Source organism: Sceloporus occidentalis, unplaced genomic scaffold (assembly GCF_023333645.1).
Source record: "Sceloporus occidentalis isolate IW3139 unplaced genomic scaffold, rSceOcc1.0.p SCAF_4, whole genome shotgun sequence".
Lineage (NCBI taxonomy): Eukaryota > Metazoa > Chordata > Lepidosauria > Squamata > Phrynosomatidae > Sceloporus > Sceloporus occidentalis.
Genome location: NW_028316984.1, coordinates 43,044,199 through 43,332,556, shown reverse-complemented (window position 1 = coordinate 43,332,556; position 288,358 = coordinate 43,044,199). Strand labels below are relative to the sequence as shown.

Sequence of the window (288,358 nt, the reverse complement as noted above, 5' to 3'; positions counted from 1 at the left end):
ATCTATTGCAAACTTTAACAGTGCCCTCTCAAGCTGTTGATTGTTTGCACCCCTGCTAGCCCTCATTTCTAAGATAACAGTTGGGGGAAGAAGAGAGAACATTAATTTGTCCTTGTTCTTGAGACTGGCAGGTGTCACTTTGCGCTGTGTGGGACGTGAGTGACAGATATTTTGCAGCTGATGAAATAAGAATGCAGACAATCAAGAGTGCCTCTGGGATTTCACTGGTCATTTGTGGCCAGCGCAAGGGCAGGGCACACTGGCTGCTTTGCTAATGCAGAACGGGCTGTTGTTGCTACTGCTGGATTCGGCTACAGCGGCTTTGCTCCTCTTATATAATAATATTTTTACTACAAAGCTTTGGGGAATGTATTGATGGTGGTGCCTAAGACTGATTGAGGGGTCACTACTTGACTGTCTGCTAAACTGTTATAATTGCTTTTCTCATGCTGTATGCATTTGATGGAAAATTACTTACCAGATCAAATAGGAAATGCTCAGTGTTCATGTAAAACTGATCATAAGTATGTGAAAGATATCCATGTTGTGTTCAGAAGCAGCATGGCAGTAACAGACAAAACACATCAGATAGACTTTTTGTGTGTGTTTGTCATGGTTGTTGCAAACCATGAAGCTCTGCTGCTATAATATTCCCTGTCTTGAAAACATTCTTTACACGCCCCTCCCTTCTACCAGCAAAGGACATGCTACAAAAAATACTGTAATAATCAGAAATGAATGTTGAGGTTTGTTTTTACTTAATGTTTTGTGTTTATAACCCCTCCCCCCTGTTGTGTCCTTTATGACTGGAGTAGTGGCTGACATATCTGTAGTAAGAAAATTAATATTTTTAATAATAAATTTAATTGAAAAAAACAAGGGCACCATCTAGTTGGAAAGGCATATAAATGCATTAATCCTTGTCTTTTTGTAAACTAATTTAGAGCCCAGATTGCTAGGGACTAAAGCAAAGCAGGAGGCAGGGAGAAAGATGGAGATATTTCTTTTTCTTCTTATTGCTTTGCTTTTTAAAATGTAGGGTAGCTAAAATAAAGTTAAAAAGACCTTATACTCTGTAGGACAAGCTAGGCTTCACATGCTAACACTTCGGAGAAATGCCTCCCTTAAAAGTATACACACGCTTTTCATAAATTTTGCTAAAACCTTGTTGAAACTCTCACAGTGCATTTAATTATTATGTATAGACTAACCTATTGGTCTCTTTAATATTCTGGTATTTGAAAATTACGCATAACAGATTCAAGACAACCATTACACATAACAGATTCAAGACAAAAGAGACCACATATGTATTATCTATTACATATATTACAGATATCTAGGGACATATTTATATTTATTCATATCTGTATATTTAGGGATATCTATTTACATGATTTAACAAGAAATGTTAATCTTCCATGAAGAGTGTACATTTATGATTAGAAAGTCATCCGTTCATAGAACTTTAGTGATATAATACCAGAAGTGAAGATTGGTTTTAACATTAAAAACAGAGCACTAAAATAATAGAATAACGTCCATCTTCTGTCATGATTGAGTTGAAAGTCCCACACTTCTCCTTCTCACTGATTTCAATGAAAGATTGTTAGGCATACTTGTAAGGATCCAGTTTTGTACAATCCAGATTTATTTATTATATTTTTGAATGATGATTATTATAACCATTTCATTTTGGGAAGAAAAGGTTTATTGTTGTTTTTTTTTTGTTGTTGTACCAAATACATGATGAACTGTTCAGTAATACAGTTCTCAGAAATAAATGAACTGAGGCTGTTAGTAGAGCCTAAGAATATTTTAATGTCATTTGCCAAATGTTCATTTATCATCAGTATATTGCTTATGCTGAACGCATCAGAACATAAATAAGTAGCACTGAGTAGCATATGATAGGGAATTATTAGACTAATCTATTATTAGAATCATAATAACGACAGCTAATTGAATGGATGTTTCCTCTTCAAAATGTGCTAATACTGCACAGCCTTAACAAAACCAACAATCCCTCTTTTCTCCTGCCAAAGGCAAAAAAATAAACTGCAGTCTCCTTGGAAATGCATCCATTTTTGACCCCTCCCTATCATTTCTTTAATTAAATGCCTTACATAGTGATCAAATACGATTGGCTATGTATTTTTAATAAAAACATTGCATTTCTTCAAAACCTGTCCAGTATGGTATAGTTTTGACCTGAGTGAGCACATTCACCCACTACGAAACAAACACATCCACGTTATGCTCGCCAGCCTTCAAAAAATGTTTTTGCTAATGCTTGATGATTTTATGGACAAAATATATAACAAGAGGAGATAAAATGCAAGGATGTTTTAAAACTAGTATGCTTTATGATTCCCTTGACGGGAAACCAAGTGTCCCAATGACACTTATCAGGCTGTGTGATGTAAAGCATTATGCACCTGTCCTATAATGCCCCACATCTGATATCATTATGTAGGCTATGGCATTTCTCTGCTATTTTTGATTATTACTGCTGAGTGACTGAGATGAAACCAAAGTGTATCTGCACTAGCTTGCTTCTGTGAAGGAGAGGTATTTTAGTAAGAGTCCTGTAAATTAAGTGTGTGTCTGTGTGTGTGCGTGTGTAAAAGAGAGAGAGAGAGAGAAAGATATAAGGAAGAGGACTGGATTACAGCACTGAGGAGGAGATTTGCAGTTGGGTAGAACTTCTCCCACAAGACTGAACCAGTGGTCAGTAGACGTTCAGCACCATTAACTCCCTGTGCATTTCTGGAAGACTCTAGAGAAAGCAGGCAGCCATGGGCGCTCCATCACTGAGAGGCCTGGAACATGAGATATTGTCCATCTACCTTTCATCTTAGCTGAGATTTGGAGAGGGTTCAGGCCACAGAGGCTCCTTAATTCTCACTAATTCATTTGCCTTCCTGATTCACTTGGCTGGGAATAACCGGGGAATGATAATGAACCTGTAAGGGGAGCGCTTAGTCCCTTGCCTTTGAATGTGCTCGGCATGGATTGAGGGCTTTCTGTGAATCTTGTGAGAGGAGGAAGGTGGAGGGGGGGGGGGGAGAGAGAGACAGAAAGAGAGAGAGACAGGAAGAGAAAGAGAGAGAGAGAGAGAGCATCTTATTAGTGCTGATTGCTAGTCATGGGGTTGCCTCTGAAAATGGCTCTCCTGTTGTTTAACCCTTGCTTGCTTAAGAAAGTAACCTGGACATGGAATTGGCAAGGTGTAACGTGGTGTATGGCGGACCACCATGTAATTTGAGATAATCAAAACAACATACTTTGTTTTATGTATATCATTAACACCAAGCAGTAAACACTTCATGAGTACCTCATTCCCTCCCCCAGCCCTACCATGCTGATATTCTGCATACGTCTAAATAGCCTAACATACAACTGGCCACCCCCAGCTAAACACCCACTTTGCATAAATGCATGTACTCTTGAATAAAGGGTCTCATTTTCTTTTAGCCTCTTCTGTTAACTGTTTAAGCAGAAGCATGTGCAGAACAGCAAACAGAGGGTACTAAGGACCACAGGCAAGAGGGATCGTGGAGTGGTTTTCAGCTCTGAAGCTGCTCCAGTCGAATCTGGATTGCTGACAAAAATGTCAATAGACAAAGAGAGGGAAGACATGGTCTGTCATAGATAAAGCAAGGAAGTGGCATGTATTCTGTGTCTGCTTGTCAAATGAATTTTGGCTCCCAGATGAGGCACTTGGTGTCTGCTGTTGACAACTGACATGTTCCTTTAAAAAACAAAAATACAAAAATAGAGGTGTTCTGTACCTCTTTGTTGTTGGTTTCATTTCACCTGTTAGTTGCTTTGTTTTCTTCTTTGTGTCACTTCTGTAAGACACCAGAGGAGGAAATTTTAAGTAACCTATTTGAATCCTGGGAGATCCCACAGTGGAAGGATGTCAAAATCTCAATACCAGATCTCAGTGGGAATCTTTGGAATTATTACATTGGTTTTCAGGCTGCATGTCACCTATTTCTGCCGTTAAGGATCTTAAATATGCGTTCTGTTAGAGCTGTTTCACATATTATGCTGCAACAAATAGAAATTCATCATCAAGTGTCCAGTAGTTCAAATGTAACACAATAGTAACTCTGGTGTGTGTGAACTCAGAAGAGAACCCTACACATAAGTCACATTCTATTATGACTGCACTGTCATATGATTATGCACCTAGTTGGAAAAATATTTAATGCATTAACACACACCATTTTTAAGTAATGACTCCAGTATTTTCAGTTTGTACAACTGAACAACAGAATAGCTCAGATCCAACAGAGCACTAGCAGAAGTCCTTTTGTGGAAGAAAGGATCACTCATGTGCAGAGATTCCCATTTCCCACTGTTTCCCCATTCTCTGGGTCTACTATTTTTGCAAAGCCCCTACCCATCAGAGATGAGATCTGCTAGTGAGCTGAGTTCTCCAAGTGTAAAACTCAAAGTTTTGCTTTAGGGCTAGGACAAGATATGTAGTTTTGTGAGATATTTAGTCTATTCTGTCAGAGAACTCTGGTGTCACAACCAATCAGAATTCCAGGATTTTCTAGCACTGAGCCAGGGCAGTGCTCTGTTGGATCTGAGCCAGGGCAGTTAAAGCAGTATCAGACTGCATTATTTCGGCAATGCAGATTAGACCAATGCAAGCTTATGCTAAAAATGGCTTTCTCTCATTCTCAAAGCTGCTGCAGGATTTTTTTGTTTTGTTTTTATGCCAATGCAGACTAACAAAGCTATGTCTCTGAATATTTCTTTGCCTGGTTTTTTTGATATGAATTAACCCAGTTGCCAGTCTTTTACCTTCTGGATGTGACTCTGAAGACTGTTGAGATGAGTGCCTAGATAATAACATTCATCATTATACTTCTGTTTGCATCTCTAGATAGGACTTGAAAAGATCCCTGTATTTAACTCTGGCCAGGGGCTGTTAGTCAATATAGGCCCGGTACATACCTTCTTGATGGTCCGGGCTGGCAGCGGCGGTTTTCCCTCCAGAGGGAAGCACCACTGGCACACTCGTTACATAAGTGCCACGCGGCACCATGTGGACACCGCGCAGTGCTTACATAACAATGGTGGCACTGTGTATACAGGGCGCTGCCATTGTTACATCCTCGTCACATGTGAAGGTTGCGGGGCATGTGGACACTTTGCCCCCCAGGCAACCCTAGCACGTGACGAGGGCATCAGAAAGGCCCGGGCCATAGGCAACAGATACTGCCCTAGCTGGACAGATGGTCTAACTTTGTACAAAACCACAGGGGAGCCCAGCTAGCTCAGACAAAGGTATATCATAGAATCATAGAATCCTAAAGTTGGAAGAGACCACAAGGGTCATCCAGTCCAACCCCCTGCCATGTAGGAATACACAAGCAAAACACTTTAGAAAGATGGCCATCCAGCCTCTGTTTATAAACCTCCAAAGAAAAAGATTCACCTCTTAATCTTCTCTTCCCCAGGCTAAACATACCCAGCTGCCTAAGTCACTCCTCATATGGCATAATTTCCTGACCGTACATCATTTTGATTGCTCTCCTCTTGATATGCTCCAGCTTGTCCACATCCATCTTGAATTGTGGTGACCAGAACTGGACACAGTAAGTATTAAGTCCAGTATTGTGTTTTCTACAGTCACCAACCAGACACCCATGACACAGGGGGCCCACCGCCAGGACATGAGCATAACTTTGTGAGCACAATAGCACTTTCCTGCACATGTTCCCCATCAACTGGTATTGAAAGCAGAGACTGTAAAAATTACTTTTTGGGACCACAACTCCCAGGATCTCTCAGCCACCACTGGCCATACTTCATCAGGGATTCTAGAAATTATAGTACAAACAAAAATAATGTTTCCAAGTTTTGATCGCTAGGCCCACTGTCTCTGACACTAGAAATAGTACACAGCTATCTTGACCAGTATAAGTCCATTTCCTATGGCCTTGTGACTTGCTTGTTCCAATTTGGCAGGGACTGTCCCAATGAATCATCTGCTCTCCCACATTTTCAGATGTTTTAAAACTGTTCCATTTTCCTTCTCCTCCTCCCACCTTCCCCCTTTGTCTTGGGTTTACATCCATTGCTTCAAAGTTCACATTGCAAAAGTAGTTTGTTCACAACTAACTCAGCAAAGGAGAGGGGAGATGGTGGAATCTTGCTCTTCCCAATAGGCTCAAGCAAAAGGAAAGTGCTATTGCCTCTCCCAGATTCTCTGTTCATTCTCATTAATAACTTTTACCATTTTGACCACACTCTGATTTTGGGAGTGACTTTTTGAAATGTACACATCAATAGTGGTGGGGAAAGGGAGATTCTCCTGTTGAATTTCCACCTGTTATGCAATTATTGAAACCACAGAGTCTCTGTTAGGGGAAAAAGAGGGGGCAACCCTATGTTGCTACTGCTTTGGATTTTGATTTTACAATGTGCATAGTTTATCTTAAAAGACTAGTTGCTCCACATGAGATTCTGCAGCTGAAAGCATTCCTCTGTGAAATTAACAGCTGGAAATAGAGCGCCAATCTGAGATAAAAGCAAGATCATCTTTTATTTTACTTTTGCCATTTTTTAGGGTGTGCCATTGCCTTGCATGCCCAGAACGAATGGTTATTAAGCTCACAAAATGAAAGGAAATGGAAATATCTCCTTCCAGCTCTCTGGAATCCTCAGCAACCAGGAGCATGATCTCACTGCTTCACAAATTCTGGTGGGAATGCTAGCCTCCTTGTGGTGAACCTGCAAAAGCATCCTATGACATCTAAAGACAAGTTGGGCTCTCCAGATTTTCTGGTCCATGAAAGCCTATGACACAAACATTTTCCTAAGTGAAGAGTGAGAAAAATGCCCCCCCCCCCCCCACACACACACAAGTTGGAAATAAACTAGCTGCAGGCAATGAGTTGCTTGCAGTCACTTCCTTTCTCTGATAATGAAAGTATGACTGCACTTTAATTGCAGTTAATTGAATGATTAATTACACTTTAGCAGTAATATTTGTATTTATCTCTCTTATGTCTTTGTAAATGAGTTTAACTGCATTTGTTTTATTTTTTGGATGTTGCCTTGAGCCTCAAGAAAGGTCAAAATATTAATTAATCAATTAATTAATACTTTTTGTGATCAAAATATTAATCAATCAATTAAAATTGCTAATGCCGCATAATGGCAGCTTTTATGACATAATGGTAACCTTTTAGTCATATCACTTAATGGTGGAGGAGGAATATCACATGGTTCAAGCGCCAGCTCATCCTGTGCCTAGTGCTGCACCTCAGCACCAGTAACAGAACACAAGTGGACAAGGGTAGAGAGTGTTTTGTATCATAGACATCTAGTCTGTAGCATTCAAATATGTCCCCCCCCCCCCCCGCCAAAGCAATGAAAATAAATATTTTGGTATCTGTTTTGGTTATTTTAGAGCAGCACTTAGGAATGTGGAGCCCACAGGCCCTGTGTAGGCCCCAGAACCCATTTCTGTCACTCCTGAAGCCCACCTCCAGCTACCCAATGCTCTCCTAACCACCCATACCACTACCACCATTTGTAAGGTCACCTGGTGGACTTCTATAGCTGAGCAGAGATTTATCCAAGAAATACAGGTTCCTCCAGCTGAACACGTATACAGTGGATAATAAAAATCAAAGTGGCTTATCACTGGGGAGAGGAAGGAAACAGCCTAAAATTTTGTCAAATAAATAAATATTTGCTAAAATTCAAGCCTTGCAAAGCAGTCTCAAAATGTTACTGGAAGCTTTTAATATTTACTAGGTGACAAAGCTTTAGAGCTGTGTTTCAGACCCTAGATAAGCAGCTGACTATGCTTAGAGTCCAACAAACCATAATAAAAAAGAGCAATTAAAATGGATATTATCTACGTATTTGACTTTATGTTGTTGTGTGCCTTCAAGACATTTCCAACTTATAGTGACCCTAAGGCAAACCTATCATGCGGTTTTCTTCGCAAATTTCTTCAGAAGGGGGTTGGCATTGCTATCCTTGGAGGCTGAGAGCATGTAACTTACCCAAGGTCACCCAGTGGCTGAGCAGGGATTCAGTTATAGTCTAATGCTCAAAACTATGGATACCTACCATCAAAATAATGTGTTGCAGTCCTTTTATATTTGAAAATAAATTTCAAAACAAAACCTGCAGGTTACTGGTGTGATAGCAAACATTCAGACAGTCAGACAAAAAAATCAAATGTTTTCCATTTACAAAAAGCTTTTCTGCCTGGTAGCCCTATATTCATGGATTTGATTTACTTCTGTCCCACATCTCTTCTACAGATCTCAATGTGACATAACATGGGATTTCCCAATATTGTCCCAGCCAGAGGACAACATCCACAGATCTCCTCAGACCACCCCCCTGAGCTAGGCACCAATAAAGGGGGGTTATTATAAAGCCTGAACAATTGTGTGCACAGATATATTTATATGCATTCATTGTTCAGTTCTGATACCATCTTTAAAAAAAAGAAAGAAAGAAAACCAATAACCTTGCCTTTGTGATCAGGGAGCAACACTTAGGAGGCTCTGCTCCACCATCAGCATCAGACTGAATTGCATATTGTATGTTTATACTAACAGGGGTGAGCAGTTTCTGCCTCCTTTTCATTATAGGCCTCATTCCTCCTCCACCACTACAACATTCCCAGGGTTTGCTAGCATATCCATCATTATCTAACTGCCAACTGTTTTCAGAGGTTTGGCTGCTTGAAGCTCATTATTTCCTCTGTCTAGTGGTTGTACAGAGGATCCTTTCACAACGAGCCATAAGTCAGCAGGATATATATGATGAAGAGGGGGAGGGGAGTCTGCTTTTCCACTCTCCATATTCTATAAGCACTGTCCCACACTCGAAACCCAAAGCAGCAGCCTATAATGAGCCACAAATATGTGTGATGGTTTTAAAAAAGCATGTTATATTAAAGTTAAAAATCCTAAGGAACTGAAAGCACCTCCCTTTTGTAGAAGGGTTTGTAAAAGCAAGAACAATCTGAGTTTATAGGGTGTTTCACTGCTCAAAGTCGTTGGCACAATTTCTTTCATTGTTGAGTAAAGGGCCAAGAGACAAAAGCCTCTGTTGGGATAAGGAGTTTCTTTTCTCTCCCCTGTTCCCTTGCATACATGTCATTTAATCAACAGTGAGATGGGACAGAAGAGAAGCCTATGGATGCTTCAAGGGGCTGATCATGTTATCTCAGAGCTTTTATTTCCAGACCACTGACTGAACTCCAACACATTGCAACAATCACAGTCGTGAAATGTGGTGTGTAGAAAGGATGTAAAATACTCTGTTTAGCAGAGACATTAAATCTTTGTCATTTGTAGCTGGCTTTCTCTCCTAATACAGAGCACTAGATATCTCCATTCTCATTCATTCTCCAACACCATAAAGAATGTGACATATATAAAGAGCTACTTTTTGCAAACATCAACAGTACTTAAAAGAGGGTAGAATACAGAGATACAGCTGTGTTAGTCTGGAAAATCAGTATGCAAAGGACAGCACCTTTGAGACAAGGGCCTGTTACAGACAGCCAAAATAAAGCTGCTTTGAGTCACAGTGGAGGTATGGTGTTTCAATGATGCATGTGTCCTAAGAGTCCAGACGCCACACCAAAGCCACGCTCCAGTCCTTAGGGCTGGAGCGTGGCTTTGGTGCGACTTCTGGACTCTTAGGACGCATGCATCATTGAAACACCATACCTCCACTGTGACTCAAAGCAGCTTTATTTTGGCTGTCTGTAACAGGCCTATCTGAGCAAAAAAAGTTGTAGCATAGTCTTTTATAGACTTGGTCTACTTCCTCAGCTGAATGAGGAAGTAGACCGTCAACCAAAACTTCTGTTACAACCTCTTTCACTCAGCTAGGTCTAATCTGCACTGCAGAACTAACACAGTTTGACACTGCTTTAATTGCCATGGCTCAGTGCTTTGGAATCTGGGGTTTGTATTTTTGTGAGCTATTTAGCCTTCTCTGTCATTGGGCACTGGTGCCACAACAAACTATAAATCTCAGAATTTCATAGAATTGAGCCATGGTGGTTAAAGCAGTGTCAAACTGCATTGTTTCTGCAGTGCAGATTAAACCTTAGTCCTTCATCTAAAGGTGCTACAAGGTTCTTTTGCATACTAATACCTAAAAGGCTTTCTTTTACGATTCAATGAAAGCCCATTGCTGTTACTGTAAAAAGTAATGCAACAACTACTAGCATTTTTAAATTCAGCTGTTATGCATAACATTTACTCACTATTGTCTAACATCCAAACAATTATACCTTTATGGGGCCAACCAAAATGCACAATTACATGTTGCAAGCTTTCAAAGTCACACTGGCTTTTTCATCAGGCAAACAGGAGAAAGAAATGGAAGTCATAGGCCTGCATTTTCTGTTTCTGGTCTTAGGCCCTATACAGACAGGCCAAAATAAAGCTGCTTCAGGTCACTTTGGAGGTATGCTGTTTAAATGATGCACGCATCCTAAGAGTCCGGAATCCATGCTAAAGCCATGCTCCAGTCCTAAAGACTGGAGCGCAGCTTTGGTGCAGCTTCTGGCTTCTTGGGATGCATGCATCATTTAAACAGCATACCTCCAAAGTGACCCGAAGCTGGCACCTCCCTCTTTGGCCATGTGGTCACTGGTAGATTTTCAAAGTCAAGGAAATTTACTGTCCATTTGCACTGACTTTGCATTGACCTATGCAGACTCAGTGCAAATGACCTACGGCTAACATCTTCAATTTCTTTCTCCTGTTTGCCTTATGAAAAAGCCAGTGTGACTTCAAAAGCTTGCAACATGCATTTGTGCATTTTGGTTGGTCCAATAAAGTTATCATTGTTTGTATGTTATTGGATTTGCTATATGGCCAACACGGCTACCCCTAGATATTATTATTGTCTGAATTATTTTAAAGCAGGAATTGGGAGCATTGAGCCTTCCAGGTGTCATTGGGATCCATTTCCCATCACCCCCAGTCAGCCCTGTCAATGATGGGGAATGCTGGGGAGTTACAGTGCAACAACATCTAGAGAGCTGCATCCTTTCCACTTATTAAAAGCATGTTAGATTGTTTTAAAGTGTTTCAGGCTTTTAAAAAGCATTTCAGATAAGTAAATGAATAAATGGACCATGGATAGAGTAGTCCAGAACAAGCATGTGTTCTATTCCAATTAATTCAATTTTACAGCTGATTTTTCAAAAGTGTTCAGTGAATCCACAGAAGGCAATTCTTGAGATTTCTGGTCCCAGACATTTTCCTTACTAATGCAACAATTGCCCAATGATGGATCTTATTTGCCTATGGTAGTTAAAGCCTCTGAATTAGACCAGGCTCCTAAATACAGCTATCATCACCCCGTTATTCTTATTGGAAGAGCACAAAATAGTGAGAGGATTGGAGGAGGGTGATAGAAGAAACTATTTCTCAAAGCAATACACCCCTTTCCTTGCTGGAACACAGAAGGGACTGAAAGGCTCTCTACTCTCCCATGACCTTTTCTGCCTCAACAGGACACAACTGAAGAGAAAGACAGGAGGGAAGTTTTGCAACTTGTTCCTGCCATGCAGATCATCAAGAATTGTCCTGTCATCTCAAGCAGGTTCATCGTCCTGGAGGTGTAAATGTAATTGAAGCAATGACAGCAGGAGTTTTTCCCCCCCTCCTACATCAGCTTTAATAGAGAACAGCCCATGCTTTTAATAAATGGGAACAAATGCTCTTTGGTTATTAAAAGCCCCGAAATGATTGAACTCATGACAACTATTTAAGCACAATGATTAAAGAAGGTGAAAAAGAGACAAAAGTTTGCATCCTCTAAGTGAGCAGCCCAGGAGCTTTGCAGGGCCAGGAGGGCATTAAATTGTTCCCTGTGGAAATTGAGAAGCAACTTCTCCCCTCGGGGTTAAATGCTGCAAGACTGGCCAGAAACATTTATGAATGATTTCCACTTATCTCTGATGCATCAAGTATAAAGATAGTGCTATATGGGAGATGGGTCAGTCGCCCATTCTCATGTGTTAGCACATCTTTTTCTCCCCTTCTATCCTGCAGTAAGAGGGTAAAGGGCAGTTATTTCATTTGAAGGTAATGCTTAAAAAGATGCATCAGACGCCTTTTAACATATGCTCTGATCTTCAACTCACACTCATTATTGGGGAGTTGGAAGAAAAGCAGTAAGTCTTCGGAGAGAAAGATGAGCATTTAGCTTGCATTTCAACCAACAGAAAATAGCACCAGAGATGGCAATAAAAAGGAAGAGGAAGACATGTATTAGAGTAATCATTAGTCATAAATGGAAGTATTTAGGGACTTAAAATAAAACGATTCCATTTACATACATATGATGGAATGTTTCCTCACAGTGAATGTACTTCTGTGATAATTTTTTACTGCACAGAGCTACTATGATAGCCAATAAAATACAATAAAAAAGAACAGAATAAAACAAAACAGCACTGTTTAGAAGCAGAGAAAGAAAACAGTTCTTTTAAGTCCCACTGATTTCCAAGCTAGACGATTAAGCTTTTGCTTTGCAGCCTGATCTTGTTTGTGATTTTGCAAGGAAGTAACTCAGTGACAGTGTGTGCATAAGACTGTGGTTTGAGGCCCCATGGACATACAGTCAAAGAGATCCATGACTGGATCTCTCAATGTATCTCCTCACCCTGTGCCCTTGGCTAAATATGACTAGAGGGGGCCTAATTTGGACTGAGGCCATTACACTGGGGAAACGGAGTCTGGTTCCTTTCTTCTGTACTATTTCCCAGGGGTCCAGCTAAAGAGAGATGTTTCCAACAGTTGTTGGAAAGAAAGAGAGGAAAAGAAGAATTATAGCTGGGGAAATGCCCGGGTTGCTTCACTGGGAACAAAAATGGGGGGAGGATGCTGAATCTCCTCAAATCAACACAGATCTACCAACCAGTGGTGGAAATTTAGGAGCAAATATCTCAAATATCCTGTAAATCTTGGAGTGATGCAATCCTTTCCCTACTTCAATGGAACTGTTTGCCTACAATTCCTTTCCGTTCCAGGAGTTGGCAAGTAGACTTCTGTCAGACTCACAGCAAGGGCTGTCTGAAGCATGAAATACTTAGAGGAAAAAGTCTACACAGTGCAGGATGTTTGATGAGGAGCTCAGCAGCAAACTGAACCTCATGGTCAGAACCTGCTGATGTGAACGCCCCACTGTACAGAGAGACAGATGGAAGGGATAAGCTGGGGGTGGCATTCAGGACTGAGATGTTGCAGGGCTGAGATGTTGTTAATATCAGCTTTGCTTCAAGCAATTGCTTGTCACCAACCAACACTTTGGGATCACAAAGACATGCCTTCTGAAAAATGGCTGGAACTGTTAATTTAACCTAACAAATTTTAATGAAGATGCCACTGTTGAAAAGTTTCAGGAAGAATTTCTACCCCCCTTTCTTAAGCACATTCATTCACCCAAACAGAGTGTTGGGCAGTAACTAAACTGCAGCAAATAACCATTTGATTGTAATTATTTGTTTTTCTTTGGGGAGGCATAATTAAAGCACAAACAATTTGATTAGGATAATATCTTAAGGGATAGCTGCATTTCCCTTTGTGCTGTAATTGTAATTTTTAAATGGCTCCTGTAGCATCTTTGAGACTATCTGTGACAAAGAAGTTGTAGCATAACCTTTCGTAGACAGGACCTTAGTGCATTTCAAAAGAAAGATGAAAGGCAGCGAGACAGAAGTGGCTTCCGGCTTAGCTTCCTGCATGTCTATGAAGCAGTTCCACTCTACTGCTAAGGGAAATGATCGTGAAAACCTGGCTTTTGTCCTGCTGGAAACATCCATTTGGCAAAAGCCACACATTTACGATCAGCTCTCTCTGGATGGAGAATGGAAGTACTACAACATCATAAGGGAATGTTAGCCAAAAGCCACTTCTGTCTTTTGACTTTCTTTTGAAATGGATTAAGGCCTCACTTCCTCAAATGCATCTATGAAAGCTCATGCTACAACTTCTTTCACACAGTTAGTCTCAAAGGTTCTACAAGATCTCTTTGCATTCTGACATCCCAGACTAACACAGCTATGTCTCTGTAATTTTTAAAAATTGCTTTCATATTCATTGAAGGTAGTGATGGAATATCACTTGGATCAAATGGTGTCTACTGTTTTGCATTCAGTTGGGAGTGTTGAAGAGGAGATCACAAGTTGGATGTGAATATCTTTCAGTCACAGAGGCAAGCATATTTTTTAATCACTGACCAGCAGTTTGTAATGTTCTGGTTTTTAAAGTAACTAGAGGTTACTCTTTTTATTACTTTTCCGATATGGAAAAATGAAGAACTGTTTGAACATGTAAATATAACAAACCACTTTGAGAGCCTAGGAGCTATTTATCAAAATGTCACTCAGATCCAGAGTCCTGGGTTCTTAAGATGCTTTTACCAGCTTACAGAGCATTTCATAGTGAGATTCTAAATTTAGACAGCTATACTAGAAGAACATAATACAGCCATACAGTTTTCCAGTTAAAAGACCTCATTTCAAATCTGATAAACTGATTCCATGGTCAAAAGCTTTCCCCTATCCAACATGGCTTTATATCTTAACAGTCTTTGGAAACTGAGGTGCACATAAATATGTACATCTCAATGGTTAGAATTTGCTGAGACCATACAAAAAGATTGAACAATGACAGCTGCAGTCTTGCACATGCGTACTTGAGAATAATAATAATAAATAAATAAAATAATAATAATAAAAATTTTATTTATATACCGCCCTTCCATCAGATCAGGGCGGTTTACAGCAATTAAAATACAATAATACACAATTAAAAGCATACCACCATTACAAAAGACATAAAAACAAAACAAAAGGCCCCAGGATTAGCCAATCCCATTGCCAGTGCGGCGGAGGAGGCCTATAGGACCTTATTCAGGGAATGCGGTCCAGAACAGAAAGGTCTTTAAGTCCCGTCTGAATTGGGCCAGGGAGGTAGCTGAGCGGAGCTCTATGGGCAGCGTGTTCCAAAGGGCCGGGGCGGCGATGGAAAATGTCCTCTTGGTAGTGGAGGCCAATCTCGCCCCGGGAACCCTAAGTAATTGCTGCCCAGATGTTCTGAGGGTGCGGGGCGGAGTGTATGGGGAGAGGCGGTCCTTCAGGTATCCTGGGCCCAAGCCATTTAGGGCTTTATAGGTCATTACCAACACCTTATATTGCGCCCGGAAGCAAATGAATAAGCTCCACTGAGCTCAGCAAGAAGTCTGAATAAACTTGCATAGAATCTAAACTCACCATTTTCATCCTTATTTCCAAGACTGCAGATACAATATTTGTTTCTTTCCTGATGGGTCATTATTGTTACTCATATTGAATGATATAAAGAGTTACATATTTACATTTTCAAAAACGGGGGAAAGGAGGATCCCAACAATTATTGTCCAGTTAGTCTGACATCAGTACCAGGAAAGATTCTGGAGCAGTTAAACAAAGAGTGTGTGAACATCTAGAAGGCAATTCCATAATCACAAAAAGTCAACATGGGTTTCAGAGAAACAAGTCATGCCAAACAAACCTAATCTCTTTTTTGATAAAATTACCAGTTTGGTAGATGAAGGGAATGCTGTGGATATAGTATATCTTGATTTCAGTAAGGCCTTTGACAGGGTTCCCCATGACATTCTTGCAAAGTGAAATGTGGGCTAGACAAAGTAACTGTTACATGGATTTGTAATTGGTTGATGGGCTGAACCCAAAGGGTGCTCAACAATGGCTCCTTTTCATCCTGGAGAGAAGTGACCAGTGGGGTCCCACAAACTCTGTCCTGGGCCCAGTGCTATTCAACATCTTTATCAATGACTTGGATGACAGAATTGGGGACATGTTTATCAAATTTGCAGACAACACCAAATTAGGAGGAGTAGCTAACACCCCAGAGGACAGAATCAAAATTCAAAATGACCTTAATAGATTAGAAAGCTGGGCCAAAGCTAACAAAATGAATTTCAACACAGAGAAATGTAAGATACTGCATTTAGGGTGGAAAAATGAAATGCACAGATATTGGATGGGTGATACCTGGCTGAATGAGACTTCATGTGAAAGGGATCTAGGAATCCAAGAAGACCACAAATTGAACATGAGTCAACAGTGCGATGTGGCAGCTAACAAGGCCAATGCAGTTTTAGGCTGCATCAATAGAAGTATAGTGTCTAGATCAAGGGAAGTAATAGTGCCACTCTATTCTGCTCTGGTCAGGCCCACCCTGGAATATTGTGTCCAGTTCTGGGCACCACAATTTAAAAAGGATGCTGAGAAACTGGAGCATGTCCAAAGGAGGGCGACTAAAATGGTGAAGGGTCTGGAAACCATGTCCTGTGAGGAACACCTTAGGGAGCTGGGGATGTTTAGCCTGGAGAAGAGAAGGTTAAGAGGTGATATGATAGCCCTGTTTAAATACTTGAAGGGATGTCACATTGAGGAGGGAGCTAGCTTGTTTTCTGCTGCTCCAGAGAACAGGACCCGGAGCAATGGATGCAAGCTCCAGGAAAAGAGATTCCACCTCAACAGTAGGAGGAACATCCTGACAGTAAGGGCTGTTCGACAGTGGAACACACTCTTTCGGAGTGTGGTGGAGTCTCCTTCCTTAGAGGTCTTCCTTAGATGCTTTGATTTGGATTTCCTGCATGGCAGGGGGTTGGACTGGATGGCCCTTGTGGTCTCTTCCAACTCTATGATTCTATGGGGGGAAAATTTATAATATGTCACAAAAAAAAAGCCCTATTTGGTTATTTGGTTTAATAGCTGAAGGCACAATGCTGCATGAGAAGCTCAAAATCAAATCTCATTTTCTCTCTTGCTGTGCCTTGGGTTGTTGTGAACTGCAAGAGATTTTACATTGTAGGCCAAAGAATAAAGAATGTGTTCATATTGTAGGCCTAAGACTAAAGCATTTGTTTAAAAATCCCAAAGAAAGAAACGAACCAGACCAAGAGGAATTCAGGGGGTTACAACTTCCCAAGAAGTAACAATTTTTCCAAGCAACATGGGGTTACCTATATTGTTTCAGGAAAACAAGGGGACTGGAGATTGGTATGTACTCTAGCATCTGAACACAGATCCTGGGAATTTTTCACACTAGACAGTTTTAGTATTATGATGCCATTTTAGCTGCCTTAGTTTTATCCACTAGATTCCTTGGATTTGCAGTCTATCTAGGAAAGATTTTTAGAATCCTGAGCCAGGGAGCTCCTCTTGTGCCCCTGACCAAACTACAAGCCACGGGATTCTGGAACTGTAGCACCATAACTGTCTGGTGTTAAAGGGCCCCAAAGGCTCATGGATAGGTATTCTATACTTCTATGGTCAGACAAATAACAGAGAGGCAACACAGTGAAGAGGGTGGGTTTGGGAGAGAATTGCATTCAGAGTACAGCTCTTGAGTTGTCAGTTGGGAGACACTCATCATCATTACCCAAAATTGGTCATAGTATATATGTGTCTGGGTTCAACATTAAAGCCAGTGAGCAATAAAAGAAAATCCTTTCCACTGAAAGAGAAAATGGAAGAGGGAAAAGGAGAGAGAGATTTTTGTGTGTGTGTGTGTGTGTGCGCGCGCGCGCATGCACGCTACAATTTAACTAACAGAAAATCTCCACCATTTCAAGTAGCATCATGTGATCACTATGGTCATCACCATCATGACCAGAATCATGATCATGATGAACCAATAAAATGAACATGTTACCTAATATTGTGCAACATATTAATGTCACACAAGCTCTTTCTGACTTTTTTTATTGCTCTGGACAGATGGCTTCTCTCTGTCGATGGGATGTAATATTGTTTGTTGGCTTTGGATTTGTTTTTATTGTGAGATTACTGGCTTGTAGGATTTGTACAGGATTTTGCTGTGCTTAAGCTTTAATAGACTGGGATTTAGTTTATTGTTAGATTACTTTATTAGTTATTAGTTGACAGGACTGAAACAGTGTTTGTGATTCCCTCCCCCTTCTTACTTGATATAGCGCCATGAACAGCCTTCACAGGAAGGCAGCCTGCTGGGATCTACTTATCAAAACAGACCAGCAAGATGCTATCTATTTATTACTGATATTCTAGCCCATTTCCCAGCCAATCATGGTCCCCAAAGCAACTTTTAAAAATCAATAAATACATCAAGTTAAAAATATAGCAATATACGGTGAAGATTAAAACTAACCAGATAGAACAGGAGCACTAGGACACAGAAAATGATTAGAACTACTGAGACTACAATGTGGCACTTCAGGTACATATGGAAGTCCCACTGAGGTCAGTGGTGGAAGCTCCTGAATAAATGTATATAGATGTCCAGCCCAAACCATTTGAACAAGAAAGGCCTCCTGTTAAAAAAACAAAAACATTTTTATTAAGCACTTCCTGCCAGCAGGTTATAGATGCTTACTTTCCATTCAAGCTCAAGGTGCTCAAGCCTCTTAAAGGATTAAGTTCCCATTTCAAGAATCAGTGCTATTAAGAAGACAGCAGGTAGGACAATGCAAAAGATTTCAAGGTGCTGGATAAGGAGGAAAGGACATGAAGTTGAAGAAAAGAGAAATGTTTACGCAGAAGAAATCATGATCATAGCTGCTGGTGTGCAGTCTAAAAGGTAGTCTGGAGATACACAGAAATGAGGAACCAATTGAAATCAGGGTGGAAAAAATATGATTTGGGACAACACCAAGACCCTCAAGCTTCCAAACTCTACAGCTGATCTTTTTTCTGACCAAATAAAAAGGGTGATTCGACTTTTTAAAAGTGTTGCAAGGCCATCCTGCACTCTGTAATATAAAAATTACTAGCTTTTCAAAACCAAAAGTAGATGCCTGGCCCCTTCTGGTTGGGGACATTGCATCTTTAGGCAGAAGTAGTGTTTAGAGATGTTAATTTTGAACTACAATACCCAGAATGTGCACAACACCATTTTCAAAGCCCTAGCAAGAATCTCTTTAAAACAGAGGCAGGCATTAGATGTTGTTGGATCACAAGACCCGTGATCCCTCCCCATCAGCAGTGTTCACTAGAGCTGAAGGAAGCTGCAGTCCAACAGTATCTGAAGAATCACATGTCACACACCCTTGCTTTAAGCCAATGTGAAAACAACCAATCCTGTAGATACATGCATGTTTTTTGCAACATATATTTCATTTGCACCCATTTTACACACATAAACAACTATGCACACTATTGTTCATATTTTTATGGTTGATTTTTCCTTGGAAAGGAAGGTCAGAGTTGCACAAGGCTCTAGTGATGTTACAATGTAGTTTCTATTCTACAATTATTCTCCTCTTCCCTTGGTCAGCATTGCCCACTTCAGCAACATCTGCCTTAATTGCTCAAACCAAACCCCTCTTCTTGCACATTCTTTGTCTCTTTCCTTCTTCACTAAATATCCGTTCTCTAACCCAGATGGCTCTATTGTATGACTGGACTGCTGGCGATACTAAGATTGCTGTTCAGTATTACAATGATGCCTTTATCCTTGTTTTAACTGTCACCAGTGAAGTGGGGGGTGGGACCTACAATCCTATCATTCTAACCATTTATTGGTTTACATCTCTGAAGCCCTAAAAAGGAGTGTCACAAATCCCTGTGGTGCTGCAGAGTGCATTTTGCATTAGGACCTCTGATTTAGCTGAAAGATACATAAAAATCACATTCAGGCAGACGGCTCCCTACTGGCGATACATCTGAGAAGGCTCAGGAGCAGAAGGTCGGCGTTTGGCAACTTATGTTCACAAAATGAGCTCGAGAAACCACCTGTTTCAGATGTCAGAATGCCATTTTTTTCTTCCCAAGGCTTGGAGCTTTTATCCAAATTGTGTCACTCTTGAGGGATCTGTCCTCTCCCTCTCCAGAACTACTCATTACAACCGGAAGGCACAAGACCTATTCAGGTAGAAGATTTCTCCATATGGAGACAAGCAGAATGGTGTGTGTGTTAAAAGCATCATAATGTATCACTAGGAGCCCCATTATTCCAACATATTATTCAATACAGCCATCCCACAAGAATTAACTAGAGGGGAGGGGAAACATATAAGACCTAATAATAATAATAATAATAATAATAATAATAATTTATATCCTGCCTCTTCCTTTTTGAGAATCGAGGCGGGTAACAACAGAGTTTAAAATACAAGTAAAAAACAGCAAGGTCTCCCCTCCCCCTTTCCCACCCTCCTTAAAATATCAATTTGTAAAATGAGATCAAGTAATACAACATCATAAAATATCAAAGAAACGTTGTTCATTACACGGTGACAACAAAACATAGGAGCACATATGGACAGGTTTCTTCATTCATGACCTAGTCAGTCTGGATAGGCGAGCCAGAAGAGAGTCATTTTACCGCCTTCTTAAAAGCCTCAATTGATGATATTTGGCGGATTTCTTCAGGGAGGTTATTCCAGATTTTTGGAGTGGCAACAGAGACAGTTCTTTGAGACACTGCCACTAACCTAGTTCTGCTCGACTGTAAAAGTTTCTTCCCCGAAGAGCGGAGTGTGCAGGAAGGATTGTATGGGAGGAGGCATTCCTTCAAGTAAGCTGGACCCAAGCCATGTAGGGCTTTATAAGTAATAACCAACACCTTGTACTGTGCCCAGAAACTAATGGGCAGCCAATGTAATGATTTTAGAATTGGTGTAATATGCTCAAATTTAGATTTTCCTGTGACCAGTCTGGCTGCCATGTTTTGTACCAGTTGAAGCTTCCAGACATGGCATAAGGGTTGCCCCATGTAGAGCGCATTACAGAAGTCGAGACGAGAGGTTACCAGCACATGCACAACCATTTCTAGGTCCCGCTGCTCCACGTAGGGTCGCAGTTGGCGTATCAGCCGAAGCTGAAAGCAGGCACTCCTGGCCATCACATCAACTTGAGAAGACAGTTGAAGCGACAATTCCAGGAGTACCCCCAAGCTGCGAACACAGTCCTTTAGGGGAAGTGTGACCCCATCCAGGACAGATGAACTTATCTCCATATCCAGAGAGGGGTTACCTATCTCGAGTACCTCCGGGTTCAGCTTAAGTCTATTTTCCTTCATCCAATCCATTACTGACCTCAGACAGTCATTCAGAGGGGAGATGCCCTCCTTGGTCGCTGAAACAGCCCAAGACATAGAGAAGTAAATCTGGGTGTCTTCAGCATACTGATAACACCCTGCCCCATGTCTTCAGGTGATCTCACCCAGCGGCTTCATGTAAATGTTAAACAGCATGGGGGATAGAATGGCACCCTCAGGGACACCAGATGTCAGCTCTCTCTTAGAAGAGCAGCTGTCCCCCAGCATCACCATCTGGAACCTTCCCCAGAGGTAGGAATGGAGCCACTGCAAAGTCATGCCTCCAATTCCTAACCCCTTCAGGCGTTCCAGAAGGAGACCTGTGCAATGGAAGGTAATAAATAGCAAAATTCATATATGCTTTCCCAATTACCAGGTGTGTGTCAAATGAGCAACTCTTACTACAGCCTCCCAATTTTGATTCACCTCTGTTGTTGGGAAGATGAGGGTTGCAATAACATTACCTGTTTTGGACATGTAACCTTAGCTGTAGGAGCTTCTAATACAATATCATCCAGGCACACCAGGAACCCTGGACAAATCCCAAGGTTTGCAAAGTGCACAAATTCTTTAGGAAAAATATTCCACAACCCAATGAAGATGGAGCAGACCCATGGAATGCCAGCTGACTATTGATTGTTAGATAGAAAACTGGGGAAGTAGAGAATGGAATGGGACATCCTGGGAGGGAAGCATGGCTGGCATTTGAAGCAAGAAGCTTTCACACTACATGTTGTTACTACAACATGGGCCCCTCTCAAACCCTACATGGAAGGGTTTGATTGACATGGCTGCTCAAGCAGTATTCAAAACATTATCTGATCAGCCTTAAAGACTGTTTGTTATTAGCCCTTATGATCAACAGCATTGCTGAGGTTGGTGTCACCTGGTGTGGTGGGGGCAGACTATCTTGCTCTCCCCTTCCCCTCTCCCCCACTGACCAGTGCAGGCTTGGAAGGCCAATTTAAGGTTTGTGCAGCTGCTGGGCAAACTGGAAAGGGATTGATGTCCTTTCTCATTTACCTAGCAGCCATACCAGTCCATCTGAGTGTACCACCTACCAGATGGCACCTCCCATTTAGGGTGTCACCTTTTGCAGTGCATATCCCCTGCACCCCCTATTGACACCTCTGCTTTTGATAGAGCTGATATGGTTTTCTCATAGGGCAGGGCCCAGTCATATATTTTTCTGGGATGTTCCTGGAAAAGAAGGGTGTGTGATCCCTTTGATGTGTTTTCAGGTCTGAAGACTGGGACTGAAGGTCTTGGAAGTGAGGGGGAAAACAACAGAGAGGGGAATATATCTCCCATTTAAGTTGTCCCTATGAGATAAGAAGCATAAAATAATGTGGTGGGTGGCAATAGATTTACAAGGCAATAGATTTACAAGTTATGAAAAGCAGCTCTTCCTCTGTTCTTCATGCATCTCATAATGTGCCTTGCTATAGGAGGACTTCTCTTTGCGTATTCATAAAATCATAGAATCATATAATCTGTGGCCATGTCTGCATGGGCCAAAAGGTTTGACCTGTTGTCCCCTACTGTTCTGGTGTTGTCCTTTTCAGACAGTGCAAAGCCCAAACCTCAGTTCTGGTGTGGACAGTCAAGACCATGGACAATGCATCCCACAGAAGAATAGGGGGAATAACAAGGTTACAATGGAGTAATGTAATACACACACACACACACACACACTCTATCTATCTATCTATCTATCTATCTATCTATCTATCTATCTATCTATCTATCTATCCTGTTACTCAGCTACTGTGTTCCATTATCTGTTTGTCTAGGGGTCCCATTTGGCCAAGCATATCTGCTGTCACTGCCGGTCCCTTGTTCTGAAGTCTGAGGTCCCTTGTTCTGAGGTCAGAATGATGTATCCAGCATGTGACCATCACTGGGCATCTTGTTCTGACCTCTGAAGTGAGCGAACCACTGCGGCATCAGACGTGGCACTGGATGTGACTCATGCAGCTGCCATGGCATGGAGACAGAAGCCAAAGTAATGGGGCAGCTGTTGGGCCAAGATAATCCTGACTGCCCCTGGAGTATTCTGGATAGTGCAAACAATTCCTTAGAGGAGGAAGGGACCAAAAGGGCCATCTAATATCCTGTCATGCCAGAAAAAGAAGAAAAGCACTCCTGTAAGATGTCCATCCACCCTTTGTTTAAAGTCCTCCAAAGTGAAAGATGAACACCATACTCTAAGGCAATCTAATCCACAATCCAATAGCTCTGCCAGTCAATATGGCTTTCCTGATGTTTAGATGGAATCTCTTTTCTTTTAATTTGAATCTGTTTGTTCATATTCTAGTGTCTGGAGCAGCAAAAAAACAAGCTTGCACCATCTTCTCCATGACATCTTCTCCTAAGATGTTTAAAGATGGCTATCATGATATCTCTTAGTCTTCTCTTCTCCAAGCTAAACATATCCAGCTCCCTAAATTGGTTTCCAGACCTTTCACCATTTTGGTTGTGCTCCTCTGGACATGTTCCAGCTCGTTATTGAACTCTGGTGGCCAGAACTGGACACATATTTGCAAAATGGGGAAGCATGAAACCCTTAATTTTCACTATTTCTTCTAACATGTGGTCTGTGCAGCCTCCTTGCAAATTAGGAGCTAGGGAAGGAAAGGTTGCACTTAGGGAGGCTTGGTTGATAAATGCCCATTCTGTCTAGAGATGGAAATTTCACTCAAAGGAGCACTTCTGTTAAGGGATGCTAATGATGCTTTCCTCACCTAGATTTCTCTTTGGAATTGGGAGTTCTGAGTTACCTGATTTTATTAGCAGGGCAGCACCAAAGAGTTCACTGAGCTGTTAGTCTTCTGTTGCTGACTTCTGACTTTGTTCAGACTGTAGTCATGACACAATATTTATATACTGCAGATGTCACTTCATGTCTTCCCTGCCAGCTTCTAGGTTTTTATGTGTCAATAAGGAGGAACAGAAAAACTGCATGTAAAAGGTCCAGTCCCCTGGATTGTCTTCTGCACGCACACACAGATATGACCATCTGCAACTGAAAACCAAAACATATTGTGCATGTGCCAATTCCACATTCATTTTAAACATTCTCCAAACACATGCGCACACACAGAGATGTGGACAGTGCAGAAACTGGAGACTGAAACATATTGGAATTGGGGGGGAGGGGTGACAATTGACATCCCTACAAAGCTTCTATTGGCTAGCAGGAAGGGCCTCTGTGATCATAATCAACCTTACCTACATGACTTTTAGCTTAAAATTATTCTCTTGCCTGCCTATCTATCTCCACTATATACTGTTTAGAAAGCCATTGTTCAGCCATTAATAAAAAAATTAAAGGCAAACATGCAAGTTCTATACCAACATGCATTTCAAGAATAAATTAATGAAGATCTCCATACACAAGCAAATCTGATTTTCCATTCCAATGTAGTAGGTGTTAATCTACATAGTCACACTAGAGTGATTGTGGTATCACCAATTACAGTTGTTGTGAATGGTCACCATCTCCTTTTGCAGATATCTAAACCTGAATTGTCACTGGCTGTAATTTTTGTATGACTTTAGCATTTATCACTTCCAATCTCCCCCTCCATTTTACCCATTCCTCCTTAGTCAACAGGACTGCTTCTCTTTCTTTTTATCCCCCACCCCATTATTCCTCCTTTTTCCTTCAGCACTTTGCGGGCTTTCCTGGGGCTGCAGCTAGTGAAGCGGCTGCACACCACCACCACCAACAAAAATGGTGACCCCACTCTTTTCATACAAGGATGTCAAGGTAAGGTCTGACCAATCTGTCCCACCACCACCACAGTTCAACCCCTATCCCAATTCGGAGCACAGGGAACACATTTGTTAATCATGGTTTTTCAAGAAACTATGGAGTGAACATTTTCGTTTTTGTTTTTAATGCTTTAAAGCCCTAAGGCATTGAAAAGAAGTGCTTTCACTTCTAATCTGGAGGAAAGTCATGTGTACAAACAGAATCAGGATTGAATAAGTATGAATTATTTCACAGGTATGGATCCAGCCATTCACAGTACCCAATTATAACACAATGATTGCCTCCTATGGAATCCTAGGGTTAGACGTTTGATCAGAGTCAGCAAAGGAGCTCCCTCGCTATGGATACTTAATTCCCTTCCTGAAACTGTCAATCCCACTGCACAGTTATAGCCCTGCAATTGCATTTTAGTTGCCATAGTTCCATCCTATGAAATCCTGGGATTTGTAGTTTTCTTTGACACTAGTGGCACTCTACGGGTGAAAATGCTTAAATGTCCTACTCTAAACTGTGAGTACTAGCAGCACATAAAATACATGAACTTAAATGAAAACAACAAATGTGGGTGGGAACCCCAAATTAAGAAAGATGGAACAGTTTTATTTATATATTTTAAAGCTGCATAACTGTTTATATTTTTAAGTTATTTTTTTAAATTGCTATCTTTGTTTGGTTTTCAAACTCTTTATTTGCACAAATATTTTGTGAAACATTAAGGATTAGGGAACTAGTGGATTGTTCTAAAGTTATGGTCTTTATTTCGTGAATAATAAATACTTTGTACTCTAATTAATTCAAATATCCCCTCCTGCACCATACTTTGCTCTGACAAAATAATAGAGATATGTTTAGACTATCTTTTTCTCCCCGTTAATGTTGTGTACATAAATAAGCCAGGTTATCTCATTCTTGTATGAAATGTTTTATCTAACAGCTGCTTGGCTAGTACTTCAGTACTCCACTCCTCTAAATTAGGACACTTTATCTTAAGGCTTCATAATCTTACGAGACTATAATTGGAAAGTTTATTAAAAAAAACAAGAAAAGAAAAAGAAAACCCACCCTGCTTTGTAAGCTTGGCAGCTGAGATAGGAAGAGGGAATGAGAAGGGCTCTGGCAGAATTACACCATCGCTGCTAGCCTGACTCCGCTTGACAGAGCCGTTTAATATTTTGACAAGACAAAATATAAAGCAGCATTTTATTCTGTGGAGACTTCACTAGACACAAGCATGGAAGTGCTTGTGATCAATAAAGTTTGCGGTGGAGAGTGATTTATTTACAGCAGGGTATTATGTAGAGAAAGAGCTGTGATATTTCCACAGGCTTTGACGGCATAATGGGCCCCTCTCAATCCCTACATGGAAGGGTTAGATTGTCATGGCTGCTCAGGCAGTATTCAAAACGTTATCTGATCAGCCTTAAAGACTTCAGAACGAGACAGATGATTAGTTACCCTAAACGATCCTCATCATGCAGAAATTGATGATTTAATATAGTCAATGACAGACGATTCCATTTGTACTAGATAAAGTGTCTGCGGTTTGTATCAATCATAATAGAGTTATTATTGGGCATAAAAGAAAAGCATGTTTAATATCATTAATTCCAGATATGTCGCTTTGCACATCTGGCATTCATCCATAGAGCAGAACCACTCCAGGCGATCATTCCTGCCTGTGCGCAGGCGACTCCAGTGTTTTTTTGTAATTTCAAAATGTTTTTCAGCACCTCCAGCTAGGTGCAATAACAGTTTACAGATTACCTATGTCATCACATTTTGACAAACTTCTCAATCTGATGTGACCTTCATCTTTAGCCATCTGCTTGCCTTTGTTTCTGCTTCTTCTTTTCTTTTCTTTTCTTCATTTTTTTAAAAAAAATTAAACCTCTGGGGCTTAAAGCTGTAGTAGTTTGTTCCGTATTCTTCTAGGTCAACATTTTCACCTGTGTAAACCCAAAAATATAGGCTGCAGTTTAAAAACAGTACCCTGGGTTCAAGCCTCAAAATGATTGGCACTGATGTGACCTCTTTGTTGTGTATTTTTCATCACTTTTTAAAAAATGCATTTTGATATAAGCTTTAAAAATAAACAAGGAAGAAGACAAGATTCATCAGAAAATGAGCTCCTTCCCTTCACTGGATTGGTCCCAGATACACATTCCCAGAGAAGCCAGGGAAGCACGTAACATCTCTGAACAAGTATTAAATAAAAGTGCAAAAGGGTTTCTACGCTTTTCATAATATCTAAGGCAGTGCATTCATTGCTAATATTTTTGTAAATCATGTTTCTAGCTCTTGTGTTTTCCTGAATGGCAAACCCACTTGATAGATTATAACACTAACATAAAATTGCAATGTAAAAACTTCTGTGTCAAGAATATACAAAATAATGACCAAGAATTGTCAAAAAAGCAAGTGATCAGTCTCAGTAATCTCACAACAAAGCAAAAGAGACTACCACCCAGCTCTACTTCCAGGCAACTGGTTATGTGTTTCTGGTGGTCATAGATGAAGTTGGAGGCCTACCCAGCCCATCCAAAGTGAGAGATGCATTCAACCTCATTACTATTGTCCGGATGAGTGGTGGATTGTCATGGGCTTCCAATTCCCCATCACCTAATAACATCAAGAGCAAGCTTCCTTCCCCACTCCTAAATTAGAGTGGAGAAATAAGAGGGATTAGTAGGAAATAGGGGTAGTTTTGTATATGTGAAGCTTTATGTGTGCATTTCAGTTCTGCCACTGGAAACAAATCCACGTCCAAGCATACACACAGAGGTATTCTATTCTACCTTTTTGAGCTGGTATTTTACACTTGGTGTCAGTTGGTGGACAAAAGTGGACTCTGCCTCAAGGTGGTCTGGCAGCACCTAATCTGTGCTGTGGCCATCATCTGCTTTTGTGCCGCTGCCCCCCTCCCCCAGAGTGCCTCTCTTCAAAAACATTACGGGGGGTGGGGGGTGGAGGAGACTCCCTCTCTTCAGAATGACAAGGAAGTGTAATATACCCTTTACTCATTTTGTGTATGTCCCCAAACCATATAAAAGTGTAACATGTAGGGTTCTGGAAATAAAAGTGGACTTTATCAGAAGGGGGCGAAGTGCTCATGTTGAAGTGCTCTAAGAGGTGCAAATTTGTCCATCCCAGCCCTCTGAAATTTCCCACCCTACCCTAAATTCTGCCCCTCTCTCTTCTACATAGTAGCAATGAACCAACTAAGATAACATCCATGAAAAGGAATTTAATGAATCAGGTGTGATTATTAACATTTTCCTAGGTCTGACCAGCCCTTTCAGTTCAGCTATTGCTCTGTGGTCTCATTCTGTTACAAGCTCCATTCCTTCTGACTTTTCTTTAATCTTTGGGCCCATTCACACTTATGATTTTGTACCGACGGGACCTTGGGTCAACTCAGTGATGCCATCCTGAATCAATCAGGCTCATAGTTCTCACTATGTTTGCCACAATCAAATTTTTTGTTGCCCATTCACACTTGCAGTTGGGCTGAAAGCCCTGGGAGGTGGGTGGTCTGCAGGAGGAAACGTTGTTGTTGTTGTTGTGTGCCTTTAAGTCATTTTCTATCATGGGGTTTTCTTGGCAAGTTTCTTCAGAAGGGGTTTGCTATTGGCATCCTCTGAGGCTGAGACAGTGTGACCTGCCCACTGAATTTACATGGCTGAGCCTGTTTTCTCAGATTATTTTCTGGCAATCCTTGGCACCAGCTGTAACATATAATTTCTACCCATGAGGATATATATATATATATATATATATACACACACACACACACACACACACACACACACACACTCACACTGAGATATATTAGAAGCAAAAGGTGCTACAGTGTATCAGTGGAATGGCACTTTTCTACTATAACCTTAAGAATTTAAAAAAAAAAAACAATTGAAATAAGAAGATTTGTGCTTCTAACTATAGGATCACCTCACCAAAGCATGGCCTGTTGAAAAGAGAGGGGGAAAAAATCAGAAGAGCCCTAATACAGATCTAACAAATCATTACAAACAGTCCCCAGAAGAATAAAGTGAATGGACACGGAGGCAACACCAAGGGACAACATCCAGCAAACCCCAATGAGCTGCATCAGAAAAACCTCACACTTCTTTAGACTAATCTGGAAGAGCATAATAATTCATTATATAAAAAGCATCTTGATGTTATTATACAGATTATTCCATCAAGATCATGAATTTGGTTTGTGTGCTTTGCAAATGTTAATCAATATACATCTATTCACTGGTAACAAGATGGAATGAAAAAAGACAAATTAACTGAGGGAACCTAAAAGTCCAGTAAAATGTTCCTGAAGAGTGTTCTGTAAAAGTGCTCACTTATTTTGCCAATATAACACTTGATTTTTTTTTGTACTGTATCACATCATAGCCAGTGCTGCTACTGATTTGAATCTTTAAAAAGGGCCTGAATTGCGTCCACACAGTTATTAAGGGTTCCACATATTCCATGCAATGGGCTTGGATGGTCAAATGGGAGCTTATAGCTACAGTTCTGAACAAGTTGGCTGCCACTCCAAACTCAGGATAGTTTAGTGATGTTGGTGGTGTTATTTATTATGTTTGAAGGGAGAGTGGAAAAGCAAAATAACATTTCAGGGACAAAGCTGTTAACACTGGATGTCAGCTGAGCATTGCAGCATCTCCTGTATTGGGAAGATTATTTTAAAGTTCAAGTCAACCATTACTCCTCCACTCCCAGTGTCTCTCCTCCATCTGAAAGGGCAACAAAACTAAAATCATGTACATAAATACTACTATACCTAAAGGATAAAAAGTGAGTGTTACATGAAAACTTCCACTGATTATTTCTCAATCATTTGATGCAGATGACATTCAAATAAGTTTGGGTTTTGCAATTTCAGTTCCTGTTCCTTTATTTTGTTTTATTTTCCTCAGTCAGCTGCTTCCTCATTGACAGGAGTACAGACCCAATAAGTGAGGACTGGGGAGGGAGGATCATGAGAGGATCCAACATGTAGCACCTTAACTACAGTACTTACATATTTATAAATCCCATACAGTAGTGGTTCTCTAGGTGTAGGACATAACCCTAAGCAAGGGGGGGGGGGTAATAGTTGTTCAAAGGAGGCACAATATTTTTTTCAGGTCTGCTGGGGGTGTGCAAGAAGAGTGGCACTCATTCACAGTGCACACACACATCTGCAAATGCAAATATTCCAAGGGAGAAAAGTGTTTCGGAGGAGGAGACGCTGCCACCAGTACACACCAGAAAGAACTGCCAAGTGGGAAGGGGGATTCACAGAGAACAACAAAGATGGGAGAGGAGAGAGGAAAGTGACAACAGCCAGCGTCAAATGGCATAGGCTTTCTTCCACCAGCAATACTGGCTCTGGTGACCCCAGGGACTGGACAACAGCAGCAGCACCAACAAGAGCAACCCAAACAAGGGACCAACCCAAGCAGCCTCCTCAGTGTTGAGGCAGGAGCACCTGCACAGGATCCTGCATTATCTCCAAAGCACTGCTTCTCCTCACATTCTCCCTCCCTCTGGATGTGGGTCTGGCTGCTCCTTGGACAGAGTGTTCAGCTGCACTGCTTCTTGCAGCCTGCCTGAGTTTGTTGCTGTGTGCCTTCAAGCCATGTCTGTCTTATGGCCACCCTAATGTGAACCTCTCATGGGTTCTTGGCCAGTTTCTTCAGAGCGGGGTTGTCATGACCATCCTCTAAGGTTGAGAGCATGTGAATTGCCCAGGGTCACCCAATGAGTTTCCATAACCAAGTTGGAATTCAAACCCTGGTCTGTGACTGCTTCACTTTTTAATGCTTTATTTATTTATTTATGCATGCATGCATGCATGCATGCATGCATGCATGCTTTTTAAATCTTAGGAGTGAGGCTAGGAGGGAGAGTGGTCAGCATTGGGGAGTGGGAGGATGTCTGCTACATGCATGTAAGCACAATTTTTAATTGTAAATTTGAGTCTACATACATGAGAGAGTGAGAGTGTGGCAGGTGCACACTCCATCCAAGGCATTTCTATCCAGGCAGCTCCCACCTCTATTTTAATAGGGTGCTGCATGCCAGCATAGTGTAGTGGTTTGAGTATTGGATTGTGACTCTGGAGAACTGGGTTCAAATCCCTGCTCAATCATGGAAACCCACTGGCTGGCTATGGGGAAGTTACACTCTCTCAGTCTCAGAGAAAAGGTAAAGGCAAACTCCTTCTGAAAAAATCTTCCCAAGAAAACCCTATGACAGGTTTGTCTTAGGGTCACCATAAGTTGGAAATTACCTGAAGGAACATAACAACAACAACAAGTTGAAGCATGACTATATCTGGACCAACCACTGATGTCACCCAGGGCATTTCCAAATCTGGTCAAGTCACACTAGACTACAGAGTAAGATGGCAGCATCTTCTTTGCTCTGGTCCTGGACAGGTTGGATGACCTTGAGCAATTCACTTAACATCTCTATGTATGAATTTCCCCAGATCTGTAATCAGTGTTTCTGTAAAGTGTTCTGTGTCCACCGTTAAAAGTACATTATGTAGAAAGAGTTTGAAATGCTCATGTTAAAACAGTTTGTGCATAAAACCTGAAATAAAAGATACCTAACACCTTGCACATTGAAGAAGAAAACAGATAACTCTGCTCTGACTAATACCATCTAACATATGGTGTGCAGCAGAAGTGATCAATCATTCCAATAACCGAACTCCTCTAGGCAGCTGAAGCTGTCAGAGCAAAGAAGCAGATGACTGCTTCCTAGGTATCATTAAACCTTTTAAGACAGGTCATTTCTTCCTGCATATGTATGTAATAGACAATAAGTGGTACCAAAGAAGTAAACTTTTTTTTTTTAAAAAAAGGAGATACATCCTGTCCATCAGGATAACCTTAATAGGCAATGAAATCAAGAAATTCACATTTCTTAGTGGCAATTACTCCTTTGAGGTCTCGCACCACAGTATGAACCACCATACTACCCTGAATACACTGACCTCATCTAGGTTTGGCATGATTAGTATTTGGATGAGAAACCACAAGAGATCTTGAGATACAGCTCAAGGGGGGGGGGGGGGGGCGGATCCTGCCTGCAACTCTGAAAAGATACTGCCACTCAGTTTTTGTTCCTACATCTCTCACCTTTGTACCTCAGTAGTACATTGTAACTTGTTTCCTGGACACCTTGAAAGTAAAATGACTTGTACCCCCCATGACTAAGGAGATTATCACATTACCTTAGCTCTCAGCATAAATGAGGGATAACTTTAAGAAGGTGGATCTTATCCCATTCACCTGTTACTGGGCAGTGGGCAGCCCATTTGCAACCTCGACTTTATGAAAAGATGCAAGAGAAGCCAGATGAAGTCTGGGTTGCAAATGGGCTACCTTGTGCTCGACAAAGGGTGAATACAATAAGATCCGCCTTCTTAAAGTTACATCCCGTGGATATACTCACAATGCTTCTTGGCATTGATATTTATACCCATATCTATTTAGTGGCTAGAGGGAAGTGGGTGGTGTCCAGCATCCAGCCATAGTTTGGCAGCTGGTGGCACATGTCTCCTTCCCAGTGAAAAGGGAGATCTGTACAAGAGTTGTTGGATACTTCCTTCCACAAAGTCACAAAAGTTACATATGCCATAGCACATGGATTCTGGCCAATAGATCCCACTTTATAAGAGCAAGCAGTCCCAGAATCTTTGAAGGAGCTAGAAATAGTGAGACCAGTCCTAAAGAATCTGGCCGAATTTCAAAAATGGTAAGCTCTGGTTTTTGAAAAGCCACTGGATAAGCACAGCTGGAGTCTGGGCTGCATCTACTTGCCCAGCTGCAAGCGTGTGCGATAATACCTGGTTTTGAATTTCCAGTCCCACGTCTATATTGCGAGTATTTCTCCATGCAATAATCTCCTTAGTCACTGGAACAGCAGAAAATAAGCTTGCTCCATCCTCATGTGTCATTCCATTGAATACTGGCTATCATGGCTATCATATCATCTCTTGGCTTTCTATTCTCTAGGCTAAACATACTCAGCTCCCTAAGTCTCTCCTCATAAGGTATGGTTTCCAGACCCTTCACCATTTTGGTCACCCTCCTCTGGACACACTCTGGCTTCTCAACATCCTTTTTGAATTGTGGCACCCAGAACTGGAGTATTCCAGGTAAGGTTTGACCCAAGCAGAATAGAGTTGTACTATTACTACCCTCAGTCTAGACACTATACTTATATTGATGCAGCCTAGAATCTGACACACTCCTTGGTGTTCTTCCAGCACCAAATCCTTTCTAGATAGATAGATAGATAGATAGATAGATAGATAGATAGATAGACAGACAGACCAAAAGGCAAGCTGGGAAGGGATTAGAGCAGGAAGGCAATGCAGGGAGGCTGGCATGTGGAAGGCAGAAGCCAGGACAGAAGCATGGCAATTTGGAAGAGCTGTGTGATAATTACTGTCCCCAACCCAGTATGTTTTCATTTCCTAGACTAACATGATGGTTACACCTTATGAGCCTGATGTGCTAAAGTAATAAGGTTGTAGTCCTGCACACTTCTATCTGGCAGTTCATATCATTGGACCCAATGAGAATAACTTCTTGTAAGATATGCATGGGGTTACACTGTAAGTGCACAACTAACATTAAGATTTTAAAAAGGCATTTTCAGTGCAGATGAAAGTACAACTGGTTTAAATGCTACTCGAGGTAAGATCTAATAAAAATTAGATCTAGAAATTTGAATTTCTAATGAGCTCTGGATCATTGTGATTAGGAGCTAACTGGGAGCTCCTTAAATTATAATTCCAGTACTGTATTATGTAAGTACAAACTACAATCCTACACCACTAGAAACCAATCACTGTTGTGCTATTTATATTATCATGAGCAAGGGCCCAGTCTTCCACAAAAGCATTGCAGCAAGTTCAAGGGGACATTCTGGAAGAGATGGATTATCTAGATCCATTTCAATCTGGCTCCAGACATGGTTGTGGAATGAAGATGGCTTTAAGTGCCATGGCATACAATGTATGCTAGGATCTGGGCACAAGGAGTGTTTCCCTGTTGATTCAGCAAGACCTCTAAGCAGCTTTGGATTCTATCAGCCATAATATTCTCCTGGGCCTCCTCCCTGGAATATGGGGGTAATGTTTTACAAAGGATCCATTCCTTTCTGGAAAGGATAATCTGAAAGTGGTACTGTGGGTTTCCTGTTCAACTCCTTGGCTGTTGGCCTGTTTCAGGGTTCTAATTTGTTCTCCATGCCATTTGACATAGGCACAATACTTCTGGTTTCCAGACCTTTCACCATTTTGGTTGCCATCCTCTGGACATGCTCCAGCTTGTCCACATCCTTCTTGAACTGTGGTGACCACAACTGGACACAATATTCCAGGTGAGATCTGACCAAAGCAGAACAGACTAGTACTATTACTAGTCCCTTGATCTAGACACTATACTCAATATACTCCTATTGATGCAGCCTAGAATCATGTTGGCATCACAAGTACCTAACTTCAGAATAAACAGTTTTAGTTTTCTATTGGTATCTACATCAGTAATGGACAGAATGAGATTAAACAAATTAAAACTGGATCCAGAGAAAAGACTGAGGCATTCCTAGTCATTCAAAAGATAGATCAGGGAATAACTATTTAGGTTAGACTCCCACTAAAGACACATCTTTGCAGTTTGGAGGAAAACTGAGCCTGTACGCTCAGGTTTCAGGGGCAGCCCTGAGTACAATTCCACAGATAAAATTATTTTTCCAGCAATTGCCATTTATTTCCATTGATTTGAGTCAGTTTGGAGGGAAAGAGATGACATAAACATAAAGAGTAATAAATTAAAATAACAAATATAGTAATAATGCAACCATCATCTATCTTTGTATTCTCAGAGTCCAACAAAATCAGCTTTTTAATACCATTTAACAGATATTGAGTGCCATGTGCCACCTCTAATTCTGCCCCTCTGCTTTCCCCTTTCATCTCCCTCTCTTCATTAAGTGAATATTCGTGGAGACTGAATCAGCTCCAGATGGACTCAGATGATGAACATGTAACTGTAACTGCATGTATGAGAAAGTTCCCATTTGTCTGCATTCCCAGTCTCATAAAAGTGCCCTTCTTTGAATCACGGGTGCAATAAAACTCAGGAAGCTACACTCCCTGGAAGGAAACCTTTTCTGGAGCAGCTGCAGAGCATGTGCCTCTAAGAGATCTCTCAGAAAAGAAATGCATCTTCATGCTGTGAAGAAAGGGCCTCATAGTGAATGTGTAAATCAGCCCAGACAGAAATACATTCAGGCCATCATGTTGCAATCTTGATTTGAAAAGTAAAAGCTGTTCTCTCCAATTCTATCATTTTAAATTTCAGTGATGAAGTCATTACACTATTACTTCAGATATTGTTTTCTTTGGTTGTGATCCAATTGGGTCATTATGCTTTCACCATTTCTGCGGCTGCCCCATAAACAGAATTCATGAAGGAATGACATCCAGTGCCTCTCACAGAGCAATATTTCATATTTTTGCAGTTCCACTATGGAAATCAGCACTTGCGAAATGGTGGCCCATATTGGTGAGGATTTTCATTATGCCACAGGTGAATTGAATTTTGGCCTCTGGTTTGGATATAAAAAAGCCCAGTTTTGTCCACTCAGTCTCTGAATTCCCCTCATTGAGTAAGGGTATTTCTGTAAGGACACTGTGCTCATGTTCATCTAAGCAAAAATGGAAAGCTCCACATGATTGGAGAGTCAGAGTCCCTCTTCTAGACAATATCCTTCACTTAATCCTACACAGAATAGCTCCATTGTTATATCTCATCCTGTCAAATCCAAGAAGTGTGCTGCAGGGGAGTCAGATCTTGAAGGCCTTTGGCTTCAAATGATGACTCTCTCCCCAAATCTGAGCAGTTTGTGGCAGACATAGCTGATGAGACATTGCAAACTGGGGCCCCACTTCAGCCAGAATCAGGGGACACTGAGGAGGCACCTTCATCCTATGTAGCACATCAACAGGGATGGGAAAAGTATCAAAGAATGCAATGGCTTCCTGCAGATGCTGAAATGAGAAATGGTGACCAATTTACCACCTGGCATTTCAAGGTTAGGCAGCTAATAAATCTCCCAGCAGCTACTGGAACTTCTTGTGGTTCACAACTGTTCATTTTACCAGGCTCTCCGTACTCTTGATGCTTGCGGATTTATTTTGGATTCTTGACCTCTGGATTGGTTTACATTTTACATCTCCTTGTTTTTCCCTTCTGGCTTTGATTACTGTGACTGCTGCTTCTTGTGTTGGATTCTGGGGCAGCTGATACCTTACTACTGGACAGCCCTTCCACATTGGTAAAATCCTTTGTGTATGACCTCAACTGGCTTGACTGACCTCTAATGGCTTCCCTTATTATGCCTTCCTTTCTCTTGCACTTGCTGACTTTAGTCACAGGACAATTGTAACTATTTCCCAAAGGGAAATGTCTCCAGTCCCTTGATTATGAATGTGCATTGTTGGTATCAACATCCCAGGATTAGAGTCTCCAAATGGGATGTGGGTAAGGTACCTTTTCAATTCTCTGTACTCTTCATTTCCACAGGAATCTTTTGACTAGTCTCTGACTAGTATGATCTCTATTCCAGAAATTATTCTGCTGTCTTCTGGAACATCTTAAATTGTTTTCTCATCTGTCCCCTACATGGCCATTTTCTTTCCCACTTGCTTGATAGGACTACAGGCTTATGACCCTCTGCTGCTTTTGTCCGGCTGGCTGCTCAGCAGCAAATACATCAGCCGAAGGAGATGAGCCAAGAAACTAAAATGATTTCCATTGGATTGCAAGTGCACGGGACATGCTTGTGTGATAATATGATCTGTAGCATAGATGGTCATGATCAAATCACATTTTTTGAATGATCTGCTCTATCACCCTGTTTTCACACAAAATGTTTCAGCTTTAGTGAAGTGGTTGCTTCGATCAGAAATTATCTTAGGCATCCCATTTAATAGCTATCAGATGATATGTTTACAGTAAAATTCTGTTTACTATCTGCCACTTATCCCATGCTTTTATGATCCATGAAGGTTAAGTTAGCCAAGCTGTCATGAGTTAACTTTCTCCCTTTTCATGTTGTTTTAAAGGAACAGAAACCTTTATCAGCAAAGGAGATGAGGGTAGCACTCTATTGATTTATCTCATGGCCTAGCTCTGTAATAACTTTTGGTCACATCCAGACAGCTAGTGTAGCATGTTGAGCTGTACGATAAGTCTTCTCTGCCTAAAAGAAAATGCACACACATCCTGCTTCAAATAATAGAATGGCACAATGTCCAATATTTCTCTTCCTCGATATTTAGATAACGCTTTAATTGGCTTAGTTCATGGATAGTCAGATAGTGCTTCAAAAATGCATGGATGAGACATGGTAAGATTTGGTGTGCATCTATACTGTAGAAATAATGCAGTTTTACACCACTTTCAGTGCTGTAGTTCCATTCTATGGAAATCTTGGATTTGTAGTTTTACAAGATCTTTAGCCTTCTATGCCAAAGAGTGCTGGTGCCTCCCAAACCTACAATCCCCACATTTATGTAGGAAGGAGCCATGACAAGTAAAGTGGTGTTAAACTATTATTTTTAAAATGTAGGTGAGTGGCTGGTAAGGAAAGGAAAGGCAGCAGCATTGCTAGTCAACCAAACATATTTTGATAAGAGCATCAGAATCACACCACATGTGGACTAAAACCAACCATTTTCAGGCATCAAAACATATAGTACTGTACATGTACAGCCATTTGAACATGAGATAGGCCTGTTACAGACAGCCAAAATAAAGCTGCTTCGAGTCACAGTGGAGGTATGGTGTTTCAATGATGCATGTGTCCTAAGAGTCCAGAAGTCGCACCAAAGCCACGCTCCAGCCTGGAGTGTGGCTTTAGTGTGGCTTCTGGACTCTTAGGATGCATGCATCATTGAAACACCATACCTCCACTGTGACTCGAAGCAGCTTTATTTTGGCTGTCTGTAACAGGCCATAATATGCATTGAATTCTGTATTATAATAAGGGAAGATGGAACAGGAGAAAGTCATCAGAAACCAGGATAGCCTGGGTAAAAACACACACATAATGTTCTAATTTTTAGAAATGTTCATATAAGTGTTCTATACTAATCTATAAAAACAAAAACCTTATTTCAATCACTGGTCAGTAAGCACACACATGCAATGCCCCAATATCTGGAATATAAACCAGTTCAACCATAATAGAAGGGCTACAATTCTTGGCTGAAATCCTGTTGGTTAGTCCCAACTAGAATAGACCCATTCAATGAATTGTTGAATGGTAAGTTGTGGAGAGCTGACAGAGTTGTGATGGTTAGGGGTAGAGTCCAAAAGTGAGGATCCAGAACTCTGAGAGAGAGAGTTGTTGGAGTGGGTTATCCTGTGGAATTTAGTTGGCCTGGTTGGCTAGGGTAGAGATAAGTTTGAGAAGGGAACATAATACAAAGATTGTGTGGGCTTTCAATGAAAGTAGCCAATTCTCTCTCTCTCTCTCTCGAGAGAGAGAGAGAGAGAGAGTATAATGAAACCATAACAGTAACAAGTGTATAAAACAGCTCAACATGTAAAACATTGTTCAAATTATTATTTATTTATGTTATTTAAATAAAGACTTGTTGTTCAAGAAAGACTCATCTGGAACCTGAATACTTACCATGCTACTAACAATTCAAAACATATTTTGGGGGTACAGTGACGGTCACAAAAAGGTGGCAGGATCACAAGTTCATAAGAAAAATAATGTTAATAGTACAGGTGCTCGTGACTATTAAGTGGCAGCGGTGGGATGAAAAGGCCCAGGGTGCTGTCATCAAAGAAACTTAGTGATGGAGAATAAAATGGTCATGACAGAAGTCAACACATAGGTAAATCCTATTAATCCAATGTGTCTGCTTTAGGTAGGACCAGCAACAGAATTCAGGCCCTTACTTATTATTGCACGTACAATGCTCAGAATGGAGGAGAAGCACTTGAACTTTGGATCACCTGCACCAACATGTCATGCCTGGCTTTGAATGCAATGCACTTTAATAGATGTTTAGAGAGATCATGTATTACTCTGCCTCTGGCACCAAGATATTCTGGGGCAGCCAGCCCTACTGCAATGATCTTTATGTTTAACCATTAACTGGTATAAATTTGAAGCTTTCATGAAAAATAAAAACATGATTATGAGTGTCACTGTATTTTCTACCATGCTTAGTCAGCCATTGTGCTACTCCATGCTTAAACGCAAACATTCTTTGAATGAACTGTAAATGCACATGTATGTGTACAATGATATGCCCCAAAATATGTAAATTGTTTTGTATTAAGCCATGTAAGGAAAAACTTGGTCATTTTTTCTGGAAAAGTGTGCAATTGTGTAAAAAAGAATGACATTGACCAGAACACTATTTTAACTTCCTTTTGTTTTTTGCTTTGTTTCTGGTTTTATTTCTTTGCCTCATATTCATGTTATAATGCATCCTGGGAATTATTTTACATTTTAAAAGTGTGATATTAGTTGCTCAAATTAAATAAAATAGAAAGGCTCATGATCTCACCTAAACAAACTGCAGCTTGTCCAGATGACCTCTTCTATGGCTGGGCTTACCATTGGTAAAAGAAGCTCTTGTTTAATCTGTTGTTGTTGTTGTTTATATCCATACTTTTCCCCAGAAGGACTCAGGACCTTTACACAAATTAAAATAGATAAGTGATGAAAGCATATGTAGAAAACAAATATAGATACAAAAATAAAAAGTTGTTGCTAAAATATAATCAAACCATAAGTCTAAAGCATATCCATTAAAATTTAAGAAAGCATGTGATCAAAAGCCCCCTTTTATAATGATTTTTCTTGATATTGCTAGCCTTCTTGAGCTCTTTGTTTTGTGGTTCCTTCCTTCTTCCCTTCCTTTTTGGTGACAAAATATGAGACAGACAGACAGACAACCTCTCTCCATGATTTGTAATGATACTTTCTCCAAATGTAAGACTTGCTTAATAACACAGACTCATTCATAGTTGCCAATTTCTGGAGAATTCCCCAGAAACAGGGGGATTTAAAACCTTTCCGTTTGATTTTTGTGGTTGCCAAATTTCTGGGGAGATTCCAGGGAATTCAACCTTTCTGGCCAAATATATCTTCCTGTCCAAAATACCTCCCATTCCCACCCCAAAATACATTTAAACGTATCTTTCCCACCCAAAATACCTCCTGTTTCCGGCCAAACACACTTCCCGACCTGGAAGTCCCACCCCATTTAGGCCTTCCCATAGTGCCTTGCAGCCCCTGACCCAGAGGTCCCACTCCCAACCCAAAAGTTCCACCCCCTTCCAGGGAATTTGGGGGAATTCCGGGGAACGAATCAGGGAATGGCGGGGATTTTCTTCGAGGGTGATTGGCGACACTGGATTTATCATAACATCCTTCATAAAGTGTTGTTCTGTGTTCCATGGACTGTGCTAGCTATATGCCACAGTTCTTATGACATCCATTTCCTTATATTAGTGGCTTCTGTCTCTCAAGTATATTTCTGAGAGGCTTGGAGTACAGCCCTAAAGCCAATGGAAGGCATCAGTCAGCAGGTGGAGAACAAGTGCCCTCCAATACATGGTTGGATTCCAACCCTCACAAGCCCTCACTAGGCTAAGTGGTAAGGGATTCTGGGAGTTGCAATTCAACAGAATAGGGAGGGAACCCCAGTGTCTCAAGTGTTAGTTTACCTGGGGAGTGGATTACCCACCAGCCAGAGAGCACTTTTGACACCAGAGGCCTCTCAGCATATGCAAGGCAGGCATAGATACTAGCAGGTATTCATCTACTTCTGGGGTGTAGCAAGGGTTCTATAGAGTCCTAAGCCCCCTTGCTTCTCTGACATGTCCCACTTCCACAAAGAAACCCTTAGGCATCCCAGTCCTGGAGGTGACATAGGCGCTTTACAAACACGCCAAAGGGGTGTGCTAAGGGCTGAGAAAGGGCGTGTTCAGGTTGAGAAGGGGCATCACTTCCTGACGCCCCCTCAACCCTAGTACAGACTGAGTCCGTACAAAATGGCGGTGCCCGTCCACACGGGGGCCGCCATTTTGACGTCGTGGACGCGTAGCGTCCGGACGTCATGTGGCGGAAGTGATGCCGCGAGTGCGTGACTAGTGCCTCACGGCGCCACTTCCAGGGCCCAGAAAGAGGTGCCATTTCGGCGCTTCTTTCTGGCTGCCGCTGGGAACCATGTGGTTTGGCAGCGTTTTGGGTGGTCTGTAACACGCCATAGTTAATTCTTTCCCGTTAAGCAGACTAGGAAGGGGAGGTAGGGAGGGGGGAAAGGAAACTTTGTAAGGAAGGCAAAAGCCATATCTTGGCCATAGCAAGAAGATGGTAGGGCTTAAGAAGTGGAATCCTTGCTACAGTCTCACCCCATTTTAGCATTGTTCTGATCCAGAACTGAATTAGTCTGTGGCTGCACAGACATAAGATTCTTCTAGAATGGACTTTACTAGCTGTTGTACTATTAAACAACAAGGAATAATGCTTCATGAATAGGCAAATGGCCACTTTAATGCAGCCTGCCTTTGACCAAGCAAGCCACACACAATTACCAGCAATGCTGGGGTGTGATAAACATGGCATGTCTGGGGCTTAATGGGAGCAGGATAATTGTTCTTCAGACCATCCATGGCTGCTGAGCTGGTTTTTGGTTTGGTTGATCACAAGTTGTGCAAGCCTGCAGAATGTTAAGATATTGCCTTTATGGGAAGAGGCAAAAGCAAGACATTTCAGCATTCTGCATTCTGTGGCATTTGCAATTAAAATGGAGTAAGCTGTGCATGTATTTATCCCTAATGAGCATATCAATAAAACTCTTGCTGGGGATCCACTGTTGCTTGAAAAGCAACAAGCCCTGAAACAATATCGACAGGAGCAATTGTTTGAAACTTTGTAGAAGATTACACAGATGTAAGTTACATACAGCCACATTAGTGAGTAACCGAGAAACAAAGTGAATTCTACAACCAATGATGTAGACAGAGAAATGCGATTCCTATCCCCCCCCCCCCCATCAACACATATAAGGCCTTCAGAGGGTTAATTAGAAAAAGAGTCCATGGGGCATGAGGAAAGAGGTACGAGATTGTGTGTGTGAAAGAGAGAAAACTTGTATTAACACAATCTGTTGTAAATTGCCCTGAAAATCATATGATTAAACGAATTCTGTCATTTGATTGAACTTCTATATTTGCTTGCAACATTCACATGAAAACTTATTTATGTTTCAGTGCTCAAGATACAAGTATACATTAATAACAATTTAATTTTAAAAATTATTTATAGTATTTATACCCCAGTCTTCAGCCAGAATGGCTTCCAAAGCAACTTACAAATTGTAAATCTGTCAGTCTAAGTTTGTTAATAATAAAATGACTAAACTGAGGCTATCGTATTTTAGACATATTTTCAGATAGCATGACATAAAAAGATGATAATGATCAGCAAAGTGAAAGGCAGTTGGAAAAGAGACTGGCTGTTTACAGTAGACTGAGTCAAGGAAGCCAGTGCCCAGAGTTTGCAAGATCATATGAGTGTTGTGTGTGCCTTCAAGTCACTGTTTAACTTCATAGGGTTTTCTTAATCATAGGGTTTTCTTAGACAAAGAATACTTAGAGGTGCTTTTGCCAGTTTTTTCCTCTAAAATATAGCCTACGGCACCTTGTGTTCATTGGCAGTATTCCCTCCAAGTACTATCCAGGGTGATTCTGTTTAGCTTCAAGACCAGATGGGATCTGGTATCTTTAGCGTAACAGAGATGTTAATAACAGAGTGACTTGGAGGTCTACCGTTCATCATTGTTGTTAACTGACATCAAGTTGACTTTGACTTACAGTGAATGAGAGTCCTTCAAGTCACCCTGTTATCGATAGCCCTGCTAAGTTCTTGCAAACAGGGTCCCTTACTTCCTTGATTGAGTCTATCCAACTGGAATGCAGTCTTCCTCTTTTCCTACTGTCTTCTATCTTGCCAAGCATTATTCTTTTCTAATGAGTCATAGGCCCGTTACAGACGGGCATATAGTACGCGCGGAGTGTGTACTAGGATTAGGAAGTGGCATGACTTCTTCATGCCTCTAACCCTAGTACGGACTCTGCGCGTACAAAATGGCAGCACCCTATACAGACGGGGGCCGTCATGTTGACATCGCGGATGCATAGCGTCTGGACGTCACGCCACGGAAATGACGCGGCGAGTGCACCATTGGCTCCTCGCTGCGTCATTTCCACGGTGCAAGAAGAAGCACCATTTTGGCGCTTCTTCTTAGCGGCGGTGGGAAGCCTCGCGGTTTGGCCGCTGGTTCTTCTCACTGCCGCTAATGATGGTGCAGGCAGACCGCCACTTTCTGACGGTCTGTAACGCGCCATACTTTCTCGTTTTATGTTCAAAGTATGTTGAAACCAACTTGATGATAATTAACAACAAATTCCACCTGCCAATGGGATTCAAAGTAGCTACCATAATGCAACTGAAAAAAATCAGTTGTAACTGAACTGTAAAAATTAAAATATACAAGGAGTTGGAAAAAATTATCAGAGACCAGATAGCCAGAAACTTTATAGCACAGCAGACTATGAACCACTCTCTTAAAAAACAAGTTGAACACTGATGTCATTCCCACTTGGGGTATAATCTGCGTTCTGATTTGGATCTGCCCTGCTATTTGAAGTGATTCCAAAAGGTTCCTTATTCTCACTATGAAAAGGGACCTTTTGTGGAATCGCTTTTTTGTGTATGTGGCAGCGGTGCAGCAGAAGCACCAAAAGCCCCACCAGCAACAGGCAAGCAGCGGCAATGTGGCCGAGCACTGGACAAGTGGCAGTGGTGCAGCAGCAGTGCTGGAAGCCCTGCCAGCACCAGGCAAGCAGTGGTGGCTTTCCTCTTTAATGGGAGATTGGCTTGCGTTGCATCTGCACTGCAGAAAAGGGAGCAAGGCAAGGCCAGAAGACCCAGGAGGAGGAGGAGGGAGGGAAACAATTAAAAAAATAGAAATAATTGAAAAATCGATCTATTCCTAAAGCAAGTAGTTGCTTTAGCAATATATTGATTTTTCAATCAATTCTCCCCCCCCCCCCAAAAAAAAAAAAAGAATTGATTCTGATCTGGTATTCCCACTTATTGGGCATGCTTCAGAATCGATTCTTCTAAAAAAAACCACTTTCAAACTAGTGTCAGGAAACTCTGGGTTATTTGTGTTTGCCCTGCTTCTTTCCTCCTGAAATCAATCCAATGAGGATCAGAAGCAGTTTCAAATGGGAACGAGGGTCATATACCCCAAATCCCGCTTTGGAGCAAACTGTAGTGGGAATAACCCCTCTACAACCCTTTCAGTGCTGACAGGCATCCTCACCTGCCACATGCTAAGTGGAGGGATGACATTCAACAGAATTGCAGTAGTGCAAATGTGTAAAAAAAAAACTGAATATACATATTTAAAGTTCTGGGGTATGTGTGTTTGTGCGTGTGTGCATGCATGCGCACGTGCATGTGCATGTGTATATGTATGCGTTTTAGCCTCTATCCTTAAAAAGTAGAGGAAAGCTTGCAGAGATACACCTAACAGCATGTATACCTTTTTGTGAGACTGTGGCAGGCACTTATTCAGTAGTGCCCTTGAGACCATCTCCCACCACCTTGACTAAAGCATTCTTCAAAGATTTCTAAAGCCCATCCCTCCCGTTTTCTGGCACCTTGTGCCTCCTTTTTGCACCCTAGAAAGGCCAGATTGGTCCATGATGTTTGGTTGCCATGGCCCCAATCTGGCTATAAAAGGAGCAGCTGGAGACCGCCCCTTCGGTGCTGTCTGCACAGCCCCATAATCTCAAGAATTTAAGTGATATCTTTCTTTCTTTCTTTCTTTCTTTCCTTTTTTTTTTTTTAAAGGACAGATTAACCTGTTTTCATGTTTGGCATTCATATCTCAGCTGAACTGTAATTCCAGGTCTGGTTTTTTTTTTTTATGCCTTTTTTGTTGGAACAAACTTTATTTCTGGGGTCAGGCCCACATTCTCTTCTGCTTATTTTACTTACAGGCTGTGGCTTAGAAATCTCATGCAAACCTCAACAGCTTTCATCCTATTTATTTAATATTCTTGAAGTGTGAAATTTAAACACAAAAATAAATATTATGTTTCAGAAAATGTGTTCTGTGGTTTGCTCCATACATTTCGGTGTTTATTTTCACAGCAGCATACTGAGAGTTTCACAGAGGGCCTGCTTATTAGTTCCCAGAGGTGGTAGGCATCCACTTTGTAGTATCCTCTCTTCAAGACTCACTCTCTTTATAATAAGAATAAGAACAACAGACCATTGAAATTACTTTGGAGATAAGCTCCCCCACTTGTCTTACTTTTAAGACATCACTGGAAAAATGAGGTAACCTGTTAGTAGAAGCACCCTTCAGCTAACAATCCAACCATCAAGGATGTTATAGAGAAGCTCAACGCAAGCACAGCCATTAGGCACAAGGAGTCAACTGCTTCCGATAGTAAATGGTCTGGAGAGGATGGCAGCAAGAACTCACCACCATTCTACCCCTGTGTCTTGGCCCTTGTACCACTACTAAAAAGCAGAACTATAGCCACAGATTCTTTATCCACAGATTCAACCATCCGTTATTATTATTCTATTTATTTATTTCCTGCTTTCCTCCCAGTACAGAGACTCAAGATGGCTTCACAATTTAACATAGATGTCCCCAATCCATCTAATAGATGTCAAGCCTGAAGACAGCAGTAGATGTTGGTGTGGTGGTCTGAAGAACATCAGGACATCAGCCTGTTACGGGCTGGGGGATACCAGGTAGGAATAACCCAGCAGTTTTGGCTGAAAAAGGGAACTACAGGGGGACCAACCAAATGAATCCCCTGTACAACAATAAATCAGAATTTACATAAATTCCTTCTCTTCCACTGGAAATAGGAGCTCAAGGAGGGGTTACTGGAACTGCAGGAAGGAGCAAAAAGACTAAAGTTCTCTTCTCTGTCCCTTATGATTCAGCAGGTTGAAAATGCTGCTGCCAGAATGCTGACTGGGGCCAGTTATAAGAAACATATAACACCCTTGTTAAAATAGCTTCACTAGCTATTGGTTCATTTCTGGGCACAATTCAAAGTGTTGGTCATGACCTATAAATCCATATATGGCTTAGATCCAGAAGATCTGAATGATTGTATCTCCCTGTAGAAACCTGCAAACTGTAAGATCTTCAGGTGAAGGCTTTGTCTTGGTTCCACCACCATCATAGGCTTGCTTGGGGAGAACACAAGAGCAAAGTGGCATATTAAATAAATAAATATAGTTGTGCTTCTTATCAAATACCTCCAATAGATTCCACCATTCACACACTGCTACTTGCATTTGTGAAAAAGATGTACACAACGTAACACAATGCCTTTAGCATCACTTGCAAGTTGGCCTTTTGGATCAAATGTGCTGCAGCATCATGGTTCAAGATGTTACTCCACTCTTTTGTGGTTGGGAGGTCAGGCTGACAGAGAATTACAGTAGTGATATGGGCCAACACAAGTGCATAGAGATGCTTACTGTCACTAAATAATAGTGTCAACAATTTTCTGCTGCAGGCAGTTTCATATTCCATAAAGAACTAGAGGGAATCCCATTGTAGAATCAAATTTCACTACCTTGGCATACTGCCCACTGAGTTAAACAGAGTTCAACAGATCTGGGGGAAAATTTGCACATTTCAAAGTATATATAAAGGTTACAGGGGGTCATACAAATATTTCATTGCCCAACCCTATGCTGTAGTTTAATATAACTATAAACTATAAACATAAGGTGGTGTCAGTCAAGCAGGAAATGAATGAGATGATGGGTGGGATAGTGAAGCACTGGAAAAACTTTAGCTCTGTGCAAAAGCACAAGCACTATTGTAATTGGGTCTATGCAAATTAAATTCAAATTAAAAGGACAGAAGCCTAGTTAAATCCACATCTCTTGGCCTTAAAAAAAAAGAGGCCTTTTAAAAAAATTCCTTATGCCTTGGGCTAGTCCAGAAGGGCTTTTATGATTTCTTTCTTCCTTTGATTTCCACACATACTTAAGAGGTGTGACAAAGTGCCTATTGCATTACCAGCAATCTATATTCAAGGGTATCAAATTTGTGTAAATTTCACAGCACTGCACTGAGTTCCATTTAACCTATGTGAAATTCAAGTGCAAATGAGACATTGGCCATGAACTGAACTCTTGATGCAGAGTGGGCTTGGGGGTAGCTGGACCAAGGTGTTAACGTTGATGACACTGAAGATTTTAGGATTCTGTTAAGGGAATGAGCTATGCATGGTCTCTTCCAAACCTATTATTATTATTATTATTATTATTATTATTATTATTATTATTATCCTTTATTTATAAACCTCTGACAATATGTGTCAGCTTAAACAGAGAAGGTGGTATTTAAGCATGGCATATACAGTACTATAATACTAAGATAGTGGGGACTCTGGATGGGGTGATCTTCAGGGAGTGGAGGGGTTCAATGGGAAACCCTTGGTGGACCAGACTCTGTCCCTCGATAGGTTAGATTAAGAACATGATTGGGACCAGAGGTTTTCTGTTTCTGTCGTTCAGCAATATGGTCATTGGTCAACCTACAAATGGCAGAGGGAACCTATGGCATACTTGTACTCAGGGATCAAGGTAGTAGTCTTAAAGTTAAAGCCAAGGCACAAGCTAAAAAGGTTATACTTGGAAGCTGATTTGTGGCAATTACCCAGAATAATTATTCTACACTGCTCTTCCATGTGGAAAAGTTGATGTGTCTTGATTTTCTTTACCTGTAGATTCAAGACATGTAAATTCCTTCCTTCTGTCCTGTTCCTTTCTGAGGGCATGCTCAGTGCCCAGAGGATGCTCTCTTGCAATGTGCGCTGAAAAGGAAGTACAGCACTGGCACAAAGTAGAATGAAAGCACACCACAGGGTCCTCTGATGGACCAGGAGAAAATAGCATTGCCATTCTTCGTCTTCTTCCTTCTCTGTCTTTCCTAGGAATATACTGACTGGCACACACTGAACAGAAAGCTGTAGATCAAATAACAACTTGTGGCCATCGCAGCAACATCATCACTTCAAGAGAAAAGATTTTTCTTGACAAGATCTAGCCTAACCTAGTCTTATTGACAACAGTGTACATTACTTTGTTTGCTTAGATGAGAGAGAGACCACATCCAGAGACACAATCTGGTGCTTTTGTGATTAAACATGGAGAAATAGAGGCAAAGGTGATTCCGTCTGACTTGGACAAGGGAATGAAAACTTTACATAGCCATATGAAGCTTATTAATATCATTATCATTTGCATGCTTTCTTAACACCACAAGTCCACATTTAAACAGAAACCTTATACTCTTCTTTCCCCCCTCTGAAATGAAAGTTTTATTCATAGTTACCAACCGTTATGGCAGATACCCTGCTATATAAATATTCCCTTCTCCCTGCCCACCATGAAAAAAAGGTAATGAGTCTTTCCTGGAATAAGGTGCATTTTAATTAGATCCTATAGCACTTGAGAGACTTTGGTTCAACTCCCACCAGCCGGGGTCATAAAGGCAGACACAGTAGTTAGCAGCCAGTTTCAAATCTCAAATGCACGAAGCAAGATGAGGGTCATTCACTGGAGCAGGCACCCAAAGGAAAGGGTAAAACACAAGGCAAGGATTATTTCACTGCCCTGAGATGGCACACATTGAAAAACAGAAGACCTTTCCATGCAGAATGATGGGTAAAGACGTGAGACCACACCTTCCACTGGGCACAGCCAAAGGGCTGCAGGCATCTAGCAATAGAGAGGTTTGGTTATATTGTCTTCTACAGGTGTACTTTGCTTTTGTCTCATCTCCTCTGTCTTTCCAAAGGCAGATTTAAAGCAATGTGCAAAATGCTTCAAAAACAGGAAGGCCATGGTTCTCCCTAGTCAAGGGCTCGACACTTTGTGCTAGAGATAAAAGGCATATCTTCCAGTTCCATCAGTTCCTTGGCCATGTAAATCTGAGAAATATTAGAATATTCTGCTCCAGGATCTTTCAGGATTAGCACCTATGTGTTTGGATGAGAGCAACTTTTGGCATGGCAACCATATTATTATTATTATTATTATTATTATTATTATTATTATTTTCTTATATCCCACCTTTCTTCCAATATAGGGACTCAAGACAGTGAACAAGTATAAAACACAATTTTTTTTTAAAAAAAAAACCAAAATATTAAAATACATAAATATAAAAATTTAAAAAACAATTAAATAATTTCAAGAATTAAAACAGTTATAAATTAAAGTATAATATATTAAAAACAAATCATTAAAATCTGGGTAGCCCAGCATTAAAAACCCAGTGCTTTGCAGCTTCATAGGCCTGCCGGCAGAGGAACATCTTTAGCTGGTGTCAGAAGGATAGTAAAGATGACGCCATCCTGGCCTCTCTAGGGAGGGAATTCCAAAGCTTGGGAGCAGCCACTGAGAAGGCCCTCTTTCTTGTTCTCACCAAATGCACCTGAGAAGGTGATGAGACAGAGAGAAGAGCCTCTCCAGATGATCTCAGTACTCTGGTGGGCTCATACAGGGAGATACAGTCCTTCAAATAGCCTGGACCTAAGCCGTATACACTTCTACACTTATCCAAGCAATATCAAAGGAGAAGGCAGGTCGCTGCTATGGATTGTGTGGCACCCAAGATCTGCAAGAGGGGGCTCTTTCACTTTTGTGGCATCCATGATATGGAACTAGGATATTTGGAGGAAAAATATAAGATATCATAGTTTGGAGGCTTTGATAGAACCAAAGCTGCTCTTGTACAGTACTACACTGAGTGAGTTGTGTCCCTTTATTTTTGACTTATATTTACCCATCACGTAGTCTTCTTGGCAAGTTTTGTTCACAGAGGGTTTACCATTGCCTTCCTCTAAGGCTAAGAGAGTAGCTAAGCCACTTTGGGTACCATGTTGGGAGAAAGGAATGAACAAACAAATAAATAAATAAATTTGATTGAGGGTGAGAGAGTGCCCAAGATTACCCAATGTGTTTCTATGACAAAACAGGGAATCAAACACTGGTTTCCCAGAGTCCTACTCCCAACACTCAAACCACCATACCACACTGACCTGTATAGTTCAATACTGAAACTGCTTCACAAGAATCAGAAGGAAAGAGCACAGTTATCCTTCTGTTTCCAGTCTTCTTCACATTTTGTAATAGATTTTGACTCAAAGAAATACATCAAATTGTATATAAAATCCATATTTAGGTTAAAGTAAGTACATAGGGGCTGCACCCACACTGCAGAAATAATCCACTTTGACACCACTTTAACTGCCATGGCTCAATACTATGGAACCACAGTCCCCAGAATTCCATAACACTGAGCCATAGCAGTCAAAGTGATGTCAAATTGGATTATTCCTGCAGTGCAGATGCACCCAATTTATATTTTGGGATAAATAGCACTTTGATATATGAATTTTAGAGTAAAATGTGACCAAAAGTGGTGTGCTTTTGTAGATTTTTAAAACACAGATCAATATGAAAATGGGAGAGAATACAAAAATGGCCAAATGACAAGAATGCATCCATTCATCACTAATCCCATTATGTTCAATGGTGCTTACTTGCTAGTATGTATTTAGGGTTTCAATCATCTAGAGACTATGGGGCAGAGCAAGTTTGGAAGGGGGTTGGTTGTTTTGTTTATTTTGGGGGGAGTGAGAGAGAGAGAGAGAGAGAGAGAGAGAGAGAGAGATGTCACTTTTAAAAAAAACAATTTCACAGAAAATTGCTTTAACAAAAATGTTTTATTGAAAAAGTTACAAATTTGAAAAATCACCAAAAATACACAAAAACTCTCATAATCTTACCCAGCTAAGACAATGCTTTGGAAATTTTTCATTCATGCATGGAAGAACAAATTACATGTAGATTTACATCCCTACTCCACATTATGTTTTGCTGATTTTTAAATATACACATATACATATACACACAGTGGACCCTTGCTTTATATGGGGCGATCCATTTTGGACCCCCCTGTGTAATGGGGCATGATCCTGTGCATGGCATGGGGCTTCCTGTCCGCATGACCTCAAGTCCGCGTATGGGAAGTCCACATATGGGGCAGGTCGACTGTGGGTGTGTAAAATAACAAAAATAACTAAGGGGCAAAATGGACCACCCCCTTGGAGCGGCATCCTGCTGCCCCTTTCCTCACTGGATTGGGGCTGCGGCAATCGCACGCCACAGCCCCAATCTTTGCTGTCACTAAAAAAAATCTTGCAAGATGCTGCTACTTTTAGTGCCAGCAATAAGGTGCCTTTGCTGCAGAAGCGGTGGCTTTTCAGGGTTCCTTTGGTGTAGCGCATCTAAACCCTGCATCAAGGAAACAGTGTGACACCGTCCACCATCTAGTCGGGTGGGTGATGTGACGCTAGCATCAGGGCAGAGTTGAGGCATGTGGCATGCAGTTGCCACACCCCCACTCCACTCTAATGCTGGCATTGAACACCAGCCTCTTTAGCCTCTCACTGTCCTTAAACCCGGTTCCCCTAATTAGGTTGGAAAATGATCTCTGTTGCTTTTGTACCATATTGTGGAAATACTTGGTTAATGTGACTGAGATAAAGTGGTTTCCTAGGGGTTGGCAGTAAAACATGAGTCTGATAGTTTCAAAATTTTGTTTTTATATATTGTTGTTGTTATTGTTGTGAACTTTCAAGTCATTTCCGATCTGTGGCGACGCTAAGATGAACCTATCAAGGGGTTTTGTTGGCAAGTTTTGTCAGAGAGGGTTTGCCTTTGCCTTCTTCTGAGAATGTGATTTGTCCAAAGTAATTCAGTGGTTTTCCATGGCTGAGTTGGGATCTGAATACTGGTTTCCCAGAGTCCTAGTCACTCAAACCACTGCAGCATACTACACCACACATATATGTAACAGAGGACATCTTTTTTAAAAATGCTGAAAATATACCTTTCTATTATACTCAGCCATTTTTAAATGCCATTGTTGTGTTGTAGTATTATGTAACTCAATAAAATGAAACTATGACCAGGATCAAAGGGACTGTATAATGTTTTCTGCACATAGTCTTCTAACACCATTTCATACCTTATGGTGTGGGGATAAGAAGTCCCCATACATTCACCATCACCCAATAAAGTTGCACCTCAAGGTCTTCTGAGGTGGCATTCCATGAGGTGTGATGGTGGGGCTACAGCAAGAAAGGAAAATGGATGCAAACTTAGTGCATGGGATTTTTACGAAGCTGAATGGCCATCTACAGGACAACTGCAGGACAAAACTCAGCCCAAAATGTAGGACATTTAAGAAAAATGGAGGACCTTGAATGTCCTACATTTTGGGCTGAGTTTTGTCCTGCAGTTGTCCTACAGTTTGGTCTCAAATTTGTCCTACATTTTGTCCCTGGTAATAGTGGACAATTATGGCAACCCTATGTAGGTACATTTCATTGCAACTAGGGCTGCTGCCATAGTGCAGAATTAATGCAATTTGACACCACTTGGCTCAATTCTATGGAATCCTGGGGTTGGTAGTTTGTTCTGGCTCCAGAACTCTCTGACAGAGAAAGCTAACTATCTCACAAAACTACAAATTCCAGAGTTCTATTGCATTCAGCCAAGGTAGTTAAAGTGTTGTGAAAGTGCATTAAGTTTGCAGTGTAGATACAGCCAAAATGAGAGACAAGAGCAATTTTTCCCCAAGTTCACTAACTAGTTATGGGAGTTGCCTAGCTCTAAAATCTTCTGCTCTAAAATTGTGTTAATTTGTAGCATATAGCCCCAGAGGGTGGGAGAGCGATCCTTTGAGACGATGCAAATCTTATGACTATAGACATCCTGCAGTGAACCAACTCTCTCATGTCATCTTTTCTGCAAGGAATTCTGGTTTTACGTATACTACAGTTTTGCTATTGCGGCTTAATATCTTGAACAAATACAATGGTTGGGTCATAACTCTGTGTGTGTGTGAGAGAGAGAGAGAGAGAGAGAGAGGAGAGAAACTTACTCTGGGGTCACCAGTTTCCCTGGGTTGGCATGAAAGTCACCCTAGAGTCAAACACCAAAATAACAATGTAGACTCTCAACCTGGGTTTGGATTCTAACTCAAATACCTTTATGTGTGTAAGTGAACAAATCTATTTTGATGCTCCTGCTTTATTGCAATGTGTGTTATTTTATCAGTTTAATTCCCATTTTAGTTTTGTTTGGAATTATTGCCTTTTGTTGTTTATGGTTGTAAGGTAAATTGCTGTAAGTGCTCATTGAATGGCAGAGTGATTCAAAAAGACGTTTAATAAATAACTAAAGCTCACATAGAAACGAAACTAGGACTACTAATATAAAAAGCATTAGCAGGAATAATACCTGACATGCATAATAAGATAATAGTGAGGCTCTGAAAAACAGAAACAAAACAAATGATAAAAGCAAGAATCAAAGGAAGAAAAAGGGAAAGAGAAACTTGGAAAAACAAGAGAATCACAGGAAAGAGGTGGGATTTTCATCCTGACCTTCTGTTCTCCCTCTCATGCATCCTCTTTTTCCTCCCCCATATGACCTATAGCCTTTCCAGCAGTGCTTTTGGGAGTATGCTAGGGACAATTGCATCACTCACCATCCACTTTAGGATCTCTATTGCTTCTGAGCTTAAGTTTCTCAGCTACTCTCCAAGTAGCTCAAGGGGAAAAGTGTTTTCCCAGCAATAATATATTGTGGTGATCTGTCCCTATTGTAATACAAAGTATTAAGAATGCAATACACAGTGTTTGGGAGAGGCTGAATGGACAATTAAGATTCAGTAGCTTTATGAAACACCAGATCCTCCTAGAAATTCTACTATTCCAGGAGGTATGGCTGGCTGCCCTTCATGCTTCCCAGTGTATGGTAATATCACTGTAGTAACAGACTAGTGCAGATTGTTAAACAGAGAGTCCATGAACATTTAGAAGGGAATGTCATAATCACAAAAAGTCAACATGGGTCTCAGAGAAACAACTCATGCCAGACTAATCTGATTTTTATATATATAATTACCAGCTTGGTAGATGAAGGGAATGATGTGGATATTGCATATCTTGATTTCAGTAAGGCCTGATATTCTTGCAAACAAACTAATAACATGTGGGCTAGACAATGTATCTGTTAAATAGATTTCTAATTGGTTGACTGGCTGAACCCAAAGGGTGGTCAGCCATGGCTTCTCTTCATCCTGGAGAAAAGTGACCAGTGGGGTGCCACAGGGTTCTGTCCTGGGCCCAGTTATATTCAACATCTTTATCAGTGACTTAGATGAAAGAATAGGGGGCATGCTTATCAAATCTGCAGATGCCACCAAATTAATAGTAGCTAATACCCCAGAGGAGAGGATCAAAATTCAAGATAACCTTAATAAATTAGAAAGCTGGGCCAAAACTAACATAATGAACTTCAACAGAGAGAAATGTAAGGTACTGCACTTAGGGCAGAAAATGAAATGCATATAGGATTTGGGGGACACATGGCTTAATGAGACTATGGACCTTATCGTACGCATTTTGGTAACCGATCTGGGCACATGAAGGGGACACTCAGGGGCGCACGTTGCCAAGGGAGAACGGATTTACTGCACACTGAAGTGTCCTCAGGATGGCTGCATTCCATCGCCCCACACCAGGCTGGCCCCCATCAGTATTGAGGTGCATCCTTTTGGTCTGATGGAAAGCTTCTGTCAGACCAAAAGGACGTGCCTCAGTACTGATTGGGGCCCGGCCTGGCATCCCTGAGCATCCTCTTCATGGGTCCAGATTGGTTACCAAAATGCGTGCGATAAGGTTACTAGTGTGAAAGGGATCTAGGAGTTCTAGTAGACCACAAGTTGAACATGAGTCAACAGTGTGATCCAGCAACTGAAAAGGCTAATGCGATTCAAGGGTGCATCAATAGAAGCATAGTGTCTAGATCAAGAGAAAGAAAGAAATTGGCAGCATGAGCTTTCATAGACTTCCGTCTACTTCCTCAGATTATATATATATATATATATATATATATATATATATATCTGCGCTTCCACTCCACTGAATGCATCTGAGGAAGTAGACAGAAGTCTACAAATGCTCATGCTGCCAATTTCTTTCTTTCAGTTAGTTAGTCTCAAAGGTGCTAAAAGATCTCTTTACATACTGATTTTACAGATTAACACAGCTATATCTTTGAATTCTAGATCAAGGGAAGTCATTGTGCACCTCTATTCTGCTTGGTGAGGCCTCACCTAGAATACTGTGTCCATTTCTGGGCACCCTCGGAGAGTGGTGGAGTCTCCTTCTTTAGTGGTCTTTAAACAGAGGCAGGATGGCCATTTGTCACAGGTGCTTTAATTCTGTGTTCCTGCATGGCAGAAGGCTAGACTGGAAGACCCTTGGGGTCTCTTCCAACTCTATCATTCTATGACACTATGATTCTAGACAGTGTTCTCTGTGGCTCTTAGTAGTACAGGGCTCCATTGTTGTTGTTATGTGCCCTAAAGTCATTTCTCACTTAAAACGACCATTAGGCAAACCTATCATGGGGTTTTCGCAAACACTCAGAGGATGTTTGCCATTGCCATCCTTTGAGGCTGAGAGATTGTGACTTGTCCAAGTCACTTTCATGGCCACACAGGGAAACAAACCCTGGTTTCCAGAGTCACAGTCCAACACTCAAACAACTAGGCCACACTGGCCCCAATCTAACAGTTTAAAAATTAGGGGGGGGGGTCAGAAACACACATTTATACCCACAGATTGGCTGCTTTACATAAGTAAGCCTACCAGTAACATTTGGGGAGTTTATTTTTTGAGGGGGAATAACCAGCAATAGTTATGATGTTACTTTTTAATGCCTTACTGCTTTACGTCTTCTCTCTCTCTCTCTTTGTATGCATATAAAATGAAAGACTTGGAATTTTATCCACCGCTTTCCTTTGCATTCTGGTTTCCTATGTCACAGTTAAAAGTTCATTTACCTTTTTAAAGTGGTGAACAGAATAGTAATGTTAGTATGTTCCAGTGAATACAGGCACTCAAACCTTTGTCAAACTACAATATATGGCATTACAAGATTTAATCTACTTAAGTTATAAATAATGTGTGAGTTAAAAGAAATCAGCATTGTTTGTAATGCTATTTAATGATCCTACAAGGGAATCCCTTTCCTCCTATTAATACCATGGGAATATTAACAAAGCTATTTATATTGTTTGTCAATATAAAGGCAATATAGGTCCAAAACGAACTGCAGTAATAATCCAGTTTGAGACCGCTTTAACTGCCCTGGCTCAGTGCTAGGGAATCCTGGGAATTGTAGTTTATTGTGGTTCTCTGAGAGAGAAGGCTAAATGTCTCATAAAACTAAAGGTCCCAGAATTTCTTAGCACTGAGCCAGGGCAGTTAAAGCTGTCCCAAGCTGGATTATTTCTGCAGTGTATTTTGGAACACATAATTGCTTGCAAATTCAGTGCCTGAGGTGCCTTGGAACTTATCTAACTTTCAAAATACATTATTTTGAAGGTCAGCAGAATCCTACTGGCAACCAATTAGTGTATCAGGGAGGAAAAAAGAAGATAGAAGTAAACCAGGAACAGAAAGAGCAAAAAAAACAAAACAAAACAAAACAAAACAAAACAAAAAAACCCCCTGCAACATACCATTGGTTACATAAGAAAAGAAGTACATACTCACAAAATCAGGCAGCCCCATATTGTGATCTCGATAGGCTGTTCTTTTATCACAGAATGGCTTAAATGCACCAAACTAAAATAATATTTTTATATATATCATATTAGATTTTTTCAAAGTATGATTACAAAAAAAAGAAGCATTAGAAAAACAGAGAAAAGGGGAGAAGGGGGAATAAATAGGATATGAACAAGGGCTAAGTCTACTCACTACAAGCTTACTATATTTCTAAAAATGCATTTTCTTGAACCTGATGTCTATAAAATATACATTTGGGGATAGCTAAAGCAGTACAATCTTCTGACCATTAAACAATAGATGGTATAGGTTTCTCTTTCCAGTCAAAGAACACAAGTCTTCTGCAACCATAAAAGTAGGCAGGATCCAACAAGGCTGAGCCCTAATAATAATAATAATAAAGAACATATCACAGGAGTGTCAATTGAAAAAAAATGTGCATTTAGAAAACATCAAAAGATTTTTCTAATACAAAATTAACACGTTGTAACACATGCAACCAAAAAAGGGGTAATCACTGAACGTGTCTGGATCATATGCCAGAAGGAAACATTATCAGCATTGCATCACCAACATTTGGTTGAAGTAGGCAGTTTCTAACAAGGGGTAACTGTGTCTAGTACATCCCAACTTCATTTTTTCTGGACCAAATGTAGTCTTAGGTTGAAGAAGTACTTAGATATCAAAGCTAAGGCAGTTTTCCATTAAACTATTTTTTAAAAAACAACAACAACAACAACAAATAAACCATGAAACAGAAGCAGCAAAAATATAGTAAAAACCAGATTTTAAATAGTGCAAAACTCACAAAATTAAGGACCAAACTACATGTGATGTCAAAGCGCAAATTTCTTGGAAAAGACTAGTACATGGTAAATATTGGGGTATTGGTAAGCATTAGAGAAACATATTCAGTAGACAACAGTGGAAGTCGCTGCTGAGCTGTAACACAATTTTACAGAAATTTCAGATTTATTTTAGGTTGTTTTTCAAGTCCACCAGTGGTTTCGGCCCTATGAATTAGCTGGTTCTATTAGAAATATGTATCTTAAAATGTTTATTGAAGGAGAAAATTGGGCAAAACTTTAGACAGCCACTGCTCCAGCACCAGATACAGTATATCATATGGGTTTGTCTTTTTAAATTGAATTCAGGTTCACAAATTATTACATGGATACAGGGAACTATACCACAGCAATTGTGCTAACTAACAATGTCAACTCTGCAGGAGACCAGATTATCTGTACAGAAAAGAAAAGGGAAAGTTTTCTTGGCAAGGGGCCAGCTTTAGGTGGGGGTGTTTAAAGCCCTGGGAGTTACTGTAGCAATAGAAAAGATTAATAATTTGCACATGTGAGACTCTTGGCAAGCAGGATGCAGCTGTAAAGAATTAACCCCTCTTGAGAGATGTAAAAACACAGAGCAGCTGAGAAGAATGAGGTTAGGGTGGCAGAAAGTGAGAGCTTGCTAGTACAGATGTCCTCGAAGAGAAAATATGTAGCGTGGCTTTGGGGACTGGAATGCAATTTAAAGCATGAAGTGCCCTCTGTAATGTTTAGGGTATGGATAAAAGCAACAACAAAGGATGAAATATGGACACGCTGACACCCTGTTATTCAGGGTACAGCGATCTCATTGGAAGCCCCGTGTAGAATCTCAACAACTTTCTTGAGATGGAGCCATTGGGATGGTGCAGCCCATGCCTAGCTGGCTGAGCCCCGTTGATTTTTATTTGAAGCACATGCAAAGTCATGCTCTCTGCTTGGATGCTTTCAAGTTGTTAAAATTATATACAGTTTATGTTTATCGAGATCATGGAAGACAAAGGCAGAAAGAAGCTCACTACTGGCTAAATGTGTGCAAAAAAAGAAGCTGCTAGTGAATCTGCTGCTGTGGGGAAGGCCAGTTTGTTGCATTCGTTCATATTCATACGCGTCTGGCTAAGAGGGAACCTTGGAGAAGCATTCAATTGTAGAAATTCCTGGTTATAACAAGATCTCCCCTTTACTTCATTAATATGCCAAACAGAGATACACTGGTGTAAAATTAAGCTCTGTTTCCACATTGTGGCCAGTGACTGTTTATTTCTAAGTCAGAAAGAGATTTCCTTTTCCTCTTGCAGCTCGGGGAACAGGTTGGGAACCCTTCCTTATATTCAGTGGTCTTGCAAAGCTTCATTCAGCTGTTGTTATCCCATCACAATTGAAAGAGCAAAAAGAAAAAGCCATGGATGGAGTGCTCTAACTTGTAAGTGAAAGCTTCAAAAGAAAACCAGAGCTTGAAATCTTTTCTAAAAAATGTTCCTGTCACATTTTACAATCACCATTTTTACCAAGTGCTTTCTTATGTTACTTATTACTCGAATGTAGATCACTGTGTCATTCATTAAGCATGGTTCTATTTATTTTTGGATACTTTAAAAAAAAAACTATAAAAACTATCCTCCAGAATTATTTAGAAGCAACCAATAAATATTATTTGTTATACCCCCCCCCAGAAAAAAGAAAAAAGAAAAAAGGCAATGTTGCTATTACCAATCATTACGTTACTTTTTAACAGTAACAGTCTTGCCACTCTTGTCACATATTTGCTTTTCCTCCAAAATATAACATATTGCAGGAGATGCTATTGCTTTTAACACGTTACTTCGAAGCACTGAAAGGAACAACTCTCACAAGTCAATACCAAGCCTACCCCTCTAGTACACGTGGCTAACTGCAGTTTGGAAACACAACCTCAGCAAAGTCAGAAAGATTTATTAAGAAAACGGAGTTCATCGGAGCATAACAATGTTGCCAGGACTGAAGCATTTTTGATTGCATAGTATATTAAAAGCATACAGCAATTCAAACATTTTCTTGTGCTCATACTCCATTCATCTTCAAACCAAAACATTCCTTTATCCAGGATTATCCCTCTTTCCTCTCTTTACCAAGGGCTCTTTCACACAGAGGAGGCAAGCATCATTAAATTGTGATTAAATTGTGCTAATAGTGTGATTGGGGGAAAGATTATCATACCCCTGTGCACTTCTCCCATTCATGTCCCGTGCATTAACTGTAATGGACACATCATTGGGTAATAACGGGAGTTTCCATTATTATCCAATGACGTGTCCATTACAGTTTACACATGGGACACAAATGGGAGAAGCACACAGGGGTATGATAATCTCCCCCCCTCCCCCCGATTGTGCTGTTAGCATGATTTAATCACGCATGATATAATGAAATTTGCCTTCCATGTGAAAAACTCCCAAGTGTTCCCACAGAACTGATCTCATCAGCTCACAGCACATATTTCCACCCATCACAACTGCTCATTATCCAGAACCAAAGATAAACACCCTTTCTACCCAGTATTACCAACATATCCCATCATCCAGTACAGTGGCCCCTTGTTATACGCTGGGGTTTGGTTCCAAGATTGCCCATGGATAGCAAAACCAGTAGACACTCAAGTCCCATCAGATATTATGACATAGCAAAATGGTGTCCCTTATAAAAATTGGAAAATCAAGGTTTGATATCTGAAATTTATAGACTTTTTGAACATTTTCAAACCATAGATGCTTGAATTCATGTATAAAAAAATCTGTGTATAAGAAGGGCCGACTGTACTACAAAGCAGGTACAAAATATATGGCTAACAAACACACCAGGAATCATGCCCCTGGCAATGATTTACATGTAGAGGATGGAGTCTCTTAAGTGGCTTCCTATACTTTTATTGGGGAGACAGTATGGTGTGGTGGTTTGAACATTGGACTCAGCCGTGGTGGCACAGTGGTTAAATGCCAGTAGTGCAGCCACTCACTCACAAACCACAAGGTTGTGAGTTCAGTTCTAAACAGGGGCTCAGGGTGGACTCAGCCTGGCATCCTTCTGAGGTCACTATAATGAGTACCCAGTTTCATGAGGGCAATTAGCCTACAGTTGTAAACTGCTTAGAGACTGCTCAGTGCGGTATGAAATAGTATATAAATGAAGCTGCTATTGCTATTGCTACAACTTTGGAGACCAGGGTATGAAGCCCTACTCAGCCTTGGGAATCCATTGGGTGACTTTGGACAAATCACACTCTCTCAGCCTCAGAGGGAGGCAAAAGCAAATCTGGCAAAGAAACCCCTGTGATAGGTTCACCTATCTAGGAGTCATTATGTGGTGGAAATATTCCTTGTTGAAATAAAAAACTATAGAAAGATGGAGTCACCTTTGTCAGCCAGAGAGATGGTTTTTGAAATAAAGGCTTGGAGTTTAGAAAAACTAGAGCAAAGGAATAAGGAGTGCATCTTGACCTGGATGGAAGCTGGCACCAGTAAAAAGACATAACATAAACTACTGAGATAAGGACACATAGTTGACATTCAGAAGCAAGGTTAGGAGGAAAGCCACTGAATTCCTACAGGAGGGGGTAAGGAGTGATGATGCAGTTTTAATGTATGCATGTATTTCTGTTCTGATTGTAAGAATTCTGTATGTTTAAATTGTAATTAGCCAATCAGGTGTATTGAAGAAGCTTCTTTGTCTTGAATAATATAAAAAGAGCCATTTTGTCTTGTTCGGGGTCTCAGCTTTTGGAACTTGAATTCCACTGAGTTCATTGTTTTCCTTTGTCGACAATTGGAAATAAACTTATGGATTTTCAATTACTAGGTCCTCTTGCCAATCCTATTGCTCTGCCAATCCTAGAAATTTAAGTTTCCTGACATTTCTGTTACAATTAGATCCTGTTTGACCTTGGAAATTAAGCAGGATCAGGCTGGTTGGCACTTGGATCGGGGACCCACTAAGGAATGCTATAGGCTATATTTCAGAGGGAGGCAATTTCAAACCATTTCTGAATATACCTTGCTCAAGAAAACTCTATGAAGTTCATGGACTCACCATAACTTGAAAGCAGACTTGAAGACACAGAGTGGGGCCTTGGTATCTGCTGTGGTTTGATTCCAGGACCTCCCATGGATACCAAAATCCATGGATGCTCAAGTCCCATTACATACAATGGCATAGTAAAACGGTGTCCTTTATATAAAATGGCAAAATCAAAGTCTGCAGTTTGGAATTTATGTATTTTAAAAGTATTTTCAAGCTATGGATGATTGAATCCATGGATAAAAAGTCTGTGGATATGGAGGGTAGACTGTACATACATACTTTAGATTTTAAGAGGCCTACATTGTAAATCTTCTCTATAAATACTAATACAATAACTGGAAGCATTAAAGATTAATAAATAAATGAAAATTATGCTCACTTCTTTTTTCTGTTGGAGGAATAGAATGAAATCATTAAAAAAACCTAATACATTTCCCATACCAGGAAAAAAATTGTATTCATAGAATCATAGAGACCACAAGGGCCATCTAGTCCAACCCCCTGCCATGCAGGAACTCTCAGTCAAAGCATCCCAGACAGATGGCCATCCAGCCTCTGCTTAAAGACCTCCAAAGAAGGAGATTCCACCACACTCTGAGGGAGTGTGTTCCACTGGTAAACAGCCCTTACTGTCTGGAGGTTCCTCCTAATGTTGAGGTGGAATCTCTTTTCCTGTAGCTTGCATGCATTGCTCTGGGTCCTAGTCTCTGGAGCAGCAGAAAACAAGCTTGCTCCCTCCTCAATGTGACATCCCTTCAAGTATTTGAACAGGGCTATCATATCACCTCTTAACCTTCTCTTCTCCAGGCTAAACTTCCCCAGCTCCCTGAGTCATTCCTCATAGGACATGGTTTCCAGACCCTTCACCATTTTAGTCGCCCTCCTTTGGACACGCTCCAGTTTCTCAATGTCCTTTTTGAATTGTGGTGCCCAGAACTGGACACAATATTCCAGGTATTAAATCAAAGTAATCTCTTGTCAGATGCGCCTTTAGTATAGACTTCTCCAGTATGGTTCCCTCCATTGCCATAGGTAAAAGGTAAAGGTTTTCTTTTGACATGAATGTCTAGTCATAACTGAAGGTGACAAATATAGCCCAGTGCTCCAGAATGGATGAGACTGCTTTAGCAGCATACATAACAATTCTGTAGTTACTCGGTAGAGTTGTTCCTCCTACACCTAGGGAAGAGTATAAAATCCAGGAAGCTGATCTGCTTAGTGTTGTACTAAACACTGTGGTCACACAGTCATTGTATGAAGAATCAGGAGTAGGAGTTCAAGTGATGAATCAATTTTTAGGCACATAATAAAACACCCCAAAGAGGTAGTCACATACAGAGACACGTACAGAGACACAAGAGTTGCAGTTCATATACATCAGGGCTAGGGACCCCCCCCCCCCCCCAATTTATAACACTTTGACTTCTGCAGAGCACACTGGTGGCAACAGGCAAGCTGTTTATGCATTTATTCACTGGAAAACGTTGTGTCCAGAAAGGGAGGGGGAATAATTCCATTTCTAATGGGTGATTAGCACATGGAGAGACTGAAGCTGGTCAAGATGTCACCACCTTTCCCTGTCCCACAAACCAAGGTGTATAATATCTAAGGCTCATCATACCAAGCATTTAAGACAGAAAATGCCCCATGCACTTCTTCATCCTCCCCAGCAGCAAAAGTACAACAACAAATTAACTAAATAAATATTTTCTGCCCTTTCATGATATTAAAAAGTGGTGGTGCCTGAGTTGGCTGTCTCACACTATCCTATCCTAGGGCTGACTCGGCAGCAGTGAATATGCACACGTGAATTGATATCCACTAAAGAACGGTGATCAGTGTCCTTCTTGTCATTCCATCAGAAAGACATAAAAAGTATTTCTATACCTATAGTGCATACCTGGTGGGAGGGAATATTATTCTTCTCAATTCATGTAAGCTGTTCAGATACTTGTTTCTGCATATATATGCCCATTCTTTAAAACTCAAAACAAGATGCTGCTTCTTTTGTGGCTATGAGTTGTTTCCTTAGAAGAAATGATGGGGGCTGGAATGTGTTGGAAGTGCTGTCAGTTTGACTGGCAGAATTTATTTGGGTGCAGGTATTTGTAAGTGGTACACAAACATAAAATGCATGACACCTTCAGTCAAAGCAACATCCAAAGCACTGATTTGTCTTGAAAACCAACTGTGCTGTTCAAAACAAACATTTTCTGATGCCTAGTGCATGGAAAACTTTTGCCCTCCTATGTTTATGATCTAATTGGTTGGTAGATTAGATTAGATAGACCAACTGACAGACAAATAGACTTCCGTTGCACTTCACATAGATTGGAGCACCAAGATCAGTTGTTGTCAACATACTGGCTTCTTCTTTTTTCTTTGCTCTCAGTTGCTCTTATTAAGGCCCAAGAGAGGAAGGTAGTTTTGTAAAAGCACTCTCATGTCCTTTCAGCTCTTGAGACAGATAATAATCTGAGAGCCGCTCTCTTCAGCAGACAAAAACTGTCACAAAATTGCCCCCATCACTTGTTTCTTTAAATACATTATATTTACTTACAAAGAACAGCCAGGAGTGGGGAAGGGAACCCTTTACATCAAAATAGTCAGAAAAATAGAATGACGTAGGTAAACACTAGAGTGCTAGTTTCATTTCAGTGGAAATCTTTTATTTTCCTGGGCTGCTCTTTTAACAAAAGTGATGGTCCACATAAAATGGCTATAAAATCAAGCCAACTTAACACATTCAAAATTAAAACAACAAGGTAAAGTTGAAGGCTTTCATGGCTGGCATCCATAGTTTTTTGTGGGTTTTTCGGGCTATGTGGCCATATTCTAGCAGAGTTTCTTTCTGACGTTTTGCCAGATGCCAGCCACAGATGCTGGCGAAACGTCAGAAAGAAACTCTGCTAGAACATGGCCACATAGCCCGAAAAACCCACAAAAAACTATAAAATAACAAGCAGAACTGTCTGCACCTCATGGCATAAAAACTCTTAATGTGAAGATCATTTTTCACAGTTTGTGTATCTTCCATTTTGTAACATTTCCTTTGTACATTATCATAAGGGACTGCTGTCACCTCTGTATGGAGCAGATGATCTTAAGAGCCAACAGCAATGTTATTTATCCTCAGCTCAGCCTTCCCTAAGTGTAAGTGCTTTTGAACTGCAACTCCTGTCAGCCCCAGTCAACAAGGCAGTCTAGGGCAGTGGGAGCTGCACTTCAAAACATTTGGAGAGGAACATATATGGGAGGATCGCACATTGTTGTTGTTTTTGTTTTTGTTGTTGTTATGTGCCTTCAAGTCATTTCCAACTTATGGTAACCCTAATGCAAACCTATTTTCTTGGCAAGTGTCTTCAGGGAGTGTTTGCCATTGCCTTCCACTGCAGCTGAGAGCATGTGACTTTCCCAGTGTCACCCAGTGGGTTTTGTTGCCAAGCTAGGAATTGAACCCTTATCTCCAGAGTGATAGTCCAACATTCAAACCACTATGCCATGCTTCCTCTGACATGATTGCACTAGTTAAATTGAGATTGAAGAATTCAGGTAGAAACTTAAAATTTTAAGTAAGGGCCAAACTGGTCAACACACTGACTCTGAAAGATTTTTGTCACTTCAAAATCAGGCCACGATCCTATACTTTACTTTTACACCTTTTAATTACAATGGGAAAATTCAACATATCCATACAGTGTAAATGCATCAAAAGGCTAACTACAAAAGTGTAAGAAAGAAAATCACACAATATGTTTTTCCCCTAAAAAGAACCCTGTCAGGTAATGAAAGGTGCTATGCTTGCAGAGATTTCTAAAATGATATTTTAATTGCATTAAGTTATGACTAAGAAATGAGCCTGGTTTTGCAATGAATACATTATGTAAATAGTACCAGTTAAAGCAGAAACTATCCAAATGTTGTGAACCAGAAACACACACATACACATCATGTGTCCCTCACAAGGGCCTTTCTAGTACATTCCTAAAATGGGGGTGAGGCATAAATGAGTCATGACAAAATGGAAATAATCAGAATGTAGCAGATGGAACAATTTGGTGTAAAGTAGAAAGAAAGCCTTGATGCATGCTGTAGAAGCAACCCATGTTCAAAACCAGCCTTTATGGCAGTAACTGACAGTGGAATCGTAACCTCAGTTAAAGGGCAGCTGGGGGGTGTTAGAACGGTCCAGAAATCTCTGCTGGTAAATTTCCAACATCTCACTTTAATACTGGAGTAGGTGAGTTAAAATATCATTTACCAAAAGGGATCATGGACTGTCAACTTGGAGACAAGACTTCTTTAATGTTTTGAACAAGGGAATTGAAAATTGTGTGTTTTGTGTGATGCTGTAATTTAAGAAGCATCTCCCAGTGCAATGTAAAGGCACGTTTTACCTGGACAGTTTTATGCAGACTAATTACACTGCTTATTTTTTTCTTTTTGTTTCTTTAATACTCTCCTTCTATCTCCTTCTTGATCTCCTCCCATCCTTTTCCTCCCCATACTCTGTTTCCTGGATGTTGCACATTTTACTTTTGATCTGATATATATATATATATATATATATATATATATATATATATGTGGTTACACTTAAGAACCAAAACATGTGTACAAAATATGAGTGTCTGCTGATGCATTTTTGCTGCAGTGTGGGCCAACTAGTATTTGATGTGTTTATTTTCTTCCTGGTCTGTTTTTCTAGTAGGGGCTACAAAAATTGTTACTCTGGGGTGGTAGTCCTGCCATCCAAGGGGTGGCTGTGCATGGCTTGCAACAGTCTGTCATGGCTTGTAACAATCATTTTGCTGTCGCAGGTTGGTATTGGGCACTGAGGCATCTGACAGATGTCTGGAGCACTTTCTCAACCTCTTTACCCTGGAGCAACCCTTGAAATACTTTTCACATCTCAGGGAATTGGCTTCAGCACCTTGGATAGTTTATCATTGTATTCTTTCATTAATTTATATACTGCTTTCATTCATAAGCATGATTTCTTTTGTCATTGCTATGTGAAAAAACACAACTGTATCTAATGGGAGAACTTTCTCTGGGTATAAATTGAGTTCCACCCTTTGATCTGGAAATGGTCCACACATAAAGAGAGTTTTGTGTCATATTGTATACATATGGTCTTGTCAACTCACTCGATAATTCACAACGTTCTGTCCAATATTCCCCATCCAGCATTTGTGACTCCGTAATTTCCTGTTGAACTTGAGAATGCCAGAAACTTAAAGTCTCATTCTTCATATTTATATTTTAAGATTTATGTGTAAGGAAAAACATAGGTTTGGTGTTGGTATATTCAGAATGAGTTCATGCTAAAGCACTTGTTCTGCAAACCTAGGCAGGAAATGACTTTACACAACATCAAGCTGAATTTGCCTTCACTGGAGAAAGTGATTCACTTTCTTAATATGTTGACTTCCGTAGGTGAACACAAATGGCTGAATTCTCTTGTTTCATACTATCTGCTGTCTCCATAAAACACAGAAAACCCTTTCTAGCAAATGTATTCCCTCTTTATGCCTTGATAACGCCCTTTGACAGGATGGCTTCCTACATTTTTCTCTTCTTTTGCAGGCACCAAATACATTTTTATGGTCTCTAGAAGGTTTTAAATGAGAGGAGCAAAATATATTTATTTGCATTTAACTATAGCAATATATTCAATATCGCTTCACTGCTATTGTCCCTTCATTGCTCAGAGATGTTTTTCCTAATACAGCTTAAGAGGCTATAAACCTCAGGGGTGTCTATCTCCTGCAATGTAATTAATTTTAATTGTATTACAGACGTTTTCAGATTTGCTAACTTCTGTCTTCTTAAGAGAGAGAAACAGACAGAGAAAACATAATGTGCTTACTAATTAAGGAGCTAAAATGGGGAAAATGGTTCAATGTTAGGAGGAAAATATATATTTTCCCTTTCATCAGGCCATCTTTAGCATTTGGGGAAGGATTCTTTTAAAAAAAAATAGTACAGATACTGATTTATTTTATTTTTTTAAAAAATCACTTGAAATCTGAACTTGTCTTCAGTATTAAATGTTTTTATGTATCTACTCTGTCTCCAATAAGAGGAACAGATTTTACTGAATGGTAGCAAAAAATTACTTTGTAATAGAAAAGTAGTCCCTTCCTGTGATCATGATGTCTTTTTAGTATTCAGCCCAGAGGATTCAGAAAAAGATTACATTTACCATAATTAACATATATGTAAATGGAGATCATGGCTATGAATGATAAATTTTCATAGCAATTTAAACCTTGTTCAAATTAATCAACCATACAGACACTTGATTAATGAAAGGCAGCATCACTTTAAAATGCAACATGTTAATATATATTTCTGTTATCGCTGATCAAAGAATCTTTAAACATAAACCAATTAAGCCAAGGTTCAATCTACATTTTTACTGGTTTAATTCCTACATAATTATAACAGTATCAGGGAGGGGGAGAGAAAGAAAAGGCATTTTATCCTTTTTCATATTTATTCACTAAATTGACTCATAAGGCAAAGACATGCAGTGCATCAATAAAATGTATCTTAAAACTATACAATTGGTACTGTGACTAAAACATCAACAGAAAAACTTATAAAAGCCCACATTTTGATAAATTTAATATCAAATGGATTTTTATTTGGAGTGGATATGATTGCCTGAGCCTTTAATAATAACCTAGTATGCACACATCAGAGCCTCTTCCTAACATGCAGGATAATACAAAATACTTCACCTGCTTATTTTCTATGCATCAGATTACAATTTATCATACACAGGGGCAGGGGGGAAAAGGAGAATCTTATGTTTTTCCACCTTTGTCATTGACGCTAACAGAACTGTAAAAATATGGATTAAATAGCTCATACAAAGTAAGCAATTTAAGAGGAATTCTACTGTAATGGTACTAGAAGCTCCTTGTCTGCCAAGAACAGCAGGAAAAGAAAAATAAGAAAAGACAGTTTATACTAAGAGTGCATTCCCTAGGGGCCCTCTTATTTTCCCTGGATTCCTTCCTTTCTTCTTTCCAAGTTACTTTCTTCAAGTTATGAGTGAAGTCCTATCATATAGAAGCAGTTATTTCACATGGCAAGGAAATCACACTCATGAAACTGTTTGGGAAATGGAAAACAGATAAGTAGCAGGGTTGCTGGGGAGCATTTCTGTGAACAGAATATTTCCATGGATAAGTTAAACATTCACTGCATGACTGTCCAAGACCTGATGCATGATGATTCTATGTGCTCTGTTATAGTTTTACCCATTGTAGAAATGTTCCCTAGGTTATGCAGATGTGGATGCTGAGATCCTATGTTTCTGCTTTGAAGAAAAGGCAGTTGTGTCACCTATTTTCCCTACCCCTGATGTGCTCTGGAGGTCACATGGGGGATAGTGAAAATTGTTTGTTCCTTTCCACCAGCAGGAGCATCCACCGGATCAAAGGCCCTTTAGTGTACAAAAGGTACCCCTTTTTCACGAAAGGACCAATCAGAGTCCAAACAAATATATTTTTACATCACTTCATTTAAGTACTATACAGCAATTGCACAGTGGTTCTCAAGGGTGATTAATGCACAAATATGTATTGTTTATGTTTAATGCCACAGGTTTAATAATGGGATACTTACATCTCAGCCCTAAGCTTAGAAATAACTTCCTCAAGACCTCATTTATCAAGCAGTCTCTATATGAATTCCAAGTGTTCAAATCTTTTCTAGCAGCTGTAGCTCCTGTTAGGAGGCTGCATGATTCCTGAAAATTATTCTATTGAATTTATTGGCTGTGCTCATCCAAATGGTCCCCCTCCATGTGATCACAAACACATGTTAGGAAGGAACAGCGTGCTTAGAATAACAGGTGACCACCAAAATGACATATGCAAAATATGGGACCAGCTCAAAGAGAAGCAGTGTTCTAGCTCCTGCTAAGTGACACTGATAATAAAAGTGGTAGTGGGGAGTGTTATTTGAGAAGATTTGGTTGCAAAATTGCACCTAGGACACTTGCTTCATAATACAGCTAAAACTGAGAAGAATGCATATTTTACCCAAATATCTATCAAGGCTATTGGGTATTGGGTACTAATGGGCAAGGAATGGCTTACGGGCCCAGAATCTTCCTCCTTCATTCCCATATGTGGCCCAGTGCACCTGCATTCATCATTCACTTGAACAATGCACAAGGAAAGTACTCTTCAACTCTTTCAGATCCAATAGGAACAGCGACGGAAGCTCTGTAACAGTTCCCCGTTAATACAACACTCTGCTGATCACTCTTGTGCATACATCAGGACTGGAACAGACTGAAATAAGCAACTGATGTACATAAAGATCAAGTTCCCTTGCCTCATAAAGTACCATTCTCAGGGTGAGTGTGTGCATGGATTCTTTATTTGCATCTTGGTCCAGAGAGAAGTAATCAGTGGGATGGAGCCAATGTGTCTTGGCTTTCAACCTAGTTCTAACAGACTTTCTTTGCTGACCAAAGATTAATGGCTTTATAGGTTACAATGAACTCATTGGATTTTACCTACAAACTAGAGGAAACAAACAACAAATCCATCACCTTGATTTTTTTAAAGTATGATACACTCCATGTATTTTAATGCATGTCACAATAATAAAAATGATGTTAAAATGTTATAAGTTAGAATGAGATGGGCAAAATACAGCCCTCCAGATGTTGTTGAACTGCAACTTCCAGCATCCCTTGCCTGCATGACCAATGCTGAGGTATGCTGGTAGTCATAGCCTGACAATATCTGGATGAACTAAATTATTCCCACCTGTAAAATATGCATTTCCTTATTAATAATTGTGTTGATGTTGTGTGCCTTCAAGTCATTTCTGACTTACGGCAACCCTAAGGCAAAACCCATCATGGGTTTTCTTACTAGAATTTGTTCAAAAGGGGGTTGTGCTCGCCTCTTTCAGAGGCTGAGAAAGTGTGATTCACCTAAGATCACCCAGTGAGTTTCCATGGTCAAGCAGGACTTCAAACCCTGGTTTCCTAGTGACCTAGATGAACCTAGATGAAACTGTGATGGTTGCTGGATTGGTACCAGTTCTTAAACTGTTGGCTGCCAGTCCCTAGAGTTTCTAGGGAAGAAGAAACCTTTGTAGTCAATTGGCATAAATATGATGCCAGTCCTTGGCATGTGCAGAAAAAATGATTGCCCTTCTCCACATCAGACTGCCCAAGAAACACTGGTCTAGGTACCATGAGTCTACTAAATAGGGAGCAATGATTTACAGTAAGATTTGCAATTTCATTATGGTATCTGTTTTTATGAATTGCTTAACACTGTTTTGTATGGACTGGTTTTTTTGGCTCCTGGTTGCCTGTCAACTAATATTGTATTAACAGCAAGTCCTAATAAACCCTGCAGTATTTGCAGCCAATCATTTTTGTAATGAAGAAGGCTTTGAAACAGAGATATTGACAACTGTTTATACGTGGCTGGTCTAGACTATGATTTGATGCCATTGACAACATCCTGGCTGAGTAAACTGGCTGGAGACAAAACATACATTTTTAATGATTATTTATGTGTAAAATGCAGTCTTCCAAAATTGTTTTTGACAAAATTGGGAATATATGTCAATTTCATAGGATCATACCTTAGTAAACACAGGCAGGAAGGGTCACTGGTCAACCAAGTCATATTTTATTTCATTTCAGGTAGCGGTTTGAAAAATGCTGGCAGTTTGCAACACTACCGTTATTGGGCCATCTAAAACTGTAATAAAGAAATAAAGAAATTCTATTTTTTGCACTGAACAGCCCTGGTGAAAATTTGTTCTTTCCTAGTTCTGTGTTTTGTCTTTAAAAAGCACTGGAAATTCTCCAACAATTTCCACCTCCAGTGTGGCCCTTTGCACTGTTTTGACTGCTCGCTGAAACACAGGGCAACATTTAGAAAGGGCAGCAATATCACTAGGCATGGGGAAGTGTCCTGTGTGGATGACCTTGCTGTATAAAAAGCAAACATAACAAATGCTCTTTAAAACACTGGTATTTTTGTGGGAAGAGGGCGGTGGTGTGATTTAATCCTGAATATATCAAAGGATGGCCTTTGAACCATTACTGTGAATCTAACTGCCCCCACCCCACTGAAATTATCTTTGCGTTCTAAAATGGCACACTTCCTGAAATGTGATCATCTTGGTTAGCTCACTATAAATTTGCCAACTTTTAAGTAGCTTAATTTGTGCTTCTCTATTAAATCCAGAGCCAAAAGGAAAAGAGAGAGAGAGAGAGAGAGAGAAGGGGGCAGGAATCTGAATTTTCCAAGTAAGTTCATTATGCAGTTCTAGTGCACAGAATACTTCAGGCATACCATGGGAATAAAATTAGGGACACACACACACCCCTCAGTTATGGATTGGATTTATGTACATTTTTTAAAAAACCTGACACTTTTTAAAAAACTAGTTTTATGATATATTGCCATCTTAAGTGCTACAAAAAAGACAAAAACATACATTAAAAGAATTTGTAAAGGATGTTTGAAAATAAAATAGCAGCAATATTATTGTCCACAATAAAGAACAATAACAAATTAGTTCTTGCAAAACAATGGTTCTTAACTTTTGACTGGGTCTCTTAACATTTTTGGAGCCTTCACTTTGTGCAAGAACAAATGCAAAGGTGAGAGCAGGGCCATGTCTGCTGGCCTCACAGCCATGATCATACAACCTACATAAGGGAAGGAATGTCTGTAGAAGGGGACACCACATATGGACAGCGAAAAGTTTCTCCATTACAGCTGGTCCACCTCAACAGTCCAGAATAGCCCTAGTTGTCTTTTCGCACGTAGAAGGTAATTGTGAGGGGACCATAGGACTTCCACAGATGCAATTCTCCCTCTGCAAATACTGGACTGCCACACAGAAACCTTCCTCCTGCCATTGCACAGGTCATAAAAAAAGGACCTACCTAGAACTTCACTAAGTTATTTTGGGGGATGGAAAGAGAACCTTAGAGAACCTTTGAAACTAACTGTACAAAAGAATTTGTAGCATAAGTTTTCAGAGATGCATCTGAGAAAGTAGAACAAGGGCCTAAACAGACTGCCCTGAAGGGGCAGCTTCAAGATGCCCTGGAAAAAGCCAGATTGGGGCCACGACACCCGCACACCATGGGCCCAATTCGGCTTTTTGCCGGCCCAAAAAGAGGCAGCAAAATACTGCTCCTTTTTGAGCTGGCAAAAAGCCAGCTTTTCTGCCGCTGCTGTGGCTTTGCAACTCTCCTGCTGCATGCGCTATATCAGGGGTAGGCAACCTGCGGCCCGTGGGCCGGATGCGGCCCAGTGAGGCCTTGGGACCGGCCCCAGCCCGGTCTTGCCGCCGATTGCCGCCGGGGCCTTTGGCCTCTCGCGCGCAGGGGCAAGGGGGGCAATTGTCTATAGATGTCTCAGAAACATGCATTTATATTAACATTTTTTTAAAAAAATCAGCAAATTTTTTTGCGTGTCCTCCACTTTTTAAAAAAGTGTGTCCACCATTTGAAAATGTTGTCCTACATTTGTCTTGGTTTATTTATTTATTTAAATTTTTAAATTTTTTTTTAATTATTATTTTTTTGGCTTCGGCCCCCCAGTTGTCTGAGGGACAGCAACCCGGCCCCCGGCTCAAAAAGGTTGCCTACCCCTGCACTATATAAACACCAGGCCACCAGCGTGCTGCAGAGCTGCCCACCATGTGGTCGGGTGGGCGGTGTGATGCCAGCTTGGGGGTAACATCAGAACATGCGGCATCTAAACGCTGCGTTCTGACACCGTCCGCAAGCCGGCTCAAAGGGGCCATTTTTTTCACCCCCGATGTACAAAAGGCAAAGCTACAATATCTTTTGCAGTTAGTCTCAAAAGTGCTACAAGTTCCCTTTGCATGCTGATATTCCAGACTAACATGGCTATGCCGCTGAATTATTTTTGGGGTGACTTCAGCTGCCAGACTTCCCCAGCCAACATGACCACTGCCCACATGTTGCTTAAGGATTCTGAGCACTGTAGTCCTTCCAAGGTTCTCAAGAATAAAAGCTGGAGAGGGGGGCTGTAGCTTTAATGATTGTGCAGAAGAGGGAATTTCATCTGGTGTTGCTTATCACCTGGTTGTACAACAAACAATACCATCTAAAATTTCTTCTGCTATACAACCATTAAAGGCACATGAGCAATTTCCAGTTTTAACACTGACAACTCATTAAGTCATTGTTTACACACACACACACACACACACACACACACACACACACACACACACCGTAATGTTTGCAACATGCTAAAAGTGGTTGGAATTATACTTAGGATCTTCCAGTCAGAAATAGTATTAGATCTTACAACTCTACCAAATTTTTGTTCAGAAATAGTGGAAAAGATCAGTATAGCAGGCCTGTCATATCCACAGATTCAGCATCTACGAATTCCACCATCCACAACTTGAATTTTTTTTTAATAATCCAAAAACCAAACTTTGATTTTTCCATTTTATATAAGGGACACTAATGTGTGTGTGTGTGTGTACATACAGAGAGAGAGAGAGAGAGAGAGAGAGAGAGAGAGAGAGAGAGAGTTGTTTGTTGTTGAGTGCCTTCAAGTTCTCCAGCATCATAGGCCAAAACTCAAACCACTATGGCATATCTGTCTGTCTGCCTGCCCGCCTGCCTGCCTTAGGGTCACCGTAAATGGAAAAGACTTGAAGACACCACTGACAAGGCCTTGACCAGACGTGGCTGTAATGAGGTTTGTTGTTGGAAATAACTAAAGAGATGGAGCATAGTAAACACACTTGTTGTTGTATGCCTTTAAGTCATTTATGACATAATGGCAACCCTAAGGTGAACTTATTGTGGGTTTTCTTGGCAAGATTTGTTCAAAGGAGGTCTTGCCACTGCCTTCCCCTGAGGCTGAGCATGTGACTTGTCCGAGGGAGTGCAGAATCAAACCCTGGTTTCTAGAGTCACAGTCCTAACACTCAAACCACTATACCAAGTGGCTGAGGGATAAGTATTTCTTGTTCTCCTGTTAGTTTTCCCAGATCTTCCTTTTCTATTTGATTATTGGCTATGCCCTGCAGTCTCACCTTTTGTTTTCATAACAGTGATTTATGAAATATATTTGTGTACTTATTTTGCAACTACAGGGACCCCATTCCTTTTCCCACTTCTAGAGCTCTACTTCTGTGCAACTGGGAACTGCAAGGCAGAGGACCATGCTTTATTTATACAGTAGTGGGTTTGGTAAGCCTAAAGCATATAGGCTGAATTTCTCTTTTCCAAAATGCTTGGGACCAGGAGTGTTTTGGATTTCAGTCCCCCCCCCCCCCCCCCGATGCCTCATTTATGTTTAACATACACCTACCTTATACACATAGCCTGAAGTTAATTTTATACAAAAATATTTTTAAAAAATTGTGCATGAAACAATATTTCTGTACATTGAACCATCAGAAAGCAAAGGAGTCACCATCTCCGGGACCCATATAAACAATTTTGGATTTTGGAGTATTTTGTATTTCTGGATAAGGGATACTCAGTCTGTACTTAGTTCCATTATCCATCTTTCCAGTTCTGTGAGGTATTGTGTGTCATGCAGTCTCATGGATGTTGTTCAGCTATTGCACCCAAATTAAGATATTTAAGATAGGAAAGTTATCTGAGTCTAGCACAGCAACTGCACTATCATGCATTCATAGCTGGACCTGAAATGCACAGACCAATACAACAGCATGGTGGTGGAAAGTGAGCTAGTTGGGGTGTGAGGAGCAGGTGAAGTGCAGAAGAGCTGAAGTAGGAGACACATGGCTGACAGAGAGAGAAATTAGAGAAATTCTTCATGAGATCAAGAGGGAAGCAGTGAAGGAAGTGGAGAATAGGTACTTGATACAACTGCAAACGGGAGCAAGAGGTCTGAATATGAGAGACAAGTGATTACAGAAGTGTTCGTTTTATTGTGTGCAGTGCTGATGTGGAATTAGGGGTTACATTTTTAAAGTAATAATCCTTTGACAGTTCCTGCCATGATGCCAAACTCAGGGCAACTAAGAAAGAAATGTGCAACTGGCCAACAAGTACAAGATCACAGAGAAAGGAAGGGAGTTTGGCTGCAATGCTTATATGTGGGATAGAGAAGACCACAGTGCAAATGTTGGAACTTGTAGGCAAAGAAGAAATACTACTTATGTTCTCATTAGAATCCTGCACTGAAAGATCTTGGTTTCAGAATGGCTACATGGCCTATAGATTTATGTGACTGCATCTTCATTTGGGTTTGCTTGAGATGTATACATGGAAGAAGTATACTGCTATGCAAGGTCTTTATCATGGATTTGATATGGGGCTGGCCTTAACATTGAGCTGGAATCAGGGTTGCCAGAGGAAAGACTGGAGAGGGTTTCATTACCTTTAATGGTTATGTAGTAGAGGGAATTTCAGTGTGGCAAGCAATCCCTGCTGAAATGCCCTCTTCCAAATAGCCAATAAAGACAACAGGTTCACTCTATAGTGTTTATTCTGGCAATCCTTAGCAGGATGGATCACCCACCTCAGATGACAAATGTCAAAGAGACTATTATTTTATTTTTAAGTACTATTTTATTTTAATCATCTCACACATGTACCAAATATTTTGGGCCACCTCTGTTCTATTTTCTGTAGATTTAGTTCTCACTTCTGGAGTCAACAGTATGGGCTTATTTTCATGGCCGTACTGTAGACAGAATGGGCTGGCCAGTGTAGCCTTTGTTTTTAGATGTCTGTTGAACACTCACTCTGTTCAGAGCAATAGCAGTTGGCATAAGCAAGTGATCTTGATCATAGATGCTGACAAATCTGACAACCCTAAGCAGCTAACATCAATGGGGGCTTGTAATTGCATTGCATTACTAGCCATGTATTTTACATGGACGCAAAATATATAGGAAAACTGGCCAAATATCACTCAACCATACCATGTTTTCCCGTATTCATTTATGTGCTGTGATTAGCTCATTCTTTTCAAATGCCAGGGATGTATTGCTCACTAGAGGAACTTCAGTACCCAGCAGTCTTTAATATAAAAGGCAAGCCTTCCCACTAATGAGCAGTTTGTCTAGTGTTCTTAACCTTATCAGCAGCTCCTGAAGTGATAAAGGCTTAACTATTATGCACTGAAAGGTGTTGTTAATTCTCAATCTTCATGCAGGAAAAAAGGCTCTTTTTTGTCACTTAGGATTCTACTGTTAAACTTAGCTGGCTGCTTACAAATTATCTTGCTTCTTCCATGGAGCAGTCAGTGGGACCTGCTGGTGGGTAAGCAGCAGGTGAAGCTTCCTCTTGTCAGGACAAAATGATGCCTACTGCTTCGTGGGGGAAAAAAGAATAATTTGAAAATTAATGATGTAGAACAGTTTCAGGACCCAGGTTGGTCCAAACAGGACTGATGAGGAAGAGAGTGGGGGAAAGAAGAAACCAGAAGCAATAAATAAACAGCAAATAAGGAAAATGAAACACTGTGTTGCAATGAATGGCTTATATTGCAGCTCTAGTTCAGTCTTTCCCTGCTCTTCTCTCTTCCCCCCTCCCAAAAAGCCCAGTTTAGGCTTAGTCTTTCAGTGCTACAGAATAACATTATTGTCTCTGTGTAGCTGCAAGAGAAACAATAAAAGCTTGATCAGCTGAATGCTTAAATATGGCTGAATGTTTGATGAGATGAAGATGTAATTTTGTCTGTGTTCCCCAAGGATCTGGATTAAATATGACTACAGGGCCTAATCAAATAGCTAGTCACTGAACAACAGTCCCAACTGCATTTTTCATTCTAGGCATGCCGTTTGCCTTCTCTCTTCACCCCCCATACCCCCAGTACATTACTTATTCACTGGTTTGTCAGCAGTGTGCATTATTAGCGCTTGAGAGATAAAACTTTAAGTGTTGCTCCCAATTAGCACAACAGTGACCATGCACCATGCTCTGTGCTTAATGCCTGCTCTCAGAGAGGAGCTGGTTTTGAAGGTCTGAGGTGGAGGAGGGAAAAAAAATGAAACAGCTTAAGCATTCATTTTGAGTGGAGAGACAGCTCCTATTAACATTTAACAGCATTTGTGCAACTTGGTGCGGAGGTTATGATGCAAATGAGGAGGAATTAAAAGTGGCCAGGGGTTTGTCATTGATGGATTGCAGTCTGGCGGTGTTCACACTTCTGCCGTGTCCATCAGAAGCGATTACTGTGTAATTAAACCTTATTTCTCGACTCTTCAGTGCATAATTACTTTGTGAATGTAACCATCATCTAAAAAAGCTACCAAAACGCTTTAGCATTTAGTCTAGCAGTCATTTCCCCTTGCTTGTGTCAGATATAACCATCAGACAGTGCAAAAAGAACTGTCACTTTTAATAAGAGGCAAAAAATTAAATGAAACAGTATGCTTATTACAGGAAAATTAGGCGTTCAAGTGGTAGAGTCCTTTTCCGCTATTTGCATAATTTATTCTTTTTTGTCCCTCACACCAGAAGCTTCAGGCAATTTCCCCTCACATTTAAATAGATCGCACATTTAAGGCTACTTAAGGAAAATTATCACTTTGCATATTTTAATTGTTGTGAAGAAAGTGAATAGAAGAGGTCTGCAGCTTGGACTCTTGAGTCGGTCAGATGCTCAACTGTCTGATTCGGGAGCTCCCCACTGTTCCACTAGAGATAACCCTACAGTTCACAGCCATCCACTCGCATTTCATCAGCATGCAAATGCAGCTCCAAGCACTATAATAAGTGGGTCTTTGATATTTACAAACTAGCCGCTAATAACTAAAATGTAATTTGTTTGACATAACTTTAGATTCCCTTATCTGTCTGCTTTAAAAAAAAACCTTGATAAGTCCTTTAGCATTACAAAAACCGAAGATATCATCCATTCAAACCACAGCTTGCCCTATTAGGTCTGGCAGCATTATGCTCAGGAAAATCATGTCAGGTACTGTCTTCACTTTCGTTCCAGCAACACATCTCTTCAATTTCATTTTGAATTCTTTTGTTTAATTTCCCCTCCCTTCTCCTCCCTTTAATCAAATGAAATGAAATTCAAATAAGATTACAGCGAGAAATTCTTTCCATTTACCTACGGAAATATATCTATTAGTCTGATGACACACAGAAATGAATGTTACAGTCACTAAGCACTAATACTGCTATTTGCTACTTTGTGTTACTGGAAGCAAGGGAAGAAGGGAATCCTGGTACAGAACATTATAAAACAAAAAAAGCTGTAAACAGTTAGATGATGGTACACATTTGGTTAATTATGAAGCTAATGAAAAATTTAAAAATGAAGTATAATGATCAAATATTGCACAAATTATCATTACACTTGACTATGTTGGCTAAAATTGCTCCCCAAGGTACCTTTAAAAAAATTTTTTTTTTTACATCCTCTCAAATCTGGTTAAAGTTAACAGAAAATGAAAGCCATGCTTTTATGTCTGGCAGCCTGATGTCTTGAAGAATGTCACCAGCAGAATTTGATTAAATTGGCATCACTTGTGCTAAATTACAAACAATTATGGGCTGCCGTTGGCTGTTGTACCTTCATGTTCAGCTTCAAAACACTGAAATGTGTCAGCATCTTAGCATATATGTGATGCTACTAATGCAGTGAAGCAGCTATCTCTTTACTAGAAAAATGTGTCATCCATCAGCTCACTGATAAGTCCCATAAAAAGGAATTCTAATACCTGTTAGGCATCCAGGTAGGGGGAGCTCTACTCTTCCCTCCACATATGATTCTTAAATCTATTTGTCATGGTTGGTTTTAACAGGAAAACATGCTGCTTACAAACATCCCTATTATGTACGCACTCAGCCTTATACCATTCTCTACCCTCCTGCACTCCCCTTTCCAATTTATATTCCATTCTCACTGCTCCTTATCTCATCCTGTCTTCTCCATAACACCCCTGCTAGATGGAAAGCAAGTAACTTGCTCAAGGCTACCTCATGGGATTCATGGATGAACAGATTTTCAAAACTGTGTCTGCCATATCCCTACCCAAAGTGGTAGTCACTATGTCCAGATGCAATGGTGGGGAAAGGGTAGCCTACATGCATGGACAAGACTGTTTCTGTGGCCTCCTGGGGTCAACCTTTTGTCTCAAAATGCTCTCTAGTGACTGCATGGCCCTCCAAAATTTTCTGGGAAGGTAATGTAGTGTCTGAGTGTCCCACAATTGCCAGCTCATAGGAACTTTCTTAGACAAATCCTTTGCTGTCAGCCCCCTCTCTGTCATCAACATATATATTGTGTTTGAGACTCTGTTTCTATCATCCATTAACCCTCAACCCCACCATGGTTGGTTTCACAATATTTGAGGGTCTCTAGAGAAAGATCTGAAATTGCCCTTCTTTGGGAGAATATGCTTCTGTTCCAGTAATCCTTCAAACACTACTGTAATAATAATAATAATAATACATTTTATTTATATTTCCTGCCTCTCCCTTTGGATCGAGGCGGCATTACACCAGTTAAAATAGAATACAAATTACAGTTATTCAGTAAAATCACGACAATTATTACTAAAATAGCGACTTGCCACCTGTTTACCGTTCTGTTTTCATCAACAGTAAGGGTCATTCTGTGATTATTCATAGGAGATCAGATGGGTAGGCCCGCCGGAAGAGATCCGTCTTACTTTCTTAAATGCATCTAAGGTGGTAATAAGACGGATCTCTTCCTGCAGGTTGCTCCATAAATTAGGGGCCGCAGCAGTGAATGCCTTATGGGAAGTTGTTATTAGCCTTGTTTTTGAGTACTCTTTTCTGATGTTATGAGTGTGTGTAGGGAGAGGCGTTCCCTTAAGTACTTTAATCCTGCCTATGTAACAGTAGTGAAATGGGAGTTAGAAGGGTGTATTCAAGACTCATGCTTATCTTCATCTCAGTATAGTCAAAGCTTGTAATCTGACATGAGGAAGCTCCTAGACCAGTGGTTCCCAAACGTCAGTCCTCCAAGTGTTTTGGATTACAGCTCCCCAAATTCCTTACTCTTGGCCAAGGTGGCTGGGGCTTCTAGTTCTTCCAGCGCTGCTTTCAGCGTATGCTGAAAGCAGCATATAATGCGCCCACGTATGACGCGGGTGCACTGTATACTGATTTTCGAGACTGAAACTGAGGCTGAAAGGCAGTTACTTGTCAAAAGTATGTTTCATGGTTGTAAAAAGGTAAAGATAGTCCCTTGACTCTAATTTATAGTTATAACCAACTGTAGGAGATGGTGCTCATCCCCGTTTTTAAGCCGAAGAGCCAGTGTTGTCTGAGGACTGCTCTGGTGGTCATGTAGCCAGCATGACCACATCAAACACTGTTACCTTCCCACTGAGAAGCAGTACCTATCTATCTACTTGCATTTGCATGCTTTCAAATTGCTAGGTTGACAAAAGCTGGGACTAGTGATAGGAGCTCAGCCCATCATGCAGCACTTGGGCCTCAAACTGCCAACCTTCTGATCTTCCTGTCATCAGAACTTGCGTCTTAACCTTGTACATGGATTCTAATCAAACTCCACTTGCAACTTTTATGCAGTGATTTGTTGTGTTTGCTAGTTTTATTTCCTTCTCTGCTTTACTTTCAGAAGCATTGTTTTCCAGCACATCCAGCACCCTGTTCCATGTGTTTGAATACTGACTGTCTTTCTCAGACAAGTCACTCTTATTCACATGATACATAAGTAAAAAAGAGACCACAGATCACTCACATTTCTTTTCCATGTACATTTTCCACGTGGAAAAGTGAAGATTGCTGAATTAACTTACAGTGAACTGTATTCTTTTCTACTTCCCACTTTGCAGCAGAAAGCCAGAAAGAAGTTCAAGTTCTTTGAACCTCTTTGTCCACTTCTACGTACTGTTTGATTTACATTCTACTTTTATGTAATGATATGAATCACATCTAAGTGGGGTGCCCTTTTCCTTGTGTTATCTCTGCAATAGCTCTATCTTTTTTCATAATTTACCATTGCATATACCTAGGACATTGCAGTACGTCCTTTGCAGCAGTAGACATAACAATGTACTGCAAATAAGAGACACTGGGAGGGGAAAAGAGAAGAGAGAGAAAAAGAGCTTCAGTGCTGACTAAATCTCCTAAATAAATCCCTGTGAAATTGCCTCCTGTGAATTGCTGTCCTACTGAGGCAGGAAGGGTAGTAAGTTCTAAGGCAGTCAAGTTCATCCTATAATTTTTCATCTATTTGGTGAGGCGAGGCCAAGGACATGAGATTTCCCAGACATCTTCGGTCTGGATTTTTGTCACTGAGCTGACACCACTTCTTAGACAGTGGATGAACAATTTGGCCTGGCACATTCAAATCCAGACAGTTGCCACAATTTCACCTACCAACCAGAATATTTTATCTAGGGGAAATCTAATTAGAGCTCTTGGGTTGGACTTTCCTTCTCCTTTTATGTGCTCATCCCTTACAATCTCATCTACTCCTAATTTATGGTAAGTACAGATAGATTCATTGCTTGAAGTGCAAAAACAATACTAGATAAGGTATCTAGTGAAAACTATAATTATTGTGTTCTCTTAAGGGCGAGAGGGGGAAAACATTGCCAATATCAGTTGAAGACAACAAAAATAAATTTATGTGTTCAAATCAAGTTAGGTATAAACTTTGGTTGCCTGAAATATTCATTTTCTAGCTAACAAGGCTTTAACTTATAAAATATAAAATTACTATATCACACATTGGGAAATACTTTTAAAGTACTAAAATAGATACCCTGAATCAATAGGGACTTGCTAAGTCAGTGGGTGTGGAGTTGGGTCAAACAGTTGTATTTTGACAACAAAGTAATTTACAGTTACTGTTCCGAGGAACCAATAGTAATTAGTTGCCACTATAGTTGCATTTTTATTCATAACGCTTTGCCTTGTTATTTGAAAATAAAAAATGGATACTTTATGTTTTAAAACATGAGAATGGTACAAACAAAGGCGGGCTACAGACCACCAAAAAATACGTATGGAATACGTATTAGGGTTAGGAAGGGGCAGTGCTTCCATACGTACAACATGGCGGCGCCCCTTCCACATGGGGGCTGCCATGTTTACGTATCGGATGCATAGCGTCCAGACATGTCGCGGCGCCTATGACATCGCGAATGCACCAGCGGCGCCTCGCGACGTCATAGAGGCGCTGCAAGAAGGAGCTCCATTTTGGAGCTCCTTTTTTGCTCCGCGCGGTGTGGCTGCTATGACTCCCTCACGGAGCAAGCGGTGGCGGCGGCAGACCGCCGCAAAGCGGCGGTCTGTAACCTGTCAAACTTATTATTTGTAACTCATTATTTCCAAGCTCTGTACGAGGTATGACAGTGATGTTCTCTTCATGTGCGCAGGAAGGTTGACCATTTGTTAAAACAGATTTTCTGAATTATTGACTAAAGCAGCACTACTCAAAGTCCTGGACCAGTGCTGGTCCCAGAGCCAATGGCTGGGGAGTCCTTTGCAGATGTCTAGGAAAGAAATAACTGTTGCCAGTGGGCACAACTATAGCACCGGTTCCTCACATATCAGGTGGGGGAATGTGCTGTACCCCCACATCAGATTGCCTGAGAAGCACTGGGATAAAGCTCTTCCCATTTAGTTTCCATCACTAAACTTTCCCAATTATGACTGAGAGGAAGCTACCAGAACTAAAATTTATGCTTGTCTTTAACTCACAGAGCAGCACCAGTGTTTTTGCTGTATGTAGGATACCACACTTTGCACAACATCCTTTGTCCAGCTTCCAGGAAACTTAATGCTGGTAATGAGCTCTACCCAAGTCATTTCAGTCCTACTGATCAAATGGGAGCATTATGTAGAAGTGGTCAAGTGATCTAGCAAAAGGTGCTGTGGAAAGAATGGCTGAAGGTAATAGTTCCTTACTTCTCTTCTTCTTTTTGCATAAAGCTTATAGACTTTACTTCTGCAAGCACCAGAAAGCTGACCTGAGGTATTACACTGATCTCCTCTTGTCTTCCATGGAGCTCAGCATGGTTCTCAAGCAGTCTCTTATCCAAATTATGACCTGGTTAGATCATGATCAAGGTTGTTGTATTATATGTCTTTGAACCATTGCTTAATTAGAACCATTTTTCAGAAATGATTGTAATTCCTGCTTATTCACCTTTCAGGTTGTTACCACACTGAGCTTCTGAAAAAGAGATTTGTTTTACATTTTCTGTTTTTTCTATGCCAGTGCTAAAACTAATGTGACCAACGCCCAGTGAGTTAAGAGTTAATTTGTTTCAATTCTTCATGCTGTCCTTATTAAAAAAATAGGTCCATTATTGTTTATACAGGCTTGTTAAAAGTAGTTAACAGAAAAGGCTTTTATTGAACTTATCAGTAAATCCAGTTCTCTGTTTTAAAAAAAAATTATTATAGAAACATCATAGTTGTGCAAAGACAAAAATTGCTAGGAAGTGAGCATGTAACAATGAACTGAGTATTATATTGTACAACTGGTTCCTGAAAACATACTGGATAACCAGCATCATTATCCTTGGTTAATAATGGAAAATACAGACTACAGTGGTGACTGGCTTATCACACATAGAGACAGACATTTTGCTTCCTCTCATTAAATAATTTAACAGAGTAATGCTATGCAAGACAGTCTCAACCAGAATGCATACAAGGCGATGTGATCAAGGAGTAGCATACCTGGCAAAGGTAAATGGCATTCATGTTACAAAGACCACCAACACTGTTTCTATCACAACTAATGTAGCTCAGCTGAGTAGTGGTGGGGCTGAATGGATGGCTAGGCCTGCGCATCATACTTTTAACTCGCAGGTGCCACCATGTTAAACTATGCATATGGTGTGTGTACTTCAAGGATGGTGTAACTAACATGATAGTACCTGTTAGTTAAGGCACTTGAACAAGAAGTCTGTCAATACCACAGGTGGAAAAGGAAATAGCTTGCCTCCCAGAGCTTACAGTTGGACATACTACTCTTTTAAAATAGACCAGATGGTCCTTAAGTGATTGCTCATATACCCACATAAACATACCTCCCATCATCTGGAATGGAAGAATTAGAAGTGATCCCTCTACTTTTCTTCTTCTAAACTGGCAGATGGAGAACTGCAGATGAGGAGAATATCTTCGTGTTCTTCCTGCTGCAGCTTTCCATCTGTACTAAACATTCCTGGAACAACATTAAGTGCTGTTGAAGGAGATTGCCCTTTAGACAAATTCACTGATTTAAGATTACAATCAAGTACTGAGTGTATAGGGCCTATCCTTTGTGTTTGCCGAAGCAGAAATTTGGATGTGAGATTAAAAGATACAGTTTAAAAATTAGTTGTCAGTTGTCAGTGTTGCTTGCTGAGCCAACAACAAGTTCTGGACTATAACCATATTAGTATTTATCTACTATTGACCAGGAAGGCCTTATTCCTGGACAGAGGGAATTGGTCATAAGAGTTAGATTTGGTAAAATCTTGCAGACAATTATTTGTTTAATATATAGTGCAGATAGCTCCTCATTTAGATATTCTGCTTCAAGTGACAAAATCACTTGGGAAAGCTATTATAGGTTCAATATCTCTTAGCTGAAATTATTGGGACCAGAAATGGTTTTTTTAATTATTTTTTTTAATTTTGGAATATGTTCATATACTTAATGAGATATCTCAGAGATGGGACCCAAGTCTAAGCATGAAATTCATTTATATTTCATATATACCTTATATATATAGCCTGGATATAATTTTATACCACAAAAGATAAAGGTAAAGGGTTTCCCTTTGATGTGATTGTCAAGTTGTGTCCAACTATAGGGGACCGTGCTCATCTCCGTTACTAAGCCAAGGGAGCCAGCATTGTTAAAGATGACCCATGGCTAGCAGGACTGCACAAAACACTATTACCTTCCCACCAAAGTGGTACCTATTTATCTACTTGCACTTTTACATGCTTTTGAACTGCTAGGTTGGCAGAAGCTGGGACTGGTGATGGGAGCTCACTCTGTCATGCTGCGATTGGGTCTCAAACTGCCGAATTGGCAACCTGGTGATTATCAGAGTTGGTGTCTTAACCACTAAGCCACTGCATCCCATTGACAAGGTTGTTAAATTGTGTCTGACCATAGGGAGCGGTGTTCATCTCTGTTACTAAGCCAAAGAGCCAGCATTGTCAGAGAGTACTCTGTGATCATGTGGCCAGGATGATTGCACAGAACATTGTTCACCTTCCCACCAGAGTGGTAGCTATTTCTCTACTTGCATTTGCATGCTTTCGAACTGCTAGGTTGGAAGAAGCTGGGACTAGTGATGGGAGCTCACCCCATCATGCGGCACCTGGGCCTTGAACTGCCAACCTGCCAGTCTTGCAATCAACAAGTCAGCATCTTAACCACTAGAGCCACCACATACTTTTTAATATTTTTGTGCATGAAACAAAGTTTGTGTACACCAAACTATCAGAAAGCAAAAGTGGCATAGTCTCAGCCACCAATTTTGGAGTATTTCAGATTTTTGGATAAGGGCTATTCAACCTTTACATTTTATTTTTGCTTAGAATTATACTATGCAAGACAGAAGAGCTGAAGCTGGCACCACAATGGAGTTGTTCTAGCAGGCACCACACCTTGGTACAAAAAAGCTCTCATAATGAGAACACCATCTAAAAGCCTCACCAGAACTTGCATGGCTGTCAAGAAAGTACAGTATATGGCTATTTTAAAGCAGTCAGTGTTCTTTTATTTGTAAAGTGATAATTGTTTTAATGTTTTACTTTGTTGAAAGCTATACACTTACATTTACAATCTGTCTGTATTTACTTTGTAAAACACCTTTGGTAGACTCCACCATAAAAATAGCTTAGAGAAATAAGGTGAGATAGCTTGTTTTAAATAAATAAGAAGGCAAACCAAATTAATAAGACCTGTTCAGTAGGGGCAGAAAAACTGCAAGGAACTCTATGGATTTTAAAGGAAGTCTCTTAATGGTTAATTTGATACTGTCTAGTTCTACATTACTTTAACAAGATATATACTCAGCAGGACAATAAACACAATTTTATTTATTTGCAAAATAAAATCTTTTGTACTCATTTTAGGGTGTTTTTTTCTTGCTTTGGATCTTAGCTCCTGGAATACTTATCTCTGAGATGTAGCACTATATGTGTATATGTTTCTTCAAGTCACCTGTTGCAACACTGTGGATTTCATAGGGTTTTCTTAGGCAAGGAATAATCAGTAATTTAGCCCATACCTTCCTCTGAAATTTAGGACCGGTACAGATGGGCCCCGAAGGATGCCCTCGTCATGTGCGAGGGGCGCCTCACCCACACTCCCCTCGCATGTGATGAGGGCGACCTCGCTGCACGGCACCGAATGGATAGTGCGTGTAGCAATAACATCACTGCTGCGTGGCCTCCAGATGGAGCTGTGCAGCAGTGATGTGCTCACGCCGCCACCAGCTGTTTGTGGCAGTGCAAAAGGGAGCCACTTTTTAGCAGTCCTTTTTGGCGTGGCCACACCACACAATTTGGTTGCTGGAGTGTGGCTATGCAGCAAAGAGAGGCGGCTCCTGGCCGCCTCTTCCTGACACTTTGTACCACGCCATAGCCTACATATATGTACTTATTGGTAGTCTTCCCTTCAACTGACCAGGGCTGACCCTGCTTAGATTCCAAGATCAGACTGGATATGGTGCTCTTAGGTTATTTAGGACAATCTCTTTTACCTACAATAAAATGATAAATATATATAGTTGAAATATACAATTATCATGTATGAATGGCACATATGTATGCTTAATTGGCCAATTTTCCCCACAGTTAATTTGGAAGTGAGATTTTAGTATGCTCTCCCAGCAAATATTTGCTTCTACATTTTATCTTAAAGGAATTAATTCTTTATTATTGTTCTTCTGTATGACAAAGAGGATTCTCTGTGTTTGTAAGAATGTATTTGAATTTGCCTTACATTTGGGCTTCTGTTGATTAGCTTCACAAGACATACTACGACAGCTTAATTCATGATACCCTGCAAGCCAGACTCCAGGCTCTCAGCAAGCAAGCCTCTCAGAAAGAGCATATATTAATGGAATCCAAGAATCTGTTTCAGCCCAGAGTATGTGGGCTTGATGGTGCTTTTTTCTTTTCTTCTTTACTGTGATATGCATTACCAACTTCACCGTAGTTTTCAAAAGCCGTTCTACAAAATCAGAGCTAACACATCAGGAAGCAGTTAAACCCCAGCTCCCTTCCTTGTAAACATTTGAAAGCAGTATTACAGAGCAACAAATTTTATATGTTATGAGTAGCTTTTCATGCTTGCAAAATATACACAAAAGTACCTTACCTTCTGTGGTTTATGTGAATTCCTTAGGACCAAACAGGCAGACTTCATGGCCAGTGGGCCCTAGGAATGCCAGTACGGCACAGCCTCTGGAGTCTGACTTCCAAAGCACAAAAAAGTACAGGGGTCTTTATTAATGATAGAAATTGCTTTTTACGAAGCATTTTGGAAAAGGATTCTAAAAAAAAAATGTGATTCAGCCTTCCACTTGAGCTGAAAATTAATTTTAAAGTTATTGGTTGTTCATTTGTTTGCGCTAATGTACATGCCTTTCATAAGTAAAATATTTTTTAAAAATGCCACCAACTCCCTGCTCTGCCCTTGTCAACAGACAGGAGATACCTCTTGCCATAGACAAGAGATCCAGCATCTTTCCTATGTAAATGACTGCAGATTTGAAGGGAGGGGGAGGAAGGCCTCATTGATAGGTGCTATAGTCTGCAAATAGTTTTCATGTCGGCAGGGCAACTGTGACTCATGCTGTCAGACAAGTGAAAAGAAAACCGCAGTCAGCAGCTATTCAGCAGCAAATCATTAATTAATTACATTTTAATGAACCTTAAGCAGCTACTGCGGGAGCCTTCAGAAGTTTATCAAAAATGAAGAATTGCCTTGCGTAAATCTTAAGTTGACTAAGAAAAAAATTGAGAGGACCTGAGGGTAAGAGTAAGGCTTGTATAATTTCCACACATTCACTAAAACTTTATAGCTCCAGCTATATTAGTTTCATTCCAACCTATTAAGGTTTCAGCCTGTTCAATTCTACTCCAAAAGAATGATTTTTTCAAGGAATTCTTTATTCCCAACAGGAAGCATTATTACGTAAGTAACAGCAAAGGTTAGAGATTCTCTTTCATGAAATCTCAATATATAGAGGATGTTTCATTATGCAGAACAATTAAGGGGATGGTCAGCACATACCTATTGCATAAAAGCTAATATTTATTCTGCTAATCTGTTTCACATGTACAGTCGTCCCTCCCAATTCACGGACTTGGAGCCCCCAGTCTTGGCCATTCGCAGACGGCAAGCGGGAAGGTAAAAATGATGCGTGTGCTTGAGGCATGTGCACAGCAGCGCACATAGGAATGTGCGGCATTTTTCCAAATTCACCGTGTGTGTGTGTGTCCTGAACGGATCCCCTGCGAATCAGGAGGCATGACTGTATATTTTTTATTAGGGACAATGAGCTGAAGGAGGTAGAAAGAAAGATCCCAGGTATTCAACTGATCTTCAACTATGCACAAATATTCACAGAGGAAAAATTACTGCACCTTAAAAAGTAATCAAATACATTTTTTAAAAATAGAATTGTCCCTTGTTGGTCAAGTTTTGATTTTAAGACATCACTGTCATGTTTTCAGAACATACCGTGCTCCTGTGGGATGCCAGGAAATGTCAGCTTCAAACTAGATCCAGTCTGGAACGTAATGGGAATAATCTGAACAGATGTATGTTTGGAGGAATTTCTATTTCTTATCTTATGATCATGTGAGCAAATGATGCAGTTAGGGTAATATGAGATGTGTATAGAAGTATGAAAGAGGAAAACAAGGTTTATTTGAAACCTATATGGAAGTCTCTGTGCATAGCTGGAAAAAGGTTTAAATCCTAAATGACAGGGATCAAGCTGTTTTCTTAAGAATATGTTTATTATGTGGTTCACTGCATTCAGTTTAGTATATGTTTAACTTTATAATTACTGATAAAAGCCATTCACTCTATATTTCTGATGGGGCAAGTGTTAAATTATAAACTTGCTTACAGATGTGACAAGAATATAAACAAATAAACACTGAGCCATGAGAACTTGGACAAAAAAAAATCAGTAAGCAATTATTTTTTTTAACTCAGAATTCTTTTATTTGAGGTATGCTTGTTCTTTTCATATTCCATGATAGTAGCATAGCCATATACAACAAATTTTACAATAGAGAAAACTTTTCATAAAAATATCTGCCTTGAACCACAACTTTTATTTTTAATTCTTCAATGATTACTACTGAAACTAGTTATTCTATATGAAAACTTAATTTCCCTGTGGTAGCAAGTATTTATGAAAAGGAATATTCAGTAGGGACAGTTAGTTACAATACTGAGCACTGTTGTTTTTTTCTTTTTTTTTCCTTTAATATAACAGTGCTAACACCCAAGAAAATGAGATGCATGGATTACAATTGAAACTGTAACAATGAGGACAAAAAAGCATTTTCAGATCTCCAGGTTAATTGTACAGCAGCTTCCTACACACATATGATCAACCATATAATGATCCCATCAAAATAAAAAAAATCTAAGCAGAAATGTCTCATTTACATTAATAATGTTCACAAATTATATGAATTCATTTTGCAAGTGATGGATAATTTAAGCTTTCATCATCTAAAGCTTGTCATTTTTCTTCCAAGAGAAATGGATTGTTTCATTTTTTTTAATGAGTGCAATAATATCACATTTAGTTTCAGCAGATGCAAAATAATGCACAACAAAAATGATTTTGAATTTGCTGAATAAATAAGCAAAACAGTACCAGAAGAATCCAAAGAAATGCATACTATAGCGGCCTTTCTCCCCATCTGAGAGGTCAAAATCTGGTCAAGCCCAACACATTGTTTCAATTTAAGCAAATAAAATCAATATGGCCAGGAAAGCAAAGTGCACTGAAATTTTAATTTGGTTGGGCTTTAACAAAACAATAAAATAAAATAAAAATAAAAAATTCTGTCCCCAGACAATTACTGTTAGTTGACGGGAAATATGGCATCCCTCACCGTAACACAGTAAACAAAGAGAAATAATCCCCAACCTCTTAATCATTACACTAGACGTCTTCAAGACAATGATACTCCTTCAAGAAACTGCAAAGGAAAGGATGCTACTTTGTAAATGGAACTTAAAGAACAGATTGTCAGGCATACCAAGAATTTTCAGATGCATTTCTGCATTTACATCTGTGAGAGTTGTGGATTGTCACAGTTCATTTGCTTTTGTAAAAAGATCCACAATTTGCTGACAAGCAACTAGAAAGGTCCATGCATTGATTGGGGTGGTTTACTCATTTCAGTATTTTCTTTAAAAACACACACACACACAAAGAAAGAGAGAGAGCACAAGTTGTATCTTTCTCCTACAGTAATGCAAAGCTGATAAGAGACAAAGGGGAGGTGAGGGGAAATAATGCAAAAATAAATAATAAAATATAAAATACTCCATACAAAGTACTTCAAATGTGCCATCCATGTACAATTACTTCCAAAAGCAAGCATGTTTATAAAGCAGAATCAGCAATAAAACTATTTGATTACAGAACATATGAGCACCATGACTCCATGGCTGCAATTCTGTGCACCTTTGCGCATGTGTAAGTCAATTTTAATGGGATTTAGACATGTGTAATACCGTGCAGGATTGAAGCCCATATTTCAAAGTCCTTTGGGAAGTGCCTCTTTTTGTTTTTTTGGTTTATGTTAAAACCTTACAAATACAGTTTGTTTTTGTATTTTTTTTAGTACACAGGAAGTGATAAACTTACAGTCTTAACAGTGTGTGACACATTTTTTTACATCACTGAAGATTAAAAATAATCCTTAAGTACTATCATTTGTTTATAGTTTAAGAGCCAAGTTGTACTGTATGTCAGTTAACGGAGTACAGTAATAGAATGTAGCCAGATTGCCATTGCAAAGAATGCTTGAGAAAATTGACATTCCCCCCTCCCCAAAATCAGTGTTCATCATAATAAAGCTGCATTTTCCTATAGCATGCCAAAAAGTGGGACCTTGATAGCGATCTGCACAGTGCATAATTTCCTTTAAGTTCCTTTAAGCAATCTTGTGTTACAAGAGTACAATTAAAAGTCCATCAGTATCCCAAGTCCCCATGCATTATCTACTCTGCCACACTTTGCTAATGCGTCTTATCATTTCAGTTGTTAATACTGTTCAGTGTCGAGACAGTCTTTCTGAGGTAGACTGTTCAAGTTCAAGGACAAGTCTTTCTTACGAAATGCATGACATTCAAAAAAAGACAACAAATAAATACTACATGTACAATATGTAGTAATGAGGTAGAAATGGTTTTAAAGAACAATGTCTGAATACACACCCAATGTGGTTGGGAAAATCTAGATACATAGATATAAAGATATAAAATAAAGGAAGCCATTTAAAAGAAAAGGTCAAATGACAGGATATAAACCACATGAACAACAACTGGGGTTGGTGGGTGGGAGAAACATACACACACAAGTTTAGGTGTGGAAAATAAACTTTTGCCTCTTTGTATACTGTAAGACAACAAGGAGGAATGACTCTATTCCCAACCTTGGTGTAGAACAGAACCATTTTATAAATATTTAACATTCTATAGGACTGATTCATATATTCTCACACAACTCTGTAGCAAGGCTGACCCACACTGCCGACATTCTACATATCACTGAGACAGGAAGGTGAAATTTTCCTGCTTTCAGTCTAATTGTCTTTGACAATTGCAGTGCCTAGTGCTACACTTCTTGTGTTGTATTTAAAGACAGGAGAAAGAGTAGAGACTTGTTCATTAAAGATGCAGTATCCCTGGTTCACAAAAATGTATCTGGCAGGTTCAAAATCGAATGTCAACCAAAGGTCTTTGCGGAGTGGGAGACAGTTCATGTATTGACTAATCCCCAGTACAGCTGTTTCTTTGAGCCCAGGAATATTACTAACTCTGTGTTTACTAATGTGCTTCATATATAAATCTGCAAATGATTAAGCAACAGAAATCTTTCAACAATATTTGAAAAAGAAAACAAAAAAATAGTCCAGGTTACATATGTACACATAAATATTATATAAACACATGCACATGTACAAGATGAAAGGGGAACACATGTTGATCTTCATATCTGTCTGGCACACACTCAAGCAGGTGTTTTGACCACATGTATCCCACTGAAATGAATGGGAGAAGCATAAGAGCACTCATGATTTGCAACTCACATTCATGTCACTGGAACTTGTGCAGCTGTTTCAAATAGGCCACAGCCTTTTTAGTGAGAAATAATAGTCTATATTTTACTGCAAGGGAAGGGATTGTGTGATAACTTCCAGAAGTTATTGAACCAGAGCTCACAGCACTTTTCACCATCAGCTATGCCAGCCAGTGCTGTTACAAACTGCTGTCCAAAAACAAATGGAAAGCTACACAATTCCCATCTCTGCTTTAGATACCTTGGAAGTAAAATACTCTCAAATAGATTATGTGAGCTATAATTCCTTTGCACTGATGGACTTGCATTGCAATAAAGTTGGTAGAAACAAAATGTGAAGTCAATTGTAGCATGTTGTTTTTGAAACCTTACTTTTAAAAAGAAAGGATCTCAGTTCCACAGAGTAAGGCCTGAGTCATTTGAATGAAACATATACAATGATATTTATCTACTCAAAGTTACACACATTTTCAGGCACTAGAAACCTTTGTTTGCTGCTTTTGACTTGTAAACACATTACCATCTACCAACATCTGTTGGAATTAATTGGGGTTTTTACACTAGATTATCTCCTTTTGAAAATTGCCTAGCAAAGTATTATGCCAGCCCATATAAAATGACCTTGTACTATTTTACAGAGCATAGCCCCTGGACAGATGAGCTAGCTTTCCCAGATGGTGCTTTGCCTATGTGTTTTACTGGGAGGTTTTATTTTCTCCTTGATGGGTTTGAAATGCACAAGAAAAAACATTTTACCCATCTATCTGCATTTGAATAGAATACAAATTGACTAATAGAGAAATATTTTGTGCAAAAGTAAATAGCCTCAAACTGCCTTCACATTCCATTGATCAGCTCAGTCAGCAAAATTTTCAATACTATTCCTAACAGTCTAAATATTTTGGGCAGAAAAATATGCCAGAAATAGAGTATTTCTTCACAAATTCATATAAATTATTTTTGCATTCACACTGATAATTTGGCTGCCAGAAAATATTCCTCTGCATTTACTGCAGTTGGATTTGTTACTGTAATTGAAAAAAAAAAAAGGAACCTCATTTGGTGCAAAATTGGAATGACACACACAAGCAAATGCACCATTTTGAGGTGTGTATGTGTGTGTGTGTGTGTGTGTATGAGAGAAATAGCTGTTTATCACAAACTATTCAAAAAAAGTTATGAACCTGGGATTTGATGCCTTCAGTTAGTTCCCACCCGAATAGAATTCAGAATAGAAGGGAATTTGGCAGGTGGAGGTTCAGCTAACTTAGAGACATAATGGTGGAAGAAGCTATAACTGTAATATTCTCCTTTCTACTAAAGGCACAGGATATCTGTTTAATATGGATTCTGGCAACTCTAGCTGAACATTTTTTGTTTTTACACATGGTAGAGGTAGTCCCGAAAAGAAAGAAAAAATAGCAGACACCTTCTTCCTTTAGACATTTTTTAAATCCTCAGAACATTATTGTATGTTGGCCATATCTACGCCCTCACAAAAGGCAGTCGTCTCATTCATGGCGCACCCAAATATCCTGGAAACTTAAGTCTCAGGATCCATTTCTTTTGTAATGAGATATATAGGGTAGCAATTCCATGTGGAAGAGCAGCATAAGAAAAGAATGGCCTTATTCACATATGAAGTGTGAAAGCAGTGGCTTCCCTCCCAGCATAGGGATAGTTCGTTAAAAAGGAGCAAATGGGGTCTGAGCAAACTGGACAAAGGCTGAACGATTCCATTTACCAGGAAACTTCCACTGGCAGAAATCTGATAGAATGTTATAGCTTGCTTCCTGCCTGTAAAAGGAGGACAGAGTAAACAGAACTATTCTTCTCATCTTAGGGAAAGCATTATAACTATGCTAGGATGCAGCTGGCTAATACTTGGGATGAAAATCTAATCTCTTGGTGTTTTCAGCAATTGATGAGCATCATAAAATTGTATTATTATTATTTTTTAAATTAACTCTTGGATTTTTTCTTCTTCTGCACCATCATGTAATATTTCCTATTTAAACCTCAATGAAACATCAGCTCCTTTTCCAAAATACATAAGATGAAGTAGAGTCAAAATGAGTGCTTGCAAACCATTTTAATCAGAGCATGTTTTAATTAGAATATGGGCTATGGGACTAGAAAATATAGTTTTGTATGCTGCTGTTGTATATGGTGTTTACTCAAAACTACTTAGTAATATTGATTTAAAAGAATGCTTGGATTTTGTGATGCAAATATAATGTTTGTTTTCAAACACATATTTGAATCTTTTAAATAAGCACAGCATGATGATAAACACAAAATGCAGAATCTCAAAGGTAGAAGAAAAAAAGATTGATCAGCAACCTAAATCAGCAAACCTAACTGCAAGATCAATATGACTCTACAGCAAAAGGGATACTTGGACTTTCCAAACAGAAAGGAAAAAGAAAAGATCAGGGAAGAGAAATGTAAACAGAAAGATGGGAGGAAGGCATACCTCAAAAAGCAAATAATCTATTAAGACTATTTTTAATATATCCTCAGTGAAAGGCACTGTTTTTTTTAATGGACCTTCTGATTTTATTTTTAAAAAATTACTTTTTAGTTTAGAGTGGAGAAAAAAGTAACAGGTAGAATGTACATTTTGGTTTGTTTGCTTGGAGTTTAAAAGATATTTTAAGCAACTAAAAGGGAAGGAATAGCCACACCAAAAATGCTAGCTGTTAAATTCTTTGTCCCTCATGTTTTAGCTGACTAAATTTCAAATGTGATAACCAGACAGTAGCTTTAAAAATACAAAATAACCAAGTAATTAATTGGTCTTTTCCTTTTCAGGGCTTTTCATTTATTTCATGTATTCCAAGGGACATTACTTAAGTATAGTAACATTATAAACCAGTGCTTTGCAAGTGTTCTACTACTGCCACTTTAAAGTAAACAGAAATTTTATATATATATATATATATATATATATATATGACTGCTCTGCTCATGTGGCTACAAATGCTCAGATTGCTAGAATGTGCAGAGACATTACCAACATCAATCAGCTGTCATGAAAAGAATTGCTTCTAAAAACATTACAGAATAAAAAGAAAGACAATGTGGAGTGGGGGGCACAAAATGAACAGAATGCCACACATGCGAGCCAGCTTGGCTTTCCAGAGGGAAGATTAAAAAGCATTTGCCTGGCTTGGCAAGAATCACAGCAGCAAATGGCTTCACTTAGTAAGGAAATTGTCCCGCCCTTCTTCTCCATGTCGTCTCTGACTGTAATCCTAAAGATGGGAGTAAGCTCACTGAACACAGTGCAACTTACTTTTGAAGAAACATGCACTAGTTAGTCATTATACAAACTGACATCCTTGATGTAATCTGATGTCCTATTCCTTTTTGTAAAAAAAAATAACAAAAATTGAGGTAGGAATAAAGTGGTAGACAGAGCCTGGGACATTTCTAATGAACATGATTACATTTGAAGAACAGAACAGGCAATGCACACATAAAAACAAGCAAACAACATTTCAATTGTGTGTCAAAAATGAACGGCGAGAAAGAGAAGATGCAATTTGAGGGTTCAATTTTGTCTTGCTTTTTTCTTTGGTCACTATCTACTGCATTGCTGCAAACAGCTTTGCAACCCATAAGCAATCTCAGTGACCTAGAATGATTTTGTTCTACTGGCTCAATGAAATAATCAAGACACCACAACTCTAACCAAGATATAAAAGCTGTTGTAGTCTAAGGTAATTTGCTTCTCAGAGCCCTAACTAGATGTTGCCTTTGACTGTCCCAGATGATTACATAATTCGACAGGGTGGCTTTCTTATTGTCTGTGCACTACTAACTTGTCACAAAATTGTCAAGGACTAAGGATTTTCACACACTACTGCCATGAAAATACTCTTGCTCTGTTTTGATCCCGAATATTGTGGGTTTTTTTTATTTTCTGAAGAATTGTCACCTTTAAACACCAGAATACCTCTGCTGTTTCTATTTTTAAAAGTTTAAAGATTAATTTATAGCACACTTAAACTTGCTCCTGGATACATTCAAAGTATTTTTCCTTGTAATTTTTTCCCAACTTTTGAGGTAAACATACATATTTAATATAAAGTAACATTGAAGCCTAGCCTATTAACTCTCAGCAGTACATAGTGCTTTCAACACATTCCTTTGAGGTACTGTACAAATCACAATCACTTTCCTGAGTTTTTTTCTCTTTTTTTTTTTTTTGCAGACAGAACATTAAAAAAATGAATTGCAGAAATTAAGATCCAGATTACCAATACCCTGTTTTACCTGTTCTTATTTTAATACTTTAGAACAGACAGGATTGAGGAATACTGTTGCTCTTAGATTAGCAAAAATAAAAACAAAAACAAATGGGGAAAAACTCATTCTCTGTCGCAACACAACCATTCATTTCTTTAGTCCCACAACATTTTGAAGTTAAAGCTCTTTATATTAGCACATGCCACCATTGTAATTGTGAGGCAAATGAACAAAAAGAAATACAAATAAAAATTAAAATAAAGAAAAAAACAAAACAAAGCACCACTTCAGGCACTTGACAGCAACTAAATTTCAAGAACAGCAGAATGGAATCAACACACAGGGTCAATGTCTAAAATTCAACCCACTTGGCTCCTTGCTCCATGGTGAGAGTGTGTTGTGTAGCCTGAATGGAACGGAACATCAACACATGCTTTCTGTCATCTGTAGCTTTTCAGATAAACAGCTCTTGTCTGATACACTATTCCTTCAAGCCTACACCTGGCTCTCTAGATGCAAGGTGATCATGTTTTCCCCCCCAGTGCCCTTTCACAATTTTAACACTACTGAAAAGGGGTTCCATGCCCTATGTAACAGGTTTGTGTGTGTGTATGTGTGTGTGTACGCACCAACATTCATTACATTTTTTTTAAAAAAAAAAAGACTTGTCACTGACTGCAACCAAACATTTTGTTCCATTCAACATATGTATCAAGCTCCTTTTGAGATATGCTAGGCTGTATCTTGCAGAAAGAATTTTCAAAGTCTTGATATGTAACGGGCCTCAACTGGCTGGGCATAATGGCTGAAAGGTCTGTGGCTGGCATGGCATGGAGAGGGCCAACTACTGCTTCCTGACACAAATGAGCAACATCTAGTCCAGAAAAACCTTCCGTACGCTGGACAAGCAGTGAAACCTCCTTGTCATTGAGACAGTAATTGTGCTGTGAGAGCAGTTGTACTATTATCTGGTGCCTTGCTGTGCTGTCAGGAAGTGGGATTAAAAGTCGTTTCATGAAGTACCTTCGAAGAGATTCATCTATTTCTTCCGGTTTACTGGTGGCACAAATTACTACTATTTGGTCCTCAGCAGAAGTTAGCACAGTGTCCAGCTGCATAAGGAACTCGGTTCTCATCCGACATACTGGACTATGTTCTTCGTTCACTTGGGATGAAAGTAGCACATCAATGTCACTAACAAAAATCACTGAGGGCTGGCGACACCTTGCCACAAGGAAGGAAGCATGAACTATTTTTTCTCCTTCCCCTAACCATTTTGTGACAAGACCAGAGCCAGTGATTTTGAAAAAAGTGGCTCCCAGCTGGCTAGCTATACATCTGCCCATTAATGTTTTGCCTGTTCCCCGAGGTCCAAACAAAAGGATGCTCCGAGGTAGAGCAGTCAGCCCATTGAATGCATCTGACCTCAATACTGGCCATAAAACCTCCTCTTTAATGACAGCCTTTACCAAATCTAGGCCAGCAATGTCATTCCAGTCCACAGGAGGTCCCTGGTTGATAATCTCATTGGTTACAAGGTCAATGAGGTGTGCGTCAGTATTCTTCAGTTGTTCATCCACAGAGTGGTTAGATGAGGTAGCTGCACGAAGTCCCGGGCCTTGCATTGGGTGAGGAAGGAGCTGCCTGTGCTCATCACTATGTTCATTCATTACGGGGGAGCTGTATTTCCCAAATGGTTCATTTGCTCTTGACCCAAGTGAATTTTTAGTAGTACTGTAGGAAGGAGGTGTCAGAGCCCTACTGGACTGGCTGAATTTCCTTTGCTGTTCAGATGCCATTATCTGTTTTGTTGGCTTAAACGCTAAGGACGATGGTTCAGCACTTCTGTCAAAACCATTTCCTCTGTTCGCATTTGAAATGCTGTTGTCAGGCATCCTGTACATGGGACTTTGTGTAGATCTCTGTTGGCCATAGCTGTAATTTCCATAAGTGGAGTCCATTTCTCCTTGTCCTGCCATATAGAAAGCTTTCCTTTTGAGTGAACTTGCTGAACTGTTTGTCAGGGCGGAAGGTGGAATGGGTGTTAAGCCGTGACTCTGGTAGGTGTAACCAGGTACTGTGGTAGGGGGGAGAGGAGTTGGAGCAGGGATTCCTGAAGGCAGATATGCTGAAGGAGGAGGTGCGCCACCAGGGCTGTACCCAGGCCCAACAGCACTTTGAGGAGGATAACTTGCAGAGGGATAGCTATAACTGGAAAGGTTTGATGTCCCATTGTAGCCTGGTACTAGGGCTGGTGGGGGAGGTGGAGGCGGGGGTGGTTGTAAAAGCCCAGAGCTATGCAAAGGGGATGGATGAGGTGAAGGAAGTGCAGGTGCTGGCTGGCCACTGTAACTTGTATGCAAGTAAGATCCATTGTATCCAGTGGCATATTCCTGAGATGGGAGCCCTGAATGCAAACTAGGTACAGTGTGACTTCCACATGTACTACTAGAATAGCTAGGTTCTGTCAGGTTACTGGCCACCCCAGGTGAACTCCCTATACTGGCAGAAACATCCGCTGGAGGAAGGGCAGTACTTACTCCAGCTTTGCTGGCAGTAATAACATCTGGGACACAGTTCATAGGATAAACACTATCAGAGTTCAAAGAAGGCTGCCAAGGTTCACTCTCACTCTTGCGACCATTCACCAGCCCTGATGGAGGCTCTGAATAGTTACTCAGAATGGGCCGTTCGGCTGGCCCTTCCAAGATACCAGAATATTTTTCTGCATATTTTTTAAGCAGATTTGAAGCAGTTAGAGCAGAGATGTCATCATTAGCCCAAGCATACTGATAGGTGCGCTGCAGGTGTCCGCGGTAAGCTTCTACCTTGTGGGCAGGCGATCGGGTTGTGGAGGTGATATCAAAGTGCTGCTCTGGCCACTGGGCATGCTCTGGCGTCCACTGCATCTTCAAGCCTGAGGATTTGGGGTGGGGTGTAGGGAGGCAGAAGAGATGCAAAATTAGCAATTATATGGGACAATTTGTTTTTAAAAGGCATTCTGACTAGATCCATTAGATTTCCTCCTTTATAGATAAATGATTTCTGTGTTTAAAACAACAGATTATTTAAAGTCATAAACATTAAAAGTATGAACATTTTCTTAAATACATACTCAAACCAATCTGACAAATTTTGCTAAATTAGAAGGAGAGAAGGAATAACTTAACCCAGCTGGATTTAAAAAAAACAACAACAAGAGAAGACCAAGATGGATTTTTTAAAAAAGGATGACCATGTATATTTTGTTTCCTGAGCATGGATTCATTGTTAGCTAACTCATTTTTAGATATCCTGAACATTCTGTCTTACCTCATCACAGTTTCAGTTTTAAATTTTAACAGAATTTTTTTCCCCCTCTAAAAACCTACAAGACACAGCTGACAGATCACATCTAGGATACCTTTCTTATTTGGTACTGAATACCTAGTTAGCACAGTATAATGCACCCTGCGCAGAACAATATGACACAGACATAGCAGGTCATTCCATAATCCAACTCTCATCTAAAGTGGTCCACGACAGTTTCAAATCTGCTTCGTGGAGTGCAGCAAAGCAATCTCCCAGGCAGCGCTCCGTTGCTTTCATCACACAAAGCCTACAACTCGGTATGAATTACAACTGGCTGCTCTCTGCCTCACAGTTCTGTTGTTGAGGCTCAGGAAGGATGGGGGTGGCGGCGGGGGTGGGGGGAGAAGCATCACTTGTCTATCGGTCTTTTCTCTATTCTCCCTGTTCCAACTCCCCCTCCCTGTCCCTAGAGCACAGAAGAGGCGGGAGAACACTAGAAAAAAGAGAATTAAACACAGTTCAGTCACTAAAAGTTGGGGCAGGAAGACTCATGGTGTGCAGACCAAATAACCCAATGTGTCTCCTGCTTTATCACAACTAATTGTGCTGAAGGATGTGTGTGTGTGTGCGCATTCACATGCATGTGGCATTTAGTTCCATTTTGGTAATCCACCACACAAGGCAGGCAGAGTTTACCAGCATTAAACACAGACATAAACACACAGACCTGTTTCCAGTCTTACTTATGCATGGCAGGTGGCATTAAGGCAGTCTTTGGTAATCTTGTACTCATTTTACAAAAAGTGATGTTTATTTTTTCACAATCTGCCTTGTGCCCTCTGGTACTGATTCTCAGATAAGAAGGTTTAGTCTAAATGAAACATCTGTGGCACAGGGGTTCTCTTCTGAATTCCTGCAGTCTGTTTTTGACAGCATGTACCCCTTCTTGTCTTGCTTTTCTTCCCAAACTCCTTCAGCTCTCTTTTGCCTGACTCCAGTATTCTTGACAGGACCAGCTTAGCTCTACTGATCTAAACCTAACACAGCATACAGTTTGGTAACAGAATGGCATGTTTATTCCCTTCTGATTCCCTCTTCCTTGTTTGCACATCCGCTGCACCAGACACAGGAAGTTAATTAGCAGCATGATGCTGTGCTAATTGTGTTAATTTACAAGGTTTTAGTCAAAGAGAATCATGCCAGGGCTGGCACTGCTGTCAGGCTTCCAGCTTAATGATTAAGAAATACTGAAAACAAGGTGGGAAGAATTGCAGTAATTACACAATAAATTAATAGAGCGACAGGATTAATTTGTAAATATATTTTATTGCTATTCTGTTCATTTGAATTGAGATTGTTTAGGATGGGATTTGTTGATATGATGCACATAGGTATGCTTTTGCTAATCCTTGCGGTTACTTATCTTAGGAATTTTAGAAAAGCTCTTGAGGTTCACCTGTTAGCATCAATAATACTCTTACTTTGCATGAGAATGTGCAGGCAGGATCCGAATATTATGCAAAATTTTGACAAAGATCTGGCTAACTGCTATACCTTTGACCTGCACTGCATAACTCAGACATCCTTTCCAAAAATGTAAGTTGCTTCTGACAGGCTTTTTTTCATATCGAGGAAAGAAAAACAAGTGCAGTTATAAAAAGATTTGCTTTTACTATATATATATATATATATATATATATAGAGAGAGAGAGAGAGAGAGAGCGCAGCCTCTTAGATGTTTCTTGGACACTAACCTAGAAAAAAGCAAAAGCAAGTCAGAAGCAACCTAGCAAGAAAACGTTAAATCAAGGAAGAGGGAAATCAATGTACCAATCTTGTTGAACAAATATACATTATCTCTCCTTTTTGTTAATAAAAGAAGTTTGAATATTGACCCTGGGAGATTACAAAACAGATTACAGAAACGTTCCATACATAACAGCTCTACAACATTAACGGACTAATGTTTCCCTTTCTTTGTATGAATAAGCATTATTTTAAAAAATAAAAATAAAAAAGGAGAGATTTGGAATTTATGCAGCTGGAACCAGGCATGGACATTATGGGAATGAGATTTAATCATGGTTATAATTTACTTTAAAAGCTTAAATGAAAGGACACTAATTAACATGCTTTAACTGTGGCTCTAGTCCTGCATACATTTGTGTACTTGCCCCATTCCAGTGAAGATGATCTGAATGCAGATTTTTTTTCTTGGTAAATTGACCTAACAATGGCAGAAGGATTTTATAGAGTTCTTTAGGTTTATATCAATAGCTAGTACATTTCTATACTGCTTACAGTGTTCAAATCATTCCACATTCATTAACTTGTTGGAAACCTTATGGCTGCTCTATATACTGTAATAGGTCCACATTATTGTCTCCATATTGTAGCTGGGAGACCTGAAGCTAGTTTGTACCATTGTAAGTGTTGTTATTGTGTGCCTTCAAGTTGTTTATAACTTATATCATGGGGTTTTCTTGGCAAGATTTGTTCAGAGGAGGTTTGCCATTCCCTTCCCCTGAGGCTGAGAGCATGTGACTTGTCCAAGGTCACCTAGTGAGTTTCATGGCAAAGCTAGGAATCAAACACTGGAATCCAGAGTGGTAGGCCAACACTCAAACCACTACACCACACTGTCTCTCATATAATGGTAGCTAATTATGAAGGTAAATGATGGTTGTAAAATTCTTAACTGTACCTATTATTTTTTGCAAGTAACTTTCCAAGTTCTAGGAGAAAGCCTGCAGTGGCAATTATTTTGCCTTGGGTTGATGAAATTCATTTCAACAGGACCTCTGAACATTAAAATAACAACAACAACAACAACAACATAGACAATCCAGTCACCATAGTCATCAATGTTAAAAATTCTACTGAGTTCAATGGAACTATACTGAGGCTGAGAGACTGTGACTGGCATGAAATTACCCATACCCAGCAGCTTTATCATGTAAATAAATATATAATAAATATGGGGAAGTTAGGATAGAAATGAATGATGAAACGTAGTGTCATGAAAATACCAATTCAAAGATCAAATTATAATTAATGCAGAAATTTTAATAAAGCAAACACAACCCCCTTCCATTATATGCTAAATCATTAGTACAAAATATCCATTTTTCTTTCAAAACTGACCTTAAAAGCAATTAGGAATTTCCAGCAAAGCCATCATCCCCGTGATAAAAATGATCATATGCATCAAAACTATTTGGCATAATTACTAGTTAGCCCATTGGTTTCAGATTGCTGTCCTGGCTCTGGATCTGCTCACTGCACAATAATTGAAAGTTTATTTATTGATGCATATTAAGTACCAGTGCATTTAACAAAAGTGGTAAAAGCAGCATTTCAGATAGGGCCATCAGAGAATATATCCTCATATGTAAGCAGCTGCTGTACTGCACTGCAATAATTAGTACTATTTGGAACTTAATAGTTAAATGCAAAACTATTTTCCATTTTAATACAGTGAGCTAGGGCTGGCAGATCAAAGATTCAAAAATAAAGAACATTGCAAGCTACACTATCTGTTTTATGAGGCTCTCTGGAGCTGTAATGCTCTGACACATTTTAGTAAGCTGCAATATTCCTTTAAAATGACAGACATTTGGCAACCCTGTTATGAACTCAAGTATCAGGGCTAACCTGGAAGAAGGAACAGCCCTCCCTCCAATCCTTCTGCCTTGGTCCAGGCCTCAGAGGGAGAGAAGAACCACTGGACCTCATCCCCTTTCCCTCCACCATTCCCTTCTCCTTTTGTTTCGTGTCTTTTAGATTGTAAGCCTGAGGGCAGGGAACTGTCTGATTAAAAATAATAATTGTAAGCTGTCCTGAGAGCCATTAGGGCTGAAGGGCGGGGTATAAATACCTAAATAAATAAAAAATAAAATAAAATCATGCACTGAAATTGAGACCAATGTCACTAAAATCTTTGCCAGTCCTACCGACATTCTATCTAGCATAGGCTATGTAGATCTGTTTTATTAGTACAATAGTTCTGTTTAGATTAGAAAAAGAAAACTTCACACATCATCTTAAGAAGAAAAGAAATAGATCAGATGAAGAGCAAAGATGTGCAAGTGTCCAATACTGATGTATAGGTACTAAACAGCTTTTTAGCTAGGATGTGCAAAAGGTTCTAGTGAATATTCCTGTATAGAAACATCAGTACATTTTCTTTTCTGGTTGTTGCATAATTTGGGGCAATACAAGTATTTTGCAACTGACAAAGGTGCTTCAAGATCTCTCTACATTTGTGACTAACGTTTGTGTTGTTGTTTTTAATATTCCATTATTTTCCGCTTATTAAACTGGAACAAAAGGAGGGAAGGCTATTTCAAAAATACTCAATGGATTTTGCATGGCTAACTTCTATGTACAAAATAAGCATGGCACTTCATAAATTCTCAGTTGCAAAATTAACTAAAAGTAAGGGGGAGGGGGGGAATGACAGTTAAGAACTGTTAAGCCTTAGTGAGATTTGTTTCAGAATCACAGCACATATGTGGCATAATCCTGCAAACATAATCATCTGGCAACCCTGTCACTTCTTAGCTCCCCAAATGCATTGAAAATGTAGGGAGAAAAGCCATTCATGGTTTCTTTAATAAGAGGTTTCTTTAATAAAAACAAACTTTACTGGTTTTGTTTTAAAAATTCATTTTTAAAAGCCAATGTAGTACTAGATGTAGCACTACAAAAGACCATGTCATTTCTTAGTGTTTCTCTTCTTCTTACATGACTGAAGTGATTGATTAGAACTGGTGTTAACTGTTGACATGACTTCAAAGATAATACGATTACCCAGTTTGGTAGCAAAAGGGAAAAAAAATGAAACAGTCATGTTTCACTGTAGAAGGAGGGCCAAGGAAACAGAGGACAGAGAAAATCAGATTGGAGAGAGGTGGAGCAATCTTGAACTTCATTCCAAGCTGAGGAGGTTCAAATTTGCTTTAAATTGTACTGAATATCGTTGCTGTTTTCCCCCCAGTATGGTAGTCATGGAATATATCTCCAGTATCAATCAAGACAAGAGGAAAAAACCTGTCTCCTTTCTGTGTTAAATCTATGTCCCTGTCATTGTATAGTCCTTTCATATTATCAATGGCTTCAACTCACCAAATAGGGCTGGTCTACTGAATTAAAGGGCAAAGGGAAAGATCTGTAAATGAGACATGCATCCTATTAATTTTTAAAAAATAAACGGGTGGCAACTTAATATGCATTCATACCTCACCAAAACCCTTGTTTCCACACCTTGAATGGAAATGCTCATTTCCAGGACTCTGTTTAATTTGGATTTGGAAACAGGTACTCCATATGTACTATATTGTGCACCAAAATCCACAGACGTAAGTTAGGAATGTGAACACAAAAATATTGCCTTTTCTTTTCAATTTTCATGTATACTTTTTAAAAAGTAATTTCTTTCTTTCATATATTTTTCATTTGCATTTTTAAATTGGGATTTAGTGCACTGTAAAAAATTGTTTTGGGGAAGAGCACAATCCTCAACAAGGGCACTATGGCCTGAAGTGTCCTTTGGGCAGGTTTCCAATGTTTCCAATAGCTGGGGGAATAAATATTTTTTAACATTTGGAATTAATTCACATTTATTAATTAAATAAAATTAAATGTGAAATAGGCTGTTCTATATTTATAAGATTATCGTTTTTGGCTAAATAAATGTACGTTTGTAACTTCAGTGCAATAAGAAAATGTGCAGAGACTGCAAAATGAAGAAACCATATCTGATTCAAAGCTTTCAGAAACATATTGCTCAGCCTGAGATATGTATTTATTGAAATAGCACAGTGGACTGATTGTACTGGTAGCACATTTTGTTCTGCTATATGATTGTACTCTCTTAGTTCTTCAAGTATTAGGAAATATCCAAAAGACTGAATGCTTAGAATATGGACTATAATAATTACTCTGAAGTGATTGAGTACAGACACCTGATTCTATATCAAAGGTGAATCATCCATCAACTCAGATGAGGTCCCAGTGCTCAAAGATGTCAAGTGCTTTCAAGTGTTTGGCTTCATTGAGTTGAAGATGCTCAGTACCTTTAAGAATCAGGTCCTTAATAGAGACAATTCTGATTTGTTATTCTGTGCTTTCACAAAGCTGGGACAAAGTCTTACATGTGACATTTCTGCATGTATTGATATACTTGAGAGACAACCGGAAAAAAGACACATTCCTTCTATATGCAAGCACTAAATGATTGCAAATAAGTATGCAAACTTTTAACCTGGGACTGTAGGTAAGGGAATGAACAAATCAACTGGGATTGCTCAGGCTGAAATTGCAGGACAGCAATTAACTCCCTGGATGACCTTGGGCCAACTTGAAAAAGAGCTAATAATACTGGCCTACCTTGCAGGCTTGTTGAAAGTGAATTTTAGCTATTTACTATGGTAATCCTTAAGTAGAGCACGGCATACGCAAAGTCTATATACAAAGTTGGTGGAGGCGTGCATGGGTGGGACATCCAACAGTAATTTTAATACAGATTGAGTTTCTCTTACCTGAAATGCTTAGGTCCAGAAGTATTTGGATTCTGGATTATTTACTGATTTATTTCAGAATAGCTGTATTTGTATAAACATACATAATGAGATATCTTGGAGATGGGAGCTAAGTCTGAACACAACATACATTTATGTTGCATATAGCTTTATAGTCATAACCTGAAGGTAATTTTATACAATATTTTAAAATAATTTTGTGCATTAAACCAAGTTTTTGTGCATAAACCACCAGAAAACAAAGGTGCAACTATCTCAAGCACAAAATGAAAAACATTTTGTTTTGGAGTATTTGGGATTTTGAAATTCTAAGTGAGGGGCACTTAACCTGTAATAAAATGATAGTCTGTACACTAAATTATGATTACATCACACTATTGAAACAGAAGTTTTTTTTAGACCTCAATCTATATATTTTTTAGCCAAAGACAACCTATTACACAAAACATTTCTAATATCACAAACATCTTTTTGTCTATTTATTTATTTAAACTCTTCTATACTGCCCTAAATCATGGAACCCCAGGGCAGTTTACCATGTAAACAATTTTAAACTCTTCCAGATTAAAACCATACATAATTTAAAGGTGATTAAAACATATAGAACATAGCAACAGCCAAAACTACTCTAAAAACTACAACAATCTGACATTGTAAATATGTGTACTTTGAAGTGGCCTAAATACCCTAAAGGCATCAGATCCTGTCTGGTCTTAGAATCTAAGCTAACTTGGCCTTAGTACATACTTGGATGGGAGACTGCCAATGGATACCAGGTGCTGAAGACACCTTCCTTTCAGAAGAAGGAGGAGAAAAACATCCTGAGTATTTTTTGCCTTAGAAAACTCAATGAAATTCATGGGGTCACCATAAATCACTAGAAGACAGAGAACTAAATTAGCCCTTGAAGGTTGGTGACACAAAAAAACATTATCGGTACTAGTTAGACCTCCAGTAGAAGGGCATTTCACAAGTGGAGCTTTACAGCCAAGAAGGTCCTCTCCTATGTCCTCTCGCTAAATACTAAATATTTAGTATGTACATTATTAAATACTAAATATCTCATTTTACAAATACTAAATACGGTAACCCAAAAGTTACTACATTAATAGTAACACATATATAGCGAAAAACATACATTAAAATAATATTGTGAGCCAAATGGGAGCTTTTTGCTAGTTACAGAACAATTTCAAACCTAAATTAGACTAAATTACAACCCAATTATTTAATTTAAATACTGGCAAATGAGGATTCATTTTAAATCACATTTTAAAACTTCAGGATTGCCAATTACAATACAATTGCAGCAAATTACTTGCACCTAGCCCCCAGCCCTTTTCTCTACATTTACATGGTGTTACCTGTAAAAATCAGAAATGTATTTCTGCCTTAAATCTATTTAGCAAGTATTGTTAATGCTTCACATACCAAAGAAGTCTCTATCCATCATACAGGCAGAATGACGTATGAATACAATAATGAATGAAACAAGAGAGCTAATAAAAAGTATGAACCAAATGCATAATTTTATATTATTATAGGCCAAATCTACTTATCAGTATAGCTATATATTAAATATTGAACCAAACGTAAAGTTTTTCTGTTGAAGATGACCACAGAAAGGGCAACTCAAAAATTTCAAGTGTTCTCCATGGTGATATCTCGGGTATTAAATAAGCAGTTCTCACCCAAATGATTTCTGCTCTGAATTATGCAGTGGTTAATTACCAATGTTTCCTGCATGTAACATTTTGTATGCACCTATATTTTTAGCAAGAAGTTTCATTTTCTTGGAAATGAGACAATTTTCATTGTCCCCTGGTCTATCATATCCATTCCCATCTGCTTATCTACTATCAATCTTATATTACTGACCTGTGAGACAAAGAGGAGGGCACAGAGCCTCCATAGTTAAGCACTTTTCTTCCACTGATTTCATTTGGAGCAGTAGGTGTAATTTCCCACTGAAATCAGTGAGAATTAGAAGTACTTAACTTAGACGGATCATGTTCAAAAGACAAAAAATAAGGTGAGCTGAAATACCTAGAATGCTAAAACAATGAGTATGAAGGACCTGGAGGATAAGGAGAGGCCAAAGGCAATCAAAATCATTAACTATAACCATGGCATAACCTGGAGAACTATATTTTGTGGAAAAAGTGATACTTTTGATATTTGTTAAATAAATACCGCATAGAAGAAATTGTATGTATAACAATAATTCTCAGTGATTGGGCGGTATATAAATAAAACCTATTATCTAGATGGACTAAGAAGAGAAATCCACAAATGAATGGGTTATCCCCCACTTATTTGTGGATTACTCCTCCTAACATCCAATAATGACTTTTCATCACATGTATCAACATTTTATTTTTTTCATCAGTTCTGAACATCTTTTAGTTTCTTCTAGTACAGACTGGTGTACTTCAGGTGTTTGCAGACCAGCTCTTTCACTTAGTATATTTTTTACATGAATAAGACAATAAATACAGGGCTATATATATAATACTATACACTGAACTGTATAATTCAAATACTATAGTTTAAAAATTTATTGCAGTAACATCAAAAATCTACTAAACAATGGTACCTTTATTGCGACAACCAAAATACATAATATATATATTTGGCTGACTCGATAAAGGTATCACTGTATGGTGGATTTCCGATGTTACTGGATTTGCTATATGTCCAACACAGCTACCCCTGGATGTTATTTATTTCAGTTAAAAGACACTGATCTACTGCAAGTACAGTAGCAAGTAGATAGCTACAAAGACTAATCAATCTATCAAGGATGGAGCATTCCTAATCAGAATTGCTTTGCAACCCTCTGAGCATAATATGGAAAATGCTTGTTTACACAACTGAATAACCACATCTTATCTCTCTCCCCACTCCTAGACAAGATATGTGGTGTCCACATATCGATGGTAGAGTACATGTTTTACATGTAGGAATGAAGAATCTCTGGAATATTCAGTTTAAATGATCAGGTCCATTATAAGCCTGGGTAAAAAAGTAAGTGCAAGAAAAACAGCAACAACAAAACAGAAGGCATGGAGAGGAGGGATAAGCCAAAATGATAGGGGTGTGTGTGAGAAAAACCTTTCACTTAAGTATTCAAGCACACAGCACTTCAGGAGAAAAATAAAATTATAAAGGACTTAATTGCAGCTCACCAGATAAAACTATACAAGATTGCATATTATATAATAATATACAGTAACATACCAGTTGAGGATATAATCAATAGGAGAGGAGAACTTATTGAAGAGAGCTCCCATCCCCACTAAGACATCAAACACATTTTTACATACAGGCACATGTGTGTGTGTGTGTATGGGATGTTATTACCTTTCAGGCCTAAAAGCCTGTTGTTTTAAAAATATCCCTATTTTTTATGTGTTTGTAAAAATGGTTATTTTAAACTATGTACTGCTGTTGCCAAAAGCTCACTTTTTCAGTCTGGCCACTCCCCAACTGAAGAGTTTCCAAGGCGCTACAGATGGTGTCATTGTGAAACAATGTCTGTAGGACCTTGGGTTGCAGGGCATATTGAGAACAGGCAGTTGGAGAGGCCCGTTGGAGTCTTGCCACAATGGCCTAGCTCAATGTGCTCTGCAACCAAGAGAGTGCTACAGATGCCATTTTCCAGTGGCCAATATGCAGCACCTTGGAAGCCCTTCTGTTGAGACTCTGGCAGGTTGGAAAATTTTGATTTTGAGATCACACTTGGTCATTAATAAATATAAATGCAAATCCCCTGAAGTTACAAGATGAAATATCTAGCTTATGATCTTGTAACTACTGGACAGGATACTAAACTGAATTAATAGAGAATTTATTAAAAAGTCAATTCCAAACCGGTTATGGCATTTGCAATGCGCTAAGGTTAATGTCAATATTTACTGATAAATTATATAAATGAGGATGATGTATGTTGACTTAATAAAGACATATAGATGATTTTCAAGACTTATTGGTGGAAGTCAAAACACATGAACAGTTCAACTTTCTTAACTTAATAGCTTCCTTCAAGTGGCACAAAAAGAACTCATATTGGTCCATTAGAGAGAGAGAAAAAAATCTAGAATCCAGAGTCTGGTGATATCTTTATTACCCAGATCATGAATTTGGAACATTCAATGATTTCCTGACATTTAACATAACATATGCACATTCTGTGCATGTATATAAATTAAACATATGACAGACAGAAATGAGGGGGAAGTGTGACTTTGAAAGTGTGACTCACTACAGAGTATGTGGGCTCTTAATCCATCATCAGGTCTAGTCATTATCTAGCCAGCATTAACACCCAGTTTAGCAATGTACAGGACAGCTACAGCATGCTGTTCATTCTCAGTGTTTTTTCACTGCCTCCCCTACCTATATACAAGTTTGCAGAATTCTAGAAAATACTATGTGCAATCATGAATATGAAAGAATGCAAAACACTGCTCCTATTGTATATATGGTCTCAGTTGTGCAATGTCCACCTTAAGCAAGAACATTTGTCTGCAAACAGATGGAGGACATCAAGTTGAAATCCAGATACAAAATAGGTTCACTTAGGATTAAATCCGGTAAACTCAATTTCACTTATGTTCAGATAAGTGTACAAAGATATGGGCAGCAGTGGACAAAATAAATAAATGTCAAAAAATTTAAAATGTGCACCTAAAATAAAATACATATGTAAGGCTCAACTCCCATTTCTTTTTTGGATAGATGTATTGTTCTGGGAATGAACCATATACATATAAAATGTACCGAACCATGTATCTTTAGCTGAAACACAGAACATAATGACTATGCAGTTTAAGAGTTAATTAAGGACATGGGTGAAAAAATCGAATACATTTTCCTCCAAAACTGTACTAAATGTTCAGATTTCACATTCAGGTGTAACCGTAGTTCGTCTGCAGGGTATGATGACTCATAAAGTATACAGGCTGTACATGTTTGTTAACACAATCGTTTTCACAAGGCTGTCATTAGGGGGCATTTGAATGTGGAAATAAATAGGGTTCAATACAGATATGAATGACAGCCTATGTGGTTGCTAGCGTTAATACTCTGACAGAGGGAAGATGCATGCATGAGTGTCCCCCTATAAATGCAAGGAATTGCTTCAATAGTGGATTGCTATTATCCAGCCTCCCCATGGCTAATCCAGCAAACTGCTCAGCAGGAACTTATTCTGCTCCCATAGCCACTAATGTCTCCTTATGGTAGGGAAACTCAAAGCACCTTGTGTCCTTATCGTTTGTTTAATGGGGAAAAAGGACAGTTTGCTTACTCACGTATCTCTAGAGAGGGATGGTTGTTTATATATGATAAGACTGTAATCATTAATACGTGTGTGTGTGTGTGTGTGTGTGCCTTGATGTCACCTGACAGCTTATGGCAAACCCATAAACTTCATGGGGTTTTCATAGGCAAGGAATCCTTGGAGGTGGTTTTGCCTGTTCCTTCCTTGCTTTAAGGTTAATCAGTAATGTATTCACCCATTCAGTTGTGTTGCTTCAAGAAATGGCCTCTTCAAAATAACACAATAAAATCAATGCCAATTGCTTTCTTTTAATCTTCATCATTAGTTTTTCACTCAAATGAAAATGTGTGTTTTGTAGATTTGGTGGTTTAATTCTAGAGGCCTCTCTGCACTGGCCTGTTCTTTTTAAGCATATAAAAGTGCAGATCAGTTCTGGAAAGTCTGAAATACATGGTGGTCAGTTTTGAACCATACAGATCACCATGCAAATTCAGAGATCAATATGCCACCCTAATCTAAAATGTTACATTCCTTTGAATCACCCATTCTGAACACCCTGTCTAGCACCTGCTTGTTCAAACATGTTATGCAGAATTACTTTGTTGAGATTTGAATACCTCTTTGCTAATAAGCTAAAGAAAGATAAATACTAATCATTTATATGGGAGTAATCTAATACACTTGGGGAGATCCTTAAACTGACTGCAAAATGCAGGATACCTGCAAAAAACTGGTTAGGTTATTTATGCTTTTTTTATTTTGGTAATCCACACATTAATTTTTAATGCAATTGTACAAAGCTGTTGTATTTCAGGCTTGGAGAAAAATATTCTCTAGCCATGACTGGGTGACATGCTGCATTAATTCAGTGTCCTTCACTCCCAGGACCTGCGTATAATTTAGTTCAGCCTGAAGAAAATAACTTTGATCTGAACGCTGTGGGGGGAAAGAAACCTACATATGAAATGAGTTTTGCTGGGTTTAGTGTTGTTTCTTATATACAAGACGACATATGAAGATAAACTGCTTTAGCATGCTACTGACGTGGCCCAGGATTAAGAGCAGACCACTCTTAGCTGGAAGAGCAGTCTTACTCTCTCTCTCCCTCTCTCTCTCTCTCTCTTATCACCCGGACACTGTCTTTTTTGTCATTACTGCACACAGGTTGTACATAGCACACCCCTTAAGAGTTCAGCAAGGAAAAGAAGCTATTTCTGATATAGACTGACTTCACCATTAATGGAAATGTCATACTCCTTTTTCTATGGAACTGTACAAAAATTAAACAGAATTTCCTAGACGGTACAAAAGGTTTGTCAGTGTAAAATAAAGCTAGCGCAGAGAAAATCTTTCCTTCAAATGGCAGTGATGCATGAGCTCATCTGATAATTTAGCACAAAATTCATTTTTTATTAGGAGAATAAAAAAAACAAGAATAAAAAATTGATTTCTTGGATTTGGCTATTTGTCGAGCCAGACTTCTTTTCTTCCTGCAAAGTATCCTCTGTCTACTGCAGAGAAACAAGATTAGTGGCCAAAGGATGACTAAACAAATTGACACACTGAAACACCAGGGTAAGATTAACATTCCCTCTGCTTACACCTCTCAATTATGTAGTCCATCAACATGCTTCCTTGCTTGTTCATCCAATTAAAGAGCTAGAAACAAAATATTTCAAAATCAGGGACAGCTCATTATCTGAATGCTTATCCATCAGGGCAAATATACCTGCATTTTCTTTACACTTCCAGGAATCTTCTTGCTTTGAGGAAGATTTTTTTGAAATCTATATTATGGCTTCATAATAAGCCACAGTTTATTGGGATAGCAATGAGCAGAATCGAGACTTGGGCCTGTGCTCCCTCCTCTTCTCTGGAAGAATGAATTTAGAAATTCTGCCTCCATTTTTCATTAACATCAATCTTAACAAACTTCAAACATGGGTTACATAATAGTAAACTGCCACTAACTAAAGCAGCAGAACTTTTTGCATCTTATCACAGCTATGCAGAAAGTGGCGGGGGCAGATTACTGTCATGATAAACCATGCCTTACCATAACATCTGAACACAGCCACCATGCTGATGCACTAAAACATTGTAAAAAGCAATTTTGTTTCAAAACATTTCATTAATCATTTGTTTCTTCTATCATTCCATTCTAAAAAAAAAAGCCCTTAGATGCTCTTACAAATTCACTTCTATACAGGGGCACCATTTCACAGGAATAAAGGTCATTTTAACAAAAGGAAAATTGGAGTTTTGTTTAGAGACTGACTGACTGAAAGCACATATGTAGAAGAGAACGAAGGCAGTGGACTCATAAAAACCCAACTCCAGTGTGAGAAGTACCTGTGCAATTTTTTTGCCAAAATACTACATTCCTTTCCTTTCTTCCTCCAATTTCTGCTTCTCCAAAGCGACACGTTTACAAACCAAAACAAATATCAACCAATTAATAATCATATGAAAATATAGCATGCAGATAGTTTTAAAGAAAAGTAACTATTATTCTTTTGCTGATACAAATAATAGTTATTGGTAAAGCAGTTAAAATAAAGTTCCTTAAGAATACAGTATTGTCCAAAGAAACTATTGAAACTAGCTTATTATACACACACACACACACACACACACACACACAAAGTGAGCAAACATATTGAGCACTACATGATCAAAACAGGTAACATGCAGAAGTCCTTATCAAGATATACCTAAGACACCAGAAATCATGCAATAAAACCACTCATCTAACTAATCCTTTGTTGCCTGAGCTTGTGTTTTAAAAAAGATCTGAAAATTAATTTTCAATATAATGAACATACTGAAGGCTGCTTTGCTACTGTTGATACTTTCATAATACTATGGCCATTATTATCCTTTTACTATGGGTAAACAATATTTAAACAGAATTAGCCAACCCAAATTGCTTTAAGCATATGTCAAAAAGAATATTATCATATTGTGTTATATGGTCTTTGTAGCCTCCAGTTGTAGCATATAGTGCAATCTGTTGTGTTTGGTATTTCATGCACTTGCTATTTATACTGTGGAACAAATGCAACAACATTAGACTCTCATTATTGTTTGCCATTGTTCTATAATCTTATCAGGTCTTTCTCCAGAGCCCCAGAGTTTCCATATTTTCTCTTCAGCTCCTCCTCCTGCCCCAATTTATAGTAAACATCACTATTTTTTTCTACAGACCTTGGATAGCATAAAAACAACTACTACCCTTCACTTCCCAAAAATTCATTAAAATCTTGCCAGAGCAACTAAACAGCAACAATGACAGCTAATCACTTAAAGACTTCTACAGTAGCCACATTTTTCTCAACCCACCCCTGTTCCCCAGCCTTCGCATCCTATTTTCAGTAATCATGATCATGGCATGATTTAATAGAGAGGCAATCATTAAATACAGTTAACACATCTTACACCCAAGTTAAGCTTAGAAGTGAATGAATATTCACTTAAACTTCCTAATATAATCAGCTTGGGTATCTTTAAACAATTTGCAAGAACTGCTGCTTTTAAAAGTTGAATGCATACAATGGCATTGATAATCAGAAAACCTCAATAGCTGGATAAAAGGCTTATAGACAAAACAATTGAGATGTAGAGTATGCTAATTAGAGGAATGCATAAATTTCTAGAAGTCATATTTAAGAGTAAAGAACTCTTCTTTCATTTAGAGTTCTACTTTATAACAAAAGCTGCAGAGGAATGTGTGAAAGAACTTTACATAGTACACAAACATACATATGTGGGTGCGTGCACAGCTCTATATGTCTTTACAGCTTTAAAGCATCCAGGATTCTGTCCTTCTTGTTTCCAATGTCAGTTGGGCAGCTTCTTAGACAATTTTCTATTCATTACTGAACTGTGGAAAAGAAACACAGAGGTAGCATTTTCCTTTTAAACCATGTAATGTCTTACAGACAGATTCCAAAGCCTCAAGGAAAAAAGGAGCTGTAGGTTTTTTTTCTTCCTTTTTGCCCGCTAGACAAGCTGTCGTAATTGAAATGAAGTCTAATCAGACTCATTACTGTTTTCAGCAATTTGCACCACCAAAGATGCTTATTAGGTAACAGTGTTTAATAAACCGCTCTTTAGAAAACTACCAGTAATGAGCTCTTAACAGCCAATCTTTAGCGGGAATGTAATGTGAAAAGTGTTCCTAGCACTGAATAGATTTTCACATTTAGTAGTGTCATAATTAAGCTCGAGGAATTGGTGGTTGCAACGTTAGACTTACTGTAATATAATCTGCCACCTTTTTGCTTTACACAGTGTATCTGAGAATGCAACCTTTATGTTTAAGCAAAAAATTAGAGTTAATATTTCCAAAGCAATTTTTAGAAATATGTCAAGCTTTCCTAGACTCCCTGATATGTAATATTCACTCAAAGATTACTGGTAGACTGCAAAGAATGGGAGGAGACATTATAAAGCAGATTTCATGTATCCGGCACACTCTGGTATATCTTTATTATATTTACACTTAACCAGCTCTGCTTAGTTTTGTTCTTTTTTACATGTTGAAAATAAAAGCCAGTAATGTGAATAATTAATAAATAGATATGTCATTGGTTGAACAAAACTTTAAAGATACTTAAAATTTTAATTAACAGTACTTTTCCTAAGCAATACTTCAAGTGCCATCAACCCCTAGTAGTTATTAAGCACCTAATAGCCATACTTGTAATACTTCAAAAGTAACATGCCTGCATATATTATTCATAAAAATATAGCTATTGGTGAGACAGAGGGGGCTTTAATCACCAGAAACATGAAGACTCAACACTAAGTACACAGACAAAACCTTGTCTTTTAAAAGAGAAAGTGCAAGAAAATGCATCTGACTAATTAAAAAAAAAGTGAGAGCAGATTTCAAGGAAAAGCCTGTGCTTTCATTCTCTCATTAGACTGATTTGTTCCTGGCACAATAGGTGCTCCTAGATTATAAACTAGAAGCTCCGAGTGGAATGATGATGAAATCTTTCAAATTCTCATCTTGGAAAGGAGGCCTTCATTTTAGAGTACATAAACAATTTTGTTTGCTTAACATTATACTGATTAAATTGTATATACCTGAATAAAAGCATTGCAGCTGTATTTGGTTGTAAAATGAGCACAATTTAAAAACATTGAAACCACTTTTAAAAAATACAGGAGACTTTAAATCCCCAAGTAAATGATATAAAGGAGAATGCAGTTATCAGGGAATTCTCTTCGGAACATTTTTTCCTGGAATTATCTATTTCCGCAATTCTAACTGGAGCCAATAACAATTCGTATCTGTTTTAAGCTTTCAAAATCAAGAAAGCTGTTGCTACTAAGAATGCTAAATTAATACCAGCTCGATCTGATTTTGTGGTATGAACTTTTTGTATCTAAAATGCAGCAAAAAGGAGAAAACTTACTCCTAAATCAAACTATCCACCAGTTTCTTGACTGAAGGTATACACAACCCCCCCCCCCCCTTTTGTCAAATAGTTACACAATCCCCAATATCACATTATTCATTGATTAAAACACTGCTGACAAACAATTACAGTTAACAGAGGCTTCACTGTTGGTTTAAAGTGTTTTCCTTACATTTTAAAAAAGAACTTCTAAAATGCAGTGTAGGTTTTATGTTACAGACTTGCTATAGCAAAATATGTGATGGTGAATATCAATAATTAATTACTAACACTTCCACTTTATTCACAATTTATTTGGGCTATAAGAGGAATTGAATATACTGCCTTGAATCCAAACTAGGCTACAATGTAAAATTTCCAGAAATTTTCAAGTGGGTGGGGAAGGAATCCTTCCCCCCCCCCCACCTACCCCTCTGAAAAACTGAAAAGAATGAAATATTAGCACTTTTTACAGATTGAAAGTCACTTTGTTACTTTAGAAACAACAACAACAACAACAACAACAACATAGTTTATTTGTATCCCGCTTTTCCAAAACCTGATCAAAGGACTGGAGCGTGGCTTTGGTGCGGCTTCTGGACTCTTACGAGGCAATGTATAATTTAAACAGCATACCTTCAAAGTGACTCGAAGCATCTTTATTTTGGACTGTCTGTATCAGGCCTAAGAAAAGGAAATCCCAGGACTATGAATCAGAATGATCTGATTCTGTGTTATCAGACCTTCTTGGACTATTTCATGCCAGGGAACGGCCTGCCCCTCCCCTAATATTCCAGAGACTTGCACTATATTTGTGCCTACTGACAATTCCTTTCCCCCTAGAAACTCCCATTTGACTGACAGCTGATAGCTTGTCCACTGAGACCAGTTTACAAACCACAGAATCCTCAATGAAAGTCTATTGGCTATAGTGATTTTAGAAATTATGTGGAAGCACTAAATATAGGAATTTCTTGTCTTAAATATTTTTCTTCTCATTTTTTTTTAAAAAACATAATTCATTTTTTTCCTGTAATGCTTTGAAAAATGGGGAAAAACATTTTTTTCCTGATTTTGTCTATTCATTCCCTCGGCCTTTGTTGTGGTTGTGTCCTTTAAATCACTTCTGATTTCTGACTACCTTAAGGCATGAAGTTTTCTGGGGTTAAGAATGTGTGACTCACCCAAGGACAGCCAGTGTGTTTCCATGGCTGAGTGGGGAAGTGAACGCTGGTCCCTATAGTCCTACTCCAATGCTCAAACCATTACACCACACTGGTGCTTTCCCAGACCTTCATACCTTTAAATTAGGCTTCACAAATGAAAGAGGTTTCCTCCTATTCAGGAGACAACCAACATCATGCAAATTATATCAATAGAAGGGTGGGGCAGTTTTCAATGGCTCTCTCCTCCCCCTCACATCATTCCAGAAGGTTCTCCAGCTTTCCAGTGAAGATCTTTTGGGTGATTCAAAGGAAAACTCCTAGCTAAAGCTAGAAGGGAGAGATAATGACTACAATGGCCACTTGGTATCTTCTGGGGTTTGGTTCTAGCACCCCTTGTAATTGCCAAAATCTGTGGATGTTTAAGTCCCATTAACTGTGTAGTAAATAGCATAGAAAATGGGCTCCTTTATATAAAATGACAAAATCAAGATCTGCTAATTAGAATTCATTTAAAAAAATATTTTCAACCATGGATGCTAAAATCCGTGGATAAAAAAATATGTGGATGTGGTGGGCTCAGTATATTATAAACTCTCACTTTATAAAAGTTGTCACTGCTCAATATTCAAACTCTAAAAGTTTTGCACCTGCAATTATGATTTTCAGATTCAGTGTGGAATTTGCTTCTGTGTGATATATATGAAGATGCTATACAACACTGTTTTGAAAGGAACTGTAATGGCACAAATGTGTAGTTTCTTAAAGATGCCAAAGCCCAAACATGTAAATAGGGGTTAGTGCAGAAAACTAACTGACCCCTAAACAATCTAGAGATGCTAAAATGTATCACGTAAAACAATGAGAATGAAACCTGGAATATTACTGGTTTATTCGTCCACTGACCAATGCATGGGGATTTATCAGGAACAACCTTCCTAAAGTTTCCCTGAGTATTACCAAAACAATTGAATTGAATCAAACAGATACTAGAGTATGGAACAGTTTCTCAAACTGGGAACAGGTTAACACAGGAGCGGGCAAAGTGTGACTCCTGGCCCCTACTTTTTTATCTCCTGAAGCCCCCTACCATAGTCTCTATAAATTATCCCCCTGCCAATTTTGGTATGATTTTCAAGTGAACACTGCCTGAAAATAGCACTCAAAGCCCACCAAAATGCATGCAAACATGCAGTTCTCCAACCCTCAAATCCTCTTAAGAAACCTCAAACCATTCTTAAATATTTTCTTTTTCCTCAAATTCTTTTTCAAAATAGTGACAGGAAGTGATGCAACATCAGATCCAGCAGACATTTTGATGGAGAAACTAGAGAAAAACAATGCTGGGGGTATAGGGAAAGTGAAAAATTGCCCACTAGCCCATGCATAGTTGTCTACCTCTGGATTTCCTGAATAAGTCAACTTATGGCAAGAACAGGTGGCCCAAATATGCCTGCTTTAGGGTGTCATCGGTGTCATTTAGATACCGCATACTGTGATGACATCTTGAAGCCGCCTGGAAGCTGGGTGGCCACCCATATGTGGGTGGCTTCAAGACACTCTGGCAGTATGGGGTGTAGATGCCGCATGCCACCCAAGTAACTTGAACCCTACATCCACCAGCTGTTTGATGGCCACAGCTGGCAAAACCAGCTTTTTGATGGCCAAAAAAGGAGAAGCTCTTTTACCCCTAAGTGGAGAAAAACTCTAAATGTATCTTTATCCATGCTAATTACAAACTCTTGATCATATAAGCATGTTTTTTTTTTTATTTCTGAAAGAGAAATAATAATAATAATAATAATATTTATTTCTATACCGCCCGGTGGCAAAGCCAATCTGGGCGGTGAACAACATAAAAATTTACAGAATAAAATATACATAAATATTTATACTCCCTTCCCCCCCTTAAAAAAAATTAAACACTTAAATGTATTAAAATGGGACTATAACAATGTATAATTATACTATCCTAAACTAAACCCCCAAACCCTCAGGAATCCTCACAATCAGGGGATGGGGCCATGAGAGGAATAAGGGAAATCGGGGAGCCAGGGAGCCTGGGCCGGGGAAAAATTTAATCTGGAAAGGCCTGCCGGAAGAAATCCGTCTTGACAGCTTTTTTAAAGCTGTCTAAAGATGTTAACTGACGGATCTCATCTGGCAGGTCATTCCAGAGCTTAGGGGCGACAACAGAGAATGCCCTCTGAGAGGTAGCCGCAAGACTAGATTTTGAAGGCTGCAGCAAATTCCTCCCAGAGGAGCGGAGAGCGCGGGGAGGATTGTACGGGAGTAGGTGGTCTCTAAGATAGCTTGGACCCAAGCCATTTAGGGCTTTAAAGGTGATAACCAACACCTTGTACTGGGCCCGGAAGCTGATAGGCAGCCATTGTAGGGACCTCAAGACAGGAATGATGTGGTCCCTCCTAGATGTTCCTGAAACAAGCCTGGCTCCCATGTTTTGGACCAGCTGAAGTTTCCGGGTCAAGGACAAAGGTAGCCCCATGTAGAGCGCATTACAGAAGTCGAGGCGTGAGGTTACCAGCACGTGCACAAAAGTCTCAAGGTCCCTTACTTCCAGAAAAGGCGCAGCTGGCGTATCAGCCGAAGCTGATAACAGGCACTCCTGACTGTCGCATTTACCTGATTTGTCATCAGGAGCGACGAATCAAGGAGCACCCCCAGACTGCGAACACAGTCACTGGGGGAGAGTGTGACCCCGTCCAGGACTGGAGGTTGTAACCCAATTCTTGGTTTTGGGGCTGCTACCGTGAGCACCTCCATCTTGTCTGGATTCAGTTTCAATCTGTTTTTCCTCATCCAGCTCATTACTGCCTTAAGACATTCATTGAGAGGGGAGATGCCATCGGAATTCGAGACCGACGAACGAGACACGGAGAAATAGATTTGGGTGTCATCAGCGTACTGATAGCACCCAGCTCCATAACTCTGTATTATCTCACCCAGCGGCTTCATATAGATGTTAAATAACATCGGGGACAAGATAGCCCCCTGAGGAACCCCACAAGTGAGGCTCCTCTTACTGGAGCTACAGTCCCCGAGCAGTACCCTCTGAGACCTGCCCGAGAGGAAGGATCGGAACCACTGCAAAGCAGTGCCCCCGATACCTAACCCCCTCAGGTGGTCCAAGAGGATGCCGTGATCTATCGTATCGAAGGCCGCTGTGAGGTCTAAGAGCACCAACAGGGTCACACTCCCCCTGTCAATGCTCAGAGGCAGATCGTCGGTCAAGGCAGCCATGGCAGTCTCAACCCCAAAGCCTGTCCTGAAGCCAGTCTGAAATGGGTCTAGATAATCGGTTTCATCCAAGACAGCTTGGAGCTGAAGAGCAACCGCCCTCTCGATCACCTTGCTCAAAAATGGCAGCAATGACACTGGCCTATAATTTCTCATATCCAGGGGGTCCAGGGAAGGTTTTTTCAGGAGCGGCCTAACCGCCGCTTCCTTTAAACAAGATGGAACGCGTCCTTCCCTGAAGGATGCACCGATGATATCTGTGAGGAATCTCATCAATGCATCCCCCCCTGGACGGCCAGCCATGATGGGCAAGGGTCGAGAGGGCAAGTTGTCTTCCTCACCTTACCAAGCAGCTTGTCCACGCCCTCGGTACTTACAGATTGGAGCTGATCCAGTATAACTACCTCGGCGGAGTCACTGGACACCTCGCCTATCGACTCTGTTCCCATGGTGGCGTCTAAGTCGGCTCTTATCTGAGAGATTTTGTCTGTGAAGAAGTTGTTAAACACGTCACAGCAGGCCGTCGTCGGGTTAAGTAAGGGATTTGGCGCAGGCGGCACCTGCGTCATCTCCCTCACCACCTTAAACAGCTCTGCTGGACGGGACTCTGCAGACGCAATACGTGCAGAGGAGAAGGCTCTCTTCGCTGCACGTATTGCCTCCCGATAGGAACAAAGAAAGTTCCTATGGCGAGTTCTGTCAGATAGGAGTCGAGTTTTCCACCATCTGCGCTCTAGCCGCTTCATCTTCCTCAGCTCTGGCGTGAACCAGGGCCTCCGATTTGGAGCGGGATGGCAAGGGCGCTTGGGAGCGATCATGTCGATAGCCCTGGTAAGATCGATGTTCCAAGTGTTAACCAGGGCTTCGACAGGATCACTGGCTTTCCCAACCATTAAACCCTCTAAGGCTCCCTGGAATCCTATTGGCTCCATTAGCCTTCGAGGGCGGACCATTCTAATGGGTCCACCACCCCCAGTGGGTCCACCACCCCCAGTGGGGCAGATATTGGCTCTAAGTTTTGTCTTGACCAGGAAATGATCCGTCCATGACAAAGCGGAGGTACTTACCACCTCTGCCCACGGATATTCCTGTTCCGTACTGAAGACCGCATCGAGTGTATGACCCGCGCAATGTGTAGGCCCGTTGACCAATTGGGATAGGCCCATGTTTGTCATGGTATCCATGACCTCCTGAGCCGCGCCTATTAAGCTGGTCTCGAGCGGGATGTTGAAGTCCACCAAAACTAAGTCTGGGGGTCTCCAACAGCAGCTTAGAGACCAGCTGTGTCAGCTCAGAGAGGGAGTCTGCTAGACAACGGGGTGGCCGGTAGACTAGCAAAATCCCCAATCTATCCCTGGTCTTCAGGCTGAGGTACATACACTCGAAATGGACTGTATTCCGGACAGGTATCCTGGTCAAGGTCAAGGTGTTCTTATAAACCAGAGCCACTCCGCCCCCCCCCCCGCCCACTTCCTCTCACCTGCTCACTGACAGAGTACCCGGCTGGAATTAGGTGTAAATGGACTTCCATGTATAATAATAATAATAATAATAATAATAATAAATGATTTATTTATAGCCTGCCCAATCACAAGGAATCTGGGCGGGTAACAGCAATAAAAATACGTAAAAATAAAATTACACTCTTCTTCTTGAGCTAGGCCTGATGGAGATGGGCCAGCCTTTTCACTCCCTCCCAGGCCAGAAGATGACAGTTGCCATGGAGGAATGAATGAATGAATGAGATTTTATTTATATACCGCCATTCCTTCGATCACGGCGGTTTACAAGATAATAATGAAATACAATACAGCACAGAACAAAAATTACAGATAAAAATTAAACCACGAAAATCCCCCATATTAAACCATATAATAAAATCCATCATTAAAAATCCATCATTCATACCTAATAATTAAAACCAGTTAAAATCAATAAACAATCTAAACAACACGCCATACACACGAGAAGATGACAATCAGGACATGTGGGGGAAGGCTTGGCGGAATAAGTGAGTCTTGAGATTTTTCTTAAATGACTCCAGGGAGGGGGCCGAGCGGAGCTCATCAGGGAGAGAGTTCCAAGACTGCGGGGCTCTTCTTCATGAGGCTAATCAAGATTTTATATCAGAGAAAACAGGTATGGCTTGAGTCTGATGCTACTCAGAAAACAGTATCATTTCTGCCCCCAGTTCACGCAAGGGAAAACTCATCAATGAAAGCTCACCTTTGTTCCTGATATTGTTCCAGGAAATATTAAGAAGACGGGCAGGATTTGTGAGATTACTTATGAGTCTGAAGAGAGGAGTATCAACGAGGGAAGATAAATCTATACAATATTGAGACTTGTTCCACTGACTCTAGTATGAAAGAGTATGAACACATTTGTGGTATGAAAATGTGGTATAGAGAAGTATTTCTATTCCACAGAAACTGTTATTTTTGAGATGAAAATTGAAACTGGGTAATATTTGGCCCACTAATACCAAGTGGGACTAGTGCGAATGTATGGACTCTGAAGGATGCCTATGCTATTTATCATGTAATCATGGTTAGCCAAAACCTGACTTAAAGTTGAGATTCTGCCTACTCTAGTGGCTTCCACAAGGAGACTTGCACTAAGGCTCTAAATATAACTTTTAAGAATTAAAATCACTATGATTTAGAACAAGATATTCTCTCTTTATCAGTTTTTAATGTCATCCAACACTGATTTCAAACTGCTACAAGTACAAAGTAAACATCCAATAAATTGTTCTCCACTGAGGTCACAGATTTCCTTGCACATATTTCCTACTTTTATGATGTCCATGTCAACTTCTCCAATATCTTAGGTTGCCTTGCCAGAATGTATACAGACTCACTAGTAAGTGTACTGATTTATATGAAGCATGAAGTCATGTTGCACATAGATCCCTAGAGTTACAACATCAATACAGGGGAAAGAAAAGCAAATCAATTAAGTGCTACATCTGGCGTCCATATGAAGCTATCTGTATTTGCAAAAATCTGTATAAATTCAGCAATGGCAGAGTAGCCACATATAAAGGTAAGATTTTTCAGTCTGTTAATTACGTTTGAGAGTTTGCATGTTTTTCCTCCCATTTCACTTTAATTTCTTCTCTTTTTATTTCCATGTGAACTATTGTTGATCTTATGCATTGACTGAGTTCAATCTTAACGGCACTTAGATTCAAAACAGAAAATGAAAACCATTTGTAATCTTATTTTCTAACTTGGATTTAAAGCAGGGATGGACAAATTATAGCCAGCAAGCCATGTGAAATCCATCAGGCCCCTCTACATCCCAAAGCCTACTCTACCACTGCCCATTTTTTCCCTCCCCAACAAGAAAGGGGCCAATCGCCCCCCACAAAAAAAAAAGCCTCTAAGAAGCACAACTGTCTATTCAAATGCTATTTCATCTCTGAGGATTTTAGAAGGCAACTAGGTGCATTTTAAAACGATTGGCCAGTGATTTCCTGTTTCTTAAAAAAAAAAAAGAGAGAGAGAGGATGGCTATTTCAGGCCTTCAAAAGGCCTGGAGGGAACAACAACCTGTACATAGCCAGAGCTACCCCAGTTGCTATTTTAATTGCAAAACAAATTCTTTCACCAGATGCAGGGACAGACCACCAAGGTCTGTTGGAGAGCAAAAATGGCCTCCTGGCCTAGCAGAGTTCCCTGACTCTCATTTAAGTCTATCTATGGCCCCATACAGACAGACCAAAATAAAGCTGGCTACGGTCACTTTGGAGGTATGCTGTTTAAATGATGCATGTGTCCTAAGAGTCCGGAAGCCACGTCAAAGCCACGTTCCAGTCCTAAGGACTGGAGCGCAGCTTCCAGACTCTCAGAACGCATGCATCATTTAAACAGCATACCTTCAAAGTGACCCGAAGCAGCTTTATTTTGGCCTGTCTGTATGGGGCCAAAGTGTAGCAATTCTGTCAGTCAAATGCCTTTAATATTGTCCCAGTGATTATACTATCTGAGTATCAGGGGTGAAGTTTGTTGTTGTTGTTAGATGCCCTGAAGTCAACTTCAGCTGATGGCAACCCTGTGTATGAGACATCTCCAAGGCCCCTATCCTCCACTATTGTTAGGTCTTGTAGATTCAGGCTCATGACCTCCCTGATTGAGACCATCCATCTGGCATGTGGTCTGCTTCTTTCTGCTGCTCTCTACCTTCCCCAACATCATTGTCTTTTCTAATGTGTTGAGCCTTCTCATGATGTGGCCAAAATATGACAGCCTCAGTTTGGTCATCTTGGGCCCATTACAAACGTGCAGGAAAGTACGCGCAGAGCACGTACTAGGGTTAGAAAGGGTTGGTGCTTCCGTACCCCCCTAACCCTAGTGCGCGCTCTGTGCGCACAAAATGGCAGCGGCCGTTCCACACGGCTGCCGCCATGAGGACGTCACTACCACGCCGCCTCTATACGGGGTGACGCGGACGTGACGTCCTCGCTCCGCGCTAGGGCGCTTAGTGCGCCCTTAGTGCAGAGCAGGAAGGAACTCCGTTTCGGAGCTCCTTCCTGGTTTGGTCCACTGGGCGCAGCCTTCACACAGCTGCGCCCAGCGGACCAAAGGATAAAGGGGCCAAGCGTCCCCTTTCTCTTCCTCCCTGCCGCTGCAGGGTGTCCTTGGGGCTTTTGCCGCTTCCCCGCAGCGTGGAAAGCGGCGGATCGGGGCCTCAGCGGCTGCTATGTCTATGCTGTATTGTGTGTTGTCATAGGGGTGGTAATATATTGTTGTATGTTACTGTATAGTACAGGTAATGTTATATGTAGATACAATGTAATGTTATCATATTTGGAACATTGCATTGTTGTAATGTGTGGAAAATGATAAAAAGTAATAATAATAAAAAGAGAGCTAGTGTGGTATAGTGGTTTGAGTGTTGGACTATGATAGGTTTGTCGTAGGGTTGTCATAAGTTGGAAATTACTTGAAGATAGTGGACAAATTGGTGTTGACTCGTATGTTAGTATTGTTGATTGTTTTTAAAATTCTCCTATCCATAACTTTAGGAATTCAATCAAGCCAGTCCTCTCACTCTCTCACCCCAGTGATATCTTATTTTGTTTGTTGTTATGTAGATTCTCCGTGGTCATTATTTTTGTTTTCTTTATGGTTCACATGAAGCCTGCTTTTGTAATTTCTTCCTTCATCTTCCTTAGTAGCTGTTCCAGGTCTGTGAGGTTTTCAGCTAGTATTATGTTGCCTGTGCATCTTAGATTGTGGATATTCATTCCTCTTATTTTGACTCCTCCTTCTATGTCCAAGACTACTTTTCTTATAATATATTCTGCATATGAATTGAACAGGTAGGATGACAAGGTGCAGCCTTGTCTGACCCCTTTGCTGATTGGGAACCCTTCTGCTTCTCCGTTTTCTGTTATAACACTAGCCTTTAGTCCTGAGTACAGATTCCTCATCAGGACTATCAAATGTGTTAGCATTCCCGTGTCTTTAAGGGTGTTTGTTCCATAGCCTTTCATGATCTATGCTGTCAAAGGTTTTGCTATAGTTTATAAAGCACATGCTGATTTTCTTTTGCTAGTGTGATCCATTAGCCATCTTATGTTTGCAATGTGGTCCCTACAGCCTCTTCCTTTTCTGAACCCCACTTGGACCTCTGGGATTTACTCTCTTCATGTATGGTTGGAGTCTATGTTGCAGAATTTTGAGCATAATTTTGCTTGTGTGGGAGATTAGTGCTATGGTCCTACAGTTGCTGCTGTCTTTTCTATCTCCTTTTATTGTGGATGGGGGTGTATAATAATAGTTTCCAATCTGTTGACCATTGTTTTGTTTTCCATATCTGTTGACATATGTTAGTTAGCACTATAGTTGACATTGTCAATGTGGATTGCAGCAATCCAATTTGAATATGATCTGTTTCTGGTAATTTGTTTTTCACCATTTCCCTTACTGCAGCTTCCACCTCACTTTTTAGAATATGCCGTTCATCTTCATATGTAGATATCCTCTGAAGAAGTCTGTCAAGAAAACCCTGTGATAGGTTCACCTTACAGACACCATAAGTCAGAAATGACTTGAAGGCACGCAACAACAACAACAAATAGCAAGAGGTATAGGCTCTTGCTGATTTACTGTAAATTTGCCTCAGATGTCCCCCGCACCCCAGTTCCTGATCTATTCTGTCCCCAAATGCACTGTTGGTAACCCCATTCTGCTGCCTAATTCTTAAAATATGGGCATTAAGTTTGGTGTTAGAAGTATGTGGAATAAAACATAGCAGTGTAGTCTCATTTCTTAAGCAGACTACTCATAATAGCCTTGTAATAATGTTTGGAACTTGCACAAGAAAAAGGTGCTTTTGCTCGTTTACTTTTCTAAGATTCCTGTCTCTGACTCTTCAGTCCTCTAAATTTGCCAGTTACTCCTTTTTGATTCACAGTAGCCCCATGTTGTCTACACCACTGCTATAAAGCAGCAATTGGATCTCAGTGCATACATGAAGACAGACAGAAAGGTATCTTGTTCATTATAAATCTGTGAAGTACTTTAAAAAGTAAACTTATAATTTTTATAATGAAGTGTGCACGATACAATAAACTATAATAACACTAAGAAATAATGTGAACAGATCCAGATTCTTCTCTAAAGTTAGCAGAAGAAAATTCACCATAATGAAAAACAGTCCTTCTCCAGAATAGGTGCCACTGTAGATGTTGGTTGAAAGATTTTTATTTTGAATACATTTCTTTGCAAAGAGAAGATGAAACCACAGAAAGGTACAGGGCTGGGCTCTTCATGATATGAACCCTACCATCCAATTCACTGAAGGAATTGGAGGAGGCTATGGGATTCCCTCAAACAGCATCACATAATCTACCAGATGCAGCTGTCCTCTATATCTGTATTATAGGATCTTTTTTTCTTTCTTTCTATTTGTATCACCTTGATTGCCCTCTATCTCAAAGTTGCACCAAAGCAGAGAAAGCGAGATTGGAGAGAAAGGGGGGGGGGGGGGGAAAGGAACCACTACAAAATAGAATGGGGAAGAAGCTGGAAAAGAAAAAAAGAGCACACGAGCAAGAATAAATTTCTATTTTATATATAATATAGAAAATACACAAGGTACACAAGTATCTGACTCATAATACACATTCATACACACGTACTCACGCACACACACATATATATATATATTCAGAGTCAGACTGTGCCATATTTACTTTGGAGTTATATACCACAAGCAAAAGTTGTATAAATGGACTTGGAAAGGGAATCTTGTTTGCAAGACATGGAAAATTGAAACGAAGACCAAGAGAGTTTTTTTTACTGAATAGAGATGAGAATGAGAACCAGCATTGTGCAGTGGTTTGAACACTGGATTACAAGCATGGATACCAGGGTTCAAATCATTAGGAAGAGCTTCCTGACAGTAAGAGCAGTTTGACAGTGGAATATGCTGCTTCAGGGTGTGATGGAGTCTCCTTTTTTTAAAGGTTTTTAAAGAGAAGTTGCATGACCATCTGTTGGAAATGCTTTGATTGTGTATTCTTGGGCAGCATGGGATTGAACTGAATGGTCCTTGTGGCCTCTCCCAACTCTGTGATTCTACATTTCCCCTTTGGTAATGGAAACCCACTAAGTGACTATGGGTAAGTGACTCTCTCTCAGCCTCAGAGGAGGGCAAAAGAAAATCCCCTCTGAAGAAATCTTGCCAGGAAAACCCCTCATAGTTTTCCTTAGGGTTGCATAAATCATCAACAATGACTTTACACTTATTTATATTAGCATTTACCTTAAGGCTGCTTGTAAACATAGGTATTATCTGATTTCTATGCATCTATTCAGTACAAGCTCCTGCTGGCGACGTTTAAAGCCCTCCATGGGCTGCCCCTCCTTATTTATCAGACCTTCTTTCTCCTCACCTTCCCACTAGGGCCCTCCGTTCTGGTAGTCAAGGTCTGCTGTCCCAGCCCAGGATTTCCTCTGCCCCATCTAGGATTCACCCCTTTTCACTTGCTGCCCCTCACTCCTGGAACCTTCTTCCCTTGCGAGCAAGGGCCATCACTTCTTTAACCAGCTTCAAAACGGAGTTGAAGACCATCCTGTTCAGAGAAGCGTTCCCAGACATTGCATGATTGTTACTTGCTATCTGATGTTCTTTTTGTTGCCTGTTTTATTGAACCATTTCCTGTACTGCTATGTGTTTTATTTGTATTATCCTATCATTTCTAAGATTGTACGCCATAGGCAGGTTTACTCTTTTATATTTGTTGTTTTTATGTACAGCGCTGTGCAAATCTACAGCGCTATATAAAATAATAATAATAATAATAATAATAATAAATAATCTATGTAGCCAATTTTGGAGGACTTTTAGATAAGAACAACGTCCATAGGTTGAGTCTACCTTTTTTTACAGGCATGCCGTATCATCCAAGATTCACAGATGAAAGCAGCAGTTTGCTTTTGCTTCAGCCTGCTGGGAAGGACAATATTCTGTCTTCTCTTCTCCTATGCCCCCTGCTGAGTTAAAATTAGTTTTGCAATTTGAACAGAGTAAACTGAGTACAGAGGGGGGAAATAGTGAGGATAAGAGAGAAACTGGTATATTTTAAAAGCACTTGAAAACATTACTGTATATATTCATGTATAAGTCTAGAAATTTTAGTCAAAAAATGACAAAAAACCCCCAAACAAACCCTGAGTCAACTTATTCATGAGTCTATTGAAGTATTATATTTTAACTCTTATTAAAAAGTGAACTATCCCCTGGTGAAAGGCAAGAGTGTAATCTGTCCTGTAAGCATTCTCGTCGCTCATCCACCCATCCTTTAGGGTGAGCACAAACAGTTATGCCTGTTGGAATTTTGTATGTTCTTTGGCAATATTTTCTTTTGCTATATCTTTTAGATCCTTTGTTACATGCTTCTAGGTTTTACTATCAACTTACCCATTGGTCATATCAAATTCCATAATTTTGACCCCAAAACCTGCTCTACACATGAGGTCAACTTTTTATAGTCGAGTAGTCAAGACTGTCCCTGCCAAACTGGGACAGTTGGAAGTTAAGGCATGCTGCTACTATTGTTCTTCCTCCTTGTCATTGCTGTCACCCATATGATTGCCAGACAGAAAACCAATAACCAGGCAGTGGAATCTACTACTCTTTGGTCAAGAGTAAAAGATGGCTAAATAAGTAAGCTGCAAGAGTGAAGAGGAGAAACAGATCTGGGAGGCTCTTGCCTGTAGTGCTGTGGGTCCCTGCAGGTGTCTGAACTATGCTGTCCTTGACAACAGCCCTGTGCACAGTACCTGCTTTTTAAAAATGTCTACAGGCTTTAGGTGTGCACTGGACTGGACTGCTATGAGAGCATACAATCTGATGTTAAGCATTTAGTTGGCTGAATATACTTCTTGCTCTGACACCAAATTCCATGGCAAAAGAAAAGGGAAAAAAAATAACCATGTGGCACATGAAAGATATATATTGTTTTAAATCAGGTTTGTGTAATACTTTTATTGGATCAAAAATTATCATTAAAAGGATGGAATTTTAAATGGTATTTTGAAATACAGTGTGCCCGTGTCATATGCAGCATGCCTTATGTGGCTTTCATCATACACTGGAAACTGCGGCAGAAGTTGCAGCGCCACATCCCAGAAAAGGCAACAGCGCGTGCACTGTGCACCACCACAGACACAAGCCCCATTCACTTGAATGGGGCTTGATCATCTGCGTTTCTTCCCTTATGCGGGGTGTGTGTGTCCAGAACAGATCCCCTGCGTAACAGAAGGGACGACTGTATCATATATTACAAAGTTTTCAATATTTAGTAGTCTAAACCTTGATTTTTTGTTACATTTCAAGTCACTACTATTAATATATCTTGCAATTATAAAATCGAAAAATGTTTGAGGTACTTTGCTTATGAGTGGATGGATTTCCACTACATGCCTTTTGTCTTGCTAGGAGAAGATCCACATACAGAACAAGATAGAAGTGCCTTTATTTTTCACCCAGTAAACATCAGATCAGAAATAAACTAGGTTCAGCATATGATCATTTCTCATGCACAGATTTTATAGAACGGAACAGCCCTGACTTTGGCAAATATAGATGCATGTTTGGCTAATCATTCTAGCTTTGAAATAAAAATGTGGGTGTTCTGTTTAAGTGACAGAGTCTAAACTTTAGATAGGAGTTTTCTTCAGAATATTTTATTTTGAGAAGAGTGACTGCTGTCAGGTTAACCATCTGCCATTGTTATGTCTTGGAAAAGCTGCTTCTTTGACTTAGGGAAAAGCTTCTATAGGTGATGGAAACTGTTGTGACAACTTAGGACTGACTTTTTTTAAAAAAGCATATGATTTTTATTTTTTTGCATTTTTATATGAAAGCATCACATATTTATGGGGAAGGGAGGACTCTTCAGTTCAAATTTTGCATTGTGCAGATCCAAGGAATTCATTACAAATGAAACTGCCTTGGAAAAGCCCTTTTCATTCTGATAAATTTTAAGAACATTTGTAATATTGCTATTTACCAAAAAAGAAAAAGAAAAGAAAATCTCCTAAAGGAGCAGCCATTTTTAGAAGGATAAAAACAGAAAGCTTACTGAACAGAAAGGTATGTGATAGAACAAATGGTTGGAGGGCATGGGCTGATATTTAAAGAGGTAAGGTTGCACCAAGGTAGCTTTGATGGGCTACTTTATGTTGAGGATAACCAGCTATGACATTTCTTTAAAAAGGTCTGGATTGCTAAGGAGAGGGAATGCCCTAAATGCATGGATGAGAACTGCTGCTGAGCATGGCTGCTTTTTTTCTTTTTTTTCTTTTTTTCTTTCTTTTTTTAATATTTTGACTTGTTCTGAGGGAAAGACAGTCATTCTAGAAATGTTTTTTCAATAAATCTCTAGCGAGCACTGAGCACTTCTAAGATCAGTTACAAAGCATACTCTTAAAATGATTAAACTGTCTCTTGCCATGCTTTCAGAGATATACTACTCAGCGTGGCTCTAGCACCTCACAAATGAAGATGTTTAAATGGCAGATAATAGAAAAGAATCAGATCTGGGTTGTTACAAACTACACCTTCACCTTCATTACAAGGATAGCTTTTATTGGACACTCATTTCCTTCAGGTAATGGTGGGAAGATATGCTTATACATTTTTTGTAACTTGACAGGCTTACTAGTTTTCAAAATGCTATAAAACTGAGTGCAGAGTAAACTATAAAGCCATTAGCTATCTAGTCATTATTTTTTTTACAATGGCAAGATATACTTTGCATGTTTTTTATCTGAGTGTTAAAACTACAGAGAAACCTCACTCCCAAAGTGGGGAACAGCAAGTTAGAAGGGGAGATGCCTGTTGTTTAATTGTCCGTGTGCTCATTCTTCTAAATATATGCAAACTTAAAATAAGCCACAGACCAGCAATAATATCTGGGAAGTTTGGGGGGAAATCCCATATTGTAAGGGTAGTGAACATGTGGCCCTGTTCATGTCCCAGGAGCCTGGCCAATGATGAGGGACAAGGTGAGTTGTATCTCAGCATGGAAGGCCAGAGACTCTCCATTCTCGTTCTGTTTAAACTGCTATCTGCCCTGTGTTAGTAGGAGCAAGAAAAGGTCAGATTGTACATCCACATTTGTTGTGTTGTTGTGTGCCTTCAATAGTTTCCAACTTGTGGTGACCCAAAGGAAAACGTATCATGGGGTTTTCTGTGGCTGAGAATGTGTAACTCACTCAAGGACACCCAGTAGCTTTCTGTTACTAAGTGGGGAATTGACTCTTGGTCTCCAGAGTCATAGTCCAATGTTCAAATCACTACACCATTCTGGTTATACCACATTATTATGGTTATACCACATTAGTCATAAGTATATCACTCCTGGAAAATGCTGACATTTACTGCTACAAATCACAGCATCACAGTGCCAGCAGGACAAACTACGGTATCTAAAGCAATGCCAAAGGTGGACTATTCATGGAATCTTTCTTTAACACTCTTAAAATTCTAGGGTGTAAATATTAAACTGCACAAAACCCTATAAAAGAATAGGAAGTAAATATATACATACAGGCACAAATTGCAAAGATTGGCTCAAAGTTCCATTGAACTGATTAAAAGTCTCTTTCAGTGGAGACTAATTGTGCCCTCCCCCATACACATGCACCTGAATCCCCAAAATACATGTGGATTTAAATGTCCGTGAGTTTCAGATGAGAGAGTAAGCTGGTAAAAATCAGTGAGATTAACTTCCCAAATAAGTGCATTGTTAGGTGCAGGAAGTGTCTCTATTATGGGCTAAACAGAGCAACAAAGTCAAAATATTTAGGCTGAAGGTGCACATTGGGCTGAACTCTGAAGCAGGAATGCAGCCCTAGTGCCTCCAAACTGATGCTTTCTTGTTCACATCCTTTAAGTTTCTTTTACAAAAGGTTCTCTTGACAATTTTCAAACTTCCCCCCAAACGGATTTGCCTAGATAGTTTTCCCGTAACAAAGGAAATCAAATTGAAATAAAGAATCATTCTCAGTGTTGACTGCAGGCATTTAAGATTTAATGGCAGCCCACGTCTTCTCAGTGCCTCTCACAGAGAAGAGATAATGTGTGTGAAGAGAGACAAAATTGTAGGTTTAGTCATGTCAAAACTTGATATATGCCAAAATAGAGATCTGAGGTGTCAGCAATAGCAAAATAAGTGACAAGTGTTAAACTACCCAACAGAAGTAAATTCTGTAATTATTTACCTCTCTGTAGCTATATCAGTGTGTGCTAATCTGTTGCGCACACCCATAGTTAAAAGCATGCCAGACGTTAACATAAAAATCTCTTCACTCTCTCTATATATTCAGGCATATGCTAATAGTGACTTGTCATTTACTGAGATATGACTTTTGGCCAGGGGAAAAAATGAATAATAAGACTGAAGTGCCACATACTGCAATGCAAGTAAACAAAGCCCCAGCCGTGAGGGCATTGGCTCAATGTGCTGGGAGCTCCAAGACATCATCATCTGCAAATGGACAACTTTAATTCGATTCCTGGCACTGTTGGCCACGCTGAGAATTCTCTCTCTTCTCAATAGGGGTTTGCTCTTTTAAGCATTGCTCCCTGAAGGGAAGGAAAAACCAGAGAAAGGATTTCCAATGACCCAGCACAGATGAATGGATGTGTCAATGGTGAATATTGGTTAAGCTTTGAAATAGGGAATCCTGCAGTGGTCTCTCGGCTTCATCCCCCCACTAGTGACTGCCACTGTGGACTTCAAATGTTGTAGCAGCCTTTAGGGGACAGGCCATAAATGAAAAACATCAATAAAATTGTTTCATTAAATAAAAAAAAAAGCAGAAGAAGAAATAATAAGGGCATTTTTCAGACTCCATGTTTTTGAACATTTCCCTTGATAATTTGATAAGAGATGTACATCTTAAGTGCAGTCTAGGTATTCTTATAATTCATATGAGGCTCAATGGCTCTTACCTAGTCTGTCTACCTAATTGCTAATGAAGCAATTTAATGCATCTCTTCCCCCCCCCCCCCCCCCGACACACACTTCTGTAGCCTTGCTGTAATTCTAGGCATGCAGTTGCTTAGTTGCTTTCTCTCCCACTGTCTCCTTCATTTCTCTTATTATTAGCTTATCTAAAATACAAAACTCAAAGCAAGGAGTGGCGATTTTCATTTATTCCAGACTAGCTCATCTTGCAGCAATTGGGTTAAACACACAAAATATGCTTCTTTTTCAGCATGTTTCATGATTAGCTTTCCTCCAGTTATCAATCAATCACTCAGTGGCATGATATAATTTCCTAATCATACTAATATTCATGCTTTTATCACTATTAAACCCAGAGCACACACAATTCAATAAGACAGAAGTCTAATTATTTAAATATGGTGTAGTACAGCACTTCTCTAAGGCCATTTATTTTATGAGTTTTTCTCCCCTTTTAAAAAATTATTCTGTAGAGCTAAAAAATAATAATAAACACGATCATAACCCTCCAAGTAAATAGTGCTTGCTCTTTCCATTTTCAGTAATGATAGCATTTTTGCCTGTTTTCATACCAAATTAGAGTTCTCCCAATTTCCAGTCAGAATAGTTCCATTATGTTATCGGTCAGAACCTAAACAGACATTGTCGCTCCCGTCAAACCAAGTAGAATCCTTTGCTTGCTGAAGTGCTTATGTGCAAAACAACTTCATTCATTACAAAGGCAGACTGCATACGTATCTTCTTTTCATGGCATATGTATACTGGGAACTATGCATCACCTTCACAGCAAGATCTGTGCATTTTAGAGCATTGTATTTAGAGATTATATCACCCTTCTTTGTTTGCAACTGTATTATGCATGTTCAGTACTAAAGTGAAAAAATACCATGGGTGTTCTGACAGCTCTGGTGGAAGGGTGAAGTTGCATATATGAGATATTTATGAATTTGTTAATACGTTTATACCTCACTGTCCTTTCAGTGAGCTCACAGTGATGTACATGCATCTTCTTATCCCCATGTCATCCTCACAACTATCATGTGCAGTTGGTTGGGCTGAAAATGTGTAATTGGCCTAAAGTCACACTGTGAGTTTCAGGGCTTATGTGCACCTGATCCTGGCTTTCCAATATTAACCCAAATAAACTAGAAAGCTGGGCTAAAGCTAACAAAATGAAATTCAATACACTTAGGGCAGAAAAACGAAATGCATAGATATAATATGGGGGACACCTGGCTGAATGAAACTATGAAGATTATCGCTCTGCATCCTTCTGTTCCATTCTGAGCACGGAACGGAAGGAGCAGGGACGAGTGCGGAACGAGTGGGGGACAGATTTTACCGCACGCACCCGTCCCTCATTCGTTCCGTTCCCCCTCTCGTCCATTCTTAATCCGTTCCAGAGGGGGAAATTTTTGAGAACTGTTCTGAACAGTTCTCAAAAAGCGTTCCCTCTGGAACGGAATGGGCAGGGAAGAGAGGGGGAACGGAACGAGTGAGGGATGGGTGTGTGCGGTAAAATCCGTCCCCCACTCGTTCTGTTTCCTGCCGGGCCGGCCCGAGAACCCGGTGCGATAAAGTTCTATATGTGAAAGGGATCTAAGAGTCCAAGTAGACCAAAAGTTGAACATGAGTCAATAGTGCGACGCAGCAGCTAAAAAGGCCAATGCAATTTTAGGCTGCATCAATAGAAGTATAATGTCTAGATTAAGGGAAGTAATAGTGCCACTCTATTCTGCTTTGGTCAGGCCCCACCTGGAATACTGTGTCCAGTTCTGGGCACCACAATTCAAAAAGGATATTGAGAAACTGGAGTGTGTCCAAAGGAGGGTGACTAAAATGGTGAAGGGTCTGGAAACCATGTCCTATGAGGAACACCTTAGGGAGCTGGGGATGTTTAGTCTGGAGAAGAGAAGGTTAAGAAGTGATATGATAGCCCTGTTTAAATATTTGAAGGAATGTCATATTGAGGAGGGAACAAGCTTGTTTTCTGCTGCTCCAGAGAACAGGACCCGGAACAATGGATGCAAGCTACAGGAAAAGAGATTCCAGCTCAACATTAGGAGGAATTTCCTGACAGTAAGGGCTATTCGACAGTGGAACACATTCCCTCGGAGAGTGGTGGAGTTTCCCTCCTTTGAGTTCTTTAAACAGGGGCTAGATGGCCATCTGTGGGGGATGCTTTGACTGGGAGTTCTTGCATGGCAGGGAGTTGGACTGGATGGCCCTTGCAGTCTATTCCAACTCTATGATGCTATGATTCTAACCATTACACAGCTCACTTGGTCTCCTGAGGATCTTTTGTGATATACAGACATACTATCAGTGATAACAAATGGTGGAAGAATTTTAGGTCAGCCATGAGCTCAGGGGGAGCCAGCGTGGCATAGTGGTTTGAGTGATGGACTATGACTCTGGAGACCAGGGTTCAATTCCCCCTTTGTCATAAAACCCACCGGGTTTTTCCTCAGGGAAAAGCAATGGAAAACCTTCTCTGAACAAATCTTGCCAAGAAAAACTCATGATAGGGTTGCCTTAGGGCAGGGGTAGGCAACCTTTTTGAGCCGGGGGCCGGGTTGCTGTCCCTCAGACAACTGGGGGGCCGAAGCCGGGGGGTGGAGCTTCCACCCTCCGGGGGCGGAGCCGCACATGGGGGTGGAGCTTCTACCCTCTGGGGCGGAGCCGCATGCCAGGGCGGAGCTTCCACTATCCGGGGACAACAATAATAATAATGGCAATATTTGTAAGAATGGAAGCGACTAGGCAAGGCCACAAAACAGTAAAAAATTTATGCCACTGTCTCAACCCAGAAAAGAGCAAGCTAGTCCATGTGGGGGGATTTTGCAAAGAGAATACCAAAGGATAACAACAACAATAATAATAGCAATATTTGTAAGAATGGAAGCGACTAGGCAAGGCCACAAAACAGTAAAAAATGCATGCCACTGTCTCAACCCAGAAAAGAGAAGCAAGTCCATGTGGGGGGATTTTGCAAAGAGAATACCAAAGGATAACAACAACAATAATAATAGCAATATTTGCAAGAATGGAAGCGACTAGGCAAGGCCACAAAACAGCAAAAAACGCATGCCACTGTCTCAAACCACTTTCTTTCTCTCCCTTCCTCCCTCCTTCTCACTCCCATCTTCCCACCCCCCCTCTCTCTCTCTCTTCTCCCCTCCCTCCCTCCCTCCCACCCTTTCTCTCTCTCTCCTCCCTCCCTCTCTATCCTCTCCCTCCCACCCTTTCTCTCTCTCTCTCTCCTCTTCCTCCCATCCTTTCTCTCTCTCTCTCTCTCTCCTCTCCCTCCCTCCCTCCCTCTCTCTTCTCTCCCTCCCACTCTCTCTCTCTCCTCCTCCCCTCCTTCCCTCTCTCTCTCTCTCTGCCTCCTCCTCCTTCCCCCCCTCCATTTATAGGAGGGAGGGTGGAGGCAGGAGGGAGGTGGGAGGGGCTAGGAGGGAGGTGGGCGGAGGCAGGAGAGAGGTGGGCGGCGCCCATTTGAAGGCCCGGTGCGGCTCCTGGAGCCCCGATTCAGGGCTCCAGAGGCCGCATCGGGCCTCCCAGGGGCCCGGTGCGGCTGCTGAAGCCCCGTTTCAGGGCTCTGGCTGCCGCATCGGGCCTCCCAGAGGCCCGGTGCAGCTCCTGGAGCCCCGATTCAGGGCTCCAGAGGCCGCATCGGGCCTCCCAGGGGCCCCGTGCGGCTGCTGAAGCCCCGTTTCAGGGCTCTGGCTGCCGCATCGGGCCTCCCAGAGGCCCTGTGCAGCTCCTGGAGCCCCGATTCAGGGCTCCAGAGGCCGCATTGGGCCTCCTAATGGGTGCCGCCATTTTGAAGGGCAAAATGGCGGCGGCCGGAGCGGCCAAAATCGGCGGTGATTTCGGCGGCAAGAGGGACCGGGGGCCGGCAGAAAGGTGCCCGCGGGCCGCATCCGGCCCGTGGGCCGGAGGTTGCCGACCCCTGCCTTAGGGTCACCTTAAGTCAGAAACAATTTGAAGGCACACAACAGCAACAACAAACAACAACACGAGACTAGGATTCAATCTCAATACTAGCAAAATGAAACTATAGCTTTGTTAGGACGTTATCATCAAATCCTGTATGAGGTGAAATGTCTGCCAATAATGAGTGGCATATGTAATTTTCACTATGAAATACAGTGGACCCTTGTTATTCACTGGGATTTGGTTCCAGGACTCCCTGTGGATAACAAAATCCGTGGATGCTCAAATCCCATTAAATACAATGGCATAGTAAAATGATGTCCCACATATAAAACAGAAAATTAAGGTTTGCTATTTGGAATTTATACTTTTAGGGAATATCCCCCAAAATGATTTGTTGCTGTTTTTTGCCTGTGTATTGCCCATTTACTAGTGATGTGTGTGAAAATCTTAACTGCAATATTGCATTTTGCACTGGATAATCACTGTTTGAATCCCCAATTACCCGCTGATTTTCTCTGTCTGATAAGGTCCTTAGTAGGCATCTCTGGAGATGCTACAATTTTCCTGAAATCTGTTCAGGACATAGTATGCATCATAGTTTGTGGACTTCTCAGAGCTGATATTTGGTGGCTTCTCAACTCTGGAAAACAAGGCTCTTTTGAACAGCTTTTTTTGAGAAGCAATGTGTGATTTGTCATGTCTGGCATTCTGCTGCATGAAGTGAGTGACACAATCTGCACTGGGAGAGGGGTAGCCCTAGGGATTAGAAGGAAAGAATTCAAAATCAAAATTAGAAGGAAGGAATTTGAAGTTCCTAACATACTTCAGCTCCAGATTTTCTCCACTGAAAATTAAGCATAGTACTTTTCACTGCCAAACTACACAACATATTTTTCACTTTGCTTTACCTTATATCATCTTACTGCTTAGTTCTCGGCCATAGTAAATTCTAAAATGCAAAAATGTATACCACAGTATTGTCTAAATTTTACTGATGTTACCCAGATTTTCTCCTTTGTATATAGAATTATAGCACTGATCCACTGAATGCAAATTACTGCACTATCTACCCTGTTGGATCAAAGCTCTTGAAGACTAAGAAAGAAGCAAAGGAAAAGGTGAAAGAAAGAAAATAATCCAAAACACAAGGAGTTCTCATCTCCAAATCTCAGTACAATTGTGAGTGCCACTGGTTCTAGGAGCAGATCTTGTTTATACAATTATTTGAACTCAAACCTACATGTATTTGTTTTCCTTACTTTTTGAGTACTCTGCTCCACTCCACTGCTACACTAACCAAATGTCTTATTAATACAAATGAATGCATTGCAATTTACGAGACAAAAATCAGCTCACCTCTAACACATCAGAACAGACACAGTTTTTTCTCAAGTTGGAATATAACCAGAACATGCAATATGGAGTACTCCTGTTAATGATTCCAACAGTAACCATTACATTTTACAGGATGCACAATTAAATCCATCTATTCCATCTCCCTCCACCCACCATTCAACATTCCTTGGCCATCAAGCATGCCCAATCCCCACTGAACTGTTTTGCATCCTGCACTCCAGGCTGCATAGGTATCCAGGTGTGAACCTGCTGTTTAAGACAGGTGCAACCATCATCCAGAACAGGTTGTACAGTCTACTAGATTCACCAGAACCCACAAACCAGTTGTGTCACTTTATTACATCAATCAAGATTCAGTTTAATCAGTTTAATGTAAATTCAAAGTTGCTACCAGACACCAGTTTGGGACTTCCCATGCCACCTCAGGTTTAGAAGCTGGAAATTGGAATCCTATACTATTTATATCTATCACCCATATGCAAATAGCACCCAAATCTGTTTTAGGGTAACCTCTCTCAGTGATTTTCATATAGATGTTAAAAAGAAGGAAGACAAGATGCTATGCCCATATATAAAAACCACTGGGGCATATACTACTGTTCAAAAGCTCCCCTATGGGATCTACCCACCACGAATGACCAGAGCCATCTTTAAAACAGTACCAACTAATTCTACCCCAGCAAGGTGACTCATATGGATACCATGCTGAAGCCATAGTATGCCGCTGAAGGAGTCAAAGAAAACCAACAGGCTTTTAGTACCAAGATGACTACAGAAAAATTAGTTCTAAAAACCAGGCCAGAAACCAGGTGGCAATGGATTTCAATTTTTTAATTCTTTTTGTTAACTGCCCTAGAGTCAACATCAATCCATGGCGACCCTGTGGATGAGACATTTCCAAGACTCTCTGTCTTCCACTGCTCTTAGTTCCTCTAAACTCGTATCAGTGACCTTAATAGTCCAGCCATCTAGTGTATGGCTTTCTTCTCTTTCTCTCCAACTTTCCTGGCATTATTGTTTTTTCCAGTGAGTTGTGCCATCTCATGATGCGTTTGAAGTACAACAGTTTCAGTTTTGTCATCTTAGCTTCTAGAGAGATTTCTGGCTGGATCTGCTCTAGGACCCATTTGTTTGCCTTTTTGGCCATCCATGGGATCTCAGTAATCTCCCCCAGCACCACATCTCGACTGAATTGATTTTCTTCCTGTCTTCTTTCTTCTACATGGTAATAGGGAATACAATGTTTTGTAGGATTCTAACTTTTGTGCTCAGTTGTATAGCTTTCCATGTTAGGCTCTTTTCTAGTTCTTTCATACCCACTATCCTCATTCTTAATCTTCTTCTGGTTTCTTGGTTGCAGTCCCTGTTCCTATCAATGTTTGATCCCTGGAATGAGAATTACTAATTTACTATTTCCTCACTGTCTATGTTCAATTTTTGTAAATTCTCTGTGATCTCAATTATGAAAAGGAAATAAAGCTGAAATAACACAACAGTGTAATAGCACAAAAAGCACTTCATTCAATATTATAAAAATAGAAATACAGTTGGCCTTCTACTTTCATGGGTGTTAAGGGCACAAGACCCTGAGAACATGGAAAAGCTGTGAATAAGTGGGGGAAGGTGAGAGGGCTGCATGTACATGCTCTTCCTCCCCCCACCCTTTAGCCAGCTGAAGTGTGGGAGAAGGAAGAAGAGCGTGCGCACACCCCTCCTGCTTTCTGTGTCTTTTAGCCAAGTGAGGGAAGCTGGCTAAAGGATGGGAAAGGCAGGAGGGGAGTCTATGTACCCTTCCCACTTGCTCCGTCCTTCCTGTGCTCGCCCTCAGGGGAAAGCCTGGGAGGAAGGAGGAGGAAGACTGCATGTACACATGGTGGCAACCTCACAAACAAAGCCACGAGTGTCAAAGCCATAAAAGTCAAGGGCCGACTGTATGTGTATTAGATGGCTTCTTTCTTTTGATTTCCTGGTATTTCCAATGTTTCCTTTAGAAACATTGAAAAGCATAAGATTTTGAACAAAACAGATTGGGAATTACACCCTCTGGCTAGCATACCTGTACCCAGCCCTTGGCTTTGGGTCACGCTGAATAACTGGAAACAAGGCATCGCATGAAAAAGGTGAATCTAAATGTGATCAATTAATTAAGTAAAAATAACCTACTTGGAATCATGTTCCATAAAAATTGAATTAATGGGGTTTATTTTTAAATGGGTGAAATATTAGACAGTAAGAAGAGAACTGGCACATCTCAAAGTATTTCTCGCCATAAACTGGCAGGGGACTTGAAGGCACATTCATACACAATTGTTATGGCATTTGTTAACTTGTGCTGAATGTGGTTCATCCTATGCCAGGAAAAGCCCCAAGCAGGCCCTTCAAGCACAGATTGATCAAGAATCAGCCTTGTATTTATGTACCTTGAACTTGAGTAATGATATGTAAAGTGCCTGTTTGAAGCATGGATTAGGAAGAGTGTACATCCAAACATAAACTTTGAAATTACCAGATGAGTACTGTACAAGTTCTATACACTTCAAGGGAGGGGAGACAGTGGACACAAAATAGGAAGACCTGCTGATGACCATAAAGTATGTATGGGTTCATGAGGAAGTTTCTATTGAGGCCCATCATTTTAACCCTTTGTTATGTGACATCTTTCCAAAACTATGCCTTCATATGGAAGAAGAAGCAACAGCCCACATGCTAGCCAGAGTTGGGGCCTAAGAGTTTCTTCAACTGCCTTCCTCTGTGTAGTTCTTCAACTAAGAACCTCTCCAACTGTCTTCCTGTGTGTAGTGAATAATTCAGCAGAATTCAAATTAGATGGCTCCCATTTGTCTCCTACTTCCTCTTCAGACTGCTTGACAGGCACTGCTTAAGTGTCACAAACTCTCAGTCATTAGCTGTAACAGTGCACAGATGGAATTGTATTTGCTCTGTCACTGGCATTCAATTATGATGATGCCAGCTCTAAACATTAAGCCAGTTAAACTATGCTTTAGGCAAAGCACAGCCCGCAATTTGAGCTTGTAAATTATCACTTGGAATCTTGATTGATCTGGGGTATAATGTAAGGCACGTATTATATTTGTATATATAATTACATATATAAAAGGAATGGAGCCAGGACATTATTTTTCCCTGTGATAAACGTGTTGGAAGGAAACCCAGAATCAGCATGCAAATTGAAACTAGTCTGTCTTTACTAGGATGTAGGTGTAGTGTGACTCACACACTGAGAGAACAGAGTAGAAACTCTGTATCAACAAAACTTATGTTTACAGTGAAGAGCCAAAGAGGGGCTACCAGGAATAGTACCCATACAGGGAAGCCTAAATCCCACAAAGCCTTCTGCCTCCTCTTAGTTTTATCCTCAGAGTATAACACACTTGAAGAGTACAACATAGTTTGGTACATGCATTATTCCACCAGCTGGAAAAATAGGCTCAATTTTCTGTAACTATAGATTACCCTTCTGTAGCTTAGTTGTGTTGTTGTTAACTGCCTTCAAATCGACTTTGACTCATGGTGATTCTGTGAATGAGATATCTTCAAGTCCCCCATCCTCATCCACTTTGCTCAGGTTCTGCAGATTCAGGCCGGTGACTTCCTTGTTGAGTTTAACCATCTGGCGTGAGGTCTTCCTCTCTTTCTACTGCCTTCCCCCTTTCCAAGCATTATTGTATTTTCTAGCGAGTCATCTCTTCTCATGATGTGTCCAAAGTACAACAGTTTTTATGTGTTTATCTTGACTTCTAGGAGAGTTCAGACCTGATCTGTTCTAAGACTCACTTATTTGTCTTTTTTGACTATCCACAATATCCTCAGCACTCTTTTCCAGCACCGCATATCAAATGGAGTTGATTTTCTTTTTATCAGCTTTCGTCATTGTCCAGCTCTCATATTCATACATGGTAACAGGGAATACAATAGCTTGTGTGAGTCTAAATTTTGTGCTCAATTGTAGATCTTCATTTCTTTCATCGCTGTCCTTCCCATTCCTAGTCTTCTTCTGATTTCCTGACTGCAGTTTCCATTCTGTTCAATGTTTGATCCAAGGTAGCCTAGTACCTGCCAGATTTGTTAAGTAGGGATTGTGTTATCCAACAGGACCCAAGACCAGGGAAAACTGCTGTAAATATTGCTATCTAAAGAAATAGACAGGTAAGCTCCATTTCCCCCTCCCAGTTACACCTAATTAGTGAAAAGTGTTAATATTTGAACATAAATGTGTGTGTTCATGTGTGAATGAAGAAATTATGTGCCATAAGCATTTAAAACTTATTAAAAGATAGATCTTTAGCAGTGGTCACGGGTGGTCAGACCTTGTCCTCTGTTCCCTTATCTGTTGGAGTTCCTCGGGGCTCCATTTTGGATCCCATTTTGTTTTCTCTCTACACATTGTCCATAGGTAAATTTATCAGTTGTTTTGGTTTTTCCTATCATCTGTACACTGATGACACTCAGCTGTATCTTTCCACCCTTGACCTTTCTCTGGGGCTCGAAGAGCAAGTTTCATCTTGTCTTACAGCTGTCTCTCAATGGATGTGTCATTGGTGTTTGAAGCTCAACACGTCCAAGATGGAGCTTCTTGTCTTCCCACCTAAGCCCTCCCTCCAATACTCCTTTTTCTGTTTCTGTTGATGACATCTCTATTCAACCGGTCCAAGAAGCCCACAGTCTTGGTTTCATGTTTGATTCTTCTCTGTCGCGTATCCCCTAGATCCAGGCCACAGCCAAGGCCTGTAGATTCTTTCTCTACAATATTGCCAAAATCCATCCATTTCTTTCGGCCTCTACTGCCAAGACTCTGATCCACGTTCTGGTCGTCTCACAACTAGATTATTGAAACCTCCTTCTGGCAGGGCTTCCTCTCTCTCTCACCTCCGTCCTTTAATTTCTGTCCAGGATTCAGCTGCATGCATTATTACATTCGTTGGCCGCTTTGACCATGTTTCTCCTCTATTATCATCCCTTCACTGGCTCCCCTTCCCCTTCCGCATTCAGTATAAGCTTCTGCTGTTGACTTTTAAAGCACTGCATGGGCTGGCCCCTCCTTATTTATTTAACCTTCTTTCTCCTCACCTTCCCACTCGTGACCTCCATTCTTGTAGTCAAGGTGTGCTATCCCAGCCCAGGATTTCCACTGCCCCATCCCAGATTTGTCCTTTTTCACTTGCTGCCCCTCACTCCTGGAATCTCCTTCCCCCAAGAACACAGATCATCACTTCTTTAATCAGTTTCAAAACTGAGTTGAAGAACATCCTGTCCAGAGAAGCATTCCCAGGCACTGTGTGACTATTATTTGTTATTTGACGTTTTTAATTTGTTGCCTGCTTTACTTTATTGTACCCTTTCCTGTATTGTTCTGTATTATGCATCTGTATTATGCTATTATTTCTTAGATTGTACACCACAGGAAGGTTTACTTTATCTATTTTATTGTTTGTATGTATAGCGCTGTGTAAATCTACAGCACTATATAAATAATAATAATAATAATAATAATAATACTTAATTTATAAATTCAGTATTACACATATGAAGCCTAATAAACTCATAAAACATGCTTAATGGAACAAAACTGGAACAACTCACAAACTCGATCACTTGAAGGGATTAATTCAGAGTCTGAAAAGACACTGCTTTCCAGTATATTTCTCCAGATTCCAATATCACATGTATATGCATGGTAAAAGTGTTTGGAGAAAATACTATTCTCATTCCTACTGACCACTATCATAGGAACAACATAAATTATTTTTGGATAATCAGGCATACTGATCATCCATATTACAATTATGATCAGCCTTTGATTACTTGCCAACCCCAGGTATCAGTAGCTACTCAGCATGATACTAATCTGACCACCTACTAGGCTGGTGGACTTCCTATGGGACCTCAGATGCTAGACAGTTTTTAAAATTTATCCAAATGCAAGAGATGGGCATGTGTCTGTGTTTAAAGGTCATACATCCATACATATCTTTAACTCAGTTGTGTGCGGAAAGACAATTGAGTAATTTTACTTTAACATTTTCAAGTGTACTAGTGATTCAGTGCAGTAAGGGATTATAGAAGGGTATTCAATCCCAACAGGATATTTCCTCTAAACTTTAGAACCTGGTCTTGCTTATCATTGGAGATTCAAGTGACCTCTTTAATTGAAATACCTATGGCAGATACACCACTCCAATGTTTCATGGACAAAGACAGTTTGTTGATAATTACTCTTGTTTGAAGTATTACAATTACAGTGGACCCTTGGTATCCACTGGGGTTTGGTTCCAGGTCCCACCAGAGATACCAAAATCATTATTTATTATTTTTATTCTGTGGATGCTCAGGTCCCATTAACTACAATGGACCCTTGTTATATGCTGGGGTTTGGTTCCAAGATCCCCCGTGGATAATAAAAGCCGTGGAAGCTCAAGTCCCATTAAATATGACACAGCAAAATGGTGTCCCTTATAAAAACTGGAAAATCAAGGTTTGATATTTGAAATGTATACTTTTTTTGAACATTTTCAAGCCGTGGATGCTTGAATCCATGTATTAAAAAATCCGTGTAGAAGAAGGGCTGATTGTACAATGGTATACTAAAATAGTGTTCCTTATATAAAGTGGAAAAATGAAGGTTTGTTTTTTTGGAATTTATATATGTAATATTTTCAAGCCATGGATGTTTGAATCCATGGATAAAGAATCTATGGATATGGAGGGCTGGCTGTATTGTACTGGGTAGGGCATTCTGTTTCTTGTCAGTGTTTGTTCTGTGGATGTTGTGAGTTTTATTTCATTTTATGTTGCCTTTGATTTTATAGGTTTTGTGTTCCATTTTGTATTAAAATTGTTTTAAGTTTTGTTTCTTCTAAGCTTGAGAGGGAATTGTGTTATGAGGTGGCATAGATGTGTCCTGAATAAATACATAAAATAATGCAAAGTTTTCTGTTAAGATACCACAAAGTCACTCTTTTACTAAAATTGCACAATACCTGGGAATAATGCAGTAGGCCACTCAAATTGCTGAGTGACAGACATGGAAACAGTCACAGCACATTTTTATGGCATTCAGCCAATCTCTCTAGGAACACAATGATCCCAACTTTATTCAGAAAACTCGGTTTAAAAGAGAGACTATTCCCTAAAGCAATCCTCAGCACTCCTTAAAAAGCATGGAAAAATCAGATTAGAGTTAACCAGGTTATGTAGATGTTATGAGACTGTAACTTCTAAAAATAACTTCATAGATCAATTCAAGTAAACTTCAAATAAAGATCTCACCTTCAGTTCAGTACAGCATTTGTGTGTTATATAATTCTGGTCTCAAATTATCAGATTGATATAGTAACCGTGTAAAAAAATCACAGACATAAAAAAGACTGTAGGGGCATGAATGGATTTGAGTCTTGAAAGTTTTATCCCATCACATTACGCACAATATCTGATAGAGCTATTACACTTGTGCTGCATTCTAGAATGCCTCAGGGTAGATAAGGAGATAATAAATCATTTTAATAAATATGCACACCAAATACATTAATAAAGGCTATAATGAGAAGACAGATTTTGGCATTAACGTCCAATTCTTACTGCAGCCTGACACATGAAAAGAGCAGAGCACCGATTTCAATAGATCTAGAATGGGGAAAAATGCAAAAGGAAATAAGCATCAATACCGTGATCAAGAGGAATTTGCCTGAAGCCACCCAGCAAGCATGTTCAACGGATGAGTAGGGATTTGAACCTATGTTCCACATTGCTTCCACTGTCATCAAACTGACCCTCATTGGCACAGATCTAGTAAAAGCCAGGTATAATCAGAAAAACAGTGCTAAGGTAATGCCTGAGAGAAAGCCCCATCAACTCATAGTTGCAACATATAAACAATGGCAGTGCTGGTAGAACAATATCCAAAATAACCTTGTTTATTTAAAAATAACATCCAATTTATACACCATATTTTGTCTAAGCTATTTTTTAAAAATGATCACTGGCATCCAAAAGGCGTGGAGAATCCATAGATATTTCAAAAAGAGAGGAAGTTCCATGCTGTTATTCCAAATGATTTAAGCCTTGAAAGCAACAGATCTGCAATGTATATGAATCCACTAGAGTACACATTGGACACTTTCCTTCCAAGCACCACTGACTAAATGGCTCTGTAGAATTGCTTCTATAGTATAACAGTTTATTGCTCTGGATATGAAAAGAGAATGCAAGTTATTCCTTTAGAGAAACATCATTTGCTTCAGGACAGCAAGTAACAACAAACTAAACTGATTCCCAAACCAGCCTGTTGCTAATATAATGTAACAAAAGTTAATTATCATAGGTAAATTCTTACTCTTTGAGATGAATTTGTTCACAGCCAAAGGGAGTTCATACCAGAGAAATCTTTATGCTTTGGAACAACCCATATCATGGAGATAAGGAGAGGTTTTATTTTTTTCATAATTTTCACTTATGTGTGAGAGTATCTGCATCTTCCCCACCAGATTCTTTTTCAACACTGCATCAAACTTCACTAAATATATATTTATGTTCTTCCAATTGCACTAATACCACTACATTATGCCAAAGTGATTAACAGAACTTGCTTTCTATTTCCCTCAGTTTTACTTAGGTGTGCTACTGGGGACTCAGAGCAAGAGGAACTTCAGTTTTGTTGCCCTGAGTCCACATGTCAGACGTTAAAGGGGAAGACAAGACAGTGGTAGCTATTTGTCCATACCTCACTCAGTGTTGGAAAGAAGGCTGCTAGTAATGCTGGAGTTCACTTATGACAACACCAAGGGAAACTGGAAAAATGATAGCTTATTTTATCCTATGGTGAGGAATTGTACCCTTGGATTTGCCTCAAAGTGCAGCAGCTGAATATTACTTCTATTGCAGTACTACAAAGGATCAAAGATTGAACTTGGTTTTTAAGACCAAATAGCAAGACTATTTTAACTATTTTCAAGACCAAACAGCTGTCTATCTTATTACAGATAAAGTCTCGGATATGGAAAATATCAACGAATGAGTTAGCAGGAAAAGCAAAAGAATAAAAGAGAAAGCTGAATTGGACTGAATGGCATTGATGGACTGAACCATCAATAGTTGTGGTTAAGCCTTCATTTCAGCTATAGGGAGTGACATGGACATCCCTTGGATTTTCTTCACATGAAGGAGAAAAGAAAGACAATCAGGTTTTTTATTGTCTCTTAGAGGAATAAAAGCTTTTATGTTTATATTCCCTCCCCTTCCCTTTACAGTGCCTAATTTGTAATTTCTAAAACTTGAGAGCACCAGAACAAGTGTAAAAGATGTGGAGAAGACACCACTGGTAAACTGCAATACCATTTCTCTCGTTTCCACAATGAATAGCAAAATGTGCCCAGAATGTGTGTTTTAGAAAGATTAATGAAATGAAATGTAAGACTTGGGGAAAATCATGGGGGAGGCCCATCATTAAAGCAACGTTTGTGGGTGAAACATGGGATGCAGCAGCAACTCTTACATAGGACAAATACAGAAGGATACAGAAAAAGATATGTAGAATACTGAGATTTTTTTTAGTGATACCCAGCCACAGAAGTCTGTGTGTTACTTCCTAATGTAACTCCTAAAAAGTTAATCACTGGAGTTTGTGCACTCACAGGTGTTCTTTATACACTAACAAGTTCATACTTCATGATCGTATTCTCTCATTTGGAGGAAACCAATGTTCAATGTAGGATGTTATTTCTTCATTGGCTACTAATGCCTTTTAGAAATCTCTACATGAATTTGAAGGTTTACACATTATGAGCCAGAACAGGCCATCTCTAAAAGCCAGCATCCAGAGGCTTGGGGGCATGGCGTTTATATGCTGCACACCCCCAGACATCTTGAAGATGACCAGCTGCCCACATGGGGGCCAGCTTCAAGATGCTCAGGTGGCACAGCTTTTATACGCTTAAAGCTGGCTTAAAGCTGGCTTCCGGAAAGTCGGCTTTTAGCTGCCCCCAAAAGGAGCAGTTCTTTGCCGCTCCTTTTTCAGACAGCTTGAAGGCGGATTGGGGCTGTGGCGTGTGGTTGCCGCAGCCCCAATCTGCCTTCGGAAGGGGCAGCCCCTTTGGGACAGTCTCTTCTGCCCCTATGTCACCTAATATGTTACCCTAAATCCTTGATTACAAGTGTATCAGACCTGAAAATACACTTCTGTTATTTATTTTATTTATTTTCAGCTATTACTCAGACCTCTGACCAGCAACTTCCAAAGCAATTTCCAAAGAGCAAAAATTAAAGCCCAACCCAAAATTTAAAAGCAGCAATATCCATCAACATTTAATACTAAAATATACATTCAAGCCAACCAAATAATTGATAAAAGGGCGAAAGATTAACATGATTAAAAAAATCCTTAGCTAAAGATAACTACTCTGTGTGTGTGTGTGTGTGTGTGTGTGTGTGTGTGTGTGTGTATATATATATATACACGTACATATAGTACATATATAAGTCAACCTCATATATAAGTCAAGGGCAGGTTTTGGGGACAAAATTACAGATTTTGATATGACCACTGGGTATGTTGAGGGTAAAATCTAGGGGAATGTAACAAAGAGTCTAAGGGATGAAGCAAAGGAATATAATGCCAAAGAACTTACAAAATTCCAGAAGGCATAACTGTTTGTCTTCACATTAAAGGCTGGATGGATTTTGGGGGGGGGGGGGTTCAGTGGTCCTGGGATAGATTATACTTTTGCCTTTCACCACAGGATGATTCCTTTTTCAATAGGCATTAAAGTGCATTACTTACACTGACCTATCGATAAGTTGACTCAGGTTTTGGGGTCCATTTTTTATTAAAATATCTAGACTTACACATGAGTAATACAGTATATTTAAACAAACAAATCTTGAGGATTGCCTGAGGGAAGTGTCCAATCATATATCCAAAAGAATATTACTTATAAATATTTATCTTATTTTTGCTAATCGTGGACGAATCAGTCAAATTCAAGATGGTCTAAGATTTGAATAAGTCTTGTATGGGTTACAGTTGTTCTTGTAAATTGGTCTCAAATCATTTAGTACTTCAAAGACTGAATTCTGCTGGAACCAAACAAGCAGCCTGTCTGTGCCCTTGATAAAAAGTATCTGTAATGCCCTTTGAACAATCTGCCTCTTCCATCATCCAGATGACATGTAAAGGTGAAGAGCCTAAACTATCTTCAAGGTCCTAGATACAGCAGTCTAGCTCAAATGTAACCAGGTACAGACTGCACCAAGTGACAACCCAGTGGGGGGTGTCACTTGATGGGGCAATACATTGGAGAGACTGGTACAGCTACTGGGCAAGTAAATACATAAGGGTGCTTTCCCACTTGCCCAGCAGCCACACTGGTCCCGAAATGAGTCCTCTGGAGGTCAGTGTGCAACACACACCTTGTAATGGAGGCTGCTGGGGGGGGGCCCTTTGGGGATGTGCAAGGCTGCAGCCCAGTCCCTGAAGGCCTTTTGGGGGAGCAACAACCTCAGCAGCGGTCTGGGTGGGTGGGGAGAGGGCAAGGCAGTTCGCCCTCCATGCACACACCAGGTGACACCAACTTCAGCAATGGCACTGAATGTAACTAAAGCTTCGGTAAGCAAGGTACATTGGATTGCAGATTGTTCACTTGCTTTGGCTGGAAGGCTACAACTGGTCACAAAAATCATTAAATCACATAATGATTTGTCTATGCAAATAGAGTTATTACAGGCTCTCCTACCCATATAGTTTTATCACTTAGAGCAGTACAAAAACAAGATTTGGTGTCTGACCAGCTACTGTGTTTGGCAAAATATAATATGAGACTGGGTCCATGGTTGATTTTAAAAGGGCACAGAATGTCTGCTGAAGTAGTGGGAACAGGTATATGTAAATAGTCTATGAAGTCTTGGAGAATCCTGAGCTCTCTCTCTCTCCTGACAGATCTTCGGTTACAATGATAGGCATGGTTCCCTAAAATTATATGGAGACTTCAATAATATCCCTGCCACTAAGATTATGGGGATGGGCAGAGGGAAGAGGCCAGTGAATTTTTTTTTATGCCAATGGTCTCTTCATATAGGAACATTATTAATGTTAATGCCAACTAAAACACAAAAATATAAACTACCCATGTATAAAGCCACTGTGACTAAGCTTCTTAGTAAAAACCAGAAAACTCAAAACATCATATCTGCTGCAAACAAGTGCAGAACCCATTTTACTGATGGAATAATATAAATGAATAATATCAGTAATCTTCCTCAGGCATTACTATAATCTTCAAACGTCCACCAGAATGTACTTCCTTTCCAATTGTTTGAAACAAGTGATTTACTTTTGCTTAATATTTATGCATGCACTCTTGAAACTGTACACCATTGCCATGGAAGTTAATGAGAGCTATTCTTAAATTTTAACTTCCATTTTAAAAAATAATAATTCTTTATCATCCTGCTTTTACATAGAGAAAGCAGCTTTGCTTTTTTCCCTCTATGAACTTTAAGGCTGTGATAATGATCAAAATGGTTGCCTCTGTCCTTTAAGGACACCAGCAATTATTGTCATCTTACCTCATGTTCGGCAGTTCAAGTTGCTTAAAACTTTGATAATGATTACTTGACTGCATTTAAATGAAGGTCATTTATCCTCCCATTCCTTACACATATAGTGCCTTTCTAAGCAATGTGCCTCAAGGCCCTTTTCAAAGAACGCTAATCAGTACACAAAATTATATTGAAGCAAATAACCTTGTCACAAATGCCATTACACTGTAAAAGCTAAATTAAAAAAACAACAACAACAGCCTTTCCTCTCTATATTTAAAAATGTATCTCCACTTAGTGTCAAACATTTCAAGTATGGGGGAATGCAAGACATTAGTAGAGATTGTGCAGTATGTATTTGGAGAAAAATGCTAGATCAGAATTGGATTATAAAGAGAAAATGGGAGAATTTGAGGAAAACACACAATATTTGATGGGCAAGCCATGCCAAAAATGTCAGCATTACAGACTGTTTCTAGAGTTTACATCCTCTCAAGATGCCCAGCCAACTGGGAAGTCTAACCTTCCGATAATAAAATGCACACACCCACTTGACTATTTTAAGGCTGAAGTATGGTAATGATGCCTATCGTGACAGTATTACCTACTGAAAACTGTAACCACTTCATTCAGCTAGCTAGTCCAAAAGGTAAGAAGCATTTCTTACCATGAATAAGGGTACTGCCTTATCAGTACACACACGCAACCACCCCAGACTAGCTCCGACAAATAAATTTACTTCTACTACCAGTCTGTGAAGACTTCACAAAAGATGCCTGATAATGTCACTCCTATTGTGTGAGAGTTTGCTGGCTACTTACCAGTAGCCATGCTATTGGCTGCAAATGAAATAAATGTCCCTGCTCCTACAAAAGAGAAAGAGAAAGAAAGAGAGAGAGAGGCAATCAGGTGCTATCTGGTGGTGGTTTAGAGGAACACTGATAGTACATGATAAATAGGTCTGAAAACAGCTTTCTCCCACAAATCAGACTCCTACAGCAACACCAAAAGTGCCTTTTTACAATGTTTTGATTACAAATTCTTTGATTTAGTAGAAGCGGTAATTCAATGTCCTTTCTGTTTTAATTATTATTAGGCCTCCTAGGGAAGCAAAGATCTATGAATTCACATAAAAATGTGGATTAGAGGGTGCAGGAATGATAATTTACATGTAAGACTGAATGCATTCCTGGGCTCTTTGCAAGCAAGTGATGAATCATTGCTTTTTACAAAGTTTACATCATCATCACTACTACTACTATTACTACTATAATTAAATTGCTGATTTAATTTAATCATTAAGAGATGTTTCAATTTTACTTACTTCAGCCATGAACTTGCAATCTATAATATGGGACTGATAATACTAGCACAGTTTTCAGTGTTGTTAAGTATTACAGATTTAATGAATGTTCACAACCAGAACAGGTAAAGGACTGAGTATCTGAACATAAGATATTTCAGATAAGCTATGAGATTCCCTTGGCAGGAAGGGTAATTAACACCTGTTAAACTTGCATCTAACATGCCTGAGTTTAGAGATTTTGATACTGAGGCATGAGGGCAACTAGCCATTTAATCATTCTTTTATATCCAGAGAATTGCAGGAGTTCCAAAAAAGATTCCGGTTCTGAGATTTCCCCATGCCTATAACCATGATCAAGTTTTAACATTTGGGGTGTATTATTCCTATAGTGAATGATCCTTGTGATGGGAGAATGATATCTTCTTTTTTTTTTTTAACCGTGGGACAGCAGCTTGTACAAAAAGTAATTAAACTGAGGAAGGGGGAGAGTATTTATTGCGATTTTAATAACTGATTTTTATGCTGTTATATTATAAATTGTGGATTGTGTTATTATTTTACTATTTTTTATTTTGATTGTAACCTGACCCGATCCTCTGGGGAGAGGTGGGCTATAAATAAATATTAGTAGTGTAGTAGTAGTAAAGATGACTTGTGAAAAATCTGTTTACTATCATGGTAATTAATTACTTGAGTGTCCTTAGATCTGTAACTGTAAAAATTAGTTTTTAAAAAGCTCCCTGAATTCTGGATTAAACACAGTGACCATAGTTTGGACAAGAGAACAACTTGCAGTGATCAAAACAGAGCAAAAGCTTTTGCATTCCTTCTTATGACTAAGCTAAAGGGGAACAAAAGATTTTGCAAGCCCAAAGCCCTTGCAGTTCATTCTTATAATGCTAAAACATAGTCTAAAATAGTTATCTGATCCATTGATTCACTTGAGTGTGCCTACAATAATTTACAAACAATTGATAATTTCACCTATTTCAAACACTACTCTCAGGTTGTTATATGTCATCCAGTGGTCTGATTATATATAATCACCTGTTTTAAACTCCACAGTTCTAATTTTTTAAAATAATTAAATAAAAGCAAATTGTAACTCACCTTCTTAGATACTGTAACATCCGGTGGTGAAAAGGGAAAGAGGAACATGCTTCTCATGCCTGGCTTGATCTGGCACCAAATCTGATTCCTTTTGACACCATACAAAGTGTTTTATTTGCTCATTTACTCTAAATGTGAAATGTTTTGTTTCTCTGCAGGTTTTTATTGATCTACATTTTTAATGCTCTGCTATATATCTTCCAAAATAGTTGTTTTCTTCAATTTTATTTAGTATTGCCACTTCATAAGACATCCTGAAAACTGGCTGAAAAGTGGCATATACAATTATTTTATTTGGTTCAGTCTTTTAATAGGTAAATGATCCATTTTTCTTTAGCAGCTCACGATTGACTTAATTTTGCAGTTGCTCCCACATTTCCTTCATAGTGCCAGAAGGAAGAAAACTGCATTGACAAAATTTCCAACATTAGTATTTCTATCACAACAACCATTTGCCCTCACATGCTAGTATGGCAAGTGAATCATGAAATCATGGATGCCTGGAGATACTTTTCCATATAATATTACATTGCAGTCTAGTAGCAGTCAGGCTGTGTTGGCTTCTGTATTGCAGCTAGAAATGTATGGACTGGGTCTTAGCATGGAGATGTATACAGTGAGCCCTTTCTTTATGCGGGGGATCCATTCCCGGATCCCTTGTGTAAGGGGAATTACGCATGTGTTTGCAGCAGGTGCTTGCGCTGCTCTGCAGCACGCACATCATATGTTTTATTGACATGCAGCTTCAGCGTAAGCTTCAAGCTGTACATAGTGTGCATAGTATGGTGCAGGCGCACTGTATTTCGAAGATATTCTGAATGCATTTCATGCATTTTCTTCAGTTTACCAGACTGCATTGTTGGTGGATTTTCTGAAACTGGCTGGTAATATTGGGGTGATATTTCATATCCACACCCAAATATATATCTGAAACGTACATCTGCATCCTCTGGAACAATTATTAACTTGTTGTAGCTCAAATTTTATTAACATTATTTAATATCTCCCTACCCTGAGCTTTCTTACACCCACTTAAAACCAGTTTCTCAAAAGTTATGTGCCTTCAAGTCACATAAGGCAGGCCCAGCTCCACCAGAGCTAGCCTAAAGAAGCAGAGCCCTCCCTCCGGTCCATCTGCCTTGGACCAGGCCTCAGAGGGAGAGAAGAATGCTGGACCTGATCCCCCCCCCCATTCCCTTCTCCTTTTGTGTCGTGTCTTTTTAGATTGTAAGCCTGAGGGCAGGGAACCGTCTATTATCCCCTCTGTTGTAAGCCGCCTGGATTCCCAGTGATTGGGCGGCATATAAATAAATCCTATTATTATTATTGTTGTTATTATTATTACTAAAGTCTACAGTGTGACATTTGTTCATGCTTTCCTAGAGTTTTTTCTTTGGGGGGAGAGAGATTTATTCAAAACAGTTTTGCCAATGTTTTCCTTTTAGTTTGAGGTAGTGATTTGCCCAAGCTGAGCATGGATTGAAACCCTGGTCCAATGCTCAAATCACTATTCACCACTCTGACTCTCACACCACACTAACTCACACCACACTGTCTGTCTTACTGTTTTTTATCATTCACATATTGCTCCCTTCATCTTCTACTACCCATAATGGACAGGGGAGAATGGTGAAGAGGAGAAAAAGGTTAGCTACATGCATAGCATCAGTCTGTCGTTTGAGCTCGGATTCCAGCCACTGTGACCAAAGGCAACTGAACAGGAGCAGGAGTAGGGTGGCATGTACACATCCAAACTGAAGCATTAAGGAAAGTAATTAATCATTTGCAAAAGTCCCTATATAAAATCTGAAAGAGGCTGGTAGAATCGGCTCTAAAAATAAAAGGGAAAGATCTAACCCAAGGCACTAAGTATTCTGCGCCAAAAGGAAAAAATGAGAAGTTTGAGGAACTATTAATGGCAACACAATAAAAACCACCAGGGAAAAATAAGTAATAAATCAGTTAAGCAGGAAAACTGAAAGAACAAAAGAGGTGCTCAAGGCTATCAAACCACCTGATAGAGAGGCTGCTTTCTGCAGATATCAAGCAAAATCAAGCACCAAAACACTAAGCTGGCAAAAAGGGGGGAAAAAAGAAGAAAAAAAAAAGGGGGGGGGGGGAGAGCAGCAGTCTAATTTAATATTGTCCTTTGGGGTTTTGTTAGGGTATGACTAGCCTGAAGCCAGACTGAAGTGTTGCAGAGAGAGAGTGTGCATGAAAAGTGGGGGAAGAGCCATGGAATGATCATCCAGCAATTTTTTTTTTACTTCAGTATACAACAATTAATTTGGAGAGCCATGCCTATGTGTTATTTAGTCAGATTTCTATACACTCAAAGCCTCCCTGCAGAAATAATCCAGTTTGACACCCCTTTTAATTGTCATGGCTCAATGCTAGGGATTCTGGAAATCATATTTCATTGTGGCTACAGAGCTCTCTGACAGAAAAGGCTAAATGTCTCACAAAACTACCACTCACAGAATTACATAGCACTGAGCCATGGCAGTTAAAGTGGTGTTACACTGGATTATTTCTGCCATGCAGATGCAGGCACAGAATCATTCGGGAAACATTCCTATACATACTCACCTAAATGTAAGCCTTATTAAACATAATGGGATTATGATAACAATGCCTCTTCCCTTCATGACTGTTTAGAATTAAAATGCATTCCTACCAGAGAAAAGTATGCCAAGGAGTCTCCAAAATTATTTACTTTAATTTTTGGCAACCCACCTCTGAAGTAACGTTCAGTACATGGGTGGTTTGAGTAGCAGCTGCAGATCAGGTAACAGCCTCACAGAGATGAATGTTAAATCTCTCTCTCAAAGACACACGTTAAAAAAATAACAGTCTTGACCTATGTTAACAAATCCAGACATGTATACATGAAGGTATTTACCAAGTTAGATTATTCTTAGTAGCAGAAGTATGCAAGTGGTAAACACAATTGTAAAGTTTATAAACCCACACAAAACAGAATTACTTATATTATCAAAGGTTTCCCTCAGTCTAACAGATGACAAAACAATATAACAATGACAAAAACATATCATTTAGAAAATGACTGTTTAAAGCAATATATCCCTTGTGTCCTTGGGAGAGAGGGAGTATAGGAATCAAAGAATAAATACATAAATAAATGAAATATACCTCATGTGCACAAGAATTCCAGAGCTTTGGAAATAACTACAGTAATTTCTAATAACAAATTATTAAGTTTAACACACAGGACCTGGGGAATGTGACTGGAGAGGAACAGAAGGCAGCTGGAAGGAAACGGAAAGGGAAAATAACACATATTACCACACAGACTGCTGCTGATGCCACCAGAAGTCCCTGATCCGTTCCCCTATCTGCCCCACAGCAGCTGATTTTCAAGAATGATTCTGAACTGTTCTTGAAAATCAGCTGCTGTGGGACGGATGGGGAATGGATCGGGGACTTCCGGCGGCATCAACAGCATTCCCCATGCGGTAATATGCGTTATTCCCCCATTCCATTCCCTTCCCGCTCCCTTCCATTCTCCTCTGGTTGTTATCCCTAGGGCCCGTGCATTAACCTTATATGATTAATTCCTTCCTCCAATAACAAAGGTACAGGTATATTATATTAGAACTGCAATTTAAGGAATGATAATCCCACTCCTTTTGCAGTGTAATGTATTTTTAGTTACTTTTGTAGTTACCAGAGTGTGATGAAGAAAATACATCATGCTATGCAAATGTTGGCTTCTCTTGTGCCATTGCTGCTGCCTTGTTCAATGTTGAAAGGATCAAGATGATGAGGCTGGTGGGAGAAAAGTGTTCTGTACCAATAACCAGCTGCCTGTAGGACTGAGAGAGTTAAACACTATTACAAATTAAGGGGTTAAACAAACGGGCTGAATGAAGCAACTTCTGGCCACTTTGGAGGCATGTTGATTAAATAATGTATGCCTCAAAAGCAGCTGGAAGTCATGCTGAAGCCTTGCTCCCTTAAAACCAAGGCAAAAGGGAATTCCAAAGTATTCCAAAAATCAAAACTTATTTCATGAGTGCCTAAGATAGTGATACCTTTTTCTTTCTGATGATTCAGTGGGCACAAATTTTGCTTCATGCACAGTATTATTTAAAATATGGTATAAAATTGTCTTCAGGCCAGGTTTTTATTTAAAAAAAAAACCCAAAACCCCAAAATATCTATTTGCTGGTTGTTGTTTTGTTGCTGCTGTTGTTTATTTATTTTGCATTGATGTGTAAGGCTATACTAATATAGGACTAAATCAGAAAATTAAGTATAAAATGTAGTTCAGATGTTATGGCCATTAGCTTAAATAATAATTGTACTCAGAAAGTAATCAGCCACTTCTAGAACAGTGTCACACCTGTTGAAACATTAAATTTGGGCAGGCCACCATGAATTTTGGCCTACTTTTCTTAACTAGAGTAGACCTGTTTGAATCAGTTGCTGAAGAGCCAACATCCATCTAAAACTCATTGATTGAGTGGGTCTGTTCTAGCTGAGGCTAGAAAATGGATTCAGGTTTCTGTCAAAAGCTGTCTGAAGTGTGGCATGCAGCATTTGTTTTGAATTTCCAAACAGATGCAAAGAATTTTGTTGGAGGAGAAGTTGACAAGATGTTTTGGCCCCTTTTATGGAGTGGGGGTGGTTGGAGAGTGCTATGAAGTCATTTGGAATATGCAGAACAAAAAAAAAAGTAAGTATTTCCAGGAAGAGGGTGACCACCAGCATTAACTGGTTCAGAGTGTTTCAGTAATATGTCAAATGTCTGGCCTGCTCCCCTGTCAAGATTTAGTCACCATTAACTCAGAATTAATTAGTTTCACTTGAACATGGAAGTTGGGGGCGGGGGGTAAGCTGGCAAAGAGCCAAACAGGCTACCAGTAATCCAAAGATTAGAGATATTATCCTTGTGTGAAAAATTATCCAAGCAGCCACAGGCCAGTGGAAGACAGGGTGATGCATCTCCTGCTACTTTTTGTCCTTGGTTAATAAGGCTACAGCTTGCCAAGAAAGGTTTGGAGAAGGGGAACATGAAGAAATATATTAATATTAGTGTGCTGTTAACTTAAAGGTATGTCTTTCAGACAATGACTTATTTCAGCAGTAAAGTCCATCTTTTCTATTCTCTGTGTAGTGCCAGCTCAAAGGGGGGGGGGGTAGGATATTATTTCTGTTGACAAGAGGTTTGTCTGCGCCTACTTAAAAGGACACCAGAGGAAAGTACTGCTGCTTGAGACAGTAGAAGTCAAAATACACAGGCCCTATGCAGACATATCATTTAACCATGGTTTGCTTTTCTTAGCTGTTGTCAAAGCATTATCGTTTCTGTAGGAGATTCATATATAACGCTTATATTATATTTTAATCTATATTATCTAAAATGTTTATAATGTAAACCATGTTTAAGGACAGACAAACTATGGTTTCCAATGGTGAGGTTACTAACCAGAGTTGGTTACAAGGAGAATACAAGTTCTTTATAAAAGTTCTTTACAAAAAATGGGTTACTTGTCCATTTTCAGGCACAATGCAAAGCACCAATTAGACCTGTAAAGTCTATACAGCTTGGATCTTGGCTATCGGAAGACCCTGTTCTTCCCATATATGCCTTTTTGGATTTTAAGATTTTCAAGGGAGGCCTTTCTTGATTCAGACATCCTTAGAGGCAGTTTGCACAAAGGGATCTTCCTGGTGATTGCCCTCCTCCTACCAATGAGTGAGTAGGGAATCCTTTTATTCAGGCAAGCTTTTGACAAGTTGATGAGGAAGATGTGTTTACTGTCTCTGCTGTTGCTGTGTGCCTTCAAGTCATTTCTCAGTTATGGTAACCTTAAGGCAATGGAGTTTTCTTGGCAAGTTTCTTCAGAGGGAGGGTTGTCATTGTCATCCTCTGAGGCTGAGAGCATGTGACTTGCCCAAGGACATCCAGTGGGTTCACATGGATGAGCTGGGTTTACTTTCTCTACTGTGCTTTAAAATCATTTTTTTTTTAAAAAATGATTGTTTTAACGTGTTGTTAGATGCTCCTGTTTTTTTTAAAAAAATCCATTGAGCAGGATATAAAATGCAGAAATAAATGGAAAAATCAATAATGAAGGGACATCTTCACTACCAAAGTGACAAGTATGTCTCTATATAAAAATTCCAGAGGGAAGGCTAAGATAGGCCAGAGCTTCAATGTACATGTGAGGATTTCACTGAGCCCCACCTTTTTTTTTAAATGGAGCCCTCCCATGTATGCAATGTTCCTTCAATTAGTGGCTGGTCCTTCAATAATGGAACAATAAGTTAGGACCCAAGCAGTCATAGTGAATGCTAATAATGGCAAAGCATTCTCTTTTGTTCTAAGAACTTGGGGAAGATAGTTAATTAATTTTTTAGTTTCCTCCCCAACAAGGCTTCATTCCAAATATTTCCTTATTAACACTGCAGTTAATCCTACACTTTAAGAAATTAATTAACTTAGAATTAGGAGTTGGGATGCTGCTCTTTCTGCCAGATTCACTAAGCCAGGCCTCCAGGGTGAGGAAAGAAGCAGCTTGTGAGGGGCAAATTTAAGCACTTGCAGACAAAGGGTTGCTTTAATAATCTCTGCAACACATCTGAAAACCAGAGAAAGGACACATGGTGATCCATGATGTTCAGTTTGACAACACTTGGTACAAGTTGGGCAGCAGTGAACCAACCACCTTTCCAAAGGAACCTGCCAGCAAGACAGCTCATCTAATCTTCTCTCCAACTCTTCTCTCTAATGGAAGTTTGGGGTTGGATAAGGCGTAGAAATCAGGATTCACAAGGAAAGAGAATGTTGCACACTGCACACCTGAGATCAGGGCAGGAAGCATACACTCCTTCCATAAGCAAGTCCCATCTGCTGTAGCCAGCTCAGCAAATGGTGAAGAATGATGCGAATCTAACAGCACGACCTAATATCCACTGCTGCCTTAGACACACTGTCTTTTTCTATTAATCTATCCATGGTTGACTTCTCAATATCCATCTTTTTGTGTAATTTCAAGAAACCAAACAACTTTCCTTAGGATCAGGATTTTTGATAGGGATTCCCTGTTGCTGGCCCTCTAACTAAAACTAAATTTCCTGACCTGTGGCAAGGTCTGCATGGCCTGCTTTTCCAGGGCAATATCGATTTTGCCTCTATATTCAACTGCTAAAATCTGCTTTGCTACAAAGGCAAGGGACCTCATGGCAGATACCTAGGGTTCTCCAGTGGTGGTTTGTGAAGCTGTTGCCAGTTTATGAACCATAAGCTGCTAGCCTGTGGCAAGTTATCAAGAAGCTATGCAAATACAATAAACATAGAACATGGAGCATGGCTTTGGAGTGGCTTCTGACCTCTTAGGACACATGCATCATTTAAACAGCATACCGCCAAAGTGACCCGTAGCAGCTTTATTTTGACCTGTCTGTATGGGGCCTTTATTATCTTTCTCTCTCTTTCTTGCAGCACTTCAGATATACACTTGAACTAAATGCTGAGAGGTACAGGACAGCTGAAAGAAGCACTGTACTGCTTTCATAAGCTGCGGAATCCACTACCAAAACACATATTGATGTCTGATAACCCAGGTTGCTTTAAAAGGATTCACCAAACTCATTAAACAGCTAGTAGTCATAATACTTATAGGCTACTTCTGCTACTCAAAGGCATATGCCTGTGTATATCGCTGGCTGAGGAACACAAGTAGGAGAGTGTTATTAGCCTTGTATTCTGCTTGGACTCTTCTCTGGGGCAATTAGTTAGTCACTGTGGGAAACAGGATGCTGGACTAGATAGCTGTTTTCATATTCTGAGATGAGAAAAAGAGTCCAGGGAAGGATTACATTATCTCTTCCCACACACAGCAACAAAACATGGTTATGTTGTGAGAGATCTCAACAACTTCATGATCAGCTTTAAATAGATTAAATTTCCTTTTTTTATAGGCAACAACTGATATAGCTTGGCCCCAAGCAGATGACAAAAAATAATTCTCTCTCTCTTTACACACACACACACACACACACACACACCTGATTTAGAAACAACTTAATTCATTGTTAAGATGGTGACTAAAAAAGAGACATTGTCTGTCATGATGGAGACATATTAAAAAGATATGTAGGTAAAGAAGAGGCAGAGAAGCACAATTCATTTATGGCTCAGATAGCATGGGCTGGCATCAGATCTAGGGATCTCTTCTGATAGCCAAGGCTGCTAAAAAGAGGTCTGCAGAGAAATACTTGCTCCCCATATTTGAACATATCTAATTGCATTACCATATTATCAGTTCAAAGGAAAAGAAAGAAAGAGGGGGAGAGAAACTTTGGATACTTTAGCAAGGAGAATGTCCACCAACTTTATGAAAACACAATATATGGAAGAGATAATGAAGGGCATTGCCCATAATTGGTAGCAGTCATTCTCCAACAGTAAAGCATTGTTAAGCTTTTACAAGATAGGTCTAGCAGAAAAATGAAGGTAGGTTTGAAAGTTGCAAGAGCAAAAGCAATCCTGTGGAGTTATTATTTTAAATTGCAAGGCCAAAGGCTTTGGGTGTAAAGGTCCTTGTGATCTGAACTCCTAATTTCAAGTTGGGAAGATGCAGCAACAGGTTAAAAAAGAGAGAGAATGTGTCTGTGTGTGCATGCATGTGTGTGTGCGTGCATGCGTGATCTCCTGTGCTACGAGGAGTTCTGAATAGAAGCCTCAAGAACCTTTCTTTCACAATGCTCCCCTGAAGTGAAAACACTGTTCAAGCTCATCCTGTAGAAAAAGGCAATCTGAAAAGGATAAGCAAGCTGTCTTTATAAACTATGTATCAGAATTTTCATCACACAGGCACACCAGAGGAAAAATCCACCATGTGGAGATGGCATTCAGACACGTATGGCAGACTCTCAGAAGCAGTGTCTTGTATTCTTCTCTCCTTTGAAAATGGAGAAGACTCTTGTGACAAAGATAGTGCCACTGAATTTAGGTACTCATAGCTTAGCAGAAGGCTTCCTGTAGGAGCCTCTTCATACACCCTACTAATTTTTTTAAAAATGGCAGTAGCAGAGACAGAGAAAGAAACAACACTGCTACTTTCTTGGCTTCTGTTCAATGGGTCCTTTGAAATTTACATTTACTTTGCATTATAATCTAAGATGCACATCTAGGTACTAAAATACATAAAACCCAATGAGAACTGAGTTAACAGCAAAATGAAAGTAGTAATTATGCCATGATTTTTAATAGCCTACTAAAATTCTTAGTGCTTATAAGTAAGACATATTCTATTAAGGCAGGAGTAGACAGAACCTATGGCCCTCCTGGTAGTGTTGGACTCCAAATTCATCCACCCCACCCAGCACGGATAGCAGTGAGGAATGATGGGAAATACAAGTAATATGTTCTGGGCGGGCCATTAATTTCTTACAAATATTAGGAAAGAATGTGTGAACACATAAACTGACGGTCTCAAAACAGGGAGCTTTGAGGCTTACATGCCAATAAAATCAATTAAAAATAGCAGTGATGCTAATTAACCCCCCCTTCTTAAACATTTTCCCAAGCCACTCATAATTAATGGATAATTAGACAAATTCATGACATATACTAGCCATGGTAGCTATGTTGTGTATAGGACTGAAAGCAGTACACCTTTGAATACCAGGTGCTTGGGAGAAACAATGGGAGACATCTATTGCTTCCAAGCTCTACTTATTAGCGTCCCAAGAGACATCTGGTTAGCCTCTATGGACAACAGGATGCTGGAATAGAGGGGGGCTTCAGTCTGAGTCTAGCAAACTCTTCTTATGTTCTAATAATATGTAAGCTGGTCTGAATATTTCCAAAGACTATCCTGACAGACCAAAGCTGGCATGAAACCCACAAAAAGGAGGAAGAAAAAAATAGATTGGGAATGAAGATGTGTATGTATATGCAGCTTTTAAGGGGAGTTCTGTGTTTCTATTGTATTAGGTTTTAAATATGCTTTTAGAACTGTTTTTAATTTCCATTTTAACTTGTGTATTTTAAACACAACTTTGGTTTAATTCTTTTTTAACGTTTGTATTTAGAGTTTTTTCATTGTATTTTGTTTCAAATTGTGAGCCACCTTGAATGTCATGGAGAGAGATAGGCGGGGTATACATTAAATAAATAAAATAAAATGTGTATGGGGAGGTGGGAAGTACCCTACTACCCACCCCCTTCAAAATAAAGCTCCCACACTTGGGACAAGAATGGAGGAGATTTGATGGATTTCCATAGAGACAGTATTCAGCAGTCCTTGGACCACCACTGAGAAGTCTCTTACCCAGGGAGGAACACAGGATCATGTAGAACAGATGGCCCAATCCCATTTACAAATTCAAAGGTTTAAACTAGCACTTTATGTTGAGCCTAGAAACCAACGGGCAATAAATATATGTGCTGTCACACACTGGGATGATTTTCTTACTAGACTCTTCAGACACCAATCTGGCACTTGCATATTGAACTAACTGGAGTAACTTGACCAACCTGACACCCAATATCTGGCAATACTGGGGGTCATGATCAGTTGCTCACAAACCAATCAGGAGTGCAGAAGGAGCTTGATACCTGTTGTTCTTGTAAGCAGCAGTAGAAACTGATCAGTAGCCAGACCCAAGAACCAATGGTGGGGAAGCCTCCTGGCAGAAAGTCATCCCACATTATTAGTTGTTCTCGTCAAGGTGCCTGAGGGGTTGGAATTCGATCTGTATACTTCACCATGCCTTTCCTTTCTTAACCTCCTTATTCCCATGGAAAACATCCCAAAGCAAAGATAGCAAATGCAATGAGACTTATTTCTAACTAATTTACTTTATATAAAATATTCCTACACCATTTTCTGAAACCCACCACAGTGACTTAAAAAACTCCCAAACAATAATCATATTAAAATATGATAAAATATTTTAAAAGTGTAAAAAATAATTTTATAGATGTTGTGTTAATATGTAACTCCTTTCCATTATCAGGGCCTTTCTCCCAAATAACAAAAGGTTAAATGTGGGAGGAGGTACTGGTATATTTTAATGAGGCAGAATCACAGAGGTGATGAGATAGCAACTGTCCAATGAGATGGGCAGTGGGCAGAAGTGGGAACTTTTGAGATGATTCTGAGCCGAGGCGAGAAGTTTCTAAGCAAAGAAGCATTTGGAGCGGGGGCTCCATGGGAGAAGCTAGTGGAGTAAGACTATGGAATCTCAGCTAATCCCATGAACCAAGTTTTCATACCTGGCTGAATCGCTGGCAAAATGTCTGTCAAAAGTCCCTCAAACATGGAGGAAGTGGTGTGTGTGTGTGTGTAAGCCTGGTGCACTTCCTCAATCGTCAAAGTTTGTGTTCACAGGAAATCTGCTCCCCTGGAACAATTCAGGGACACTAAGAGGGAGTGACGATTGCATGACGATTGAGGAAGCACGCAGGCTTCCATATGCACATGCTTCCTCCATGTTTGAGGGACTTTTGATGGATGTTTTAACAGCAATTCAGCCAGGTATGAAAATCTTCATAATCAAGGACTACAAATCCCATCTGTTTTTTGAGTAGCATTAGGGAATATATTAGCTAGCTGCTATAGGATCTTTTGATTCTTTTCTTGATTTGATTGGAACGACTGACTCTGTAACTTTTAATCTCTAAATGTACCTGGCAGAATTTGTCCCTCTTTCAAGAGATAGCCTTTTGTTATGAAGACTGGGTGGGAAGGAAAATGTCTGCAGTGTCAGAGACAAAAAGTAACTCCAAAGTAAGTTCCTATTGAGTTACTAGGAAAAAGTAACTCAACCCAGTAGGTGATGGCAGCTTAGTTTGTTTAAGGTGGTCTCATGAGGTCCCATCCCGCTGAAACAGAGCAGGAGGGGGACTCTGAGAACTCACACATGGTGGCAGCTTAGAACCCTCTTTCCAGAGTGGAGATACTTGGAATTTTTTAGGGAGTGCACTGTAGAATTTAGGAATTATACATACATCCGTTAAAAAGATAAATTCTTGAGATAGGTGAGCCTTTTAAATGGATTATTCTCAGGATCGTAATAACCAGGCAGATTCATATGTAAGCAAGTGTTCTTTGAGATAGTCAGACCATATGCCAATTAAAGCTTAAAAGGTTAAAACCAACATCCAAGTTCAAGAACTTAGACTGGAAAACTATTGGTACCCAGTAGGGATCTATCCGTATGGGTGATGCGATCACAATACCATGCAAGGATAGCAGCCCAGTTTACGTTACAATACCTGAAGCTTCTGGATATTGTTCAAGTGCTGCCCCATTTGGAACATGTTGGAATAGTCTTAAGTGTGATTTAACCAAGTATGGATAACTATTGACAGATCAGACAGACTGAGGAATGGTTGCAGTTGCTGCACTAGGCATAATTTTGTGAACATACTTCTTGATCTTACCATTGCCTAGAACAGTGATGGTGATCCTTTTAGAGACTGAGTGCCCGAACAGCAACCCCAAACCAACTTATTTACTGCAAAGTGCCATGTCCCCTCTGGCTTTCTAGTGACAAACTCTGGTGAACTCTGTGTTGAGGTGACGGCACGTGTACCCACAGAGAGGGCTCTGAGTGCCACCTCTGGCACGCGTGCCATAGGTTCGCCATCACTGGCCTAGAAAAATCTAGGGGCAAACTAGGAACACTCTCAAACAATGTATCTGATTTTTCAAGGAAACACAAGCCTTTCTAGCCCCAAAACAGACTTCCTGTCAGCCAAGAGCACATGCTATTACTATGCAGTTGACAGAAAGATTAATCCAACTAAACATAATAGATATTGGTTCATATAATGCCTTGGTGAACAGAAATGTTTACAACTCTGACATCAAAAGAAATACCATGTCAGCACCAAGCATACCACATTTGGGAAGTTAATCCAGTATTGGGCATCACCACAGAGAAGACACTCTCTTTTGTACCTGCCCCCTGTTCACTGAACACATAGAAAAGGTCCCTTTGAGAATAAGGACACCTGGGCAGATGGCTATGAGAAGCTACAGATTTTTTGGTTCCACACGGTTTGGGTGGAGATAAACCAAGAAGAAAAGAAATTTAGTTATTAGTGATATCCTTTACATATAAAAGATTCCAAACTCCTATTGAAACTCTAAAGAGAAATGGCAGCCAATAAAGAGAATACTGAACTAGATTGCATTTCCAGCCTTTGATACAATTTTCCTAGGGATCAATTTTTAGTTTCTTTATTCTTGAACAAATGTAAGCCCTAGGAAAATACAGGTATACCTGAGTTAATGAAGTGGATGTGTTTCTGGGCACTGTTTTTAAACAAACAAACAAAAAATAATATCAGAGGCAGAAATAATATGTAGAGAATAGGGACAGATTCCTGTACCACAAAAAGGAGGAGGAGGAGGAGGAGGAGGAGGAGGAGGAGGAGGAGGAGGGTTTCATCAAACATTTTATCCAAAACTAACAATGGTTACATGTGAAATAAACAGTCTGGGAAATCACTTGAAAGGTTCTTCCAAAATGCATCCAAGGATGACTTTTTATTTCACCAGCTTCCACTTTTCTTATGATTTCCACTTTGATGGTCAAACTTCCCAAACTATATTTATAATTTCCTGGGAGTAGATGGTCTAGCAGACTTATCTGCTCTCCCCTTTTTCTTTGTTTTACTGTTCACACATGCTCAATAAGTGTACTCCCCCCTCCCTGCTGTGTGCTGTTCTACTCATTACTATAGTGATGCGCAGGAGTGAGGGAAGATGCACCCCCACCACACACTATTCTACTCATGAGTACAGCTGTGTGTGGCAGGGAAGCAGGGGTATAGCTTTTTGGCCCCCTGGAAGCCCTACCCCCTGTACAGCATGGCACCCTAGACAGTGACACCAGTGCCCTTGACCACCAAATCAGTGCAAGTTCATGTGCACAGACTATTCATGCACTCAACTGACATGCAAAGACAGCATAGATCAACTTTCAGTTGAATGTTCATCATATGTGTTTTCTGTCATCTATGCATTAAGGCAAACTACATACAGAGTACAGTGGAGCATTGTTATACGCTGGGGTTTGGTTCCAAGATCTCCCGTGTATAACAAAATCTGTGTATGCTCAAGTCCCATTGAATATAATGACATAGCAAAATGGTGTCCCTTATAAAAAAATGGAAAATCGAGGTTTGATAATTGAAATTTGTACTTTTTTTGAACATTTTCAAACCGTGTATGCTTAAATCCGTGTATAAAAAATCAGTGTATAAGAAGGGCCGACTGTATATACAAATTATGGTAATTACACTACAATTGTGCATAAACCAAAATTATGCATACATACATTCTGCCTATGTTTTTCATGATATACTTCCTAAAGCAACTTCCCCCACCTTGGCACTCTGCAGTACACATTCCATTATCCGTAACCAGCACAAGCACTGGCTATACTGGCTTGGGGTAAAGGAAAACATCTGGAGAGTACCATGTCCTCCATATAATGAGAAGCTGAACGTTACTAAACAGGAGAATACTCTTCTTATTGGGGCAGCCAGCAAGTGACATAGGTAGGATACAGACTGCCCCAAAAGGGTGGTCTACTGGCGCCTTGCTTTGCTGCGCGAGGGAGCCGCAGCAGACAAACCACACAGCTCCCTCACGCAGCAAAAAGGACTCTTGCGGTGCCATAAGGATGTGTGGACTTGTGACGTCCTTATGACACCGAGATGTGCAGACGCTAAGCATCCATCGCGTCAAAATGGCGGCACCCGTGTGTACAGGGAACCGCCATTTTGATGCCCCTGTTACGTTCTGGGGTGAGGCCAATATGGCCGGTGCGCCCTCGGCCAACCCCTAGCACACGATGGGGGCGCCGCAAAGGCCCATCTAGATCGGGCCATAGAATCACAGAGTTGGAAGGGCCTCATCATATCCAACCCCCTGCTCAGAGCTAGTAAAGCATTCCCAGCAGAGCTATGCAGCCTCTTTTTGAAGATGTCCAGAGAAGAACACCCCAGAGAAGAACACCCTTTGGGCAATTGGTATCATACCACTCTTACTGTCAAGAAGTTTCTTCTAATGTTCACCTGAAGTCTACCTTCTTGTAACTCAAAAACAATAGACCTGGTCCTGTCCTCCGGGGCAGCAGGGAATAGGCCTGTCTCACCCTTTCTGTGACAGCTCTCGAGGTATTTTAAAATACAGTCATGTCACCCAGCTCCATTAGCCTTTGCTCACACGTGTGTGCATAAATGTGGCTTACACATATGCAGGTTTCTTTTTTTCTACAGGGTACAGGGAGCTATTCTCTTGCCCTTGTGCTCTGTCACAAACCTGTCTCCAGAGCTTAACCCATACTTAGAGCAGAATCAGCTGGAATAGAATTTTGTTCTATCTCAGCTCAAGCTTTGTTTATCTTATTGCTTACTGCAATCATGCTGCTGCAATCCAAATGTCTGTTTTTCACCAGCCCTCCTCCACCACCATCCTAATTCTGATACTGCTGACAACACTTCCAGACAGACAGAGGAGGAAAGTAAAAAGGGGGACTGGGGGCATGAAAAGCCTTTGTGAAATGGGGCTTCACTGTCAGAAGCTTTGTTAACTATGAAGTACTTATACTGCAATTAAAAGAAATCATTATATTGCTTTTAATGTTTACCTTTACATATGTAACAGGAGCCCTTTGAAACACAAACACAAAAATAACCCAAGCTGTTTTCCAACACAAATTGCCATGCCAACATTTTGTCCAATACAGCCACTCAACATCATGAGATTAAGAAAAAATGCCCTAGTATACAACAAGGTATTTGAATCTCATAGACTGCTCCTTCACATATGTAGTTTACCACTTTGTTGCATTACAAGCATTTACCACACCACAAGTAACCTGTGTGAGGACCAAGCCTAAGAAATGCATTGGCCAAAGCAATACACCTAGCACCTAGTATAGCTACTTACTTGAGATTTCACCAGCCTTGTCTAAAACATGAAATTAAAGTGGGTAAACAAACCATCATGTAATGTCTTTATATTTTACAGTGTGTGAATTAAATGTAAAAGCTCGATTTAAACATGAAGCTACAAGCTGAAATATGAGCTAAAAATACATGCTTGTAAAAATGAAGTCCAGACACATTAATTTCATTTCCGCAAAAATAGCACCCACTTGTTTTCAACAGACACGCTGTACTAACAGAAGTCTGTGCTCCATAAAGAAATAGTAGCTACAATATTAGCCTTTTCCTCTAGGCATGCTGCAGCTCTCTCTTTCCCCAGAGGTCCTAGAAATATGAACTGTAGCTCTTGTATTGCAGTCCGGGAAATAATTGATCATTTGCCAGTGTCCTGTTGGCGAGTTACCACTCCTGGGACCCACTTTCAATTTCACACCATTTTGACTTTCTGGACATTGTGGGTTAATTTCTAGGAGAAAAGATGATTGTATACTTGAGCTGTTGCAACAATAGCAGTTTTATGTACATCGTGCATGTGGCATTTGTCTGTGTCATGTAAAACGCAAGAACAAAAACCATACAAGAGGGTTTTTGTTTTACTTGAATAGCAGAATTATTAAGAATTACAGCAATTTCGTAAAATAGGGAACAACATAGATGGGCCACCCCATGGATGGGAGATAAAAGTTGTTGCAAACAGATGGCCATTTACTGGGGCAGAGGAGGATGGGAAGCACAAAGCTCTAGAAGGAGATTCTTATCTGAAATCTTTTATCTATTTAGGATTTCAAAAATGGCAGATGTATTTCTGCTACCATTTCATGGATAGAAAAGTAATCCAGAGTTCATACATTTTATGCTTCACAGTACAATACCACCACTACTGAAGTGAGACCAGAATTGGTGACCTCAAAACAGATGTTTTGCAACTCTATATCAATGTATCTTCAAGCAGTAAGATACAATTTTTGTTGTAAAATGGAGAAACTTTTCACTTCCTGCTGCAAATATCTCATAATTCAATGGATGGCAGCATTTATCATTAAATACTGAAAATGGGAATAAAGAGAATGCCCACTTGGTAATTTGGGTAAGCCCATATTTACTGTCATTGTGGAAAGGGCAGGCAAAAATAAAATAAAACTTCAAACAATCCATACAAGACAGTATGGGGTATTCATTAACAAGGATATAGATTCAGTAGACAACAAGCTGAATAATCACAAACAAGGGGAAAAAACCTGATCCAAGCATGAATAATTCCATTAGTATTCATTGAAATAACATTGATTTTAATGAATTTATTTCACAGCATTGTTGCTGTCCTATGTACTTTTTAAACTTCCCATTATAGTTTTAACAGTCATTAAGGTAAGGGCCTCAAGTATTTTGTTTTTGAAAATAAAATAAACGAGGAGAGAGAAAAATGCTATATGAACAGAATTAAACATTTTACACCGATTCATGTTTTAGAAAAGCAGTTTAGTATTCAGTGTTTAATGTAAAATTAAAAGCAAAGACGCCTCCACAACAGCAGAAAGCACAAACTTTCAACAATTGCTTATAAAAATAATAATAATAACACAGGCAGTGCCTTTGGCCAATCTCTCCCCCCACCCCACCCCCCAGTAAATTTTCTATTAGAAATTACATTTGAAAATATTTTATCTAAGGGTAAACTTCATTAACAAACTGAATAACATTAAGCAAGCCTAGGAGCTAGCATGGTGTGGTGGTTTGAAGTGCTGGCTAAAAATCTGGGACACTAGGGGCTGAAACAGATGGGCAGTAAACAACAGCTTGGGGGTGGCATGGGGGTATGGCATTTAGATGATGCATGCCCCAACAACACTCCTAAGCTGGCATCATGCTGACAGCGGGAAGCATGGTGGTGATCTTGCAGTGCAGCGTTCAGATGCCACATGCAGCAGGAGTGCAGAAAAGCCACCACCATAGCGGAAAAGTCAGCCTTTTCCACTCCAAAAAAGGAATGGCATTTTGCTGCTTCTTTTTGGGCCAAGAAAATGCCAGATTGAGGCTGCATCATGCAGTTTTTTCAGCCCCAATACGAAACTCAAAGGGGCGGTGTCAAGCCACCCCTTTAGGGCCATTTGTACTGGCCCTAGAATTCAAATTCCCACTTGGCCATGGAAACACTATGGGTGACTTTGGGCAAGTCAAAGGGGCTGTACAGATAGCCCCAAAAGAGTGGCGTCCTGCCGCCCCTTTCAGCGCGGATCAGGGCTGCAGCAACTGCATGATGCAGCCCCGATCTGGCATTTTGCCAGCCCAAAAAGGGCCAGCAAAATGCTGCTCCTTTTTAAAATGCAAAAAGCCACCCTTGGCACCATGGTGGTGACTTTTCACCGTTTCTACTGCACAGTGTGTATAAATGCTGCAACACAGAAATGGTGCGATGCTGCTCACTGTGTGACTGTGCAGGAAGAGTAACACCACCATTGGGCTGGAGTCAGGGCGGCCAGCATGCAGTCAACCATGTCCCCCATTCCACCCCAATGCCAGCCTTTTGGCAGGTCTGTACAGCCCCATAGCCGCTAAGCAGCATACAAGAAAGGTAATGGCAAATATCTTTTGAATAGCTCTTGCCAGGATAACCCGATGATATGATCACCATAAGCTAGACTCTGCTTGAAGGTTCATAGCAATAACAGCAATAACCAAAGACTAAAGAATTGTCAGTGATATTACAAGGTAAGATAGGGAAATCAGGATCCTGGGGGGGGGGGGGGACTTATGTGTGTATGTAGCTGGTGCTTGTCATTAAAGGCTAACTGGATGCTGCTGCATATTTGCTTTATTTATGTGATAAATGATGCCCAAATGAAGAGACCAAAAAGAAGAAGAAAGACTATTCCCAGCATGCACAAAAGTCTAGAACAAGTGATGTCTAAATTCTTCATTATTTCACAAGAAATGAAAAAAGGAAATATTTCAGAACTCACTCATGCAGCATTCTGAAACTAATTAGAATGAAATTAGGAAAGCATCTCCTAAAGTGGAATAAATCCCCAACAAGTCATCCATATACATTTTCAAAGATCAACCCAGTTATTCATCCCAATGATAGTACCCACTGAATCAGACCCACTGAAGCAATGGGACTTGCAGAGATGTTGATTTAACAAGTCCCAGTCCTCCAACAGATCTACCCTAAAAGGAACAATTGGATCAAGCCCTTTCTTTGCAGTAGTTTTGTAGGTTGGAGAAAATGTACTGTAGGGAGAGAGAGAAAAAACAGACTTTGCATACTTTAAAGACAACTTTGGGTTACTGTTCTCTTTGATAGCCCAAGACATATGGTCTGTCATTAAAAATTGCTTAATTCTCCTGGCAATAACTTTTTTGGCTGGAATATTGTACAGCACACTGCCAAGAAGATCTTGCATAAATAGGATTTTCCAGTACACTGTAAACCTGTTGTGAAGGATTGGCAACACTTCATAAAAACTACTTCAGTTGTAAGACTGAAACACTCACTAAGTAAACAAACAAAAATTCAATAGCTCTTCTCCAGCACATGCTCAAGAACACTTAGCCTCTCAGAACTCCGGGGACTTAATCGGCCCAGCCATCCATGTAGAAGACTCAGCAGCTATTCTCCTCTGAACTTGGATATGGACTTCACTTTCGTCTCCTTCTAGAGATTCAAGCATTGGCCCCCTTGTGCTCTGTCCTCTTCTATAAAAGGGAGCATCCACAATGGGACATCTTATAAATATGATCCTTCAGGAGACAGTGAAGTTGTACACGGCAAGGTGATTTTGATAGGCAGCAATCCTTGGCACCAGCAAGGCCACTGGATCTGCTTGGATGCACTGCAGTAATTTTATAATGATCTAAATATAAATGTGATCCGTTTCCCTTCCACTGTTGTCCTGCATTGTGGCAGATACCGAATGGATGAAAAACTATGCTGTTTTTTTCTGTTTTTAAAAACAAAACAATACCAAGGAGAGAATTTGTGGCAGCTCGATTGTGAGCAGCACTTGAAGCTAATACTGGTCTTCTTATAGTCTGCATTTCAATTTTGCCTTCAGACAGTTTGTCACAGTTTCTATCTTCATATACATCTGTTATGTCAAGGAACAGAATTCTCCTGATTTAGTTTTCTCTTTAAAATACTGTATTAGCACCCACAGATTCAGATGAACATTCAATGATACAAAAACACTTAAGGTGGGGGTGGGGGTGGGGGTATTCATGGTGGTTTCCTAATCAGTTGCACTCAGGGGAACAACAGTATACGGAATTTTAACTCTGTCCATAAATCACACCAATTTGGCATTATATTCAGATGAAGAAATATATATATGCAGAAGGAGGCATCTGAATATAACATTAAATTATGGATTAGTATTACATTCATGCCTGCTCCACTTCCAGCATTACAAGAATGTGTTGTATAAATCAGGGGTGGATAATGTGTGGAGGCCAACTGTGAGCTCCTCAAACAGACCCATGAGAGCCACATCTCCCCACATCCAACAAGCATTTAAAAATACTTTTTTAAATAATCACCTCCTAGGTGCTGTGGGGTGCTGTTTTGTGAGGTCCCTCCCACCTGCTGTAGGCCCAGTGGGTCTTTTTTCATTTTTCTTTTTTTTTTAAATAATAAATTTTATTAATAAAATTTAAAACAATTACAAGTATACAACAAGGTACACAATACGATACACTTTATCACGTGTCACTTACATACCATCACATACATCTATCATCCCTAAATACCGATCCTACATAGTTATATTATATAAATCATACACCTAATAATAAATAAAATAACTTTATGTCTAATCTTCTTAACTTCCTATCCCTTACTTACCTATGCCTAACCATATTAACTATCTACCTCTATCCTACTTTCTTTCAATACTTTCTATCTTCAATACATTCTTTCTATCCCGTTCTCTTCCTCTCTTACTCACCTCTCTCATTCATTCTGGATTGACTTCCTGCTTACCATTCTTGTTACGGCTTCATTTAATTTTACTTTCTTAAAAGAGAAGTCTCAGTGAACGTTGGGGTCTATCTCTTTTGTTCTAGTTTATATCTAAATATGTATGCTTACTTAAATTTCCTTTTAAGAATTCTATAACTTCATTCCATTCTTCTGTAAATTTACTTTTTGTTTCGTTCCTTAATGCCTGTGTTAACTTATCCATTTCCATTGCATCATACAATTTTAACAACCAATCCTCCTTTAATGGTATATCATTAGATTTCCACTTTTGTGCAAAACACACTCGAGCAAGGGATATCATATAAAATACAATTTTTTCGTGTTTAGTGTTCATTTCCTCTCCGAATATGCCCAGAAGATAGAATTCTGGTTTTAATTGAATCGTAATATTCAGAATTTCACTAATAGTATCATTTATCATAGTCCAATATTTTTTCGCCCATTTACAGGTCCACCAACAGTGATAGAAAGTACCTATTTCATTTTTACATTTCCAACACTTGTTTTCTTTTGTTTTGTATATCTTTGCAATCCTATCTGGTGAAAGGTACCACTGATAAAACATCTTATAGAAATTTTCCCTCAAATTTTGGGAAGCCGTAAATCTATATCCATTTTTCCAGACCTTTTCCCATTGTGATAATAGTATGGGGTGTCCAATATTTTTTGCCCATTTGATCATTTGGTATTTTATCACTTCTTCCTCTGTATCATATTCTAAGAGCACTTTATAAGTTTTACCGATTATTTTGTTTATTTCGAAGGCCAAAATTTTCCCTTTTTCCTCAAATCCATAAGTTTTTAAGTCCGTCCTAAATCTTTCATAAATTTGCCTATATGCAAGCCATGATCCTTTCCATCCTTCTTCTATTAATTTATCCTTTGTTTTGATTGTCCAAATCCCATTTTTATTTTCTAACAAGTCACTATAATTAAACCATCTGTTATTGCTGATCATTTCCTTTCTGTGGAAAGCTTCGTGAGGTGAGACCCATCCACTTATTTTCCGTAATATTCTATCCCTATATCGATCCCATATTCTCATTAGAGACTTCCTAATACAATGATTCGTAAAATTCTTACTTTGTTGAGTTTTCCCATACACCAGGTAGGCGTGCCAACCAAAATTTAAGCCATCCCCTTCCAATTCTAGTAATTTTTCATCTTTTAGGGTTACCCATTCTTTAGTCCATGTTAGCACACATGCTTCAAAATATATTTTAAGATTGGGAAGATTTAAACCACCCCTGTCTCTAGCGTCCTGTAACGTTTTTAACTTAATTCTCGGTTTTCTTCCTCTCCATATGAATTGACTAATGTCCTTTTGCCAATCTTTAAATGGTTTATCCGAATTGATAATTGGAATCGTTTGAAATAAATATAACATTTTTGGTAGGACATTCATTTTAATAACTGATATTCTTCCCAATATCGATAGATTTAGTTTATTCCAATTGATTAGATCTTCTCTTATTTGGGACCACAGCTTCTTGTAATTATTCTCAAATAACTCTGTAGATCTTTTAGTAATTTGAATTCCTAAATATTTGGTCTTTTTTTCTACCTTTATTCCAAATTTCTCCTCTAATTCTCTCTCTTCATCATTTTTTATATTTTTTGTCAGAATAATTGATTTATCTTTATTGATTTTGCACCCCATAATTTTACCAAATGAGTCTAATATTTCCAAGAGGACTTCTAGACTTTCCATGGGGTTTTCCATTATTATGATCACATCATCTGCAAAAGCTCTGATTTTATACTCGTATTTCTTTATTTTTGCTCCTTTCAGTTTAGCGTTGGATCTAACTTCTTTTATCAGCAATTCCATAACTAATAGAAATAATAACGGAGAAAGCGGACAGCCCTGTCGCGTTCCTCTCTGAATATCTATAGTTTTTGTTCTTTCCCCATTAATTCTTAGTTGGGCTTTTTGATTATCATAAATTTTACCCACCCAATTAATAAAATTTCCTTTCACATTAATTCTCTCCAATACTTTCAAGACCAAATCCCAATTTACTGAGTCGAAGGCTTTTTCAAAATCTAGAAAGAATAGACCCAATTTTTTCTCATTATGTTTGTCATAATATTCCAATGTATTTATTACCATTCTTAAATTCTCCCTTATATATCGATTTGGTAGAAACCCTCTTTGTTCTTCATCTATTATTTTGCCTAAGTATACTTTTAATCTTTTTGATAATATTGAAGCAAATATTTTGTAATCATTATTTAAGAGAGAAATTGGTCTATAATTTGCCGGATTTAACTGATCTTTCCCTTCCTTACGAATCAGGGTGATTTCTGCTTGTTTCCATGTTTCCGGTATCTTTCCAATCAAAGCCTCGTTCATTACTCTTTGCAGAGGTTCCAAGATTTCGCCAATAAATGTTTTATAAAATAGCATGGTAAATCCGTCATTTCCTGGTGCTTTACCAATCTTACATTTCTTAATTGCTTCTTGGATTTCCTCTTTTGTAATTAATTTATTTAGATTCTCTTGTTCATCTTCCTTAAGTGTTTGGATCTCACTATTAGCCAAAAACTCTTGTATTCCCTTCTCTTCTTCTTTTTGCCTTGTATATAATTCCTTATAATATTCGAGAAACACTTCTTCTATCTCTTTTTGTTGGGTTAGTATCTGATCTCCTTTCTTTATCCTATTAATAGTATTTTTTCCTTTTTCTTTCCTTAGCTTATGCGACAACCATTTACCTGTCTTGTTAGCGTGCTCAAAATTATTTTGTTTTGCAACTTTTGAGTTTCTTTCTAATTCATTAATTGCTTCTATTTCTAGTTGTTTTTTCAAAGCTTTTATATCATTGAGTATTTTTTTATTATCTGTTTTATTTTTCAATTCTTCCTCCTTGTCCTTTAGTATGTTGTTTAGCTCTGTTATTTTTTGTTTTTTCCATCTCTGATATATTATATTTTGCTGGGTAAAAAAACCTCTTATTGTAGCTTTAGCTGCATCCCATACTACTGCTGTGTCAACCTCATTATCTAAATTTTCTCTGAAAAATAAAGTTATCATTTCTTTCGCTTTTTGGACCACCTTTTTGTCTTTTAGCAGTTCTTCATTTAATTTCCAGAGGTATTTCCTAAATGGTTCCTTCAAATTTAGTACAATCGGATTGTGATCAGATATCTCTCTATTTAATGTTGATACCTCTTCTATTTCTTTAGTCAGTGAATTAGAAACTAAGAAAAAATCAATCCTTGAAAGGGATTGCTGCCTTTCTGAGTAAAAGGTAAATTTTTTCTCATCATTATGTAGATATCTCCACGTCTCAATTAGGGAGAAGTTTGAAACTAATTTAAAAAAGTTCTTGGGTAGTTTGCCTTGACTCATATCAATTTTCTTTTCAGAGGCTTGGTCTAATTTAGGTTCAATCACCCCATTGAAGTCTCCTAATAGAATTATGTGTTCATAATCAAATTCTGATATCGTTTTGTTTAGTTTGGCGTAGAAGGTATTTTTACTTTCTTGAGGTCCATAGACACCTACTATTAATATTTTTCTTCCTCCCCAAAAAATTTCTACTCCAACAAATTGTCCATTTCTGTCAATAAATATCTCCCTTGATTCTAGATGGTTTCTGACATATATTATTACCCCTCTTTTACTTTTATCAATCGAACTTATATATTCTTTCCCTAATTTATTGTTTTTAATCAATCTAATATCTTTTGTTTTTATGTGGGATTCTTGTATACAAATAATATCAGAGTTAGTTTTCCCTAGGTATTGGAATATTCTCTTTCTTTTCTGGGGCGAGTTTAGGCCTTTTACATTCCACGATAAAATTCTCATGTTTTCTCTATTTCGTCCTTAGGTGTAAATATATATATACGTATTAAAGGAAGCAAGACAGCTTTTTCCAAAAAAGATTTGAACTTTATTTGAATAATATAGTTTAATTAATCCAACAGTAAGAAGTCAATTAGTTGCTAGACTAAAATTTTAGTTAATTGTCAGGAAATTTAAAAAATAATTTCTCAATCAGTAAAAATATATGAATTCTTCTAAATTCGGAATTTTTAAATTACACTTTTAGATGTCTTTCTTAGTTCCTCACTGTCTCTTCTGTTATCTCCTCTTCTTCGTCATCGTTCCCATCCTCACCATCTCTTCCTGGTTTATCTCCTCCCTCATCTTTCTCTCCCTCATCCTCTGTTTCCCTTTTCAGTGGGTCTTTTTTCAATTTAATTATGTGTTTGAAAAAGCCCCCTCCCCACCTGGGCCTAAAAAAGCTCACAGGGTAGAAACTGGTGAAATCCACTGGCCTGTGGAGGACACAAAAGGTATAAGTAATTTCCATCTTATGGTGACCCTAACATCACCCTATCTTGGTCAGATTTATTCAGAGGACATTTGTCACTGCCTTCATATGAGGGTCAGAGAGTGTGACATGCCCAAGGTCATCGAGTGGGTTTTCATGGACGAGCTTGGGTAATAGCTTGTGGTTGTGGGGGGCATATACTGTACCTCTGGTATAAATCATAGTTTGAGGCTTAGACAAAATGGCAAACAATGACTTGCTGCAAACCAGAATTTCAACCTTCTTTTAAACTCAGTGGAAAGGGAGGGAAGACCATGAGAGTCTGAGTCTTGTACAGCGTTGCCAATTTCCAGGGGATTCCCCGGAATCCAGGGAATTTAATTAATTTCTTTCCGGGGATTTTGACTGAATATTCTGGTAAATATTGGGGGGTTCTGGGAATTTGGGATTTTAGTAAAACATTCCAGGGAATATCTTCGAGGTTTGTTGGCAACTAAACTATGGTTATCACTGAGATTGAAAATCACTGACTTCATGCAACAAATGTTGTTCAGGACAGATTTCCCACCTTTGTTCTTGTTATGTGTCTTCAAGTCAGCTCTGACTAAAGTCGACCGACTCCTAGGGTTTTCCTGGTGAGATTTATTCAGAGTTTTTCCACTTTCTGCCTCTAAAACTTGCCCAAGATCACCCAGTGGGTTTCCATGACTGAGCAGAAATTTGAACACTGGTCTCCTAGATTCCTAGTGCATCACTCAAACCACTACACAATGCTGATTGTTGCCTTACAGACTCATCTTTAGTACCAGTTTGTAAATGTAGAGACAGAATGGCAGAAGGAAAAAAAGAGATAGATAGATAGATAGATAGATAGATAGATAGATAGATGATAGATAGATAGACAGACAGACAGACAGACAGACAACTAATATACCTAATACATTCAGACATGATCCTTATCTTGGAAATAGATGCAAATTGTGCCATTAAAAGAAGCTAGAGAGAGGTAGTCCTACTTCCTCTTCCCTTTTTGCAATATCAATTTTCTGGCCAATTCACAAGCTTTACATCTGCCTATTGTTATTATTTCAGTGGGTATATGTTAGGAATTTGTAATAAAGGCATTAATCACTCATACAGTGCATTCTTTCTTTACTACAGTTACAAGCCAGAACTGTTCCAGGAAACTTACCGAAAACAAAGTTGAGCCAACAGAAATAACAGAATTCAAAATGCCACTAAAGCTGAAACAAAACCCATCACTACAGCAGAAAAGAACCACCAGATAAAATCCAAAATTTTAATTTAAACATTCAAGAGATTCAAATTCATTCAGAACAGAAGTGGTTATAAAAACAGACTGAATTAAAACAACTGCATAAGTGACATCTTTTTATTGATAGCATAGATAGATGCCAGATGGTGTTCCCCAGTCTTAGCTAGTAGTCCTGGAAAAGAGACTTATTGTGTAATCTCAGACCACAGATAGGTTTGAACAAGAACACCACTGATTTGTGTGTGTGTGTGCGTAAATGAACCAGCAAGAGAGGTCTACCAGTTTCCTTAACATTGATACTCTCTCCTTGCCATATACACATACGCACAAGAGAGGTACCTAAAGTAAATCAGACTCAATCTGTAAAGCTCTCCCTAACCTGTCTAATGCCAAGATGACAAAAGTGATGCTCATTAGAACCCTATCAATCAAAGAAATTTACTCAGGCAAAGCACTCATTATTTTGTGAATGTTTGCTGACAATATAGCTATATTCATATTTCCTCACAGCCAAGTTACAATCAGGCCCAGTCTTTACTGGAGGTTAAAAAGCAACAGCCTGTTTTCACTACAGTTCATCATTATAAGACTCATATGAACATTAAAAACATTATAAGAACTATATAAACATTGTTTTTCCTTTCTATTCCATCATTTTCCTTTTATTTATGTCATACCCTTTTTCACTTGTGAGCTTAAAGGTTGGGTTGATTTGCAAGTTACTTCTGGGAGCCTTTCCCTTAGGAAAGTAGATAGACAAACACTACACAAACACACAAGAGTGGAGCTTCTACCTTACACAGCTACAGCACTACATTCCCTTTTAACTGCCCTGGCAACATCCTGATGAATCTTGGGATTTACAGTTTAGGGAGGAATATTTAGAATTTGCAGAGAGCTTGTGTGCCTCATCAAATTACAAACACCAGATTCAATAGGATTCAGCCATGGCAGTTAAAAGTGGAAAATAGTACTTTAATTGTGTAGTGTGAAATGACCAGTGGACTTGGATGCCTTCCTTGGAGGGCACATTTTGCCAGCCCTGCTTTAAATAAACTAATACTCTACCAGTGGTCCCCAAACAAAAATATTTTGTTTAGTGTGCATATTTTCATTTACACATTCATGTATATTCATATTTTAACATCTTATAAGATGATGTTGTTGTTATAAGAAATAATAATAATAATAATAATAATAATAATGAAATAGCTCTCCTCCTCCCTTTGCAGGGGCTCAATGTATCCTCCTTGACAGGCAGAAGAAAAAAGAGGAAGAGGAGGAAGAGAAGAAAAAAGAGGAAGAGAGATCAGGGCCTCCAAATCTCTTGTCCCCCTTGAGCAACTCTCTTTCCCACCTCACAGTTTGAGAACCACCGCTCTAAACTGTAAGCGAACAGATAGAGACCATAAAGGGCTGGTGGGAATGTGAGCTATTGACGAGAAAATGGCATAGAGAAGGGGGGAGGGGGAACGACTGGACAGGTATTTACAGACAGACTGAGTATACAGATGAAGTGTATTCAAAAACAGGGATAAATATCACAAACAAAACATAATGTCCACAGCTCTTGCAGGTCTCTACTTGTAATCTATATAATTACGATTCCTAGTCCTGCAATTTGGCAACTGGTATTTCTAGAGGGTCTCAGCAGTAGCTGCTGGTCTTTAAATCAAGAGGATGTGTCATGCCAGCTGTACTAGAGTACCTATTAAGAGCTACTGAGGAGGGACAACTTCCCAAGGGTTGAATATATTAGCTCAGTATAATACAATAGCAGAGTTTACAATCTTTCCTAAAAATGCTGTAATTGGCTTATCAAAGATACTGGAAAAGTCATAATAGAAAAGGTCAGCAGCAATATATATTTGTACAATAGAGAGATGCATTATCTTCCCAGCTGGCATGGCATGGCATGTAATTTTACACACCACGCTGCACCAGCATGTGGTAACTAAGAAAGACAGTGATCACTGCTTTCTAAAAATCTCAGGAACTATTGTATGCCATCAGTGTAAATGACCTGTGGATGCACATCAGTTCACATTGACATGGGCTTACTCATATTTCCAGCAAACAGGGAAGAAAACACAGCCAATAGTACAGAACTATCTATCTATCTATCTATCTATCTATCTATCTATCTATCTATATATAATTTTCATGCTTTTTCCATCAGTTTACATACGTATTCTAGCAGACTAAGTCCCCATGAATTCTCACTATCCAGTCCCATTATTAATGTTGATATCTTGTGGTGGAATGGGGGGCAGAGAAAGATGCCAGCCTCGCTATTCTATCTAAATAAAGGCCATGTCATATTGGAAAGTATATAATTTCTGTATGTGATTTTTCTGATGCATATCAGCAGTCAGAACCAGACATTCGCAGAATGACAATAAAACAAATGTGAGCCCCACTACATGTATGGAAGACACCCTGTCTCATTTTCATATACAGAAAGTTACAGTGTAGGAATCTATAATGATGACAGCATCCCAAAACTACTGTGTAGCCCAGTGCATGATCTACTAGGATAGAACGGGCACTGGTAAAAAAAGACTGTGGGAACAAATGGTTCTCAATGTACAATATAAGAGCGACCATGAAAATGCTTTGGCACAAATAATTGGAGGGAATTTAAGGAGAGGGGTCATAACTCAGTGGTGAGCCACATGCCTTGAAAGCAAAAAATCCCAGATTAAAAGTCTGGTATCTTCTGTTAAGGGGAGCAGGTAGCAGATGATGTGAAAGATCATGATGACCTCCAAGATCCTGCAGAGCTACTACTAGTCAGGGTAGTACTTACGATGAACACACAGTGTCATTTGGTATAAAAACTATTTTAAATTTTCCTGACTGCAAGCTGGATGTCAAGAAGATAAAAGTAGAGATGGCAGTAGAAACTGCCAAGCCTAAACTTTAAAAACCAGGACTAAGGCCCAGTGAGAGCAACGCACTGGCGGCAATAGTAGGGCTTGGGACTGTGCACCAACTGCATGGCCCCAAGCCCTATTTTGTGCGGGCACACCATAATTGTGCACCACTGCCCACATGGGGTGTGTGTCTATTACACATCTACAGGAAGTGCTGTCATAGGGTTGCGTTGCAGCCCTTATGGTGGCGCAAAAAAGGAGCGTTTGGTTTCTGCGGTAACACTGTGCAGCAAGCAGGGGCGGCGTTTCTCCACCTGTCTGTCTTGGCCAATTGTTACTCCATGAAAATCTTTTGGAATGGGATCTGGTCCACAAGAGTCCCAAAATCGGGCCTTTGAGCTGCCAGATCTTGGTTCAGTAATGGCAGCACTACCTAGAAAAGGAAGTTCTAGCAAGCTGTGCCCTCACTGCATTGTTTATAAGATTTAAAAAAAAAAAAAAAAAGTTCATAAGAGGCTCATTTGGAAGGACCTGATTTAATGGTGATGAAGAATGAAGGAAGGACTAAAGGTCAGCATGTTGCTCCACATGTACAATTCATCCAATAATACTGGAGAACATGGTATTTTAAGGCCAGAATGCTTGGTACTTTTCAGAAAGAACAGTAGATTTTAGCTTATATTTTATTATTTTAATCAGTAGTGAGTGACAGCTCAACTTCATATGCACAGTTACACAATAAGTGCTTCACATGTTTATATGGCAGCAGAAATAGTTTTTACGTGTGTGTGTGTTTTTTTTTGGGGGGGGGGAATATTTCTCCCATGTTGTACCACATCTCATAGATGGAGGATCATATGGGGATGGGACAAGGTATGTATGGTCTCCAGACTTTGTTGAATTTAAACCGCCATTAACCCTATGGGAACTGCAGTCCAACAATATATGAAAGGCTACACTTTCCATCCTTTTCAAAAATTTATCAAAAGCTAAAATAATCTCCAAAGTGACAGATTGTACCACAATGCCCACTGTACTGCATGATTTCTGCTTTTTTAAAAAATAATAATAATAAAATTAAATAATTTTTTTATTTCTATCCCGCTTTTTGCCAGGCAATCAAAGCGACGTACAACAGGTTAAAATACATCCACAAAGCGGTGTACAACAGGTTAAAAAAAGATCCTTCATATACTCCTGCCACATTTACCAATCTCCATTAGTTTTTAAAAAATCTAATCTTAGAAAAACAGTCTCATTCATATTAATAGAATACTACAGTGAAGGTGGTAGCTCTGCTCCAGCTACCAGAGTATTTCAACCTAGTGAAGCTTTTAAAAAAAAATAGAACAAGGTTCATGGTGTGCCTCATCCATTTGGCCTTGTAGAGCTCATCTGTGATATTTCAGCTTCTCAGGTTCCTACACACGTAAGGCAGAGAAAATGTTGCTGATGATCAGCAAAACAGTGAAACTGCCTATACATAAAATGTTAAGGTAGAGTAATTTCTCATTGCCATAGTAAGTGCAAACATTTTCGAACTGACAGTGTCCTTTTAAAAAACAGGCTGTACATGAAATTTTGCTTGAGAGATTGGAAAATGGGATTTCCAACCATGTGGGGATTTTTATTCTTTAGGGTGTATGTTAAATTGATAAGATTTATGGGATGAACCATCTTTAACTAACATGCAGTAAGTGAAAGTTAAAAGCAGTAGTCATGTAAAAAGGAAAAGGTGACAAAAAAAGGAGGGACACCCAGTCTTTTTGAAATACAGCAATTCTCCATTAATGTGACACCCTAATTCACTGCAATACCCCCATAAACACAGTCCAGTATTATCAATGGTGAATGAGAGCACCAGAAATGTAATTTTGTTCACTCGCTAAAAACACTGGGAACATTTTGAGATTTCAAGTAAACTGAAAATAATAGATGCTAATGCTATTTTTCCAGCTTCCTTGGGGGAGTTTCCCCCTTCCTCTTTCTAAACCTTTTTTATACATGTCTGCACCTGCTTCAGCCACTTTTGCTTCTTCTCATCACCAATGGCATATAGGAGGGCCGCCTGCAGTTCCTACATTTTCATCTGGCTGCCAAAGAGAATGACAAAACAACAACACTACCACCCCAAAAAACCTAAAGTTAGTTTGCATTTCTTTAATATTTCTGTTTCTGATAAACTGGAGGATATAATCTCCAACACATCCCTTCCCTTCATCATGTTTGGTATCAATAACTGTTTTTTATTTGGATGCTAAAAAAGGGAGATGCCTCTGTTCTTTAGCAAGCTATTGTACATGCAAATGCTCAGAACACAGCTTAACTCTTATATCAAATGTGCTTTTTAAAAAAAGTAGCAGAGACTCTGTATGTGTAATACTGTGAAAGATCCAGTGTTTTGAATTTGGATATATGAAACTCCAAGTGGATAACTTTGCATTGGAACCAGAGCTCAATCCTAATTTTTCAACCATCAAGTGCACTAGCAATGGTCAAGAAACTGTAAGGCCTGTTGCTTGGTATGCAAGTGCATTTTATTATGAAAACACCCGATCTACTTGTAACTGCTCTTGTCACTGTAAATACAAATACCACCATTATCAAAGTAATACTTGCTATTATTTAAAAAGTTTAAGGAGTATTATGGGCAGGTTGATCCCACCACTCTATGGCTTTCTATAGTACTTAACAGCTATTATTATTATTATTATTATTTATATAACGCTGTAGATTTGCACAGTGCTGTACATAAAAATAATAAATATAAAAGAATAAACCTGTCTATGGCGTACAATCTAAGAAATAATAGGATAATACATATAAAATACATAGCAATACAGGAAATGGTTCAATAAAACAGGCAACAAAAAAGAACATCAAATAGATAAGCTTCAGTTGTACAGTCCACAATCAAGCTCTTTGTTGCTAGTTATGAATTCAGAATCCTGAGAATCCCAGACTGGGAAGTGGAATTTAGACTATCTAGAAAATTAGAAACAAAGGAAGGGAATGTCAAGAAGGATTTTGAGGGGTGATTTCTTATTTGAAAGATGGCAGAGGAGACACAATATCCTCTTCCTTTGAACCCTACCCCACTTGTCTTGCCTGTCATGCCCAATCACGTCCCCAGACATCAGCCATTTCAACTTAAAGCAAATCATCCTCTCTCTTCTTTGCCTTATGCACACCAGCCAGTCCTCTGCTCTCCTCTTTCTCATGGCTTATCTTTGCTTGCCCCTCAACCCTCTCATCCCCACTGCTTGTTGTTAACAACCCTGTGGATGAGATATCTCCAAGACTCCCTATCCTCCACTGCTCTGCTTAGGTCCTTAGATTCATATGTGTGACCTCCTTAATAGAGTCTGTCTATCTACTATGCAGTCTTCTTCTCTTTCTACTTCCTTCCACCTCTTCTAGCATTGTTGTATTTTCCAGTGAGTTGTGCCTTCTCATCATGTGACCAAAGTACGACAGGCTCAGTTTAATCATCTTTGCTTCCAGGGAGATTTCAGGCTTGGTCTGTTCTAGGACCCATCTATTCATCTTTTTGGCTGTCCATGGTATCCTCAGCACTTTTCTCCAGCACCACATCTCAAAATTTTTTTAATTTCTTCCTATCCACCTTTGTCACTGTCCAGTTCTCGCATCCATACATAACAGGGAATATAACGGCTTGTATGATTGTAACTGCTGTTTTCAGTTGTATATCTTTACTCTTTAGGATCTTTTCTAATGCCGTCATAGCTACCCTCCCCATTTCTAGTCTTCTTCTGATTTCTTGAGTGCAGTTTTCATTCTGATCAATGTTTGATCCAAGGTATGGGAACTCTTTTACTATTTCAATTTCCTTATTGTATAGGTTGAATTTATGTAGATCCTCCATCATCATTATTTTTTTCTTTATGTTCAGCAGTAAGGGATATGGTGGCTTAGTGGTTAAGACACCATTTCTGATGATTGGAAGATCAGAAGGTTGGCAGTTTGAAGCCTGAGTACTACATGATGGGGCGAGCTACTGTCACCAGTCCCACCTTCTGCCAACCTAGCAGTTTGAAAGCACGCAAATGCAAGTAGTAAATAGGTACTGTACTGCTTCTGTAGGAAGGTAATAGCATTCACTGCAGTCATGCTGGCTACATGACCACTAGAGCAGTCCTTGGACAATGCTGGCTCTTCGACTTAGTAATGGAGATGAGCACCAACACTTAGTCAGTTACGACTAGACATTCATGTCAAGGCAAGCCTACCTTTGCACTTTCTTCCTTAATCTTCCTTAGTAGTTGTTCTAGATCTGTAATGTTTTCTGCTAGCAGTATGATGTCATCCAGGCATCCCCACTATGCATACCCAGATATAGGGTTCGTTTCTTTAAAAATAACCCTCTCATACATTTTAAGGACACCACAGCAACCTGGAAGATTGTGCTGTCTCCCCCTCCTTTTACACCCTCACGGGTTCCTCAGAACCAGTCAGAACAAAGCAATGTTCTTAATGATAGAATGGTCACTTTTAATGTCGCAAGTCAATGGTTTTGCTCACATTTCTCCTGAGGCCTATGCAGAGCACTGTAACTGCACAGAGCTCTGGTGAATTGTTCAGTCTCTCAAGGCTAGCCTGGAACATGGAGACAGAGCTCACTCACACAGCAGCAGAGGACAAAGCCTTACTGTGGGGGGTGGGGAGGATGAGCATCTGTACATTTAGCACGCGCGCACACACACACACACACACACACACACAGAGAGAGAGAGAGAGAGAGAGAGATTGCAAGTTATTGCTGTGCTTGTGAGCAAAGACAGATAAGAGATATACAGGAAGAGTGGCCTCATGGTATAGGAAAAAAACAGGCATCAGCACACTCAGAAATCCAATCTAGTGTCTAGAATGAAGCAAGCAAGCTTGCTTTTAGTATTCCAGAGTGGATTTACTTTTTATTTACATTTTCACTCACTCACCCCATTCTGATGTTTTTCCTATTTCATTTCCACCTCCACCTTCTATTTCTGGTTTTTGTCTCCTCACTCCTTTATTCTGTACTGCTTCTGGTATTTTCTGGTTTCTGTTTTGAGTCTAAACTTGTGTGACTTTGAAGGAGTGGTTTGATGTGCTGGGGTGTTCAGCTCCTGCTCCTCCGTTTCATTCAAGAACTTGGTGAACTTACAGGCTTCCTTGCCTCATTTTGCCTTTTTTGATGAGCCAGGAAGAACAATGTGGCCTCAAAAGAGTGCTTGTGTGCATTGTGGGATCCCTCTACTTCCTTGCACTCAGGATTTCTGCCAAGTGACTTGCCTCTGTTTGAAATAGGTTTCTGCTGGAACTTATAAAAATGGATTTTAAATTTGTGCAAAAGTGCCCCAACTGACTTCACCTATTGTGACCACCAGTCTCTATCTGCTGGTAGCTCCATTTGCAGCTACTTGTCCTGTCCTCCACTCTGCTTAGCCCCACTCGGCACCAGTCTCTACTAGGATTTCCAGTGGTTTGTTGCAACAATTCAATATGCTATACGTGTACGGTTGCCATACTGCCGGACCTCCAAACCGGGAAAAATGTAGGACAAAATTTTCCCTCGCGGTCACAGCGGGGAGCGGAGGCCAAGCGGCGAGGGAAAGCCACTTAAGGAGGCTTTCCCTCCCCGCCTGGGCCCCGGGCCTCGTCGCGATCGGAGGCCAGGATCGGGGCCTCGCCTCGTTCCTGGCCCCCGCGGGGACCAGGAAGGAGGCGAGCAGGCCGCCGGCGATCGCCAGGGCCTCGCCTCGTTCCTGGCCCCAGCGGGGACCAGGAAGGAGGCGAGGAGACCGCCGGCGATCGCCAGGGCCTCGCCTCGTTCCTGGCCCCAGTGGGGACCAGGAAGGAGGTGAGCAGGCCCCGAGGGTTGCCTAGCAACCCCGCTGCAACCGGGCTTTTCCCGGTTTTTGACTGCACCCGTGCCATGACCGTGCAGGTGCCGCCAAAACCGGGAAAAACGTGGTTGCAGCCGGGTTATGGCAACCCTATAATATGTGTGTACACTCTCTCCTTGGACTAGCAAATCTAGAATTGAGTGTTAGACAAACCATTGTTTGAATCCCTACTCAAACACTGAAATCCACTGGGTGACCTTGGGCAAATCACACTCTCTAGGCCTCAGAGGAAGGTAAAGGGCCCATCTGATCAAATCTTGTCAAGAAAACCCCATCATATGGTTACCTTACAGATGCTATATGTTGGAAATGATTTGAAGGCATGCAATAAGGAACAAGAATATTGTTTTACTGAACTCCTAAGTGATCAAATTATATCTTAATATATTACATTAAAACAACTTCTTTAGTAGTAGCATATTTATTATTTTGAGCCTCTTCACGCTACACCACCTTTGACAATTTGACAATTTTACCTTTTTTTGACAAGACACCACTAAGTCTCAGCAAAATTTTAAACTTCATTTTATCCCCCAGACACCCACATCTCCCACCCTGAAAATGCTTTTCACTGAATTGCTACAGCCCTTCCAAAGGAAAGGTTATTAAAATCTCTTTTGATATCTGAAAGCAACAGGTTCTATATTTCACTAAAATTCCCTTGTATAATGCTTTAATTGCTACAATTCCGGAATTCACTGGCATCATGTACCAAATCCTTTAACATTTACTTAACAGAATGTCGAGCACCCTGACCTCAACTGGAGCTCTCAGATCTAAAATGTGTTAGTCAGAACATATTAAAATTGCAGTGTAGACAGGGCATTTAGTATTTAACATAACTCTAGTCAGGATGGACTTTAGCATTCACAATATCACACACACTGAGTGCAATTAATCTGGGGTGGGAAGAACCACCACTACCCTTTAGCATGTCATTACAGTCACTATCACAGAATTGGTGCAGACTATTGTTTCTAAGCCATGAATCAAGAGAGCACAAAGCCCGATTTCAGTTGCTTTTTAAGCATAGAGTGTGGTCAATAATAGTTAAACTTTAAATACAGTATTCAAAGCTAACCAATCTTTTTTATATTCAGAACTACACACATTATAATATATTATTACAATATTTATATTACAGTACTGTATACTACAGTACCACCACCAGATTTGCACATTTTATTTTGTTCTCATTTCTTCTGCAGCCTTCAAATTTGCTACCTGCCTCTACCTATGTGCAGAAGGAGGCAGGGAAGGGAAGAATAAGAGCAAATGTTCCCCGTAGGCATTTGCACATTATTTACACAGCCACTTTCATCAGTGGCAGAACTTATAATAGCATTTTGCTACATCTTTTTTGATCTGGAAATGCAACATGGAGGGTCATAGCTCAGTGGCATGTGCCTCACATACAGAAGGCTTGAGGTTCAGCCCCGGAGAGCGTCATTACCCACCAGGATAGACAACAATAGGTAGATGGACCAATTGTCGAAGGTTGCATCTACTTTGTACAAATAATGCAGTTACTTTAAGTGCTGCACCTCCATCCTATGGAATCCTGGAATTTGTAGTTTTACATTTCAGCAACTGTTGTAGCAAATAATTTGCATTTGACAAACATCACAGATGAATCACATACATTAAAAATTTCATATGATCCAATATCAGCTGAAACAACATTTTTGTCAGAGAAAATTCATACAACTGTTACAGAACCATTGAATGAAAAAACATTAACTTGAGTTGTGTGATTATGCAAAGCAGTCCTATTTTTTATTTAATATTTACACATAGTCAAAGCAAACTGTACTATGACAAGGATGCTTAGAAGAGTGGTTACCACATTATAACTCACTATTAAAACATTGGAATAACCACTCCAGCTAATTTGTAGAGGCATGCCCTAAGGGTTGTTCAAGTATTATAATACTATAGTTTTTTGTGGGTTTTTCAGGCTATGTTCTAGAAGAGTTTCTTCCTGACGTTTTGCCAGCATGTATGGCTGGCATCCTCAGAGAATGCTTGCCTGGAAAGGAGTTGGGTATATATATATTGTGACCTGGAAAGGCAGGAGTGATTTGCATGTGGATTGTTCTGTTGCTAATGGCAGGCCTCAGGCTAGGAGGGTCTGCAAAAGAGGATTAGTGTCTGCTTGATTAGTGCTTACTGTCTGCTGGGAAACCCGACACTGGGAGATTTGTCATTTGCATTTGTTGAGTCTTCATCTTGCTATTTTTCAGGACTGGTAGCCAAACCTTGTTTACTTTAAGGGTTTGCTCTTTCCTGTTGAAATTGTCCAGGTGTTTGTGGATTTCAACGGCTTCCCTGTGCATCCTGACATGGTAGTTGTTGGCATGGTCCAGAATGTTTTCAACACTGGCAAAACGTCAGGAAGAAACTCTTCTAGAACATGGTCACATAGCCCAAAAAACCACAAAAAAAACTATGGATGACAGCCATGAAAGCCTTCGACTTCATATTATAATACTGAACATCCAGCCTAAAGAAGAATATCCATAATTCTAAATCCTGCCCACTAGCGCCATTTTAGCTGCCCTATTCCCAATAAGGTTATTACCTTTCAGTGGCTTTTTGGTTTTATATAACAGACCTACATTTTTATGGTAAACAAAGTACTCTAAGTATTCTGTCCAGGTACTTAGGTGTTTATAGTAATGCTGGAGGAAGCCTTATAGAATTGGTGGAATAAGTTATAAATAACCACCCCCCAGAAGAAACTCAGCATGCTACTCTAAAATTCCCATGGAGATTCTAACCTCTAAACATCTGACCCTCTAAACACCTAATCCTAACTCTAATTCAACTCACTGTCCTGCCTCCCAGAAAGAAGAAATTTCCAGAACTCTACTCAGCTACATACCTGCCTCTTATAAGGGAGGCAATATACCCTTCCCAACACAGAGAGACACATATATGTACAATATTCATTTATATTAATTCATTTAAACTAACCAAAAGCTTTCCACCCCAGACACTCTTACGTTCCAAATATGGGAAATTACTATTTTTCAGAATGAATATAATGACACACTAGTTTCATCTATAACTGAGCAGTAGAAAGGAGATGCTTTGGGATCCTAGGTCAAGTCACCAAATGTGGCTTCCTTGTTCTGCTTTGAGTTATCCAGTGCCCAAATTCATCCTCAGCTTTGACAACCTAGAGACTGCCTAAGAGATTTTCTACTCTCGCCTTCCAAAGGGGCCTATAAGCTTCATGCTCTGAATTGCTGCTTGTGCAGTTTTGGATAGTGACACTTTTAGAGGGTTATTTTCCCCCAAAAAACGGATAATCAACATTCATTGCTTTTTAATGCCCTTCCTATTCCCAACAAGCCTAAAAGCCATCAGAGTGTAACATGATCAGTCTAATTTGGTAAGTATTCTCTCATAAATCTCAGCACAACATGCAGAATACATGATTCTTAAGACTATCAGCTTTCCCCTACCTGCCTTTTTAAAGTATCTTTGCCAGATTTGTGGTCTTTGCACATAATTCTTCAGAATCTTTTTGGTTAACCTAATGTAGGGTTGGATTTTGACAAAACCACCTGTGCACTCTTGGATGCAGAAAATAAACTTATTGTGGCTCAGTTATGGATGATTATAACATTATTAATTTATTCATTCTTCTTAAAGTAACTTTCCAAGCTCTGTTCAGGTTCTCATTCCTCTCTAGCACTTATCCAGAGGTGAAGTGAAGTTTTTTTGTTTGTTTTTGTTTTTACTTTGGGGATGAGTTTTTAGTCATCATCCCCTGTGTCTCTCTTTCCAAGGTCACTTCCCATCTCTATCCCCTTTCTGTAACACCCATTTGTGACTTTCACATCCTATTACACCACACTGAAATTCTTTCCACATAATATTTTAAGAGAAGCAAATACATTCAATATAAAGTACACTTTTAGAAGAATATAAATTACACAGAAGCTCTGCATAATGAGCACAATCCTGCCAAAGTTAACATTGATTGCAATGGGAGAGATATAAGTATGTACCTCTTTCGCTGCCCCATAACCCGCTCTGTAAGAGATAGATTTCTTCCAGAGTTGCTGAAAGGACAAGAGCACTGGTCAAATTTACAGAATATTGACTTCCTGCTTTCAAAATAACAATGACAAAATCATTCAAAAAGTAGCAATATTCACAATGGCTTCTGCCAAAGCTAAACAAATGCATAAGGATTCCCATGTATTTTTGTTCTAGTACAAACCATTTTAGTATTTGGGTCATTCCTTCGATTTGTGAAACCCTTTCATAATAACTGCTTTGATCTGATGCTCTTTTATTGTTTCCAGCTTTATTGTTTGCATTTAATCCATGGAACTGATTGTAACTTTTTATAAAGATTTACCAGGATCCCAATTTGCCATGAATGTATAATGCCCCTTCCAAAACATATAACTTGAAAATGGATGTAATAGTTTTAGTGTGGTTCGTATGCCATACACACACACATACACACACATGTTTATTGTGCCTTTCACATTGTCTGTGCATTAAAAAGTCTTACATTTTAAAATGGGGATTTGCTCAATGTTTCCTCGAACCATATAGCTTGATATTACAATTTGTTGATTCCTTTAGCAATGCCATGTAGTGCTTTAAATCCCTCTTTTTTCTTTTCCTTTCTGGTGTCACATAATGGCTGAGATCCTTCATTTGGCACATAGCTCCACCTGCATAGTTTGGCATCCCCCCCCCCCCCCATCCTGACAGCCATCAAGCCATGGTATGGGCGGCTGCAGCAGCAGTTCAAATCATGAAATAGCAGCTAGACTCATCTGGAGGGGGGGGGGAATGAGGGTGCACTCATGGATAGACTGCACTCTCTTAAAATTCCCCTGCCAGTTCAGAGCAATGATTTCTTTCTGGTCTGAATTGCCTGCCTGCTTCCCTCTCCACCCATAAGAAAGTGAAATAGCAGCCCCTTCCAAGGCTTGAAGCTCCAGGCAGATCTTTGGGACAGAGCACAAAGGCAAGAGAATGGCTCCCTGCACCCTGTAGAAAAAAGGGAACTGCATATGTGTAAGCCACACTTATGTACACACATGTAAGGAAAGGTTGAAGGAGCTGGCCGTATTTAGCTTGGTGAAGAGAAAATGGAGAGGTGACATGATTGCACTCTGCAAGTACCTCAAGGGTTGCCACAGAGAGGAGAGTACTTGATTGTTCATTGCTGCCCCAGAAAGTATGACCAGGTCTAATGGTTTGAATTTACAGGAGAGCAGATTCTGATTGGCCATTAGAAGGAATATCTTGATAATAAGAGTGGTTTAGCAGTGGGACCAATTACCTAGAGAGGTAGTGGGATCTCCTTTTCTGGATGACTTGAAAAAGAGACTGGACAGCTACCTGTTAGGGATGCTTTAGGTGCCGATCCTGCACTGATCTGGGATTGGACTGGCCCATGAGGATTCTTCTAATTGTATGATTCTATGAGAAATGATATGTTTTATTTCTCCTTAACTTTTTGAGTGGTATCAGTGTAACATAATACTTAACTTTGGCTTGATATGCCCAATATGAATAGCATTTAGCATTTACAGTTCTATACTACTTCATAGTGAACTCAGCACTTTCTAAGTGGTTTACAATCTGTAAGCCAATTGGTCCCAACAAGCTGGGTACTCATTTTATTGACCTAGGAAAGGATGGAAGGCTGAGTCAACCCAGAGCCCTGGGATCAAACTCACAACCTTGCAGCTGCAGTACCAGCATTTAAACATTGCACCATCAGGGCTCCCTATAGAACAGAATATTTAGCTAAAACATTAAGACAACACAAATTGAAAACAAAATTGTATATAAGAGGGAGCACTGGGGAAAAATAATAATAAGGAAAGATGCTTTCAAATGGAGGAAGCAAGCGGGAACAAAGTTAACATTGTTGTGTACTAAGATGTGGGAAAAGGTTGAGAAAAAATGCCTGCTGCTGATGCAGAGTTTAAAAGGAAGCAGAATGTACTGACCTACTTCACAACTTGTATTCTGACTACCTTATATTAACTTTTAAGCTAATCATTCTCATTGATTTAAAGCCAAAATCCAACTTTCTGCAGAAGGCCTCCCTTGCAAGGAGGTTATTAATACAGCACAGTGTGAAACAGTAGTTCAGTGATGCTGTGCCATGACACTTAGAATATGGAAGAAACATCTTCTAAGGAATCTGCTATCAAATAATCTTTGATGCTTACTGTACACTTGGAGCTCCATTGCAACACTTAGCAAGCATCAGTCAAGATGTACAATTGCCAAGGGTGGGATGAGAATGGGGAAAGAGAATCTGCCTTTGCTTCAAGTTTAAAAAAAAAATACACCAGATGTACCTATTCTGAACTTAAAGGCAAACCATTATTGCTGAGAACAAATGAAGACTGAAGTACAGCTATCATTTAGACAAAGTGTTAACTGAAATTAAAAGTCATACTGATCTCTGGGACTAAGAAGAGCAAACTGTTTTCTCTGGTGTATTCAAATACCATAGCAAATGGAACCACAATAATAAAAAGAAATACTAAAAGTGTTTTTCCCAAGTTACTTGGTAGAATATTTGAGGCAAATAAGAAACCTCCAAGAACACGACCTTCAACATATTTGATGCCATCCAGTGTGTAACACAACACAGCATAAAGAGTAACTAGAAGATTTACAATCCAAAAACGAAGATTTTACTTTGCCATGGTGAATTCACTGTTCATAAAACAGAAAGAGAGCACTTCAGTGGAAAATGTTGGCAGACCTCTTGGGAGTAACAGGGCACATTAATTTATATGACATGCTGCCTTGTTTCTCTAGTAGAGGCCCATAGGAGGGGTTTGCTACTCTGAGCTTTTACTTAGGTCTCTAATGAAAATAAAAATGTTTAAGCCCATTTATTGTGCACTGTACTAAATTTGATACCTTTTAAAAAAATCAAAATGTCTTTCTTCAGGTGTTCACAAAGTGGTGTCAAAACTGCATTAATTCTGCAATGTAAATGCAGCCTCTCTCACCAGGCTGGTAACTGAGCATTGGGGGAGACTGTGGACCTGTGCCTCACCAATTCACTCCCCTCCCGGAAAAAAATTAAAAGAAGAGTAAAAAACATGAGAAAAAACAGGATTACAGCACTTCCCCCCATAGCCTAAAAAAGCAATTAAGTAATAGATAATGTTGCATGCGAGATGAGGTCCCTGAATCATTAGTGGATTACATAATGTCCTCCAGGTCTTGCAACCTATTTTACATTTGGCTCCCTCTCGAGTGGTCAGTTTTGCATTTGGCTACTTGAATCAATTCACTGGAAGCACTTATTAAAATGGAATTACATACTTAGAACAAGGTAAAGAAAAATAAGCCCAGATCATTTTGGCAACACAGCCAAGAAGACTGAGAGACATGAATTATGCCAAGAAAGGCCAATTGTCAAAAAATTGGCTAAACGTCCTTCTGTTTCAGACAATAGCTTATAAAGAAATTAAGGAGTCAGTTAAACTGATTCACTTTAGAGGAGCCTGCCATCATAAGGCTGACAGAATTCCAGTAGCTCAATAGTCAGACACAGAGACTGTCAATGGTCCCTCGAGCAATTAATTTCCTCTGAGCTCCTCACCACTGCATTATACAGAAGTGGATATGGGATCTTACCCACACTTATCAGAAAAGGCCAAAAAAGAGAACTGAACCGGCATCTTGCAAGCCTTATCTGGTACCTGTGGTTTAAAATGGTAATAGAGAGAAGGGAGGGGGAAATCACCAAACACAGAGAAAATGCTCTGCAATAACAGCAACAAGATCTTCTAAGAAAACGCTGAGCTCAAACTAATCACTAGGATAGAGGTTAAACTTTCATAGGTGGAGAATAAGCTATGGTGTTTCACTTTCTGTATAAAACACATATTAGTAAGAGTTGTTTGTAACTGTAACACCATGAAAATGTTGGTTATTCTTTGTGGGCTTTACATGCATGTGAGGATTTATAGTTGTACCAGACATATCTTGATATACTGTGTGGGTGTGCACACTTGTTCATACACAGAAAGAAAGAGCAAGAATGAATCACAGAGAGGGGCTTCAAATTGCCCATAGGCATGCATTACCTAACATATTTGTTGTTATATACCTCTGAGTCATTTCTGACTTAGGGTGTATTATGGGGTTTTCTTGGCTAGATTTGTTCACAGAGGGCATTTGCCACTGCCTTCCTCTGAGGCCAAAAGTGTGTCACTTAACTAAGGCCACCCACTGTTTTTATGGCAGATCAGAGAATCAAAACTTGGTCTCTGAGAGTCCTAGTCCAGCACTAAAATAAGTAGACCGCACTGGCTCATACAGTTTTGTGTTTTCTCAGTAAAGGGTCCTCTTTCTATTCTTTCTAGGATGAAGCAGTGTCTGCAACTTTGGCACCAAACTTAAGCAGTCCTGCCACCTACTCAGTCCTCAAAATATTTTTCATTCATCCTATCACTTGCTTCTGTCTGACTGAAATTCTACAGGTTACTTGCCTAGGGACACATCTGTGATGTGTGCCATTTTTATGTAAATTGTCCATACACCATAGGAAAAAAAAATCCCCTACAAATTTGAAAACTCTCCCTTGCTGAAACCCACTGTATCCATCTGTCTGAAATGTGACAGTGTTCCTATCCTTAGAAAGAACAACTGTGTCTGAAAATTTCATCCAGTTGTATTAAAAAAAAGGTTAATATTACAGACATCCACATTTTAAAAAGTATTCGCACCTTTTAAAGACATGAAATCTAGCATGGAATCTCTTGCACCTATGCATCTGAAATCTGCCACACTGTCAGAGAAGTATTTCAAAACAGTAGAAGCAGTATCATTTGCTCTCCTCACAATAATCAATAAGAAGGCATAAAGTGTTTTGGATTTCTGAAGCAAAGCTCCATTTCAGACCCAAAGCAAAACAGTCCAGATACATTACAAATGGAGAAATAAACCACATATAGTTGTGTATAAGTCAGCCTCACATATACATCAAGGCCAGGTTTGGGGGTCAAAAGTATGGATTTTTATTTGATCCATATGTAAGTCGAAGAAAAATCTAAGGCCATGCAACAAAGAGTGTAAACAAAGGAAAACAATGCCAGAGAAGTTACAAAATTTCAGCAGGCATAACTGTTTGTGCTTACCCTAAAGGATAGGTGGATGAGGAGGGAACTATGATAAATAATGTCTGTAATGTGCAATATGTGTGGGAAGCAACCTGGCATGGGTGGGACTAAGAAAAGCATGCATATGTCAAAAAGGATGTAAAGGCAAAGCAAATAAAATAGTGACTATGGGGTTGTGCACACTGGCATCTTTGGCCACATTGGGGGCAGAGTCGGGCATAGTGTCTACACGATGCATGCCCTGGCTCTGCCCCAGGGCGGTGTGACATCACATGCTGGACCACGTGGCGTGCGGTGTCATGGCACTCTTCTGGTGCTGCGTCCAAACAAACAGCTTCGTTTATATACCACTTCATACCAAACTAGCAGTGTCTAATCACTTTACAACTGTAAGCTAATTGCTCCCAACAATTTGGGTATTCATTTTAGCGACCTCAGAAGGATGCAAGCCTGAGTCGAGCTTGAGACCTTTTGCTAGTATTGAACTCGCAACCTTATGGTTTTGAGTGAGTGGCTGCAATACAGGCATTTAACCACTGTGCCACCAAGGCTCCACACAGCACACAGCTATTGCACCCTTTGCAGGGCACAAAAAGGAGCCGCTTTTTGCTACTTCTTTTTGTGCCCTGCAAAGGCCAGATTGGGGCCACAGTGTGTGGTTGCCAGGGGCCCAATCTGGCTATAAAAGAGGTGGCTGGAGGCTGCCCCTTCAGGGATCTCTGCACAGCCCCTATGTTAGTAGTGATAATAGCTTTAATGTCAATGTGATAAGTTTGGCTGATTTCAATTAAGAAAAGATAAAAAATATACACAAATATCTTATTTGAATCCTTCAATGCCTAATTCCTTATTGCTGGAATAATACCGCTAGAATCCCTTTTTCTGAGTAGAGTGGTAAAAGATGAGAACTTGATCCATCCTGGGATAACCTAGGAGCCTTGGTGGTGCAGTGGTTAAATGCCTGTACTGCAGCCACTCACTCCCAAATAATAAGGTTGCGAGTTCAATATCAGTGAAAGGACTCAAGCTTGACTCAGTCTTGCATCCTTCCGAGGTCACTAAAATGAGTACCCAGATTGTTGGGTGCAATTAGCTTATACATTGTGAACCACTTAGGGAGTGCTTAAATGCACTGATAAGCAGCATAGAAATGTACTTGCTATTGCTATAATCTAAAAGAAGTACCTGGGATAACCTAAAAGAAGCACTGACTCCTCCCTACTCCCTTGGTTCTCCTTTAAGGGGGGAGCACCAAACAGCCAACATCATCATTTTCCTACCCAAGCATTAAAAAATGCTAGATGTGGTGTACCAGCAGAGAGAGGAGAAGAGGTTAGTGCTTCTTTTAGGATTTTCTAGGATGGACTAAACTCTCACCTTTTGACACGCTGAATGGGGAATGGCTCTTTTTCATATATAAGAGTTAAGGTTCAATAGTTACATTGATCCATGGATAAGTTAACCCAGGTTTTTTGGGGCGCATTTTTTGATTGAAATTTCTAGACTTATATCAAGTACAACTGCCCCTCTGTTTTTGCAGGGGTCAGTTCCAGACCCCCCCCCCCTTGCACACAAATGGAAAATAGCCAATATTCAAGCCCTATTGGCTTGAATGGCAGCACACCCCATTTTGGCCACCTCTGTTTGCCGCCCACAAACGAGCAAAAACAGAGGGCGACTGTATATACAGTAAGTTTCTCTCTCTCTCTCTCTCTCTCTCATGTATTATAGTGGAACCCAAGGTTATCCAGTGAAGCTGAAGTGTGTCCAGGACATTCAAAAGAAAGTAACTCTTCACATAGGTCATAAACTATGGAAATCGCTACTAGAAGATGTTGCGATGTCCTTCAACACAGATGTTATTAAAAGAAAATGATACAAATTCAGGAAGGATAAACATACTGGTAGCTACTAGTCATGATGGCTATCTGTTACCTCCAGCATACGAGTCACAAGGCATCTGAATATTAGTTGGGATGTCCTGTTTATAGGATTCCCATAGACATCTGGCTGACCACTGTGGGAATAGTATGATCCAGCAAAGGTCTATATAGGTTATAAACAGTATACAATCTATTTTTTTCTAAATATATGTTTCAGTAGTTTTGATGTGGTAATTATTAATTGTATTAGGATTTTATTTTATATATGTGCTGCCTTAGGCCCCACCTTAGGAGAAAAGCAGCAAATAAATGGAAGAAGAAGTAGGTCCTCAAATATAATTTTGGGCATAAAGGTGGATCCCAGACTACTGACAAAATAATCTGATAACAAAAAGAAAAAAGAAAAGGAAAAGGAAAAATGGAAAAAACAGAGCGGGTCCCTTTAATAAAACTAAATGGGAAGCTCTTCCCCATAAAGCAAATACTAAAGAATTCAGGCATCTCTGTGTTTAACATCAGAGATCTTAATCTTTGCAAGATGTAGTCTTATGTTCTAGGTTATCTCAGCTGGAGGGTGGTTGCATGAGGAAGAGTTAGGCAGAATACTTAGTCCAAAATTTGCATTGCATGCTACTGAACGCAATTTGCACAGATTAAGAATTATCTGACCAGATCTACCACTATCCTGTGGATTTTACATTCTTTGGGGGATTGTAGGTGTGTTTTTCAAAAGGCCATTCATGAAACTATATTAAGGTGCCTGGCTTCTATTAATGTTATGTCCTTTGACATCCAGTCAGTGAAAGATAAAAGATGGCATTAACTTTTCACAGTGGAGTGAAATGAACATGTTAAAAGAAATGAGCAAATACTAAATAGATGTGCAGTGCAAGGTGACCCAGTCGACTTTAACAGAGTACCAAAATATAATCAAATAAAACCTATGATCTTTAGACTGGAAAAATGGTGAGCCAGGAAGGCAAACACAATTTTTAAATCTGCAAAGACCAACTGAAATAAATCATGCATAAATTGTAACATGCAGCTGAGTCTGCTACAACTACTTGATACCTGCAAGGGCATCAATATTGAAAGGGTGAGCCTGAGTCAGGTTCAGCTCAGCTTTCCTTGGAACTTCATCCTCTTTCTACCTACTCTCTCCAGATTATACAAAACATAGAAGCATCAGTGCCAACAGCCTAACACATGCAATGGGAACCTGCACTCATTTTTTACATTATTATTATTGCTGTCTGCTTGGTAAACAGAAAAGCTTACTCTTTTGCTGGAGACAGATACATAAACTATCACCAGTATGCCTTACGAAACTATAAAGGGCCCTTCTTCTACCCTTTATGACAATTCTTACACCCACCTAATTGGAAATACAGTGAATTTAACATTTATAGTTTTTAGTTAACAACCAAAGTGGCTTACAATAAAAAAAAATCAGCATAATACATAGTTAAATTTCACATTCAAGTAAAAGCAAAGTACAAGTATCAGCATTACTAATTATCAACAGAAACAGAAACAAGTGATCCTGCTGCCATTAGACAAACTAAATCAGCTGCCTTGGACAGATGTGGGATGCTGTGTTGTCACAGCATTTAAGTACAGTCAGCTTCATGTCCGCAGGGGTTTCCAGATCCCCCCCCCCACAGATGCCAAAAACCATGGGACCTCAAGTCCCATGGCTTGTATTGGCAGTGTACCATGCACACAGCCATGTGCACACACTGCCATTAGGGACAATGGGACAGGGCCATCCACAGATTTTTTATCCTCAAAGATCAACTACTTCAACACTCTCACAATGCACTGGTAATTTGAACCATTGGTTCAGGGTCTACTGTTGAACAGCAGAAGGGAAATTTGGTTTGTCATCCCTTCAAAGGATATGAAGTAGGGTTCCTAGATCTATGAACTCGACCTCTCTAGTCTTCAGAACAAAGGGAGGAGATCTCAAGGTAAGAGTGTTGCCTTGAAAATAAAATTCTCCTTTTATTGTGTGCTGCTTACTCCTGTTGCTGCACACTGCTTCATAGCAGCTGCTGTAGACACTCCTGAACATCTCTTCCTCATCTCAAGAGTTTCTCAAACTACAGCTAGCATCACGACTCAATGAGAGGTCAATGGACAAAAAGTCTGAACTGCCTCAGCATTTGTTGAATACAGTACCACAAGATTGCTGCTTTGTGGCTTGCTATTTTGTTATTAACTTTCTCAATCCTATTCCTTCCTATGTGGCCGAAGCCACAATATAATTCCCTTTCTTTATCTGAAGGATATGTGGGCTGCACTACTATTAGCAGAAAATGTGGTAGGAATGGCTTTCATCTTTTCCTCCCTCCATAACTGTCATCCTTCGGCATGGGAGGGAGTGAATAGGATGGCCCAGCTCCATCAGGGGCTAGCCTGAAGATAGAGGCTCCTCCCTCCATAACTGTCATCCTTCAGCCTGAGAGGGAGAGAATAGGCTGGCCCAGCTCCACCAGGGCTAGCCTGAAGAAGAAGAGCCCTCCCTCTAGTCCATCTGCCTTGGTCCAGGCCTCAGAGGGAGAGAAGAACCACTGGACCTCATCCCCTTCCCCACCACCATTCCCTTCTCCTTTTGTGTCATGTCTTTTAGATTGTAAGCCTGAGGGCAGGGAACCGTCGTATGAAAAATAATAATTGTAAGCCGCTTTGAGAGCCATTAGGGCTGAAGGGCGGGGTATAAATAACGTAAATAATAATAATAATAATAATAATCTTGATGCAACTGGTCTCAGAGCTGCTGCTAGAGTCACTCAGACTTCTAATTCTGGGTGACTTCAACATCCCACTTGAGACCAGTTTAACAGGTGCGGCTCGGCAGTTCATGGATTCCATGACAGGCCTGGACCTGTCCCAATTGGTTTCTGGGCCAACACACTATGCAGGTCATACCCTCGATGCAGTCTTCAGCACAAAGCAGGAATATCTGTGGGAGGAGGTAATTAATACCACTGCACTGTCATGGACGGATCATTTCCTGTTCAGAAATGATCAGAAATGACTAAGAGCCACTGTTCGTCCCACCGGGGGTGGAGGACTCATTAGAACGATCTGCCCTCGAAGACTAATGGAACCAATAGGATTCCAGAAAGCCTCGGAGGGTTCCTTGGTTAGTAATGGTGGTGATTCTGTCGAAGCTCTGGTCAACACCTGGAACATCGACCTTACCAGAGCTATTGACACGATTGCTCCCAAGCGTCCTTTCCAAACCCACTTCAAATCGCCAACCATAGTATACAAAAGAACTCAGGATGATGAAGCAGGTTGGACAACTAGAGTGTGCCTGGCGAAAATCTCGACTCTTATCTGACAGGACTCGGTATAGAAAGTTTCTTTGTTCCTATAAAAAAGCAATAAATGCAGCACGGAATTCTTTCTCCTCTGCACGTATTGCGTCTGCAGAGTCATGTCCGGAAGAACTGTTTAGGGTGGTAAGGGAACTGACACAGACTCCACCTATGCAAAACCCTTTACTTAACCTGACAACAGCCTGCTGTGACGCTTTTAACAACTACTTTGCAGATAAAATCTCTCAGATAAAAGCCAACTTGGACGCCGAGATTATAGCAGAATCGACTGATGAGGTGTCCAGTAAACCCGTTTTTGAGATTAAACTGGATCTGTTCGAGTTGGTGAGTACCGATGATATGGACAAGATCCTTAGAAAAGTGAAGAAGACGACGTGCCCCCTCAATCCCTGCCCATCATGGCTGACCGTTCAGGGGGGTGATGCCTTGATGGCATTTCTCAAAAATGTCATCAATGCATCCTTTATCTAGATCAATTTCAAACCAGCTTTAGGATGGGATATAGGGTGGAGACTGCCATGGTTGCACTGGCTGATGACCTTCATTTAGGCATCGACAGAAGAGTGACCCTGTTGGTTCTTTTAGACCTCTCAGCGGCATTTGACACAATAGAGCATGACATCCCCTTGGAACGCCTGAGAGAGTTAAGAATTGGAGGCACTGCATTACAGTGGTTCCATTCCTTCCTCTCATGCTCGGGGATTGTTGCTCCTCAAAAACGGAGCCTAATTGTGGCATCCCTCAGGGCGCCATCCTGTCCCTGTAAGACGAATGAGTGAGTTCTGACTTAAACCCAGAGCTGAAGAACCGAAGAACCAAGGAATTGTGCTTTAAACATAGCTAAAGGACCAAACAAGATGGTTCCGTGCAAAGCATTGATGTGACGAAGGTATTTGGCAACCGAGGCGAGGAAAGTCTGAAAACTTGGAAGCTGAAGCGGGGTGCCGTCCAGGTGTGACGAACTATGACCGGGAAGAACCTTATCTCCTGAGTCGCCATGATGAGGAACTGACAGGACAATGGAGGGCTTTGAACAGAACGAGTTGCTTTGAACACAGACTGATCTGAACAGCCTGTCTGTCCTCCCAAAAGAGGAAGTTGAGTAATGGGCTGCAATATTTCAAGACTTCAGCAGCCAAAAGCCAGAGAGAAGAAAAAGTATAAAGACCCTGGACTTTCATCTCCATTTTGTTGGCATCTACTGCGGCAACGGTGTCATCCCCAGCCTTCGAGAACAACTGATCAATGTTTAGCAGAAGGAAAGTGTGTGTGAGTATTGTATGAATGTGTGAGTGAAAGAGCTCTTGATAATCAATGTTTGTGTTACTTGTGTGATTTAATAAATGTTACATGCATGGTGTTTAAAACCAAATTTGGTGTCTCAATGTCTGTGCCAGCCCTACTGTGAATAAGTTCACGGAGAGGAAGATTCTCATTACACGCTCTCAGGATAAACAGGTTGCCCTTACAATCTTGGGCATAACATCCCTGATGTTATTCAATATGTATATGAAGCCACTGGGAGAAATAATCCGTAAACATGGGGCAGGGTGTTATCAGTATGCTGATGACACCCAAATATATTTCTCCATGTCTCGGTCCAATCTGCCATGCACCCTCAGGTCCTCCGGGAGGAATTTATTGCAACCCATAAAAACCAGATTAATAGCAACCTCCCAAAGGATGTTCTCGACTGCTGCTCCCAGACTATGGAACCCCTTGCCGGAGGAGATCCATCAAATAACCAGTCTAGAGAGCTTCAAAAAAGCTGTCAAGATAGATCTCTTCTGGCAGGCCTTCCCAGAATAGTTCAATGTAATTTCTCTACTCTCCCTACTTTATGTGACCACTGCCTCTACTAGAAAATTGTCATTTGAACAGGTTTAATTTTTAAACTGTATTGTATTTGATCCTGTTTCAAAGGGGGGGGGGGGTCAATTTATTTTATTTATTGAAAGTATGTATTATTCCAACATATTCTAGTCATATAAGCCGCCTTGACTGGTGCAGCAGAAAGGTGGGGTATAAGAATAAAGTTTATTTATTTATTATTTATTATCTTCAGATGTGCTTAGTCACCTGATTTCTTTCTCTTGATTTCATTTCCTTCTCATGCTCATTATTCTCACAATTGCAACTCATGTCCAAATGTTTTCTTTTTCTTCTCCTCTCTCTCTCTTCACACCCACACCCAGGCAACCCCTGCATACACTCCTTTTCACCTTCATTCTCTAGTCCTTCTGTGTTCCTTAGTCCTTCATTACATAGTTTTTCCTCCCCAATGCCTGATTAATGCTTTCTCTTCCCTCTCCTTATCTTGTTTCTTCCCCTCTTGTCCACAAACCCTGGCTAAATGCTTTCCCATCATTTCTCTCTTTTTCCATTTCTTACCTCTCACATCCACTAGTTGAACTTTTATTCTCCAACCTTCCCTTGTCTCTGTACCTCTCTCTTGTTCCCTTTATCCTTTTCCCCCTTCCCCAAATCTTCCCACATTTGCTCCCTCTCTTCCTTTCCACCTCTATGTTCTAACTCTCACCTATTTTTCTCCTTCTACCTCCACTTCCCATAGTTACCCTCATAATCTTCCTTCTTTTTCCTTTCCTCTCTGCTTCTCCAACCAATTTGTCAGCTTCTTGGAGAAGGGAGGTCTGATGATGATAATGATGGTGGTGGAAGTGGTGATGGTGATGATAGCCCAATATGAAAATCCTATCTCTGCATGGCTATTTATAAGCAAGCCCTCCCGAGTTTAACTGGGATTACAGATTTCATATGCTGAGAATTTAATATATTCAAGGCTTCAAGTTTTTATTAGCAAGGTGGTAAAGAAGAACGAGAACCTATACAGACAGGCCAAAATAAAGCTGTTTTTGGGTCACTTTAGAGGTATCCTGTTTAAATGACACACGCATCTTAAGAGGCCAGAGTCCTTAGGACTGGAGCGTGGATTTGGCACAGCTTGGGCCTCTTAGGACGCATGCGTCATTTAAACAGCATACTTCCCAAGTGACCCAAAGCAGCTTTATTTTAGCCTTTCTGTATGGGTAGAAGCTGGTAAAACTCTATTTGGATATATAGGGGGAGAAAAACGTGATGACCAAAACATAAAGCATACTGCACAGCAGTTCTCAGGACAAATACAACCCTATCCAGAACAGGTTTGTTATGCATTTCTAGATCTCCAGAACATCTGACAGTACTTTCCCTTTGCTCAGTCATCTATTCCTAAGTTGGGTTCAAGTATTGATTGTTCATCACTGCCACTGCCTTCCTGAAATCACAAGTACAGAAATGTGAAATAAAGCTAAATATCCCCACTATAATGGTGACACCTCAGCCCAAACCTCTCCCAGTGAATACCAGAGACCACAGGATTAAATAGCCTTCTCCCAATACTATCATTTGAGAGCCACCATGCTGCAAAACACTGCCCCCAAATCCCATCCCTCCACAGAAGGATATCACAACTGATCCAACTACTGACTACTCCACAATAATCACCGGAATTCTGCCTGTCCTGCCTATCCCATAATGTAGGTCATCCACCAGAGTGACCAAGGCAGTTGCAAAATCTTACTCAGACTCCATGGACTCCAAATTATGATTTCCATCCAGGAACGCCAAATGTTGGAGATGTCATCAATAAAGAGAACAGAACAGAATGGAGAAAGTAAAAAGTCATGACCACTAAGCTTGCTGTATTTAGGTAATGTAAATAGGCCAGCTGCTATGACCTCAACCTTATTTTAGACCAGACATGTATGCTTCAAAAGTAGTAAAGAGACTGCATGTACAATCATCACCACTGTGCAAAATGATTTTCGTACTAATGTCAAATAATTTTGATAACCACTGACAGACAGCATCCTGTAACTCACATGCCTATACATAAGTGCAACTTATGTGAGTCTATGTCCTTTTATGGACAGGGCATTAGAGGTTATGTTATTGCACTCTGTCCCAAAGCTCCACACCAGGCAGCTGTCCCCTTAGAGCAGTGAAAGTGGACAGTCCAGGGGGATCATGAGGGGGAAAGGGGGCAGAATGGCGGCAGTGAGGGGAATGGGGGGTGGGGGGGGCTTCAGTTAGAGTATCAGTGTGCAAGAAGATAAGGGGAGTCAATGGCCTTTGGGACTATGGTGGGGATGAGAGTTACATGGAAATCATTTCAGGGTCCCTACTTTGTGTGGTGGTGTCTCCCACTCTCTTCACCTGTCTGTGTGAGCTTACTCTCCTAGCCATGTGTTTCACTAGTAGTGGTGGGAAACCCTTGCAAGGCTCACATGCAAGGCATCATTACTGTGGTTTGGAATGTCATCATTATGGGACAGACAGACTTATTGGGGCAAAGAATTAGAACACATGGCAGTGGGGAAGAAGCAGTGGAAAAATTAAACTTTCAAATTTGAGACCTGGTCATCTTGGGAGCAGCAACCAAGCAGTTGGCTGAGCAGTGACCAAGATGCTTCTTTCCCACACTGGCCTTTGCCACAAGGCTGGAATGGGTGAGAGGCTTCTTGGTCACTGCCCAGCCAGCTGCACAGTTGCTGCTCCCAAAGTGACTGGATGCAAAGGAAGCAGTGAACAGGACTGGTTCTTTTAAATTTGCAGTAGCACGGTTGCCCTAATATCAACAAATTGGCATGGGGGAGGGGTGCTAGGGTTGTTGCCCAAGAGAAAAGGGGACCAGTGCCTTAGAGGCACTTCTGATATTGATGCTTCTTATAGGTGGGAAGGAAGTGAGGGCAGGCAATTGAGATCATGAAGATACGGCTGCTTTGGGCTCCCAGGGATGAAAAAGGAGGATGTACTAAAAAGCACAAAGGTACTAACAATAAAAAGCACCAACAAAACAATATCCAATATCCTCAACACAGTGGCCATCCAAATTTGAGGCCAGGGAGTGCTAGGATGAGCCCTAGAAAAGTGTAGTTGCAGACAAGCTTAACACCCTAAGTGGGTAAGTGATGTATCCCATCCTATTTTTGTTTTGCTTCGAGACTTAAACTGTACAGTTACTAAAATGTTGCTGTTGTTTCCATTCCTTCTCCTTCCCCCTTAGGAATAAATTCTTGGCAGCAAAAATGTTTAACTTTCATTACCATTTTTATTCCACTTCAAAAATTTGACAATCCTATTTCTGATGTGTAGATTGGAAAACAACACTGCACAATTGAATTGCTTATATTTTTAATGATTTAGATAAAACGAATAACTTTCCTATGAGCATATGGGTAGATCTTATTTCTCTGTTGAGTAGCAGAAGTGATATTACAAAAAGATAGTAAAATTATTCATAATTTAAAGGCAATTTATTTAAGCTACTAAAATCTCTTATTTATTCTACCTGTTAATAAATAAAAATTAATTTTCGGTCAATAAGAATTAATTATCAATTACCATTGTTGTTATTATTGTAAGCACCTTAACGAGAAGATCCTATGTTGATGTAAAATTTGTTGTTGTGAGCAAGTTATTTCTGATTAACGGTGACCCTAACACACCCTATCACAGGTTTTTCTTGGGCATATTTATCCAGAAGATGTTTGCCATTTAGAGAACACGAATTGCCCAAGCTCACCCAGTGGGTTTCTATGGGCCAAGCAGGGACTTGTCCACTGCTTTCCAGAGTCATAATTCAGAGCTCAAACCACTATATCACACTGGTTCTCCTCTGATGTAAAACATCAAACCTGAGCTCTCAGGATACGTGGAGCTTTATAGAAATAAAACAAACAGATCAATATTCATAATCTCCGTGGTCTGTACATGAGGTCAATATTTTGCAGTCATCCTGCTGTTGTTCTTAAGTATTTAATTCATCCTCCAGTTAATGTCATGTTGAGGAAAGGATGGAATTCGGAATTAAACAAATCTCCTTATGAAATTGGAGTTTTCTCCCCATGATTCTGTGCAATTTTCACCTTACTGCAGTATTGGGAAACTGTGGGAGCTGAGTGGGTTGCATTAGCTCCTAGGAGACCTGGAGGAATGTACCACCATTACACTCACCACCATAAAAAATACAATATTTGTGTAGTGGAAGGTTGCACTTCTAAGGGCTGTGGGGGCATTTTTGTTGTGCTTTTAGAGGTCCCCTGAGCCACTTTAGGGTCAAGGTAGAGATGTCTCCCCACCCCCAACAAGAAGTGATTGGAAGCCATTTCAAAATGTGTTGGTTCATTTACTTGTGTATATATTTATTAGTAGATTTCTAAATTGCTATTTAATACTTAACACCCTCACATGATGGTGGGAGAATAAGCAATGCATAATAATACCAAGCATGCAACTACAAAAAGCATCATTCTTAAAAGATATTCATAAACAACTCTAAAATAAATATTATGATGAATCTCCATGACAGCAATTGTTAAAATGCCATTTAAAATAAAGTCTTCTGCTTTGTTGAAGTATTATAATAGACATATCGTGCTGGCCAATTGGCCGTAATAAAGTTATTATTATTATAATAGACATATCCACATAAGCCTTGGAGAAGTGAATTCCACAAATGAAGAGTCACCACTAAGAATACCCTGAATACACAAAATTGTAATTTTCATAATTGACAAGTAATTTGACAGTGTACAATCAGATCTGGCAGCTGTTTTAGCAAAGAAGGCTACACTAGAAAATGTCTTCTGCATCTAGATCTTCTGAGAAGTAATGATAGTGAAACAGATAGACTGCACACTATTACAGCAACATGTATGTGAACAACACCAATCCATTATTCTGATTTGGAACTAAATTTGCTTTTGAGACAGTGACATACAAAAGCTATCAGAGTATTTTATTATTAAAATATTTCTCTTTTTGTCATTATCACAAAATGTCAGGATGACATATGGGTATGATCATTTTCAAATAATATGGGGGAAAACATTAAAATGAGGAAGAATAATAACTTCCAAAATCCACAAAATAATGGAATCTTTATTGTACTAACTAAAATGCATAAATGCATGTTGCAAGCTTTCAGAGCTATATTGGCTTCTTCATCTGGCAAAGGTGTTAAAAATCATACAGGAAAAAGAAAAATGTGACAATGTTAGTCACAGTCCTGCATCTCTCAAGATGTTGTGGTGATGGTGGTGGTACTTCTCAGTAATTTCTTCTTGATTTTAACACATTTCTCTGAAGACACCAGCGGACTCCTGAAAGCTTGCAACATGTATTTTGTGCATTTTGGTTGGCACAATAATGATATCACTGTTTTGTGGATTTTGGATGTTATTGTACTTTGCTATATGGCCAACATGGCTACCCCTGGATATGTTTTATTAAAATTAGGAGTTAAATGAGGGAGGCTATAAGCTGTCATAGTAAATGAATGTGGAATGCACATCCTATGTATACTCCTATTTATGCTGCCAGACAAAAGAAATAACTCAGTCACCATTTACATTGGGTACTGTTGGTAGATCATAGCCAAGTCCCATTACTTTCTGAATGCTGTACATGCACCTAAAACACTGGGAATTACACAGTCCCAGTCGCAAGCTGCAGACACAAAGACGGAGATTGAAATGCACAACAGTCTGTCCAGCCAGTAAGTTCTACTGAGAAAAGAGATCTGCTCATGCAAGACTGTTTCCATAGCTGTTTCTCCCTTGCAGATCAGAGTGAGCTCCATGGCTATGAGATAAATGGAAAAGGATCACAGTTCAGAGGCAGCACACACACTTCTCATACAGAAGGTTTAGTCCCTGGCATAAACAGGTAGCAGGTGATTATGTCGATTTTGCTTACAAAACTGGACAACCATTGCAAGTAAGAATAGGAATACAAGACAGATTAAGAAACAGCCTAGCTTGGTATAAGGCAGCTTTTCTTAATTCTGGAGGCCACCCTAAACTTGCACAATCACTTTCCAACTCCAAGATACAAATATAAACATTTTGGCAGCGAAGTATAATCAAAGGGCATAAGATGCTCATCATGTTGCTGCTGCCTACAATAACTGAAAAACAAAGCAATTAAACTAGGAAATGTTTTGTGTAAAAGAATGTGAAACCAGGGGGTGGCTAAAGAGCTCAGCTAAACAGAATAAAATAATACTATACTGAAATTGCACACCAAAGATAACTGACAATTGCATTAAGACTTCAAGTACTTCTTAACCTCTCCAACCAGGCTCATGCCACCAAGAATCTAACTTAATAGACTGCGAAGTTATATCTGAAAGGGAAAACTGCATTTCATAGAACAGAATGGTAATAAAATCCCATACCAATTATCCAACTGTTATGTTCAAAATAGGAACATTCTTTCATGCCTTAATTTTATGTTTTTCTTTGCCCTGTGCTAAAAGCACGGACATAATTAAGCCCTCCAAGGTTGAATAAGGTCCCTGCAAAATCTGTTCCAAGTTATTACATGATTCTCTTTTTATCTGTAGAATTTAGCTAATATTGTTTCAGGCTTTGTTTTTTATCAAAACAAAGGCATGATTGGTTTTAACAATTTCTGTATACTTGTTTAAAAATGAGTTTAGTAATAGATGGCTCATGGAAGAGAAGGAGCATAAATGCTCCAATTTTCAGTGTGCACACATATGCAATATATGATAGTTTATTCTGTGTAGCTTAAGCACATCCGTTGGATTTAACTGATAACATATCCCTACCCAACAGGCACCATATTATTGTGGTAAATACCTGCTGATTAATAATAATAATAATTTAAATATTTACTCTGTATTAAATTTATACAGATACACATTGTTGGTGGACATTTACAAATGCTTGTGAAATGTTTTCAAATTTCAAGTTTGCCTTAAAGTAATAAACGACCATACTGAGTACCTAAGACCCACTAGAAGCTGCAGGGCTTCAAATCCCATTTTCCTTCAACATATATTATTGCTGTCTATGGCTGAGGGGAACTACTATCTAGGGAGGCCACAAAGTGTCCACCTCATTTTCAACCATCCTCCAAATGTTGCAAAGTAATTCTAAGAAATGAGGGTTTAAAAACAAAACAAAACCCCGTAAATTATGTCTTTACTATTTTCTTGTACCAAAAACTTTGTAACTTCTTATTTTCACTTACAAAACCACATCCAAGCAGGCACTATAATTCAAATTTAACAGATTTAGAAATGTGTCTAGAAAAAGCAAAATTTCCTAAGACAGGTCAAGGAATCCAAATAATGATTTAGATCCAACCTAATAATCTCTCTGTATACTGTCTTGTGAATGCTTATGTGAAGGTTGGTGCCACAAGCTTTGCTCATGCAAATACCTCCAAGGCATTCAGACAAATGATCCACTGCAGTCCTTGAGTTGCCTTGCCTTTCAAGCTCATCTTGTAGTTGCTACTTAGCATGGATACAAACCCAGTGGGCACAGAAGTGAATACGATGCCGAGCACAAAGTCTTTCTGTTTCCTCTCTGGAACTAGCACTTAAGCAAGCTGCCTCCCAGTATTGGCCATGACCTGTCTAGGTCAGCCTGATACATCATTTCAGATGCTTTAGTCCACTGTTTTTAGTATGTGTGTAGCTAAAAACAATGACATACTACCACCTTTATGGATATAAAATAACAGGTTCTTAAGGCTTCTGAGGGGGGTGGGGGAAATCACTATAGAGATCTGTTATAATTGTAAATCTAGAACTTATGTCCCCAATTTCACTTGCTAGGCTACAGCTGGCTTGTAAAGTGCTCTCGACAGATGTCAGCTGGCACTGCCAGATGTCTATTTTCCTTACATCTCCAAGCCATCTAACATACTCCCTCTGATTAGGCAATGATAGGATACTGCTTCTCCCGTTATGCCTAGAAAGAGCCAGTGTATTTCAGTAACACTTGCACGCATCACTACAGGCAACAGCAGAAGAGAGAACGGTGTAATGTTGTAAAATCCAAACAGGCTGGGGAACCAGAAGTTGCCCAAAAACTGTAGCTACTATTTTTCACTTAAGCATCAATTCACTCTCTGTCTGTTGTGGATAAAGTTCCTACTCACAAAAATAATATTTAACTGGTTCAGAATAGGAATTTCTCCAGCACAGCTACATTAAACTTCAAACACTGTTTTCATAAGTACGTAATGGGTTTCTCGTTGTGAATATCAGCCGAGTTTTGGATCACGTGAAGGTTACCAGAATTCCCTTGCACATATCATAACCAGTTCTCAAATAGGAACATCAGGTATTCATAAAACTACAGTGGGCCCCTGGTATCTGTTGGGGTTTAGTTCCAAGACTCCCCCCTCCCCATATGGACACCAAAATCCATGGATACCCAGCTCCCATTATATACAGTGGCATAGTAAAATTATGGCCCTTATATAAAACAGCAAAATCAATGTTTGTGGAATTTCAAGCCATGGGTAGTTGAAGCTGTGGATACAGAGCCAACTGTACATCTCTTGTAGGTTCTTGTGCTTTGGAAGACTCTTTACTCCATTGCCCTGCTGTAGTGCATTCCAGCCAAGTAAGTTTGAAGTAAATGGATTTTCAAATATTAATCATAGTCAATAAAAGTACCTGATTACACAGTATCTCATTCTTTGGCTTTCATAACTCATAACTAGATGTTGGCTCACATGAACCTTGTTCAAGCAATGCAGTCGTGGGCACAGAGTTGTGTACACACAGCCTGTTCCTAACTTCTCTGTTCTTGGGATAAGTAATCTGAAGTAATCTGACTCCTCCATTGGAAGCTGCATTATATCAAGGAAGACTGTTGGTGCATCTAGCCTAATATTTTCAAGCCTGATTAGCAGCAATATTCTCCAGGATTTCAGGCAGATGTATTCCATAGCCCTACTTGGAGATTGCTGATATTCACTGGTGGTCTCCTATTCAAGTACTAAGGACATCTGACCCTGCTTATATTCCAAAATCAGATGGGACAAGGTATGTCCAGGGTACTATGGAGTAAATTAATAATCATTTTTATCCAGGAACTTGATTCCCAGGGAGATTTCAAGTAAATATTCTAGTGAGCATGGGCAAAAGCCACTTTAAGACTTTCCCTCTCAATGCATAAAGCTCAGAAACACACAGGACACACTTGGGTGTAGGTGGGTGAACACATCCCTGCACCCTCTACACAGGTTGAAATTTCATGACTAGTCATACTGTAATGTCCCAGGATCTGCTCCAGAACCCTTTACACACAGTGTTTTTTCTAGAATTCTAGAACTGCAGTGAGGTACACAGATCTGCATAGTATTTGCCTGGGAGGCCGCCACTACAAGAAAAACAGGAGCCAGCAATATGGAGGAAAGGCCACAACTTTATTAAGCAACCAGCTAGCAAAGTAGGGTTGGCCCAAAGCATGAGGTCTGGATCTGGATCATCATACAACCCGCTGTTGTATGATGAACCATAATACCTGATAATGGCCAGGCTTCGGGATGGCCTAGGGGCTAAGGGAACGCCATATATCTGTCCATGCAACCATTCGATCGCATGTATTTAATCAAGCCCCTAGTCACCAGGAGATGCTGTCATGCTGTGGCCCCCGCAATGGCCACAACGCATGCCCTCAGCGCTCCTGTGTCCCAAAGGGACTCCCGACCCAGTGCTACACAGCCCTGGAAACCACGCCCACCAGATCCATGACCTATGCTGCTGCCCCTGAAGTTGTGACATGAAAAACCACGCCCCCAAGGGAAGGTGGGTGGGTGAGCCAAGCAGCAGATGGCGCCGAGCAGCAACAGCAGCGAGCAGCAAATGGCACCGAGTAGCAGATGGCACCAAGCAGCAATATGGCTCCAAGCAGGAAGCCACGTGGCCTTAAATAAACCAGTATGTGGGAGGAGCCAGGAGGGATGTTACCCCGCCCCCAAGGCCAGTCGACGAATCGGCCGCCTTGGAGGTCCCGGGGAGACCATAGAGAGGGACCCCACGCCTCCCGCAGAGGCCTCGGGAGGTAGATGTCCTTCCCATTTCCATTCTGGCCACCAATCACAGGCCTGAGCACCCCAGCAAGGCACACTGGGGCGCGACCAAGCCCATTCGCAGCCTTGCAGCGGCAAAGCTCCCGGCGGCAACACAGCCTGCCCGATGAATCGGGCGGCCGCATTTTATTGCAAGTCATATTCAGGGTGCATTTAATACTATATTTTATCTTCAAAAGAATTCTAAAATATAATGGTTTAGTAAAAATGCTACAGCTGCAACACAAATGCCTGCTTCATCTATCTCTTGGGATTTGGTCAGGCCTCATCAACATACAGCCTATGAAGCTTAAAGCCGTTTGCCTGAGTTTCACTAAATCTGTTTTTGCTGCCTGACATCAACATGTAACAGGCCAGTTACTTCAATCTGTAAACAACCGATAGGATATGATCTGGTGCAAGTCAGCAATTAGTCATCTTTGTCTTTTCCGACTATTTTATTATTTATTTATTAAAATTAATTAAATTAAAATTATTCCTCTCTATTTTACAAAATTTCAGGGTGGTATATATGTAAAATCATGTGGAACTACACACAACTATAACTGCCTTACAGTTGTCTGGAGACTATAGTGATGCAACCAACTCAACTGGATACAGGAGGATACCTCTGTTTCCCAAATTAGTTCCATCCTACACCAGCACCTGAAATGCTTTTATTGCAATCATTCAAATTTTCACAAAGATTAGAGATATTTTTCTTCAATTCAGTGGTCCACTTGAAGGGTAACAAAAACCCTATCATTGTTAAAGACCTCAGAAATTACAGCACTCCACGATAAACTGCTCTGTCTCTGTTTTATATTAATACTTTACACATATAAGCTGCTCTAAATTTAATGCTCATCTAAGGAAGGTTAAATACTACAAAACTTTCATATAGCAAAAGCCTGTAACTCTTAATGCATCAGATTTTCTACATGATGGTTGTTCAGATGGTATTACATCTTAATGGATTCCTTTTTAAAGAACTAGATTGTGATTAATTGCAGTGCATGATTATGTACATGAAAAGGATTGGTTTGAACTTTTGCCCTAAGCATACACCAGGGTAAAAGGAAGTTATAAAAAGGTGATGATTTAATAGTTTTGCTGAAATAAAACTGTGACATCTTAGTAGACACAAACAATCCTATTTGTGTGTTAAATGAACACCACTTTACTACCTAACATAAATGCAAGCCATGTACAAATCAAACAAGTGTCTGTGGGGGGAAGCTTACTTTGAATATTAAGTCTTGGCAATACTTGTGTTGGAAAAACCAATGTGATGTGGAGAAGAGCAACCTCAGTGCAAATCCATACTAAACCATCAGTCTTACTATTGCCAGTCTGCCAACTTACTTGACAGGGTTATTTTAAGTAGGGACCAAGAAGGGTATATAAGGAAGGGAACAGTTTGCCTGGGCTTGGAAATCCAAGGAGAACTGTCAGGGTATAACCCCACTGTGGGAAGGACTGGGATCAAAGTCATGCTTGCTAATTACTGAAATCTATTTTCCTCTATCTATGTGCCTGTTGTCCAAATCGTCTGAAGCCAATGAGAAATGAGGTACAAACCCATCACCATTCAGAACTAGGAGTTGTTGGCACATGTCATCTTCTGGAAATTGGGTTCTGCTATTACTGTATACACTCATGTATAAGTCTAGAATTTTTAGTTTAAAAAATGGATCCAAAAACCTGGGTTGACTTATTCATGGGTCAATGTAAGTACTATGCATTAACTATTATCAAAAAAGGAACTATCCCTTTCACTAAGTAGAATGGAAAAAAGCAAGAGCTTAGTCCGTCCTGGGAGAAACTAAAATAACCACCCCTCTACTCACTCCACTGTGGCACCTTTTCCTCAAACGATAGCTGAGACAGTAGAGTGAACCGATGCTTCTTTCAGGTTCTTCTGGGGTAGACTAAAATCTCACCTTTCACCACTCTTCTCAGAGAAGGGGATAGTTCCTTTTTTAAAAAAAAATAAGGTCAATACTGTACCTTAACTCTTACCTTTGCTCCTTTTTGCACGTGTGCATTTTCGTAGTCACACCCAAGCCTGGTTGACATCCCCACAAACATCCCCACACATACATCACACACCATTTACTGCAGTTCTCTCTTCATCCATCCAGCCTTCTGGGTGAGCAAAGACATTTATGCTTTCTAGAATTTTATAAGTTCCTTGGTTTTACCCTCAAGTTATTCATGGGTCATATCAAAATCCATAGTTTTGGCCCCCAAATCTGCCCTTGATGAATATGTGAGGTTGACTTATACAAGAGTATATAAGATAACTAGAATATATGATAACTGGAATTTGTAGTTTGAAACACAGATATGTGCTTCTCTATATAACATATTGTTTAAGAACTACCAGCCCCAGAGTTACTTGATCACAAGCAGGTAGAAAGATGAACGTTATAGTACCTGGAGGCATTGAGCCCTGGTGGCACAGTAGTTAAATGCCTGTACTGCAGCAACTCACCCACAAACCACAAGGTTGAGAGTTCAATACCAGCCAAGGGGTCAAGTTTGACTCATGCTTGCATCCTTCCGAGATTGCTAAATTGACTACCCAGCTTGTTGGGTGCAATTAGTTTAAACATTGTAAACCGCTTAGGGAGTGCTTAAACGCACTGATAAGTGGTATAGAAATGTGCTTGCCATTGCCACTGATCCCAGAAAGTGAAAGCAATGTGTCTATGGAATTTGAAAGCTCTAGATAAGTCAATGTTTTGTTTACACATACAGACACACACAGAGAGAATACTGTCACATCTCTCTATAAATAGGTTCATGGTACTGGTGTGGGAGTATGTTTGCTGCAAATTTGCAGAGTCCCTCAATCATTCTTGAGTCCTTACTATAAGGATAGTGTCAGAAACCCATGTACACATAAACCTAAGCATTTAGAAAAAAGGATAGGATTTCAGTGAGATGACAGTTATTTATTTTTTTAAAAAAAAATCAGTGGGTATTCTCCAAAATTTACCTTCATTTGAATACATTTATATAAATAGCCATTAAAAGTTATTCTATTTAATATCCCACCTTCCTCCTTACACAAAATGCAAGGCAGCTTATAATTAGAACAAGGTCCTGCTAAAAAGCTATTTATAGAAACATTTTTTAAAAAACAGAAAACAGTTTAAAACACATTTACAATATAATAAAAAAGATAAAAGCACAGCCCCATTAAAAGTTCTGTCACATACATTATAAGCCAAAGGCTTGCCTAAATAAGAAGGTGTTTGCCTGGAGATGGAAAGACAGTTTGTAGTGTATAGAGTTCTTTGTTACACACATTTAATTTTTTTTCAAAGTTCAGGCAAAAACACCACTTTGGCATATTTGGCATACATCAAAATTATGTCTGAATTCATGAAAATGTTATAAATGCAGCTATTAATGAAATGAAATCTACAGCATACATTAGAGTTACAAGCAAACTCAGGTGCTTTATAGAGCGCCCAAAAAGGGCGCTCTACCAGCGCCCGTGTTTGCTGTGCGAGGGAGCTGCAGCAGACAAACTGTGCTGCTCCTCCACGCAGCAAAAAGAACCTGCAAAAAGCGGGTTCTTCTTGCAGCGCAGTTGTGACGCCGCAAGGCACCAATGGCGCACTTGTGGTGTCACATCCGCGCCACGACGTGCGGACACTAAGCATCTGTCACGTCAAAATGGCGGCGCCCATGTGTATTTGCCATTATTTTCTCATGTGATAAACTCCTTTGCAAAAAAGGAGTGTCACTGTCAGACACTTTGTTAACTGAGGTATCACTGTATCTGTATTATTTTAACAAGTGTATCCTGCTTTTCAAGGAAAACACACCTTTCAAAGCAAAAATGTTTACCTTTTTCTTAAATACAATACATTCTTTGATGGTACGCACAACCTGACCATATAAATATTGTTGTAAATGAATAACTAAGTATTTGGATGAACCTTGTGGAAGATATCCAGGTATACAAAGCACAAATTTTTCCAGGACCTGATAAGCACAATTAGGACTAGGTTTAATTTAGGTTAAAATCCCAGTACTAGATACAGCAATCTGAAGCATGTCAGCCACAACTGATTCATGCACAGAGAAGGCAATATTGTTGGTGAGTTGGAGCATTAAAAATTAGGTGCTTATTTATACATATGCAGAGAGAACACCAACTGTACACTGTAGTTCCCTCTGAAAAATCAGCTTAGATATGGGATATACAGTATACACAATGGACAATGCAATACAAATGCACTAGGTCACATTCCATCTCTCTCTAGAGAAGGGAAACATAATCAGCTCTATCCCACAGTTTACATTAGACCTAGCCCAAATGCTTCTTCTCAACAGGCCCAATCTGAAGCACAGAAGAGTGTATGGATGAATGCAGCTATCTGGCAGCATCCTTACTCATTTTACAACCTATATTATTTGTGATATGCCCCAAACAGTGTTTTCCACCTGTAAGAGCTATGTGAGGGAAAATCAGGCACCCACTATCAGTAAAGCACACACCCACTGAGATTCTACAACTGCTGACTTAATAAATTTCCACTGATGCAATGGGTCTAATCTAGCAAGAATTAACAACTTGAATTAAGCCAAATTAGACTGTTATTCCTTGAATTGGTGTGCAAGACCTCAGATGTATATAGATAACTAACACTTTTATCTTTTTTAATAGAAAGAGGAATGTTGATAGTTTGCGAAAGCTTGTGATTATCCATATACAGTTAGCCCTCCGTGACAATGGATTTTTCATCCACAGATTCAAGCATCCATGGCTCAAAAATATTTTTAAAATATATAAATTCCAAAAACCAAACCTTGATTTTGCCATTGTATATAAGGGACACCATTTTACTGTGCCATTGTATTTAATGGGAGTTGAGCATCCATGGATTTTGGTATTCACTACAGGTTCTGGAACCAAAGTCCAGTGGATTTCAAGCATCCATTGCATAGAATAGTTTCTGTTCTGTCATATATATATATATATATATATATATATATAGAGAGAGAGAGAGAGAGAGAGAGAGAAGAGAAGAAGTAGGACAAAAAGAAAAAATTATTTGAAAAACTGCATTTGAAAAGGGATGCAGAAATTAAGCTAAGTCTCATTGTTTTGCTGGCATCAATAGGAAAACCAAGCAATCCGCCTGACGTCATCAGAATAATTCACCTGACATCATAGATGGTGAAGCCAGCCATGAAGACCTCGCAAATTATTATTTTGATCCAGTTGTTAGGAGAGAATTACAGCAAAACCTGCAGTTTCCACAGCTATTAAAGCACTGACCCTAGAAGAGCACTCTTTTGTGCTGAACTTTTTTTTATATATCACCAAGACTATTAATCAGGTGCCAGTTCAACTCATGTGCTTTATATAGTTGACCCCAACCAGTGCCTTAATTACCAGGTATTAAATGCTAATTAGGATTCTCTGCATTAAAGTTTAATTTCTAAAAAAAAGTGTAAAATCTAAAAAGTATTGCATTCCTTTGTTGTGCTACAGCGCAAATGCAGTAGGATGCAGCAATCTGCTATTGACAAGCACTAAAGGAGCAGGTCATTTCACAAGTATAGTGTGGACAAAGGTGAACTGGGCAACTGATGAAAATCTGTGGCCACGGTGAAATAGCAATCTCTGAGCCAAACAGTAATAAAGTTACTGAAATGAAGCAATGCAGCTTTTAAAGTGAACTGTCATAAGTAGGAAATGGGTTTCAGAGTAATTAAAACCAGAAATGAAAAAACCATTAGCCGAAGTATGCTATGTCTACTAAAGCTTTGTGTAGCTTTAATACGGTTACCCTGTAAGTATTCTTTTTAATGTGAAAGAAAGAAAGAAAGAAAGAAAGAAAGAAAGAAAGAAAGAAAGAAAAGACTGTGTATTTGTGTGCATGCCCACATGTTCCCTGCAGCTGACTCATAGTGTTATTCCCAATTTGATTAATCCATTAAAGCCTACAATGCAGCCAACATGGGGGCTGAGGGTGTTGTGTTTGCTAATGCATACAGTCAGTGTGGTGTAGTGGTTTCAGTGTTGAGCTATGTTTCTAGACACCAGGGTTCAAATCCCCACTGATGCATGAAAACCCACTAAATAACCTTGGGCAAGTCACATGCTCTCAGCCTCACAGGATGGCACTGGCAAAATTTCTCAGAAGAAACTTGTCGAGAAAACCTTATGATAGGTTTGCCTTAAGATCCTCATAAGTCAAAAACAACTTGGAGGCACACAAAAACAATACCAGACCAAACGAAATTGACAGGGCAGCAACCCAAGGCTTCAATCTGCAAAATCGTTGAAGTTTCTCCCCTTGTGGTCAGGTAAGCAGGGAGATGGAGATCAATTCCCGCTGGCCATTTGCTGGTGGCTGCAAAGGTGGAGTGGGAAAGTGAGAGGTTATTTTCTCAATTGGCAAATCCCAGCTTCTCCCAGCTACCACTTAGCAAGGACTTCAGCATAGCCCCATACTCTCTGCTTTACCTGGCTGGCCACAGTGGCAGCTTCAACGGGGAAAGAGTGTCCAGGCACCCAAACAGGGAATAGTTGCAAAAGGCTTGACTTTTACTTTTTATAAACAAAATGTGTGTATAGGGGAGCATGTTTCAACCTTTTTGTTTTTTAAATTATACATTAAGAACCACTAACCATTTCAAACTGAGTCCGTGTAGAAACTGAAAGGATGGTATGAGCCCCAGTGGAGTGAAGAGAACTATGAATGGCAGAGAAAATAAGTCGAAAGCATCAGCCAGCATTGCCTAGCCCCCCCACCTTCACTCATTCTGCACAAATTATGTTAATTGTGTTAACTAAAATATGCAAATTAGCTGTGGCCCTCTACATATCCCAAGGTGACCCTCTATGCTGAATACATTGTATATCTGATGTACCGAAAGATATTGGTTAAATAGGCAACTATTTTGCCTGCTTTAATATTAAGGAAATATTACTTTTAAAATTACACTCTCTTCACAAACAATGAAGACTTCTGTTTCCCAGAAATGAATTCTGTGTCAACAAGCACTCATCAGTACATTTTTATTAGATATGGGGGGGGGAACCTTTTAAATGTAAGCCTATATATTTTAAAATTACTTATCTTTTGCAAAAAAAAAAACCCAGCAAACAAACAAACCCATAAAAGATATCTAAACATTAGAAAGACAACACTGAAAAGAGAAGCAATTGTTTAAATTCCATTTTGAGCTGATATTTATCACATAATCTAAACTGAGCAAAGGAAAGCTGATATTGATATAAGCAGTTATCAGTTATATTTATAGACAGTGGAAAACTAACTTTAAAAACATGCTGCTGCTTCATTACTAGTGCAAACCTATACAGTGGGAAAAGTAGAAATGATTCCCTAAAAAACCACAGGGAGAATTTATTATATGCAGAACTAAATTAAATATATACAATATTCCTTTCTGAAACAGCTAAACATTTTGTGATTGGTTCTTAAAATTTCTAATACTGTATGAATAGTTTCTCTACTTTAAGCAACACATATTTCAGCAGCTAAACATACCATCTAAACATACACCATCTAAGAAAGATTAGGTATAAACCCCATGGCGTAGGGTTGGGAGAAGCCACGCCTATGGCAACAATAATAAGGTGACCTACAGTGTGACCTTCTCCCATGAAAGGAGGAGCAATAACAAAACTAACAGTGGATTCCTCAACAGAATAGGCAATTTGCAGAATGCTTCAGGCACAGAATGAAGAGCTGTGTGTCAGGGGCTGAGGAATAAAGTCCATACAATGTGGGATCAGAGCCATACCAAATACCAGGTGCTAAATAAACATATATGTATGTGCCTTCAGGTTGCCTGTCAACTTATAGCAACCCTTTAAATTTCATAGGGTTTTCTTGGGTAAGGAATACTCAGAGGTGGCTTTGCCAGTTCCTTTCTCTGAAATATAGCCTAGAGCACCTGGTATTTGTTGGCAGCATCCCATTCAAGTGCTAACCAGAACCAACTCTGCTTAGCTTCCAAGATCAGACAGGATCTGGCACCTTTAGGATATATAGTAGACAGGAAAAAATAAAGTAATTCATATGACTGAGATCTCATGAAGATTTTGAGTGGGTATAGAGAAAGAAGGTATACCTTCGTAGTTATAGATATTGAATTTGCTCAAATCCTTGCTTCGGGATGACCATTAACTCATGTGCTTTCTAGAATTAAGGCTCTTAATAGCATCATGAGTCTGCTATCCTATACAACGATCTAGTACCACATACTTCAGTCTGTGTGCTAGCAGGCCAAGGTGTAAAGTTAAGATCAAAACCAATCCATTTTGTCAGTAGTTTAAAATAATGTCAGTGTATCAGAGTTTATGCTAGTGAAGGAAAACAAAAAGAGTGAAGGTGCTAATGCCGTATGCAAAACCTTTATTTCAGCCATGTCGGAATGTCGGAATGTAATGAGTGTGGATCAGATATACAGATGACATTCCAATTTTGATTTCAGCTGAAAATGAAAAGCATTGAAACCATGGGTTCAAGCTGCATATCATATCATATGCTGCTATGTGTGACGGCAGCACAATATTCATGTGGTCAACCTTCATCCCTTTGATCATATCTAAACGCTTAAGACAAGGCAAGAGTGAGGCAGTTCCCATATGTTTTTTAACAGGCTGGTGTCAAGGTTGATGTGCAATGTCAATTTTATTTTTCTCAGATGAAATGTTGTACTTGACAATACTGGCTGTGCAAAAGCCATGTCTCCAGCAGCAGCAGCACAGGGAGTAAGCAGAGTGACATCTTGGGATGCCAAATGGCCTATTAGTAACTGAGTTTTAACTTCCACAAATATGGTTGGCCATAATGAAAATCTTAAATGTTCACACAAATACAAGACATTTTTTAAATAAAAAAAGTTCAAATTACTATTTACTCACACACAGTAGTAAATAGAATAGACATAATACTTGAATCCCACTTTCCCTGAAAATATAAGATTTAGTCCTTATCAGTCTCTGGGGCAGTGGGACCCTCCTTTGCCTCTCAAAGAAAAAGGCTCATTTACCATAACTAATGTGCATTACCACTTTTAGAATTCTAATTGAGTTTAATACAGTTTCATGTTGCATCAAAGTACAAAATCAATACCATTTGTCCAGCATACAGGAAAAATGGAATCTATAAACTGCTCTTATTGAGTAATTAAACACCTATTATTGTCATGAGCAGTGAAGGAAAAAAATGAATTCAGTAAGATAAATTCTCATCAGAAAACACTGCTGTGATTAATACCTCCCCGTGTATTAAATAAAAATGACTGCCTTTTGTGCAGTACTGCTGGCGGAAGAACAGGAACGAGAGAAGTAGTTGCCAGTACCACAATAACAGCCTAACCTTGAAGTGAACTCCTTTCCTCAAGAAATTAAATGGTATAGCAGGACGTTAAATCCTTCCACTTAGAGCTCATTTGTGTTCCGTGTAACCTGCAGTTCCTGAAGGTGGGGGGGGGGGGGGACTCATTATCTTCAAAAGGAGAGTCCTTTTATAATTTCTTTACAAATGTGCATATTGTTTCTCGAAACAGGAAAAGTATTTCACATTAGAACAATAAAGGTATTAACAGTATAAGCAAGCAAAAGGGAAGGAGACAGGAAGAGAAAAACTCGCATCACTGAAATACCTTTTCTCTATTTTGGAAGTTCAAATATAGTCTACCCAGTATTATGGGGGAAATGGGATGTGAATAGGGGTTAAGGAAAATGTACCTTTACAGCAAAATTTTAATCTGTCAGATTGATGTTAAAATGCGAGGTCTCCTTCAATGCAACACTCTGCACACAGATAGCTCCTCCCCCCAAATTGATTCTCAGGGCTGCTTTTCCATCCCTGTTTTTTTTCCCTTTTCACTTTCACCGACACACTAGGAACAACGGATCAAGTACAAAAGATGAATCTAGGGATGCGACACTTGTAAAGGGTAACCCTATTTCACAAGTGAGACGGGACCAAAAAAAAAAAAAAAGGGCGGGGGAGGAGAAAAAAGGCCACTGAAGCAATAACTGCTCTCTGAATTACCATTAAATGGTAAGATTTATAATCCAAAGTACAGTAAGTGCATATCTAATGGAGTTTGTCCTCTAAAGGAATATAAAGTAGATCTTCATGCATGCAGATGTATATACAGTCTAGCCTCGTTTTATGTGTAAAATTTGGAAACAAAGGCCGACAGCACAGCCACCACAGCACACGCATGTTTTTATGTGTCAATACACATATAGTTATATGTGTGCATGCACAAACACAACACAAAGTTTACAACTGAGAATATGATTAAAGGTGTTGATGCTTCATTGGAAAAAATAATAATAACTAGAACTTATGTATGATAATGCATCCAAAACTACAAGTATAAATTAAGGATATGATAAATGTTTGCTACATGCTAGGTTTTTTTCCCATTTCATAAGCCGAACAAATTCACTCTTTGTAAAGGGTGAAAAGGCTGCTTCATCCTGACAGGTTAACAGTCCTCTTCACAAAAGTCATTAATAAAATGAGATGCAATAAATTTATCATGAGAAGATGGAGTCTCTAACAAGCAATGATGTTTCAGCAAGATAGCACACGAATGATTTCTGTGACGAGAATCATATGTATAACATTGAAGAAACAATTGCAGGATGAGGTGGCATTCCCATTCAGACATTAGGACTGCTTGCTGATAATGCTGTTACACAAATATTTATTGCTCATGTTCGTACCAGCAAGAAAGTGTTCAAGGGTCCAGATGTAGTTCCAACCAAGCAGGTATTGTTGTCCATTCTTCTTTCAAATCTGATGGACTTGTGCAAGCTTTCTGCATGTGCACACACACACACACACCCCAACACATACCCAAGTGGTGTGGAAGTTGTGTCCTCTGAACTGTCTTCCTTTGGAAACCACTTGGATGTTTGTAAAATCCGTCCTTTCTGAAGCCCTAAGTTAATCAGGAGAAAAGCCTGGATACAAACACTGTCCTAATGCTAAACACAATGATATGGGATTATTAAAGGGAGACTTGGTACAATAATCTAAACAAAAACAATATGACAATATCTACTTCCTCTTGGAATTGCAAGGGACTGTTGCAATGTGGTTGCTTTAAACCCAGGACCACCCACAAAGTAAAGTTTAGTGTACTGCCAAGTATAGGAATTGAAAGGTAAATGCTATAGCATTTACTAGGACTTACTCCCAGGGAAAGAGGTGAAGGATTACATAGTTAAGCTTTTATGTTCAGATTATGGTCTCTCTCTCTCTCTCTCTCTCTGTGTGTGTGTGTGTAATAACAGACATGGCAGCAATCTACCAGGCAAACTTGCCCATGACCAGAACGATATTGTAAAAGATTAACAGGCACTACCTGTCTTATACCTTGGCTGAACGAAGTTCAGTAAAAGGTGAAGTAGTGAAATTAGAAGGATAAATGGCAGCGTTCCAGAATGGTAGCATGTAGAAATGCCTAAACAAACCAGAGCATTGATGCATTCTGTATAAGCAGGGGTTATCCCTCATAGCTCATAGTGCATACTTTAAAAAAAAAGAATGTTGCAGCTGCTAATTGTTGTGGCTGTTACTATTTTATTATAAAATTATTCCTTCTTTGGCCTTTTGCAGCATTAAAAGATCCTCTCTACGCTACAATGAGCCTCAGAATTTCCAGCCGTCCAGGAAGGCACATTGACCACCTGATTATTTTTGTTTCAGCCAGAGTGATAAAATTAATAGATTGGTTTGATTCATCAAATCCCAGCCTTCCTGCTGGAATCATATAACTAAACTAAAAAAAGGAGAGGGGGGCAGGAGGGGAGAATAATAATCAAGAAGGAAGCAGGTTCTATGGAAAGTGAACTAATTGCAAGGTGATTAGGTTCTGCAAAGCTAGAGGAGTTCTGGTATTACATATCATCACAAGGGCTAAGGCTTTTCCACTCTGCTGCTGTTGCTGCCTCAAGACAAGCTGATTTGCTAACAAAGTGGTCAGCTCGGCACTCGCTCAGCATCTCAGTAGGTCCACTGCCGGTTGCTTTCCCAAGCAGAGAATCTCAAGCACCATTTTCCAATCTGATTACATGGCTCCTTATTCCAGAAGCCTTAAACCTTCATGGCAGCTTACCAATGTTTTCTTTTTTTTTTTACAAAGAAAAAAAAGATGCCGCAGCAACAGCAGAAGAACTGATAAGCTCACAGGTTCCCAGGATTTCATAGCTGATAGCTGGCAATCGGCCAGACAGACAGCTCCGTACACCATACAAAACTCTTCCAATACAACAATGCAAGAGAAAGGAGAAAAGGGGAAGGGGACACTTTACAATTCCTATCATTAGCATGTTTACTCAGATGTAAGCCCCTTTTATCACTATGCTTATCTTCAAAGCCTCACCATTTCAAAACCCAGAAGAGAAGAAGGAGATGCAAAGATTACTGGGTGGGTATATGTCATGTGGAGAAGAGGAAGATGAGACCACATTGTCTAGTTCGATTTTATAAAAATTAATTCCAAGTTTGTTTTTGAAGACACACACTCTTTACACGTGTCATATCTAGGCCATATCCAGGTTGAAAGAACCCCACATTCCTTCAAAAATCTGACTATATCTTTGAAACAACAAAGCCACAAGGGTTGGTCCTTCCTGCTCTACAATCAAATTAAATAGTACACAGTAAACTTTTGAGAAACATGTTGAAATATCCCACTGTTTAGGTAACTCATGAACACAGAATGAAGGAGCTTTTTTTAAAAGCAATTCAATAGTGCAGTCAAACTGCATATTACATGAATAAGAAATAAACATCTAGTTGACCAAAGTGCAGGGAGTCAAAAACGGACACAAGCAATTTTATATTTATTGTGATTTATACCTACAGATCTTTTAAATCTCCATGGGCATTAAAGGGGGTAAAGAGAAAAAGAAGGGGATTTTTCCTCCAGGTTCAAAGGCAATATGAGTTTCACAAAATATTTTGTTCTTCCAAAAAATATAAAGTACCATTAAAGTAAAAATATGTCATAGAGCTACAAAACAATGCATGTTATTTGTGTCATTCTCTGCAATAGATTTTCCACACTTAGCATGCAGAAGCAACAACAAAAATTCTCAGACAGTATGGAGGTATGAGACCTACTTTTGAAGCAAAAGGCCATGCATCTTCCAAAATTTGTTACTACAAATCTAATAAAGATCAAGCAAAAGAGGGGGGTGGGGCAGAAGTGGGTGCTTCCATTTAGCTTTCCATATTAAACTGTCAATTATCAAGAGGGAGAAACAGTGAATGGTGGGAGGGGGTATAGAAAGAAAATAAGGAAATGTACAACTAAGCTGGTGCAATGGCTCAGCACTCCAGATCACCAGTGCATTGACCCTCTGTATCTCTGAGTCATTAACTGGAATCCCAGCTCTGCCTTTAGGAGTTGGGATTTGAACTTGCACACTGATGTGGAGAGATTCGGGATTTTGAGTGTGCCAGACAGAAGGGTCATTCTCCGTGATGAGGAGGACGGTTGCCCCCCTAGGGAGGGGAAGGCTGGTTGAATGATTGTCGCACGTTTCAAGTCACGGACATGCTGCTGACTCAGGAATGGACACTGACAGGCGCCAAAGCATCAGGCCAGCTTGCTCCTAGTGGGAGTTGTTTTAGGGCACAAGCACTGACAGGTACATGCAAAAGTCAAGGGGAAATAATATACATATACATAGTGTCTGTATTACATCTCTATATATACCAACAGAGAGGATGTGCATACACTCATGCATATGGAAGTGCAGGTAGTATAAAGCTGAGCCCTGGCTTCTTCTAGTACATACAGAATGTGTATTAAGCCATTAATTCATTTGCAGTGCACTTGCGTTGTTTTGGATTAGACATTTATGTCTGACACCCTGGTATACTTGCATATATTATGCACACATGCTATTTGCATATGTGTAGTATCATGCATAAATGACGGCCAATTTAAAAAGCCATTCTCTCATTTATATGCAAATTCTATCTGTGCTAAAATAAAAACATATTTAAAAGCAGCTTATCATGCTAACACATTATTCCCATGAATGATTCTCAGTAAACTACATATGCTGACTGCAGGGCTCTTTTTTATTATTAAATGATTTATTGGATAAAGAACAAACCCACTTAAACTACCATGGTCCACATGAATCAGTAAATTTTCATGTTTCTAATTAAAATGTAAACAGTGTAATGAAGACATCAAGTTTTTAGGCAAATGTCTCTGCTGGTGCCACTTGGGGTATGGTAATTATTGGAGCAGATCTATGGATGCTCCTGAATCCTCTACAAGTCCAGATTAAAAGCATTACTGCTAAACCTTCCTTTACCACAGGGAATTGTGTACTCCAATCTATTCCCAGTTTGCTTACAGATGCAAATATGCACTCCTCACTTCTAACTACCAGAGTGTGGCAGTGGAAGTTTACCATACAAACGGCATCTGTCATGTTGAAACAATGACATGGTTTAAAGTGAAAGTTGATTTCAAAGTTAAACTCATTTATCCCTTTCAGTTGATGTGATCATGAAATATGGAACACAGTCAAAAATGGTCCCATTGGGAAACCAATGCAGTAAAGACCCCTATATTCAAAACATATATCACTGAGCAAGGAAGCATAATATTTGAAGATAAAAACCTAATGTTTTTCAAAGTGCTCTTCCCTCAGCCCTTCAGACAGAAATGCTTAAACTGTGATCCTGGACCAGTTACACACATATTAAAATCAATAGGGCTCATGTACTTACAGTCAAATTCATGATAGCTACCCTTCTATTGAAAAAAGTATGTTTTGTTACAATCCATTTCCAAATTTTAAAATGTGAGTTGCATAAGCATTTGGACCCATCCACACAGAACCTTTCCTTGGGATGTAAGCAAAGCCTTTATTTTTATTTCACCATGCATATCTGCATCTTAAATATGTCAGAATTTATCCAAAAGCAAACACATTCTCTCTGTATATCCACAGAATACAAGTCTGGTCTACCAACAATTAACAGATTTTGTCTGCGGCGGCAGCATTTCTCTCTCATTCTCTCTCTCTCGCCTCCCTCCCTCCCTTCCCTCACTCTCCCTCCAACCCCCATCAAATGAGCATAGGTTAAAAGACACCACACATTCTATATTTGCTACTAAGCTCTTAAACAGTTGTTTTATCCATTTTATCTGAACACCATTCTGTCGACAAACCAATGCTCTCTAGCCTTCCTTACAATACTGGACCATGTTGAAAGGTAAAATCATGCAGGCTACACAAATGGTTTAAATATGTGTGCATGTGAACATTCATGAACATTTGCACACACAGGAGTTCATATTCCCAATGGTATACAGCCAGTTATCCTGATGCTCAACCCTAAACAGTAGCCAAGCACATCTGTGTGGCCAAACTGGGTTGTGGAGGTATATGTGCAAAACAAATGGAGTAGGGGGACACAGGGGGCATTTTATACCTGTCTGTTCTTTTAACACAACATATTCTAACCAGTACTCATTCCTCATCAGCATTATCTCAATTAAAATTTGCCAAATTGCTAAGCATTTACTCCTTAAAATTACAAATAGCATAGTAGATCACAAAGATCGTTATTCAAGATAATTGTATGAGCCTTGTCTCTCTAGCCATTGAAGATTCAGTTAGACAAACAGTATCCTGAAGGGCAACACCTTATAGCATTAAGGGGGTCTGAGCCACTGAATATTTAAACAAATCATTTTTACTGAGCTTAATTTTCTTCCCAGCTGAGTTTTTTTTAAAAAAAATTAAAACCCACAATATCTCAGATATTTAATTCACATTTGTATCTGAAGACAATGAAAATAATCCTATACTTTCCATCCACATCCAAGGCCCACATTAACCAGATGTTCAGATACACACACACACACACACACAAGCTGTTTGGAGTTCATTCAAGGTATTTCATTAGAAGCTCATTCATTTAAAATAAACATTCCAGCCATATCAAGCTTTAACCTTTCTTTAAATGTGAATGAGTAGTTTAAACGAGAAGATTAATAAAGAAAGGGATGTTCCAATTCCAAGCATGGCATGCTATGTATTTTTAAATTTGTCTATGCCAGATGCTGTCAGTCAGAACAAAAAACTGTCCAAGCAGACAATCTGTGTGTCTGAATGTTGATCATGTTGGAAAGTAAAAAAGGGGGGGAGGGGGGAGTGTTTGTGTCAAGGATTCATGGTCCTTCATCTTTGCAGTAGAGCAAACACGTCTCTCAGTATAGCGACAGACAGCTGCTTCCACTTTCTAATGTGCCCTAACTTAGATCACTGAAAGAATTGTCAGCACTCAGAGAAACACACAAAGATAACACAGCCAGCTGCCATGAAGGAGGGGGAGAAAACAGCACAGCTCAGAAGAAATGGGATTTGTTCCATTTGCATGATGCTGGCTCCCTTGGGCCCCTTTCTTTCAAATCCACAGCACAAAAGACAACACTTAACATATTTGCTTAAAGATGACAACCTCATGTTGATTTCATTTGGATGTAACAGTGTCAGGATTACAGATATGAGAATATATTATATCTGTAACGGAGACTGACAAATGTATCCATCAGTGGAACTGTCTGATTCATCTGCTTATACAGCCATTTTGCCATCCCAAGGGTTCCATCTAAGTAGTAACTTTGGAAGACTGAAGGTCTAATTTTATTACACCACATTTCAACCTACTAAACAATATTATTTCTAAAATAGATCATTTTTATTGGAAGTCTCCCTGATGAAAAATCCAGTAGACACTAGAGAATTTATGGACTAGATAGGCCCTCCAAACTCAGTATATTGCAGGTTTTAAGCAACTTTCTTTAGGCATAATCAAAGCATAAAATCAAAAATAATTTTGGGGGAGAGGAGGAATATTGAATTTTTCAGAAATAGACACTAGTGTTAATATTGGATGCCACCATCCATTAAAAAAGTAATTGTCTAACCTAGCTTATTTAGCTACTTAAAATGAATGTGAACTGCAGGTTTCTGGAGTATTAGTATATAAACATGTTGGTGATTAGTGGTGACAGTGTCTGTGGGGAGAATAATTATTTTCTTTCTGTATTATTTGCGGGTGCCAGTGGTTGATCATTTTTTATATTAAGGAATTCCTTTGTCTGTGTCTTCACCTTGCAAATTGATTTAAATCTTTTTAAAAGGTTTTAAAGATGTAAAGTGAAGATCTACTACAGCTATGGGAATCTTGGTGTCCAACAGAAGCACGCACATCTCCACGGTTCTCTGTTTATGGCCTTACAGATCACCTTTGCTGCCTCCATCTGATCAAATTAAACAATTAGGCAATGGTTTCACTTCATTTCCAAATGCATTACTTTGAATTGTGTATGGGGGCTCATTTTCTACCCACCCACCCTTTCTCTCACCCTCCCTCTGCACCCCTCCCTGTGCACAAAATGACTAGGCATAATGAAATGCTGGCTGCACGTCTTTGTCCAGAGGAACTCTAAACTGCTTGTTGCTATTTGCTGGCACAGGAGACCTGCACCATAATTCACTAGATTGGAGCTGTTTTGTAAAATAGAGTTAACTGCCGTACGTGGAATTTCAGCCCTGCAGACGGTTACCAATGATTATTTCCAATTTGTTTAGTTTCATGTAAGAAAGGCTGGATATGGAATGGGATAGAGAGCAAAATGTATGACGAGGTGGGGGAAAGGGGTTAGGGTACCGGTTTGCAATGAAGGCAGCATTAAAAATAGACTAGGACAAAAACAAATCTCTTGTTAAAATGTTAATATGTACACCCCACCTATTCTTCATCTTGGTTTTTTGTTTTTTGTTTTTAGAACTTGCTCACTGATCAGAATGCTATGTCCACAAACTTGGAGCATGTGTTTGTTTTTATTGGCTTTTTTTGTTTTGTTTTTGGCAAATGGTCTTGTAAGTGCTTCAAAAGCAAATCCATCCTTCTTCACATTTGCCATCACTCAAGCCAAACCATTCTCTTCCATAAGTAGCTTGGCTGTCTAAGCAGAAATGGCAAATAAAGAATTTGTGAACAAGTATAGAGGACAACACTATATGGCCAGAGCAAATACCAGAGCATAGAAACATCCAGGGCTGGAATTCAAAATATGACTTGCAGCCCAAAGTAGCCACTAAATAGTACAGCTGATTTATATTCTTGCCATTAAAAGGGAACATTTAATAATTCTTGAAAGGAAATTCAGGAAACCAACCGCTTCAGGAAGGATAGTTGTACTTCGATCTTATTGCAGAATAGGTGAAGGAAGGGGGCCAATCACCACCCTCTCTTACACTTCTTTAGGAAACAATTGAAGCATTTCTACTTCAAGGACAAATGCTTAGAAATGCTTTTAAATTCAAAACAAAAGCACTATCCTACAAAAGGTGTGGCCACCAAGCACCAATGTTTAAGAGCATCCTTAAAGCATATTTTGAACAGCTAAAAGATTAAATAGCTTCACTTAAAAAAAACACCTCACATTTAATTATGTTGTTCAAAAGACATCAACAGAATTAATGCACTTATCAGCATACTTATTAGTATTTCATTCTGGAGAGTCGATTCATTTGATTCTGGTGCCACATTATCACAGCTGCCATCTGAAGTATTCAGACATGCCCTCCTCCTAAGCAGTATTAAGGGGGCCACGAAGACCCTCTTGGTTTTAAAAGCTTCTGCCCTTCTGCACTGCAAAAGAGCCTAAAAGGAAATGCTGTAAAAGCCATCTATTCAATAGGCTGGCTTAGAAAGATTAAGAGTTTGGGCTTTTAGGCATGGGTGGGATATACTGTCAATCATCGAATGGGCAGAAGCTTATTTTCTCATTGGATTATATTACTGGATTTATTTAGCAATTAAAATATTGTTGTAGTAGTATAAGATCACATGAACTGCTTGTTGGGCCAGAAAAAAGGGGCCTTCTAACATACTTGCCTCCAACTGTAGACAGACAGATGCTCTAGAAAAGCTAATGAAAGCATAGTGGAAGTGTTCAGTTTTTTCCCCGCATAAGTGTCCCTTTCCTGATTGCCATGGCCATGGATTTTGCTGTCTGGTTTTCTAAAATGGTCTACACTTGCAGCAAATACAACTTGTATGCTAGCTGTGAGCTCCATATGTTGACTGGAACAATTTCTTTGGATTTCTCTGAACCTACAGCTAATCATTTAGTTGGAAGATGCTAAATCTTATCAGGACTAAAGTACTGAGACACAACAATAGTATTTATAAGACATGGTCATTGTTAATTAATCCTAATTTCTATTAATTTTATTTGTATCCTGGCTTTCTTCGAGTATGAGAGCCATATTGGTAATGCTCTGTTTTCATCTTCTTTGAGTAGGATTCTTCAAGCCAAACAATAGGAAGTACACAGAAGAATGCAAAAGAAATGTTAGGGTGGAGAGCATGTATTAAGTGAGTATCTGAATTGCTACCATATAGTTACACAAGAACTGAACCTGGGTGGGGTGAAAAGAATATCTGTGTTCATTAGGGCAAAGATTCAACATTTGTTTTAAAAGAAAAAGCTTCTGAAACTTTAATTCTGTCACCAAGCATCTTTTCTTAATTGAACACAGTATTTTTGCACATAGCCATGTGCATACAACTTGCCCTTGTGTACAACATCTCCAATGTGAGGTAGAAAATGTACCCAAGTATTAGAGAAACAAAAAAGCAAGGCCCCTTCCTATTAAAACAAAGTGTGGGGGAAACGTAAGAATGCACCACCTTTGTCTGAACTCCTTTTCTTCCTAAAATGCATTTGAATGATAGGCTCTAGGTTCACCAGTGAGTAAGATCAATATATTCACATTGGTCCAAACTAGACCTATCATTACTTTGCATCAAAGTTCAAACTAACATTCTCACAACAAGCAAAATATGTACTTTCTGGTAAAGCTTTGTTATTCTGGTGCTTGTCATTCATTCTCTCCAACCAAAGCTCAGGTCAGCAGTAGTATTTTAAAGCCACCCTTCATCTAGAGATATCACAGCAATGTGTGAAATGAGAGATAAACACCCTCCTATAAATGGCCTCATACCTTTAATGCACAACAAAGCAAAATATAGGCATGATTTTCTTTTTAAAGGCAATAAAACATAAAAGGACAAACTATCCTGCTAAACCTAAAAAGCAAAGAAACCTGGCACCAAAGGGATAGTAAAACTGGTACCAATCACACTTCTCTGTGGAACATTTACCACAAACAGAACAGAGAAGGACATCTTTCTTGTTAATACATGATGTCTGGATGATACTTTGAGTAACTCCTACACAGAAGATCTGCAGGCATGGAGAGGCTGCTATAGAGAGACATGTTCCTTCAGGTATTTGAAATCCAGTATCCAGTATATAGCAACTACTTGATCAGACAATAGCTGAAACAAGATGACTCGCACCCTGTGGGTTATTTCTAATTAGAGTATACCCATTCAATCAGTTGTTGAATAGTGAGTCAATAAATCCCACTGATTCAGTGTGTCTGCTCTAGTCAGGAGTAACAACAGGGTTTAGACTGATATGTTATATAATAAAAATAATGTGCTCCAATATAATTTTTTGGGGGGAGGGGGAATGTCCACTGAACTGAAATGATGTCCAGTTCTTCTCAGACTCCACTCCACCACAGCTAAACTGTTTAGATGTCTATGGCCCATCTCTCCTATAAAGGCAAAAAATGTGGTCTTTGTATGTATCCATGAGAACTAGCAGGGACGTAGCCAAGGGGGGGTTCTTGGGGTCCGCCCCCCCCTTCCATTAGAAAAATGAATGGTGCGTGCTGCTGAGCCACTGCACCCAAGCCCCATTATAATGGTGGCACTTAGTCTGGACCCCCCCCCTTCCTAAAATCCTAGCTACATCCCTGGAACTAGGATCCCATTGCTCTATGTATCCTTCTCAATGTATTACCAAGAGTTCACATAGTAAATCCATACCTTCCAACTACTCACAGAGGAGAAGGAAGTAACACTTGGAATGACAAAAAAGCACTTTCTGTAAGAATACTCCTGTTTTTATGATACAGACTAGATAAGACAATAGAATTGTGGAAACTATGGTAAAAATGTACATCCATGCATTATCTGCAAATTGGATGTTATTCAAAATGGGTGATGTAAATTCTTGGTGGTTATATCTATTGGTCATAATGGCAATGTGGAACCTATCGCTGATTCTGGCTACTGGATTCTGGGAACTGCAATCTGGAAAGGTTACTGTATATAATAATAATAATAATAATAATAATAATAATAATAAATTTTATTTGTATACCGCTTTTCCTTAGATCAAAGCAGTTTACAGACCAATAAAACCGTTACAACATCTCATAAAATAGATAAAATGCAAAATACAAATTATATAAAATCTAAAAAACAATCATTCAAGTGAATCATTCAATATATATATACTTATATATAAGTATAGAAATTTTAGACAAAAATTTGATCCAAAAAACTGAGTCGACTTTATCCACGGGTCAAAGTAAGTACTGACGTTTAACTCTTATTTTTAAAAAGGAACCATCTCTGATGAAAGATAAGAGCACAATCTTTCATGGAAGCACTGACCCCTCTTCCATCCAACCAGATATGAGCACAAACAGGTATGTCTGCTTGAATTTTGTAAGGATTTTTTTTTGTATTGTTCTCTTTTGCTTCAAGGCACCCCTTCCTCCCTGTCTTGCACAAAATGTAATTGATAACATTGTTTATCACATTACAGCAGCATCCTTCAACAACAGTACCAATGCTTCTGATTTCTATGTTAATATTGCTTTTCCAGTAATTTTTGAAGGACACAATTACATGGATACAACTACAGGATTACTTCTATGCCAACACCACTGGTCCACAGTTAAACAAACCACAATCCTTCAATTACTAGAACAGCTGCATTGTCTCTGCTAACATATGAATCTGCAAACCTTAGCCACAAAAATATCTCCCAATAATCAATTCAAAATATCTAAGAGTGTACAGCAAATAAATATTTCATATACTGAGGACAAGGGCAAAAAAAGCTATCTAGAAGAAGAGTGAAGAGTTGTTTGCAAGGAACCAGAATAATATATCTACTTATATTCTCAAGAGTGGTTGCAGTGGCAAGTATATATTGTACCTCTGGGCTTAATCCAAAGGCTTAAAGAGAATTTAATAATGCATCCCTGCCTACTGCTGCATATAGCAACATTAACAGAATCACACTGTTGGAAGGGATCCAAGAGATCACTTTGGAATTTTCTAGATAATCAAGCAATGGATGGGGACAAGTTCTTTTCCAGCACCCAACCTACACAACTATAGCAGCAGCTTCTTTTTTATTATTATTAAAGAGAATGAACTTTACTCTAAATGTGGTGAATAAAAGTCTTCTAAATAATTTTAACAGACACACACTCAAAAAGGGACAGAAAACCACACAAAAAGGCATAAACAAGATAAAAACACAACCTCTCCTTAACAGTCATGAGAAAGCTGATATTTAATGCAAGGTGTTTGTCCAGGAACAGCCTCATTTGATATGAAAGAGCTGTATTTTCCTACTAACAAAATGTTGTTGTTTATGCACAGGGAGGGATGGGCTGGTATCCAGCAACTTTGGACAAAGTTCAGGAACATGCCACTGCAACAAAACTGACATGAGAGTAGTGGCCAAGGGTTTCAGATGTAGACAGTCAGCCCTTCCTGTAAATATAATTATTTTACCACCACCAAGGTGGTTTAAAGCTCTACAGAATGTCATACTCTTCATTCGGACCAAGTGGAAAACTGTGCATTTCAGAACTACTCCTGCCACCACGTGGAAGCAATTTCCAGTGGCCTCCACATCAGAAGACCATAAGCTCTCACAAGTAGTCTAAACACACTTCCTTGTAAACTGAGCCCCATTTCATTTATTTATCCTTCCCAGTAATGATATAGCTGCACCATAACAGTTTTCTGGGTGGCACACCAGTATTACATTAAAATATAGTGTGCTAACACTAAAATTAATTAAACATAGAACTTTAAATTGAGAGGCCTACCTTTAAAAAAACAATAATACATCACCAATTATTTAAGTGAATTTTTAGTCCCTCTCCAAGCTACAAATATCAGGATTTCATAGGATGCTCCATGGCTGTTAAAGTGGAATCAAATTGCAATAATTGTGTAGTGTGAATAGAAAGACATGTTTTAAAGGCATATTGACACTAGTAGTGTAGCAGGAATTCTATATGGGTTGAAGATGTGTTGAATTCTGTTTTGGTATCAAGTGTGGATCATCACAGATGTCTACTGAAAAATCTTTAGTTAGTCTGACTTTTCTGAATAACTGAATTTTCATTTCAAGAACACAAAAAATTGAATTAAATCTACATTTACAAATTTCTATAAGTGGCCTGCAGACTGAATCAGAGTGTAAACATCAGCATGTATTTTTAGATCCACAATTGTTCTCCAGTCAGGTAAGACTTTGCTGCAAAGTGAATGTGTATAGATAGGACCTAAAAATGCATACAGGGTAAGAATGAGGGCTAGATCCACATAATCTTCCAGAAACAGGCTGGACATATACATGTTCGTTCTTCAATAAAATTGATAAAACTGAGAAGAATTTAAAGTAGATGTACACAGGACTTACAGTCTTTACATTTATTCTGCCCCACTCTAAAGACTGTGTTGCATGCAAAGAGCCTATGTAGACCTGCTTTACAAATGCTATGACAAAGGGATTGAGACATTATATAAAAACAGCTATCACTTGCTTTTACGTGTGGATGCAAGTGATGATCTACAGATAGGATGTTATTTAAAAAGTGGGTGATATAAATTCTTGGTGGTTACATCTATTGGTCTTAATGGCAATGTGGAACCTCTTGGTGATGCTGGCTAGTAGATTCTGGGAACTGCAGTCTGGAAAAGTTACTGTATATACTCATGTATAAGTCTAGAAAGACAGGGAAAAATTGACCCCCAAAAACTGAGTAGACATATCCATGGGTCAATGTAAGTACTGTAGTTTAAGTCTTATTTTTAAAAAGGAACCATGCCTGATGAAAGATATGAGCATAATCTGTTCTGGCAGCACTGACACCCCACCCCACCCAACCAAGTATGAGCACAGGTATGCCTGCTTGAATTTTTTAAGCTTTTTTTCTGTATTGTTTTCTCTTGCTTCATCATTTAGATCCTGTTACATGCCCTAGGCTTTTCCCTTGACTTATCCATGGATCATATCAAAATCCATAATTTTGGCCCTCAACTGATTAATGAGGTCGACTTATAGTTGAGCATATATAGTTTATCTGTCCATTATTCCAAGTTCTGGGTAAAGTGCTACTTAAGTTCTACTGCAAAACTTACTGGATTGTCAGGTCAGGTGTGTAGATTGTCTTTTAGATTGGCTTTACATGTTTCATGTAAGAAAAAAAAAAAGAAACAATATCCTTGGAGAAAGAAATCACTGATAAATAGAAACAAACAGACAGTCCTCCTATGTCCTCCTATGCTTGAAGGAATTACTGTAACAGGGAGAGTGGTACAGTATTATCTTAATGGCAGTGAAGCTAGAAAAAACGTATTTTAGATGAACATTTTTAATTTCCATTGTTCACTACCAACCTACATTTAATTTCAGCACCTCCTGGACCCTTAAAATTCTTCCCTAATTAACTTTTTGGCACATCATGCAGCATTAATAGACCCCTTCAACAGGGACATCTCCCCCATCCTCTTTTAAAATATATATTCTCCATTAACATATGGACTGAACACAGATGTGTATGTGTTTGTGAGTGTCTTTGAAACACTGATCTGTGTGTTGCACTGCTAATTTCTTTAGCACTACCCTGTTCAAGGATGCATGTATCAAAACTCTGCCTCATTCGCGGCTTCTAGATACCTAGGAAAGCAAGGGCTGAGAGAAGCATATTCTCCAACTTACCACACACTTCATAAAGGCAAAAGAATACAACTATTCTGAATTCAAAATTTCAGTAAAACACAACTGATCAAACTTATCTTGGAAATTTTAATGGCTTAAAGCTGTTAGATTACCAGATGGAAGTGCATTCCACATGAGGAGCATTCTCAGTGGTTGTCTACAGCTGCTAAACCCAGAAGGTTTGCTAAAGTCCAAAGATGAGGATTTTCTCAGGGTGTTGCAAAATTTTTCTTTAAGCATCATGGCTAATTTTCATCTTTTCTTCTGGCACAAGGAGGGAGTTTACTGAATTTACTGGGAAATATACCTTCAAACACAAGGAAAATGGCTAAGTTAAAAATGAAGAAGATTAAAAACAATTTTAAAACCATATAACAGAAGTTAAAATCTCAACTCTCAGTACAGTGCATCTACCACACAAGTGCAGTTTTAGTGAAATATCTATTTCCAGAGAACCATAAACTGGAACATGATAACAGATCTCTTCTAATGTTTCAAATGGCATGTACCATTACAGCTATATAGCAAGTACATTTAAGCACTCCCTAAGCAGTTTACAGTGTATAAGCTAATTGTTCCCAACAAGCTGAGTACTCCTCATTTTAGTGACCTACAGAAGGATGCAAGGCTGAGTGGAACCTAGAGGCCTGCCTGGGGTTGAACTCACAACCTTGTGACTGTGAATATCCGCAATACCAACATTTAACCAGTGCACCACCAGGGCTCCATATATCTTAATATGTTTGTACATATGTTAACAAGGAAAGAATATATTTGTAAAATTCTTGTTATCTGTTATCTGAAGGGAAGATTAAGTATGTCTCCTTGCTGTCTAAAAGCAGCAACAATATATTTTCAAGGTATTCCTATGTGACACTTTCAGGAAACTCTACTGCAAACAATACAACAGAGGTACAGGATGACAACAAGCATTGTTTACACACAGATGTCCTCATTAACAATTTCTACACATTTTTTATAAAAGTATGATTTCTACCAGTCACTTTCAAAATACATTACAAGCTCAGCTGAATTACACCACAGTAGGCATCTTCCTAGGGTACACGTGTGGCCTAGAAAGATACAGTGTGACCTCAGAATCCCAGTTTATGGAGAGTATGTTTTAACTAATATGTTTCTTGTCCTCCCTGTTGCAGAATTGGGCTACTCCAATCCCAAAAGCAACTAAAAAATAGATTTTAAAAACCCTACAGTTTTACATTTGGTAAACTGGTTACATTAATGATTCATTGTTTCAGGTTTTTCATTCAAGATACATTTGAGTGTAACTGCCTATATGATTATACAGAAAGGCAACATGAAAACAACCAATGGAGCCACCCACTTAAACCAAACAAATGATAAATAGAGCAAATTGGAAAGCATGTATCACTATAACCCCAAAGACATAATCATGCCAAGCCAACAGGTACAGGACAGAGCTTTTAGAATACCATAACAAACAACCATCCCTTTGCAAAGATGTGCCTAGAGCTGAACTGCTTTTATTCTGGCGTCAGCACTTGACCACCACAGACAGTGCAAGTCCATGCACTCAGAGTTTTCATGTAGTCAGCTTACATCAAAGGACAGCACAGATCAACTTTGAAGTCAACATTCATCATATGTATTTTCTGTCATCTATACATAAATGCAAATTGCATACAAACTACAGTTGTCCCTCAATATCCACGGACTCTTTATCTATTGTTCAACCATCCATAGCTTGGAAATATTATATCTCAAAAGCAAATCTTGATTTTGCTATTTTACAGTTCGCCCTTCATATCTGTGGGGTTTACATTCTGGACCCATCCTCCAACGGATGACAAAAAATGCAGGACTTCAAGTCCTGTTGTTTACAACTTCACTGGAACAGCCGTGTGCATGCAGCGCCATTGGGAAGAATGGGGTGGGGCCATCAGCTCAAATCCACAGATGGCAAATCTATAGATGGAAAGAGCTGAATGGCTATAATGGGCACCATTTAATTACACCAGGGGTAGGCAACCTGCGGCCCGTGGGCTGGATGCGGCCCGGCGAGGCCTTGGGACCGGCCCCAGCCTGGTCCTGCCGCCAATTGCCACCGGGGCCTTTGGCCTCTCGCGCACAGGGGCAAGGGAGGCAATTGTCTATAGACGCCTCAGAAACATGTTTATATTAACATTATTTTAAAAAATCAGCAATTTTTTTTGCGTGTCCTCCACTTTTTTTAAAAAAGTGTCCACCATTTGAAAATGTTGTCCTACATTTGTCCCGGTTTATTTATTTATTTAATTTTTTTAATTATTTAATTATTTATTTTTTGGCTTCGGCCCCCTCAGTTGTCTGAGGGACAGCAACCCGGCCCCCGGCTCAAAACGGTTGCCTACCCCTGAATTACACTATTGTATATAATGGGACTTGAGCATTCATGGATTTTGTTATCAATGGAACTAAACCCCAGCAGATATCAAGGGCCCACCGTATATATACATTATGGTAATTACACCACAACTATGCATAAACAAAATTATGTGTGCATGCATTCTGTCTCTTTCTGATAATATACTTCCTACTGCAACTTGGCACTCTCCAGTACACGTTCTGTCATCCTTAACCAGCACAAACACTGGCCATACTGGTTTGAGGTAAAGGAAAACATATGGAGAGTGTCATGTCCTCCATATAATGAGAAGCTGAACATTATTAAATAGGAGAATACTCTTCTTATCTGACCATCTAGCATCCTGTTAGTGACATAAAATCATAGAGTTGGAAGGGGCCGCATAGGCCATTATGTCCAACCCTCTGCTCAGTGCAGGATCTCTAACTAAAGCATCCTGAGCAGAGCTACCCAGCCTTTTTTTGAAGATGTCCACAGAGGAAGACCACATCACCTCTCTGGGCAATTGGTTCCATTGCTAAACCACTCTAACAGTCAAGACGTTCCTTGTAATGTTCAACTGAAATCTACTCTCCAGTAACTTAAAACCATTAGGCCTGGTCCTGCCCTCTGGGGCAGCAGAGAATAGGCCTGTCCCCTCCTCTCTGTGACAGCCCTTGAGGTATTTAAAGAGTGCAATCATGTCACCCCTCAGTCTTCTCGCCCTCAAGCTGAATATGCCCAGCTCCTTCAACCTTTCCTCACACGTGTATGCATAAGTATGGCTTACACATATCTAGGTCCCTTTTTTCTACAGGGTGCAGGGAGCTATCCTCTTGCCCTTGTGCTTTGTCCCAAAAACTCTCCCCAGAGCTTCAAGCCCTGGGAGGAGCTGCTACTGCACTTTCTTATGGGTGGAGAGGGAAGTGGCCAGGCAGTTCAGACCAGAAAGAAACCATTGCTCTGAACTGGCAGGGGAATTTTAAGAGACTGCAGTCTATCCATGAGTGCACCATCATTTCTTCCCACTGAGGTGGGTCCAGCTGCTACTTCATGATCTGAATTGCTGCTGCCCACACCAGGGCTTGATGGCTGCCAGGATAGGGGGAAGGATGCCGAACTATGCAGGAAGAGCTTATGAGCCAATGAAGGATCTTAGCCATTATGTGCGAACTATGCAAGCAGAGCTATGCACCAATGTAGGATCTCAGCCATTATGTGCCACCAGAAAAGAAAAGAAAATACAAGAATTTAAAGCACTACTAGTATTGCTAAAAGAATCAAAAATCATAACACCAAGCTATACAATTCTGGGTAATACTAAGCAAATCCACATTTTAAAATGTAAGACTTTTTTTATGCACAGGCAATATGGAAGGCACAATAAACACAATCTTGGGCTTATAAAACTGGACATGCAGCCAGTACTGTATTTTTGCCCTTTGTTTCATTTTGATCTAATGTTTCTTCTAAGAGGTTCAACACGCTGTGCATGTTCAACCACCTACTCATTCTATGATTCAAACAAACCTGTAAGTAAGTCAGGTTTAGAGGTAATGATTGGCCATGATTCTAGGGAGCTTTGTGAATGAAAGCAAATTTGAACCTGGGCCTTCCTAGTCTCAGTCTGACAGTCTACCATACTGGGTCTAGAACAGAAGAGTGTGAGAAGAATATATTGCTTGATTTAGTGAAGTGAATAAGGCAAAGGGCTTGTTTCAGGCCACAATAAATGTTCCTTTCAACTGGACAGCATCTTATTTTATTTTCCGTAGACAGAGGAGGAGTTTAAAAACCATTCTCCCATATCCATTTAACTCTCTGGATAGTCTAAAATGATGGCTATATTAACAACAATCAATAAATATTTGTATAACTGAAGCTGAGTGTTCTGTTCAAATATTTGCAGGGATAATTAATTGAGGGGGAAAGAGTAATTAGGCTCATCTCCCAGATGCCTACCCTTTGTATATAGCTTGCCCCTACCAACCTGACCACTTAACTTTACTTCACATGGCATGTCTTGCTGCGTGCTTGCATGTATGTGTGTTATCTCTATTAAAGTTCATTTTGAGCTGAGATTCAAAAGATTTATGTTACCCTTTTGCTTCCAGTATCTCCTGCAAAAATTAATGTAGAAGCAAGAATTTCCCAAATGAATCTCGTATGGTAAATATAACTTGATTTGGGACAAACACAATTGCCATAGCAGTTTCATTAGTTATATCGAAGAAGATTTCCAGCGTGGATTTTTCTAATGGAGCACATTTCATTTTCATCAAATCCATTTGAAACAGAAAGTTATGGAGCACAGAATAGCACTGTCAGGGGCAGCAGGATTGCCAGTTTACGCATCTCACCCCTTTAAAACTTCCAGCGCTCCACAACCCAGTGACAGAAGCAAAAGGGAGAAATGCATGTGCTGAAATATATCCTTTCACACCACTGTTAAAAGGCAAAAGGAAGCTGTTGTTCCTTATGAAGGTGAACAACTCTGCCATGTGCTGGATTACATTCCCCAGCCATTTCAGCTACATGACACTTTTAAGCATAATTAAACCAGCCAATAATAAGTCCACTCCTCATCTCAAATCAAGGCTGCAATTGCACAAATACTTCCTTGAAAATAAGCTCCAATAAACTGCCGGACAGGACTTACTTCTAAATTAACATGCATGGGATTATTGGGCAGTTAAATGATAATCTAGAATAAGAAAGAATTGCTGAGAAAAGGAGCCTAAATCCCCTTGAAAAGAATGCCATCTTTTATGTAACTCTCCTATTGCAAAGTCTGTAACAATAGCTAGTTATGGTGGATGGGTAATAATGTGCCATCAGAAGGGTTTAGAATGTGTTAGTATGACATAGACTAATTAAGAAAATTGCATCCTGAAGTGTTTAAAACTGGGGGTAAATAAAGTAAAATTGCATGGCTACGTGCATAATTAGCTGTGAAATGCTTGCAAACAAGACATTTCTATTTTTTTAAAAATGCAATTGTTTAATTCCTGTAGAAATTTTTGTATGAACACCAGCATAGCTCACTAGCAATTCATCATCATCACCACCATCATCATATCATCAGCTTACAATTCAAAGTCTCCTAACTTTAAAATAATTTGAAATCAAACAAAGAAGTATCATGCCTGTAAAGATGTGAGCTGAAGTAATAGCAAATGATAGAAATGAAACTGCTCCCATTTAAGAAGCATAACTGTTTTAATAGCATGGGTTGTTGGGATACTTTGAAGTTGACAGATTAAAGCTACAGTTTGGACAGGCATTGTAGGAACATCATAAACATTTAAAAATGTCACTCTGTAGATGTCCCTGACATTTCACATATTTCACCACTCAAGTCAAATTATCAAAATCAGAAACAATGCTTGAATTCAGATTTTGGTAAAGGAAAGCTAGAACACAGTTTATAGCAGCTAGATACAGAACACTCTAACACACAAACAAAATCAATTGTTTCCTCAAAAACACATCCTCTGATCAGATATGGGTCACCTGTGTGGTTGCCAGGTATCTCTTATTTTAGATCCAGAAAGCTTGTCCCTTATAGATCTGGTAGGTGTCTGTTATTATAAATGATGTATTCTTTTTGAAGGCCGGAAAGCTTTTCCTTTTATATAGCCATAATATGTTGCCTCTATATGTGTGTGTGTGTGTGTGTGTGTGTGTATGCACACACACACATGGAATGAGCCAGCATAGTATAGTGCAGTGATTCTCAAACTGTGGGTCAGGACCCACAAGGGGGCCCACAAGCAAATTTACACGTGTTGTTAAATATTGAATTTATTTAACTACGTAAATGTGTTCTGTTTGTAACAATGTTATTTCTTTATAAAATATTAAAATATGAACACACCTAAGAGCAAATGAAAATATACACACTGAAGAAACAAAATATTTTTATTCATATACTGCACTGAGTAAGGGGGTGCATCTGCATTGAGAGACAGTGTGACATCTGTCAAGGGGTCACAAAGGTAAAAAAGTTATGAAAACCATTGTTTTAGCGTTTTGAGCATAGGACTTGGACTCTAGTGATCAGGATTCCATTCTTTCCTTGGCCATAGAACCCCACTGGGTGACCTTGGGCAAGTCACACACTCTCAGTTCAAGAAAATCTATGTCAGATAAGACTTGAAGGCACACAACAACAACAACAACAACAAGTGTGTGTGTGTGTGTGTAAATGACTGTGGGCCCTTCATAAAAACAGAAACATATGCATCTTGTAATTTATTAATATAGATAATATGCTAATTTTACACATGGCTAAGTTAATGGAAATTTATAGTTTCATTAGATATTTAGGTAGAACACAAACTTGTTAACAGATGTTTCCTAGTTGTCAATCCTGCATGTCATGGATTTCAACTCTCCCTTATTGCTATTTTGAAAACCTGGCAACACCAGTTTGCAAGGGGGTAAATCCTCAGTTCTTTAGATACCTGTGCAACCAATAAATCCATAAAGCTATACAAGGCACATAGGAGTAAAAAAGAAAAGAGGCCTAAATACCCGTACCAGCCATTCCAATATGTATGCTATTAAGAGGCATACAGCTCTCTACACATAGCTGATTAGGAAAGGGCAACTCCTAAACCTGGAGCAGTATGCTGTGGGAAAAGATGCCTGTAAGATTCAATCACCCACCTTATTTTTCTAGGGCATACTTATTTATTTATTTATTTACTTACTTATTTCCCGCTCTTTTCCCAGGACTGGGACTCATATTCCCAGGACTGGGGCTAATATTAATAAGTTTAGTGGTTAGACTAGAAACTGAGAAACTTGAGTTCAAGTCCTCAAAACTGACCATCATATTCACCACACCAAACTTGTTGGAATACCGTGTACATCATCCCATCTTCCTTGAAGGAAAGCCAATGTTAAAAAAGAACTGAGTGAATTAAACACATTAATAATTCTGGTGCCTGCGTGCACAAGGTGAAGAATGCCATTTCAACAATATTTCAAACACACATGGATGTGTATCACAAGAAGAGCTGTACCACTCAAAAATTTTCCAAGTAATTGTCATCGTCACATGCCACATGTATTCAAGAACAGCTGAAACAATGTCAAGTAACATGAACAGAAAGACAAGTTTGGAAATCTTAGAAAGCTTGCATTCCAAACCAGATCATCTTTCCCGAAACATTCCAGTGTGGGTCACCATGAGCTAGTTTGTCATTCAGGACATTTTTGAATCCTTCAGGTTTCCCAGTCTTTTCTACTTAATAGAACTTGGGGAAAAACAACAGCCAACAATCAGATCTTTAAGAAGTTTCTCTCAAAACGTGGTGAGTACAAGCAACAAACACAGATGCTGCCACACATCTGAACCCCTCCCAGCTACAAGCAAACTGAATTACAAGTGCTCTTCACTCTCTAGCTTTTTACATAGAGATAATGAGCCAGTTCAGTCTAGGCACTGTAGCAGTAAAGGAATTTAGCAGGATTGATGAAAGTGTAACAAAGAAAAAAAGAAACAGGAGAAAGCTTTACACTGTATATATTTTGCAGCACACACCACAGATTGGCATATAATTAGCAACAGTTCAAAGTAATGGGGTTAATGAAACAAAGATCACAAGATGTTTCTTGTTCTTTCATTTCTTCATTAGCCATTTCAAATATAGATTTGCTTCAATAAGCTTCTGCACTCAGATCACTTACTCTGGAGTAATCCCAACAATGTTCATGGACAAGCATCTTTGCCAAAGTAGAGGGTTGTTGTTTTTTGAAAAAATGCAGATTTAAATTATCAATGTTTTGAAGACAATCATGGCACAAATATTTCCGTGTCTGAAGGGAAAATACACTTGATGAGTAATTTTTTTTTTTTAAAAAAGGACCATAATGTAGTCAGCCCTCCATACCCACGGATTCTGCATCCATGGATTCCATCATCCATGGCTTGAAAATATCCCCCCTCCCCCTGCAAAAATGCAGAATACAAACCTAGATCTTGCAAATTTATATAAGGTACAGCATTTTACTACACCACTGTATATAATGGGACATGCAGATCCAGAGATTTTGGTATCTATTGAAGGGTCCTGGAACCAAGCCCCAGCAGATACCTATATTTCACCTATATGTCACCTATATGTCAAGCTCAGTTCTCATACTAAATAAAGTATTTCATGATTGTTTTCGTTCCTCTAAAGTTCCTCTAGAGATTTTGTACAACAACTCCCAGAATGCTGGTTAGGGATCCTGAGATTTGTAGTACAAAAAGTGGCTTTTCCAGTTTTGGGAACAATCTCATTCAAGGAATTCCTATATTTTCTTGGATGGCAGTGCCCACTCAGTATCTTCTTTTCTTAACAATAATGACTTTGAAGTTCCAACTGGGTTGCCATTTTTTTATAGTCCTGTTTCTACATCTTGAAAATGCAGCTGAATATAGAAAGCAAGCAGTTTTACTGAAAGGAAGATAAAGTCATTGGAAAACCTCTATCTGCTTGATTCCTATGGAGTCCAGCTACTGTTAAAGGGACATTGGAAGGAGGGGGGTAATTAGGTGACACCTATTACAACCCCACTCTATCAACATCTTCCACAGAAAGTTTACACTGAATTCAGCATGATTTACTTGGAAGTAATTGTTTCTAGGACTGCAGCCTTTGTGACTTCTACGCACATTTAACTTACAAATAAGCCCAACTGAATGTAATGAGACTTGTAGCCGAGTAAACTCTCCATATCTACAGTATCTATCATGAAAAATCTGAGCAGCTATATAAAGTAAAAAAGAAGCTGTAATATGGATATAGTAATCAAATATTTAAACTCCCCATCCTTTGTGGCAGTTGTTTTGTTTTCTAGCCACATTCTCTACATGGTTCACAGGTGCATACGCCAGATGAGTATTTGTATTCATATTATGAGCCCAATGGATCAGAAATTTAATTTTTATAGCTCTTGATATGGACTATGGCTCGCAAATGTCAACAACAAGGTATTCAAAACAGGATCAATTCTTTCCCCTTTTTGGAAACAATCTCCTAAGTGTCTGAGCACTCGAGAACATGAAACAATATTGTTGCTTTTCTGAGCTCTTTTGATATCCCTCGCTCTATGGTGGAGCCATTCATGGCGGCAGAAATTTCTTTTGAAAATAAATGGCACCCCTTCAAGTGTGCTCAGATACATCATGGCTGAACCTTCCTGGGTGCCTCAGTTATGACTCGAAAAGGATGCTTGATTTTTAAATTTGTTTTAGGTATCAAATTGTACTGCCTTATATCAGTCTTCCAACCTTATTCATGCACAGTAGCGACTTTATGAGTTTCTCCATGTCAACACAGGGAGGCAAGAAGTAATCAGAACAGTGAGGAAAGGTAATGAGAGCATGGAAGAGCAGAGGGCTGAGGCAATTGTTGCTGCACATCCTAACAAAACTAAGTTCACACTTTGCATGAGACAGACTGAAAAGGTTAATGTTACAGCACTTAACGGTTTCCTCACATCCCTAAGCACAGCTGTCACCACCTACTTCCACAGCAGCACTAATCGTTTCATGAGAGTCAGAAGTACTGGGGGAAATCTTAGCGCACATGCCTCCTGTTCCCAGGTGTGTTTACTCAAAAGTAAAACTTACTTCCAAAGAAGCATTCAGGCAGTTGCAGCATCTCAGTTCCTGCCTGCCAGCTTGTCTGCCTTTAAAATTTAAGAATTATAGGCAAACATAAATGGGGAGGGGGGGATAAAAGTCTGTTATGTACACATCTGGAATTGGATGCCTCAGCCCACTGCAAGTAAACAAACTCACAAGGTTTTGTTTGTTTGTTTGTTTTAAACTGATTTAGATTACAGCTGAACCATTTATCTTCATCACCTCAAAACATAGATACAGGTTCCAAACTTAATGCACAATCATCATGAGACAACTAGGGTTGCTGTTCTACACACTGGTAACTTGCATATAATTGCAGTCAATTTAATTTAAGGAAACAACTGTAGAGAATTTAAGCTTTTCTCTTCTCCCACTACCAGCGCTGGTCTCAGGTTTTCCTAAAAAAGTACTTTTGTATACAGATAATCTTACAAAGATGCACAAAAGGAAAATTTAAACATATGTCAGAATTCCTAAGAGACTAAGAATCCTAGTCTGGCAGTTACACAAGAAGTTGGAACATGGATCCTGCCGCAACCAGCTAACACCCTTATCCATGCAAAGCATGGGGAAAACATACTGCCATTCAACAATAAGCCATTTCTCAAACTGCATTTGCCCATTTAGAAGATGAATCAGAAAGAATATCTCTTACTTTGAAGGCACTGTTAGTTTTAAAGTATGCATTTGCACATGTGAGCTCAGTTAAGTAAAACATTTGCACAAAAGCTACATAAAGATTCACCAGAATCACATAAGAAATTATATACGGTATTGCTGTATTGAAAAAAGTACTGATGTCTTTGTGTAATCATATTTTATGGTATGTTACAGTATGTCATTCTACGGCAACCAAAAGCATACAGTTAATTCACAGTTAACAGGCTGCTTTAATGAAATATGCTTCAGTAATATACTCATATGACTTCTAATTGTTTAACAGAAAGAAACATGAAACACAGTAGTAGCAAGATTATTTCTGAAGTACTCTTGAAAAACCTAGTTTTACTAAAGAGAAAAAAATACTGCGTTTTTACTTCAGCTCTTCAAAATAAAAACCATTTTTCACTTTAAATAAAACTTAGCCTTGAGAGAAAATGTGCTGCCATGAAGCATCTGACAGGAACCATTACTGACATTGCCAGAATAAAAAGGTGACTAGCATTGTTACTATAATGCCTTGTTGTCGGTTGCCTGCATGAAATTAGGAGGATACAGATAATATGTGGTTTGCATATTCCTTTGGGTTCCACTGGGTTTTTTTTCCTTACACAGTTTCTATTAATAATTTCTATTGAGACCAGATTCATTCTAAGAGATGTTTATTGCCACTGAGTAATCAACAGGTATATTATATCTTTGCTATTGTACATCTAGGAAACAAAGCCTACAAGCCCTTTCAGATGTGGAGTCCCTCCTCTGACAGACTGAGACATCTAATCATAATTTGTCCTTCTCAAAAGTTTAGCTTTCATAGATCAGCAAATTATCCTCACAAAATCAGACTGTTAGTATACATTGGGCTGGCTATACCAAGGGCCATTTTTTGCCTATATCCAGCTTCCTGTTGTTATTATTTTTAAAAGACATAAGTTGCAAAGGTTTTTTCTTTTTTTTAAATTAGGCTGCTTCCATATATCCACAAGAGCATTTCACAGTCTCCCTTAAAACTTCATGTAACACACACATGTACACATAGGTATTTTTACATGTTCCAAAATGTATCTCAAAGAAGTTTTACACACTCTTTTGATTTGCAATAAGTAAATCACATGCTGCAGAGAAATGTGAACTCTGGCATGGAACTGTCACCTTGAAGAAATAATAATACTTAATGCTAAGAGCAATGGGACAATTGAAGACTCAGCAAGAAATGAGCTGTATTTGAGTCAAATGGACTTTCTTCTGAGTAGGTACGGCTAGCATTACTCTTGCAATAAGAATACTCCAGACTATTCCCATCCCTGTCCTACCCCACTAACACCAGTGAGTTCCTACAAACACTCTTTCTCAGAAGTCAGGTCAGTTTTCACTTTAAGCACTTCAAGATTTTTTAAAAGTTCCAAACCCTCTGTAACCATAAACCTAATATAGAATCATGGTTTTACATGAGGTAGGAGGTGGATCTGCTACAAAATAAAATCCTATGCACATGTAAAAAGGCGTAAGCACCCTTGTAGACAGAAGGATATATTTTTGTAAATATACACATAACAATATAATAAAAATTCCCCATATTTGATCTAACAAAACATAATTGGAAGTGGAGGGGCAGAGGGAGGGTGGCACTTTGAATATACCTGCTGTGTTTTCTGTTCAAGTGAGCCTACTATCTAGATGCAGATGACTGCTATGGCATCTATCAAGTCAAAAGAACTATGTTGATTTAACAGCAGCTGTAAATAAATCAATAGGTTCAAAGTTAATAATTCTATTATTATTATTGTAATTATCATTGTCATGCATCATTTTGCTTGACTTGCATTATAAAAAACAATAAATTAAAGTCTGACCGGTTCACTCAAAACATTTCCATTTATTTTTACATTTGTTTACTAACGGCAAGGGCAAGGGAGAAGAGATGAGGTAGATATGACAATGAAACAGTCTTATCATGTTTACTGACAATAAAAATGCTACATTACTTCACAAAATGCTCATGTAACAATTCTCCTCCATCAGTAATCATGATGAAATTCCAATTAATTAGATAAACATTATGTCACTAAATATATCCCTTTCTGTACAGTTACACAATATAAAGTTTAGTTTTTATAAAGGTACATATTAATTGAGGTCAAAGAGCCCGGAATTTCCTTTTATTGGATCTAATAACACTAGATTAGACTAGCGGATTAAAAACAACATGCAAGAGAGTTTCCTACGTACAGCTATCATGCTGATTTTGTATCATTAAAATGACTCCTAAACAAGCAGATTAGCTGATTAATTGATGATTAAGACTGCGGGAAGATCAGTCATTACATCCAAATACTTCTTGCATGCACAACAGAGCTAACTAATTGACAACCGTGTGCACACAAACTGGAATGATCATTTGCCCCAAAGCAATATTTTAAAAGCACACATAAAACACATGCCCCAAAACATCTACTTCTTGTAGCATTTTTACACAAAATAAACAGTTGCATTTCTAAGCTATCAAATCCTACTGCCAAAAAACTATACATGATTGAGGTGGGGTACTGGAGGGGAGGAGAAGGAGAAAGAGAGAGAGAGAGCGAGAGAAGCTTCAACCATTAAAAATGATGAAATGAACTTTCACAATTACAAGCATGGTTAGCATCAGAACACAAACATAATTTCATTCTCACTGAAAGATGCTTACAGAATTATATTTGGGGCAACTTGCACTCAAAGATATTGGTAATCGAGATTTCATGCCGAACGTCTGCCATCAGAAAGGAGTTGGAGAAAAGTTCCTTGATGTATCAGTTTATTGATTTGGGGAGAGGTGATGGAAGGGGGGCTGTAGCTGCCATTCTTTCTATGCTCTACTATGTTTTCAGGAAGAGAACATGAAGCCATTGCTTATAGTCCTGCAGTAAACACCTTCTTGTAGGCTACCCCAATGACACACAACTCACTTCCCCCTGTCTTGCAGCTGGTTATCATAGTATAATTTGTTTTCTTGGGTGGCCGGGTGGCCAGGTGGATGGAAGGGATGATAACCAGACACAAAAGGCTTGTATAGTAACTGCGTCCTTTTAGAACCACCAAACAACACTTGATCACACTGTAATCACTCTATTAGACTTGATCATTTGCTTTCATAAAAAAGAAATCACTTAAATTCTTATTACATATTTTTGTTTGTCTCACCTAGCAAATGGCCACAAATGGTAAATAATTTCTCAGCGACAAAGTCCAAATACAATTCTGTTTCAAGAAACAGCTCCATCCCATGTTAATAAAAAGCAGTATAATAAAGAAAACTAAGGACTTCCCTGAAGGGTCCAGCAAAACTTCCATCTACAGTGCAGTTCTCTAAAGCTCACTGCACACAGCACGCTAGTTATAAAAAGGTTTTTCTGACCTGAATTGTCTGTAGCTGTGTATCCTGCCTATGACACAACTGCTTACAGTAATAATTCCTGGTTTGTGCACTTGTCAAAGTGAAACTATAAAGAAGGATGTGTTCTTTAAAGGGGGCCTCCAGATTGGTGTAAAGCTGTGCCAGTTTCTTGCCATACGTATTAATGATGGTAAAAGAATTCCACGACAGAGAAGTTATGACAAATACCACAGAGTACAGATGTTTCCTCAGGGTCAGAATACTGAGATTCTGCTCCAGTCTAAATCTTTCAACCACTACTTGGAAAACAACTTAAAAGATGGTTTTATGTCATCCAATGTTCCAAATCAAACACATGCCTGAAGATGTAACACCCGGGAAGCATAGAAAAGTCTCAGCTATGAACCCTAAAAGTAGCGTAGTCCGTATCCTCTGCAATATATATATATATATATATATATATATATATATATATATATTTTCATGCTTAACAGAGTGATGCATCTGACAGTCAACATCTGTGGCTATATGATGAATATCAATGCCTCTCTATGTGGTGCAATATACAATCACAACAACCAAAACCAAGATCTGGGTTTGTCACTCTCAGAAACAGATTTTCATCAAAAAGCAAAATACCAGCTAAATCAGTCCTATTTTCCCCTACTCCTTCCCAGGAGATTTATACGATTGTTTTTTTGTTTTGTTTTTTTACTGAGGAGGAGAAAGGGGTGTCACTTCAAAAAGCAGCTTTCCCAACTTAGTTCTAACTTTTTTGCCTTTCCTTTATTTTTTTGGCACTTCATTGTGACAAGTGGCTCCTTGATAGATGTTCTGCTTGATAAATGACTTCTTCAGAAGAGACACAGTAGCTTTCATTTCCTGATCTCAACATACTTTTAATTTGCACCAGCAGATCTGCCATAGTGTAACTCCCTGCTACACTCCAGCAGCATTTCAGGATTCTATCACTGACAGGCCACCTCTTTGGACAAAATAAAATAAAATCCAGCTGAAACAATGACTAGGCACATAAGCGGACAACCACCACTCCACTGTGTTTTTGCTTTATAAATTGCACACCAAACTGATCCTACTTCTGTTTTTATTTCCTCGTTGTTTTTTTCTCTCCCACCCCAGAAAAATAGGCCCATTTCAAAAACTCTCTTAGCCAATGTATCCTATAAGGAAAAGGTAAGATGAGGTGGAGGCAAGGAGGAGAAGGAACACACTGGGACAGAGTGGGGGATGAAGGCCACACAATGTACAAAGCAGAGTAGCCAAGCCATGATTATTGTATATTACTACTGTTAAAATTATCATCACTACCACCACCACCATCATTCAGGAATTGAATTTAAACAGTGGCCACCATCCACGCCATCCAATTTCAGCCCTCAGCACACTATCCAATTGCCGATTTAAAATTTATAAATGTAATATCCTCATCACAAGCAGCAGGTCCAATCTGCTGTGAATATATATTACAGCTTTAACATCACAGAGGGAAATCTCCCATCTGGCAATCACATTCGCTCCAACAGCTCTAGGAAAGAAAAGGGGGGTTGGGGGAGAGAGAGAGAGAGAGAGAGAGAGAAAGCCATGTCTTTTCTGCTCTTGTCCCCTCCCCCTTTAAAACATGTCTCAGGGCAAATTATGTGCATCTAAAATAAACAGTCGCAAGTATTGATCGCCTCAAAGTCAACAAGTTCCAAATGCAAAAAAGAAAAAAAAATCAGTAATTCCTATTGTAACCAGCGGCTTGGGGTTACTTTGGAGGTGCACAAAAAGGCACCTCCGAGCATCAGTCTAAGAGTGCACATTGGAGAAGTGTTCTCAAGCTTTACTTTGAATTCAGGTTTACACTGCTCCAAAGGAGCCAGGATCTCTCGGTCTTACCGAGCCTCCCCCTCCCCCCAGCAGCATCACCGCTGGCCCTGAGTTTTTGCTCTGCCCTTAATTTGTTTCTGCCCCAGGCTATGAGGAGCCAATCTATTCCCTATCATACCCAGTCCCAGGAAATTCCTAATTTTTGCCTGCATGTTTCTGTGCAAAACACAACTCTCCTGTTAACCATTCTCTGGGCTCCCACATCTTGGACCTGGGCAAGCTGGGGGAGAAAAATCAAAGTTGAAATCTCCCCCTGCTCCATTTCAGGAGACTCGCTGACAAACCCCCACCCACTCCCCCACCATTAAAATAAAACAGAATCGAGTCTCTTTGCAATCGTTTTTTAAAAAGTATGTTCCAAGCACCTGATCCTTGAACTGTGGCAAGACGGCAATGACAAGCAGCCATATGGAAAAAGAGAGAGAGAGAGTGGAAAAACATACAGGCTATTATTAAAAGTGGAGGCTGACAGGGAAGGCTAAAAACTCTGTTTTTTTCTACCCAGGTCAAAAATCATGTTCTTGTACCCTAAGTTAAAACCACAATGGAAGGAGAAGATTATAGGAAAGATTATAGGAAAAAATGGCCATTATTTCTACTTGGAGATGAAAAAAGAAATATTAGCCGTGGGGGCTGACAGAGGTGTGGGCATGTTGTCCCCCTCCTCTTTTTACAATCCGTGAGTTTACTAATTTACATACTGTGCAAGTGTACACAGTCCACTGCCAGTAACATGCAACTTAAGGTTGTACATTGGAGAACAAAAGTAACACCACAATCAAAGCAGGAGTCAGAAACAAATACGATCGCGCACACTCACACACACAATGGCTTATTTATACAGTTGAAGCATTCATTGCTGACATCAAACATTTATCTCTATCTGTATCCACATGCAAAGCCTTCAGAGATTCTCATAATGCTCTTTTCAAAATTACCATCTAAAGCACAACAACAAAAAATTTAAAAGCATGGAAAGGAGAAAGAGGAAGTAGATTCCAAAGCAGACATACCATAAACACTGGTGCTACTGATCATTTCTTGCTAGCAGCACAAAAAAAGCTGAATAGGATTTTTCTTCTTCTTCTCCTTCCTCCTCCTCCTCTTCTTCGTCTTAGGAGCAGGAATTCCAAAGCTTGCTTTTCATTAAAGCCACTTTTCCTCTCAGCTATCAAATGTCACTGCCTTGAAACGTGGGCCCTTTCGTCAGGTATTCATTTAACCTATATGCATATAATTAAGTGGGAAAGCAACATCAACAAAAAGGGGGATCTCAGATCACAAGAGAAGAAAGAAAAAGGGGGGGGGGAGGAGGAGAGAGAAAAAGAGAGAGGGAGAGAGAGAAGAGCGAGCACATGACCACCAATACAAGTCCACGTCAATTTCACTCACTTCCCATTGAAAATAACAAGAGCTCCAGGGAGGATAGTAATAGGATCAGTGGATTGTATATACCATTAAATTATACATCTTTCTCTCCCTTTCTAGCCAACAATACGCCCACCATGCTGGGACCCCCCCCCCCCCCTCAGGATGCTGTGCTTACATTTCACTGCATCGCCTTCCCTGACATATTCACGCCCCCCTCCTTTAACCAAGACCCTGAGATCTATTCCTAACTTTCTCCATCTTCCTCCTCACCCTTCTTTGCACTCATTTGCTTAAAAGTTAGTGTGTACAGTGTGTGTGAGTATATACATACATACATACATACATGTACATAGTGTATGTGTGTGTTTATAGTGTGTGTGTATATATATATATATTTATATATATATATATATAATGAACTATATATTACATATAAACTATATATATACACACTCAATATATATATATATAAAGTATATATAAAGTGTGTATGTATAACATATATATATATACACACACTATATAGAAAGCATATATACTATATAAAGTATATATAAAGTGTGTGTGTCTAACATATACATAAATACACACATATATATATATATACACAAACACACTATATAAAGTATACATAAAGTGTGTGTGTCTAACATACATATATATACACACACACTATAATATATATATTATATAAAGTATATACATAAAGTGTGTATACCACATACATATACATGTATATATACTATAAAAAGCATATATAAAGTCTGTGTATATACCATATATCCATACATATACACACTATAAAGTATATATATTATATAAAGTATATAATAATAATAATAATAATAATAATAATAATAACTTTCTTTATATCCTGCCTCTCCTTATTGAGGATTGAGGGAGGGTGGTTGTGTGTGTATATCATATATATAGAGAGAGTAAATATAAAGTGTGTGTATAACACACACACACACACGCATATACATATATATATATATATATATATACACACTATAAAGTATATATACTATATAAATATATATATATATATATATAATGTGTGTGTATATACATATATATTTAAACACACTACATAAAGTATATATAAAGTTGTGTGTATGCACCATATACATACATACATACACACACACACTATATATATATAAAGTATATGTAAAGTGTGTGTGTGTGAGACACACACACAAATGTAAACACATCCTTCGGTGGCCTCTTGGCCGCTGCTTTGCCTGGAAGTTGAAAATAGCCAAACTCTCTTCAGTGAGAGTGGATGGCGGTGGAGGATGGAGGAAGGAAACCCTCCATCCCACAGCCTTCAACTCTTTCTCTGCCTTGCTATTGTTGTTGTTTTTTAATAAATGATTATTCAAAAGAGGGAAATGGGGGAACGAGGAGGCAAAAACACGCCAGTGTTGGGCTTTTTCTCCCCCGGCGGCTTTACTTTCTCCCCGGCGCTCCGAGGGCGAGAAATCATAAACAAACCAGGCCGGGATATGCCCTCTCTCTCTCTCTCTCCCTCCATAGCTATGTCCCCATCGAGGGAAGAGGGAGGGAGGCCATTCCCAAGCCCGAGGGGGGCTTTCTAGTCTTTCCAAGCCACGCGCAGAAGGAAAGAGACAGGGTGGGATACGGGGTGTTTAAAAAACAGAAGAGGAGGAAAAGAAAGAAAGAACGAAAGAAAGAAAGAAACTCATAGGCGAGGTTCACCCCCAGAGAAAGAAGGGAGAGGGAAAGAGGAACATAATAATCATAATAATAATAATAATCATAATAATAATCATAATATAATGCTAGTGCTAGGAAGCCAGCCAGGCGCTGGAGCGGGGGCTTACCTGGAGGTTGGTTTGGTGGCGAGAGGCGGCTGCCTCCTTTCCTCTCCTCTCTTTTGCTGGTTTTGGGGGAAGCGAGGCTTTGAAATCATTCCAAGTTTTGGGAAGAGGAGGAAGAGGAGGAGGAGGAGGAGGAGGAGGCGGAGAGCCGGGCTGCAGCCTCTTCTCCTGCCATGTTGGAATTTCCAAACCCCAAACAGCTGCTGCTGCTGCTGCTGCTGCTCCGCATGCCAGGCAGCCAGGCAGCAGCAGCAGGGCCGACGCCTGCGCAAAGCGCCGCCGAGCCAAATTCAAATCACTTTCACACCGAGGAGGACGGAGAGAGAGCAGGAGGCAGGGCTCCCTTCCCCAGCAGCAGCAGCAGCAGCAGCAGCAGCAGCCCCCCTTGTCCCCCTCCTCCTCCTCCTCCCCGAAAGAGAAGGAGAGGATGGAGAGGGAGCCTGCTGTGCGGCGCCCCGCTCTCCGAGGGACAGAGCGCAATGGCTGCCTCTTCTTCCTCCCCCTCCTCAGCTGCCCAGGTCAGGTTACACAGCCGCCATGGAGGTGGCCCCGAGGTCAGAGCAGCAGCAGCAGCAGCAGCGCCGCCCGCCTCCCCTCCTCCTCCTCCTCCTCTTCGGCGGAGAGGGGGCCGAAGGGTCAGCTCTGGCCCTTGCCTTGGAGCCGAAAGCCCTTTCTTTCCCTCTCTTTCTGGGGAGCCTCTTGCTCCGGAGGACCCCATAACCCGCGCCCCCCTCTTCCCCCGGTCTCTCTCTCTCCCCTCTCTTTCTCTGGGGCTTCCTCTCCTCCTCTTCCTCCTCCGGGAGGACTCCATCACCCGCGCTTTCCCAGGCTCTCCTCCTCCTCGCCAGGCTCTCCAGCGCCTCAGCCACCGCCGCCTCTTCCTCCTCTTCTTCAGCCCAGAGGCCGCCACAGGAGTCCCCCCCCCCTCAAGGCTGGACTTTGGCCCCCTTTTTTGTGTGAGGGGCAAATAGGGGCTCCTTCTGGGGAGGGAGGGAGGGGCCCAGGTAAGGCGCTGGGGGGGGGGCTGGAGAGGAGCAGGGACCCCAACTCTTCGGAGAGCTCGTCTGGGAAAGCGCCCTGGCAAGGGACCCTGCGGCCCTTTGGGGACTAACGGGGAGGAAGACGTTGGGAGCAGGAGCTTGGCAGGACTTGGGCCCACTTCCTTTGAAGGGGAAAGCAAAGGCGTCAGCCCTAATAATAATAATAATAATAATAATAATAATAATAATAATAATAATAATAATAATAATATAGTGTTCCAAGGGATGTTGTAGCCCTTTTGAGACTAACTGGAAGAAAGATGTTGGGAACAGGAGCTTTCCTAGAATTGGGTCCACTTCCTCAGGGGAAAGCAAAGGTGTCGAAGCAACTCAACCCTAATAATAATAATAATAGTAATAGTAATAATAATAGTGTTCCAGGAGATCCTGTAGCTCCTTTGAGGCTAACTGGAAGAAAGAAGTTGGGAGCAGGAGCTCTCCTAGACTTTCCTAGGCTTGAGCCCACTTCCTCAGGAGAAAGCAAAAGTGTCAAAGCAACTCATGACTAAATAATAATAATAATAAAGTGTTCCAAGGGACTTTGTAGCCCCTTTGAGATTAAGTGAAAGAGAGGAGCTGGGAGCATGAGCTTTCCGAGACTTGAGCCCCCTTCCTAAGGAGAAAGCAAGGTATTAAAGCAACTCAGCACTAATAATAATAATATTAATATTTGAAGCCCCTTTGAAACTAAGGGTGTATATCCACACTGCAGAACTGTCATGACACTACCTTGGCATTTGTAGTTTGGTGAAGTATTCAGCCTGGGATGTCAGGAGAGCTCTGGATGCCTCATCAAACTACAAATCCCGGGGGTTTGTAGGACAGAGCCGTGGCAGTGAAAGTGGTGTCAGACTGCTTTAACTCTGCAGTGTGGACAGCCCTTAACTGGAAGGAAGGAGCTGGGAACCTGAGGAGAAAGCAAAGGTACCAATAATAATAATAATAATATGCCAAGGGATCTTGTAGCCCCTAAGTGAAAGGAAAAGGTTGGGCGCCTGAGCTTTCCTGGGCTTGAGTCTCCTTCCTCAGAGGCTCCATGTTTTGGCATGAGGTTCAAGCAGCCTAGGAAAGCTCCTGCTCCCAGCTTCTCAATTTTTATTCATGGTTTTCTTCGGAGGGGCTGCTCTTCTTCCCCCCCTTTCTTCACGAGTGTCCCTTTCTCACAGCAGGAGGCCCTCCTGGGGCAAGAAAGTGTGGCCTTTCTTGGGGCTTAGAGATCTCTTTCAGTCCCACAGGGAGGGCTTTAATTCTTTAGTAAACGTGCGTTAAACTGCAAGGGATTTTCTTCTTCCAAGTATGGCTGCTGAGAGTATCGTCACTTAGGCTGTTGTTATTGTCATGGTTCTGTGATGGGGTTTTCTTGGCAGGTTTCTACAGAGGGGGTTTGCCATGGCCATCCTCTGAGGCTGAGAGAGTATGACCTCCCCAAGGTCACCCATGGCTGGGCCGGCATTTGAACCCTGGTCTCCAGAGTCCAGTGCTCAAACCGCTACACCACCCTGCCTGATCCCAGGCATAGGGAAAGACTCTTATTTCTTTCAATCCTGGGGCTCAAATGTGCAAAGTTTTGGGACATCCCAAAAAATGTTCCCATTTGTTACAGTAGAATGTATCTGGGGAGGTGGACTCAAGTCTAGGAAAGTGCATGCTGCCAACTTCTTTCTTTCAATTAGTCTCAAAGGTGCATCTGAGGAAGGAGGTCCAAGTCTACACAAACTCATGCTGCCAGCTTCTTTCAGTTAGTCTCAAAAGTGCAACAACATTTCTCTGCATATCTGATTCTACAGACTAATGGCTATATTGTTACACTATAAGCTTTTGTGGGCAGAAAAGTGTTATCTAGCATTTCAGGTACAGGGTGAGTCTTCCTTATTCGAAATGCTTGAGACCAGATGTGTTTTGAATCTTGGTGGGGTTTTTTTTTTGGGGGGGGGGGTTTGTGGAATTTTTGCAATGTTGTTGTTGTTGTGTATCTTCAAATCCTTTGCAACTTATGCAACCCTAAGGTGAACCTATCATAGGGTTTTCTTGACAAGTTTCTTCAGAGGGGGCTTGCCATTGCCATCCTCTGAGGCTGAGAGAGTGTGACTTTCCCAAAGTCACTCAGTGGGTTTTCATGGCTGAGCTGGGAATCGTTCAATGCTGATCATTTCCAGTACGCCATGCTGGCCCCTTATGTAATGAGATATCTCAGAGATGGGACTCATGTCTAATCATAACATTCATTTATGTTTCATATGCACCTAGCCTGAAGGTAATTTTATACCCACTTTTAAAGATATTTTTGTATGAAACACAGTTTATGTAGACTGAACTATCAGACAGAAAGCAAAGGTGTCACTATCTCATCCCATCCCCTATGAAGAAAAGCTTTGATTTTTGGAATATTTTGGACTTCTGCATAAGGAAGACTCAGCCTGTATAATAACTGTGTTGAGAAAGGGAGGATTGTAGACAATGGGCACTGTCTCTACTATCTGTGTTTCATTTCATGTTTACACATCACCCCCAAACATATCTGTGACTCCAGCTATCACTTTCGTCCATGTAATGAAGTGGACTGCAGTACACAAAAGTTTATGGCTTAGATTCAGACTCTCTGAAAGACCATTTCTCCCCATACCTTAATCTTAAGATCATCAGGGAGGACTTTTTCCTTTGTCCCATCACCATCACTGTCCCGATGGAGAGGGCCTTCTTGGTGGCTGCCTCCTTTTGGAGGTTGGAGGGACACTCCCTCTGCCCTCTTTTGGCTAGCAGGCAAAGACCCTTTTTATTTAAATAGATGTTTTGATTATCAATAGGGGAGGGTGTGCTGTCCTTTTCTTTTTACTGATATGCTTTGAAATGATTTTACACTTTTTAAAATTTGTAGTGTTTTAATATGTAGCTTGTGTAATGAAGTTAACTTTTTAATCATCAGATTTATATCTTGTTAGCCACTTTGGGTCCCATGTTGAGAGGAAAGTGGGATATAACTTCAATTAAATAAAGAAATGGCATGAGCCATAATAAATTTGTTGTTGTTAGCTGCATTCCAGTCAGCTTTGACTTATGGTGATCTCATGAATGGGAGACTTCCAAGGTATGCTCTCATCAACAGCCCTGCTCCAGTGTTGCAGAATCAGTGCTGATTGGCTTCTGTGATTGAATCTATCTGTTGCACTGTGGTCTTCCTCTTTTCCTACTGCCTCCTACCTTACCAAGCTTTCTTGTCTCACAATATGGCCAAAGTACAACAAACTCAGTTTAGTCATCCTGGCTTCCAGGGAGAGTTCAGGCTTGATCTGTTCTAGGACATATTTGTTTGTCTTTTTTGCAGTCCGCAGTACCCACAGAACTCTTCTCCAGCACTACATTTCCAGTGAGTTGGTGTTCTTCCTATCAGCTTTCTTCACTGTCCAGCTTTCACAACCATACATAGAAATGGGAATTAAAATGGCACGGATAATCCTAAAGTCTGTATTCAATTATTTATCTTGACACGAGGTTCTTGTCTAGTCCCTTCGTAGCTACTCTTCCTCTAGAGCTTTTTTAAAACAGAGGGGGTATAAATATTTTCTATTTTAGTCTGTTTAATTGTCTTTTAATGCTGCTAAATTGTGTTTTTAACTTGTGTTATACATCAAATTTCATTGTATTTAATTTTTTCATTGAGATTTAAAAAATTCTATTGTGTTTGTTTAAGATGTGTATGCTGCCTTTGGTCCTTTACTGAGAGAAAGGCAGTGTATTAAATAAAAGGTATTAAATAAATTAAATAAACAAATGAATAGTTTTCTCCTGATTTCTTGATTACTGTCTCCATTCTGATTAATGACTCAGCCAACTATGGAAAAATCTTTTAACTACTGGTATTCCAATGTCTGCATGATCTACCTTAAAGTTAAGGAAGTCATCTGCAGTCATTATGTTTGTTTTCTTAATGTTCAGCTGTGAACCTCCCTTTGCACACAATATACATGAATATAATTTGGAATATATAGAGGCTGAAATCAACTACAGGTTTTCCTGGGAGTAACCCCAGTTAAACACTATAGGATTTGTATCTTCAGTCAAGGATTGGTTTGTATATCTTGTAACCTAGCTAGGATAAATAGCTGCACCTGTAAAATGGGGGTGATTACTACTGCATTTTGGCATCAACAGATATTACTTTAATCCTGAACAGAAATCACTCCAAGACCAATTTTAAATAGTTAAATACTCTCCTTTATTCTCAATTAGCGAACACTATTACTTACTCCATAATTTGAGCAGTGAAAGTTAATTGGCAAGAGTCTAAGCAGTGAGAGTGGTTCTTTACAAAACCTGTGTTACTTATACCACTGGGTATATTCCCAGCCACTTTTCAGGTCGTTTGAGAGCAATTGACCACAATGTTACACCTTCTCTGGAGTGACTGCCAAATTGCACCTGCCTGGGTATGATTTGATTCTGCATTCAAATTCAATGATTCATAGACTTTATCACTTTTTTTCCTGCATTTAAGGTACAGTGAAGCAATGTGAAAGGTTTGTTTTTGGTGTTAGATCTTGTTAGTAATTTTGTACCACTGAGTGTCTTGAGTGATTGTCATGCACATGTGAATTCGCACCTTACAGTTAGAGTGGCAAGTTTGATGATGGAATAAAGTATTGACATGTTTCGCCAGAGGGATCCACTAATGGTCTTTAGTTTTTGAGGAGAACTGACTTCTCACTCTCAAAACTCACACCAGAAACCTCAACCTTCAATCCATGGTATATCGTGTCTGTGTTACACCCAATTCCTCTCAGTACTTAATTTGAGGGTTTACATGTGCTTTCCCTCTCTTTGATTTTCTGATTACATAGATGCTTTTCATTGGCTGAGTATAAAACCACATTACATGCCCAAGTTAAAGACCAATCTCTATATGAAGTTGTGTTTTAGTCCCTCTGTACTAATAATATTTTTGCTGATCTGGTTTGTTATACAAATCCACATCCTTGATCACATGGTCACTGAACTTGGCACGTTGTCTAAGGTGCGCACACACACACCAAAATACTACCTTAATGAGGCTCTGAATCCAATTCATCAATTATTTTGTGTCCTTCCTGAACAAACACATCAAATGTCTGTATTTTTCTGCTCTAGAATACATTAATGAACCAATTTTGATCAAAGTTGATATTTCGACTTAGGTGGGCATCTTGAACATTTGTGTGTAAGTCTGTGACTGATTGGCACAGCTTGGTTTATTGAAGGAGAAAACAGCCTGCTGGTCTTTTGTCTATTTTGCATGGGAATTAATATGAAACATTAAGGATTATAGGTGAGATCACTCAAACACTGGTATTGTTCAAATGATAAACAAGATCATCATCCACAAACAAGGTAATATCAGACAATAATGATCTATATATTAGGAACTTGAAATTCACTTCTTTTCCAAAATCTTTATTCAATCAAAAGGTCTTCCAGAGCAGACGTAACAGCAGTCCATATTACACCTGTTTATTCCAAAGTAAGCCACACTTGATATTACACCTGATTTTAAAGGAACAGCCTAACAAGATTCCTCACTGATTGGGCAGGATGCAAATAAATTATTATTATTATTATTATTATTATTATTATTATTATTATTATTATTATCATCAAGTGTGTCCAGAATTGTGACCTGAAATGTTTTCTTCAGGGCCATACCACCATACTCCCAAGGATGCCAGAAGCTCCATTCATCCTTTAAAGATGAGTGCACACATGCCAAGGGTCTCTGAGACATTTGGCCATCCACAATGGCACAATCCCAGTTCTTGCATAAAAAAGTGGCATGGGGTATCATTCTGTCTGGTATAAAAGAAGTCTACCAGGGAACTCAAGAGTAGTAGTTCAAAACCAACATTTCCAAGATGGTTCATTCATGTTAGGGGGTGGATAGAAAGATTGGATGGATGGATGGATGGATGGATGGATGGATGGATGGATGGATCTCAAAGGATGTGTGCACATACACAATAATAAAACTCTTTACTTTCAGTTAAACAATTGTGGAGTCTTGACCAGGTACATGTTTACTCATAAAAAACATCTCAGTGTGTTCAGTGGAGCCTACCCCATGAAGTCATTTATGATTTATGGTGACTCTATCAAGGGGTTGTGGCAAAATTTGTTCAGAGGAGGTTTGTCATGCTTTTCTCAGAGGCTGAGAAAGAGAGTGAATTGCCCAGAGTTTCCCAGTGGGCTTCCATCATTGAGCAGGGATTCAAACCTTGGTCTCCTTCTAACCTTGGTCTCTAGAGTTGTCCAATATTCAAATCACTATACTAGCTCAATACTATCTATTCGAACTTAAAATAGTTAAGTCTCATTAAATTTATTAGGACCAACTTTTAATAGGGTAGCATGAGTTTGTACATCTTCTATCATTCAATCAATCATAGTTATCAATTTATGTCTTTTTACAAGTCTCTCTTTTTTGTGTCTCCATGCTATCAGGTAATACTCAATCCATGTTGGTCCTTACCAATCAAATACAAAGCTACATTCTGTATAGGAGCATCTGTTTGCCTATGGCTAAATTGTACTTGCAATAAAAAGGAGAGATGGGGAATTAGTGCAACTGTTATTTTGATTATACTCAAAAGCTCTGTTTAATAATATTATTGGTGCATTTAAGTTGTGCACATCAACATTATTACCCAGTTCTGTCTATAGTTATCTCTAAGGCTTTGTGTTTATATAAATGAAATTTATTTTATATGTCTACCCTGATTGGAAATATATTTCAGGTAAATGCTTTTTATCAACTTTAATCAAGTCTTCCAAACACCAAGGCTTTCCAACTGTCTGTTTATAGATTATTTTATTTTGGAAACTCAAAATTCCTTTCCTCTTTTTTTCAGAGAGTTTAATCTTGTCTTATGGAGATCATGGCCCCAATCTAAAGATGTTCATGGTCTACTCATTCAACTTGGATTGTAAATTCTCTGCCAGACAAATGATGTTGTAAACTCTGAGGCTGTAATAGGCCCGTTACAAATGGGCCTGTAGTACGGACTGGGTCCGTATTAGGGTTAGAAAGGGGCGTCCCTTCCGGATGCCCCTAACCCTAATACGGACCGAGTCCATACAAAATGGCGGCACCTGTTCCACATGGGAGCCGCCACCTTTACGTAGCGGACGCACTGCGTCCACACGTTGCGCAGCGCATATGACGCTGCGAGTGCACCATTGGCACCTCGCGGCATCATATCCGTGCTGCAAAGAGAAGCACCATTTTGGCGCTTCTTATTTGCAGCGCGGAGGAGCCTCGCGGTTTGGATGCTGGGGCTCCTCCCCGCTGCAAATGAAGGCGGCGGTCCGGAGGTCGTGCCAAAGCCACACTCCATTCCTAAGCACTGGAGTGCAGCTTTGGTGCAGCTTCCGGATTCTTAGGAAGCATGCATCATTTAAACAGCATACCTCCAAAGAGACCCGAAGCAGCTTTATTTGGGCAGTCTGTAACAGGCCCCAGTTTCAAGAGCCTTAATCTTACCGTTAGCCTCAGCTGGCAGACACCCATTGAATCAATGGGCTTTATGTAAGTGTCAGGTCACCATTCAACAATTGAATCAATAGATCTGCACCAGCTGGAACTATCAATAAGGTTTAGTAGTTGTATTTGTGTATATATGTGTGTGTGTATACACACACACACACACACACACACACACACACACGTTGACTGGATGTTTTGACACAACAGCTGCACTGAGTTTTTTAAAATAAAAGCGTACAACCATTTTTGTTTGTAATTGGGAGACAGGATATGAAATGATGGGTTGTTTCAGATTGGGAGTGAAAGGGCATAATGGCTGATTTTCCTCTGCATTGAAGACCATGTCAACTCACACCAGCCAAAGCAGGAAAGGTGTGTTGTTCATTTACTTTTTTAAGGAAAAATCTGCCCACTAGTCCTTGAAGGTAAGATGAATCCTACAACCTTTCTGTTAAACAAAGAGACTGTGTGTCTTGCCTGTGTGTATTGTTAGTCTCAACTAGAGTACACTCATTGAATCAATTGAATTTACAAAAGTCTTGATCCACTATTCTGAAATTGATTCAGTGGTCTACTTTAGTTGGGGACTAATAATAGGATTGAGGCCATGAATCCTGCAACCTTTCTATTTAACAAAGAGACTGTGTGTCTTGTAGGTTAGGGGTATTCAAAAAGTGGTGCTGGAGCTCTGTTTTTGCAGCACCTGACATAGTCACATGCACTGCCCTTTCCATAGGTATAAGCAGAGAACAGCAAAGGTGCTCTCTGGCACTTCCACTCCACCCCACCCTTCCTGGACAGCTGCTTGATGGGATAAGAGTGACTGTCTTGTCCACCAGTAAACAAATACTGTATTCCTGATTAATGTGGTCTCCTGGATGCAATATATGTGCTACCATACCCCATGATAGGGACGCCTTAAGGTTTCCATAAATCAGAAATGACTTGAAGGCACACAACAACAAAATATAGATATGATTTGATTTCATTATGGATAATGATGTATCCACACTGCATAGTTATAGTTACAGTAGTTTTGAGGGCACTTTAACTGGCATTGTTCCATCCTGTGGAATCCTGGAAGTTTGGTTGACATACCTAGAATTCTGTGCTGCTTAAGCTTGGGAATTAAAGCTCTTTCTCATGTAAACTTCTGGGTGTTTCGCTAAATTACAAAACCCAGGATTCTTAAGGATGTTTTAGCTTTGTAAGTGTGCTTATATTGGATCCCACACTAGGAGAAAGGCAGAATGTAAATTGAAGGAATAAATAAATAAAAAGCCATGACAATTATAATTCTGCCTGCTTGAACTGTAGGATTGATATACCCACTTGAACTTGAACTTGATATACCCACTTGAACTTCTAAAGTTGGGATACAAATGCTTGAAAGACGCTCCTCCTCATGCCCTGTGATCCACATTGTCTGAGGTGACAGCATTTGTTAGGTGATATGCATTAAGGGGCAGTGACACAGAGTTCTCCCCCACCCCCCAAAAGTGCATACTGTTTTGTACAGACAAGAAGAGTGATCTGCAAAGGGGAAACTATTTCCACTCACAAGAGCTGATTCACTAACGTGATCCAAGATGAGCCTAGAGACTTAAATATCTCCAAAGACCGTTCCGATAATTCCAACAGGGCAAGTGCTACGTAAGCAGTATTCTCAGATAAAATTAATTATAGAGCAGAGCTCTGTATTTTCTCACCTCCTGTGCCACTCGCTCTTGGCATGCATGTCATTTGTCAAAATGAATTCCTATAAGTGTAAACAACCCCTGTAACTCCACCTCTCCACTCCCACTGGGTGTATTTCACTAAATAAAAGGATTTCCCCAGAACATGCTTATGAACATTTTGACAGCTGCATAAGAGCTAATGCCATTGAATGATTGGGAGAATGAGGCATGCTTCAAATCAAAATTGCCCACTTCAGTTCTCACCTTAGCTAGGTTCCTGGATACCTTTAGATAAGCTGCCATGGCTTTCACAACCAATGTAATTTAAGGAAAATAATATTGCTCTACCTTAAAAGGTTGTTGTAAGTCTTCCAGATTGTTCTGATGTTACAGATTGCATGAAAGTGTAAATCTCAGTAAATTCAGAGGCACCAAGCAACGCATAGTATACCTGGGGCACTGTATTAACTTTCTACATTGATGCCCAAAATGATTAGGAATTTAGTTTTCTTTGGTCTTCCTGATATTTTAGCTCATAACTCCCTCAATCCTTTACCATTGGCTATGCTTGGTAGGGTGATGAGAGCTGTAGACAAAAACATCTGGAGGGCTGGGAATTCGTCATCCTTGATATACCTCCATGATATTCCTCCCTATTTTATTCTCACAATAACCCCATAAGACAGGTCAGTCTGAGTGACTCAAGCTTGCCCTATGAGTGTCATGACACAAAGGGGATTAGAACTTGGATACCATAAGTAACTATCCAGCACTCTAAACACAACATCATGCTGGCTTATTATATCTAGTATTTAAAAAAAAAAACCTCTCTCTACAAATCTAAAATAAAACATAACCAGTAACAGCAAAGCAAAAACCAATCCAGTTAAAAAGCTGCTGAGCCCCTTTCCATTATTTTCAAAATGAACCACATAATGTAAGAATATTGTTATTGCCGTGTGCCTTCAAGTCATTTCCAACTTATGGTGAACCTAAAGAGAAGCTATCATAGGGCTTTTTGGGAAAGATTTGTTCAGAAAAGGGTTTGCCTTTGTTTTTTCTGAGGCTGAGAGAGTATGACATGCCCATGGTCACCCACTGAATTTCCATTGCCGAGCAGAGATTCAAATCCAGGTCTCCAGAGTCACACTCAAACTACTATTATATTATACACTGCTAATATGATAAGTTCTCCAATAAATTTCAATAAAACTCTGATTTATTTTAAAGCTCATCACTTGTTATTCTGTTCTCATAAAATCATTAGATGCTTGGGATCTTTTCAGTTTTAAAAGACCTGCTAATAGTCTTCACAAAAGAATTTATTCAGGCCCTTAACCTTAAATTGATACAACTGCACTGCATAAGTCAGAAGTAAGAGATGAGCGGAAGGAATAGTCAACACTTTCAAGGGGATCAAAGTGGTCCTTCAGCATAAACACAACAAAGATTGTAACAGCATTGCACCAACTATCACAGTATATATATCCCTTTAGAGACATTTTAGGAACAGTTTGTCAATAAAATATTTAGTGTATTAATGAATGCACTTTTCCTTTGTCCAAAGGGCAATAGTAGGAAATCAGGAAACTTTTAAAATCCACAGAATGGCATTACAGGAAGGACTATCGGACCGTCTGGCAAATGTTTTTATTTTTTCAGTGAAAGCTGGAGAATTCAATCATTCAATCCTTATGGTGTGAGAGCAAAAGAAAATGACTGTAATATTTTGATAGATAAGAATTTATGATCAGTTTAATATAGTACCATGACATAGTTGTTGGGTAAGTGAAGTCCCACAAGCACAAATGTTGTCTACATACCTTCTAATGTTTTGTTTGGGGCAATAGATACAGTCCCACAATGATGACTGTTTCAGTGCCATACTAAACAGTAGCTTAGTTTTATATGAATGAGCCTCAGGTTATGCATACCTCTCTCCCTTCTTGTCTTCTGTCATGGCTGATAAGAATATATAGCTTCCTTCTTAACTAACCACTGTTATTCCATTCAAAATCTGGACAGGCTGTGGCTAGTTCTAACTAGTGAACCAAACAGCATCAGACAGTAGTGTACCATGGGGAAAATAGGTCAAGGCTGCATTCATACTGCAGAAATAATCCAGTTTGACACCACTTTAACTGTCATGGCTCAATGGCAACAAACTATACTTTCCAGAATTCCATAGCACTGAGCATTTCCTTCCAAGATTTGGGGGTACAGTACCTTCCCTCATGCCATTGAAGTGCACTTTTTGAGAGCATTGCTAAGACACACACTCTCATATATGCACTTCAGGCTATGGGGTAATTGTGAGTGCATCCAAAATCTGAATCCCAGATTTTATTGCCATTCTTTCCAATTTTATATGAAGTGAAAATAAACCAATCTCTTTGCAAATATCTGTTCTTACTGGGAGGTGACAAAAATATTTTGGGGTGAACAAATGTGGATAGATCTCCACAATAAAATCAGAAAGATCAGGAACAAAATCTAGGGTTTTCTGGACTTTTTAATCAGTTTGGATGCACCTGGAACCAAATTTTGAGCCTTCCCAGTCTGTTTTAGGCCAGTGGTGATAAGAAGTTATTACCTTTTTCAGAAGGAAAGGCCAACTGTTCTTTTGAGGTACTACCAAAGTGTGGCAATCTTTAAAAACAAAATGGGGAGGGAGGCTTCTTGGGGTCACTGGGGCTCACATGCAGTCCATGGGCCATATTTACCCACAACTATTCATAATGATAATCAGAGAAACCACAATTTGATATTCAAATATAATACTAAACTGCAGTTATTTGAAAGTGGAATTGGGTGCTTCTGCTCACTTTGGCTGTGTCAGAAGAGGGGAGGGGAGGGAGAAGTGCTTGAGCCTGAGGCTCATGCACATAATGCTATCTTAGCATTACATCCAAACCAAATCAATAAGCTTGCCCCTGGTGCGTTCTAGACGTTTAGGGAAAAAATAAAGAAACACTTTATGATTGTGGAGGGGAAGTTGTGCAGATTGGCCCTGGGGAAAAACAGAAGCCCATTTATTATTGTCTGATGCCATCATGTAGAACCTGCTGAGAAAAGCCAGCAGGGGAAAGCCAAATGGAAAAGCTGCAGTCTTTGCTTTTCACTTCCATCTCACATATACTCTTTTCACTGATAGCAACCAAGCTACAAAGAAATAAGGTTCATCATCATCTGCCTGATCTTCTGGGGCTCTGCTGAGATAGTGAGTGATTGTTAATGGCATTTCATTTACTATTTGGTTGAGGTGGGGGGAAATCTTCATACTTTTTAGTTACGTTTTCATCAGAAAAGTGGATGTTAGTACCAGTTCTGTCTAACTATCAACAGTGGGGAAAGAGAAGTCTTCCAGGTGTTGCTGAACTGTAACTGCCATCATGCCTCAGAACTGGTTCGCTCTTTGGGGCTGGTAGGAAATGCAGTCCAACAGTATCTGGAAGGATACACATTCCCCAGCCCTGCTATAGGTAACCCACAAGTTTTGGTAAAAGTTCTTTATTCTGTTATATAATGTACATTACAAATATATCCAGTGCTTTGAATATGCCAATTATTGTCCTCTTGTAATTTTGGAGCCAAAAGTATTATTTGGATGGGCAGAAATATTTCCCATAAAGCCCCTGAACTGCCGAAGTAGAAATCTCACACCATGGATGCTTGCTAAGGGACTTGAGAGCTGAAGGGCAATGACTGCTTGTCTTCACCTGTCATTCACTGGGATCAAAAACCAATGCAAGACTACATCTCACGCCTGCCAACAAGGCCACCATGACAATGGGGAAACCCGTCTAGCATCCTCCATTCAGAGAAGGAGCAGCTTCACAAGCTCACTTTTTCTCCTCTGTTGCAGAGGAGACAGCAGACAGTTGCCTTGAGTTTCTAACACTCATAACCTCCAGAAGATGTGGTCAATCTCTTTGGGACTGATAATTTGGAAGGTAGCACATTCTGGCACCTATCTAGTGACTAAGAGACTGAGGGATATTATCTCCTTTTTGCAAGAACATCACACCAAGGAGAAACCAGTCTAGCATCATCCACTGACCAAAGAAGGAGCTGCTTTATTTCCATCCCTCTTCCTTATTATGCCTATTATATTGTAATCCCAGGTTGGGCAATGATTTTGCCTTCTTTTAAGATGTTATTGTTGTTGCTGTTGTTTGCCTTCAAGTTAGCTTCAGTTTATGGAGACCCTAGGAATGAGTGATCCCTCATCCAGAGTCCTTCTCAGGTCTTGCAAGCTCATGGCAGCTGTGGCTTCCATGATTGAGTCTATCCATCTGTAATGTGCTCTTTCTCTTTCTTTTTTTAAAAAGGTGCTTTCTAAAAGTTAATTAATAATAGCAATTAAAAAGTTGTGGTTTTCAAATGTTGTGGTTTTCAAATGAGAATCAACCGTCTAAATCCTGAGAAAGGTTTGTCCCATTTGCAGTTAGTGGCCAGAATCCTTCAAATATACAGTGCTGATCACTCTCAATTTCTAAAACATATTTTCCCTCAAGTTTGGCAAAATGCGAAATCAGAGGGCAAAAGTAAGACTCTAGCCAAACTTTCAGTGGTCACAGCAAATAGAATCATAGAATCATAGAATCATAGAATCGTAGAGTTGGAAGAGACCACTAGGGCCATCCAGTCCAACCCCCTGCCATGCAGGAAATCCAATTCAAAGCATCCCTGACAGATGGCCATCCAGCCTCTGTTTAAAGACCTCCAAGGAAGGAGACTCTATCACCTTCCGAGGAAGTGCATTCCACTGTCGAACAGCCCTTACTGTCAGGAAGTTCTTCCTAATGTTCAGGTGGAATCTCTTTTCCTGTAGCTTGCATCCATTGTTCCGGGTTCTGTTCTCTGGAGCAGCAGAAAACAAGCTTGCTCCCTCTTCAATATGATATCCTTTCAAATATTTAAACAGGGCTATCATATCACCTCTTAACCTTCTTTTCTCCAGGCTAAACATCCCCAGCTCCCTAAGTCGTTCCTCATAGGGCATGGTTTCCAGACCCTTCACCATTTTTGTCGCCCTCCTTTGGACACGCTCCAGTTTCTCAATGTCCTTTCTGAATTGTGGCGCCCAGAACTGGACACAATATTCTAGGTGGGGCCTGACCAAAGCAGAATACAGTGGCACTATTACTTCTCTTGATCTAGACACTATACTTCTATTGATGCAGCCTAAAATAGCATTGGCCTTTTTAGCTGCCGCATCACACTGTTCACTCATGTTCAACTTGTGGTCTACTTGGACTCCTAGATCCCTTTCACACGTAGTTTCATTCAGCCAGGTGTCACCCATCCTATATCTGTGCATTTTATTTTTCCGCCCTAAGTGCAATACCTTACATTTCTCTGTGTTGAATTTCATTTTGTTAGCTTTGGCCCAGCTTTCTAGTCTATTCAGGTCATTTTGAATCTTGATCCTGTCCTCTGGGGTATTAGCTATTCCCCCTAATTTGGTGTCATCTGCGAATTTGATAAGTATGCTCCCAATTCTGTCATCCAGGTCATTGATAAAGATGTTGAATAGCACTGGGCCCAGGACAGAGCCCTGTGGGACCCCACTGGTCACTTCTCTCCAGGATGAAAAGGAGCCATTGTTGAGCACCCTTTGGGTTCGGCCGGTCAACCAATTACAGATCCATTTAACAGTTTCTTTGTCTAGCCCACATTTTACAAGCTTGTTTGCAAGAATGTCATGGGAAACCTTGTCAAAGGCCTTACTGAAATCAAGATATACTATATCCACAGCATTCCCTTCATCTACCAAGCTGGTAATTTTATCAAAGAAAGAGATTAGGTTTGTCTGGCATGACTTGTTTCTCTGAAACCCATGTTGAGTTTTTGTGATTATGGCATTGCCTTCTAGATGTTCACAGACTCTCTGTTTAATGATCTGCTCCAGAATCTTTCCTGGTATTGATGTCAGACTAACTGGACGATAATTGTTGGGATCCTCTTTTTTCCCCTTTTTGAAGATGGGGACAACGTTTGCCCTTCGCCAGTCTGCTGGGATCTCTCCTGTTCTCCAGGAGTTTTCAAAGATTATTGCCAATGGCTCCGATATTACATTTGCCAGTTCTTTTAATACCCTTGGATGGAGTTCATCTGGTCCCTGAGACTTAAATTCATTTAGATTAATAAGGTGTTCCTCTACTATCTCTTTACTTATTCTGTGCTGAAATTCCCCTATTCTGTCCTCTGCTCCATTATCCTCAGGTTGAGCACCCTTTGCCTTTTCTGAGAAGACTGAGGCAAAGAAGGTGTTGAGTAATTCTGCCTTTTCTCTGTCTTCTGTTAGCATTTTGCCATCTTCTCCACGCAGTGACCCTACTGTTTCCTTCTTCTTCCTTTTGCTGCGGACATATCCAAAAAAGCCCTTTTTATTGTTCTTAACCTCTCTAGCAAGCCTGAGTTCATTCTGCGCTTTAGCTTTTCTGACTTTACCCCTACACATGCCTGCTATTTCTTTGAATTCCTTTTTTGTGATTTCCCCCTTTTTCCATTTCTTATACATGTTCCGTTTCAAACTTAGCTCAGTTGAAAGTTCCTTAGTCATCCATCCTGGTTTCTTGAGACACCTCCCGTTTTTCTTTCTCACTGGAACTGTTTGAAATTGTGCCTTCAGTATCTCTCTTTTGAGAAACTCCCATCCATCCTGAACTCCTTTATCTTTTAGTATTTCTGACCATGGAATCGCCCTCAATACTTCTCTAAGTTTACTGAAATTCGCTCTCCTAAAGTCTAGGATGCGTGTCTGACTATGCCTGGCTTCTCCTTTCCACTGTATTACAAACTCCAGGAGAACATGGTCACTTCCACCTAATGATCCCACCACTTGCACCCCATTAACCAAGTCAACCTTGTTGGTTAGGATCAGATCTAAAATAGCTGACCCCCTTGTTGCCTCTTCCACCTTTTGGACCATGAAATTGTCTTCCAGGCAAGTGAGGAATTTGCTAGGCCTTGAGGATTTTGCTGAGTTTGACTTCCAGCAAATATCAGGATAGTTAAAGTCGCCCATCACTACTACATCTCTCTTTTCTGACTGTGTGGTCATCTGTTCTAGAAAGATATCATCCAATTCCTCAGTCTGACTTGGGCGTCTGTAGTAGACTCCCACCGTAACATCCTTGTTGTTTCCCTCCCCTTTGATTCTTATCCAGATGCTCTCCACCTGGCTTCCATGATTGATGTCCAGGATTTCTTCACTGGTGTAAATATCTCTGACATATAGTGCTATTCCTCCTCCTTTCCTGTTTGGCCTATTTCTCTTAATAAGGTTATACCCCTCTATTTCCACATTCCAATCATGAGACTCATCCCACCAGGTTTCAGTGATGCCTATTATATCATATTTGCTTTGTTGTACTAGGAGTTCGAGTTCATCTTGCTTATTTCCCATGCTCTGTGCATTAGTGTAGAGACATCGCAGACCATGGTTCCCTTTTACTTGCTGCCTGTGCAAGTTTTTTTGCCTCCCACTGTTGGGTCCTTGCACTGTTTGCCTTGTTTCCTCTATGTCAGTTTGACTATTTTCGCCATCCCTTTCGCCTTCCTTAATATTGTCTCCCTTCCCCTTGGAACTCAGTTTAAAGCTCTCCTGATCAAGTTCTTGAGACTGTTGGCAAAAACATTTCTTCCAACTGGCGTGAGATGCAACCCGTCTGTTGCAAGAAGTCCCTCCTCATGGAACCGCAGCCCATGATCGAAGAATCCAAATCCTTCTCGGCGGCACCATCTGCGAAGCCAGTTGTTCACATCTGCTATTTTCCTCTCCCTTCCTGGACCATGCCCTTCAACCGGCAGAAGAGACGAGATGACAACCTGTACATCCATTCCTTTCAGCTTCCTACCAAGCGCCTCGTAATCCCTTTTGATGTTCTGAATGCTGTGTCTTGCAGTATCATTAGTTCCCACATGGACCAAAAGGAAGGGGTATTGGTCAGTAGGCTTGACCAGTCTTGTCAGCCTCTCTGTCACATCACGGATCTTTGCACCTGGAAGACAACACACCTCTCGAGACATCTTGTCAGGCCTACAAATCACTGCTTCTGTACCCCTCAGCAAGGAGTCCCCCACTACGACCACACGCCTCCTCCGAGGCTTAGTGGCGACTGTTCCCTCGGGTGGGACTCTCAGGCTCCCCTGCTCTGTCCCTGAAGTTTGTCCATGCTGCTCTTCTTCATCCTCCTTGATAAGGGAAAGAGCTTCGAATCGATTCTCTAGCTGCAAGCTCCCCGAACAATCCCTTCTTGGCTTACTTCTCTTTGTGACATTCCGCCAGCTGTCTGCCTCCTGTGTATGGCAAGTGACCTCTTCCACCCTAGCATCTTCCTCTGCGTGGTACTCATCCAAGATGGTTAGTTCTATTGTGTCCAGGAAATCCTCTTGTTCCCTAATCTGCTGAAGTGTAGCTACTCTGGACTCCAGCTGCTGCACTTTCTCCTCCAAGAGTGCTACCAACTTGCACTTGGTGCATGTGAAGTTCTCCACTTCTGTAGGCAAGAAGAGAAACATCCCACAAGAGTTGCAGGTGACTGCAGCAGATCCCTCGTTGTCCATACTGCAAAGTCTTTAGTAATGAGTATAACAGTCAATCTACTGGGAATACTTCTTGAAAGGAATGTACTGGCTGCTATCTTACACTTAAAGGGAAGGTTCTGTTTCAATATCTGATTCTAACCTGATGCCACTTGAGCAGAGTTGTTGAGTTAAAGAAAACTAAAATTAAAATTTGCGCGCCATTAGGCGCGCGGCTCTGGAAGTTAGTATATAAAGCTAGTCTGCTAGCTCCGCCCCCTTGTGACTCACAGATGTGACTCACAGAAGCTCCTCCCCTTCAGCAACGAGCACACGGTCTCAAGCACACGGTCTCAAAATGGCTGCCAAGCAGCTCCTCTCCTTCTCCTCTCTCTGGCCGGACTGTTCTGGAAGGCTCTGGAAGTTGGCATATAAAGCTAGTCTGCTAGCTCCGCCCCCTTGTGACTCACAGATGTGACTCACAGAAGCTCCTCCCCTTCAGCAACGAGCACACGGTCTCAAGCACACGGTCTCAAAATGGCTGCCAAGCAGCTCCTCTCCTTCTCCTCTCTCTGGCCGGACTGTTCTGGAAGGCTCTGGAAGTTGGCATATAAAGCTAGTCTGCTAGCTCCGCCCCTTGTGACTCACAGATGTGACTCACAGAAGCTCCTCCCCTTCAGCAACGAGCACACGGTCTCAAGCACACGGTCTCAAAATGGCTGCCAAGGAGCTCCTCTCCTTCTCCTCTCTCTGGCCGGACTGTTCTGGAAGGCTCTGGAAGTTGGTATATAAAGCTAGTCTGCTAGCTCCGCCCCCTTGTGACTCACAGATGTGACTCACAGAAGCTCCTCCCCTTCAGCAACGAGCACACGGTCTCAAGCACACGGTCTCAAAATGGCTGCCAAGCAGCTCCTCTCCTTCTCCTCTCTCTGGCCGGACTGTTCTGGAAGGCTCTGGAAGTTGGTATATAAAGCTAGTCTGCTAGCTCCGCCCCCTTGTGACTCACAGATGTGACTCACAGAAGCTCCTCCCCTTCAGCAACGAGCACACGGTCTCAAGCACACGGTCTCAAAATGGCTGCCAAGCAGCTCCTCTCCTTCTCCTCTCTCTGGCCGGACTGTTCTGGAAGGCTCTGGAAGTTGGCATATAAAGCTAGTCTGCTAGCTCCGCCCCCTTGTGACTCACAGATGTGACTCACAGAAGCTCCTCCCCTTCAGCAACGAGCACACGGTCTCAAGCACACGGTCTCAAAATGGCTGCCAAGCAGCTCCTCTCCTTCTCCTCTCTCTGGCCGGACTGTTCTGGAAGGCTCTGGAAGTTGGCATATAAAGCTAGTCTGCTAGCTCCGCCCCTTGTGACTCACAGATGTGACTCACAGAAGCTCCTCCCCTTCAGCAACGAGCACACGGTCTCAAGCACACGGTCTCAAAATGGCTGCCAAGGAGCTCCTCTCCTTCTCCTCTCTCTGGCCGGACTGTTCTGGAAGGCTCTGGAAGTTGGTATATAAAGCTAGTCTGCTAGCTCCGCCCCCTTGTGACTCACAGATGTGACTCACAGAAGCTCCTCCCCTTCAGCAACGAGCACACGGTCTCAAGCACACGGTCTCAAAATGGCTGCCAAGCAGCTCCTCTCCTTCTCCTCTCTCTGGCCGGACTGTTCTGGAAGGCTCTGGAAGTTGGTATATAAAGCTAGTCTGCTAGCTCCGCCCCCTTGTGACTCACAGATGTGACTCACAGAAGCTCCTCCCCTTCAGCAACGAGCACACGGTCTCAAGCACACGGTCTCAAAATGGCTGCCAAGCAGCTCCTCTCCTTCTCCTCTCTCTGGCCGGACTCATATCTATTTATATTAATTTTACACAATTCTTTTGAGCTTTTGAGATAGGGAAAAGGTACAAAACCAATGACATCATTCAAGATTTACACCATGCAGAAGGTTGCTGTGGAATATTTAAATAAGTGCAAATGCGGCATTGTATAACTTTGGCATGAATGCTATTGTTAATCTCAAATACACACATTGAATCAATTCAATTTACAAAGGTCTTGACCCACCAATCCAAAATTGATTCTGTGGTCTACTCTAGTTGAGGATTAATAATAGGATTCAGGCCATAATGTTTCATAAGAAGGCCACAATGCAACATCAGTCTGATTACGTCTACTGGATTATCCAATGGAAGCTTTTACCTTAGTGTAGGGGTGAGCAATTTGTGACTCTCCAGAATTTGTCAGATTCAACTCCCATGTTTTCTTACCACTGGCTATACTGGCTAGGGCTGACAGGAGCTGCTTTCCATCAACATCTGGAGATCCAACTTTGTTTTTGTAGAATGTATTTCTATGTACTTATGCAGAGGGGCCACTTAATTTTTCCCAAACCTTCCCAACTACTTACTCTTCAGTTCACTTCCTATGGGTTGGGAAACATGCACCACTCCTGCCTGCTGTCTGGAACAGAATGCAATATGTTCAGGTCTCCAGGACCTAATGGGCATCAGCAAAAAGCTGATGCCTTGACTGACAGAAAGTGCTTTGGCTCAAAGTGAAGCCACTGTTGGACGCAGCTCATTGATTTCACTGGGCTTAAATATGTCTAACACTATGCTGGATGAGGGCCAAAAGTATTTTAAACAAAAGAATAGGGTCATCCCATCAGCAAATATAGCTCTCTGGGCCTCTACGTAAAACACTGTAGTGGAAAAAAAATACTGTACATCAGCTGAAGTGCTGGCCCAAAGTGTATAAAGGTTTTTCAGAGAGTGCTCCTTAATTCCCTCAAATCTGCATTATGTTATGTAGTCTGTTGATGCTTGGAATTAATGTGCAAGTTGTTAATCTCTCTGGACCTGGATTTAAAATTAGACAAAGCAATAATTAGTTTGGCACCATCACTTTCCTATCCAGAGAGTAATAATATAGGTCATAAAATATAAGCGCCCATTACAAGTCCCCCCCCCCCCCCCCGTAGTACAAAATAAAGAATTGTTACTAGGGAGAGATGCATAGGTATAAAAATTAAAAAACGAGCTGTGCTTATGCAGAATAAATGGCAGCAGCATCTTATGTAATAGCAGTGTTTGCCAGGCCCATTTTTTAAAAACAGTCTTATGGATGATTCTTAGTAATTGTTGCTGCTGTTGCATTTTAATGAGTCCTCTGTTACACAGTGAACCCCCAAACAACCCTGCACCCCATTAATTCAATTTAAATGTTGAGTACAACAATACAGGCAGTGAAAAAAGGCCCAAAACAGTTTCAAGAACTATGCACAGGTGATTCTGAGAAGTAAAACTAATATGTGGTATGGTAACCTGGATGATAGCTGATGGAAAGCTTGCAGAATGAGGCAACTTGCAGAATGAGGAAACATATTCTGGCATCATTGGTGCCATCCAGTCTTTGGGCCTCACATGCAGGGCCCCATGTAGCAGAGCGCCATATACAGGAAAAAGGGCTTATCAGGTTGTGAAGTACTGTTCTAATACATATTGCAATCTTGAAAGTAGTTTACATTTAAGCCATTAAATTCAGAGTCAGAAATGGCATAACTTGCTACTGTCTTTTAAGGCAACTTCCTCAGATTTGCTGCCTTATATATAGTCAGCCTTCTGTACTTACTTACAAATTCTGCATCCATGGTTTCAACTATTCACAAGTTGAACGTACCTTCCCCCCATTCCTAAAAGCAAACCTTGATTTTTGCCATTTTATTTAAGGGATACCATTTTACTATGTGATTTTATATAAACCATAGATTTTGGTATCCATACAGTGGAAACAAGCCCCAGCAAATACCGGGGCCCACTGCTCTTACACTATGAGTTGCCCTTTAATATTCCCAAATATTGGTTATATTCCTTGAGACAAGCCCTCTTCTGAGCTTTCATTGGTGTATTTTCAAAAACATGTTGCTGTTTTGTGGACTTTGGACTTGACTTACAAGGATACTCTTTTCCACAGAGCCTCCAGGAAAGGCATTGATGACATGATCATTGTGTTAATGGTGATGATATTATTGCCACTGCACAAAGAAGAGAAAAATATTTTTCTCTTTGTATACATTTCTGGATCAAAGGCTAAATGCTCAGTAGGTACCAGTGAGGATTGCTGTACATCCATGTTTATATGTATATTTTCAAACATATGGGTTCTATAGGTATATTTCAGGCAGTAGCACTTCCCCTGAGTGCCACATAATAAAAAGTCTCATCCACAAAACTCCCTTATCTGGCCTTCTTTCACCTGGTAGCACTAGGCTGCTGGATCTCTTGAAAACTATATGTGATGATGATGATGATGATGATGATTATGATGATGATGATGCGATTTGAGCATAGAACTTGGACTCTGGAGATTGGGGTTCGATTTCCTGCTAAACCATCGAAACCCACAGGGTAACCTTGGGAAAGTCACACACTCTTATCCTGAGAAAACCCTATGATAGGTTTGCCTTAAGGTTGCCATAAGTTCAAAATGACTTGAAAGCACACAACAACAACAACAAAAACAGCATGTTCAATAAGCAAATACAAAAAAATTCTATCCAGCTGTAGGTTGCTGTGTTAGAATATACAATTTTATGTAGATTCAAGAATGATATGAATATTAACAAGAAACCTAGGGAAAGAGGGAAACACCACAGAACAAAACAGCTCCAAAGTTCATTGTCCACCAAAGTCAAAAAGTTATTATCCAGAAATGGTAGGGCCTAAATCAAGGTGACATTCAGTGCATCTAAAGTGGAATTTTGTTCTTTAACCAGCAGTCCTGGGTTGGTTGGGATACAATGTGCAGGGAGAATGCAATCATACACACAGAGAGACACACACTGCAATTGCAATAAAAATCATCTTTGCCACTGAAGCAGCTATACGTGCCCTTGTTGGAAAGCTGTGACTGGTGTCAATATTTAGACAAGCTCCATTTGGTGTTTTCCAGACTGTACATACAACAATACTTGCCCATAGTCCAAACTGTCTGGCAAGCACCAAATTAGGGGAAACTGTTTCAGATAAGATTAAAGTGTTGTTTCACTAAGATTAAAATATTTTCAGTTGTAGCCTTTAAGATTAAAATATTTTAGCATGATGAAATGAATTGTGAAGTTAGTTCTTTCCAGTCCCCCCCCCCACACAAATTACCTAATAACACATGTCTAAGTTATAGTCTAATAGTGAAACCCTGAAACAGAGTAATTGGGGAATCAAGAAGCACAGACAGCATCATACTTGCTTCTGCTTCTTCATTTGTTTCCAGAAGTGACCCCTGGCAATGTTAATAATTCAAGGAGAAAAACAATGCAAATACATGTGTTGGATACTTTTTTCTTTCTTGTTACTCATCCTCTTCAAATTTCATGAGAGATTAGGAAGTCATTAAATATCAGAATTGATCTTGGTTTGTCAGGATATTATGTGCTGCATTCCATCTCCAACCAGAATGTATATGGATTGTCCTACATACTAATAAACCATTGTTTTGAAATGTGTCAGCTACAATATCCAGTTTCATATATTTTTCAAGACTTTTTTTTTGTAATTCATGTGCAATTACATTTTTTTTGTAATTCATATGAGGTGTGTGTGTGTATGTGTACATTCCCTTGCACAAATGTGTGTATACTCAAGTGATGTATGGGGTACAGAGGGTAGATCCATTGCTATGGATGCAGATATATTCATAACTCATTTAATGCCAAGCTTTTTGTGTAATGCAAGCCACTGATACAAAGTTGCTAATGATAATTATAGAAGTGATGCTGATTTAGTCATTTCAAGAAAGCCATAGAGGCATAATTAGTGTCTGAATGGCCTCAATATTGCATTATTAGGAGGCTAGGGTGAAACTTGAAATGAGAACATCAAGGCTGATAGGAGAACAGAAAACATGAAATCCATACATAATTCATTCTGAGATATTATGATAAAGGTTTATAACCAGAAACAATAATTTGCAGAAAGCATCTCATGTATCATAGCTTTCTGCTGCAATGATTTGGTCAACCTGTTTAAGATCAAACAGTATTCTTCACTATTCTCAGTGGTATCTTTGTAATAAAGTAGTAGCAAACAGACAATGTTTGCTTCTGGTCAGTTTTAAAGAATGTTCAGTTTATCAGTGGAGACTTTAATCTCCAGCTTCATAGAGTACAAAGAGAACATTGATCCTACTGTGTTGTCCTCTAGGCCACAAGGCATGAGCATTTTTACATTCATTTGTCACAAGGAAAAGAAATAGAAGAAACGAAAAAAAATTAATACTTTGAAAACACCAAATGCCATCTTTTAAAACAGAATAATTTCCTATTTTTCCTCCCCTTTCTCTTTTATCTCCCAGTCCCAGCCCCCCCTCCAACCCCCAATTTGATACATTTCAGTTCTACCATGCTTCATAACTAGCAGATGAGTTTCAATAGAGTTTCATGATTCTGGATCCCCGCCAAGTCACCCATTATCAAGTGACCTGGTGTTCTTGTTGAATGGAGCAATATCATTCATAGAGGTCCACTTGGGAAGGGGGAGTCCTCTCTTTTTGTTGAGAGGCAACCTGTGTATGAAGAATGGCACTTTATCCTGGATAGGTAACAAAATTTGCTACAACCCAAGACATTATTTCTAGTCAGACCAGGTCTGCAAGAGAGACAAAAAATGGGACCAGATCAAATCTCCATTGTGCATTCCCTCTAGTTGGAAGTTATTTTGGCTGGTCTTTCTTCCCTGGGGCCTCCTAAACTGCATGGGGGTTCAAAGTGTACATGGTGGCACAAAGTGTACATATACAGTACACTTTGAGAAAACTATGTTTACCAAGGGCTAGTGTAGCCTGGTATTTTTGTGTGCTGCAATACCGTGCATCAGATGGTGGAGCAAATCAGGACCTTCCTTCCTCTCTACTCCTCTCCCTCAGCTAGTCTACTCGTAAGTGTAGTATGCACATTGGTGCACATTTTCACTTTGACAGTTTCCTGTGGAAATTCACATCAATTTGCATCTATTCACCCTCCTTCTGTCAAAAATGTGCAAACATCTGAATGCATGCATAGCAGACAGACAGACACACGTGCGATCATGAGCATTCCTCCGGACCTCAGCAGATAGCCATGTAAAAACTGCAAAGCCTTTTTCTGCAAAGTTTGAGAGCTTTTGGGGAGCCCCCTTCCCCCAAAATCCTGAACTCTTACAAATTGCATGTGACTACATTACATTCTATTCAGCTGAAATGAAGAGCATTTCAAACATGTAGAACAGACTCCTATGACCTGTACTAGTCACAGCAGTACCAGTCTAAAGAGAAGACAGGATGAACTTTTTGGGTAAGTTGTGGACATAAGGGGAAGGGGATTGAGGAACTGATTGGGTGAGAATGGGCTGGTGTACAATTTCTACTCCAGCCCATCTTTTAATCACAGTTGAAGAAGAATACAGGGCTCATCTTGTTTGCCTTTCAAAAGAAGTTTCACATAAGTGTTGACTTCACCAAGTTACCATTGTTTCAATGGGTTTATGCTAATTGGGAGTAACAAGAGGATGTAGGCCCTGGCCAGACTTGGCAACAGTGAGGAATGCTAGGTACCAACAACATTTGGAGGGCTGCACACTTTCACACCCCAGATCTAAAGGTACAGTCCTTACCACAATACAAAAACACTTGAGTTTCTGGATTGTTTCCAGGAAACAATAATCTAGAAGTGAGATCATGCAAATGTCATCATGCAAATGCCAACTGTGGGCAGAATAAATCTGTTCTCAGGTAGTGGTGCTTTCACAGTGCGTGGCTGTAAACTGTCTTCATGTGCGAGCTTAAATGGTGCTACCAATCACCATTTAACTAACAAACTTGCATTCAGATACTGATAGGCTATGATAGTTTTCAGTACACTCCATGGCTATCCCAATAACAGAGTCATACTCCTCCATCAAAAGCATGTCTCTCTCTGCCATCCTTTCTCGGTTCTCTCAGCTGACTTTCAATGCTAAATGCTGGGCCCCCAGGGATGACATGATCACATGGGATCAAATCAGGTTGTTTATTTCATTTTTGCAATAATATTGCAATGAT

At 39.8% G+C, this 288,358-nt stretch overlaps 1 protein-coding gene across 2 annotated transcripts; it reads right to left on the bottom strand.

Annotated features, from left to right (window-relative positions):
* Positions 1 to 95,854: 95,854 nt before the first annotated feature.
* Positions 95,855 to 261,683, bottom strand: FIGN (fidgetin, microtubule severing factor). Of its 2 annotated transcripts, XM_089523306.1 has the most exons (4): positions 261,544 to 261,683; positions 259,336 to 259,545; positions 195,166 to 195,219; positions 95,855 to 100,091 (listed from the first exon to the last, which is right to left on the bottom strand). In XM_089523306.1, exons 2-4 carry the CDS (start codon positions 259,358 to 259,360, stop codon positions 97,843 to 97,845), a joined length of 2,328 nt encoding a protein of 775 aa, XP_089379432.1. In that variant the 5' UTR covers positions 259,361 to 259,545; positions 261,544 to 261,683; the 3' UTR covers positions 95,855 to 97,842. The 2 variants fall into 2 exon arrangements, with proteins under 2 accessions (XP_089379432.1, XP_089379433.1); XM_089523307.1 differs by lacking the exon at positions 195,166 to 195,219.
* Between the last annotated feature and the right edge of the window lie 26,675 nt (positions 261,684 to 288,358).

Coding starts and splice junctions, on each gene's coding strand:
- FIGN (XM_089523306.1), bottom strand. CDS start 259,360: ATGATCAGTAGCACCAGTGTTTATG. Junction 195,220..259,335: donor CAGTAGCACCAGTGTTTATG/GTATGTCTGCTT, acceptor TTGTCCTTTCAG/CAACTCTGGAAGAAATCTAT. Junction 100,092..195,165: donor GTTATGGGGCAGCGAAAGAG/GTACATACTTAT, acceptor CCAAATCCTCAG/GCTTGAAGATGCAGTGGACG.